Below are 286,576 nucleotides of genomic sequence, written 5' to 3' on the forward strand. Positions count from 1 at the left end.
AGGACACCCTCGCCACTTTATACCTTTTGATATTGGAAAAAAGGATGTCTTTGTTTTTCCTGAAGCTCATAATGATAGTGATGATGGGACTGAGTATAACGTCTATTAAATCTATTCATTCTACAATTAGTATTCTTTAAAAATCATTGTCCCACAATGACTCTGGGTTAACTGTAAATAGAAAATGTTGCAGATGGTTTCCTGATAATATTGACTCATGATATTTTACTCATGATTAATTACCTAATAGTGTTTAAAAATGAACAAGAATAAAGATTAGAAATATGCCCAATTAGAAAACAAACAAACAAAAGAAACATCTTTTTTAACAAAAGGTTCATCATACTTGGACTGTGGTGCCTTTAGCAAAAACAAAAACCCCAAACAAACAAAACATCAGCATCCTAAAGGCCTCTCTTTGCTGTCTAGAAGTGAAGTGGTCGCAAAGAGGGCGCTGCTTTAGCAACCATTTTCACAGTAACTATCAGCCAGTAATAACTGCTCACCAACTACTCAGGGAATACCCATTTTCCCCTAGTAACCAACACCAGGCCTGTGTGACTGAGGTCATTCATGGCTGGTCTAAATATAAGGAATCTTGTAGCAAGATTACCTTTGAATGGTTGATACACTGGTTATGTACTATTATGTAGCACTATTGTTTTCCTTATGGCAGTGTTTCCCAACCACTGTGTCATGGCACATAGGTGTGCTGTGAGAAATGATCAGGTGTGCTAGGAAGGTTATCTTGTTCCACCTGATTGGTAGTCTAAGCGACCGGCATGAGTAATGGGCAGAACAATTACATTCTCTTCCTAATTGGCACTACAAAAAACACAGCCCCTCATTTTCTTGCACGTATACCAGTTGTTGTTTTTTAAGTGTAACAGCTTACTTCCGGTTCATGATATAGGGTGTCTGGTTGACCCACTCCCACTGCCAGACTTTGGTGGCCAAACGTCTCTTTTAGTGTTCTTGGCTCAAGCTGAACTAAACAGCGAGTGACTTTAAGCTTTCAGGAAGGGACAAAGCAGGTCGCTGTAAAGTAACAAGCTTGCTTTCAAAAGTTAAAACTTCCAGTTTGGACATGGGTCATATGTCTACAAGAAAACAGACAAAGTCCAGCAAACACTTTCTTATCATCCCACACAAACGGTAATTGGTTATGGCGTCCACCTGAACAGCAGCAAGACTTCGAGCTCCGACCTTAACATCCTTTAAGTACACCTAAACAGCGGTTAAAAGTCAACCTTTTAGTGGCTTCCTCTCCGACCTAAGCTTCTGCTCTGATCTAAACAGCTAGGATGCCGACTAAACATAGGTTTAAATCTAAAACAGCCGGAAAGGATGGATCAGACGACGATGCTAGGAACGAACTTGAAACCGAGAAGATGGAAGGAGCTAGTGCTAGCGCCCAACAGACCGAGGCGAGTGTTTTGGCCGTAATTCAATCGCTGAAAATACACTTCACTGCTCAACTGCAAGAAGTTATAACATCAAACCAAGAAATAAAAGACGCAATTGGAGTGTTTTCAGAGAGGCTTACCTCAGCAGAAACTCGCATTAGCAAAGTTGAAGACGATGTCTCTTCACTCACAAGTAAAGAGGCTTCCCTTCATAAGAAACTTCAGGAACTCCTGCTAAATTCAAACCATCAATCCCGACAGTGATCATGGGCAACGTGAACTCGTTACAGAATAAGATTGACGAACTGTGCGCTCTGAACAACCACAGACTATGAGTGCAGCTTGTTTATCTTCACGGAGACGTGGCTAACCGAGCTAACGCCGCAGGCTAACGTAGACCTATGCGGTTTCACATCCGTGAGAGCCGATAGGGACACGCAGGCCAGCGGAAAAAGCAGAGGTGGGGGACTCATTGTCTACGTTAACAACAGATACTGTAACCCTGGACACGTCTCCGTTAAAGTTTCGGTATGCCGTCCGGACCTGGAGCTGCTAGCTGTTAGCTTGCGGCCATATTATCTACCTCGGGAGTTCAGTCATGTGATCTGTGTGTGTGTTTACATCCCTCCGAGGGCCGACGCAACAGCTGCCTGTGAGAAAATACACACAGTCACAGCAAGACTTCAGACACAAAACCCCGAGGCTTTCATTATTATATCTGGAGACTTTAACCATGCCACACTGGATTCTACTCTGGCTGCTTTTCACCAGTTTGTGAATTGTCCCACAAGGAGCAACAGGACAATTGACCTACTGTATGCTAATGTGAGAGATGCATACAGAGCCACCCCCCTCCCCCCACTAGGGAAGTCAGACCACAACCTGGTTTACCTACAGCCACAATACACACCCCTCGTCCAAAGGCAGCCTGTCACAACGCGCTCCATCCGGAGATGGACCCCAGAAAAGGAGGATGCTCTGAGAGACTGCTATGACACCACAGACTGGGATGTGCTCCTGAGCCCACATGGTGAGGACATAGAGGGGGCGACACACTGTCTTACAGACTACCTCAACTTTTGTGTGGACACAGTCGCCCCTGCTAAGACGGTACGGTGTTATCCTAATAACAAACCGTGGGTAACACAGGAAGTCAAAGCTGTCCTCAACATGAAGAAGAAGGCTTTCAGGAGCAAAGTGAAGGAGGAGATGAAAGCAGCACAGCGGGAGGTGAAACGCTGCCTGAGGGAAGCAAAGGACACCTACAGGAGGAAGGTGGAGCAGAAGTTGGAGAGGAACAATATGAGGGAGGTCTGGAATGGTGTGAAAACCATCACAGGCCACAACACCAAGAAAAGCACAGTGGGGGGGACTGTGGAGAAGGCAAACGAACTCAACAACTTCTTCAACAGGTTTGACCAGCCCACAACCCCCCCACCCTCACCCTCACCTTCACTACAGAGTCCTCTCCCCACTCTCCTGCCTCCCTCGCTTCCCCCCCTTCCTGACACCCTGACACCCCCCTCCTCCAATCCCTCTCTCAGCAGCAAGACATCTCCCCCCCTCCCCTCCTCCCAAACATCTCCCAGTGTCACAGTGGATCAGGTCAGGAGGCAACTGAGGAAGCTTCGCCCCAGAAAGGCAGCAGGCCCAGACAAGGTGTGTCCTAGGATGCTTAAGGCGTGTGCTGCTGAACTTGGGGAGCCGCTACAACGAGTCTTCAACCTCAGTCTGCGACTGGGGAGAGTGCCCGCCCTATGGAAGACATCCTGCATCGTCCCGGTCCCTAAAAGGAACCGGCCCAATGAGCTGAATGACTTCCGACCGGTGGCACTGACGTCACATCTTATGAAGACTCTAGTGCGGCTCTTCCTCAACTTCCTCCGACCACAGGTACAACATGCCCAGGACCCACTACAGTTTGCATACAAGGCGGGTGTCGGAGTGGAGGATGCCATCCTGTACCTCCTGCATAGAGCCCACTCACACCTGGATGAGGGAAAAGGCACGGTCAGGATACTGTTTCTTGACTTTTCCAGTGCCTTTAATACCATCCGGCCCTGTATGCTTCAGGAAAAACTGAACAGGATGGAGGTGGACCCTTGCCTGGTGGCTTGGATCTCCGACTACCTCACCGACAGACCACAGTACGTCAGGCTGAAGGACATCACGTCTGACACTGTGGTCAGCAGCACAGGAGCACCACAGGGAACTGTGCTGTCCCCTCTTCTCTTCACCCTGTACACCTCTGACTTCTGCTACAACTCTGAATTATGCCATATTCAGAAGTTTGCAGATGACACGGCCATCATGGGGTGTATCTGGGATGATCAGGAAGAGGAGTACAGAAGTCTGGTGAGGAACTTTGTCGCATGGAGTCACACAAACCACCTGCAACTCAACACCTCAAAGACTAAGGAACTGGTTGTGGACTTCGGGAGGTCCAGAGAAGGTCCACTGCCGGTTCAGATAGAGGGGGAGGAGGTGGAGGTGGTCAACAAGTACAAGTACCTCGGGCTGTGGGTGGACAATAAACTGGACTGGTCATGCAACACAGAGCACCTGTATAAAAAAGCCCAAAGCCGACTGTACTTCCTCAGGAGGCTGAGGTCTTTTAACATCTGCAGGAAGCTCCTGAGGATGTTTTACCAGTCGGTGGTTGCTGGAGTACTTTTCTATGCTGTGGTGTGCTGGGGGAGCAGCACAGCAAAGAGGGACTCATTCAGGCTGGAGAAACTGATCAGGAAGGCTAGCTCTGTGGTCGGCATGAAGCTGGACACTCTGGTGACAGTGGCAGAGAAAAGGACATTAAAGAAACTGCTGGACATTATGAACAATGCTGGGCATCCTCTGCACACGGCCATAAACAATCAGAAGAGTCTGTTCAGTGACAGGTTGCTTCTCCCCAAGACAAGAACTAACAGACTTAAAAACTCCTTTGTCCCACACGCCATCAAACTGTTTAACTCCTCTCTGGAGGGGAGAGGGAGGGGAAACAGGAGGACAAAGGAGGGGGGAACAACTAAGCTGTAGTGCCTCTTCACCTCACTGTACAATATATATATATATATATATATATATATATATATATATAACAATTCTGTAACTGTAACTTCGGTCGTTGCTGTGCTTTTTGGAAGTCGAATTTCCCAGAGGAACCCACCCGAGGGATTAATAAAGTTCTATCTTATCTCTTATCTTATCTTATCTTAAAAATGGACGACCTCGAAAACAGAAGCCGGAGATCCAATCAGACTCGTCGGATTACCTGAGAATACTGAACAAGGAGAAATCACAATATTTTTGCAAACATGGCTATTTGACATTTTGGGACGGGACGTGCTCCCATCCCCACCTATCATTGAGCGAGCACACAGGCTACAAGGCCGAAATACCCCAAATGGCCCACCCCGTGTGATCATCATGAAGTTCTTGAATTATCAAGACAAGATGAGGGTGATGAGAGCGGCACATCTGAAGGGAAAAATAACGCACAACGGACGTCACATGATGTTTTTCCCTGACCTGTCGACGGAGGTTCAGAAACAGCGGAAACAATACAACCAGGTAAAACAACAACTCCGTGAAATGCACATAAATTTCGGACTGATCTTTCCAGCAAAAATGAGGATTTTCCACCACGGCAACAGGCTCCTTTTCCACACCAGCAGAGGTGGAAGATTTCATGCGAAGAGTCCGGCAACAAAACGAGGGATAAATTCACGCCCACTCCGAAACACTACCATATCTAAAATGTGCAACTCTGATGAACAATTTCAGCTCGGACTTACAGTGGCTGTTGCTGTACAGGTATGATATAGATGGCCTTAGATATGTTATGTTTAAATGTTTTCATTCATTTACATTATGTGGCCACTTTAGTTAATCAGAATCAGAATCAGAATACTTTATTCATCCCGAGGGAAATTAGGGTTACAGCAGGCAGCACGCTAATGGCGCATGCGCACTTACAAAGGAACCTTCTGACCAACTTTACACAAACATCACATTGGGCAGACATGTCAGAAAGGTAGGCTGATAGGAAAAAACAACGAAAATACACTATATGAGGTAAGAGGAGGAGAAAAAAAACTCCACTCAGACTGAGCTCCTAGTGGGAGAACAGTTTGAGAACAGAAAAAACACCTCAGCACAAAAGCACATGACTATCAATACACCATAGAAACACAAGACAAGCAACAGGGGCGGGTAAAGGGTAAGAGAGAGCCGGTGTAGACAGCACATCCGGTCCTGCAGTATATCTGCGCTGGTCCAGTTGACTGCTATCTTCCCCGGTAGGGCACAAGCATCGAAGGCGTTGGAAAGGGAGGGGGGATGAGTGAGTGCTTATCAGTGTAAGTGTGTGTGTGTGTGCGTGTCCATAGTTTAGCTGAGACAGTGTCCTTCGGCCTATCAGGCTAAGTAAACAGTCCTCCAGCCAATCCAGGTGTCCTTGCATGGGACGGGAAGAATAGCCGTAACACAGTCGTTATCAGGGAGTGATTGTTCGGCTCCAGCCTTGGGCCTGCAGCTGGCGCCGTTATGGGGGTCCGCAATCTCAATGTTGATTTGTAAATTTCCATGCGAGCAGCCCAGGAGAATTTTAAGGCTGCCCTAACACTCCGACACTGGCCTCTCGATCTCCCGTTGGAGAGCCGCGAGCCTCAAACTTCTGTTCCATGGTGTTGTCATTCTTTTGATTCTGAGACCTCACAGCTGCAGTGATCCGTTCCGTGATGTCTTCCAACTGTCGCTCAAGGGTCCCATTTTGAGCAGGCCTCTCTCTGATGTATCCCCCCATACGCTCAATGTTGTTGCTTTGAGCCTTCACAGCCGATGCAAGCGTCTCCAAGGTGTTGACCATATTACGTTCGTTGTGAGAGGTCGGGCCTCGTCCCATCGCGTCAATTCCAGCGGGCAGCCTTGGGGGGGTTTGAACAGCCGGTTCCGCTCTCTTATTTCTCTGATAAACCAGGGCTAAGCCAACTCCGATCAGCACGAACCCTGTTATCACGGTTCCGAATAGGTAGATTTCTTCAGCGTCCTCGATCGACAGTCCCGCCAGACACATGACCCTCCAGTTCTGCCACCCGTCCATCGTGTATCCGGCAGGGAAAGTCCCTCCAGGGCACTCAGGCTCTCCCAAGCCCAGACTTAATACGGTCGGATCTAAGTTTGAAGCTTCGAATCAATAATAGGATGCTTTATCAGCTCCTTTTCATGGATCTGATGCATAACCAAGCTGCAATGACTTTGGGGGGGAAGGTTTTGAGATCTACACCGATGGGAGGTCTCGGGGTTGTTTTGTTTTTTGTTTGTAAGAGTTTGTCTTTAAAGTGTAGTGCTCTTGAAATAATAATTTGTGAGTTCCGACAGGAGAGACGAGATGTAGTCAGGTTCAGGTTACTAAGGGCACAAACTGTATGAGTAGTTATTCAAATATTGAACTAATTTCCTGGAATGTAAGAGGCCTTAGAAAATGTATTAAACTGAAAAGAGTGTAGCACCCCACCCGTGATACTGAGTCTAAATCCACTTACCTCAGTTTGGAGGTAAGTGGATTTAGGCGGGGTGTTAGGTTCGTTACAGCCTAGATACCAACAAATGGTTCTGGTATAGACAGGAATCAGGGAAACTATCAGTAAACCTTTGCCTGCAAGTTAGACTTAACCAGTAGTAAAATAATCAACCCCAAACAACTCTTTAACACAAACCAAACATTTAATGAATGTAAGGGCCGGAAAAAGTAATGTACAACACACCCTTTTCTTAACTCAACTCAAATGATATCCAGCTCCATAAACAAATGAAACATGACGTGTAAATGAAATAATTCCCTTTGAAATTATGTTAAACAACACAAATTATGTTATCACCTCTTGGTAAGTGACTCACTAACATACACTCGAAAATATGCTATATAAATCCATTAAATACACAATATTCACACATGGGCCCCACACACACTCACATTCACACTTGTTGCAGGCCTGTTTGCTGCTCACGGCGGACGATGGAGAAAAATCCTCTTCTCCCCAGTAAGAGCACGAAAGTCCAACTTACAGTTCAGTTGCTCGGTAGATTGCCCAAACTAAATCCACTCTCCGCTCTCCCTGCGGACCCGATGCTGTCTCTGCTACAAGCGCGTTAGCCAGTCACTGTCCAGCTCTCCGACAGTCCATAGCGGCTGCCTCCGTGGCGCAGCCAAGCAGTCCGGGCTAGCCTTTAGCCGCGGCACTCGTAGCTGGAAATACAGTTTTACATGGTGGTGCAACCGTTGAAACAAAAAGTCACTTCACCCACAATCTGTTGCGAAGCTCTCACACGGTTAGCTTTCTAGTCATACACTCTTTTGTGCTAGTTAACCTCAGTAAAACTAGCTGAGTCTCTCACTTTGGTTCAGCTAACCTCGTGCATCTCTCCATGCCGTTCTCCTCTCCTCCTCCATTGCAATAGATACACAGGTCCCGTTTCATGCTACCTTCACGGGCCTCCAGAAAATTTGAACTCTGAACAATATTTTAACTCTCTTCAGAGTTACATACCATAAAGTAATACTTTATGATTAAGTTTCATTGCTCTAAATACCTGTATTTACCTTGCGAAATATTACAGGGCAAATTACATTCTGGGTACAGTTACGTCACATAAAATTAACTGTGAACACCTTATGTTACTGTGGCGTTTAAGTTCATGGGAATTACGAGTATCTACTCCCAAATCCCCATCTGGGCTACACCCTCCCCCTTCTAAATGTGATTGATGCCTCTATCAAACCCCACAGATTTATAAACACGAAAATCTGTGCTTTGTTAGTCCAGCTCTTATTTAACATAGGAAGGGCATAGTGCTAGTGGGTGACACCATGAAGTCTGGCAAGTGTGATCTCGTGAATGTCTGTAAGTGCCACTTCCCACCAAAACCCCATGGCTTAAAACCGCTACAGGGTGATCTGATGATTGCCCGAGTTCATCATAACTCAGTCTCACCACAGGCCTCTTTAGTCTCTGTGGGCGGCCCACTGGATGCTCCTCTCCTTCCAGCGACATCCGACTCTCTTCGGTTCCCTCCTCAGGGCCAGTCACTGTAACTGCCTCAGGGTCTAGATGGAGATCTGGAGGGTTATGATCATCTGGATTTCTTTCAATATCTGCCAAATCAGTGGTTGAACTCTCAAGATCCAACACATTTGGCTTTTGACCTTGGTCCCTCAGAAGCTGTTCTGACAGTGACGGAAGGTTTTTACAATCCATGTATGGGAATTGTGTCAGGCATGCATCTCCCTGATTATCAACTGGTTTAGCCTTAGCGAGTCCCCTTTGGGATCGAGTGACAGGTCTATCAAACAACTCTGGTTCACTATCATTTGGAAGTCTCACTAGATACCCTATGGGTAATAAGTGGTTACGATGCACCGTTTTCTCCACCCCCACTCCCTTCTCAGGTTTCACTCTGAATACTGGTAGACAGGGCATTTTGTCAAGCACAACATAGTGCTTGACACTTATTTTTCAACTTGTGCTTTCCAGTGCCAAAATTCTTTAGCAACACCAGGTCTCCTGGTGCCAAGGTCTGTTCTTTCACATGCTTGTCATGTGCTTTCTTGTGTCTCTGATAACTTTTGACAGCAGCCTCTGTTGCTAGGCGGTAAGCGTGTTGCAAATCAGCTTTCAACTTAGCTATGCACTGGTGATGTGTCAGACTGCTGTGTGTCTGGTCGTTGGTTCCGAAACAGATGTCCACAGGCAGCCGGGCCTCCCTGCCAAACTTAAGCAGGTAGGGTGAGTACCCAGTTGCTTCATTCTGTGTACAATTGTACGCGTGTACCAAATGACTGATGGACTGATTCCATGCATGTTTCTTCTTGGGATCCAAGGTTCCCAGCATGGAAAGTAACGTCTGGTTAAATCTCTCTGGCTGTGGATCTCCCTGGGGATGATAAGGCGTTGTCCGGGATTTCTGGATTCCCAACACTCTCAGAAGGTCGTGGATCAGCTTACTCTCGAAATCACGTCCCTGGTCGGAATGTATCCGGGCCGGAAGTCCATAATGCACAAAGTACCGCTCACAGAGAATCTTGGCTACTGTGGAGGCTTTTTGGTCTTTAGCTGGAAAAGCTTGTGCATATCTGGTAAAGTGATCAGTCACTACCAGAACGTTAGCATATCCCTGAGAGTCTGGCTTTAGGGATAGGAAATCGATACACACGAGATCTAGTTGCCCACTACTGGTGATCTGGTTCAATGGTGCAGCTCGTTGTGTAGGTGCTTTACGTGCAACACATCTCCCACAATTCCTGATGTACTGCTCAACTTCTGCACTCATCCTAGGCCAGTAGAATCGGTCTCGTATGAGCTCCACAGTCTTGTCCACCCCCATGTGACCTGACTCATCATGAAGCAATCTAAGCACCATGGCAACATGCTCTCGGGGTAGTACAAGCTGATGTATTTCCTTTCCAGGTTGTCTCTGTACTTTCCTGTAGAGTACTCCATCAGTGATTGCCAACTTGTTTGCCTCTCTTTGAAGCAACATGGCTTCTGCATTGGAGTCTTTGTCGAAAGTAAAGGGAATCGCTCCATTCATAGATTTCTTTACAGGAGCGATCACTGGATCATTGTCTTGTGCTTTGATAAGCTCGGCTTTGCTTATCTGGGTCAAACACCCGTAGTCAAGATGAGTGGGGAGAACAAAACACTCTGGTAGTGCCTCAGGGGAAACCCCTAAAGATTCAGCAAAGCTGACTGCCCCTCCTCCTGCTGACTTTCTACAGGAGATCTCCTTACACAGAGCTTTGACACTGTCCAAGGGCAGAGTTTGCCAATCAGTGTCCTCTGTTGGTAAGGGGTTGCGCGATAACACGTTAGCATCAATGTTGCTGCTTCCAGATCGGCACTGGAGAGTGAAGTTGTAAGTGGCAAGAGCAGCTAACCACCGATGGCCACTGGCATTGAGCTTGGCTGTGGTGAGGATATATGTGAGGGGATTGTTATCCGTCCTCACAGTGCTCCGTACAGGTAGTCGTGAAACTTGTCAACTACAGCCCACTTCAACGCCAAAAACTCAAGCTGGTGCACGGAGTAGTTTTTCTCTGATGAGCTAAGCTATCGGCTAGCAAAGGCAACTGGCCGCAGCCCTTCTCGGTGTTCTTGGTTGAGCACAGCACCCAACCCCTGAAGGCTAGCATCAATGTGCAACACATAAGGCTTGGTTGGGTCTGCAAATGCCAGAACCGGTGAATTTGTAAGAGAATGTCTAATGTTCTGGAAAGCCTCTGTACATGCAGTATCCCACCTGTCCCCAAACGGTTCATTTACCCGATGGTAGGTCTTTTCTGGGACTCTGACAGCTCTCTTTCCTTTCTGGGTTGGTGGGTAACCTTTACATAGTTCGGTTAACGGCTTGACAATGATGGAGTAGTCCTTTATGAAGCGACGGTAAAACCCACAGAACCCTAGGAAAGACTGCAGTGATGGGAGATCGGTGGGTTGCTTCCAGCGAGCTACCGCCTCAACTTTTCTTGGGTCAGTTGCAATCCCTTTCTCTGACACTATGTGTCCAACATATGTCACTTGTGGCCTGCAGAACTGACATTTGTCAATGGACAATTTTAGGCCAGTCTCTTCCAGTCTGTCAACTTTGATTAGCCTCTGCTCGTGTTCTTCCAAAGTTCTTCTGAACACGATCAAATCGTCAAGGTACACTATGACCTCAATCATGTGCATGTCTCCCACTGCTTTCTCCATTACTCTTTGAAAGGTCGCGGGAGCTCCTGTTACCCCCTGGGGCATCCTCTCAAATTGAAAGAATCCCAAAGGACATATGAAAGCGGTCTTCTCCTTGTCCTCTTCTGCCATGGGAATTGGTAGTATCCACTACGCAAATCCAAGACAGAGAACCACCTGGTGCCAGACAAACATTCCAACGCCTCGTCAATGCGAGGAACTGTGTATTGGTCAGGGACAGTTCTGCGATTCAGGGTCCGCTAGTCCACAAACATGCGCAACCGCCATGTTTTCTTTCATGCCAAGACGATGGGGGAAGCATAGGGACTCCTTGATTCTTTTATTATCCCCGCTGCCAAAAGTCCTTGCAGGTGGCGGCGTAAGTCATCCAGATCAGCTGGGGCAACATGGCGGGACCGCTCTCGGGAGGGGGTATGGTCAGCTAGACGAATGTGATGTTGCACTCCTTTAGCCAAACCCACATCCCATTGCTCCGTCGAGAAAACGTTGCCTCTCTCTGCAAGTTTCAGAGTAAGCCTCTGTTTCCATTCAACTTTCAAAATTATACAGAGATGGGTCAAGCAAGCTTAGTAGAAGCTTTTGTGTTTGGGCGGGGACATCAGTCACTATATCAGCTACATGCAGGTGTGCAACCACAGTGCCCATGGGAATGGCAATGTCTTTTAGTGACTGGTTCCGCATGAGCACCAGAAACGTGTCTCTATCAAGCATCTTGGAGAACAGTACGGTTGGCTGCACAAGCACACTTGAGGGAAGGGCATGTGAAGATGCCCGTTCTGTGATGAGGATGCTGTCTCCAATAGTGTGGATGTCTTTGACTTTACAGACAGCTATATGTTCTTTCCCAGCTGGAATGACCAGTGGGCCAGGACCAGTCCACTTAACGTTAGCTACTGGACTGTCATCATCCTTGGCAGACCGAGACATAATAGTCGGTAGGTTCTGAGGCTGCTGAACATCCACTTTGGCAGAGCAAACATTCTCCACTCTCACTTTCTTTCCAGTTGCAGAAATGGGTCTGATTTTATGAACATTGGTGCCCACCAAGACAGGTATGGTATCTGAGCACCGAGGGTCTGGGCACACCAAAGCGAGGACTGGGATAGTCTCAACTTTCTCTCGTGTTTCTTCAGGGAATTCCAATTCAATTTGAATGTACCCCCTGTAAGGGTAGCTGGTCTCTGATTCACTTAGGCCCCAAATATCAAGGCCCGTAACAGAGTGTAAAGGCACATGAGACAAGTGTTTTGAATACCAGCTGTCAAAAATGATGGTCACCTGAGAGCCACTGTCTAAGAGAGCAGTGCAAGGTACACCATCTACCTTCACACCGGCTGTGGAGGGTGGCCCTACCAGTCCTTCAGGGAAACTAGGCGTCCTGACATTGACAACACTCCGGTTAACACCTACATTGGTGGTGGTCAGTTCTTTGGCAGGACTGGGAATTTTATTACTTTCTCCCTGCTTCCGTTGAGCCTGAATGAATTTCTGTATCACTTTAGGGTAGTTTTCTGGAGCCTTACACTTGGTAGAGATGTGCCCATCCTCCCCGCAGTGATAACAGAAAGAGTGAGTGGGATCTCTGAGTGTTCTCGCTCCCCGCTGACAGTGCGTGGGAGAACCATGGTGGCTGGGCGAGGGCACCGCAACCCCTTTGCTGGGGTTGACTGACATGACAGAGATCTGCTTTCTTAGCCTCACCACTTCTTTCTTTAACGCTTGGAGGTATTTGTCTTCTCCCAAGCCGTCTGCTTCAGCATTCTCTGTGGATGCTGCCCCAGGTGAATGGACACCTGGCACCCCTGCAGCAGTGGTGAGCTCATTGACTTGGGTTTTCAGACCTTGTATCTCAAGTCTGAGATTTTCCACGTACAGTAGTGCTTTTGACATGCACGACTTTGTTGAGGTTAAGTCTACGCCGAGAAGCTTCATGCTCCTCTTCAATGCGGGCCTCATTTAACAGCTGCAGAAAGGTAGGGGGATTATCTTTTCGTTCCCTTAAATGCAAACTTAACAGCATCAGGTCAGATCCTGTTGCACCTTTAATGAGCTGATCAAGACCTGCGTTGTCTATGAGGGCAGGAGACAAACCTCCCTTTTTGACCACCTTGCTCAGAGATCTCACCATTCTTCTCAGAAACTCAGAAAGTTTCTCCCCTCTGTGTTGACATAGCATTCGGAAGGCAAAATAGAGTTCCTCTCCTGTTTCTGGTGTGTCAAAAATATTCTCAATCACATCAATGTATTCTTGAGGTGTTGCTTCAGGGTTATTAAATCATACAGCCAGTAAAATCTCCAATGCGGGACCCTTTACACTTTCCATTATCCTGATTTTCCTCTCTCTGTCAGGCCGATCATATTCCTCTATCATCAGTCGATGGTGAGGTTGCGCACCCTGAGAAGGTGCGCAACCTCCTGTAGCTGCTATTGTCACTGGCAGGCTTAGAGGTATTTTGTAGAAGGTCTCAAACAGCTCTGATGATTGCTTCAGGAGTGGAGGCCTGAAGTGTGGCGGCAGGTCCCAAATCAGTTTGAGATGCCTGCCAGTCATCTGCAACCAGCTGGTCAACTGAACCATCCTCCTCCTCTAAGTGGCCGATGATTCTCCAGGGTGAATTGCTGCCATTAGCTAGAATGTCCAGAGGAATGGCTTTAGTTTTTACCTTTTCTCTGCATTCACACAGTACGGTCAAACACTTGCTCTGAGGATCATACATACGTCCTCTAACCTTCACACGTCCAAGAACTTTAATGGATTGCAGAGTTCTTTCTATGACTTCAAGATGTGTCCTCGGGAACATCTTTAAGTAGTATGGCATGCGAAGGGTTAAGGCCTTCTCCTTTACACCAGTGCCGTAACTGAGCCATTTCTTGGTGCTGGCTGTGTGAATCTTACTGTATGTGTATAGTGTAACACAATACCAAGAACAAACTCATTTTGCTCTGCTGTAACTTACTATAATTTCAAATACAAAATATGAGTAACTGTATTCCGTTACAGTTACCGTTTAAAAAGGTGGTATTTAGAATACACTTACTTTGTTGAAATAAATGGATTACACGGCGGTACTTTCCTGTTTCATATTGTGGCGGGTCAGGACTGTTTGGGTTTTGTTTGACAGCTACATTCTGTTGTTCCAGGCGGCAGCGTTACGGTTGCCATGGTTACAGGGTGACACTCTCTCTCTGCTTGTTTCCTGGGTGAGAGAGTGCCTTTTTGTTGTTGTTGTTGTTGTGCTAAGCTAATAGGCAGAATGCTACAGGCATAGCTCTAAAGAATGTAGCCTGATGGGCAGTGTAGTCGGTGCTGCAGGGAGAATGGACTGCCATACCCGTTATGTGTCTTTGAGCGCCAGGAGGGAGAAAAAGGCGAGGGGAAAAGTACGAGTTATCATCGAGCAGAAACGGGAGCTGGAAGCATGTAAATATAATAATAACCACTGCAGGCAAGTAGAGTGCCTGACGAGCCCAGTTGTAAGTAAGCTATTAAGACTCGACTGTACGCTGTGTTCGTGTTTTCCTCCGAAACAATAAGTTCCGTTGGAGCAGCCTTTCAACACCTCTCTCTGTCTCTCGCAAGAAAAGTTGACCCACAAAACAAACTAAAGCTATTTTTCGGCTACGAGGCCAACACGGAACCCAACGTATTAGCCAGAGGTCCCTTTAGTATTGTTTGGAGCCGCAGACCTTCAGTAATAGTAATAAATCACACAGCAATAGTACATTCACGTAGTTGTAAAAAGCATGATAATATATTAAGTAATCCAAAGTATTCAGAATACATTACTCTCATTGAGTAACGTAACGGAATACATTACAGAATACATTTTGGGGCATGTATTCTGTAATCTGTAATGGACACTGACAATCGTGTCGCATTGGACAGTTACACCTCCACTGTCTTGGACTACATCTGTTTCTGTGTGGACAATGTAACAACTTGGAAACGATTCCGTGTGTTCCCTAATAATCCACCCTGGATGACACACGGAGTTCAACAACTTATTCGAACAAGGAACAACGCTTTCAAATCCGGGGACCAGAAGGCATACAGTGCTGCCAGGGCCAACCTGAGAAGAGGCATCAAGACTGCCAAGCAGCAGCACAGGAGGCGTATCGAGGCCAGGTTTGAGAACAACACAAACCCAAGGCAGGTCTGGGAGGGCATCAGGGCTATCACGGAACACCTATGCACGGCTCCTCTTTGTAGACTACAGCTCGGCTTTTAATACCATCCGGCCATACAAACTCCGTCCCAAACTCCACCAACTGGGACTTAACTCCTCTCTGTGCAACTGGATTGTGGACTTCCTCACTAACCGTAGACAGAGTGTCAGAGTGGGTAAGAACACCTCTTCCACCCTTGTGGTCAACACCGGTGCCCCTCAGGGGTGTGTTCTGAGCCCTCTGCTATACACTCTCTTCACCCATGACTGTATTTCCTCCTGCGCGTCCAATCTCATTGTTAAGTTTGCAGATGACACTACAGTGCTCGGACTTATATCCAACAATGATGAGACAAACTATAGGACAGAGGTGCAACAACTAGAGTCATGGTGCCACGACAATAACTTGGTCTTAAACACCAAAAAGACCAAGGAGATCATTGTAGATTTCCGGAAGAGGGGCCATAACAACCATCTGCCTCTCTTCATTGGCAGTGAGGCGGTGGAGAGGGTGAGCAGTTTTAAATTCTTGGGGGTAACTGTGACCGAGGACCTGTCCTGGGGCAACCATATCACCTCAGTTGTACGGAAGGCCCAACAGCGCCTCTACTACCTGAGGAGACTGCGGAGCGCACACATTCCCAGATCTCTGATGTTGAACTTCTACAACTGTGCCATCAGCAGCGTTCTGACGTATGGATTTCTAGTGTGGTTCCCCAGCTGCACCAAGGCCGATCAGCAAGCACTCCAGCGGGTGGTGAAAGAAGCTGGCAGAATTATTGGAACAAGTCTGCCAGAGATCAGTAATATCTTCCCCACTCGCTGTCTGAGGAGGGTGCACAGTATCCTGCGGGACCAACATCACCCTGCGCGCCACCTTTTCCATCTGCTGCCCTCAGGGAGAAGGTACAGGTCTATACAGGCCAGAACATCCAGACTGGCCAACAGCCTGTATCCACAGGCTGTGAGGCTCCTGAACTCTCTGCCCCCCTCTCACGGACAATAACCATATCCAACTTCTTAATAGCAATGAACTGGTCTGCATTGGTGCATCATATCTTTATTCTCTTCCCCCTCCTGCCCCCCCCCCCTTTCTTAAATAGATAACTATCATATCTGATATCATATCTCACAGTACAATAATATTGAATGGGTTGCATTGTTGTATTTTGTCATGTTTCTCAGGTCTTTGTCTGAATTTCTACGAACATTATTGCTAAGGATTGTCTTATTGCATTGGAGTCACACTGGGTTAAATATGTACACTTGGGTTTTAAGGGGTATTTATTATTTTCTTCTTTTTTTTGGGTTGTATGGAAGCCCCAAACGCAATTTCATTGTTCTTGACAATGACAATGAATAAATAAATACTAAATACTAAATACTAAATACTAACATCTTGTAAAAGGCTTGTGCAGGCGTGAGCTGATTGCTTGCAGGCTCGTAGTAATCCTCCCGGGACCGGCTGGAGCGTTTTCTGCGAGACCTGGGCGTCCGCGGGGAGGAAGCAGACGAGTGGGCCGAAGGGTAGGCTGCCAGCGAGGAACGGCAGCACGGAGGCCCTCCAAGCGCTAGCCGAGTCCCGTCAAAACGGGAGCTGCGCTTCCACGGTGAGTCCGCTGGATCCATTACTGGTCGCGTCGTTCTGTCAGGGCTCTGTGTGCGGGCAGGCAGAGATGAGGATCCAAATGCAGGACTCAAACACAGAATTGAAACTCAAAAAACCTCAGCTTTATTGCTGGCAGAAAAACAAACATGGAGTGAGGATGGAACACTGAGACCAAGGACACACAGGCATAATTCTGAGGGTACGACGCGACACTGAGCATGGGAAAACACAGGGCTTATATACACAGGGTAGTAACGGGGGAATCGGCAACAGGAGGGAGACACAGCTGGGAGAGATCAGGGCTAACGAGACGGGGGAGCTAAGCTGCACACACTAACATAAGACAAAGACTTTCACAATAAAACAGGAAACATGAATTACAAAACAAGCATGCAGACTTTACACTGAGAGACAGACAGAATGACACATGTAATCTGAACTAAACTAAACGTGAGATATAACTGAGAACAAATCCTTAAGCACGGATAAACAGAAACAAGAAATAATAATCATCATCATCACTACGAGAAGAAAACAATCCATGAAGCAGAAATAAACCAAAACATAATAAACTCAAAATACTGGGTCCAACGGACCCAGAACCGTGACACTCTATGGAGTTCCTTGAAAACACAAACTCTGATGACAACAATGATGAAGACGATGACGACGATGATAATGACGATGAAGACACCTCGTCTTTTGTTACTGCCCACACTTTGCCGGCCTTCCCACCTGTTGCTGTGGAGACGCTCCCGATGCGTTATGACCACGCCCACAGAGAGGAGCAGGTGGCTGCGGTGGCAATGGGAGGGCGGGCGACGCCTGAGAGGTTTGACTCCACCCTCGATGGCTACTACACATTGAGACTGAGAGGTACACTTTAATAAGCGCACTGGTAACCATGGTGACTGTCATGATATCTTATTGAGACACGGTCAGATTTTCCAAATGTAAATGAACCACTCTGTCCCCTCAGCTCTCTCAGACGGAGTGCTGATCGACGCCGTCTTCCTCCCCCATGCCTCATCTTCCTCTCCCGCTTCTCTCCTCTCGTCTCACTCCAACACCTGGACCTCCATCTTATCACACGGAGCCTTCTCCTCGCACACTCCTCCACCATCACCAGGTCAGAGTTCAAATTATAGGTTGCAAAAGCTTGTGACTGCAAAATTGTGTCTGCCTAAGGGACAGTTTGCTCCAGGAGATAAGCGAGAGTTTGAAGATTAATAGGAAGCACCTGGCCTCGAGATGGAGAAGATGTCATTTTAAATGTGTCAAAAGTCGTCAACAGAACATTTGTGGTTTTGAAACTTATGCATGTATTGTATCTGCTTGACGCATGAGGGGGAGTCATAAAAGTAAACCCTGATGGTATAAAACAACTGCTTGTGTATCATTGGGCGGAGATCGATGCTGTCTGGGGGCAGTGTTCATCTCCCCACGCTTGTGTTCATTAAAATCATTGTTTGACCGAAGCTCTTCTGGACCATTGTTGTCTTTGTGGTCACCCTCAATATTTGAACTCGTAACACAATGCAGATTTTCCACTTGTGGGACTAATGAATGCAGATTTGCTGCATGTGTGTGTGTGTTTGTGCAACATTGGCATTTGTTTACTCAGATCCAAAGGCAGGCCAAACCTCTGTGTTACAACCTACATACAAACGAGACACATTCACAATATATGGGTACACAAGTCTGTTTTATTTCAAAGTGTCTCAAACTTTACAGCGTTTGCAGACCCAGTGTCCATCATCCCTGCATTTGGCACAGGTGAATTTCTGACATGTTGCACAGGTAAACCTGCTGCGATTCCTGTTTCCAGCTCTCTTGCACCTGGCACTGCGTTGACTTTACAGTCCCTGGCACAGCAGCTGCAGCAGCTTCATCAGCCTGTCTCTGTGCTAATATTTCCTTGTGCTGCATGAATCGGCAAGGAAGTTCCTGAGCTAGAAGACTCAGAAACAATCTTCTTTTGCCTGCCCACCCTGTACATGCCTTGTACATTTTGTACAAGGCATGTACGCTACTGGACACCTGCGTGTTGCTGCTCTTACGGAATACATCTGCGCAAGTTGAGGAAGTTCACGCCAGACTTTATTCACCGTGCCCAGTAATGTTGTGTTGCGCTGCAGCAGTCTGTGCGACAGTGACAGTGAAGTGAAGAAATTGTCCGTTGTGACATTTCTCCCATCATCCCAAAATGGCTCCATCAGTTTCATGACCATATAAAGCCTCTCTCCCTTCTGATGACTGGGGTCCTTTCCCAAGTAAGGAGATGCACTGCAGACATATTTGGTGTCCAAGTCCGTGGCCATCCAGAACTTGATCCCAAATTTGTCTGGCTTGGTTGCGATATACTGTGTGAATGGACAACGAACCTTGGTAGGGAACAGTTGTTCATTTATGGTCATGCGTTCTCCTGGAGTGAAACTCTTAGCACAGTTCTTGTTGAAGCGTGTCCAGATGTCGGAGATCGCTGCAAATTTGTCTGTTTTCACCCGTTCTGCCTGCGTGTCCTTGTCATCAAATCGAAGGTGTTGCATTATTGAAATGAATGATGATCTCGGGGCATTGTCTCTTTGATTACTGGCACCAGAAATCGTTCTGACCAGCAATCCACAATGGCACCAACAGGACACATGATTGCTCTTACAAACAGGATTGAAATAAATGACATCAGTTCATGAACTGACTTGCTGACTGATTTGCTACTGCACTGGGCATTCCAATGTCCTCCTCAACCCACACCGTGCCGTCTTTTGCCGTGTGGCTCTGGCTGGGCTTCCCAGTACCACGGGGCCTCTTCTGTGGAGGCATGTTGGGTTCTTGTTCCGTCTCCTTTTCAGATTCTTCTGAGGAGGTATCAGTGGCCTGCTGGACAAATGAAACCTCTCCTCCATCAGAGTCTGCTTTGTCCATTTCCTGAAGCAAGGCCAAAGCCTGTTGTGCAGAGAGGTTCTTCCTGCGTGGGAGTGATACAGAGGCCATCCTGATTTGCGTTCTCAGAAATGCGAAGAAGAAATGATTCTCCCGCCTGGGTCGGTCTGCTTTTATGCACAGCACTGTGCTGTAGTAATGCAATGCCACTCCAACACATACACAGTCACAATGGAACAATGGAAGATCTGTGCTGAGAGTAAAGGAAGGTGTGAATGTGTGTCTTTCATATTTGCAGTTCAGTCAATGTGTGGGATATTTTGTATAGATACGGCAGACATTTGTGAAGGTTGTAACACAGAGGTTTGGCCTGGCTTGGATCTGAGCTACTCTGAGTAAACAAATGCAGATGTGCCAGGCCTCAAGAAGAAGAAGAAGAAGAAGAAGAAGAAGAAAGTGTACTTTATTGGTCCCTCTCTGCATTTAACCCATTCACTCAGTGAAGCAGTGGGCAGCCACTGGGCGCCCGGGGAGCAGTGTGTAGGGACGGTACCTTGCTCAGGGGTACCTCAGGGTTGCTGTTCAGGGGAATCGAACCCCCGACCTTCCGATCATGGGGCCACCACTCTACCTACTGAGCTATCCCTGCCCTCAAGGATAATGGGTGGTTGGCACAACAAAAGCTGGAGGAGAAACGAGCTGACGACCTGTGAAAATCTCAGCAGGGGTGATTAACACCTCGGGACTTGCACCAGAAAATAAAAAACCCAGTAATTCTAGTAGGTGTTGGGTTGAGGGAAGTGATGCAAATTTGCACAGGTTTAGTATCTAGTGTTAAACTGACATCATGCAGTTCATCTTCTCACCAGCAGAGGGCCACAAATCACCATCAATGAAGACTTCAAGGAGATGTTAGTGACATCAGAGCTGTACGTATTGATCTGATCAATATGGAAGTTCATGTTTCTTTGATTGGATCAGTTTTTAAAAGCAGCTGTGTAACTACAGGGGTCCAACAAAGAATGGCCACGCATCATACTGATGTCTACTGAAATTTATTTCTCTCTCTCACTCTTATTGTCTTCAGACACCATGAAAACTGAAGAAACACAAGGTTTACAACATAAATGTCTTTAATATTATCAGAGTCTCTCATGTTAGTTTCCATAAACAGTCTTGAGCAAGCAGAACAGAAAAAAACAAAATAATGGATATTACTAAAAATGTCCTCTTATTACCAATGTAGAACATGTCTGCAACATTATATAAACAATATACATGGAACCATACCGTGTGCGCCTCTTGGACCACAGGCAGAATAACATTAATGTTGTGACTGTAGCTGTAGCTCTGTATCCATGCTGGTTCTTACTCACAATGCCATGGTTGCGCTATCAGCCAAACTCTGGTCATGTGACCATTACAAACTCTACCTCATACGAACTTTACAGCACTTTTCATATTTAAACAAACCCATATTTTTTAATCACATATTTTAGACATGTTTTTTAATCAATGTTACACTTTTATCGTCTTATCCAATAAATAGATGAACTAAATTAAGCATGAATCTATCACAGAAACATATGAAATAAACAACTTTATTTTAACTGTTACTAGCTGTTTTTATAGAACAACAGAAACATGAGAGATGCAGAATGTCTTTAATATTTGATACACTGAGTACTATTGGATGTCCACTTATTCAGCCATGAAGGAAACATCCCATTAAGAAAGAGAAATCAAACATTTGGAGTCATTTTAATGAGCTCAGAGTTGTTGAAAATGCAGAGGAGCTGGTTGTGCACTGAGCTTCAGAGAAACACAACATACTGATATTCACTGTGAAGCTTTGAGTGGAATACAGACAGAAAAACAACATGAGGATCCTGGAATAATGGGAGCTTCCATCTTTAAAGGACTGAAGAGGAAGAAGTTTACAAGGAATCATTTAGAAGAGTTTAAAACATCAACTGATTGAATCCATGAATCTCAAAACGTGTTTGTGAGTGAAACAGACAGACATGTACAGACTGAACTATCTGTTCAACAGTCAGAGTGTTTCTCTTTTTTTTTTTCTTTTTTTCTTTTTTTTTTTTGTCCCGTTTGGATCTATAGCCATCAGAATTGTTGTCTTAAGGCCAAGAAAGATGCCAAGCGGATTTATTTTACCAAGTGGATCATCGTGGCCTTGCCATATTGGTCCATTTGATTGACCTTTATTATAATTATGAATTTATTTTATTTTCAGTTGCTACAAACGGGACAGACATGACTGTGGGATAGGACAGGGAGAAAGAATGAAAGAAAGAGAGGGAGAGAAAGAAAACCAAAGGGGAGAAGAGACGGTGAGAAGGGGGGGGGGGGGGGGGGAAGAAAGGAAAGAGGGGAAGAGAGAAAAAAACCAAAAAAAACCCCAAAAAAACCAAACTAACAAAAAAAACAAAACACCTGGGTCACCTGTATGGAGAAAAAAAGAGTGTTTCTCTAACAGGAGACACTCTTTACGCTCAACTCAGCACAGACACACTGAGGAATCAGTAGACCAGACTGTAGATCCAGGATAAAGGGTTTCAGTGAATGTGGTGTTGAAGGTGTGGAGGTGGATCAGAGTGTCAGAGGAGACTCTGTAGAAAGACAGAGTGCCAGCAGGACAGTCCACATACACTGCTACTCTGTTAGAGACAGAGGAGGAGGAGGAGGAGATGGATGTTTGTCTGTTATTGTGATAGACATAGTGAGGACCATCATCAGAGCAGTCCAGACTCCATGAATGATCATTCCGTCCAAACACACAGTCAACATCACCTCCTTTTCTTCTGATTCTTCTGTAACTCACTGATATGCGAACTTTTCCTCTCCACTCGACCTCCCAGTAACAGCGACCAGTCAGACCATTTTCACACAGCAGCTGATCCCAAACATCAAATCTGTCTGAATGATCAGGATATGACTGAACCTCGTCCACACGTGTCACCTTCCTGTTGTTGTCAGACAGTTGGAGCTTTGTGTTCACTGTGTTTGTGTCGATTGTGAGTTGACAGGAATCTGATGGAGAGAACAAACACAATCCAGCTGCAGTTATTGATCCATCATCTGTTCATTGATTGACACTTTGATGATGACTCCTGACATGATGAAGATGGTTGAATGTGTGCTGCTTTGTTTTCATGAATCCCATTAAAAACACACTTACACTTCCTCAGACCTGGTCTCAACCATCGGACTCCAGCAGGCTCCACCCTGAAAGGAGGAGGGGGGTCAGAGCAGCACAGTCAGCATGCACACATGGACATTACATGGCTCTCATCAAAGAATACCAAAGTACAGACACTAGTATCTGTACTTCTACTGAAGTACAGATACTTTTTTACTCAAGTAAAAGTGAAAACGTACCCACTCTAAAATATTTATTCCAGTTTAAATTTTAGTTCCAATAAATCTTTTAAGCTTCACTCAAAAAATAACTGTTTGACTGAACATAAAAAAATAATTACCGTATTTTCACGACCATAAGGCGCACTTAAAAGTCTTAGATTTTCTTCAAAAAGTATGGCGCGCCCTATAGCGCAGTGCGCCCTGTGTGTTGTAATGAGGACGTAGTAGAGAACACCATGAGAACGCTAAAGGGTGAAGTGTGGCCGAGTTGGAGGAAAGACTCGAGCGGTGGATCATCGAGCAAAGAACGAGCGGGAGAAGCGTTTCGATGGTCACCATTCGGCTAAAAGCAGTTTCACTTTCACTTTTTATGAAACGGTGCCATTTTTCCATCCGGACCAGGACTACGGTAGCGCAGCAACTTCCAGCGGATTATAAGGAAAAGCTGGCCATCTTCCGCTCCACATCGGCGACAAACACATCCAGCCCAGCCACATCACTAACATGGACGAGGTCCCGCTCACTTTTGACATCCCAGTGAGTCACACTGTGGAGAAGAAGGGGACCAGCACGGTAGCGATACGCACAACGGGGTATGAAAAGTCTTCTTTTACTGTTGTACTTGGCTGCCATGCTAATGGACAGAAACTATGGTGATTTTTAAGCGAAAGACTTTGCCTAAAGAGAAGTTTCCAGCAGGAATCATCATTAAGGCAAATGAAAAGGGCTGGATGGATGAGGAAATGATGAAAGACTGGCTCAGGGAGGTGTATGTAAGGAGACCAGGTGTTTTTTTCCACGCATCACCATCGCTCTTAATCTGTGACTCTATGCGTGCCCATCTCACAGCCGATGTGAAAAAACTAGTGAAACAAATGGATTGTAGATGCTTGGGCTAACATGTCTGCTGGCACTGTTTTTCGAGCTTTCGCAAAAGCCGGCATCATTTCCGAGGAGCCGCACGGCACGGAAAGTGACTCTGACAGTGAAGAAAGTGAACCTGGCATGTTTGATGGAGATTTAGCGCAGCTGTTCAATTCAGACACAGAGGATGAGGACTTCGATGGGTTTGACTGATGATAAAAATGTGAGTACCAAACTTTGTTTTGCTCCTGCTTTATTTTTAAATACGCACACTTGTATGCTTGTGTGTTGTTGATGATGACGATTACCGGTAATAGAAATGTGAGTAAGGTACCGAACTCAGGTTTGCTCCCGCTTTATTTTTAAATACGCATACGGTACTTGTATGCGCCCTATGATCCAGTGCGCCTTATGTGTGTGTTAAATACAGTAATGGCACACATAACTGAGACTGCGCCTTTTAGTACAGTGCGTCTTATGGTCGTGAAAATACGGTATGTAATTTGTGATTACATTGCTCTAATTTAGCATTATGAAAGTCAGTTATTTGAATTTAATGTATTTGAATTGGACCAACTTAATTAACCTATTAAACTCCCAAGTGCTTTCTGAGGTTTCTGCTCGAAAATGAATGGAGTATTTCTCAGCAATTAAAAATTCTGTGTAAACAATCGTGGTTTCAAAATATAGCTAAGTCCTGTGACATTTCATCAGTTGTATACAGTGTTGGGTAAGTTACTTTAAATCAGTAACTTAGTTAGATTACTAGTTACTTCTATCAAAAGTAACTCAGTTACTTCAAGTTACTCATTACTTTCAGAGTAACTAGTTACTAGGGAAAGTAACTTTGGTTTTACTCAGAATTCTCTTGTTAATGTGTTGCTTCCGTAACTGGATACCCAGCAAGATTGCCAGTCTTCTAGCTTGCTTACTTGCCACAAGTGCACTGTGCCACCTACCAATAGAAAGGAAAAAATAATGTGCACATTTCCACGAGAGAAATCCCACACCTGATTCTATCCTAGCCTGCTTTTTACATCTGTGATGGCATGCCACACATGGTAAGCTCCACACCTCACCACCCGTTGATTCACTTTAGTTTAATTTACAGTCACTACTTTAAAATATTCTATTTATTGTTCAATATCGTTTCTTTATTAAATGTATTCATTTTTCCATCACACCTTCCAATGTTTATATGGCGTGCACACATATTAACCTTGCAAGGTCAAAGTTCTGTTTTATGTTATATTAATACATCTTTCTTTGTTTGAGTTACCTGGGGGTTGGTGTCTCCTCCTGTCTGGCAAAAGGTGTGGCAAAGGGCTGGGAGACCTGAAGTACTACTGACAGCCTAATTGGATTGCACCACATGCTTCATTGCCTGGGGGGTGTTTCATGTTTGTTTAAATGTTTTGTATTAGTTGGTTATATGGCAGCCATCTTGTTTTCCCTCGTGTGTGTGTGTCATTTGGTTTAGCTAAACCAGTATTTAAGTCCCCCTGTGTGTCATTTCAGCAGGTCAGTTTGTCATATGTTTGTTTGAGGTTCTGTTAATTATTATCTTGAGTTTAGTCTATTGAGTTGACCTCTTTTATTGGTCTGCCTGTTTAAGTTTTGGCTTTGTTAAATATATTGACCAGCCCACCATTATAGGAAAAATCATAAAGCCTTTGAATGAAAATAAACACTGTTGTGACAGTGATGTACACTGTTCTGATGGTATATATGTATCAATCTATCAATTGTTTGTTGTAAGACTCAGATAATTATTTTTTTAAAAGTGAGACATTTTAAATGAGAATAAGAACGTATTTCCTTGTGCCCCCCTTTCCCTTTTAATGTCCTACATGGACCCCTGGCAACACTTTGCTAGATCCGCCCCTGCACAGTTACCAGCTGTCAGCTACTTAGAAAAGGATCCTGGTGTTATTTGTCTCTCAGAAACAGTTCATAACTTCCCTTCAACTCATTCATGTTAACTAAAAGGTAAACCTGTTTCTCCATCACAGCTCTGATGATGAATCATCACATCTCCTGGTTTCATCTTCATGTTTCCCTCTCATCACATAACCAAACCGATATCATGACCAGCAGCTTTACAGCTGTGGCTCCAGCAAACATCAGCTGATACTAGAAATTTATATTAAATAAATTCTAACAACAGCTGATCAAGCTTAAACGTGCTGTTGTTGTTTACCGCGACATCCGCTGGTTTCCTCTTTCTGGCGCAAAGTGGGCGATAAATAAACGAGAGAAAAGCCGATCAGCTGATCATAGATCAGTTTCATGATTGAAGTAGAAACAGGAGAGGGAGGGTGAGACGATGAGAGAAGAAGAGGCAGCTGTGCAGCGTAAACACAGAATAACTCCAGCTTTGTGTCTTTTTCATTGTAGCTGAATTACGGGACAAACTGTTCCTTCTCAGCTCAATACGAAACGCGTAATATTTTCTCTGAATGAGACGATTCCGTTTTTTACGGGATGGTTGGCAACTCTAACCTTATGAACAAAATAAAGTTCAACATCAGTAACATAGCACCACCCAGCTGTATAGAAACTCCGTCATGCTAGCTAGCACGCAGTACGAAAAAGTCAGCATAACGAAAATAAACTCCACCTAAACTTGGTTCATATCTGATCCAGATGGACTGCAGGTTATAACATCTTACCTGAAGTTCAGTTCACCTGACACTCTCGGACCAGCGGCCGCTTCGGGTCTCCTTTCCTCTTGCCTCCCTTTTCCTTCATCCACCTGCTCGCCTCCACCACTTGCTAATGTTATTGAATCTGTGGAAGCTCCGGGATAGCCACCACACGAAGTAACGAATAACGAGCCTATCTAAATTAACGACTAACGCGTTCCTGGTTTTGGCATAATAACTAGTTACCGTGCTCGTTACCACAATAATAACGTAGTTACTGTAACGCGTTACTTAATAACGCGTTAGTCCCAACACTGGTTGTATATATTGCAGCAGTTGTTACTGTGTCAAGGTTACCAAAGCTAGAACAGAAAAACGAATTGGATTTTTTCCTTGCCCAATTTAGTTTTTTATTTTTTAGCATATAACCCTTTTAAAATATGCTTTAGTTCACACTTTAATAGACAAATTCAGTAATCAACATATAAACATCATCTGTGAAAAGATTTATGCTTCTAAAGAGAAACAGTGAAAAATTACAGCAATTAATAATTTTGGCACAAATTGGATGAACGAGAATGGACGTATAACATGTACGAGTTGAATTTGTAGGTATTAAAGAGCAGAAATTATTCAATTTCAACAAATTCCCAAAAATGCTTGTTCTTTTGAATATTTTTGAAGAATTAACCACACATTTCAAGGCAACAGGCCCTTCCTGCCTTGCACCCTAGTGAGTGTACATGGTCTTTGACAATTTAAAGTATAAGGGGCTCTACCTTCGGCTTCTTTTTTCCTATTTGCATGATTCACACCTCTTTTTAATCATTTGAGGCAACAGAATCATGGTAATGATTCTGCATTCACCTCAGTTCTACCAATCAGAAGTTGCAAGGCCAGAAATCTGTCCAGTAAGGGAATTTCTTTCTTAGTGCATTTGCGCCACTATACGTTTTTGTTCTATTTTTCTGCAGCTGTTTCAGTGAATTTTGGTCTGAGGGTGGTGAAACGTGGTGTTTTGGAATAGGTGATAGCTAAACTGTTACGATCCTGGGTCTTATGACCCAGCGTTTTGAGTTTTAGTTTATTTTTATGTTTATAGTGTATGTTTAAACTCATCAGGTTATCTAAGTTCATTTGTTTATTAGATTCCCCTTGTGTCTTCTACCCCTGTCTTTTAGTCTCCCTTTGCCCTTTATGTGTTTCATGCTGCATGTCTTATGTTGTCAAGTTTGTATTGTCATATCTGCATCTCATGTTTCCTTTTTCATTTTGAAGGTCCATGTCCTACATCAGTGTATGTGTTTCCACTTCCCCTAATCACCCTTGTGCGTATTTAGTCTGTGTGTTTCTCTTCATTCTTTGTCAGGTTGGCTGTTGTTCATGTCATGCTTCCATGTTTCAGGTATTGTTGCATCCAGGCCAAGTTTCATGTTGAGGGTTTTTTCATGTTTATTTTTAGTTCACCCAGTTTAGGTTAATGTTAGCTTTGCTTCAGTTTGTCTTGCCCTTTGTTTGTACCCTTTTTACCTTTTTTTTTTTGTTAACATTCAAGTTTTGTTCTCTGTTCCTTGAAGTCTGTGTTCTGGGTCCTTTTCGTCAATCCATACAGTCTGCCTCTGCCAGACTGTAACATAAGCTAACTAACTAGCCATTGTTTACATCATTACATGCAGTCTGGCAAATTCTGGGCTCGGTTGTTTGTGTTTAGCTAACTTTTGTGCATTTACGGACCTGCTCTTTTAATCACCGCTTGTTTTTGCTCTTTTTGGTGGTTGTAGAAATGGTTTAAATGAGCATTTAGCTGAGATTCTAAGATTTCTGTAGATACTACACATGTTGATATCTGCATACAAGGCTTGACAGTATGGAGGGTAACATAACTCTTGAGCCCCAGAGCCCTCCAGAGCCCCATTCCCGCCAGTACTGGGGGCAATGGTGCAACTTTGATAAATCAACGTATTTGCTGAAGTTGATTCCAACTGAGTTAATCTCCCCCAAATTATGTTAGTCCGTTTTTTTTAATACTAATAGAAACCCATTTATTAACGTGGAAATCTGTTCCATGATGATTATAAGAGTTGTTTTTTATTGAACCTGCAAGAATTTATATTAACTTTCACATAGTTATCACTCTATCTATCTATACTTGTCAGGGTCATGGAGGGCCTGAAGCCTATCTCTGCTATCATAAGGCAAGAGGCCTGGTACACCCAGGACAGGTCACCAGTCTATCGCAGACAACCGTTCACACCTGTGGCTTACAGGTCCATCGAGTTAATGTGATCCATGAATTGTGGTACATCCTGAGATTTCCAGAGTAGAATAACAAAGCCCTCTTTTCCACTTCTTTCATGTACAAGTTGGCCACAATGGGTTTAACTGGAGAAGCCATGGCACACTCATGTTTTTGCCTGTACATCTTTTGCCAGCTTACAATGCTATGATTGCAGCCATTCCCCAACTCTCTGTCAATGGTACTCATTGCCATTGATCAATGTTCACAACAATTTGCATGTTAATGATCCAAAAAATTGACCTCACAGTGCATTGTTCACCAGCGGTGCAGATTTTGGACGTGTTAACAGATGACAGATTAGGCCCGGGCATGTGATACTTTCAGGAAACACATAATATTAAAAAGGAACAATTCATTCACTTCCATCATTGAAGTTGGCTAATAAAAACCATACCCCATCTCCTTATGCATTTACCTGTCCAAGTGTACACAGGTGTGTCTGACATGTAATAAATAACATTCTACATTCTTAAGGTCTGTAGTCTACATGCTATATCCAAAAAACAGTCCCCACTATTTTATTACTTTTTGTCTCTGATATAAGCAGACTTCTGGGTCTGTGGTGTTCCTCCCCCTCCTGAAAAGGTGAAAACAGCTGCCATCTTTCAGTCACATACATCAGTCTGTCCACTGACGTTCTTTCCATGACTTTCCCTAGATGAGAAGTTAGTGCTATAGGCTTATAATGTGTGGTCTTACTGGGGTCCTTTCATGGTTTCACACTTGGAATAATTAGAGCTTCTTTCCTGCTGCCTGCCATATTCTATTGTAGAAGAACAGCAGAGCATTCAGTCCCTCATCCTCTAACTGTTTATCATAATGTATGGGAGTGAGACAAAATGTTTTTTTGAGAATGCAATTTATTGAACAACAACAACACTTAATCTGAAACAGGCTGTTTTACAGCTGATCAAAGGTTTAGGACCACATGCCTTTAAAAGGCCACATATAATAAAGGCTAAGATCAAGGTAGCACAGAGGGAGGTTAGCCAACTATCGGAGCTGCAGAAAGGTGCGATGAGGAAGGTGCCTAAGAAGTATAGCAAACTGTCCATACCAGAGGCCTTGGAAACTGCAAAGCCACGGCTCACAGCCTTGGCTGGCCGCTTGAAGAGGCACACCAGAGAGATAGAAGGCAGGAGAATAAACCAGCTGTTTTCCACAGAACCAGCCAAGGTGTAGTCTCAGTGGCAGAGGAACAATTTGAGATCAGCACCCGCGAAGCTGGAGATGGAGCAATACTGGAAGAGCATATGGGAGAAGGATGCAACCCATAACAGCAATGCTCAGTGGCTAGTGGATCTGAGGGCAGACCACAGCAACCTCCCTGATCAGAGACCAGTAACCATCACAGTGGCAGATATCCAAGAAAGGGTCTCCAGTATGAAGTGTTGGACAGCACCAGGCCCTGACATAACTCACGCCTACTGGCTGAAGAAGCTGACTGCACTCCATGAGTGTCTGGTAGTACAGATGAAACAGTTGCTAGTCGATGAGAGACACCCAGAATGGCTAACCAAAGGCTGGACAGTCCTGACTCCCAAGCTAGGCGAGTGGCTCCAGCAGATCCCCGGACATTGGAGAGCACAGTCCTAGGAACAGCTAAGATACTGCGCAGGACCCTCAAGCTCCCAGGCCTCTGGTAGAGGACCCGAGCTTGAAGGATAGACCGCCCGCAGGGGCGAGTGGGTATATATGTAAATATGGAGAGAGAAAGAGAGAGAAATATACAGGATTCTGACAGCGTGTTTGTCTGCGCTTGGGTCCACTCTTTGTGCCAACCACTGGTTCATGACAATTGTGACAACATGGCTTTAGGTCTTTGAGATTTATTCTCCTGTGATACTTACCTCGTCTTCTTGTGCCCACAGCTTGCATTGTTTCCACTTTCAACCTTGTCACTGTTTGCAGCATCAAGCCAACTTCACATTCACCTTCATCGGAAAATATGGATTTCCCTCACTTCAGTTGCCTGCACTCCTGCTCCACCACCACCACAGGTCAGGAAGTAAAAGCTAATCATCCATCACTCTGCCTGACCACCCTCCACTCAGACTCCTCCTGTCCATAGCACTTGCCCCTTCACCTCTAGTCGCTGTCTAGGCTCTCGTCTTGCAACCCTTTATCGTTGTATACCACTGCCCAAGCCAGTGTCGAGGAATGCTACTCCATTTTCTCCAGTGTTGTTCCGTGCCAGCTACATTTAGTTATCAGTGCTCAGTTTCTGTTTCAATAAAAAATTTAAAACTTTATCACTGTCTGATTGTTAGCTGCATTTGGGTCCATCTCCTGTGTCCGCCCCTGGGGCTTGTAACAAAAATGCAGTTCCGAAAGGTCACAGTCAAGAGTAGAGATGGCACGATACCACTTTTTTATGTCCGATACCGATACCGATATCATAAATTTGGATATCTGCCGATACCGATATGAATCCGATATAGTGTTTTTTAATCAACAAAACTGTTTTTTAAAATATCTTGCTGCATTTTGCAAGTCTGCAAGTTCATACTCAAGTTTAAAACAACAACTACACTAAAGCTATTCTGTTATACCTGTATGCAAAAAAAATATATTTCATAGTTCAGCAATACTGATCAATCTAATAAACTTAGACCTACACCATCCTCCCTATTCTGGTATTTTAAAGAGTACTTAGCGTAAATATTAAGCAACCTAACTAATAGGGTTCCAACTCCCAGCAACAACAAAAATAAATAAATAAAAAATAGGGAACCACCCCTCACGCTCCACCTCATGATGCTTAATCAACGTAATCAACCTTAATTTGATGCAGTGTGAAAAAAAATGCACAGAAATCAATTATTTTTCAAGAAATATTAAATAGATTCAACATCTTTCTTCAACAAAATTGCAGACTGCACAGATGGTACCTTCCCAAAGGAAAATGTACTATAGCTTACTAGGGTATATATATTAGACTTAATAGTCACTATATACAGTAATTGACTTCTATTCATTTTACATCAAATTAAAACTTTGGGTGTCAGATAATTATTTATTAAAAGCTAGACATTTTAAATGAGAATAAGAAAGTCTTTGTGCCCCCTTTTCCCAGTTAATGCCCTATCGGCCCCCTGGCTAAACTTTGCTAGATCCGCCCCTGCACAGTTACCAGCCGTCAGCTACGTAGAAAAAGATCCTGGTGTAGAAAGTAATATTAAATAAATTGTAACAACAGCTTATCACGCTTAAACGTGCTGCTGTTGTTCAGCCGCTGGTTTGCTCTTTCTGGCGCAAAGTGGACCAAAAACAAACAAGAGAGACTCACGACAGAAAAGCCGATCAGCTGATCATTAGCAGTTTCACGATTGAAGTAGCAGCCGGAGAGCGAGAGGCAGTCGCTCGTTAAGCTTAACGTGGGAATGCTTTACAAACATTCAGAGATGGACTTACACACTTGCTTTACTTCTCTCGGGGATAACTTTGTCGGAGATGAAATGCCAGGTTGCTAGCGAAGCTCCAAATGCTATCCAGACCACCGACAGGTCCCGCATGCCACAGCTGCTCTATCACGTGATGCATACTGCTCCGACGTTCTGAGGCGAGTTACGGCGTGTTGCAAGTTTTGTGAGGTGCTTTCGTGATATTTAATGGATCGGATTACATTTTTTATTTTTCTCCGATATCCGATCCAGTAATTTAGGTCAGTATCGGACCGATACCGATACGTAATATCGGATCGGTCCATCTCTAGTCAAGAGGACAGGAGACAAACCAGAGAAAATTAGAAAATCCTGATGACCGTTGATCTGCTCTGTCTGCAGCTCTAAGATCTGCAGATTTGGTGGTGCTCTTTAAACACTTTCACGGTTGTTTTTAGTTTTTTGACACGGACATGGTAACCAGTATTTGTGTATGAATAAGTTTTAGTTCAAGTGATACTGTTTTTTAAAGCACAGTTTATGTATAGGCTTTTAAAAATGAATTTTTACCATGTTTAATTCTGATTTTTTTTCAAAATTCTTTAATTCTTCTTTAATTCTAATTTTGCCCTTATGAAAGACGTGTGGTTGTTAGTTTCTAAAGAAGTCATGATTATAAACCCTAACTAAAGTTTGAATTTTCCTCTTTTGATGAAGGCAGGCTTAATGTGTTCAAGTCTTGTCTGTATACAGACCTCAGTCTACTTAGAATAAGGGAGAACATTTATTTTTCTAGAAATGAATGCATGGTTAAACAGATATAAAGAGATCAGATCTAAATGGTGACTAAATATTAGGCATTGTCAATGTTGCTAGAGAAGTTCTCAATGGAGTCACCTTCAGAAATATATCTTATTTTTGTTCTACTGTACTGAGTTTCTGTTGTGAGCAAAGGAAAAATGTCAAATGGAAAGATATGATTGGTCATGTCTCATCTGAATGAAACAAACAGGAAGTGAGTGAAGGACGCAGGAAATGTTTCCGGCTCTTCCTCCTCTTTCAGAAATTCTCTCCATACCTGAGAGTGTCCAGTCTCCAGCCTGGAGCCTTCAGTCCAGCTAACAGCAGCTTCATTCCTGATAATCCTGGATGATTGTAGCTCAGGTCCAGCTCTCTCAGATGGGATGGATTGGAGCTCAGAGCTGAGGCGAGAGAAGTACAGCCTTCCTCTGTGATCAGACAGCCTGACAGACTGCAGACACACAAAAAAAACAATCCATCAGTTAATTGTTCACTAAACATTTGTTTTTATTTTTCTTCTTTTGGAGAGAGTACGCCAAGCATCACATGATCAGTGCTTCATGACACTGGGGAGGAAGAAGTCTCTTTGAACAGCAAGAAACCTGAAACAGGACCAAGGGGCAGGGATAGAATTGACCAAACGACTACCCCGAGGTACCCCTGAGCAAGGTATTGTCTCTACACACTGCTCCCTGGCTGCTGGATTGGTGGCTGCCCACTGCTTCACTGAGTGAATAGGTTAAATGCAGAGGAGTAATTTCCTACAGGATTAATAAAGTATACACTATTATTATTATTACAAGTTTGGGGAGGAGCAGCTATGTCACTGTTAGATGGGTATGTGGATAGAGGAAAAATAAAGATAAAACTTGTCACAGCAAGGATCAAACATAAAGCACAGGAGAAATTAGACAACATTTAAAGACATGCTGTTACATATAAACAAATCAGGAAGGAAAAGAAACGTATACTCAATGGCTCATGGAAAATCCCCTAGCGGTCTGACTGTATAGCAACATAACTAAGGGATGCTTGAGAGTCTGATAAGCATTATCCAGACTCTACAGTACATGGGCCTGATAGACTAATAGACAACACTCTGTCTTGTTTTCCGTTTTTAGAAAATATACAAATCATAAGTAAGTCTGCACTCTGGGTCTTCCATCAGGTATGAGTGATTTAAGTTATGACGGAATCTGATTGTGCAAGGTTTTATATGTGGGGAAAAAGGACTTTCTCTGTATCTATGAAGCGCCTTGAGGCGACTTTTGTTGTGATTTGGCGCTATATAAATAAAATTGAATTGAATTGAACTTTACCTTTAATTCTAGATTTTGCAGCAAGCCAAAAATGACAACTCAAAATTGGATGAATATAATCTCTCTTACTAATGTTCTCAGTACTCTTATTGTCACGTTTAGGGAAATGTTCCAACAGCCTTTTAGTGAATTACATTACTCTAGCTTCTAACTACCAAATATCAATTTTCAGTATCATTCTGAGATGTGATGTTATTTATTTTAGTCAAGAACAAAGATTGTTTCCTTTACTATGCACATGACTCCTCGCAGTTTTATAAAATATTTTCAGGTGTAATTCATAATAAATAACCCATTCCAAATTACTAAATCTATTAAGGTTAGTTCTTTATGCAATAATTTTCAGATTTTATGATAAATGATCATTTAAAAAAGTGTCTTTACCTGAGAGTTTCCAGTTCACAATATGGACTCTTTACTCCAACAGACAGATGCTTCACTCCTTCGTCCTTGACTTCATTTTTACTCAGGTCCAGCTCTCTCATACTAGAGAACTGGGAGCTCAGAACTGAGGACAGTACTTCACAGCTTCTTTCTGAGAGATCACATCCAATCAGTCTGAAAGATTAGAAACACAAAGAACAATAAAACAGGTATTAAAAGTGTCTTCATGTTGAAGTGAGAACTATTTAACAATATTTAAGCTTGTTTTTGACAGGGTTCCTGGGTTGTTGAATCAGTGTTTTCAGTTTCTTCATGTTTAGTTGATTTTTCCACCTGTTCACATTTCCTGTTTTCCTGTGGCAGCCTTCTGCTGATGTATATGCTAGATATGTTCTAGTTTGCTTCCTGTGTAACGGCTACCCTGAGGTACCCCTGAGCAAGGTACCGTCCCTACACACTGCTCCCCGGGCGCCTGCTTAGTGGGCTGCCCACTGCTTCACTGAGTGAATGGGTCAAATGCAGAGAAAAACAAGTAATTTCCCCATGGGGATCAATAAAGTATCCATTATTATTATTATTATTATCATTAGTCAGATTATGATCAGCTGTGTACTCACCCATCGCTAATCATCATCATCAATCACTGCATTTAAGTCTTTAGTTTCCTCCAGCTGCTTGTCTTGTCATTGTCAATCCCACTTGTGTGTCTCAGTTCAGTTCAGCCAGCCAGTCATCCAGTCATTCAGTCAGCCATCTTATGTTCCAATTCATTTTAATAAACACCGTCCTTATCCTTCACTGCGAGTCCTGCGTTTGGCTACTCTCCTTTCTTCCTCACATCCACACAGCAATCACCCTGACAGAATGACAAGACCTGTGCCACAAGGACACGCTAAGGACCCAGCGATCTCGGATTTATTGGAGTGGCAGTAAGCAGCGCTCTCCCCTTGGGTGGAGGAGCTCAGGTGGAAACAAAAGATGTGATGTCATGATCTTGTACAATGTTACATCTCTCTTCACTTCCTTCCCAGTCACGGAAGCGTTGGAGGTAGTTCGTAAGAGATTACAGGATGACCCCAGCCTCAGCAACAGGACCACTCTCAGCATCAACCAAGTGTGTTTGCTTTTGGAACTGCCTTCATTCCACCTATTTCACATACAAGGGTCAGTACTACAGGCAGAAATATGGGTGCGCTATGGGTTCCCCAGTTTCACCCATCGTGGCCAATTTGTACATGGAAGTGGAAAAGAGGGCTTTGCTATCCTACCCTGGAACACCACTGAGTGATTGGTTCAGGTATGTGGATGACACCTGGGTGAAAATCAAATCTCAGGACGTACCACAATTGACGGACCACATTAACTCGGTGGACCAACACAATTTTACCAGGGAGGATATGAAAAGTGGCAGGTTTGCCTGTAATCTGTAAGATTTTCATCAGTAATGGGGGACATCTAAAAGCTGTTATGTATCGGAAACCTACGCATATGGATCAGTATTTAGGGTTTGACTCTTGTCATCCACTGGCGCATAAATGGGGTTTCATCAGGACGCTACAACACAGAGCCAACACCATCCCAACAGGCACAGCGGCATGGGAAGCAGAAGAACATTACGTCAAGAAGGCCCTGAGTAAATGTGGTCAGCTGGACTTTTGTCAAAGCTGGACTTTTGTCAAAGCTGGACTAGGCTGGACTTTTGTCAAAGCTGGGAAGGCGCCTAAAGAAAGCTTTAGCCAATCCAGGAGAGAAGGACAACCGCTGACAAAGTAAAAATCCGTAGTGATCCTGTACCTATCAGGAGTATTGGAACAGTTGAGACGCATTTTTTCTAAACACCGCATCTTTGTGGCTTTTAAACCCCAAAACAAACTGCGGCAAAAATTGGCCCACTCTAAGGACCGGTTCCCCTGACACAAAGAGAGTAACATAGTGTACACTGTTAAGTGCCAGGAGGATTTCCAGGATTTATAAATCAGGGAAACCAAACAACCTCTGGCGAAGCGGATGGCACAACACAGAAGAGCTACCTCATAGCCATGGTCCTCATGGCCATTGATCAGTGGTCTTTGATCAGTGGTTGTTGATCAATGGTCATGAGAATTTGCATAATTGTGATGAAGGAACTGACCTCCCAGCCCGTTGCTCCTTCAGTGGTGCCAGTTTAAATCATTATGCAAATTTTCTTCCACTAAAAACGCTACGTCCAGATGAACAGAATCAACTTTTGGAGGGGTCATCAAAGACAATTCATGGCACTGAATCTGATCATTTTTCTCATTTGGACATTATTACCTCACCTATCTCTCAGCCTTTTTCTGCTAGCAGGGTGACTCAGACCCTGCCTTCCCCTTCACCTGTTCCGGTTGCTTGGGTGAAGGTGGCTAAGGCTCAGCCTGTCCTTGTATTAGCTCCTCGGGTGGCTAGGGCTCAGCACGTCCCCGCAACCATGCCAGTTCCTCTGGACTGGGCAGCTGACTGCCAGCCATCACCCGTTCCTGTGCCAGCTCCCAGAGCAAGGGCAGCTGAGATCCAGCCTACTCCAACACCAGTTCCTATTCCCCGTGTGGTGGTGGCTGATGTCGGTAGCTTCCGTGCCTGTCCCAGTACCCAGGGTGAGGGTGGCAAGCACCCAACCTGACCTCACTGGAGGCTCAGGTGAGCCCATCCAGCCATTGTCCTCATCTTCTGGAGGTTGGGAAGAGCTCTCTCAGCAACCTGCTAGTTCACCACTTCATCCACCTCCACAACCAATATTCCAGGCCCTAGCTAGATCTCTGGTGCGGTTAGCAGCCCTGGTCCCAGCTCAGGGATCAGCTTTATCAGCTCAGGCTGCAGCAGTGTCACCATTGCCAGCTTATGCACAAGCTCAATCACCACCTCAGCCATTGGTTCAACCTCCGGTTAAGTCTTTCGCTCACCCACCAGTTCAGTCTCCAGTTCAGTCTCCAGCTCAATCACCTGACCTACAACCACAGCAGCCAGAGCCGGCTGTGGGGTCTTCTACATCTCAGGCAGGGGTTTCCACACCGGCTGGCCCTGCCCCACCGACGGCTCCCACACCGGCACCTGCAGCTCAACCTCTGGTGGCTCCCACAACATCGCCTGCAGCTCCATCTCTGGCAGTTCCCACGCAGTCACCTGCAGCTCCTCCACCGGCGGCTCCCATGCCGTCATCTACAGCTTCTCCGCCCGTCTGGTCTCATTCTGCACCTGCCTAGCTTCAATTAGTGCCTTGGCCATCTGCCAAGCTGAACTGAGATGTACCAGTCACAGCTCCAGTGACAGCTTCACCTGGACCGCCGTCTTCCACGTGGCCTCCCTCCAGATCGGCTCCAGTGTCTTCGCTGACCGCTCGGCCTCCCACCTGTACTGAATTCTCTCAGCCACTGGCCACGTGGTCGACATCCTGAAATGATTAATTTTGGACTCTGTTCCTCCCGTCTTCATTAACAAACTCACTTATAAGATCTTTAATCAAGGAGATGGTGGGAAGTAATAAAGTACAAATGCTTCATCACTGTACTTAAGTAAAATTTTGAGGTATCTGAGCCTGAGTATTTTTTTTTACTACTTTTACTACTACTTTATTTTTACTACTTTTTTATGCCCTTAATTTTTAATCATTATGAATAACCAGAAGATGTTGCATAACAAGACATAACATGTGCAAAAATCACGGTTAAAAGTTGGACAATGATTTTTTTTTTTTGATACAAAACTGGAATGACTGCAGTTGTCCGTAAGTTGCGGCTGTGGTACTTCTAGCTAGGGAGGTCTAAAAATGACAGAGTCTTCATTTATTAACAATTTTTTTTAATAATTACTGTCTTTCTATTATCAATAATATTTGCCCTATTAAAACTGTGTACCCTGTACAGGTCGCCAGTCTGTCGCACCCTAACCCTAACACACAGAGACAGACAACCATTCACACTCACATTCACTCTATATTCACACCTATGGGCAATTTGAATTAACCAATTAACCTATCCCCACTAACTGCATGTCTTTGGATGGTGGGAGGAAGTCGGAGTACCCGGAGGTAACCCACGCAAACACGGGAAGAACATACAAACTCCACACAAAAAGACCCCGGCATGATGGTGGAATTAAACTCAGGACCTTCTTCCTGTGCGGCAACAGTGCTAACCACCATGCCACCGTGCTACAATGACCAATAAATAATGAAATATGCTAGAATACTTAAAAGGATGAAACTGAACTTAATTTTGTGAAAGGTTTAACTGGTTAATAAAAGAAAGTCATTAGATCCAACCTGAGAGTTTTGAGTTTACAATATGGGCTCTCCACTCCAAAAGACAGCTTCTTTACTCCTGAGTCACACAGGCCATTGTTACTCAGGTCCAGCTCTCTTAGACTAGAGAACATGAAGCTGATAACTGAGGACAGAGTTTCACAACTCCTCTCTGAGAGATTACAGCCATTCAGTCTGAAAAAAATAATACAAAAGACACACACATGTGTTCATGATACAATCAGGACTTAAGAGATTTAGTTTTTAAAAGAATCCACAATGATGTCTTCTGTTAAAGATGCAAGCATACAAAAAGGATAAAGATTTGACTCACTCACTCACTCACACACACACACACACACACACACACACACACACACACACTCACACACACACACACAGAAAGTCACCTGAGAGTTTCCAGTTTAGAACGTTTACTCTTCAAGCCAGCAGACAGAAGCTTCACTCCTGAATCATTCAGCTTGTTGTTACTCAGGTCCAGCTCTCTCAGACTAGAAGACTGGGATCTGAGAACTGAAGACAGAGCTTCACAGCTTCTCTCTGAGAGGTTACAGAAACTGAGTCTGAAAAAAAAGTGTTTATGATAAAATGTTATCATTTTTTGATATTGGTCCTAGGTAATAAAAAGAATACAGTACTCATTTCAAAATCAAAAATATTTGCTGTTATTTTAAAAACAAGTATACCTAGAAATGAAGCGTATAAAAAAAAAAGCTTGCATATTTCTAACAGATTTGAAAGTCAATGGTATGACTCCATCCTCTCTTGATGCACTCTCTACATAGTCATTTAGCAGTAAACACCATGCACCTTCAGTATTCTTTCCAAATTAAGAAGCATAATGCGCCTCTTCAGCCCTTCAGCCACCTGTTGTTAGTTCATTAGCTTTAGATTGTCACCAAGTCGAGGTATAATTTTCTTCATTTCTTATATGATCATTTCTTATATGAACTTGTTAAAGAGCGAGGTCCCGTTATATATTTCCATTTCTTAATTGAACACACCTATTATTTTCTTAAGTAGAATTATTTTATTTTTTTTAAAAAGGGATGATCAAATGTTTACTTACAGAGCTCTGTTGGAGGCTTTGACCACTGGCAGCAGCCTCAGAAGAGCCTTCTCTGAAGAAGAGTATTTCTTAAAGTCAAACTCATCCAGATCTTCTTCTGATGACAGTAAGATGAAGACCAGAGCTGACCACTGAGCAGGAGACAGTTCATCTGTGGAGAGATTTCCTGATCTCAGGGACTGTTGGATCTGCTTCACTAGAGAACGATCATTCAATTCATTCAGACAGTGGAACAGGTTGATGCTTTTCTCTGCAGACAGATTCTCATTGAGCTTCTTCTTGATGTACTGGACTGTTTTCTTATTAGTCTGTGAGCTACTTCCTGTCTGTGTCAGCAGACCTCGTAGGAGAGTCTGACTGGTCTGCAGTTGAAGACCCAGAAGGAAGCGGATGAACAAGTCCAGGTGTCCATTTGGACTTTTTATTGCCTTCTTCACAGCACTCTGGTAGAAGACTGTCTCTGCGGATTTGGCTTCACTCCTTGATTCTTGTTTTCTAAATAACTTGAACAATTTCAGGTGTTTTTCTTCCAGCAGATTGAATCCAGAGTTGATGAAGGTCAGATGGACATGAAGAGCAGCCAGAAACTCCTGAACACTCAGGTGGATGAAGCAGAACACCTTGTTCTGGTACAGTCCTCTCTCCTCTTTAAAGATCTGTGTGAACACTCCTGAGTACACTGAGGCTGCTCGGATATCGATGCCACACTCTGTCAGGTCTGATTCATAGAAGATCAGGTTTCCTTTCTGCAGCTGATCAAAAGCCAGTTTTCCCAGAGACTCGATCATCTTCCTGCTCTCTGGACTCCAGTGTGGATCTTTCTCAGCTCCTCCATCATACTTGACCTTCTTCACTTTGGCCTGAACCACCAGGAAGTGGATGTACATCTCAGTCAGGGTCTTGGGCAGCTGTCCTCCCTCTCTGGTTTCTAGCACATCCTCCAGAACTGTAGCAGTGATCCAGCAGAAGACTGGGATGTGACACATGATGTGGAGGCTTCGTGATGTCTTGATGTGGGAGATGATCCTGCTGGCCTGCTCCTCATCTCTGAATCTCTTCCTGAAGTACTCCTCCTTCTGTGGGTCAGTGAACCCTCTGACCTCTGTCACCATGCCAACACAGTCAGGAGGGATCTGATTGGCTGCTGCAGGTCGTGTGGTTATCCAGAGGCGAGCAGAGGGAAGCAGTTTCCCCCTGATGAGGTTTATCAGCAGCACATCCACTGAGGTGGACTTTCTAGGGTCAGTTAGGATTGTAGTTTTGTGGAAGTCCAGAGGAAGTCGACACTCATCCAGACCATCAAAGATGAACACAACCTGGAAGTCTTCAAATCTGCAGATTCCTGCTTCTTTGGTTTCAGTAAAGAAGTGATGAACAAGTTCCACCAAGCTGAACTTTTCCTCTTTCAGCACATTCAGCTCTCTGAAAGTGAATGGAAATATGAACTGGATGTCCTGGTTGGCTTTGTCTTCAGCCCAGTCCAGGGTGTATTTCTGTGTTAAGACTGTTTTCCCAATGCCAGCCACTCCCTTTGTCAGCACTGTTCTGATAGGTTCATCTCTTCCAGTTGAGGCTTTAAAGATGTCTTCTTGTCTGATTGTTGTTTCTGGTCTGTCTGTTTTAATGGATGCTGTTTCAATCTGTCTGACCTCATGTTCATCATTGACCTCTGCAGTCCCTCCCTCTGTGATGTAGAGCTCTGTGTAGATCTGATTCAGAAGGGTTGGGTTTCCTGCTTTAGCGATCCCCTCAAACACACACTGGAACTTCTTCTTCAGGTTAGATTTAAGGTTAGGCTGACAAATTGCAGCTGGAAGTTCTGAATAACAATAATAAAATAGAACATCAACAATCAGTTCATGTTCTTTACAAAATGCTCATTATAATTTCAGTCCCACAAAGAAATTACTCTCTATAAGGTAATCGATCTCTTTATACATTACTAAATATTTCATTCATCCAGCAGCTTAAATCTTTACATAAATCCTCTTACTGCTCTGCAGATGGTCAGCCAGCTCCCCCTCCTTCATTCTCCTCAGGAAGTCCACAATAATCTTCACAAATGCCTCTCTGCTGCTCCTCCCCTGTTCATCATCCTCCCTTGGACTCTTTAAGCATTCTGTGTATTCTGGACTCAGAACCTTCTGGATCTTCTTCAGCTCGTTCTTCACAAAAGTGATAATGTTTTCCTCCAGCAGCTGGAACAGAATACTTTATGAATGACCCAATCAGACTGAAATCATTGAGCCAAAAATCAGATCCACACTGACTATCCACTGGTCTACAAAGAGCAGCATGAAGATGACTGTAAACAGAATAGATGTAAAAGTAGTTGTTGTACATGTACAGACCATAAATATGGAGTCCAGGTGTGTTTGATGCTGCTCGGCAGACTGACTACTGGGAACCTCTGAGCTCTCCTGGTCCACTCTGTGGAATTAAAAATTAGTTCAAGAATAATAATTTAATTCAATTCATTTCAATTCAATCTTTATTGACTTTATGTCCATAAAGAGAAGACAAAACACCAGAAAAAAAACCCACAACATATAAACCTAAATAAAATGTATATAAAATTTAAAACATTTGTAAAAATATAAAACCATAATATACATAAAATACACAGCTACTTAAAAGAAATAAATACATACACAAACACTTCAACCGGTGCTTTCTCAGACTGGATGAGTAATGGGAACCACTCACTCTTGGATCTGTGTGTACTAAAATTATTCGGTTTCTAGAGTCATCCAGTCATTCTCTATTAATGAACATTAACTTTCTTAAAAGTGCTTTACAAGTCCAAACATGCACAGCTACAAACATCTGGCTGGCACTACCCCTTCTAGGTATCCTACAAGGATTCACATTGCATCATTACATGCAACATGCAGCTTCTGCATGCTACATTGTTTTTAGAATGGCCACAAGTGGGCAGTAGATAGAGGTGTGCAATATGCTTTAAACAAAGCCACTTTATCTGGAGGTGAACATGAGCTGAATTTGCGTGCAGTAGTATTTGCTTGCACACAGAGCTTCTGCCTTTGTCTGTATATGTCGTCATCATTTATTTGGTCAGTATTATAGTGACCGAGGTATTTAACCTTTTTATGAACTTCAAGAGTTTTTTGGGTAAGTTTAAACACAGGGAAATTTAGCAAGCTACCCTGCTAGGTTCTCCATATCAAGACAGCTCTTCTAACAGCATTGTACTTTATATCATATAGCACACCATATTCAGTACAGACATTAAGAAGCGCCTGTAAACCAGCACTGCTTGGACGAAAAACAACCAGGTCACCTGCACGTATAAGATGATTTATCAATGTTATACCTAATATAAACCCAGTGGTATAGGCTTTTAGCTGCATGAACAAATCATCAACAAATAAATTAAATAAAATTGGAGTTAAAACCCCACCCTGTCTGACAGCATTGCTGACAGCAAGGGGGGCAGAAATACTGCTTCTTCATTTAACCTGCATCTTCTGATGAGCGTGCCAGTAAGAGAGAATCCTCACAGTGTATCCAGGAACTCCCGTCGCTTCACTTTATCCAAAGGGTTTCTGTGGTTTACTCGATCAAAACTTTAGAGGCATCCATGACACACATAAGGACAGATGAATTTTTAGCCCTATACAAACTATTTCCTTGACTGCATATTGTCAGGGTCCTGGGACTGGGCGACCCAGGATCCCTGGGCAGTCATGGACCTGTGTATTATTATTATGTATTTTTGGTGTCGTTTCTCCTTCTCTGTGCGTGTACATATGTGTGTTTCTCTGTGCTGTGTTAGTCTGTGTCCCACTCATATGTTTAGGCGAGGTATGGGTGTGTATGTCTGCGGGTGTGCCTGGAGGATGGAGCTCGGCCACCTGCAGGCCTGAGGGGTGTGGCCCTGCGGAGGGACTGGCCACACCCGAAGCCACACACCTGCCGCTGATCAGGGCTCGTCGGGGGAGCTACTTAGGAGAGTCTTGGAGCTCCCACCGACGCGGGATCATTGAGTTATCTTACCAAGTCAGTGTGTGTTAGCGTAGGTCTGTGCTGTGCGTATATGCCCGCCGAGGGTTAGTGTTGACGGCTGCGTCTCTGGTTTCCCTACAGGAGGAGGAGTGGTCCGGAGAGGCAGCACGCACGGGGGTGCGGAAACACAACAGCGGGGAGCACGAGCACAGATATCGGAGGGAAGCACGCACACGGGGTTCGAGGGAGCAACGGGGAGTTATTGTTTTTACAGCCTTTTCACTGTAAATAAAGAGCACTGTTTGCATCGCAGAGTCTGCGTTTTGGGTCCTCCTTTCCCCACATCCCCACGGTCTGCCAGCCAGACCGTGACAGAATGATCCCGCCAACCGCCATGGACCCAGCAAACTCAGGAGTTGCCACGGAGGAGAGATCGCTCGCGCAGCTATGGGATTACTGCCGGAGCGTAGTCCAGGCCGTAAATCCACACAGGAGACACATACAGGTAGTGTTCCTTGATAATCACCTCACATCCACTACCTTCACCACGAACATTCTGGACATTAACAAACTTAGGCACCTGGTCGCTAGGTTAAGGGAGAGCTCGAGTTTTGAACTATTTGGCTTGGGTGGTCCGAGCATGGACAGTTCGGCTGCTCTCCTAGAGACTCTAGCCGCTTGGTTTTTCACGCGTCGGCGGAGGGCTTTCCCGTCGGTGCTCGCGGCACAATCGTTTGATCCGCCGTTACGGAAGGCATGCCGCACTCTCTACCATCATCCCATTACGCCTCAACCCACTCCTGCGGTTTCAGCCCAGTCAGCTGGCAACGGACCAACAGCGCTCATCACCGCAGTGAGTAAACCCGACTCGTTTGTGTCTATTAATCATGTCATTGAAAATCACAACCCAGATGAACAGCAGAAGACTGTTTCCATACACCCGGCCCCGCCTTCACGGAGGAGAAGGCGTCCTCGCAAGCAGCGTTCAACCACATCCACACTCACTCCTGTGCTGGTCGAAGACTCAGGACCAGCGGCTCTGGATGCCACAGTGAGTAAAATGGACTCTGCCGGTGTTATAAATTCCCTTTCTGTAAACATAAAAATAGAAACTGTTTGCTGTACCTCCAAAGACCCAGCAAATATTCCCTCTGAGACTGTAAGCTGGGAGCTAGGGAGTTCCGAGCATACAGACCCAAATGACTTTTTGGCTCAGTCTGGCCGCATGGAGACGGAGGTTCTCCCCAGGGCTTCCCCAGAGACCGAACTGGAGGTCTCAGTTGCCTCTGGACCCCTGGAATTTGTTGGGCCAGCTGTAACATTTTCATCCTCTCCACCCTTCATAGTAGCCATCTCACCCTCACCTCAGCCTGCTGCCCAGCTGGTGGCTCAGTCTTCAGTCCTGTCAGCCTCTCACCTTCATCCTCAGTTGGAGGTCGATATGCCGGCCGGACCACCTCTGCCATCATTTCACCCATCTGTCCCTGCATCGCTGTCCAGTCTACCGGGAGTGGCTGCCACACCATCGTCGCCTCCGGATCATCCATCTGTGGCTGAAGCGCAGCCGTCAACTCATCCGCCTGCAGTCACCCCTCAGCCGTCTGCTTCACTGGCCGCTACCTCACCACCCGCACCTGCCCTGCCCGAGTGGGAGCTCTGCGGGCCCCAGTGGGTGCTCAGCGAACGGGAGGAGCTCGCGCTGCCGGAGCAGGAGCTCGCGCTGCCAGCCGAGGAGGAGCTCGCGCTGCCAGCCGAGGAGCCCGGCGAGCCGGAGGAGCTCGCGCTGCCAGCCGAGGAGGAGCTCGCGCTGCCAGCCGAGGAGGAGCTCAGCGAGCGGGAGCCGGAGCTCAGCGAGCGGGAGCCGGAGCTCAGCGAGCCGCCAGCCGAGGAGCAGCTCAGCGAGCCGGAGGAGCTCAGCATGCCCGAGCAGGAGCTCAGCATGCCCGAGGAGCTCAGCGAGCCGGAGCAGGAGCAGCTCAGCGAGCCGGAGCAGGAGCAGCTCAGCGAGCAGGAGCAGCTCAGCGAACCACCAGCAGAGGAGCTCGGCGAGCGGAAGGAACAACCGGCGCTGCCAGCAGCCGAGGAGGAGCTCTCGCTGCCAGCAGCCGAGGAGGGACCCGCTCAGCCGGAGCCGGAGATCAGCGGACCGGAGGGACCTCCACGTCTAGCGCGGCCTCCTCGCCATCTACGTCCGGTGCGTCCACGTCAGCGATCGGCGCGTCATGGACCTGGTGCCACGCCTCGCTGTTGCTCACCGGAGCAGCGCCGCCGCCGCCACCGGACCCGTGGCAGGCCACCAGAACCGTTCCGCCGCCATCGGACCCGTGGCAGGCCGCCGGAGGAGCAGCGCCGCCGCCACCGGACCTGTGGCAGGCCGCCAGAACCGTTCCGCCGCCACCGGACCCGTGGCAGGCCCCCTAAACTGTTTTGCTGCTGCTGCCGGACCCGGGGCCGTCCGCCGGAGCTGCTACGTCGCCGCCGTTGGGCTCGAGGTAGGCCCCCTGAACTCTTTTGTTATGTTGATGGGCCGCCTGAGACTGTTTTGTGGCGTTTTTTCTTTTTGTTGCTCCGCTGCGGGATGCGCGGTCGGACTCTGGGACTGTGACCTTGGGGGGGTTGTTTTCTTTGGGGGTTTTTGCTTGTTTTGGTTCTGCCCTCCGTCCTGGACCTCCCGCCGCCCGCCCTGGGTTGGTTGTACTGTTTTTGGTTTGTGTTTTTGGGTCGTCGGGAGCCGACCCTTAGAGGGGGGGTACTGTCAGGGTCCTGGGACTGGGCGACCCAGGATCCCTGGGCAGTCATGGACCTGTGTATTATTATTATGTATTTTTGGTGTCGTTTCTCCTTCTCTGTGCGTGTACATATGTGTGTTTCTCTGTGCTGTGTTAGTCTGTGTCCCACTCATATGTTTAGGCGAGGTATGGGTGTGTATGTCTGCGGGTGTGCCTGGAGGATGGAGCTCGGCCACCTGCAGGCCTGAGGGGTGTGGCCCTGCGGAGGGACTGGCCACACCCGAAGCCACACACCTGCCGCTGATCAGGGCTCGTCGGGGGAGCTACTTAGGAGAGTCTTGGAGCTCCCACCGACGCGGGATCATTGAGTTATCTTACCAAGTCAGTGTGTGTTAGCGTAGGTCTGTGCTGTGCGTATATGCCCGCCGAGGGTTAGTGTTGACGGCTGCGTCTCTGGTTTCCCTACAGGAGGAGGAGTGGTCCGGAGAGGCAGCACGCACGGGGGTGCGGAAACACAACAGCGGGGAGCACGAGCACAGATATCGGAGGGAAGCACGCACACGGGGTTCGAGGGAGCAACGGGGAGTTATTGTTTTTACAGCCTTTTCACTGTAAATAAAGAGCACTGTTTGCATCGCAGAGTCTGCGTTTTGGGTCCTCCTTTCCCCACATCCCCACGGTCTGCCAGCCAGACCGTGACACATATATATGACAGTGCTATGCTTTGGTTTGAAGCCAAACTGATCATCCAGGGAAGAGATGAAAACACTAACTCTATCAAACAAGATTATTTCTAGCGCCTTAGATAAAATACTGGCTAGTGCAATCAGCCTATAATTATCCAGACAACTCACTTTTGCAGCTTTATATTTCATAACTGGTACAAGTAAAATGCATAGCACTGACTCAGGTAGTATGCCATGAATCATAAACCCAGTGAAGCAGAGCGCTAGAAGAGGAGCTAGCCTTAAACTAGCATGTTTTAAATGTTTTGCAGTGATGTGATCCAAGCCACAAGATTTACTATTAGATAACCTGCAAATGGTTTCATTTACCTCATGTGTCCTTACACTAATTGCTTCATCGCTCATGTCAGAATTGTCTTCATATGGTTCACTTTTTATACAGTTAAACAACGCACTGTAATGCTGTCTCCATAATGCTTCAATGTTATCTGCCCCAGAAACACCGTCAACAGTTGATGGTAGAGATGGTTTACAATTACTAAAACCTTTCACCTCTTTCCTCTTTCATACAGAGCAGTCACTATATCATCACACATGGAGCAGAGTTCATGTTTATGCACAACATTCTTACAGTTGACATCCTTGTACAAAATCACTTCTTTGGGCAAAGAAATGTTTTTCAGAGGTATATCGGCATTACTATAATAAGCTAAGAAGTCATCTTCCCTAAATGCTGACCAGTCTAATTTTACACTGGTAGAAATAGTAGCAATATTATTTTCAGTTATTGCTGGCATTTGTTCCACATTCACAGTAAAACCAAAAGGTAAACCAAAAGGACACAGTTACCTCATACCTATGCTTGGCACCACTGTACCGTGTCTGCGCAGTTTAGAAAAACGCCAGACCAGAGCCCCTTCAGGCTAGAGTAAAGGATTGTACATTTAACTCACATCATTACATTAAGCAGTAACCTTGAAAGAGTATAACTTGCTATGTTAACTAGAAATTTTTTGACGGGTCACATCTCTACTGAGTTTCTCTCTCAAATACAAAGCAAGAGTTTCTGCATCTACATCCAGGGCAAATTTAGTGGCAAATACGCTCACCAATTTAGTTTTCACAGTTTTGATTGTACTCACAGCTCCAGTGCCAATGATCGATACAGCTCCAGGCCTCTTATTGCGTCCAGTGGTAAAAGCATGCGTTCCTGAACCTGAATTAACCTTCTCCAACTTCCAACAAAGTCTGCCATTTTTCACAACTTTACGCAACTGTGGGGAGCATGTAAAAAGCTCTGTCTCAACAGAATCCTCCCTTGTTGCAGTAGTTTCCATATTAGGACCTGAGGCTCTCATCAGAGCCCGATCTTGACCACATAGCAATATCTCCGCACAAAACGCTGACACTGTGCTTGTCCCAGTCTTTGAACCAGCCAAAGTTCCGGTTCCCTGCCTTCCACATGGGCCACCTTTAACTCGACTCCCCTGCCGGTCCTCTGAGTGCTTCCACAGGGGAAGTGGGAAGCGGTCTCCGGCCCCTGAGCGTTCAGAGTAATAGGCTCAGTCAGCACCTCAAACTGACACTCAAGAGCAGTCACACGTTGGTTGACCTCGACAGCATTGGTCTTAAATTGCTCAAAAACATCTGCCTGTAGTTTGATTGGATGTTTTAAAGCACCCACCTGAGCACATAGCTGGTCCATTCTCCGTAGTAAACAACACACATCCATGCTGGAGTGTGTAAGAGGCGGCAAATCATCCAGGTACGAGAGACAAATCTGGGGATATTCTCACCACACTCATTCAGCACTTTAAGGCAGAGTTTAATATTGTTATGATGTCCTTTATATCCAACGCACCGCTGTGAGGTAGTAGGGCAGAGCTCAAACAAAACTTTCTTGGAGTCAAATGTGTTCCTGGCCAACAACACAATTTCATCCTAACTTAAAGTTTTTTAATTTGAGTGAGATGGAGGGGAGACTTGTTTTCCCACCCTCACTGATTGGGGTCTGTCTGTGAGGAAGTTGAGGATCCACTGACACAGTGATGAGCTGAGTCCTAGATCTGTCAACTTGGTGAAAAGCTTAGAGGGAATTATTGTGTTGAATGCTGAACTGTAGTCCACGAACAGCATCCTAACATAATTCCCTCTGCCAGTGTCCAGGTGACTCAGGGATGTGTGGAGCAGGTGAGATATGGCATCGTCTGTGGAACGATTAGTCCGGTAAGCAAATTGAAGTGAGTTGATGGTGGCAGGAAGTGAAGAAGTTATGTGATCTCTCATCAGTCTTTCAAAACACTTCATCACAATTGAAGTCAGTGCTACTGGACGGTAGTCATTGTGGCAAGCGGGCTGTTGTTTCTTTGGAACAGGAACTATAATGGACTGTTTGAAGCATGTGGGAACCACAGCTTGGGCCAGGGAGAGGTTGAAGGTCTCCGTGAACACCGGTGCTAGCTGATCAGCGCAGGCTCTAAGGACCCGGCCAGGGATTGCATCTGGTACTGCTGCCTTCCTGGTGTTCACCCTCCTGAAGGTGTTCCTCACGGCATGCTCTGTGATGACGAATGCATTTTCTTCACTGGTGCACTCCGAGCGCGTGCAGCCGTTTGTTGTTTTAATTGCTGCGGCGTCGAAGCGAGCATAAAACGTGTTCAGCTCATCAGCCAGTGAAGCATCTGCATTCATCATTGAAGAAGCTGGTCGTTTATAGTCCGTTATAGTCCGCAGTCCTTTCCACAGGCTCCTAGAGTCGCACTGTCGTAGCTGTGACTCTAGTTTTTCCCCGTAGCTCCGCTTTGCCTTTCGGACCGCGCTGCGCACATTGTAGGACGCAGCCTTGTATAGGTCCATATTACTGGAGACGAGCCCTTCATTGTAGGCAGCGGTGCGTGATCTCAGAGCATCGCGGATGTTTTTATCCACCCACGGCTTCTGGTTGGGAAACGTTCGGATGATAGTTCTTTCTGCTGTGTCGTCCACTAGTTTCCCAATAAATCCCACAACCGCTTCCGTAAACATGTTGATGTCATCAGAGCTGCGCCGAAACATGTCCCAGTCTGCGTCATCCAGTGCGTCATCCAGTGCGTCCTGCAGCGCGGCCACTGATTGGTCCATCCAGCGAGTGACCTCCCTCCTGATTGGTGGTTGCTGCTTTAGCCTTTGTTTGTAAGCAGGCATGAGGAAGATGGCGGCATGGTCCAATTTTCCAAATGCCGGCAGGGGCTGAGCCTTGTAACAGTTCTTGAACGGGGTGTAGCAGTGGTCTAATGTCCTCGTGCCCTGGGTGGGGCAGTTGATGTGCTGGTGAAGGTTGTGAAATGTCCCTTTGAGATTCACTCTGTTAAAATCTCCCATAACAATGAGTGCGTCATCTTGGTGAAGTGTTTGTTGATGTGTGAGAGCCTCATGTAGCTCACATAAGGCAGTGTCCGAGTCCGCGTGAGGCGGAATGTAAACAGTGCAGGCAATGACCGCAGTGAATTCCCGAGGGAGATAGAAAGGGCGACATTTAACGATCAAAAGCTCCAGATTGGGCGAGCAAGAGCGTGTGAGTGGGGAGATGTTTGTGCTGTCGCACCATCTGTTGTTCACCATCAAACACACTCCACCACCTCTTTTCTTCCCCGACTCCCTTGTCCTGTCCATGCAGTAAACCGAAAAGAACCCCGTCGGCTGCACGGCGTGGTCTGGTATCGCTGGGTTCAGCCAAGTCTCAGTGAAGCAGAGGAGGTTGCAGTCCCGAATGTCTCTCTGGAACTTGATTCTGGCTCTGAGGTCATCAAGCTTGTTCTCGATGGATTGAACATTGGCTAACAGGATACTGGGCATGGGAGCCCGTAGCCTCGAGGCCGTCGCTTAGGGTCGCGTCCTTTGTTCTCTCTCAGGATCTCCTTTGGCCAGGTTGGGTCCGGAGTTAGACATGGTGAAATGTTCGTGTATTGTAGACCAATAGAAACCAAAGTGTCTCTACTGTAGCGGATTTGTGTGTTTTGCATGATGCCCATGCAAGATTATCGCAGATATAGCAAAAAGTGACGAAAAACTGCAAAAAGTGGAGAAGTTGGGGCAGAGCATCCAGCACGGCAGCCAACCTCACCGGCGCCATTTTTTCTCCACTAATGGTGGATGATGCCACCATTAGTAGTAATGTCCCTAAGCAATATTTAATAACTCCGATGATGATCCGAGAAGCTTCTTCAGCTTGACTATGACAACAACGGGTATGACCAACGATGACCTGGATGACTGAGAATCTTCACAGACATCCGATGATGTCTTGTGCATTCACTAGGGGGAGCAGTGTGGAGGGAACATTCCTTTACAGGTTTAATACACACTTACACTCCAATTGCATAACAATATTTATGTGTGTGTGTATTTCTGCAAAAAGTATTTGGTGCTTTGTTCTTAACATTTCAAGTGATTTGGTCAGTCAAATGTTGCATTAGGAGTTCCAAATAAATTAACGGTAATAGCAGCAAATATCATGGTCCTTCCTACTTACTCAAGTTGTCTGGTGCATATCATATCACTTTTGTGATTTTTTTTTTTAATCTAATCTGAAAATGTTCAAAGATTTCAAGGTTAAAAATGTTTGTGCTGTGAAAGAGACAATCCAAATACAACAATGGGTGTGTCCCAGCGATAATGTCCCATCTGCAGTCTCTATTTATCTTTTTAGTAATTTAGATAGTTATCAGTGCAAAACCTCAATATGCTGACAGGCAGAAGAGAATTAACAAGCATTAGTGTTTAACCTGCTGTTAATGATCTTTTTAACTATGCAATTTAGATTCTTAACAGCTGATACATATTTTATATATTTTTAAAAGTATTTCTTGTTATTGTTCAAGCAAAGCATCATCATTACTAGAGCTGGGTGATATTGCCTAAAATTCATATCGCAGTGTAATTTGAAGTATGTGTGGTAACGATATATATCGCGATGTATTTTTTCTTCTGTATAACGCATTTTCGGCACTATAAGGTGCACATAAAATCCTTTAATTTTCTCAAAAATCGACAGTGCGCCTTTTGATCCGGTGCGCCTTATGTATGAATTCTGGTTGTGCTTACTGATCTCGAACTGATTTTATGTGTTACACAGCGCTCAAAAATCTATCAAAAAATATTTTAGTACGATTTTGGTAAGCTACGAGGCCGCACTGTTTGATGGATTGTCGGAGCATTACGGCTACCATAGTCAGGAGCCTCGCTGAGTAATCTGGGTCCAAAACTCCATCCTCTTCAGGTCCCATAGTCAAACAAACACTGCAGCATCACTGAGAGTTAAAAACTGTCTAAATTCTTTCATCTTTAATAAAATCATCAGTGTTGCTGCTTTACCAGGTGTAACAATTAAGTTTAACATCCATGAAAACAGAATTTATTCAATTTAACGGACTTAGAAGTTAGCTTGCTAGTTTCCAGCTAAACATGGTATAGCATGTTCTGACTGAGAGATTTCTGAAAACAACTGAAGTTGGACTTCAGGACTAGCTGGTATATAATGATGTGCTACATGATCGTTAGCAGCAACTTTTTTTTACTCGATAAACATTAACGTGAGGGTTCCTAATGGTTAGGGACAAATGCAATCGCATGGCAGGATGCTGAAAACGGACCAACCTTCAGTCAGGAGAACAACTGAGATCATTCATCCACAATACGAGGTTAGTCATTAATATACTGCAACAACATGGGAATAGAGCAGCTGTGAGAAAATTCAACATTAATGAATCAATGGTACGGAAGTGGAGGAAAGGCAGTTTTTGGCTTTCCTCATATTCCAAAACTTCCTTCATCTCTTCACTATTACTGTCGCCCGGTATAATTTGCAGATGATACTGTTTGCAGCCGCTGCGATGTTTTCAATCAAAATAGGCGCAGCTTGATGACACCATCAACATGCGCTATCGCGGTAGAGCGGTATAGTCAAAATCTCTGCCATTCTTTTTGTTTCTACCGTATGCCGGTTATACCTCCCACCCCTAATCATTACCATATAACCTCAATATAAGGAATAAACCATGCAAAATCTCTGGGAAACTGCAGGAACGTTTGAGTCCTTAAGTTTGAATGAAGCGTTGGAGGTAGTAAGAGATTACAGGATGACCCCAACCTCAGCAACAGGACCAATCTCAACACTGACTAAGTGTTTTTGCTTTTGGAACTGTGTCTTAATTCCACCTACTTCACATAGGGAAGCAGAAGAACATATCATATCAAGACAGCCCTGAGTAAATGTGGTTATCCCAGCTGGATATTTTTCAAAAATGAGAAGGAGCTTAAAGAAAGCTCCAGCCGATCCAGGAGAGAAGGACAACTGCTGCGTAAGAGAAAACCCGTAGTGATACTGTATTTGTCAGGAGTATCAGATCAGTTAAGACGCATTTACTGTATCTGATTTTTCCAATTTCTGTTGAAATCCTGTTTTTAAAAGTAGGCATTCAGAGGATGTTACTAAAAGTGGTGTTAATTCAGCTGCAAACTTTTTGACACCTTGTTGTCATGGCTGGGGCAGCAGTCGTGTGGTGTATTGAGAAAAGGATACAAAATGAAGGCTAGATGCAGGTGAGCGTTTATTTACAAAGGGTGAAAATAACAAAAGTGAGGGCAGAACTGAACATAAACCTAAACTGGGAAAAAAGAATAAACCTGGAACACGTAACATGGAGAAGAACACAAGCTGAGAACCGAGAGACACGGCGAAATACCAACTACGCAGAGTAACACGGAGGAACACAGACGACGCGACGAGGAGCACAGGCAGACACACACTATAAATACACACACCAGGTAATGAGGAAATGACACACAGGGGTGGACACAGCTGAAACTAATGGACATAACGAGACACAGACCTACAAAGTAAAACAGGAAAGACACAGACTGTTTTACAACACAAAACTCAGAGACATGAACAGAGTACAGAGGGAGACACAGGTAGGGATAATACACGACAACCAAACACAAAGAACTAATACAAAATCAGAATAAACTAGAAAAATAATAACAATAAACTCAAAGCGCTGGGTCACAGACCCAGGACAATGACACATGTTAAATTTATAATAGAGTGTAACTTAAAAAATATGATGATGCAATTTCTACTTGGTGGAATGATATGGGAAGTCATGTAAACATGTATGTTTAGTTTATTTAGGTCGCTCAGTCATCTTGGGATAAATGTGAGATATCGCTTCATTTATTTATATGCTCAGTCCTGTCCCACATTTCCAACGACACAATTCCACAGATTCTATAAAACTCAGCCCAAACAAAAATATTATCTGTCTATTGCATATCTAGCAAGTTTACACTGGTCTATTACACTCTAATTTGTATGGTTGCAAGGTTAAAACAGAGCTTGAAAAAAAACCCATTCCCCTCCAATATGGTATTGGAGGGGAATGGGCTTATTTCGATGCCATGCGCATCAAAATAAAGAATTCTGTGCTTAAATAATGAATTGTAGAATAAATTCTGCATTTGTAAATTCATTTTTGAATTCCAATTTAATAATGTGATTTTCAAAATGCTTTTCAAAATGCTTTTTAAAATGGCGATTCCACTCCTCATTTCAAAATCCATTTCCCTTTGCTGTTTGCTCACAGATTAGCTCAGGAATTAACATTTGGATTAGCAGCTGGATTAGCAACTTCATTTGAAAAATCCTGCTGCAATGCAAATTAGCCACACCGGGAGATGTAAGGAGCTCTCGGATTGGTTGGACAGACACAAGCTGTCTGCCTAGATTTTTCTATGCTGCTGTTTGTGTTGATATCTTTGCCCTGCTAAGAAGCGTGTGTGCTTGTACAAAGACCTTGCTGCCTCGGGATTTACACTCGGCTCGACACGGATATGTGAAGAATGAAGGGACCCTGTAGTGAAAAGGAGAACTGAACCTCTGACTGTGCACCTCTTTACTCAGTCTGACCACCTATTGAAGGTAACGTGCTGACGTGGCTAATGCTAACATGACCGTACGTAGCCCCGTTAAGGTCATCTTAGCTTATGAAAATGTGTAATAACTCCGTGTAATAACGTGTTTTGTAAGCTGCTGTGCTCTTCACAAATAAAGCTGGAAGCAGCTCAGACTATTAGAAGCGGCACTGAGCCCCGTTACATTTATACAGTGTTAGAGCAATGGCTGCTACCTACAGCCTTTAAACTAGCGATTAAAATGCTGACAGTAAACTCATCAGTCCAGATGTTACCACATTTCTTTGTGATATTGAGAGTTAAAACAACTGAGACAGGCTGATTAAAATAACAGCTGTCAGTTCTCTCATTCCTTATATCAAGACTGGAGATCACACTACTGATTTCAGTTCATTTGATATGCGAGTGCACAGATTCATTCTCAACTGGACGTAAATGATGATCAAAAGTTGTATAATGAATTCCTCGCTTATTGAATATTTTTGACCAGGAAACAACATCAAGAATTTCATTTAAATCAGACACCAAACTGACATCAAAGAGTTCATGTTACTAACAGCTCACCTCTCTGCAACAGACGCCTGCTGGCCTTTAAAATATATGATTGCATCTTTAGACCCATCACTCTTACAGGACACAGAGCTGGGTGGAGGTCCGGGCTGGTTCCTGTGAATAATGATGGAGCAGTGATGTGAGTGCTGAGCTTTGACATGTAGAAGAGTCATGGACAGTTAGAGATGGTCATCTCACCTCTGAGCTTTGGTCTGGCTCTCATGTTCCCCACACAGAGTGGTTTTAGAGGGAGGGACTCCCTCCTCTCTGTCCTCACACTGATCCATGCTGCTCAATTCACATCCGCTCACACACACTTTCTACCTTCACCTGCAGAGGAAACACAAATCATTCATGTGCACATCAACTGAGAGCTGCAAAGGTCATGTTTGCTGTGTTGGACTAACATCCACTCAATCTGAGACGCAGCTTTCATCAGTTCACTACAAAAAGTGTCACACAGTCGAGTTCAGCCTCCAAATTCCTCTATTACTGTAGTTCAACAAAGCAGTAGGTCAAACATGGCTGCAGAAATGGCAGAGAGCAGCCTTACTTCAGTAACAATGCCCAGGACCAAGCTGACTGCTTCCAGAGTTCATACTCTTAGTATGAACTCTGGAAGCTAACTGTTACTTAGTTAGCTTAGCTGCTCTGCTAGCTAAGCTAACTAAGTAACAGTTAGTCTGACAGCAGTTACTGTGGAACAAAGGCCAAGCCAAGGTCATATTCAGTGTGTTTAGTCTGATTCCAGGACTCTGATCACACACAGTGAAAGGAAATGGCGGACGCGCCCAGCCTCGTTGGTCCAGCTGCGAGTCTGGTACAGTGAACTATGTGAAAAAACCTAGGGTATAAAATGATATAAAGATTCCTAAACACTTCCGGTCGGAAGAAGTGAGCTGGTCATTAAATTCAGTATTATTCTCTGCTCTGTCTTACATCATATTCATCAGAAACAGAGGTGTGATGTATGATGTTAAGTGTTTTAAGTCACAGAAACAGTGTTCACGGAAGTTTCTACCACAAAACTAGAAAAACTGGTAATGGCATGCAGCATAGTTTCAGTTTGCAGCATACCTGAGCTTTGTGAAGCATCAACAGTAACAACATGCTATGTACCATGCATAATTGAAGGTAAACTGTACACTTTACAATTTAGACTTCAACTGAGATCATATATCAGATTTTCTTTATGTAAAATAAATGACTGCCTCACTTCCTGTTATGCTCAGTTCCATCAGTTTCTGTAACGCCTCAATCATCAGCTTTCAACAGAGCAATGTTTACCAGGACACTTCCTTGTGTCTGAGTGTCTGTGTGGGAACTTTAGCCAAGTTATTAAAACGTTATTTTACACTGTTTCTTTGGTTTTTAACACTATTCTTCTGTTTTTATTAATAAATGCTTTGGTCCTCTGTAGGTCCTCACCTCTGGTTACCAGCAGCACCACGAAGTCTCAGACTTGATCTTCTAACAAGTGTCAGATGATCTTGTCCAAAGTGGTTCAGATCTTAACTACTTAACATTTCCAAAAGACTGGACACAGACTCAGTTCACAGAGTGTCTGATATATTAAGGACTTTGATATGCCGGTTAGAGATAATCAGAACTGATTAATGTTCATTTGTGATTAGATGTGCTTCTTATGTGGTTTTGTGGATTAACAAAGATAGATGTAAACCTTTACATGAGTATATCGTCTCTAAAAGAGAAAATATTTATTTTTATTAAATAATGAACTGGCTACTGAGCACTCTCGGTCAGTTCATTATTCTGTAAAAAGAATGACTGGTCTGATCCAAGAAATAGAATTCAATAAGGAACATATATCAACTAACAACTTTTTCTTTTAAACAGTTTATCTGTGATTAATTAAAAAAAAAGATTAAACAAGTATCAGGGTTTGGTTCTGCAGTTTACACCTTGAAATTCTTTAGTTATCGAGGAAACTATATAAATGTGTTTGAGGCTTATTTTACTCATTAAAGTATGTTTAAAGTCAGGTATTGACTAAGAACGCTTCATTACAAAAAGAATTTGAACATGTATCAGTTTCATTATTCAACTCATCTAAATGTACCATTAGAGACAATAAATGTATATAGCATAAGATTGGCATTAGCTGTCAGAGGTTTGTGGCCAAAATCAGGACAACAAACTCAAGCGAGCCTTCGCTCAGACTGAAAACAGTTAAAAAGGAACAAAGTTCTAAGTGTTTAACAAAAAAATCAAAAGACTTCAATGAAGGGCAGCACACAGAGAAACACAAAACACCATGCACTGACCAATAGTGATCAAAAGCTTCAAACAGTAAAAGAAAACTCAGACTCAAATCCACTGATCAAGGAAAGAAAAAAGAAACAAACAAACTGAATGACTCAAGTTGCATCCTCCACATGCAGATATTATTACCATTAGGTAATGTTCATGGTGTTTGTGAAAAAATCTATTTACTTCTGATTGGCTTTTTTAAGGAAACGCTGAGCTGGTGCTGCTTTGGTTTCTTTTGTTTCTTCCCCATCTGTTCAGTAAAATCTGAAATCTTAATCGACTGTCAAAAAAACGGATTTGTTTGTTTTCTTCTTGCAGTTTCCAGTTACAGGGAAGATCAGTAATCAATCAGAGATGACTGATTAGACGCATCAGACACTGATTAGTAAAGTTTTATACAGATTGATTTTATTTGTCACACTAACAATTGTTTCAGCGCAGAGATACTGACTGATAACCAGTGTGGATTCTGGCTGGTCAATAATCTATAATCATGTGGATTTGTCTTAAAACACAAGAGTGATCAATGTCTGTCCTGAAATAAGAGCTGAACATCAGGTCCAAACATCACAGAGCAGAAACAAACAGTCAAACTATTAAAGGAAGAAACAATGCAAACTTACATCTTTTTTCAAACGCACACACCAACAACAGGTTCCACTCCACACCTGGACATTAAAACTGACACAGGGGTGAGCTTCCTGGAAGGAGGTGGGATTCCACCTAAAGAGTGTGAGAGGGCCACACCTTCATGTGCTGATATACAAATATGTTGTCTGACTGCTCAGACTGACTCTGAGTCACGGCAAAGTTCATATGCTGACGTGTGAAGGCATGAAAACTTGTGAGGAATGGGGAACAGTAGGGATCTTAAATCATACAAGATGTCAGTGAGTGAGACGTTAGAACGAACGGACTTAAGATGACTCTAAGCAATCAAAGTTGATCTGAAACAGAAGATAAATCCAGTGATTCTTTGTAAAGTTCATCTGGTGCTCACATGAATCCTGTGATGAAAGATTTATTTCACTGAATGTTTCTTCAAAGCTCATTTCAACCTGTTGAAGTCATGAATGAAAGTGCAGACTGAGAGTGGATCACATGATGTTTAAGGTGTGTCATGTGACATGTTCCTGATATTATAACTGCTCAAACACTGATGAATATATTTGAAGAATTATTACTGATGTCCAGTGATGGGAATAATGGCGTGACTTTTTTCAGTAACGAGTAATTTAACTGTTACTATTCCTATCCTTATAACGCCCTTACCATTGCAAGAAAATGCGGTTTGACTGAGGAAGAATAAAGTAGTCGTGGTAAGCCAATCACACGACCGCTTTAAGATGACAAAGCAACAAGGTGATATATACCAGTTTTTAAATTGTATTGATAGGCTACGTAAAACTAGAGTCATGATAAACAATATACACGCCTGTTTTTCCTCAATAGTTTCGTCACGTTTACTGTCTAAGGACAGCGCAGCGAGACCTCTCTGCTTATGAGCAAAAAAAGAAAAAACAGCCCATTCGTGTTGGTGGAGAAATGCACCATGTCGACCAATCAAAAAATGATATGGCAACATGACATTTGGCTGTTTAGGAAGAGGGGGAAGTTTTAGGAGTGACAGCGAGAGAGAGAGAGAGAGAGAGAGAGAGAGAGAGAGACAGCAGAAAAAGAGAGAGAGAGAGAGAGTTTTGAGATGTGAGATTTGTGACGTTTAGCGTGTTTGGGGTTTGTAGTGTTAAGTGTTCAAATATTGAGGATGAAGTACACAACAACACCAAGTCCAGAGGGTTGGGTAAAACAATGATTTAATGAACACACGCGTGGGGAGATGAACACTGCAAAACCTCAGCTGTAGATCTCCGCCCAAAAATACACCAGCAGTTGTCTTTATAGCATCAGGGTATGTTTTCTGATGCCCCCTCTTGCGTCATTACATGCATAAGTTATAAAAACCACAAATGTTCTGTTAACGACTTGTGACAAATGAGAAAAGAACATTCTCCTTGTCTCCACGCCAGGTGCTTCCTGTTCATCTCCTGACTCTCTTTTTTTTTTTTTTTTTTTTTTTTTTTTGCCTGTCCCGTTTGGCTCTTTTGCCATCAGAATTATTGTCTAAAGGCAAAGAAAGATGCCCAACGGTTTTACTTTACCAAATTGACCATCCCAGCCTTGCCGTAATGGTCCATTTGATTCACCTTTTATTGTTTATTTTATTTTCACTTGCTGAATACGGGACAGACTTGACTGGGGGAAAGAAGGGGAGAAAGAAAGAGAAAGAGCTGAGAAGAGGGACAGGGGAGAAGGGCAAAAAAACAAAAACCAACAGAATGGGCAGAAAAAGAAAAAAAAATGCATATATCGATCACCTGGATCACCTGTTGAGAAAGAAAAAAGAAAACAAGCAGAAGAAAACAAGAGTAATAGAATAAACAACATCACAATGATATATGGGAATATGACAGTAAATACTAAATATTAAACATTATTGTGCAGCACATAAGATCAACAGAACACAGTGTGCTTTGAGGTAGGAGCCAAAAAGGGTGTAGTTTGTGGGTGTGATAACCCGTGTGTACACCTGTGAGCATGGACGCGCTTGTTTTGTTAAAAGGTTCCTTCATGTAATGATCTGCTAGAGGGTGTGGGGGGTCCACAGCCCCGTCCTCCAGGGCATGAAGCAGGTATGGAGGAGATCAAAACTCCAGACATCCAGAGGCCCCCAGAACACAAGAGACCAAGGAAGACCAACAGAGGGGCAGCCGCGCCACTGTCCCAGAAAGAGCTGAGGAGAGTCCCAGATGAGGGCTCACTCAGCAGCCGCGGAGCAGAAGCCAGGGGGAGTTGCAGTGACGCGCCCGCGAGCTCTGCCGGCAGCCAGCTGTGCCTGAGTGACCGAGCCCCAGGCCGAGAGGCCGGGGGCACCCCACCTCCGAAGTGGCCCGAGCGAGCCCCAGGATCCAGGCCCCGATAAGCGGCCGCCAAGGAGTGAGCCGGTGTGTACCTGGACGCCCATCCCCAGACACAAAGAACCACCAACGCACCGATGTCTGAGGGAGTCCGCCATTGGCAGGGGAAGTGGTGGTGGGGGGAGATAGGCCTCCAAACCTTGGAGGGCCTGAGATGTCCCCAGAGAGGTGGCGTCTGATACCCAACCTGACATATAGACACAGACATACAGGCACACACAGATAAAAACATCCATTCCCACCCTCATGCTCTCATATGCACTTACTCCACACTCAACCAACGTGGAGACAGACATAAAGAGACGCTGTACACACAATCACACTCCCAAAGCGTACTCTACGAACCGGGTCTAGGTACCCTTGCCCCTGGAGGGGGGAACTGCACCCAGACCCAGGTGGGAGAGGCAGACCGCCCCGACTCCGCAGCAGCAGGGAGGCCCCACACTCCAGACCGCAGTCGGACGGCCAACTCCTCCTCCTAGCCCCCCCGCTCCAGCAGGCCCCAGATAACGGGGGTGAGAGAAGACTCCAAACCTCCCTCCACCTGCTCATTGTAGTGTTGATGCATGTGCGTTCTAAGGTGCATTTAAAACCCAGGAGGGCATGGAGCTACCTGCCAGAGAGCAGCAGGTAAGCGCATAGTCCCTCCTGCTAGCCCTCAATGTCTACATGTATTTAAAATTGAGAGGTGGGCAACCACGCGAGGGGTGAGGTGTACACCCTGATGGTAACTTGGACTCCGTGTATCGTGCCCACCCCCAAGATCCTATATGTATGTGAGAGTGTGAGTAATGTGAATGTCTAAGTTGTGAGATAAAATTGAGGCAGAGGCAGCCAGAAGGGGACAGAGGGGGGGGGGGGGGGGGGGGTAGCCTCCTCTGCACCCTGGTGACATACCCCTACTCCAAGGCCCTGCATGTGTGGGTGGTTGTGGTGGAGCGGGAAGAGGGAGGCAGCTGGAGATGGGGAGGGAAGGAAGGGAGGGGCAAGTGACCCCTCCCTGGGGCCAGCTCCCCCGCTGACCCCAGTAGGCACCCCCATACTCCCGGTCTGGATGGGGCCCATCCAGACCGGGGCCCAGTGCAGCAGCGCCTCCCGGGCTCTGTGGGGCAGGGAGGCGCTGCTGAGACAGTCCACCCAACCCCACCACAGAGAAAACTGCACCCACCCCACCATCCACTCATCTTCCAGACTACATAAGACAATAGACGCCCAGGCTGAGATTGTTGGGTTTAGATTTTATTATTGTCATTTGTATTAGGAAACATTTAATCATATATGCTTAGAGGTGTATAATCAATTGTGTAGTGATAAGTTGTGTGATCTTTAACAGGCTACAGAGGCTTGGTGTGTATTCCACACTGGAATGCACACCTGCATCTTGGGGGCATGGGAAGAGGTCGCATCTTGTTTTATTGTTTTATGGTAGGATTAACGTAGCTACATTTGTTTTAGTCTAAGTGCTTTTCTGTTTAGATGAACTGCTGGACTTCCTTACCGGGGGGGTCTAGTCTACCCTCTTCCTGACCAAGGATGATTGCCTTCGTGCTTTCATGTTGTTATATGACCTTTGACACACACACACACACACACACACACACACACACACACACACACACACAGTATTCTTTGTTCACATGTATACCTATGTAAGATGTTATATGTTAATGACCCTATGCATATTCATGTAACCACAATAAAAGGAGTGCTGTGGGGAAACCTGGCTGAGAGTCTGACAGTGGTCAAGTGGTGGAACGACGCTTGGCTCCAGCCAGGTCTCCTTCATGCATGAGTAACCAGAGAACTTTGGTGCCTTGAGTCTTGCTTTTGCTGCGTAGCAGATTGTCCTTAACGTTCCAGCGAATAGGTTTATGTTACAAACCTATCAGAGATCTTCCTCCACCTCTCCTGTATCTCCCCCTTCTCCAGAGAGAGTTCCTGAAAAGCGGGAAGCTCCTGCAAGATGTGTCAATCTCCCCCACCAGTTGAAGAGCCCCCCCAGGTGGCTCGACGCACCGGTGGCACATATCTCGCGCCAAAACTTCTGAACTGGTGGACAGAACCAAAGAGCATGGATATAATTGTCCGGTGAATTGGTTTGGCAGTGTGAGCAGTTGTTGGTAGACGTGAAGCCCATCTTGAACATCCGATGACCTGTATAGTGCACTCTATGTAATATTTTGTATTGAATTAATTGAAGACTGGGATTTCTAATTAGATGAAAGGTTTTTAAGCAAATCTGAGACCAGAAGTTTAGGTCTAAGTAAATATTTTCTAAAAAGTATGTTTTACCAACCGTTGCTGACTAGTTTCTCAAACATGTCAAAGGCTGGCATTGTCTCGCTTTGCCGAGCCTTTGCACATGCTCAGTGTGTCTCGGAAGTTCAGGTGCCTCTGAACTGAAATGAATTTGCTCATTTCAATTTTTTGTCTTTTTTTGTTTTTGAAAATAAATAGTTTTTGTTTAGTTTCTATTAGTTTCCATCTTTATTAATTATTATTGTATTTACAGTGTCAGAGGCTAGATTAAAGTACATTAATTCAGGTATTACAATTAAAATAAATCAGCTGCTCATCTGAAAAATACTTATATCTTTCAATACTTTAAAAAAATGTATATATTTATTACACAGAAGAAACTGTATAACATGGATTTTTATAAGCTGCAGCTACAGGAGACCAACTTTGTCCTGAGGAAAACTGTATATAGCAGCAACATGCACGTCAGTGTTTGTGTGTGCATGTTGTATTTGTCTGAGCAAAGCCCAGCAGAAAGTGATGGTTGGTTAAATCTGAGTACAAGTTTGGACTGTACATTCGGTTTACAGGGTGTGTCTTTGAACATCAAAGCTGTAACCATGTTTAACAAGAAATATAGAAGTACACTTTTACATCAACGGTTCACAGCTAGAGGCTTCATGTTTTTATTTATTAATCAAAAAGAATTTCTGTTTGTTGACAAGAGTTATTATCATATTATATTTTCTAATCTGGTTTTTCCTTATTTTGTTTATTTTATTTCAATTCAGTTTACTTTTTGTTAGTTTTAGTCTCAGTAGTCTGGTTTTGATCTCTAGTCATTTTTACTGTATTGAGGGCAAATTTCAGAGGCAAGACAGATCAGATATTACAATAAAACCACATAACTCTTTGAAAGCAGGTGGTACAAAACCCTAATGTATAAACACGACATGAAATGAAACTGGAAACTACCTACTACTGGTTATTAGCTGTATTGTTGTTGATAGAAAAGGGTCCACATCACAAAATCCACAAATCCAAAAGGAGATCAAAACAACAAACATCCCCAACAGGCAGAAAACATGATGAACTAGCTATTCTGTTGCTGTCACTCCCAGAATATGATCACACATGCTCTTCACAGTTACAGCTGTGAGTCTATCAGAATTAACTAGGGAGCAGCAGGTTTCTACTAAAACTAAGCTGAAATTAGCCAGCAAAAGATTACAGACTGGTTCAGTAAAAACACAACAGTTGCGTTCACAGAAAAAAACCACACAGTTTCTGTTTTGAAACAATTCAAATAGTCATTCGATGACTTTTTTTAAAAATAAAATGTTTGTCTCCTCTCATCAATAATCTATAATAAGTCAAATGAAGAAAGAAGGGAAACTTACAATTTCTTTAAACTCTACCGAGTAGAATTTCGTCTCCACACCCGGACTTGTCAATGTGTTCTTGTCTCAACTCGCGTTGAGTTTCTCCAAATCCTCTTCGGCCATGGTGTTTATTCAGTTTTCTAGTTTTACTTTCTCCACCCATTTGATGCATCGCATTATGAAATACCACACAAGCAGAGACAAGTCACATATCATCAACGCAGCACAGTGTGAAAAACAAAGAATGACTAATTTCACCTTTTGTGAATCTTTTGTACTTCTCAAAACATTTCCTATCGTTTGATTGACACAGCCTCTGGCTGTAGCCTGCTTTAGGCCTCCTGAGAACTCTGAGTATCCTGTGCAGCTGAGTGCTAGACTTTGATTATGATTTACTATGAATTTTACACTAACTGCAGAAATAAGTAATAATAAAAATCTTCATAATCTGTGGGCCCAATGTGGGTTCCATGTATCCCATGTATACTGTAAGTATTAAGACGTTATCACCTACCACCTTCTGGTGTTGGCCAGAGGGGCCGATGGCGCGATATGGCAGCCTCGCTTCTGTCAGTCTGCCCCAGGACAGCTGTGGCTACAACCGTAGCTGCCCCCACCAGTGTGTGAATGTGAGAGTGAATGAATAGTGGCATTGTTAAGCGCTTTGAGGGTCTCAAAAAGTGCTATATAAATGTAATCCATTATCATTATTATTATTATAGGATATTATGGTCGACAGTATCGAATGCTGCACTAAGGTCTAGCAGGACAAGCACAGAGATGAGTCCACTATCAGAGGCCATAAGAAGATCATTTGTAACCTTCACTAAAGCTGTTTCGGTGCTGTGATGAGCTCTGAAACCTGACTGAAACTCTTCAAATAAACCATTCCGTTACTTGTAACGCGTTACTGTAATCTGATTACTTTTTTCAAGTAACGAGTAAAGTAAGGGATTACTATTGCAAAATTGGTAATTAGATTACCGTTACTTTCCCGTAGGAACGCTGCGTTACTGCGTTACTAAAACCGTGATTTTTTTGCGAGAATGTCTCATGACAGTGACATAAGCAAGTGCGCCGTTAGTGACAACAGCTGTGTGCAGATCAACAGTGGATCATGTATCGATTGTGGGAGAGAGTATGAGCGTGCAGCGTTTAAAGCGTGGAAGTACTGACCTTATATCGAGTTTGATTCCATAAGAAGTGACAAAAACATTAGCGTCCGTTGTGCGTGGGAAGAAAACTTTTTACAGCGAAAAAAACCCCTAAACTTCCAAGCAAGCACCGAGTGCGCAACGACGTAATGGGAAACTCACAGAGAAACTCGCGGATTCTTCAACTGACCGCAGCACACCTGCACCAGGGTAAACCTCCGCCTTCCCTGCTCCTGCTTTAGGCTACAGGTGAAAATAGAGCAAAAGGACCGCTGAGTCTTTGACTTTCTGCTGTGTTTTACTTGCATCTATTGGAAAGAGTGAGTGTAAACACAAAAAATATTTTATTTTATGTGCTGGAATGTGCAGAAAATAGGTTTAAATGTTAAACTAATTTATTCAAGTCAGAAAATGTTGCATATAATTATATTTTTGCTTGATGCATAAAGTTAAAAGATTAAAACTGATAAAACAAGTTAAAAAAGAGACTTTTCCATTTGATTACATTTTGTATGATGGATTATGTAGAAAAAGTAGAATTGGGCTGAAAGATCTATCGCTTTATCACCTCTTCAGGTTGTAAATCGTGTTTTTAAAAAGTAACTAAGTAACTAAGTAATTAATTACTTTTGAAAATAAGTAATCAGTAAAGTAACGGGATTACTTTTTTGGGGGAGTAATCAGTAATTAGTTACTGATTACTTTTTTCAAGTAACTTGACCAACACTGGTCACGTGTAATTTGTCAACATTTTGTAAAGGTCAAATTGTGAGTGTTTTATGTTGTTTAATAATGTGCTTATTGTTTAATCTCTATGAGAACAATATACTGTGGAAATTGATTATTTTATGTTGTTTGTACAGTTCTCACGGCATCGTTGGTGGCACCTGTGTGCAATAAATGCCAGTAAAAATCAAGAACGCCTTGTGTCCGTTTTTCTGGAGGGAGTTACAGTTAATACACCTAGTACTTGTTACTATCGTGGTCCTCAGCAGATGGTACTACAGAGGTCCAGCATACACGATGGATCCTCACACGCAAACTTGTGAAGATCCTCTGACCTCCTTTTAGCCAGCACACAGATATTCACCCCCATTAGTTTGTGTTAACAAAGCAGCACCTCTGCACAGCAGCCTCATAAGTGAAGGTGTGTAAATGTGAAAACTCCTCCTCAGTTTGTGAAAACTGAGGAGTTTCAGCATGAAGAGAAACCAACTCAGTCCAAAACCAGAGGAAAAAATCATGTTTGTCACTTAAAACCTTTGGATCCTTTGACATGTACATAATCTCAGCCCGCCCTGGTTACACGAGCACAGCTCGTGTGTGTCTGTGTGTGGTTTTCCTGTGACACCAGGGCTGGAGAGTAAATGCTCTCTTCGTGTGCTCGTTCCCCGCTCCTTTGCCATGACTTCTCCCGCTGTCCATGGTGAATGTTTCTGCTCCCTTTGGTGTGTCAATATACAAACATGTTCAGTTCACTCCAACCGTTTCTACGATTCTACTGAAACAACAGACCCTGCAGTGAGTATAACTCAAACAAGCAGCAAACACACTTTCACTACACTGACTGAGTTTCTCACAAAAATCCAGCGTTGACTGAACCTTCGCAACGCTGTTAAGTAGCTCTCCCGATGAGTCTGTTCAGCAACAGGTGGGTGTGATTACTCCTCAGGTGTGGCTGGCTCCATGGTGGGAAAACTACGGATTATTGGCAGGATATTCTTGAGTTGTCTGATGACATGGAGCAGAGGGAGATTGAAGCCCCCTTGGCCACATCTGGCAAGAAGTGAGAGGCTCAACATCCAGTCTTAGACTTCAAATTTTTTCACTTATTTCAAGCAAAAATATCTTGTGTTAAGTGAAAAAATCTGTTAATGGAACAAGTGAAAATTTTCCAATCTAAAAACAAATGCCGATATTTTACTGAAATGTTACTCTTGAACTGATTTTGTCTTATTTTGTGTGTGATGAAATTATTGTGACTAGAAAAAAGTCAAATATACTTGGTAAGATTTTGTATTTTAGAAATTACACACAAAGCAGTAAGCTTGGTACTTGGCATCCAGGTGCGCTGTTTTTAAAAAAAAAAATATATATATATATATATTTTTATAACCACAGGTTAGGTTTGTTTCCCTCTTCCAGATGTGTTTGACATTTTGTGTTTGTGTCCAGTTTGCGACATCATCAGGTTTAGATAATTTTTTTTTACAGATAAACAACAGCATCCCTCTGGCTGGACTCTAACCTGTGATTTAAATCAAAAGCTGACATTTTCCTTCTGACAGCACCAAGCAGCTGAATGTATGTTTGAGTTTACCTGCATACATGGTGTTCACCTGTTCAACACCTGCCTGCTCAGTAACATCATCTCACACAGAGGAACAAACAACAGGTTTATGTTTGAGGTGGTTGTCGTGGAGTCACCACTTTATTTCTTAATCACTGAAACATTGTTTTTCTGGATGAAATTCTCAGTCAGCTCATTTGTTGAGTTAAAGAGATAAACTTACACAACACTGACAAACTGTGTGTGTTCTCCATAACACCTGGTATTGATTACTGAATAATGTGATTGTCCAGTCTCAGACCATCAGCAGGTAATGTGGTCATGTTTTCTGATTCAGCAGCAGGTGTTAAACAGCTGACAGAGTTAACACCATGTTTGCAGGCGAACTGACGGACAAACTGACAAACCTGCAGAAGCAACATCTTTAGAACATGCAAACAGATCTAAGTGTCTTTGAAAACTCTTCAGCACAGGATTGCCTGTTGGGGGCTGAGATAAGACATTTTGAATCAATTAACAAAGTCTAGTCTTGGAAGCTACATTTTGTATTTAAAAATGATGTTTTCTATTCATTGGAAGGGGTTGATTTGGATCTATTAGTGTGCTGTGGATTTGGCCAATATGGTACGTTTCATTTGTACACAATATTACAGTTGCTGAATAAGCATAACAAAGTGCAGTTTAAGTAGTTTATAAGTGTTTGTCCCACGATCAAGGCTGGACTGGGACAAAAAATCGGCCTGGGCATTTTGACTAGAGACCGGCCCACCAGGATAAAGATTGGAAATGTGACGTCATTCAGGGGTAAAACCGCAAAGGATTCTGGGAACTTGTGGCAAGAGGTACTAGCGCACGCAGGCTTTCAATTGAACTCAGTTACACAGCGATAAAAAGAAACCCCAAAAATGGCAAGAAGCTGTTGTATTATTAACTGCAATAGCCGGTCGCATGACAGCCACGGGAAGCCGACGGGTAAAGAGATCGTTTTTTTTTTATCAGATTACGTCATTGAAGAGAAATTTTTTAAGCCATGTTTCCGAAGTAAGAGCCGACGGATCGTCTGGATATACCAAATATAACGTCTCAGAACACTCCAGCTCACATGTTAGTCTGCTCCAAGCATTCCCACAAAGGTCAGAGTTTTGTAGTAGTTAATGTGTCATTTTTCTTAACATAATTGGTGATATAGTGGCGCTGTCACTTGGTGTTCGCTCACTCTGCTCAAACACAGTGGTGTTTCTGAGTAGCTTATTTGCTTAGCAATTTAATTAACAACTTTTAAATACATTCTTCTTTCATAGTATAATCTTCACGTGCTTCATCCGAAGCACACTTTCTGTGTACTCACTACCTAATTTATAGCCAAAGTATTCACTCACTGTCTCTGTACTGTCTCGCTAGCGTAGCTTAGCTCGTAGCCGACTCATTAGCACCATGGCTACTTCACCTGTTCCTCCTGCACTTTCTTGCTCATTGTGTCAGATGTTTAGTTACTCCTCTGCCTCCTTTAGCAGTAATGATATCTGTAACAAATGTAGCATATTTGCAGCGCTGGAGGCCAGGATTACTGAATTGGAGACTCGGCTTCGCACCCTTCATTCACCCATAGCTAGCCAGGCCCCTGTAGCTGGTGCAGCCGAAGATAGCGTAGGCCCCGCTAGCTGTTCCCCGGCAGATCCCAAGCAGCTGGGACAAGAGGGCGGCTGGGTCACGGTGAGGAGGAAGCATAGTCCTAAACAGAAGCCCTAGGTACACCACCAACCCGTTCATGTGTCTAACCGTTTTTCCCCACTTGGCGACACACCCGCCGGGGATCAAACTCTGGTAATTGGCGATTCTGTTCTCAGACATGTGAAGCTAGAGACACCGGCAACCACAGTCAATTGTCTTCCAGGGGCCAGAGCAGGCGACATTGAAGGAAATTTAAAACTGCTGGCTAAGGGTAAATGTAAATTCAGTAAAATCATAATTCACGTCGGCAGTAATGACACCCGGTTACGCCAATCGGAGGTCACTAAAATCAATATTGAATCGGTGTGTAACTTTGCTAAAACAATGTCGGACTCTGTAGTTTTCTCTGGTCCCCTCCCCAATCAGACCAGGAGTGACATGTTTAGCCGCATGTTCTCCTTAAATTTCTGGCTGTCTGAGTGGTGTCCCAGAAACGATGTGGGCTTCATAGATAATTGACAAACCTTCTGGAGGAAACCTGGTCTTGTTAGGAGAGACGGCATCCATCCCACTTTGGATGGAGCAGCTCTCATTTCTAGAAATATGGACAAATTTATTAAACCCCCCAAAATATGACTATCCAGAGTTGGGACCAGGAAGCAGAGTTGCAGTCTTACACGCCTATCTGCAGCTTCTCTCCTCCTGCTACCTCCCCAAAAACCCATCTCCATAGAGACTGTGTCAGCTTCCAAAAAGACAAAAAACAAACTAAAAACCAGCAACAAACAACTTAAACATAAACAATCACAAAGAAAGAACAATACAGTATCCACATCTGAACCAAAGAGTAAAACAGTGAAATGTGGATTATTAAATATTAGGTCTCTCTCCTCCAAGTCTCTGTTAGTACATGACTTAATAATTGATCAACAAATCAATTTACTCTGCCTTACAGAAACCTGGTTGCAGCAGGATGATTATGTTAGTTTAAATGAATCAACACCCCCGAGTCATTCTAACTACCAGAAATCTCGAAGCACAGGCCGAGGGGTCGGTGTGGCAGCAATTTTTCACAGCAGCCTATTAATTAATGAAAGACCAGGACAGACTTTTAATTCATTTGAAAGCCTGATGCTTAACATTGTCCACCCCAGCTGTAAAACTCAGAAACCAGTCTTACTTGTTATCATCTATCGTCCACCTGGGCCTTACACAGAGTTTCTGTCTGATTTCTCAGACTTTATATCTAATTTAATTCTGAGCTCAGATAAAATAATTATTGTGGGTGATTTTAACATCCATGTAGATGCTAAAAATGACAGCCTCAACATGGCATTTAATCTGTTATTAGACTCAATTGGTTTCTCTCAAAATGTAAAAGAACCCACCCACCACTTTAATCACACTCTAGATCTTGTTTTAACATATGGCATAGAAACTGAACATTTAACAGTGTTTCCTGAAAACCCTCTCCTGTCTGATCATTTCCTGATAACATTTACATTTACAATAATTGATTACACAGCGGTGAAGAGTAGACTTTATCAAAGTAGATGTCTTTCTGAAAGTGCTGTAACTAAGTTTAAGAATATAATCCACCCACTGTTATCATCTCCAATGCCCTGTGCCAACACAGAGCAGAGCAGCTATCTGAACGCTACCCCAACAGAGGTCGATTATCTTGTTAATAATTTCACCTCCTCACTACGTACGACTCTGGATACTGTAGCTCCCGTGAAAACTAAGGCCTCAAATCAGAAGTACCTGACTCCGTGGTATAATTCTGAAACACGTACCCTAAAGCAGATGACTCGTAATCTGGAGAGGAAATGGCGTGTCACAAATCTAGAGGATCATCATTTAGCCTGGAGAAATAGTTTGCTGCTTTATAAGAAAGCCCTCCGCAAAGCCAGAACATCTTACTATTCATCACTGATTGAAGAAAATAAGAACAACCCCAGGTTTCTCTTCAGCACTGTAGCCAGGCTGACAAAAAGTCAGAGCTCTTTTGAGCCAACCATCCCTTTAACGTTAACTAGTAATGACTTCATGAACTTCTTCACAAATAAAATTTTTATCATTAGAGAAAAAATTACCAATAATCATCCCACAGATGTAATATTATCTACAGCTACTCTTAGTACCATTGATGTTAAGTTAGACTCTTTTTCTCCAATTGATCTTTCTGAGTTAACTTCAATAATTACTTCCTCCAAACCATCAACGTGTCTTTTAGACCCCATTCCTACAAAACTGCTCAAAGAAGTCCTGCCATTAATTAATTCTTCGATCTTAAATATGACCAACCTATCTCTAATAATCGGCTATGTACCACAGGCCTTCAAGCTGGCTGTAGTTAAACCTTTACTCAAAAAGCATCTCTAGACCCAGCAGTCTTAGCTAATTATAGGCCAATCTCCAACCTTCCTTTCATATCAAAAATCCTTGAAAGAGTAGTTGTCAAACAGCTAACAGATCATCTGGAGAGGAATGGTTTATTTGAAGAGTTTCAGTCAGGTTTCAGAGCTCATCACAGCACAGAAACAGCTTTAGTGAAGGTTACAAATGATCTTCTTATGGCCTCTGACAGTGGACTCATCTCTGTGCTTGTCCTGCTAGACCTTAGCGCAGCATTCGATACTGTTGACCATAATATCCTATTAGAGCGATTAGAACATGCTGTAGGTATTACAGGTACTGCGCTGCAGTGGTTTGTATCATATCTATCTAATAGACTCCAATTTGTGCATGTAAATGGAGAGTCCTCTTCACACACTGAGGTTAATTATGGAGTTCCACAGGGTTCAGTGCTAGGACCAATTCTGTTTACATTATACATGCTTCCCTTAGGCAGTATCATTAGAAGACATAGCATACATTTTCACTGCTATGCTGATGACACCCAGCTCTATCTGTCCATAAAGCCAGATAACACACACCAATTAGTTAAACTGCAGGAATGTCTTAAAGACATAAAGACCTGGATGGCCGCTAACTTTCTGCTTCTTAATTCAGATGAAACTGAGGTTATTGTACTCGGCCCTGAAAATCTTAGAAATATGGTATCTAACCAGATTCTTATTCTGGATGGCATTACCTTGGCCTCCAGTAACGCTGTGAGGAACCTTGGAGTCATTTTTGACCGGGACATGTCCTTCAACGCTCATATTAAACAAATATGTAAGACTGCTTTCTTCCATTTGCGCAACATCTCTAAAATTAGAAATATCCTGTCTCAGAGTGATGCTGAAAAACTAGTTCATGCATTTATTACTTCCAGGCTGGACTACTGTAATTCATTATTATCAGGATGTCCAAAAAACTCGCTGAAAAGCCTTCAGCTAATCCAAAATGCTCCAGCAAGAATCCTGAGAGGGACGAGAAAGAGAGAGCATATTTCTCCTGTTTTGGCTTCCCTTCATTGGCTTCCTGTTAAATCCAGAATTGAATTCAAAATCCTGCTCCTCACATACAAGGTCTTAAATAATCAGGCCCCATCTTATCTTAATGACCTTGTAGTACCATATCACCCTATTAGAGCACTTCGCTCTCGCTCTGCAGGCTTACTTGTTGTTCCTAGAGTATTTAAAAGTAGAATGGGAGGCAGAGCCTTCAGTTTTCAGGCCCCTCTTCTGTGGAACCAGCTTCCAGTTTGGATTCGGGAGACAGACACTATCTCTACTTTTAAGATTAGGCTTAAAACTTTCCTTTTTGCTAAAGCATATAGTTAGGGCTGGACCAGGTGACCCTGAATCCTCCCTTAGTTATGCTGCAATAGATGTAGGCTGCCGGGGGATTCCCATGATGCATTGAGTTTTTCCTTTCCAGTCACCTTTCTCACTCACTATGTATTAATAGACCTCTCTGCATTGAATCATATCTGTTATTAACCTCTGTCTCTCTTCCACAGCATGTCTTTATCCTGTCTTCCTTCTCTCACCCCAACCGGTCGCAGCAGATGGCCGCCCCTCCCTGAGCCTGGTTCTGCCGGAGGTTTCTTCCTGTTAAAAGGGAGTTTTTCCTTCCCACTGTCGCCAAAGTGCTTGCTCATAGGGGGTCATATGATTGTTGGGTTTTTCTCTGTAACTATGAAGCACCTTGAGGCGACTTTTGTTGTGATTTGGCACTATATAAATAAAATTGAATTGAATTGAATTGAATTGACATGTTGTCATGCACTTCACAAAAGAAGTTTGTTCTGACGTATTCAGAGTTGTGTATCTAGGTACAGGATTCACTCGCACATCAAAACAGGAAACTCAGTGTTTTAGAGTCTCCACTCAACACACAACAAACTCCAACACACCTCATTCACTCGTGCTAGAATTCAATCACCTTTCATTAATCTAAGAACGATCAATAATTTGTATATCAGTTATTAACCCACTAAGATGACAGGACAACAGAAATGCATGTTCAAAATGTTATCACAAAAATAGAATTTCCCTCATACAGTAAATTACTTGTGCTGCATCAATCAAGCAGCAAGCATCTCCCAATTTACTATATCAACAACTAAATTTATTGTCTGATCACTGGTTGGTCAAACCAGAATCTTTTTTCCCACAAAAGTTAAACTGTTGTCCTGCAACCTAGAGAGTCACTTTTTTGAATTGGATAAATTCAGTATTTGATAACAAGTGTCTGCTAAATTGACACTATTTTATCACTGATGAGAGATAACAAGCTAATTTTCATTGCATATGTGTTTGTGTTATTAGGCAGGTTTAATGCATGTCTGTGGAGCTGCATCTCCAGCAGGGTATGTTCTTAAAGCTGCCTTTCCTACACACTTCTCTGCTATTATTTGATCATTTTGTAACTGATGTGCTATGAGTCCACTGGTCTTTGCATCACACTAAATGATTTGGACAAGATGATAAACAGACTCACATGCTTAAGATGTTGTCTAATCTTCATGAGCTCTCTTGTGTTTGTGTTAGTAGGGTTAATGCATGTTCTGCTTGTGTGTGTGATTTTGTATGTTTCTTTTTGCAGTGTTTCAGACTCCTTCTCAATTTTCCAACTTAAGCAGTCAGTTTTGTTTTTCCCAGGTTTGCTAACCCAATTTTTGATTTCTCAGATTAAATAACAGCATTCCTCTGTGTTTTCACTTACTCTCACTCTGTTGTCCTCTCCCACTTCAACAGTCCAACAGCCGGCAGTTCTCCTTCAGCTTCGTCCTGTGTTCCACTGTCTCTTCTTGCCATTTTCTCCAGAGATGGCAAACGTCAAACTCCAACAGTCTCCTCAGTTCTCCTCAAAAGTTTTCTTCACATGTACAGTGAAGTTGCAGCTTGTTGGAAACACAGTGCCATTCATCCAATCAGGCAGGATGATGGGTTTGCTCTTCTTCTCTGATGCTGTTTGTCCACACTGCTGCTGCTTGCTGGGACTCTTTGCTCAGGACTTTGCTGCTGTCTCTTTATCTGCCATGTTATTGTTCTTTGGAGCTGCATTCCTTGTCTTCAGGGAGGAGTGAGAGCTCGCTTGTGAGGTTGAGAGACACATGGTGCTATAAATAAGTCAGCCAGAAACTTGGCCTGCATGTTTCCAATGATGTTAAACTATAACTTTCTTCCGATCGCTGCATGTGGAAAATTGATTCAGGTCTGCTTTGCACCTGAAAGTGACAAACTAAGACATTTTCATTATTATCATCACTGCTTAATCAACACACATCTCTCTCTGTTTTTTGAATTCTCCTTTCTTAAAAGCAGAAAATGAAATTGTAGTTGTTCTTGGCTGATCAACACAAAACCTTTTTCCTATGATTATTTTTCATCTACAATGTGTCACGGCTCAACGGCACGAGGGAACAGGGATGGACACAGGCGCAGAAACCAACCCGGAAGCGAGGTGACAGAAAACAAATGATTTATTTCCGCCCACAGGTAAACAAAGGTGAAACACAAAGCGACGCCACCACACTAGTGGCGCGTAGGATTCGTCGGTGATAATGAGGGCGACCTAGACACCTCTAGGAGACGGCTGAACAGTGGGGACAGCGGGGAGGTAGAAACAGGACTAGGTAGGGGCCGGGGGCACTGGAACAAGAGGAGATCACGATCAGAGGGATCCAGCAGACAACCAATAATCCTCCGCAGTTGAATTGAATTGCCTTACTTGGTTTCAGATGGAGGGGACAGGTGGAGCGGAAAACCCGGAAGCGGTCGAGGCGTGGGGAGGCAGGCAGGTGAGCGGTGGGCCGGCAGGCCACGTTGTGTAAGCAGCTGGCGGCCCAGGTCCAGGAGGACGGGAGCGAGGGGAACAAGATCTCCACTCCGGGTGCTATCGCTGAGGACAAGAAAAGACAGGTCAGTCATCACACGGCGTTAAGACAAGGTTTAGGATGCTCCACTGAACTAACATGGGAATAGCAGATACTCAGGCGATGAGTGGTTGAGAGCGCAGGTCTGATATACCGCTGGCACGATTGCTCACAGGTGGTCAGCCAGGGAGGGGCAACCGGACTCCGCCTAAAGGAGGAGGAGCCGCTGTCTGAGACCTGCAGGTGCCCAACCAGACCATGACACAATGTAAATTTTGTCTCCTTTTCACTCTTTTTTTTTTTTTTTTAAATAGCTGGTGACCTGCAGAATCACCGCTCTCACAATCAGATGCAATTACTTTTACACAGCGCACAAAAACACTGTGACGTCAGACACATTCACACTCACTTTTTCATCTGCATAAATAAATCAAATTCAAATTCAAAATTCAAATTTTATTTGTCATGTACACAGTCATACACAGTACGATATGTAGTGAAATGCTTGGACAACTGCTCGTGACCTAAAGAAAACAAAAAAGGAAAAGGCTATGAATAAGATAGGAAATAAATATGAAAAATTAAAAAGGGTAAATTTAACTAGGAAGGAATAAAATATAAATTAAGGTTAAAAATGAAATAACTGTACAACACAAATTAGAATGAAGGGTAAATTTAACTGGGAGAATAAGATAAAATATATAAATCAAAGTAGCATATACACAATAACAGCAGCGTGATTTAAGTGATGAAGTGAAAACAATGTCCAGAATGTCCAGTGTGTGTAAGAACTGTATGTGTGGGTCAGTACTGTGTGGTGGTGTGATTGAGAGACCGTATCGCCTGCGGGAAGAAGCTCCTCCTCAGTCTCTCTGTGTTGGTCTTCAGGGAGCGGAATCGCTTTCCTGACCTCAACAGAGAGAACAGTCTGTTGTTGGGATGGCTGAGGTCCTTCACGATCTTCCTGGCCTTGGTCCAGCACCGCCTGCTGTAGATTGAGTGCAGGTCAGGGAGCTCGGAGCGGATGGTGCGCTCAGCTGACCGCACAACCCTCTGTAGAGCTCGTCTGTCCTGCATGGTGCTGTTCCCGAACCAGGTTAAGATGTTTCCCGTCAGGATGCTCTCTATGGTGCACGAGTAAAAGTTCCTGAGCACCTTGGAGGGCAGTTGGAAGTCTCTCAAGCGTCTGAGGTGGTAGAGATGCTGACGGGCCTTTTTCACCACGGTGTTGATGTGACAGGACCATGACAGGTCCTGCGTGATGTGAACTCTGAGGTATTTGAAGCTGTCCACTCTCTCCACTGGGCACTCGTTGATGACAGGGGTATGGTAGTTCCTCTCCTGCTTAGTGCTGAAGTCCACTATGAGCTCCTTTGTCTTACTGACGTTTAGAAGGAGGTTGTTCCTCTGGCACCAGTTTTCCAGATTCCTAATCTCCTTCAGGTAGGCCGTCTCGTTGTTATCAGAGATCAGGCCCACCACAACGGTGTCGTCAGCAAACTTGATGATGGTGGTGGAGCTGGTAGTGGCCACACAGTCATATGTGTACAAAGAGTACAGCAGGGGGCTCAGAACACACCCCTGGGGGGCTCCAGTGCTGAGAGTGGCGGAGGCTGAGACATGTCCGCCCATCCTTACTGCCTGTGGTCTGCCAGTTAGGAAGTTGGAGATCCACTGACACATAGATGAGCTGAGTCCCAGATGCTCCAGCTTGGTGGTGAGTGTGGAGGGAATTATGGTGTTAAATGCAGAGCTGTAGTCTATGAAGAGCATTTTAACATAATTCCCCCTTCTAGTGTCCAAGTGAGTGAGTGATGTGTGGAGTGGGTGATGTGTGGAGTGATGTCCTCTTAAAGCAGAAAGCTTCCTGCAGAACAGAAATGTCCTTCTATTGCAGACTTGTCCCCAAAATGCAGGAACATCCTAATAAGCAGAAATGTCCTTGTAATGCATAGATGTCCCCACAAAGCAGAAATATCCTCTTAATTCAGAAATGTCCTCACAAACTAGATACGTTCCCACGGAGCATATCTGGTCACACCTTCCCACACACAAAGATGTGATAGTAAAGGGTCTTCTCTTTGCCTCTCAGGTGACCTTATCGCTATGGCGTCCCAGCTGACCAATCAGAGGCTGGTGTGCATTGTAGAGGCGTGTCATCTGGGTGGAGCTACAACTGAACTCGTCCTAAGCAGAGCCTTTCAGCTGACCAACTGATGCCTGATGGGAGCTGTAGTATATGCACTTAAAAATTCTAGTATTTGTAAATATTGAGAGTTGTAGTTTTTTACACTAATTTTAACTATATTGTAACATCTTCAGTGACAAATTTGTACACTTTATTGCTGTTCTCTTTTTTTCATTGTTCTTATTTACAAAATGCTGATGGGACGCTGGGAGTTGTAGTACCACTTCATCAAAGTACTCAAAAAGTGCAGTAATATATCGAGGTATTCATAAAATGTGTATAGCAGGGTTCATAAGCTAAATAGAAGAAGGTAAGTAGTTAAAAGTGTTGTTGTTTAGGGTAAAATTAGGCTTAAAAGTCCCTTTTTAAGCCTAATTTTGCTTTTGTTTTGAATAATACACTAAGATTGTGTTGTTTCATGTTTGTACGGTTCGGTTTGGACCATTTAGTATTTACAGTGTAAAATTATTTCTCACTTCCCTTAAAATTCAGATTTATGACCTTATTTTATCCCCCATTTTCCTCTTGTGGACTGTGACATAATATTTAACATTTTTTAAACTTTAGAAATTAACTTATGTAAGTATAAGGAGAGAAGAGCTGATGTGGCGATTAATGCAATGTGGTTACTTTCTTTGCTTCTCACTGCTGCTGCTGTTTCATTGTTTGTGGTATTTTCTGCCTTTTTACTGTGAAATTTCTGTAAAGTATTCACTGTTACATTCAGTGTGTTTTCTGTGAAGGAGGCTTTGAAATAGAATTAACATTTGTGCTACAGTGTCAGGTCCACAGTGTTTCTGAAATCCTGTCTTTGTTTACCTGTTTTCTGTTCTTGCCACCAAAAAGCATTTAATAACTTTAAATTATATTTTATATTTTATTATATGCCAAACCGCTTTGTTAACATTGATAAACTTTTGTTTTCCTGGATTCACAGCTTGGTACATTGTATCTGTAGTATGAAAACATTGTTCTTCACTGAATGTTCTTTGGATTTCTACACATGTTAAGTTTTTATACTTCAACCAAATATATTTCATTTAACATCCCAATAAAATGTCTCCCATGTGAATGTTTCAGTGGCCGTATTGTCCGACTGATGTTTCTAACTCCCTAAAATGCTGTTTTCTCTCACTGACAGCAGTAATTTATCTCCCAGTGCTTTTTGTGTTTCTTCCACTACCAGTTTCTTGGCTCTTCAAACCCATCATGGATCATCTGAATATCTACTACTTTAAATCATCTCACAGATGTGTAGTTTTATTTTATGGTTATTTTATTTATCTTTTTTTGAGGATTGGGAGGTCTGCATCACTTTGAGTTCATAAAGTGCAGTTTCTATTCTGGTATTCCTCAACATGGCCTTGACCAACACCTTCTGTAAAATAATAATAATGAGATTAATAATTTAACAAAAACCATTAACACTAATAGTGACACAAATAAAAAACTCGTCTGGAAACAGAAATTAAACTGATTGGAAAAGACAAAACGACAATGACTGGTGACTTAAAGAGTTAGTTCAGTTGTGGCTGGTGCTGATGGAGGAGAGCTTGAACCTTGTTCAGAAGAAGAAATATAAGAAAAAGGAGGTAAAAAAGTTTTACCTTCATAAAGTTGTCAGTGTTTCGAAATACTTCAGCAGTATGTACCAACATGTAGTACACGCTTTAAGGAGCCTGATTACTTTCCTAAATAGCTTTGGCATTTGTAGGAACTCATCTTTGTTTAACAAATTCCTGGGCTTTTTTAAGGAACTCTCCAATTTTCCCTATAAGAACTTAGACTTATTTAATTAACTGTTGAACTTTTTAAGGACTTTGAGAACTTTTTAAACCACTAGAGAATTTCTGTAAGAACCTTTTGAATTTTTCTCAGTAACTTAATCTTGAAAACCTAAATTAACTCTGATTAACTTGAGAACTTCTTTAAATGTTGTCACATGTTCACCCCTGGATGTCAGTAGATTGCAGACAGCTGAGTTCCCAATTCAAGTTCATAATCCTAGCTATGATGATGGCTGTAGAACCAACATGTTTTAAGTCAGCCAAGACAGATCTAAGCCATTTAGACTGTAGCCCATAACCCCATACAGTGTACAAAAATGTGAACACTTAGCAAAAAATTAGGAAATGAAAAATAAACAAATTCTAATTTTATGCTTCCTTTCTTCCAATGTTTTTATCTCTTTTGATGATTTTAAATGCAAAGCACTTTGGTCAGCAGTTGTTGTTTTAAATACGCTATAATGAGGACAGTTTTAAAAAATGGACACAATCCATGTTCAAATAAATATTTTACAGTATTTTACATTTTGAGTCATCTTAAAAACTGTTATTCCCTATAATGTTAACTGTGTACCTCAGCTGTCAATGCCTACTTTAGACTAAAGTTTTATGGCCTTCTTTGGACTTTGCTACATGTTTATGTTTTCATATGTTACAGCCCTGACTTCATGTCTGGAGAGAAGTCTTGAAGTGAGGATGGCATTTTTTGTTTTATTTCTTTAGTGTAGGAGACTCCTCCAACATTAAAACATAGGTATGGTAAATGGCCTGCATTTGTATAGCGCTTTACTCAGTCCCTAAGGACCCCAAAGCACTTTACACTACATTCAGTCATTCACACACTGTCAAGCTACATTGTAGCCACAGCCACCCTGGGGCGCACTGACAGAGGCGAGGCTGCCAGACACTGGCGCCACCGGGCCCTCTGACCACCACCAGTAGGCAAACAAGGTTAGTATCTTGCCCATGGATATTTGGCATGCAGCTAGGAGGCAGCCTGGGATTGAACCACCGACCTTCTGATTAGTGGCTGACCTGCTCTGCCACCTGAGCTACAGCCACTCGGGAATGGCAGATGCCGAGAGGTCCAGCGTTTACATTACCGACTATTTCGGTAAGTGACAGCCTGAGGTGTTCTTCAGTAAATTGGACTACCAGACAGGAGGACCTGAGGCCCCACCGCATTATTTTTGGTAAGTTAAATGTGTTTGTAAACTAATCCGTAATTTAGGTCCTTAGCTAGCTACCTAAGGACCTAGCTAGCTAAAATGAGCACTCGGCTGTCGGGGAAACTTGTTTTTTTAAAGTTCGTTTAGCTAACCCGTGCAGGTGAATGAATTTACCCTGACTAAAGAAATCAAGAGAAACGCACCGGGCTGCTCAGTGACTAACCACGGTTACTGTACTTTTATTATGAGTATTATACTGTAAGAGCAACAGGCTGGACTCTGCTTCTGCTTCTGCGCAGAGCTGATTATTAAATATGTGCAAACAGCAGCATGTTTTCTGTCGCTTTCCACATGTGGAAGGACATAAACGCCAACTTTTAAATTCCCCTCATTAATCAATAGCTACGGATTAAATAGCAAAGCCCGATACTTATGTACTGAAACCAACTACTCCCGCTTGTCAGCTTAAGTTAAAATGTTACATTTTTCCTCTGATTATTTTTTTAGCTTTTTTTTTTTTTTTTTTACTGAGTTTGTTACAAATATTCAGGTTAAAAAACTGTCCAAATTATTTTTAATGAATTATGTTCACAAAGTCACATGTGCAGTATTCTGTACAGCTTGCATCCTTTAGGACAAATAATTTGAAACATTAATATTTCTTGTTCAATACTGAGCTGATAACACCTCTGTATGTTGTGACCAGGATGCAGCAGCAGACTGAACCTCGACTGAAACCTGCTCCATCATCTCATCTTTGCAGATGTCCATTTATAAAGCATCAACAACTCAAAGGTAAACATGATATTACAAAATGTGTTAGTAAGGCCTTTAAAACAAATAAAAAAAATAAAAAGCTGTTGGCAGAACTGTAGGACTGAACAACTTCAGATCCCGAGTGTGTGAGGACGGAGAAGGATCAGCTCTATTTCAGATTTGAGAGATAAACTTTATATTTCAGTTTGTGATGATTCTGTTCTGTTTGTGATTACAGGAGCCGTCCTCAGATTCAGACCTCAGCACCACCCAGTGACAGCAGACAGATCATCCTATATCTTCAATCTTTGTAGTAACTCCAAAATTAACTGAAGAAAACAGTACAAAGGTTAAAGTACCACATGTGCTGTCAGTGAAAGCTGCAGCTGTTTTATTGATAAATTTAAAGACAAAAAGTCAAAAGGATTAATCACCCCTGTAACTGTGTCACTATACATCAGCATTAACAGGACCTCAGTTTGGTGTTTCAGAAAACTGCTGATCTCAGACCTGCACAACTTCTGTTTTAAACACTGAATGTACTCAGCTACATGAAGAGCACATGATGTTTTCTCTGACACAATTAAATAAAACCTGATTAAAGTCAAAGGTTGTTACTTGTATTTGAACTAAAAACTTGTGATCTGGAATTCTTTCACTGTTTTTTGACAATAGTGTGTTATTTAACATAAAGTAATTCAGAGTCATTCATACCAGAGTAACCAGTGAGCACAACATATATTTAACTTTCTACAGGACTTAAAGCTATTACTATAGCTTATAGCTACAGCTATTACTTACCTGCACTACTGTATAGTTCTGTGTAAATAATCATTCTGTACATATGATAATTTTTAATCCTACAACTGTTTATAACTTGCATAGTTCACATTTCTGTATAACTGTATATCTCAGATTTCTGTATAGTTTTTCATATTTATATCCTGTTCATAGCCTGTACATAGTTTGTACTCACTACAGCCTGTACATACTTATAGTTATAGAATATTCTTAACATACTTCATACCATGTACATTGTAACATACCATAATAGACCCATTTCTGTAATATACTTAGATATCTATATTATTGCTAATATATATTGTAATATACCTATATCACTAAAGCACTTCTGGATGGATGCAAACTGCATTTCATTGCCCTGTACCTGTGCATGTGCAATGACAACAAAGTTGAATTCTATTCTATTATATTATGTAAAAGTCCAGACCCTCTGAGGATTATCTGAGTACTTCTAACATTACACAAAGCAAAGGTCTCCATCAGTGTTCATGAAAATGCTGGGTTTATCCTTCTTGTGAGGGAGCTGCTGGTGAAGATCACGAGCCCTGCTTGATCCTGGCGACGAGTTTCAGTCTTCCTGGTGTTTCTGAAATGATGCCTCTCACTGTGGGTCAACAGAACTTCTGGCACAGGACAGCTGTAATGAAAGAAATTGAAGAAGTTTTGAAAAAAAAAAAATCTTGGAAATGCCCTAAATGTGAGAAGCAGATTTTGTATTTACTTTTCTTTTGCCAATCAAGATAACAAAGTATAATTTTCACCATACAATTACTAACCTTGTCATCTCCTGCACTGTCTGTTTTGGGCTCTGGGCTCGTCCTTTCCAGCGCTCATGAGACTGCTTTGATGCACTGTGGTATGAGGTGCTAACCTGTTGACAGTGTTGGGAAGGTTAATTTTAAAATGTATTCCACCAAAGATTATAGAAGTAATGTATTCTGAATACTTTACAACTACATGAATGCACTATTGCTGTGTGATTTATTACTATTACTGAAGGCTACTCGCCATACCAATACCAACTAGATGTTAAAATCTTAATATAAATGAGTAACAGTAGGTGGACATTAGGTAAGGCTGCACTTTTTGCAGCGATCTCGTGTAGAAAACTATTCAGCGCGTATATAAAACAGGTCAGCGGCTCCGAACCGTAGTAAAGGGACCTCTGGCTGATACGTCCGGTTCGTGTTGGGCTCGTAGCTGAAAACTAGCTTTACTTTGTTGTCTGGGTCAAGTTTGCTAGCGAGAGACAGAGAGAGCCGTTGAAAGGCTGCTTATTGTTTCGGAGGAAAACACGAACACGGTGTACAGTCGAGTCTTAACAGCTTACTTACAGCTGGGCTCGTCAGGCACTCTTTTTGGCTTTAGTGGTTATTATTATATTTACATGCTTCCAGCTCCCGTTTCTGCTCCGTGACAGCTCGTACTTTTCCTTTTTCTCCCTCCCTCGCTCACAGACACATAACGGGTATGGCAGTCCATTCTCCCTGCAGCACGTACTACACTGCCCATGAGGCTACATTGTTTAGGGCGATGCCTGTAACACTCTGCTATTGCCTTCATATTAAATAATTTTTGTATAATAATTTTTAGAGGCTCTTATTGCGTGTTTTGTTTGGGTTTCCACCGGCGTGGAATTACCAAAAATAGAGAGACCATAGCCTAACATACAGTGGGGCAAAAAAGTATTTAGTCAGCCACCGATTGTGCAAGTTCCCCCACTTAAAATGATGACAGAGTTCAGTAATTTGCACCAGAGGTACACTTCAACTGTGAGAGACAGAATGTGAAAAAAAAATCCATGAATTCACATGGTAGGATTTGTAAAGAATTTATTCGTAAATCAGGGTGGAAAATAAGTATTTGGTCACCTCAAACATGGAAAATCTCTGGCTCTCACAGACCTGTAACGTCTTCTGTAAGACGCTTTTCTCTCCCCCACTCGTTACCTGTATGAATGGCACCTGTTTGAACTCATCATCTGTATAAAAGACACCTGTCCACAGCCTCAAACAGTCAGACTCCAAACTCCGCCATGGCCAAGACCAAAGAGCTTTCGAAGGACACCAGGAAAAGTATTGTAGACCTGCACCAGACTGGGAAGAGTGAATCTACAATAGGCAAGCAGCTTGGTGTGAAAAAATCAACTGTGGGAGCAATCATCAGAAAATGGAAGACATACAAGACCACTGATAATCTCCCACGATCTGGGGTTCCACGCAAGATCTCATCCCGTGGGGTCAAAATGATCATGAGAACGGTGAGCAAAGATCCCAGAACCACACGGGGGGACCTGGTGAATGACCTGCAGAGAGCTGGGACCAAAGTAACAAAGGTCACCATCAGTAACACACTACAACGGCAGGGAATCAAATCCCGCAGTGCCAGACGTGTTCCGCTGCTGAAGCCAGTGCATGTCCAGGCCCATCTGAAGTTTGCCATGTCATGTGGTCAGATGAAACCAAAGTAGAACTTTTTGGTATAAACTCAACTCGTCGTGTTTGGAGGACGAAGAATACTGAGTTGCATCCCAAGAACACCATACCTACTGTGAAGCATGGGGGTGGAAACATCATGCTATGGGGCTGTTTTTCTGCCAAGAGGACAGGACGACTGATCCGTGTTAAGGACAGAATGAATGGGGCCATGTATCGTGAGATTTTGAGCCAAAACCTCCTTCCATCAGTGAGAACTTTGAAGATGAAACGCGGCTGGGTCTTCCAACATGACAATGATCCAAAACACACCGCCCGGGCAACAAAGGAGTGGCTCTGTAAGAAGCATTTGAAAGTCCTGGAGTGGCCTAGCCAGTCTCCAGACCTCAACCCCATAGAAAATCTGTGGCGGGAGTTGAAAGTCCGTGTTGCTTGGCACAGCCCCAAAACATCACTGCTCTCGAGAAGATCTGCATGGAGGAATGGGCCAAAATACCAGCTACTGTGTGTGCAAACCTGGTAAAGACCTATAGTAAACGTTTGACCTCTGTTATTGCCAACAAAGGTTATGTTACAAAGTATTGAGTTGTATTTTTGTTATTGACCAAATACTTATTTTCCACCCTGATTTACGAATAAATTCTTTACAAATCCTACCATGTGAATTCATGGATTTTTTTTTCACATTCTGTCTCTCACAGTTGAAGTGTACCTCTGGTGCAAATTACTGACCTCTGTCATCATTTTAGGTGGGGGAACTTGCACAATCGGTGGCTGACTAAATACTTTTTTGCCCCACTGTATGAAACAGGAAAACACCGCCATGTAATCCATTTATTTCAACAAACTAACTGTATTCTCAATATCACCTATTGAACAGTAACTCTAACGGATACATTTACTCATATTTTGTATTTTAAATACGTAACGCCGGTGCATGTATTATGTTACTGCCAGTGTTGGGACTAACGCGTTATTAAGTAACGCGTTACAGTAACTACGTTATTATTGTGGTAACGAGCACGGTAACTAGTTATTATGCCAAAATCAGGAACGCGTTAGTCGTTACTGGGATTTAGATAGGGTCGTTACTCGTTACTTCGTGTGGTGGCTGTCGCGGAGCTTCCACAGATTCAATAACATTAGCAAGTGGTGGAAGCCAGCAGGTGGATGAAGGAAAAGGGAGGCAAGAGGAAAGGAGACCCGAGGCGGCCGCCGGTCCAAGTGTGAACTGAACTTCAGGTAAGAAGTTATAACCTGCAGTCTCTCTGGGTCAGATATGAACCAAGTTTAGTTGGAGTTTATTTTCGTTATGCTGACTTTTTCGTACTGCGTGCTAGCTAGCATGACGGAGTTTCTATACAGCTGGGTGGTGCTATGTTACTGATGTTGAACTTTATTTTGTTCATAAGTTATTAGAGTTGTCAACCGTCCCGTCTGGTATTCAGAGAAAATATTACGCGTTTCTTATTGAGGTGAAAAGGAACAGTTTGTCCCGTAATTCAGCTACAATGAAAAAGACACAAAGCTGGAGTTATTCTGTGTCTTTACGCTGCACAGCTGTCTCTTCTTCTTTCATTCTCCCCCCTCCCTCTCCTGTTTCTACTTCAATCATGAAAACTGATCAGTGATCAGCTGATCGGCTTTTCTCTCTTGTTTGTTTATCGCCCACTTTGCGCCAGAAAGAGGAAACCAGCGGATGTCGCGCTAAACAACAGCAGCACGTTTAAGCTTGATCACCTATTGTTAGAATTTATTTAATATTAATTTCTAGTATCAGCTGATGTTTGCTGGAGCCACAGCTGTAAACCTGCTGGTCATGATATGGTTTGGTTATGTGATGAGAGGGAAACATGAAGATGAAACCAGGAGATGTCCTTACTGAATCATCAGAGCTGAACAGGTGATGGAGAAACAGGTTTACCCTTTAGGTGACATGAATGAGTTGAAGGGAAGTTATGAACTGTTTCTGAGAGACAAATAACACCAGGATCCTTTTCTAAGTAGCTGACAGCTGGTAACTGTGCAGGGGCGGGTCTAGCAAAGTTTTGCCAGGGGGCCAGGTAGGGCATTAACAGGGAAAGGGGGGCACAAGGAAATACTTTTCTTTCTTATTCTCATTTAAAATGTCTAGCTTGTAAAAAATAATTATCTGAATCTTACAACAAACGATTGATAGATTGATGCACATATACCATCAGAACAGTGTACATCACTGTCACAACAGCGTTTATTTTCATTCAAAGGATTTATGATTTTTCCTATAATGGTGGGCCGGTCTCTAGTCAAAATGCCCGGGCCAATTTTCTGTCCCAGTCCAGCCATGTATGCAGCTCGTCTGCAGTCTGGTGTTGCCTACATCTTCCTATTCAGAAGGCAGAATTTCCGAGTTCTGAGTACAATCGTAAGCACCACGACTGCAGTTTTTGTGTTGGATGTAAAAGGCGCACATGACACTGTGACGTAGGCTAGAATCATGGCAGCAGTCAACGACGGTCCAGGCGTGGGATTTCTCTTGTGGAAATATGCACATTATCTTTTCCTTTCTATTGGCAGGTGGCACAGTGCACTTGTGGCAAGTAAGCAAGCTAGAAGACTGGCAAAGTTATGGAAGCAACACATTAACAAGAGAATTCTGAGTAAAACCAAAGTTACTTTCCCTAGTAACTAGTTACTTTGAAAGTAACGAGTAACTTGAAGTAACTGAGTTACTTTTGAGAGAAGTAACTAGTAATGTAACTAAGTTACTATTTTAAAGTAACTTACCCAACACTGGTTACTGCCCAACACTGCCTGTTGAGATCCTGAGATCCGCTCCTAGAACACCGGCCTCCAACTCCTGAAGAGACACGGGTGTCCCTAAATTTAGCAAATATTAGCTTCAGGCTAGCTTGCTACGACGAATAGGCTAATGCTAGCATTTTACCACAACTTCACCAGATGTAGCTAAAAAAACTAAACTAATGTCCAGTCCAGTGGGACAGCAAGGAAAGATGACAAAAAATGATTACTTACGTGCGGTTTGGAGGTTCAAGCTGAAATTGAAGCAGCCATTGAAAGACGGGAAGAGAGAAAGATGGCAGCTTGGTCAGCACTAGTGGCCTCTATAATGTATGCAAATACATGCGGGCCGGAAACCCCGCCCCCCCCCAGCGCGCCCCCGGACGCCAAAACAGTGCCAGCAGATTGAAACTGAAAAATGGTTTGAAACCGAAAAATGGATTGAAACCGAAAAATGGTTTGAAACCGAAAAAATGGTTTGAAACCGAAAAAAATTGATTGAAACTGAAAAATGGATTGAAACCGAAAAATGGTTTGAAAGCGAAAAAAAATGGATTGAAACCGAAAAAAAAGAAAGAATTGTAAGCGAAAACAAAAAAATTACAGTTTTAATTTTTTTTTTTCACTATCAATTTTTTTTTCGGTTTCAATACAAGATTTTTCAGTACATTTATTTCAGTTACAATATTTTTTTCGGTTTCAATATTTTTTTCGGTTTCGTTTCAAGGTGGCATCGTTCTGATTCCATAGAATCCTGGGAGCTTTTTTAATGCACTTCAAGTTCAAAACTTTTTTAAGGAACCTGATCATTTAATTAAGGAATTCTCAAAAGTGACTTGGCTTAAGCAACACTTGATCTGGATCATGGAGAGTTTTCCTTTGGGCTACTCTTTCAGGAATTCAAAGAACTATTTAAAGAACTTTTAATCTCTTGGTTTGTTCGGGATAATGAAGGAAGGTTTCAGAGAAATTGATGATGTGTTTTATTAGATTTTTGGACACCAGTGGAGTTCTGGAAAATTAGATACATCAAGATTTTGATACAACATACAAACTGCAAAGCACTAATGACCTTTCCCTCAGCACAGCAGAAAGAGATCATTCTGGTAGCTTGTAATCACACTATTCAATGGTGTCAGCTCACAGCTCACATCTGAGTTTAGTTCTTCATGGTGTGCCTCTGACAGATGAAGCGCATTTTGCTGGAGCAGTGCAGATCGTTAAGACGTCCATCAGAATGAAGATGAGCGCAGTCTTCATCCCCGGGACCAAGACCATGATGGGTCCAGGCGTCAGGCTGCCCAGGTTTCCACCTCCTACAAAAGAATGATACAAAGTGAGTCTTAAGGTGAGCTGCAACCACCATGACAGACAAGAGAAGCCAGCGTCAAAGCACGTGAAGTTGCAGTTCCTCTAATGTCCAATTGAGGCTCGTTCCAGCAGTCACTCAGTTCCCACAAATTTTCAAGGTAAAAAGTCCAACTTCACAGCCGCTATAAACATTTTTGCAGCTCATACAATGAACTATATGGGAAAATGCGCACAGAATTTCTCAAACAAAAACGCAATAATGCCAAATAACTATTTATAGTTATGTCTTGATGCATGCTCAATCATCCAGGTAAGGAAATCTCCAAAACTTGATTCTGTTCAACGTTTCTCCCACTGAAAACGCTACGTCCAGATGAACAGAATCAAGTTTTGGATATTTGTAGTTACAGTTATCCCCAAACACACATAAGCACGACCAGTATGATATAAATATAATAGTGGTGTACCCCTGAGATTATAATAATGTAGATGTGACATGAAGTGCTTGAGGACTGAGACTTCAGTTCAGCAACAAAATGAAGAGGCTGTTTTTTCCTGCCTGGAGGTCTGGACTATGAAGGTCCTGCAAAAAGACTTTCAGATGTCAGCAGCGAGTACAGCTGAGGAGGAAGTGGTAGTCCCGAAGATGCCGCTTAACGTTGATGTCTGATGATTTTCCATGATTATGGCTCTCTGGACACTTTTCCTTTTGTCCTTTGCGTACTATGTGTGACATACTCTTTGTACGTTTCTTTAATTAAAAAGAACATGTGAGGTCATGTGAACTCCTCATAAACATAAAGCAGGACACCCTCGCCACTTCATAACTTTTGATATTGGAAAAAAGGATGTCTTTGTTTTTCCTGAAGCTCATAATGATAGTGATGATGGGACTGAGTATAACGTCTATTAAATCTATTCATTCTACAATTAGTATTCTTTAAAAATCATTGTCCCACAATGACTCTGGGTTAACTGTAAATAGAAAATGTTGCAGATGGTTTCCTGATAATATTGACTCATGATATTTTACTCATGATTAATTACCTAATAGTGTTTAAAAATGAACAAGAATAAAGATTAGAAATATGCCCAATTAGAAAAAAAAACAAAAGAAACATCTTTTTTAACAAAAGGTTCATCATACTTGGACTGTGGTGCCTTTAGCAAAAAAAAAAAAAACCCCAAACAAATGTAACAGTGTTTATGTGGTATTATTCCACTTGCCACAAATGTCAGTGTAATGGGGAAACAGCGCCCCCCCTCTCGGCGTGGCTGGCTGCAGTAATCGCTGCCAGTCTGCCGTAGCCATACGAGAGGTGAGTTGTATTGTTCCGCACACGATATAGCTAAGTAGTACAGGCACATAAAACATGTTTGATTAGCTGATGGGCACCGAGTGTAATAAGTGCTTGGTGGACACATGTCTAACATCAGTTTTATGTACTCTTCATTTGTTTATTATTGTGTAAAACTGTATGCTAAAGCGGAATGCTAATGGGATGTTCTGCCGTAGTGTGCTGTGCGGAGTGGTGTGTGGCGAGCCTTTGCACTGATACAACACCGTTGTTTCCATTCAGGAAGTAAAGTGGCAACGATCGATCAGAGACTCCACCTGATTGGTAGTCTAAGAGACCGGCATGAGTAATGGGCAGAACAATTACATTCTCTTCCTAATTAGCACTACAAAAAACACAACCCCTCATTTTCTTGCATGTATACCATCAGTTGTTTTTTTTTTTTAAGTGTAACAGCTTACCTCCGGTTCATGATGTAGGGTGTCTGGTTGACCCACTCCCACTGCCCAGTCCTCTCATCAGTCAGACCCACCCAGTGGAAGGAGCCCACGCTACGCTGGGTCACAAAATCCTGGTAAAGGCAGACGGAGAGAAAACTCAAATTTTCAGTTTCAATCAAGGATCAATACAGGCTCCTCCCCTTTTCAGTCACATACATGAGTTATAGTTCGGCTTTTATTGATTAGCTCATCACAAAAGAGCTCCTGTTGAGGTGACAGTGTGTTTAAGATGCATCACAAAGTTGAGCGTCAGTGCAAACAGATGAGAGGGCCAGCCAACTCACCCACTCCTCGTCAGTGAGAAGAATGACCAAGTGAGATTCGTGTCCATTACACCAGTCTCTGGCATCGTGCCACGATAATGGCGTGGTACTGAATAAGTAGCAGTTGGTGCCGAAAGAATCCCAATTCAGAGGACAACAGCCGTGTGCTGTCGTGCCTGACAGACGGACAGACAGAGAGTGTCTGGTTTCCATGTTTTATAAGAGTCATTTCAAAAATACACTTTTAGATATTGGAGACCTTCTTTAACAGGGGACAGTCCTAGGAGATGTTAGACAGTCGCTGTGAGAACTAGTTTTAGAAAAACATATTTTTGGTGAAGAAATATGATGAGATTAACATCATCCTTTTCAAAAAAGATCAGTGGATGAAAGCACACAATCACATGGTTAAGAAAATTCTAAAATAAAAAACGGCCAAACAAATAATAACAAATAAATATAATAAACAAATGGAACAATTGGAGAGCTTAATACAAATCTTAAATTAGGAAATAACACGATTTAGTTAGTAATTTCCTCATAAGACCTCGCTCCCCCCAGAGAGACAAAACCTTTCTGCCTTAGCTTGTTACAGTTTATACAAAGAAACATGAATTTTGGTTTTTAGCTTCAAGAACCTGTTTAAACCTTCCAGTAATGCCTGCAGGTGTCTGAAGTTAGTCTGAGCTCATCAGATGCCTCAGACTCAGAGATAAATGACTTGGGGGCCAATGAACCAAGGCACATTTATACACAGGCTTCTTCTTTAGTAACGGTAAAGCTGTTCTATAAGCTTAAAACTGTGAGGGCATCTTTAGTAAATGAAGTAGAGGGAACAGGATTAGACAGGAGCTGTGTACCGTTGTTGACCAAGCGTTCTAAAGAACATTTGAGTTCGGCGACCGTCCTGCGGAGAGCGTCCAGGACTGAGAGCTGCCTCAGTGCCTCTGATACTGAGGAATTGCACACACAAAGCACAGGCATGTTAATAAAACTACTTGCTAGTGTCAATGTGGATAAAGTGTTGCTCTGCAGAGTTTCCACCTGATGCCAGCTGGTCCTTGTTGTTCTCCACTGCAAACTTCATTGACAAAACTTCTTTTGCTGTATCTGTGGTAGAAGGACGGGAAACTAAAGTGTGAAAAAGACGAAAAAGCCAGCAGTTGGTATCACAGTATGAGTACATCTGAGCTACCTTTGGTGAGCTGCTGTGTGTCCCTCAGTGATTCAGTCAGATTAGAAACACTTTTCTCCGAGGACCACAACCGGTTCCATGTCGACGTGTCTGCAAACACACAGACATAAAAAAAAAATGATAAAATAATTATTATTTTCTTCAAATCATTACCGAAAAGAAATACTTAATCATTTTTTCATAGGATCTTTGTCTATATTCTCACCATTACATAAAAGTACTTACTGTTGTTGTTCACCTTATTTTGTGATCTCATTATTTACATCTGCTTAACTGTTTATGGCGCAGCACACATTATGCACCATTGCTTTCTTTATCTTTTGCCTCCACGGAGCCAGCCTTTTTGTAATCTTTTAAAAAGCTTGAACTATTGTTCTCCAGGCTTTCTGAAGTTTTTTTTAAAGGTCATTGTTTTGTTGATATGGCACGGTAACTGTATCTTCAATAACAAATGTTTTGTGGTCTTCTACACATCATACGGGTCAGCTGTTCCACACAGATTTCATGTTTATATAATGCAGTAGTTTATAATTACACAGCTGGATCTCTATTCTGACCTCAATGGGCTGACTGTAACCCAGTTTGGGAGCTCTCTCAGCAAAAGGCCCAGTAACTTAGCTGAGACCTTGGGATAACCAGCAGTGCTCCATTCACTGTTCTAAGTAAACACACAGGCACATGCATTAATATGAGTCTCCCTTGAGCAAGGTCATTGAATGCTTTAAAATCAGTTAGCAATATTTCAACTTCAGAATTTGGCAGTACGAGAAAAATGTTTTTATATTTGTTGGTGCCAGTTAAAATCTGTGCAGTGGTGTTCTGATCAACTGGACCTCCAGCTGAGTCATAAAGCACTTTACAATCAAGATGAACAACTGAAGTATGCATGACCTTATATAAATCATTATCAATAAAGAATAAATCAAGGAAATGTGAGTGAAACATTAGATTGCTATCTGTCTTCTGGATTAGCATAGCATCTTAGCCTAACAGACTCCTAATTTTGTATGGATTTAAACAGCAGAGGCGACAACAGTCAGAAGGAAACGGTCAAGTATCTGAGAACAAAGTTCCTGAGAGAAAGTTTCCGGTCATTAGGATGGAAAATGACGACTGTGTAGATAAAAACACACCTCTTTTGGTTGATAGAGGAAGACAGTAGACAGAAAAGAGTTTCAAGAAAGAAACAAGAACATGCTGGGTCAGTCACTGCCCACAAACTAATGTATGTTTTACACCTTCAGAGCAACAACCTGAGCATCATTTCACTATATTGTGGCTGAAGTGAAGCCAGACACCTCTAAAGTCAATATCTCCTAAAGTGGGCAGCTCACACTTGGAAAAATCCAAAATGATAAACAGCACTGCAGGCCAGACAGGAAAATCTACACACTTGTGTTTTAGGTGTCTATTTTAATGAATAGTGACCCTATTGTGTCCTGAGTGTACTCACTGCTGGCTCCCAGAGCTATGATCAGAATGACGAGGAGAGTAGCCGTCAGAGCAGGAAAGAGCCATCGTCTGTACCTGGAGAACCTGGAGAAATCGACAGTACGAGGCTCTGCGGACACACAAATAGGACATGAGTTTTTCATTTTATAGACGCACAGACAAGTGGACACACAGACAGGTGGACACAGACAGGCACCTTTGTTCCAGAAATTGCTCATTTCTTCGTCCACATTGTCATGGTATTCAGTCGTCATGGCGATTCTGGTCTCTGGGTCTGTCTCTGTGTGAAATGGCGTGCGTCTGACTTCGTCTTCATCCAGTCCCCAATGAACAAACAGGCGAACTGTCCAAACACAGAGCCTCAGGTCATTGGCCACGAGCTGCACTTTGCACTGGAAAACACCACCTGTGTGTGTGTGTGTGTGTGTGTGTGTGTGTGTGTGTGTGTTAGCTGATTACTACACTGAGATGACCTACATCAACAACTACAAAGAACTAAACTTTCATGGAAAAAAGGACAAACATCTGAAAATACCTGAGTCTGGAGCTGCAAACAGACTAATAGGAAAAGTGACGGATGAACAGATAATCATTAAAATGTTTTTGAGTTGCAGTGGCAATAAAGGTAAAGAAGCAGCAGTGACAGACACAGATTTGTTTTCAATTATTTTAATGTGTGTCATAATGTCTGACTTCAACATGTCAGTCAGCGGTTAGAGATCTTACACTTTCCTCCCTGACACTGTTCAATCAACTGCTGCATCTGTTATCCACCATACTGGAAAAATATAAACAAATGAGGTGTGATTTACAAAATAACATGATCGCAAGGTTCAATGGATGTGATTTGTGTTTTAGAGAAACAATATAAAAGATCAATAGGAGGATTCATTGGATGCCTACATGGAACAAAGTACATCTGACATCTCTTCATGTTCACAGTGAAAGTGAATGCACAGCTACATGTCTACTAAAGAACATTTGGGATGTTTCATTATGTACATTATGTGGCTTCTGTCAACATGAGCCAGAGTCTGATCTTCATTTATTTGGGTTTTCAATGTATTAGGATTATTTTGAAGCTTAAAGCAAATAAACTGAATTCTGGCTACAACTCCAATGTTTCCCCTCTGACAATAATGTAGAACTTTATCATAGTCTGGAAATTTGAGGAAATGTTCTAAGACTGGACCTCTTAAATTTTAAAATTGATTTAAAAAAAAAAAAAGAATAGGCTTTACAATGAGAGATGTAGAGATGGTCTGAAGTGTGTTTGTATAGGATACGTGGACTGTTTCTAAATAGGCTATGTTGCATTTATTAATTCTGGAATATTTTGAAAGAACTCTACATGAAAGAGGAAGTCCACAGAGTGGAATTTCCTGATTGTATTAGAAGTTCTCATTGTTTTTCTACCCAGTGCTTTAATTGGAGAGGTTCCTTTTATTCTGCAGTGGGCGGAGTCAGGCCTGCAGGTGTGTTCAGACTCTCAGGTTGTCTTTCTGACAGATGAAGCGTTCTTTGATGGAGCAGTGCCGGTCGTTCAGGCGTCCATCATTGTGAAGGTGAGCACAGTCTTCATTCCCAGGTCCTAGACCATGATGGGCCCAGTTGTCGGGCTGCCCAGGTTTCCACCGCCTTGAAAAACATGCACAAAGATGTTTATGTGTAATTCCTGTGGAGCACTGACTGATAATAATTCCTCTTTATGCTCTACTGGTCTACTGGTTACCGTTTCTGGACAAACGTTTTAGACTTTGATTTAGGATATGAAACCTCTTGGTTATATGTAGGCATTTAAAACTTTATATTAGGTTTAGGCAATAAAAACAAATTTTGAAAAAACCAAAGTCAGACAAGAGCATACTGAAGCAAACCTGGGCTCCGCTCATCCACCCACTCCCAATCCTCAAACACTTATGCAATCGTGCAGTTAGGTACAGTTATCCCCAAACACACATAAAAGTATGACCAGTATAATGTAAATATAATCGTTAGTGGTGTACCCCTGAGATTATAATAATGTAGATGTGACATGAAGCGCCTGAGGTTTTCTGGGACTTCAGTTCAGTAACGAAATGAAGAGGATGTTTCTTCCTGCCTGGAGGTCTGGACTATGAAGGTCCTAATAATAATCGCTATGTACCACAGGCTGGCTGTAGTTAAACCTTTACTTAAAAAGCCATCCCTAGACCCAGCTGTCTTAGCTAATTATAGGCCAATCTCCAACCTTCCTCTACTCTTCCTTGAAAGAGTAGTTGTCAAACAGCTAACAGATCATCTGCTCATTTGAGGAGTTGCAGTCAGTCCTGCAGAAAGACTTTCAGATGTCCGCAGCGAGAACAGCTGACGAGGAAGGGTTAGTCCTGAAGATGCCGCTTAATGCTGATGTCTGATGATTTTCCATGATTATGGCTCTCTGGACACTTTTCCTTTTGTCCTTTGTGTACTATTTGTGACATACTCTTTGTAGGTGCCTTTAAAAAGACCATGTGAGGTCCTCATAAACATAAATCAGGACATCCTCTCCACTTCATACTCTTTGATAGTTAGTGGAATAAAGCACGTCTTTGTTTCCTTAAGCTCATATTGATTTTTTGAGCAGCCTCTGCAAACACTTGGTGATGATGGGAATGAATACTGCCAGTCTGTTCTATTTAGGCAGTGGTGAGTCTACGTAAAATGTCTATTAAATCTATTCATACTACAATTAGTATTCTTTAAAAATCATTGTCCCGCAATGAATATTGTCACAATCAGGGGTACCGGGAGACTACGTCCTCATTCCAGGTGACTGCTGTCAATCAGCTGTTGATGATGTCAGCCTGTAACCTCTGCTTCAGATCGCTCTCCTAAATGCTCGCTCCATAGCCAACAAATCATTTGCACTGAATGACTTTTTTAGCAGTATTAGTATGGACTTCCTGTTTCTCACAGAATCTTGGCAGCAGGAGAATGAATGTATCCACCTGAATGAGCTCTGTCTGGTCGGCTGTCGCTTCATCTGGACTCCGCGTTTGGACGTGGTGGTGGTCTGGTCACTGTTCACCGAGACAATTTCACTTGCAGGGCTATGGACTCTGAGTTTTTCCCTTCCTTTGAGTCACAACTCCTAAGGTTGGTACAACAGATATATTTAATTGTGTTTTAATTTACCGCCCTCCCGGCCCCGCTGGTGTTTTTATTCAAGATTTTACCGACTTTTTATCTTCCATTATTAAACTGGAGATGGTCTTAATGTTTGGGGATTAAACCTCCACGTGGATGATCTTAGCTGTAGCATGGCCTCTCACTTTCTATCCATTACAGACTCTTTTAATTTTATTCAGCATGTCTCTGGACCCACCCATGTTAAAGGCCACACCTTGGACCTTGTGTTTTCTCTTGGCTTAGACACAACTGTGTTAAGGACGTACAAGTGAGTGACCATTCCTGTGTTACTTTTAGTCTTAGCTTCCCTCTGTACACACCACCTTCTAATTTCATGTTCCATAAATCAGGATGTTGCTTTGGAGTTTTCTAAATTGTTGGACCCTCATGTGATCAGTGGCTGCACTGATGCTGATGTTGCTACACAGTGTTTTAAGAATCACTGCTTGGAGAGTTTAAATTCGATGGCACCTATGAAATCTGTCTTTGCTGCCTCAAAAAGAGCTCATCCATGGATAAATGATGATGTAATGAAGGTTGAAAGAATCTGTAGGAAAGTAGAACGCCTTTGGAAATCAACTAAACTCGAAGTTCACAGGCTCCACCTTAGGGAACTTTGGGTTTCCATATATGAAACCATAAAAACAGCCAGATCAGGAAAATTTTCTCATCTAATCAAGCAAGAGAAATTCCAAATACTGTTTGACTCCATAAACTCTATTGTTTCCCCCGTGGTCCACCAAGTACCTGTGACCTCTATATCTGAGAGTGATGACTTTTTGACACAGGGAAAGCCGTTAATGTAAATAGAAAATGTTGTTGATGCCGTCCTGATATTATTGATTCATGACATTTCATGTTTTTAGAAATTTATTTTATTTCTAAAACTGTTTATAAATGAACAAGAATAACTATTAGAACTATGCCCAATTTTTAAAAAACAAACAAAACAACAACAACAACATGAGCACTGATCAGAAGAAAGCAAAAAAGGTATACTGGGGACAAACCGAGCCAATTCCGCGATGCCTGGTCCTCAAGGAAAATGTATCAATATCTTTTTTGTGACATTTGTTTGGTGGTGCGCTGTGAGTTTTATAATGTGAAATCTGTGCCATGGCTCCAAAAGGTTAGAGAACACTGCCTTATGGAGCACTAAAAGTTCTCTTAGAACTTAGAACAAAAAACACAACGCCTCATTTTCTCGCATGTATACCATTAGCGTTTTTTTGGGTTTTTTTTTTTAAGTGTAACAGCTTACCTCCGGTTCATGATGTAGGGTGTCTGGTTGACCCACTCCCACTGCCCAGTCCTCTCATCAGTCAGACCCACCCAGTGGAAGGAGCCCGCGCTACGCTGGATCACAAAATCCTGTTAAAGGCAGACGGAGAGAAAACTCAAATTTTCAGTTTCAATAAAAAAGGGGGAAAGGGGAGGAGCCTGTATTGATCCTTTGATCAATACAGGCTCCTCCCCTTTTCAGTCACATACATGAGTTATAGTTCGGCTTTTATTGATTAGCTCATCACAAAAGAGCTCCTGTTGAGGTGACAGTGTGTTTAAGATGCATCACAAAGTTGAGCGTCAGTGCAAACAGATGGGAGGGACAGCCAACTCACCCACTCCTCGTCAGTGAGAAGAATGACCAAGTGAGATTCGTGTCCATTACACCAGTCTCTGGCATCGTGCCACGATAATGGCGTGGTACTGAATAAGTAGCAGTTGGTGCCGAAAGAATCCCAATTCAGAGGACAACAGCCGTGTGCTGTCGTGCCTGACAGACGGACAGACAGAGAGTGTCTGGTTTCATGTTTTATAAGAGTCATTTCAAAAATACACTTTTAGATATTGGAGACCTTCTTTAACAGGGGACAGTCCTAGGAGATGTTAGACAGTCGCTGTGAGAACTAGTTTTAGAAAAACATATTTTTAGTCAAGAAATATGATGAGATTAACATCATCCTTTTCAAAAGAGATCAGTGGACGAAAGCACACAATCACATGGTTAAGAAAATTCTAAAATAAAAAACGGCCAAACAAATAATAACAAATAAATATAATAAACAAATGGAACAATTGGAGAGCTTAATACAAATCTTAAATTAGGAAATAACACGATTTAGTTACTAATTTCCTCATAAGACCTCGCTCCCCCCAGAGAGACAAAACCTTTCTGCCTTAGCTTGTTACAGTTTATACAAATAAACATGAATTTTGGTTTTTAGCTTCAAGAACCTGTTTAAACCTTCCAGTAATGCCTGCAGGTGTTTGAAGTTAGTCTGAGCTCATCAGATGCCTCAGACTCAGAGATAAGATGCTTATGGGGGGGACTATTGTGAAGGAAGGAACAACTTTGCAAAACCTAGAAAGCAAAATGTACGTCTATGCCGATGACACTGCCATTCATACACAGGTTTCTTCTCTAGTAAAGGTGTTGCACAAGCTTGAAACTATGAGAACAACCTTGTTAAATGACACAGAGGGAACAGGATTAGACAGGAGCTGTGTACCGTTGTTGACCAAGCGTTCTAAGGAACATTTTAGTTCAGCGACCGTCCTGCGGAGAGCGTCCAGAGCTGAGAGCTGCCTCAGTGCCTCTGATACTGAGGAATTGCACACACAAAGCACAGGTATGCACAGTGTTAATAAAAGTACTTTTTGGTGTTTATGGATATGAAATGTTGCTTTGCAGAGTTTCCACCTGATGCCAGCTGGTCCTTGCTGTTCTCCAGAGCAAACTTCATTGACAAAACTTCTTTTGCTGTATCTATTGCAGAAAAACAGGAAATTACAGAGTGTTAAGTAGAAAGGACAGCAATTGAGTAACGCAGTATGAGTACATCTGAGCTACCTTTGGTGAGCTGCTGTGTGTCCCTCAGTGATTCAGTCAGATTAGAAACACTTTTCTCTGCAGACCACAACCGGTTCCATGTCGATGTGTCTGTAAACACACAGACATAAAAAATTTTTTTGTAAATAAATGATTAGTTTCCTCAAATCATTACCAACAAGAAGTACTTCATATTTTTTCTCCTGGATACTGGCATTTATATATGTATCTCTCTCTCTCTCTCTCTCTCTCTCTCTCTCTCTCTCTCTCTATATATATATATATATATATATATATATATATATATATATATATATATATATATATATATATATATAGAGAGAGAGAGAGAGAGAGAGAGGAAACAGTAGGAGCTGTGTGAAACTAAAGGCAGTGGATCCCTCAGCAGCTGGATCACAAAGAGCACAGTCACAATAACTGTGCTCTTTTTTGCATTGAATACCTCTGCAGGTTTTGCATTGCAGAGGTATTCAAGTATAAAAACAATAATAAACACAATGTTCTGGTTCTATAACATTTTTATATCATTACTTTATTATGGATTAGGTGCAAGAGTTTAAATGTTGATAATTAAATAATAGTTTGACTCAATAGCAGGTTGTGCCTTGTTCTCAGATGGACAGAAAGTGGACAGTGATAGATGAGATGAGGAGATGAAGGAGGAAGAGAGGCAAAGATGATTCACAAGCAGAGTCTAATTTATTTCTCACAGTTTTGTTGCCTTATGGTTCTGAGTGCTGTCATCAATCTTTGCACTTTGCATTATTTCATAACACTTGTTTAATCAGCTACCATCTCTCCTATGGACGTTCTAATGTCTACAGTCTCAGATCAGGAGCAGCAGCAAACCCTCAACAGCAACACTGTACCCATCAGGTAAACATAGGCTATGCCTTGTCCCCACCTGATGACAGTGACATAGTATGATGTGATTCAATATTAGTTTGTTGATGAATGTGGGTTGTTGTTATTCATGCTGATTTTTTAACTTTGAGCATTCGCCCTTTTAAACATCTCTGCTCATCCCTGCAACAGTCAGGAGGAAAGTGTCAACTAGCTGAGAACAAAGTTCCTGAGAGAGAAAGTTTCCAGTCTTTTGGTTGATTAAGGTAGACAATACACAGAAAAGAGTTTCATGAAAGAAACAAGAAAATGCTGGTTTGGGGTCAGTCACTGCCCACAAACTAATGTATGTTTTACACCTTCAGAGCAACAGCCTGAGCATAATTTCACTATATTGTGGCTGAAGTGAAGCCAGACACCTCTAAAGTCAATATCTCCTAAAGTGGGCAGCTCACACTTGGAAAAACCCAAAAGGATAAACAGCACTGCAGGCCAGACAGGAAAATCTACACACTTGTGTTTTAGGTGTCTATTTTAATGAATAGTGACCCTATTGTGTCCTGAGTGTACTCACTGCTGGCTCCCAGAGCTATGATCAGAATGACGAGGAGAGTAGCCGTCAGAGCAGGAAAGAGCCATCGTCTGTACCTGGAGAACCTGGAGAAATCGACAGTACGAGGCTCTGCGGACAAATAGGACATGAGTTTTTCATTTTACAGAATGCACAGACAGGTGGACGCACAGACAGGTGAATGCACAGACAGGTGGACACACAGACAGGTGAATGCACAGACAGGTGGACACACAGACAGGTGGACACACAGACAGGTGGACACACAGACAGGTGAATGCACAGACAGGTGGACACACAGACAGGTGAATGCACAGACAGGTGGACGCACAGACAGGTGGACGCACAGACAGGTGGACACACAGACAGACACCTTTGTTCCAGAAATTGCTCATTCCTTCGTCCACATTGTCATGGTATTCAGTTGTCATGGCGATTCTGGTCTCTGGGTCTGTCTCTGTGTGAAATGGCGTGCGTCTGACTTCGTCTTCATCCAGTCCCCAATGAACAAACAGGCGAACTGTCCAAACACAGAGCCTCAGGTCATTGGCCACGAGCTGCACTTTGCACTGGAAAACACCACCTGTGTGTGTGTGTTTGTGGGTCCTGCAGGAGCCATACAGGACCCAGTGCAGCAGGTAGAGAGAGCAGTGGAGAAGATCGTGGGTACTTCTCTTCCCTCCGTCCAGAACATCTGTAACGGCACAGTGACCCGTGGAAATGGGATGGACTCAAGTGCAGATGCAAAACCAGAGGCTTGAAGTGCGGTGCACCAAAAGAATTTTTATTCACAACGCTTGTTAGCAACTGAAGACTATTATTTAGAAGAAACATAAACTATACGTCTGAGGAAGAGGAGACTAAGACTGTAGTTAAATTAAGACAAATTCACTGTGACGACTGGGTGCAGAGACTGGTCGGGGGAAACTATGGCTAGCCAGGGCACTGAAACAGAGGAGAGGACAATCAGTGGGACCCAAAAGAGAGTTGCGAGTTAATCCAAGAGTAATTTCCTTGAGCTGCCTTATGTGCTTGCAGGTGGAGATTGCTTGGAGGGGGAAGGCAGAGGTCCAGGTGAGTACGGAGTGCAAAACCAGAAAGTCCTCTGCATTACAAGTGAAATGCATTACAAGTCTGAACCCCCCCAGACATACAAAATTCTGAACCACCACCATTGCTATTTCACTGACCGTCCCACGCCTACTTTCGCACAAACTTGCCACAATCGCTATGATTGTGTTGGACACTGCTGTTTATATAATTGTTCAGTATTGTATTGTTTTGTATACTTTTATTTTATTTTATTTTATTTTCATCTTTATATTGTTTGAGTGTATACTGAGGGCCATGGGAGCATTGCAATTTTAAATTCCTGTGTATGATCTGTAGATATGGTCTTTGACAATAAAGCTGACTTTGACTTTTTGAAGAAGCGACGGCTCAACAGAAGCAACAAAAAGACAATGAAAAAGATTTCACAGATAATCATTCAAATATTTTCTGAGTGGCGGTGGCAATGAAGATAAAGAAGCAGTGACAGACACAGATTTGTTCTCATTTTTATTGTATGTCATGACTTCTCACTGCAACACATCTTAGAGACCCTGACACGTTTCAATCAATTGCACCTGTTACCCATCATACTAGAAAAATATAAACAAATGAGGTGTGATTTACAAAATATCATGATCGCAAGGTTCAATGAATGTCATTTGTGTTTTAGAGAAACAATATAAAAGATCAATAGGAGGATTCATTGGATGCCTGTATGGAACAAAGTACATCTGACATCTCTTCATGTTCACAGTGAAAGTGAATGCACAGCTACATGTCTGCTAAAGAACATTTGGGATGTTTCATTATGTACATTATGTGGCTTTTGTCAACATGAGCCAGAGTCTGATCTTCATTTATTTGGGTTTTCAAGGTATTAGGATTATTTTGAAGCTTAAAGCAAATAAACTGAATTCTGGCTACAACTCCAATGTTTCCCCTCTGACAATAATGTAGAACTTTATCATAGTCTGGAAATTTGAGGAAATGTTCTAAGACTGGACCTCTTAAATTTTAAAATTGATTTAAAAAAAAAAAGAATAGGCTTTACAATGAGAGATGTAGAGATGGTCTGAAGTGTGTTTGTATAGGATACGTGGACTGTTTCTAAATAGGCTATGTTGTATTTATTAATTGTTTTTCTATCCAGTGCTTTAATTGGAGAGGTTCCTTATAATCTGAAGTGGGCAGAGTCAGGCCTGCAGGTGTGTTCAGACTCTCAGGTTGTCTTTCTGACAGATGAAGCGTTCTTTGATGGAGCAGTGCTGGTCGTTCAGGCGTCCATCCTTGTGAAGGTGAGCACAGTCTTCATTCCCAGGCCCATGACCATGATGGGCCCAGTTGTCGGGCTGCCCAGGTTTCCACCGCCTTGAAACACACACACACACACACACACACACACACACACACACACACACACACACACACACACACACACACACACAGGTAAGGTAGGTAATATATATTAGGTAATATAACAAATCTTGATAAAAACCAAAACATTTTGAAACTAGTGCGTGTTTTGCTTTGAGACAAGAGTGGACTGAGACAGACCTGCGCTCCACAGTGTACAGTGTCTGATCCACCCACTCCCAACTCCCAGTTCTCCAGTCAGACAAACCGACCCAGAAATACTGAGGGATTGTTTGATTGATCACAAAGTCCTAAACAAAAAGAAAGAATGCTGTTGAAGAAAATCACTCAGGATGATTTATAGCTTGGTCAGCAGGTCTCATCCTCAGGGCAGCATGAGTGTGTGTAAAGCAAAGGGTGTATAGTAAATAAAGTTTGTAGTTCTTAACTTTTGCTTTGGGGCAACTGTTGAGTAGATTTTTAGTAAAGCAATAAAGAAACGTGTGATAGTATTTTACAAGAAGGTTAAATATGTGAGTCCCCTTCATCTTTTTCTGCTGAATATGCTTCTCTAATCAGAGGTGAACCATCTTCACCAACCTAAACAGAAGTCTGCATTTCTTTAACTCAGGCACTTAAAACTACCACGAACTGTCTTACCCACTGCTTGTCAGTGTGGAGAATGATCAAATGGGCTTGCTGTGTTTCACACCAGTCTCTGGACTCGTTCCAGGACTGAGACTCACTGCTGAAGAAGTAACAGCTGGACTCAAACCCAGTCCAACCCACAGGACAACAGTCTCCTGCATCTGAACCTGATTGATACAGACAGATACACAGATGTGGGCAGTGTGCAGATGTGCATTTTCCTGATATGGCCAAATATGAGTGAACGTACTGTTGTTGAGGATGAGTTTGATGGTACATTTGATGGCAGCAACACTCTTACTGAGAGAGTCGATGACCGACAACTTCTTCAGGGTCTTGGTCACTGAACACAAACACCAGTTAGTGACGTATGAAGTTATCACCAGCAGAAGAAAGTGCAGTAATACAGACAGACCTGAGGTCAGCTGATCCTTGTTGTTGCCAACAGCAAGCTTTAGCTGATGAAGGTCATTAGCCATTTCTGTAAACAAAAGCATTTAGCATGTTAGCACTTTAGCAGCATGGATACTGGAATGAAAATTGAAATTGCGACATGTAAAACAATGCAAATTAACTGGAGCCACGAAAAAATTGAAGAAACAACTTCTATAACTTCATGTCCAAACACCAATCTACAGCTGACATACACCACTGCCATATTCTTTGTAATATGGTATGTTTTTATGTACCAAAAGGTGGTCCAGTAGAAGTGATTATAAATGTTTTATAACACAGTAAGTCAATATATTCATAATTTAACTAGGTGCGTTATTAAGAGCACATTAATCATATTGATAAATCCTCATTGATAAAAATAAATAAATAAATAAAATTAACAGCCCCAGAGTGGTGAAAGTTCTTCTTTAAAATAATGACAAAAAGTAGCTTAAACTTATGATGGATGAATTGCACAACTTAGTCTTTTACATAATTTGAGGCGTTTGTCCCCTGAAAACTGTTGTCCAATTACTCACCATTGAATTTTGTTTTTTTCCTTTGTTTTCTTTTCCCTTTTTTCCACAGCAAATGAAGGAATACTAATGTGAAGTTTAACTAATAGGTGTGTTACCTTCAGTATGCCGCAGTGAGTCGCTCAGTAATTGGGTGGCGTCAGTCAGGCTGGAAACTCTCTGCTCCACAGATAATAGACGATTAGATGTGTCTGTGTCTGAACAAGCAGAAAGTAGAAAATACATTTTAAAACCCCCATTAAGTTTAACCTCACAGATCTGGTCTGTGAACCAGTTTGTGTAATTCTGGTTTAACTTATATTCTTTGGTTTATTGTTTTTCATGTTTTTGGCTCTCCTTTGCTTTTAGGTGCTAGTTTCTAGTTGCCTTCCCCGTGTTCCACATTTAGTTACTTTGTCTCCGTGTTTCATGTTCCCTCTGTTCCGCTGGTCAGTCATGTCTCCATGGCTGTATCCCAATTCAGGGTCTGCAGCCTTAAAGGCCGCATTTCAAGGCCGATTACGTCACAGCGGCGCGCCGAAGGCTGTCCCAATTCGAAGGCTGCTCGAAATGCGACCCTGAAATGCGTCCTTCATTTCCCTGAATTTTAAGGCTGTGGCAGTGTAGACTTCGTGGCCCAACATATCCCAGAATGCATAGCGTGGCGGTGGGTGTGGATAATTTTGCCGAAAAAAAACGATGAGGTGTCATGATCTGCGGAGGCAGACCGCGCGGAAATGTGTGTGGTGGACCCAGGTGCGAACACAAGCGAAGATACAGGAGTGGATTAAACAAAAGCGAGCCTTTTATTATGACTGATGAAAAGGAACAAACCAGAGTGAGGGCAGCATAAGAGTATAACTCAACAGAAACCTAAACTGGATATAAACTATGGAAAGGCTATGGCTGGAGATACGGAACACAGGGGGTGGGAACACAGACGACGCGACACAGACTGTATGAAACACAGAGACTAAATACACATGAGGGATGATCAGGGGAAGTGGCCACACATGGGAACACAGCTGACACACATGAACCTAACGACAGGACAGGAGGAGTGAAACTGAATACACTGACAGTGAATACAGGCTTTCAAAGTAAAACAGGAAACATGCAGATTAGACATGACACATGACCCGGGGAGACGTAGTACAGGGGAGATGACATAACTGACAGCATGACCTTGACAATACAAGACACACAGACATAAACACACGAAGGGCAAGGGAGACTTAATATATACAACTGGCTGGACTACCTAGTGAACCTAAACAAACCATAAACGATAATCATCAAAATTAGGTTAAACACAAAACACTGGGTCGCACGACCCAGGACCATGACATGAGGGGCGCCTGAAGAGTAAACTTTTAAAAGTACTGAATATTATGTCACTTATTTATGTGCAAATGTTTAATAACGAAGAACATTAAAACATTACTGTTGGCCACATGTCGGCAAAGTTATGTGACATTAGTGACGTTTGTACTAACTTGGTTTTAAAGCCTTTGCTTTAAAATATACACCGTTCAATAGCTGAGCTTAATCTTACAGAGAATGATCAAAGCTCATGTAGAAAGAAACAAACAAATGAACAAAAGATTTTCTCCTTCATTTCTGTCAAACAAAGCTGTATGACACGTTTCCAGCTGTTAGTATCATGGTTGCTAGGCAACCTGGGCAGCGCAACGGAGGCTAGACCGTCCCATTTCACAAGCCTCGCACTTCCGGCCTTAGCGGTCTTTAAGTACGCGGCCCTTGAGGATCGTTGAGACTGCGTACTTTAAGGCTGCAGAACCTGAATTGGGATACAGCCCATGTCACAGTGTTAAGTTTGAGTCTTTGTGAAGGTCTCATGTTTCCTGTTTTACTTTGAAAATTTCAGTTCATTCAGTTTTGCTTCCTTCCCATCTCATTATCTCAGATTAGTCCCAGCTGTGTTTCCCTCCTGTTTCGTGTTCCCTCGTTGGTCCCTTGTGTATTTAAGCCCTGTGTTTCCCTCTGTCTGTTGTTGTGTGCTGCAACCACCCAAAGTGCTGCAAGTTTCTCTGGTTTATCTGGTTTCTATCATTCTTAGTTCAGTGCTCCTCATTTCCTAGTGTTACTAGTTTTATGTTTTCATGTGTTGTCAAATTTGCTCTGATCATACATACATACATACATGTTGTTACCTTGAATATGCTTCAGTGAGTCATTCAGTAATTGGATGACATCAATCAGGTTGAAAACTCTCTGCTCCACAAACGATAGACGATTTGACGTGTTTACGTCTGAACAAAAACAAACAAACAAATAAAAAAAAACCATCGTGTTCAACCCTGCAAAGTCTGAACCGTGAAATAAAAACTGACAGAAAATGATTTTAAAAGTGGAATAGGTCTGTGAAGGTTCTCAGTCATCCAGGTCAGCGTAGTCAAAGGAGCTTGCAAAGAAAAGCGTCTGGACTTCTTTAAGTTGCTTGAAGACGTTTCACCTCTCATCCGAGAAGCTTCTTCAGTTCTAAGGTCACCCTTTGGAACATAAACTTGGAGTAATTAGGACCCTACACCACCGGGCAGAACATGTTCCCTCTAAGCCTGAAGGAAAAAAGAAGGAACACACACATGTAAAGGAAGCACTCAAAACGTGCGGCTATCCTAAATGGGCGTTCTTAAAGTCAGCTAAGAGGCACAGAAAAGAAGACCAGACACCAGCGAGGAAGGATAAGAAAGAAAGACGCAACAACATTGTCATCCCCTATGTAGCCGGTGTATCAGAGAAACTCAGGAGAGTTTTCTCCAAGCATGACATCCCGGTGCATTTCAGACCCAGCAACACACTCAGACAGAAACTGGTTCACCCGAAAGACAAAACGCCAAAACACAAACGTAACAATGTGGTGTATGCTGTACAGTGCAGTGAGGAATGCCCAGACCTCTACATTGGAGAGACCAAACAGCCACTTCACAAGCGCATGGCACAACACAGAAGAGCCACCTCCACAGGACAAGACTCAGCAGTCCATCTGCATCTTAAGGATAAAGGACACTCTTTCGAGGATGCCAATGTTCACATTTTGGACAGAGAGGACAGATGGTTTGAAAGAGGAGTGAAAGAAGCCATCTATGTCCACTGTGAGCGACCATCTTTGAACAGAGGCGGGGGTTTACGACACCAACTCTCTGCCATCTATAATCAAGTTTTGAGTTCCCTTCCCAGACGCCTTAACGCCCACTCACATCCTGGGCCATCTGACCTCAGGAATTCGCATGATAAGGTGGGGCCAGGTTTCACAATGAACACACCCGAAACTCTAGCTGATTGGGACCCACGCCCAGTTTCACACCTTGGGTCAGGCGATTAGAGGATCATCAGGGGGTCCTTTTGTCCCTCTGTGGGGGGAAATTCCCACTAGGTTTATATCTGGGACTCTCCACCATTTGACCTTAGAACTGAAGAAGCTTCTCGGATGAGAGGTGAAACGTCTTCAAGTAACTTAAAGAAGTCCAGACGCTTTTCTTTGCAAGCTCCTTTGACTAAAAGTGGAATACTTATTGAACATTCTGAAAAATCCATACCTCTGTATCAACATGATAGAGGGGCATGAAAGGGTTAAGACATTTACTACCATCAAATGATGTCTTTTGTATTTACTGCTATGAAGTGAACCCTGGGCCTCACAGCTCCGCAGAAAACTATTGCCAACATTTAACATAAAACAAATATTTGTGTGGGCTATGTGCTCAGAATCACTAGGGAGCCATCAGAGCAGGAGGGTAACCTACTTTTAATATTTTATCATAGCTAATAGGTGTGTTACCTTGAACCTGAGGCACTGAGGAATGCAGCGACTGGAAGACGTCCTTCTGGTTGGAAAGTCTCTGCTCCAAAGACCACAGGTGTTTTGACACCTTTATGTCTGAACAAGCAGACAACAAAAACACAAAGAAATTTAACAGAGTGCGCATAACATAATATGTTAACATAACACATAACACACAACATAACATAACACAACATAACATGTACTCACCCAAAATGCTGGAAAATTTTGTTACTGAAAAACAATTTTAACATTAAGGGAAAAAAAATCTCAAAGTACTAAAAAGGTAATGTTTTTTTTTTTTTTTTTTTTGCTCTATCAAGAAAAGTTATAAATATAAATGTCAAGTAAAATCTAAATGCACAACAATAATATACAAAAAATAATAAATAAATAAAATAAAATAAAGTAAATGTGTTCAATATAACACAACACAATAAAGTGGAATGAAAATAAATGACAATATAACTGATAATTGCAGCCCTAAACTGCAAACGTGGAAAACAGTTTTAACCATCATCACTTATTGGCTGTCATGTTGGACCAAATTTTTCTTCAAGTCTTCTACAAGATAAAGTCTGAGAGTTAGCTTTAGCTAAGTATTACTGTGACTACATTTCTGTTAGCTTTATGTGCAGTCACAGTGGTCTGTTTTTTCATTTCTAGCAGCTGTAAACCAAACGTATAGTATATTATTGTGTTATTATTAGATTTGGAAAATAAGTCTGAATCTTGCAGGACTTTTCATGTTGTAACTATTTGCACCAGCATGCTGAAGTGCGCTTCAGAGGTCCGTGTTTTCTGTCATTAGGCATCAAAGCCACAAACCACATGATACATGACTGTTTGTGAAGCTCACAAAAGTTGGGCCTTACTAGTGACCCAAAAGCAGTAGTCCCCACATATGGCATTAACAAGAATACACATGCATACTTACTGCTAGCTCCCAGGATTATGATCACAGTCAACAGGATCACGGCTGTCACAGCAGGAAATAACCAGCGTCTGAACCTAGAGACAGCCAACCGGGGGGTGGGTGGAGTCTCTGACAGACAAATATAATTTCATAAATCAGAAGTCAAAACAAAGACATTACCAACTCAGACACAAGCAGTTACCACTGATCCAGAGCGTACTACCATCCTGGTCCTTCACATAATGGTATTGGTCCATTGTTGTCATCTGCTTGCTGTTTTTACTGGATAATAAAACCATGATAACACTGAGTGAGTAAGTAACCAACAACTTCCACATTCAGCTGCTTTTTATCAGCAACATGCTCAGTTTTAATTATGATAATATGAAAATATAATTTAAAAAAGGAAGAAAAAAAAGGAAAAAGGTGGTTAAAAAAAACACGAGTCAGAGTTGAATCCACTTTGAGGGTGTGGAAGATAAAAGTCAGGATGACTTCATTAAATATGGTATGAAGTTATCTGTTGCCATCTGTATTATATACATTTGTTATTACGACTATGATACTGCTTCCAAGAAGAGTCAGCTATAGAACAAAACAGATTGAGCCTTTAGAACAGGGGTGGCCAACCAGTCAGAGACCAAGAGCCACTTTTTTTTTACTGTGTTACCGCAAAGAGCCACATCATACGCATGGGCACACATGAACATCACCCATCCTTTCCTGCCTCTCTCTCTCTCTCTCTCTCTCTCTCTCACACACACACACACACACACACACACACACACACACACACACACCAACATGATAATGACAGAAATGGACTCCTACAGTACTAAAACCACAGGCCAGTCATTTTCAACAATGAACATTGTGTGCACTGTCTCACACACACAAACTCTCAGTTCAACCTGTGGCCTTTTCAGTTGTAGATCATGGAACCAGGTCACGAAGCTTTCGTGCAAATTTTCAATCAGCGCTGCATATCTGGCTCTTTGCTTACTCAGGGCAGCGCTGGCGACTTGCCCGCTGGCTTTTAGCAGAGTGGGAAAATGCGTTAAATCTCCCTTTTGAATATGTGTCTTGAACAGCTTCGGTTTGTTGACAAACGCAAACACACTTTGCACCAGGTCAGGCAGCATTTTTAACTTATCCTGCAGGGTCAGGTTCAGTCTGTCCAAGTGACACAGCATGTCGACCAAAAAGGCCAGATCCATAATCCACTTGAGGTCCGAGCGCTCGGGATAGTCCTTGTCCTTCTTTTCCATAAACAGTTTCACGGCATCCAAAAGCTCAAAGAAGCGAGAGAGTACCTGGCCTTTTGACAGCCACCTCACAGTGCAGTGCAGCGGCAGGTCACCTGGAAGCCCTTGGTCCAGCTCAGCGATGAGATTCTTGAATTGCCTGTGGTTAAGCGCATATGTGCAGATATAATTGACGATTTCCATCACAGGCTTCATGACAATACAATGATTGAGACACGAGTTGCTCCATGTGGATGATGCAGTGGAAATTCCAAAAGTCAGGAATAGTTTGGTCAGCTTTGCACAGCCCCACAAGCCCGTTCACAGATCCCATCATGGCTGGTGCTCCATCCGTGGCTATTGCAGTTAATTTTGTTATGGGCAGATTTGCTTTTTCAAATGCAGCCATCATGGTTTCTTTCACATCTATGCCACGGGTTCTGTCTTTTAATGGCACAATATCCAGGAGTTCTTCTTTGATCACACAATCGTTTGACACAGACCGTGCAAATATTGCCAACTGAGGCTTGTCTTGTATATCACAACTCTCATCCAATGCGACACTAAAATACTCACATGCTTGAAGGTCAGAGTGCAACTGTGATTCAATAGCCGTGTTAATGTCCGATATTCTGTGTTCAACAGTGTGGCGGGACAGTTGGACGTCTGATACCATGCGTTTTAATTTGTCGTTTTCAGGAGACAAGATTTCAAAAACGTCACTGAGGCATATTTAACGAACTCCCCTTCATTGTGTGGCTTTTTAGCCTGTGCAATGTTCCAAGCCAGCTGATAGGATGCGAGCGTTATGGTCTCTGACCGCTTCGTAAATTTTTGGAAAAACTGTATCTGCTTTTCAAAGTGGCCAACTCGTGCTTGCGAAGTTCAGTCCCTTTTGGAAATTCCTGGTCGATGTTAGCATGGAGTGAGCTGAAGTGGGTTTTAATGTCTTGATGCATGCTCAATCATCCAGTTTAAGTTAATCTCCAAAGGTTGATTCTGTTCATCTGGACGTTTTCAGTGCATAAATGTTTCGTCACTCATCCAAGTGACTTCTGTCTCAGCTGACTGCAGGTTTCCCCAACCTTTCACCCAGTTTCTCTAGAAGATCTATCAGAAATACTGACCCAAATGAAACCCTCAGTGAGTCCAGTTCATGTCCTACCTACTTCATTGGAGATGCTTAGAGATGCTTGTCCATGTCCTCATCTCCTCTCATACTGTAACACAGTCTTTTCTTGTCTGTCTAAGGCAGGGGTAGGCAATCTCAGTCCACGAGGGCCGGTGTCCCTGCAGGTTTTAGATCTCACCTTGGGTCAACACACCTGAATCACATGATTAGTTCGTTACCAGGCCTCTAGAGAACTTCAGGACCTGTTGAGAAGCTGATTTAGCCATTTCAATCAGCTGTGTTGGTTCGAGGACACATCTAAAACCTGCAGGGACACCGGCCCTCGTGGACTGAGATTGCCCACCCCTGGTCTAAGGCTTGCACTGGCTTCCGGTTGAGTATAGATATCAGTTTAAAATCCTTACTCTTACATTCATGTCCCTACTTGGTGAGGCCCCCACTTATGTCACTGAGCTTCTCCAACCGTACTCTCCAAACCAAATCCTTAGATCCACTGATAAGGGTCTTCCAACCATTCCATGGACCCGTTTGAAAACCAAGAGGGATCGCGATTTTAAAACCTTGGCTCCAATATTGTGGAACAGTTTACCTCCCCTTTACCTACGCACCATCAACTCTGTAGCTTCTTTTAAAAAAAAAACAGCTAAAAACACATCTGTTTAGACAGGCATTTAGGTAATATTCATGTGTAGTATACTGTTTTATTGGCTATGCTATTATACCCTCTTTATAGTGTTTTATTGTTTCGTTTGATATGCTTTTATTACCATGTGAAGCACTTTGAAATAACTTCCTGTTTTAAAAAGTGCTATGTAAATACATTTTACTTACTTTCTTATAGACGTTTGCATAATGACTAAAACCAGCACCACTGAAGGAACAATGGGCTGGGAGGTCAGTTGCTTAATCATAATTATGCAAATTGTCATGACCATTGATCAACAACCACTGATCAGTCACTTGGATGAGTGACAAAACGTTTCTCCCACTGAAAACGTTACATCCAGATGAACAGAATCAACTTCTGGAGAGAATTTAAATGTGTTTATTGCAGCCTTGCAAATTTTACAAATTTTATCTCATAATTATGTAGTTACGAAGAAACAAAATTGCATGGGAAAAGACAAAAAACTAAAAAGAATCAAATTCTAACACAATGTGTGTTAAAAATATTAATATTTTCTGTCCTTTACTTTAAGGATAGAAAATAGTCATCCTGTGAGGGTAAAATTTGGACATTATAAGAAATAGAAGGGGTTTCTCACCTCTTTTTTCTGTAGATTGACCAGAGAAGAAGAATATGCCGTCTGTTTCCCCTGATGGTAAAATATATATGGTCTCCTCTGTCCCACCCATGAAATACAGAACTGAGTTTGAATGCCCAGTTATCTTTTTTTTAAGTGAATCTGGCTCCGTGCCACCAATAACATCAGCTCTCTGCTGCACGTGCTATTTTTTCCTGTGAATCAACTTGTAAGACATTTTTGGGGGTTTTCCAGAAAGGGAATCTATTGTCAGTTTTACTTCCCTAAATCAACCAGAACACTAAAGTTCACACACACTGCTCTACCTTTCACACAAAAAAATTGCTCTCGTCAGTCACATCAAACACAGAGCTAATGCTGGCTTTCAGGAGCATCATTGAGCACAAAGTGTGAAGGGGTCGGCTACTTTTATCAGACATTTTTGACCAAATAAATTTGTATGGAGTCACAAAATCATATAGTGAGCTTTAAACTGAAGGTAACACGGCCCACAGTGTGAAATATAAGTAAACGAAAAAACAAGAGCTTGTTAACATCACTGTGAGATTTGTATCTCACAAACCAGCATCTGTATAGCTGTACACAATTACAGTTTTTTAGTATATTTATGATCATTTTAAGTGAATCTGGCTCCATGCTGTCATGAATATCAGCTCTCTGTTGCACATGCTGTTCATTCTGAATCAGCTCTGAATCAGCTCTGAATCAGCTATAAAATGAAGCAAAACCTGGGCAGGTTTTGCTTCCCTAAAAAAAACAGAACACTAAAGTTCACAAACACCCCTAAATCTTTCACACACAAAAAAATAACTAAAATAATTAAAATCTTTTACTGTATTTATGATCATTATGATGATTATAAACACTCTAACTTTGCATGTTCAATACAGTGATACCAGGTTTTGTTGCATTCATGAAATCATAAGACTAAAACTGACAATTGTAGAGCAGATTGTCTTTTTTTTTTTTGCACTAATTCACATCGAAGGGTTATGAAAGTTTGTGTTTGGAGGCAGCCGTATCTGCTCATACACAGATTAATTTATAGTGTTGGTAGTCTTGATTAATGACGCTAACATGCTTGAGTAACTTTTTCTTTTGCAATGTAAGTTTAATCTGCAGAGAAAGGTTCGGTTTTTAAACTTAAAAAGTCACAAAAACCTTTAAGCTTTCCTTCAGATTTGGTTGCTTTTTTAAATACGCAGTTCTTATGTCCCTGCGACCATTAACGATGAAGCAGTCCATTGAAGCAGTTTCTTATTCAATGTCTACATATATAAAACAAAAATGTATTTTTTTCAAAAGTCAAACAAAAGTGTTGCTCATAGATAATCCATCTATGCTGGTAGGAAACTGTCAGCTGACTCAGCAGCCTGACAAATGCCTTCATCTCAGAGTGAACTCTGATTGTGCACTTTTTAAAAATCACCCTTTACAGGGAAAATCCTGTTCTATCAGGGCTAATAACTAATGTACAAAACATTGATAGTCACACTGATATGCACATTTCCCTTTCCCCGCTTTTTGGAGTTACAGTTGTGATAAACAAGAGGTAATTAAACATCTGGCATGACAGATGTGGTGAATTTGCAAACCTTTTCCCACCAAATAGCCTTGGAAAAGGTTGGGATCAAAAACGAAAGATTTAATAACAGGTTTTAATATTTTTGCTTCCCTGGGACATGCCCATGTTGAAGTACTGTTTGCTTTAAAATTTCAAAGACACGTTTTTATAAGGTGTTGTAGATAAATAAATGCTGAAACTGATCCATTTTAGCTTGTTGCTAGGTGTTTGCCAGGCAGTGTAATGGGGTCATTTTGTATCATATTTAACCCTTTCACACATAGTGGTCACTACAGTGGGCAGTTATTCAAAGGCTGTTTTCTTGTATTTGTGTCAGTGTTGATGGTCTACTAAGCACATAAACCACTATATTGGACACTGACGTGTCACTGAATGTATAGTGTGTTTCATTGTAATTTTTGTTATTTAACCCTCACCCATGATTTTTTCTGAAGTATTTTATTCATCTTTTCATGCCTAAAGATGAATAAAATGCCTAAGAAAAAAAGATCCTGATTGAGGTTTTCATAATTCATGCATGAAAGTGTTAATTCAACATTTTGTGGCTGTAACTTGTGGGTAGAACTATGAGATGATGCTTTTATGAAGTTTTATAAGTGCATGACTGCAAAACAGCAGTACAAAATTTCAGCCATTACTATGCTGTTGCTATGCAAAATGATGACACCATAATATCTGATATAGATAGGAACTTCCATTTGCTGAGCTTGGTGTGCCTATTTTAAATTACTGGAAAAAAATAAACAACAACCTCAAAGCACTTTATATCATAAGGACACTACAATAATATAGAGAAAACCCCCAAAATCAGACGACCTCATTTGAGCAAGCACTTGGTGACAGTGGGAAGGAAAAACTCCCTTTTAGACACCTGCAGCTGTTAGGATTGGTTGTGTCATTGCATGGACTACATCAGATTTATCATATGCTCACTGTAAGTAGATATGTTTTGCCTTGTGAAACCAATAAATGAATAAAATATTATTGGGACAAGTGAACTAAAAGCTTCACTGTATCGGAGTCACTGAAAGTTTCAGTATAATTCAGGAGAGATGACCCAAACAGAGGGAGTACTCTGGGTGTAAAAGCAACTTTATTACACTTGAAAATGTAAACTAAAAGTTGTCAGGAGACTCGGGTCATCCAACATAAAAAGCATGCAAACTGAAAAAAATATTGACAAACAATTTTACAAAAACAAAGATGGCAAGTTTTTTTTTTCTTTAAGTAAACTAAAGTTTACGTGAGGAATCAGATGGTGGAGGGGACAGAGCACATGCAAGAGCAATCAAAGGTTGAGACAATGAGAGCAGGGCATATAATTGCAAAGAGCGAAACAAAAAGCAAAGTGCATCTAGAACAAGACGCATCAGAGAATAACGTTGAAAAAGGAAGTGACCAGAGACAAGAGGTCAAAGGCAATGGACAAAAAAAAGACTGAGTTAACCTAAGAACATCAGAAACCCAACAAAAGAAATCAACAAAATGAAATCAGAAGCCAAAACTCAAGAAATCCTAAAGAAAAAACAGAATTTCTTGATGCAAGTCTGAATCATCCTCGCAAGGAAGATCTAGTAAATTGATTGTGTTCATCGTGATGTGTTTCTTCCACCGAAAACGCCGGGACATCACAGAGTGTTCTCTCACAGGTTGTGGAGTTCCACAGAGCTCAATTATTGATCACCCCTCCAGGTACTCCTGCTTCCACCCACAGTCCAAAGACATGCAGTTAGTGGGGTTATGTTAATCAGTGATCCTAAATTTCCCTTAAGTGTGAATATGAGTGTGAATTGTTGTCTGTCTCTTTGTATTAGGCCTGCGATGGACTGGTGACCTGTCCAGGGTGTACCCGGCCTCTCGCCCTGTGCTAGGCTCCAGCCACCCCACGACCCCGACAAGAACAAGTGGAAGAAAATGGATGGATGGAAGGATACTTTTTATTTAGGTTTACATTGTAGCATTGTTTGTACAACTGTAGTACAATTTTTATGTTTCAGTTGTCTGAGATGCACACAACTGATAACTTAACACTTCACCCAGTCTGCTTATTGTTTCTGGCACCGAAAACCCAACATAGTGAGTCTATAATCAATGTGTGACATCACAGTGACTCTTGTGTACTATCTAAAACATGCACACAGTAAGCCTGTTCAGTTTGAATGGTGGTAGGTGAAGCTAAAGAGCACAAAGTGTTAGGCTTCGTGATCTGGGATAAACTGGACCTGGTGGTGTGATGTCCCTAATACTCACAGAAAGGTATTTTACTACAACAAAAACACAACCTGTAAATCATGGACTCCTTAGAGTCCCATTCATTCTGGCCAAGCTCAACAGCGCCCCACTATGAAATTTTCTTTGTAATCAACAGTAGTTGGAGAGCAGTTTGTGGGCGGAGCCAGGCAAACAAATGTGTTCAAATGTTCAGGCTGTGTTTCTGACAGATGAAGCGGAACCTGGCGGAGCAGTGGTGGTCATTCAGGCGTCCATCACTGTGAAGGTGAGCACAGTCTTCATCCCCTCCAAGACCGTGCCCAGTCCAGCTGTCAGGCTGCCCAGGTCCCCATCGCCTGAAAATGCACATTCATCAAGGGGAACACAGGTAAACAGGAGAAAATGTAACAGAAAGTTTTCAGATTTTTAATTGGACCTTGAGTTTTAAATTGCAGGTTAGAGAATATTTTATAAATGCAAGAAATAGTCATTTTCATCCTTGTGTCTCGAGTTAATTGATATTAAGTGGCCGTACACAGTTAATGCAGCATGACAGGAGAAAATAACAGAGAATTTATATTTTTTGTTACTGAAACAGACCTGCGCTCAATCCTGTATGGTGTCTGGTTCACCCACTCCCACCTCCCAGTTCTGGAGTCAGACAAACCAATCCAGTACAATTGAGGGATTGTATTACGGGTCACAAAGTCCTGGATAAAGAAACAATGACGGCATTTGGAAAAAAACAAACAAACAAAAAATTATTGTTTGTGTGTGTGTGTCTCAATTTGTTGTGAGATGTGTTCCTGCTCTTTTGAATATTTGTCTCTGCTAAGACAGAGATAAATATTCAACAGGCCTTTTCCCAGAATATGTTTGCAAATAAGAATTTGTATTTAATGACTAAGCTGTTTAAATAAAAATTACATTGACTCACTACTCCATCTTGTGGTACAATACAATATTGCACAATATTGCAAAAAGTGTTTCATAGTAGATTATGTGACGGGTGTGGGCAGGTCTTACCCACTCCTTGTCGTTACGCAGAATGACCAGGTGGGCTTGTTGTGTTTCACACCAGTCTCTGGACCCAGTCCAGGACTGAGAATCACTGCTGAAGAAGTAACAGTTGGACTCAAACACAGTCCAACCCACAGGACAACAACTACCTGTAGTTGAACCTGACAGAGAGAAACAGTTACCACGGATGTGAAATTCAGTCTGCAGATGTGTAAAATGGTAAAATATGGTAAACGCACTGTTGTTGATGATGTGTTCAAGGGAACATTTGATGGCTGCAATATTCTTGGTGAGTGTGTCGATGAGTGCCAGCTGCTTCATGGCCTCCGACACTGTTTACACAGCACAAACAGAAGTTAAACATGATGTTTAGAGTTATCACCAGCAGTAAAATCTACAGCGGGGCAAACAGACCTGAGGTAAGCCGGTCCTTGTTGTTCTCAACAGTAAACTGTAGCTGCTGAACTTGTTTAGCTGTTTCTAGAAAGAAAAAGATTTAGCATGTTAGCATATTTGACACTGTGGCTAGTTCACTGATTAATTTAGAATACCTCAAAAATCCTTCAGATAAGATGTTGTTAAGGAACAGAAGGGCTATGGGAAAACCAAAGTGTCTTAATATGAAATGGAATAGGTGAAAGGCAGCTATTTAAAAGCACCTAGTACTGAGACAGCACTGGCTAACCGGGGCCTCAAGGAAACTGGTAGCTTTGGGGCGTTAGGCCTCGATGGGGTTTGCCTTAGCGAAGACCAATTGGCCTGCTGACCCTCAGAATTATAGACTTTTTTGTATCTGGAACATCACTACAGTCATAAGGAAGAAACCTGACCTTGTTAAGAAGGTGGAGTGACATTGGTAGTGATGTGTCCTGTGTGCCGTAGCTTCGAAGCATGTGTCGGGTAATCTCGGGGGAGTTTTGATTATTAATCTGATTTCTGTCTTTTAGTTTATTAAAAAGTGAAGCGCCACACACTAGTTTGTGTCATTATCCAGATGTAGATATAAGCATGATTACACAGTTAAAATTCTGTCCTGATAGTTTCCACTTTCTCTTTTGTATCAGACTGAGACAATATTTGGGGTAAATAACTATGAAAACAATTTATTTATTTAGTTTAGAGGTTTACACATCACATCATTATAATCACAGAGCCTGTTTCACTTGAATCGTCCACTTGAATCGTCCACTTGATGGCGCAGTAGAGCAAATGAATCATCACAATACTTGGAACCATATTGGACCGTCGACCTGTTGGATGGAAAGCTTCAGTTCATCACGAGGCTTCATCTCACCATCACTAGACCTTGGCCTCACTTCTTTCTAAAGGAAGGATTGTGGAATCACAATCCCAGAAAGTGAAAGTCACCTCTATGAACATTTAGCTCACAGAGGGTAATCCTTTTGAATGTGCGCACTTGTGCAGCAGTTGAGAACACCAAATCTTCTTGGTTAATTTTTGATCGAATCCTACAGTCCTTGTTGGGGACTACATAAATCGCCGTGGTGCCTTTAAAAGCTCATGTGGGTGACATAGTAGACACCTGTAGATTGCAAGCACTACCCAGTCTGATTTGAACCAGACTGGTATTTTGTTATTTCACTTCTGTACCAGGCATCACAAACATCATGTTCAAGGTGGCTCATAAGTGCATATGGTGTTTGAGCGCCGTAGGCTAAGGGTCAGTAATTAACTTTGTTGTCATATATTCTGATCTTATGTCTTAGACTCTCAGAGAGAAAAGCAGCACTGTAAAGTGATCACTACGTTCTGGTGACTTGGATTAGATGAATGCTGCTGGTCAGACCGAGTTATCCCAAATGACTGGAAAGACCTGGAGTAGGTCTTGTCTTTAGGGAGCCATAAAATTCTGGATGTTGTGGGTTACACTGCAAATCCGCAAATCTGTTAACTTAGAAAGTCTGACTTATAAAGTCTTTACATATGAACTAACCACATTTAGTTTTCTAATACTATGTGTGACAAAGACATTGACTAACAGGCATTTTACCTTGAGCTTGATGCAGTGAGGTGTTAAATGACTGGATGATGTCACTCATGTTGGAAACTCTCTGATCCACAGACCACAGATATTTTGATGTCTTTGTATCTGAACACACAAAACGACAGCAAATAAAAATAATATTTAGCTAAGCTTGTGTTATAGTAACTAAAACAGTGAGCATAGCCTGTAATGTAATAAAAGTGACAGCCTTACAAAGCAGATCAGCATAATCACAAAAAGTTCAGCGGAGTAAAATTAGTCATAAAGAAATCTCTGTTTATGTGTCTGTTTTATACTCACTGGTAACTCCAAGCACTATGATCAGAATCAACAGGATCACAGCAGTCAGACCAGGAAATAACCAGCGTTTGAACCTGGACATCGGTGAGACGAAGTGCGGTGGAGAATCTGACAGACAGAGACAGACATAGTTACTGCTTCACAAGTAGATCTTAAAATCCTAAAATCAAATAAGTTGCCTACTCAAGCTCAAACAGATACCTTTGGTCCAGAGGGCAGTGTTGTCCCAATTATTCTCATAAGGTACGTCAGACATCGCGGCCACCTAGTCTGGTTAAATAAGAAATTTAAAAAAGCAAAGAAATCTGCTCAAAAAGATTCTCAAAAAATAGCTATTCTAATCCTATTGCATTAACAGTGTGTTTGGGATCGTTGTCATGCTGAAAAATGAAGTGTTTAATTTTTTCATCTTTCTCAGTGATTTGATTTTCAGATACTGTTTATCTGCAGCACAGTTTTTTGTTGTTTTTTAGACCTGCCACTTCTTTGTCCAGACAGTTGTCTCCTGACCTCAACCTCCCCCGGACCTGCTGTTCCTGAAATAGTCTGAGTTACAGGGTACACGTCTCGTATGCTCCCCTATCCTAACCTCAAACTAGGTTCATTAGACTCTTGTTCTAATTATAGAGGTCAGCAACATTTGTTGAGCCTGAAAATGTGCCCAAAGATGGAAGTTCTTTATGTCCCCATCGGTAAATGCGGTCTATGCTGAAAATATTAAGGAACTGGACTGACAATGGGTGAAAAAGCAGCCAATGGGGAAAAAAAAGACCTTAAGAAAGCCTGGAGAACTTCTGCTCAAGACCATCTTAAAGTCTTGCTGCTTGGAAGCAAAGTATAAAGAATCAGTTCTGCATTTTAATTTAACCTGTTATAGATTTGAATCTTTATGTTGAAAAGAATCAAACCACAGCAGTTTAAATGTAAACTCTAACTGCATTTATGTATATTTTCAATAAATATACAAAGCTGTGTTTAAAATTACTAAACTGATTCAAAAATCAAACCCAATTCACACTGTTACAAACAAATTAATAATGAAAGAGTTTCTCACCTTTGTTCTGCCTCTGAAGTAGCAGGGATTCTCAGACATAAAGATTGATATTTCCTCCCCTTCCTGCCCTTCATGCAACTAGCTGTGTGAAAACACTCACTCATCATTTTTACGGGTATGTCACAACATTTTGGGGGTCTTAGCTTCGTGTTTATCATCCTATTCGCTAGATTTTAAAGTGAATCAGCCCAAGTTTTACAGAAGTTGCTTTCAAAACTTCCTTTTTAATGAGAAACAGGCAGCCATTCCCTGCCAAAGCGCCACTTTTCAGTTGATACTTCCCCAAAATCAACCAAAACCTACAAAAACTGTATGCAATCTGTGTGACGATAATACCATCATAACATCTGACACTGACACGGCTTTATTCAGATGCTTTAAAAAAGTTTTGTTGCTATAAAGCAGGGGTGTAGATATAGAGACCAAAACTATTTTTTGTAATCAGGCTGTAACATTTTTTATTTCTGCTTTGAACTTGGACATTTGAATGTGAGAGTCTGTGGATAAGGATGTCCTCCTTTAATGTCCACTAGGTTCGTCCCCTAGGTTGGAGTGGCCAGCATTTCTACTTCAGGACCACAGACTTAGATAAGTTTACAAAATGACCACATCATGGTTAACTGACTCGAAGCATGGTTAAAGGTTACAGTGAAAATACTGTTAAAATATTATTAGATCTTGCTAATTATTTGGCACTGATGAAACACCTTACTGAGATGTTACATGGCCTAGTCCAGCCCTTGATGTGTGTTTTACCCATATGTGCACAATACAGCATGATGACCAAAAGGATTAAAGCAAACTAACAAGAAAAGCAAATGTGCAGCCACAGATGATTAGAAATAGCCAAAAAAAAAAAAAAAAAAAAAAATGTCATGTCCTAGCATATGCTTGGTCACAAGGACCCCATTTAGAGTTAGGGGTAGGGTTTGGCTAACATTAACCTCTTTATACATAATTGTATTCATTCAAATCGTAGGTTTTTTTGAATAAAAAGTTCCTCATTAGTATGTAGCTAAAACAAAACCCAACTCCATGACCAAGTGAAAGTCCAACATTCAAGAAGTCAGAGGTCAGCCCTCAGTGAGATTGTCATTTAAGAGGGAGGCAGACAGCGGGGCTGAGCAGATCTCACTGGAGCGCAGTTCTCATTCAGCATCTTCATGTCCCGACAGTGCTGTTGTTGTTGTATTTCCAGATGTAGCGTTGGGCGTCAGAGTTGTAGTGCAGGTAATGTTGGAAGATCTCCTCAGATTCTCCTCTGAGCACACCTGAGGGCATCAGGACGCTCATTAAAGAGCTCATGTGTTGCAATTACAGGTCTCTCTCACTATTGTTTTTCCACAGTCTCAGTTTTAGTCCATGTTCTATTCAGTCTTTAAAGTAAACACCTTGGGAAATTTTCTACAATTTTACAATTTTCTTCTACAGCTCCATATAGCCTCATTAACTCTGGACCTGCTGGAGAGCGCCCCCTGTAGAGCAGTAAGTCCAGAAAGTGGGATATCTTCATTATATTATATGTTTTTGCGGTGTAATCTGAGAGCAGATGTGGGCAAAGCCAGGGAAGCAGGTGTGTTCAGGCATTCACGGTAGGTTTCTGACAGATGAACTGCATCTTGATGGAGCAGTGCACGTCGTTCAGGAGTCCATCATCATAAAGGTGAGCGCAGTCTTCATCTCCGTGCCCGGTCAGGTTGTCCGGCTGCCCGGGTTTCCACCGCCTGGAAAAACACACATACATTACTTATGTTTGTGAGCAAATTCTATGCAGAAGTGAGCATAATTGTCCTATTCTCATCTCCAGGGTTACAGCAGCTTTTGTCAAAGCTGGCATGGCTCATTTCTGCACTAAAAGCTGTGCTAACACTGAGTAAAGCCACAGGGAAAATGCTGCTTCTGCTAACATGCTAATTTTGTTTCTACAGTGTCTGACAGGAGGGATTTGCAGCTGGAAACCGGATATAAAATTCCCGCCAACTCTGGATCACTTTCTTTTTCAGTCGACTCAGTCTCTTTAAGGGCAATCTGTGGACATGTGTGCATGTTTTTGTAATTTCCGAAAAACCTATTTGAAAAAAAAAAAAAACTAATAAAAGGCATGATGTGTCTTTGAGTATGGCCCAAACATTTGGGGAATTAAAGTCAATAAAAAGCAGGACGAAACATGGAAAAAGGAAAAAAGGAAAGTAAGTAAATAAGTAAGGAAGACTTGCAGACTCACAGACTTGCAGTCACAAAGCACAGTACAGAAAAATAGTAAATGGGAAAAAATAAGTTAAAGAAAAATGGAAAATAATTTTTAAAAAGTTTGGAATGGCTGGTTTGGCTAGTATGATGCCAGTATGGCTTTATGATTTTCATCCTCTTTCATCTGGAATTGTTTGATTTTGATTCTTTCCATATCATTAATGCAAGACAGAAGAGAGGTCACATCTGTTTGTTTGTTTGTTTTTTAAAGACCTGGGCTCCACTGTGTACGGCGTCTGGTTCACCCACTCCCAGCGCCCAGTCCTCCAGTCAGACAAACCAATCCAGTAAAAGTGAGGCATGCTCCTGCGGGTCACAAAGTCCTGGACAGAGAGAAGTATAAAGTAATTTTTTCTTATTTTCTTGTCTGCAAACTACTAAAAAAATAAAATAAAATGCAGGATATTCATAACTTGAAGGTCATTTGTGTAAATTCCACTTTTACCTCTAGAGGGCAGTATTTAAGCAGTGGATTTGTTAACATTAGCCTTGGTACAACGTCCTCATGTGACTTTGACTTTTCTCAGCCTTCCATTTTAAATAAAAACTTACTTGCTTAGTTAAAGATGCTTTTGACTGTGTGCACATAAAGTTTTCAAATCTTTTCTTAAATCCAGAAAATGTCAGACAGTACATCTTAAACCTCGACTCTTTATCTATGAGTCATTTTGAAGCTCTTTTCTAAGTGTTTCTGTCCTACTTCAGGCCTGCTCACAAAAAAGATAAATAAAATGTTGTCTTTATGGGTGAAAGAGTTAAATTATGTTTTAAAAAGTGTGCCATGCCCATGACATTGTCCACTGACACCTCTGAGGCTCTGAAGTCTCTGCTGTCTGAATTGTTGAGATGCTGTTAACCAGACACATTTTTACAAACTAGGAAACATTACCATTCAAATAAAGACTGGTACATTTCATGCTGAATCATGTGACAAGTGTGGCAGGTCTTACCCACTCCTTGTCGTTGCGCAGAATGACCAGGTGGGCTTGTTGTGTTTCACACCAGTCTCTGGACTCGTTCCAGGACCGAGAATCACCGCTGAAGAAGTAACAGCTGGACTCAAACACAGTCCAACCCATAGGACAACAACCACCTGCAGTTGAACCTGACAGAGAGAAACAGGTACACAGGTGTGAGCGTCAGTCTGCAGATGTGTATTTTCCTAATATAAATATGGTATACACACTGTTGTTGGTGACGTGTTCGTGGGAACATTTGATGGCAGCGATGCTCTTGCTCAGAGAGTCGATGACCGACAGCTGTTTCGGCGCCTCTGACACTGAACACACAGCACAAACACAGGTTAAACATGATGTTTGGAGTCATCACCAGCAGTATAATCTACAGGGGGGCAGACAAACCCGAGTTAAGCTGGTCCTTGTTGTTCTCAACAGCATACTGTAGCTGCTGAACTTGTTTAGCCGTTTCTAGAAACAAGGAGACTTAGCATGTTAGCATGTTTAGCAACTTGGCAACTGGAACACTTAAAACGATGAGGTTTGGTTTAGACTTTCACATTGTTAGTGTAAGTCTGCATAAACCCCTTATGAGATAAATATTTTAGTGTCAGGGACCTGGGTCATCAGACCCAGGTGTCCTCTGCAGTTTTGGACTTATATTACTTGTTATAAGTATATTTGATGTATGGTATGGCTGTCACTGGTTTCCCTGATTGCAGGTATGTGTGTGTGGGTGTGTATATGGGTGTGGGTGCATCTGGTAGGCTGGTTTACGGGCACCATTAGGCCTGGTGGGTGTGCCCTGCCAGGTGGCTGGCCACACCTGAGGAAGATGTTCACACAAACCTGCAGATGATCAAGCCTCTTCGAGGGAGCTACTTAGCAGTGTGGTGGAGCTCTCTCTGATGCTGGATCGTTTTGTGAGACTTCCTGTTAGTTTCCCAGCTGGAAGTCAGTGAGTGTGAATTTGTCGCAGTGTAGTGTATTTACGGCTCCTTCTGTTATTTTCTCAGGAGAATTGCGGGACGAGAGGGCAGCAAGCACAGGTTACACGAACACTAAGGAGCACATGCACAGAGCACTGACACTGGATGAAGACACGGCACGGGAGTCTGGGACACACGGGGATTTATTGGTGAATTGTGTTTTAATATAAATGTGTCATTTTTAATTTAAATATGTTTCAATATCTAGTGTTATCTAGTGTTACATTGTCCACCTGTACCAGATAGCTGTAACTGTCATGATAGGCTGTGTGGCAGGCAGGCCGGAGAAGTGGACCCAAGAGCAGGACTCAGAACCGGCAGGTTAAACCTAAAGCACAGCTTTGTTGCTCAGAAAAAACTCCACATGGATAAAACGTCCAAAAAACCAAAACAAAACTCTGAACATAGGAACTGAAACACTGGAACTGAGCAACTAAACAGAAGTAGAAGACAAACACACAGCATACTGAGGGTAGCAAACATTAACGACACGACAGAGGGCAAAGGCAAACACAGGGCTTAAATACACAGTGGAGTAATCAGGGAATAGGAAACAGGAGGGAGACACAGCTGGGAGAAATTAGGGCTAACGCGACAGGGGGAAGTAAAATGGACACTGACATAAGACATGGACCTTCAAAGTATAACAGAAAACAAATCACATCGAGACACAGACTTGACACAAAACCTAAAAATTAAACTCATAACCAGGACCAAACTGAAACCTAGAATAATAATAATAATAATAATCAAAACAGCACAACTAAAGAATCAGAACATAAATCATAACACAGAAGAAGAAGAATACCAAAACACAAGAAACTGAAAATGCTGGGTCAAAATGACCCAGAACTGGGACAATAACTAGTTATGCTGTGGATCTAAACACCTTTAAGTTTGACGTATAAAATCTATGTAAGATAACCACATTCAGATTTTAAGTGTAGGAGAGTAATGTGCTGAAACTGTGTCCTGTTTTTGTTTTGTTTTTTTGTTTTTTGAGTGTTCTCCAAAAAGACGTTAACTAACAGGTGTGCTACCTTGAGTGTGATGCAGTGAGGCGTTCAGTGATTGGACGATCTTACTGAGGTTGGAAACTCTCTGCTCCAAAGTCCCCAGACGATTTGACATCTTCCTGTCTGAAAAAAGAGATGGACAAGGTCAACTGTACACATCCCCCAAAAAGAGGAAATTCTTCTAGTATAGCAAACTAAACACTCTATAATACAATAAAATAGTGTAATAAAGAAATTTGCTCAACAAAATAAGACAAAATAAAAAAATGTTCAGTAAAGAAAAATCATTAAAAGAACAAAATGAAACAAAACTAGAGATGATAAAATAAAAAGCTGATTTTAAAAACTGGCTCTATTACATAATGAAGATTCAATATAACAAAAACTGTAAATCAAATGACTTTTATCTTTCTATTCATTTAATAATTTAATTTCAAGATGATGTCATGTAAATATCTATTGTGTGATTAGAGTTTAGTTATCATTTGTTTTTCTCTTTGTCATGTTGAAGGATCAAAAATTTTCAATTACAAGAAAATTCTGTAAACCATCTTTGCAGTCACAGTGATTTTGCTACTAACGTACTCGGCTCGTGCTGATTCTAATAATCATTTTGCACATACAAGAAAAAGTTTGTAAGTGTTTATTTCACTAGAGACTATAAAGAATACATATGAAGTGGAAAGCTGAGATGGTTGAGAGTGTGCAGTGGAGGGATCATTGATATATTGGACATATAGGAAAAGAGAAAGACCTCGAAGGATGTTTATGGATGTAGAGGTGGGATTTAGCATGTGGATTTGGACCCCAAATGCAGACCTAGACATGAACGGCTCAAGATGGTGGCATGTACGCACATATGCAGTGGCACAGTGCTTCCAACTACTGTGCACCTTTTTGTGTTTTTCTACTATTTATATTTTATTCCTTTTTTTTTTTTTTTTTTTTTGCCTGTCCCGTTTGGCTCTTTTGCCATCAGAATTATTGTCTAAAGGCAAAGAAAGATGCCCAATGGATTTACTTTACCAAATTGACCATCCCAGCCTTGCCGTATTATATTTTATTCCAACACAGTTGATGTGGGACACCCAGAATTTAGTTGTACAATAAAAAGGACAAAAGACTACTCTATTCTATTTCTATTTTAAAAGGCAGACTGAAAACGCAGAGCTTACTTATAATATTGGTAGTGTGCAGTGATGGGAATAACGGCGTTACAAGTAACAGCGTTACTAATGGTGTTTTTTTTTCAGTAACGAGCAATCTAACTAATTACTATTTCTATCGTTACAACGGAATTAGAGTTACTAACAAGGAAACGCCGTTCGTTACTATTTTTCAACAAACAGACGGTTGAAGCTGTGCTCAGCTTACCGCATCTTATATCAGTCACACGGAAGTAGCTGTAAGTAATCTGGACGCTACAGCTTTAAGCAGCTGCGCGCTCCCGCGGACGGTAATCACGATCACTGTCTAGCACAACACCTGGAGCTAAGGGGGCAAAACAATCGCATGAGTGCTGCTGTTTGACTGAGGAAGAATAAAGTAGTCGAGGTAAGACAATCACATGACCACTTAAAGACAAAGCAACAAGGTGATAGATACCAGTTTATAAATTGTGTTGATAGGCCTCGTAAAACCAGAGTCATTGTAGCACTCTCGTGTGATGCAACAAGTCAATAATCACACGTTTACTGTCTAAGGACAGTGCTAGCAAGCACTCTCTGCTTATGAGCAAAAAATAAAATAAAAACAACAAAAAAACAGGAAGTTTTAGGAGTGACGGTGAGAGAGAGAGAGAGAGACAGCAGAAAGAGAGAGAGCGAGTTTTGAGATGTGAGAGATTTGTGATGTTTAGCGTGTTTGGAGTCTGTAGTTAATGTGTTGTCTTGTGTAGTTAGTGTGTAGTGTGTGGATAGTTTTGTGTTTGTGTCAGAACAATAAGGCGACTGCTGTCTCCAGGTAGAAACAGGAGTGATACACCTGCTGCTGTCAGACCTGCAGGTATCAGGCTGTGATGTTCTCCTTTATAGTGGACAGAAATTATGTTTTTGGAGTGGCACAAATAATTTGTGGCATCTTATTGAAGAACAGGTGATCTGTAAATAGTTTGAAATGGTTATTTTAAAAAATCAAGGTAAAAGGTAAATGGATGTAAATAACTTTGTTTGCAAACTTGTGCATAGGATTTTAAAATTGACAATTTATATTTGCATTTAAAGTTGTGAAATATGATCATTAAACATGTTTGTGGTTGTTACAGTAAAAAATATAACCTTTTCTACTTTGATCTTGTGTTTTTTGTCTGATTTTAGACCAATTGTGTTAATACAGTATGTCAAAATGAAAACACAACTGTAAATTCAGACACGTGAGGTTGTGCTGAAAAGAATGACACCAAACAAGGCAAAGTAAATAGTTTAAAGGTGAAATGTGGAGGGAACATCAAAAGTAGTTAAAAATGGCCAATTATACCCTGGACCCCAGAGGGTTAAACGTTTTTTTAAAGTAACGCAATAGTTACTTTTCAAGTAATTAATTACTTTTAGAATCTTGTAACTCAGTTACTAACTTGAAGAAGTAACAGTGGTCACCACATTTAACCTAAACTAGAATGTGTGTGTGTGTGTGTGTGTGTGTGTGTGTGTGTGTGTGTGTGTGTGTGTGTGTGTGTGTGTGTGTGTGTACACACGCACTTACTGGTACTTCCCATCACTATGATCAGAATCAGCAGGACCACGACGATCAGACCAGGAAACAGCCACCGTCTGAACCTGGATGCAGATGAGGGTGCTGGACTGTCTGCTTGACAGACGCTCAGTTATTACAGGTGCACGCTACAACCAAGACATTCCCAACTTAAATGAAACGGATACCTGTGAGAGAGAGCGTCGTCTGGTCCCAGTAATTCTCATAATATGATTCCTCCATTCTGCTCACCTCTTACTGTGGTTAAAATAGAGTCAGTCAAGTTACAGTACCTTTGGAGAGACGAACAAAAGTCTCAAAAACTACCCGGTGATGCCTCCCTTTATTACTTTCAAGTTAAACCGTAAAGTTATTTTAAACGTATTAAATATAAATTGGATCAAAGTAGTTTAAAGGAATACACCTGTAGCTGGATTTATGTAGATATTCAGTATATAAATACACCTATGCTAATCTCAACAAAATCAAGTTGTTCTTTCTACCAAACTCACTTAAATATCAACACTAATTCAAACTAATAATGGAGAAAGAATAAAGTGCTCCTCACCTCTGCTCTGCCTGTGAAGAATCAGCTGGAAAGCATCAGATAAAAGTTTACATCACCTCCTCCCTCCCACCCACCAAGTAAGAAACTATGTGCAAGTACCCGTTTTATTAAGCGCATCATAATTATTTTTGAGGATTTAGCTCCTGGTCTCACATCCTATTTTAGTATTTTCTGTAAAATGAGCCTCAGAATTTCCCTTTTGTTCAGAAACATTTTCTCCCAGGGAGGGAAGCATTCCTCAGTCTGAACTTCCCTAAAATCAACCACAGTGTTCACAAATTCAAACTATGTGTAAATGCAAGATCACAAACAAACACAGACATGTGGTCTTAAACTTTAACACAAGATAACCATAAACACAAAGCTCGATATAAAACAAGAGCTGCTCGGGACACAGTGTTCATCTAAACCTTAAATGGTTTAATTGAAACACCTTAAACTGTGGAAAACCATCTGGATCCGTTTTTCTATGACATTAATTCATAATCACATTAACATTCACCAGGTTTTAGGGGATGGTCTCAAGTACAATTTTAGTCACATGTTTGCATTAAACATAATGTTCCAACAGCAGCAAAAAGGCCACACTACCATTAATGGAAACTTTAAGTGTTAATACAATTTAAACAGGTGAATTTAGATTATAATTTAAATCTGAACAAAAGTAAAGGACCTATAACAGAGCCCTGTGGAACTCCATGACCTGTAAGAAAACACTCTGTGACACCCCATTCTGGGTTTTGTTACTCACAGTGTTCTCAGATGGTTATGCCATCCAGAGATACGCCAACTAGAGGCTAAAAACCTTCAGGTCTGACTTTTACAGGCTTGTTGTACATCTATACATGTGTTTTACTGACGTTAACTTCCACTTTTTTAAGCCTTTAGTTGTAGTACGTTATATGTTATTAATATATATCTCATTCTACCTGAAATCTATTATTTGTAAAGGTTGTAAACATGTTAATTTCACCTGAAGACTTGAATATTTTAACACGGGAGTCTATGGGGCCTGACTCACTGGAGTGGACACTGAAGGAATTGCAAATGAATTAGGTTTAAACCAGGGGTGGCCAACATTTTCTCTTCATATTCATCTCGTCATATTTAAAGATGTTTAAAGATGTGAGGGGCTGAACTGATAGATGTAAAAGAAGATGTAAAATTAAGTTAAATGCAAGGAAACAACATATAGACAGATAGACCAAACAGAGTTTGGCTCTGGATCAGCCTCTTGATGCACAAAATTTGCCAACTGCTTAGCTCAGTTAGCCATCAGGGGCCTCAGCTAACCCTAACTGAGTCTCCAGTGACTTTGTGGGAGTCCATCTGTGCTAATGTGCAGCTCAGATTGGCCTTTAAAGAGAATTTAAGGTCTCTCTTTGGTGAAAACTTTCATCAAACGACAGTTAGAAAAGGCACCTGTTAGCACAGCTTTAATAAAATAACTGTTATGTTCTAGTCCACAGTTCAGGGTCAGAGGTCAGCCCTCGGTGAGGTCATCGTTGTAGTGGAGGAGGATGGCGGGGGTGAATGCGTCTCGGTCCAGACGCAGCTGTTCGAGCTCGAGGTCATTGTCTGGGACATTGTTCTCACTCAGCGTCTTGTTCATGTCCAGGACGGCGCCGTTGTATTTCCAGGTGTAGCTGCGGGCATGCGAGTTGTATCGCAGGTAGCGCTGCAGGATCTCGTTCAGAGTCTCCTCTGAGCACACCTGAGGGCATCAGGACACACACTGTGTTTGTAGCTAAACGTCTTTGTGACCGTTAACCACATCATGAAGGCGCAGTTACCCAAAGTGCATCTGGCTGAGGTGATGTGCTCACCTCCATCCGCTGCTCCTGTGACGTCAGCGTGTTGATGATTCGCATCCACCTGGTTTTAGCGGACAGCAGCCCCACCTCGTATCGGCTATCTCTCCACCACGGCTGTCCGATGTCGCTGTCCCAGTCGGAGCGCGGACCGTTGGGGGGGATGTGCAGGAAACGCCCCCTGGGGGTGTAGTACGCCACACAGCAGGTCAGAGGGTCCACGTACTTCAGGATCTGAGGACAGGTGGGAAATTAATTTACTATCTTTTTACATTGACAGCACAGGAGCATAAAACCACCAGATGCTGTTTCAGGTTTCAGGTCTGAGGCGGGCCACTGCCCACAGACTCCAGATCAGAGAACTGAAATATCCTCATGAAGTAAAAGCAAAACCTGCTGGAGAAAACAGTGAAGTGTGTTTACTTTAACTGTCCAAGTACAAAGCAACAGAAAATGTTGTCTGATTATCTTTAGCTGAACTGTGATAAGAATTTTTATTTCTCTATATTTTCTATACGAGAAAATTATGTGACCTGGAAACTGATTCTGACCACTCACACAAGCCTAGAGAGCAGTCTGCACTCCCATGGAAACCACAGGTCTCTAGGAAAAAGTGTTTTTTTTCCTGAAAGTTGCTCGAGGTTGGAAGGATTTGGGCTGACTGAGGCTCGAGGCCTGTGTGACTTGGGCTTAAACCTCAAGTGAAGCTTCCTGTAGAGAAGATTAAACAACAGTATCTCAATTTTCTCCAAATCAGAACTCAGTAACAGGCGAGTACATTCAGGTGAAAACACTCTTCAGCAGGATTAGGAATGCACGACTATTACTCAAGCTGCCCTTAATGACAGGTGTAGGAGATGACTGAGTGTGACTGTGGCTCAGGAGGATGTTTGATTCCAGCATGCTGTAATGCCCTTCAGCAAGACACTGATCCCCTGAACGGTCCCAGAAGCATCCATACAAGCAGTGCGAAAGTGCCTAAAGTTGAAAGATGAAGTAAAATCTAAGACATAAATGTAGCTTAAGTAGTAAAAATGAACTCTTGGGTCTGTGCTACAGTAGAAAAGCTCTGCACAGTCTAACACCAGTCCACGTAAGTTTGATCGGCACTCACGTCTTCAGTTTTGGGGTCAAACCAGCTGCTGATGTCCTTCCCTGCAAACTCCATGATGGGCAACAGCAGAACATCACCTGCAGACAGAAACACATGTTACCCTCATAAACACCATCTTTCTTAATACTCTCCACCTGAGAACTCCCACAGTGGTGTCTGATTTTAACCCACTTACATTTTAAGAAAGCTGTAGGAGGAAATACTACACAGATGTTTACTTATACTCTTTCAAATTAACATTACAAAGGCTTTCAAACAGCAACAAAACAAGCTGATCATAGAGTCTAAAGCATGAAGCCAGTGTTGATGGAACAAAAACTGCAGTTCCTCTAATGTCCACTTGAGGCTCCAGCAGCGAGTCAACTTTAAGGAAAGATTATTTTAAAGTGTCTTTGTTTTCAAAATAAAAGTGTCCAATTAGTAATTGGAAGGTAATGTTAGGTGAGGTAAGGTAATGAATGTTATGAAATCTCACATTTTCAAAATAAAACCTAGAGTTAGTTAAAAGAATTCATCATTTTCAAAATAAAAGTGTATTAGATAGGGGATGGTAACAGGATGCTATGAAATCTCTGATTTTCAAACTAAAATTCCACCTTTAGTTATAGGAATGCATCAAAATGCTTAAAAGTGTAATTTTTTCAGAGTAAAACTGTCCGATCAGTTATTAGAGGAAACAGGATGCCTTGAAATATTAAGATTAACTTCCACACAAAGTTAATTCATCCAAGCGGTTTAAATATTCTCTTTCAAACTATTTGGGTCATTTACCCACCTTCGGCTTTTTCATCTAATCTAATTTATGTATTTATACACATAATTTAAACAGTAGCTGATCTAGTTCATCTTTAGATGTTACAGTCAATCATTAGTTGTGTCTTTAAAATATTACAAGCAAAAACACTTTTTTTTTAAAATCGGTCTTTGACGCTTCAGTGCAGAAATGCCTGAAATGACCACCAGAGGGCAGCCTCTTGCAGTAAATGACTTGAGGTCCTCGTGTCATTTCATCCACGAGCTCCATCATAATAATAATAATAATAATAATAATAATAATAATAATAATAATAATAATAATAATAAGAAGAAGAAGAAGAAGAAGAAGAAGAAGAAGAAGAAGAAGAACCCCAATATGCAGCAAGCACCATCTTTTGCATACAGTCTATGGATTAAATCAATGAACTGAGTGGGAAAACTGTGATCCACGTTTTCAGGGATTATTTTTTATTTATTTTTTCCCTTTGTTGTCATTTTGTGTCTTTGTACTCTGCGAGTCTTCATGTCGGACACACAAGTCTCTCACACACAGTGCAACTCCTTCTGGTTGCTCGCTGTGTGGATTAGCAGCAGGAACAGACACTTCCGGAAACTCGTTTTCCTGTTGTGTAACTAAAGAGTCAAAAACAGGAATCACTCTCACTGACTCTGACTTCTCACAGAGGCACTTTGTGCTTTTCAGCCTGCCCTGTCTTCAACTGGTGACGCAGTAATCTACCTGCTGCGGCTCACCTTTGTACTGGCTCATCAGCGGGCTCAGGTCGTACACTTTGCCCAGAAACGACACCCACAGGTCCTCCGCCGTGTTGTGAGCCGCCACCTCCGAGGGAGTGAAGTACCTGGGCCGTCCCATCATCTGCAGGCGGGTAGCTGTGTCCAAGTCACGGAGAAACGCGGAAAAACAGCCCCGGTTCAGGTTTCGCCGTCTCCATGGAGCGCTGTTGACACGCTGCCATGGCAAGAGACGCCGAGGGCGGGGCTTCTGTTCATTGAAATACACGTGTTTATCTCGAGATCTAAAAATGACCTGAATCGATTTAATCAATAAAGATAGGGATGGTTTTATTTCCTAAACATTAATAAACTAATTAAAATTAATAAATTAACTGTATGTATTTGTTAGAATCATTACTCTCCGGACAGTAATATATATATGAAAAATTTCAACTCTACCCACCTGTAAATATCACCATGTTGTCTCATCCCGCAGCAAATTAAAATAATGACCCAGGAAACATCAATTTGAAAATAATCAAATGTATCTGACTGATCAAATGATTATCAGAATGATTTGATCAATAATACTGTTTTTTTCCTTAAAGTGTCCTTAATACTCAGTAGTTGTCCATCCAGCATCTGCACCAGCCTCTATGCTTCTTTAACGTTTTTATTTTGAAGGATTCAGAATGGCTCTGTTTCCTCTTATTGTTTAGTGCAGTGTAGAGACCAAGCAGATCCATAAGAGTATTTACTCCTTTAATTAGACATTATAATCATTTGGTCCTTTACTTCAAGAAATTTTCTCTAACTGGACCTTTTTAAATGCTAGCTGAATACCACTCATGCCATTTTATTACAAATGAAGGACTAGTTCTGTGCTTTGTTGTTCTGTTTTTGCACATTTCTGTCCAGTTTGAATGTGTTTGATCAGGCGCTTCTTTCTTGGTCAGCACCCTTGGTGGTGTAAAACTCACTTGACTGTGGCCTAGCTTTTTTCCTCTCAACTAAGGCTCAAAGTTTGGGGTTTTTTCCAGGCCTTGGCAAACATGATTACACATCCAAATAACGTGTCAGAGCAGGTGAGCTTGGAATGTGGCTCCATTTCTCTCTCTCCAAGAGATTTTCCTAACTTCTTTAAATTTAAAATTTTCCTTCTGAGATCTTTACTGTCATCACTGAGTCCTTGGACTGTACGTAGTATTGGTCAGTCCAATGAGTGCTGACAATTTTTCACCATTCATTTTCAAGTCATTAAACGTGTATTTTGTTCAATCATTCCACTCTGTAAAATGAATAAGTCAAAGAAATTATTAAAAGCTCAAAATTACCCATGAAGAGTGCATATGAACTTCTGTTTACAACTCTAGGTATGTTAAGATTAAGGCTACGTCCACGGGTATTTTTGAAAACGGACGTTTTAAAAAATAATCCCATCCACACGTGAATGCAGAAATGAAGGAAAATGCTGCTATGAACATGCCAAAGCAACAGGTGGCGATATATTCCTCACCGTGTAGAAATGTTGGCCAATCAGAAGTCTAGAAGCCTCGGTGGGAAATAGTAAACAAAGCTGGGGAATAGAAGCAGAACCCAGGCGTATGTGTGGAGGGACAGTAACTGTGTGTATGTAAGCATTTAAACACTGCAGAGAGTAGAATTAACAGTATTGTAGAAATTCATTTCACCGAAACAATAACGTGATGTCAAAAAAGGCGCACACCTTTAACGCTGCATTTTCTCCGTTTTTCTCGTCCACACTTTATAGCAAAAACAGAGTTTTCGAAAATATCCACCCTGGCCGGAGTTTTTAGAAATCTCAGTTTTCAGTGACCAAAAACGCCGTTTACGTGTGGACGAAAGGTGCAAACGCATAGAAAAAGCTGCGTTTTCAAAAATACCCAGGTACGTGTGGACGTAGCCTAAGACTCAGTCTATGCTGCTCATTTTGTCGGGTCTTTACATAAGTACTTCAAGATGAATAGTGTTTTGAAGTGATAAATCCTTGAACCTTTCCAGTTACTATTTTATGTTTTTAACTTAAATTACATTATTTTCTGGGTTAGAATCTTTTTTTTTCCTATTTCATAATTTATTTGAACACCTGGCTTAAACACAGATTTGTACACAGGCTTTGTTTTTGAATGAGCCTCAAAATCTTAGATAAAATTTACAATCAGTGCTCTTTGATGACATCCTCTTCATCCAATCCGTCGACCTCAAGAGCTCGGATGATCACTGGTGGGTGGATTGTTCCCTGCAGTCAGCAAATCAGAAAAGAAACACAGATGCAGTCTATAAAATGTTAACAGTTGTAGTTATAGACAGATATCTGTCATCAGTTCATTGATTATTGATTGTTTAATAATTGATCAGTGAATGAGTCAGTGTTACCTGTGGCTCTCTGTCGATGTAAAGATGCAACAAGAAGAGTGGAGATTAAATATGGACAGAACACCAGCAGGTAGCGAAGCAGTGTGAAGTCAAAATGCAGGGGGCGTGAGGTAGAAGGTGAAGGTGCTGATGTGGGCGGGGCTGTAGTCGCAGGTCTACCTGTAGATAGAATCCCATCTATTCAGGTAAACTTGTGGCTGAAATAAGACATGAAATGAGTGTGAAGCTCCTCACCTGTGACAGTGATCCAGCTGGATGGAGACTCTCCATGACCGCTGATGTCACACTTGTAGAGGCCTTCATCAGACCTGGAAACATGCTGGATGGTCATGTGACCTGTAGGCTGCTTCCTGATGAGGGAGCCATCTTTATAGAAAGCAGCTGGGAGGTTGGAGGGAGTGGTCTTTGTTTTACAGAGCAGAGTGACGTCATCTCCCTCCATCACAGGGAGGACAGGACTCTGCAGGATCACTGATCCACCTCAACACAGAGACAAACTACAGCATTTCATCCATTTACACACAGCTTCATCAACACTAACTCCACACACTCAGCTTACCAGTGACTGTCAGGTTAACCATGTTACTGATGGGACCCTCTCTGGACTCACACCAGTAAACTCCACTGTCCCATGTGTACATGTAGCTTATCGTACAGGTAGATCCAGACCATCTTCCAAAGTTCTTTCCACATTGAATCATCACTTTATTGCTTATGTTTCTCCTCAGAGTCCATCCAGCAGAGCTGTCATCGTCCTGACAACTCAGAGATACAAAGTCTAATTCAAACAGCTGAGAGCTGCTGGGACTCACAGTCAGACGAGCTGTGAAAATAGGAGAGGCTAGACTCATTTTCATGGCTGCTTGTGCAGTCGGTCCACACATTGGCTCACATGATTACAGAGATTATCATGATCTTGAAATATAAAAATAAAATTATTTTTTAAATTATTTTTCATCATAATATTACAATTTAATCAAAATAACTCACGGAAGTCACACTCGCGGAAGCCGGTATATATATATGTATATACCCGCCAAAATGCAATGCATTTATTGAGACTTTCAACCCCAAGTAGGTAAATTATGGAGAAATGTAAGATAAGAAAAATATCTGAAGAAGATTTAATGTTGTCTGGGCAGATTTGTTTGCATTTACTTCTGACGAGAGCGGCCTACCAGTATGCCTAATTTGTGGATTGTCGATCTTCGGATCCGCATACATAATTGAGCAGCTATTCCCAACCATGAACTATGATAAAAACAAAAACCACTCACGCCTCACAGACGACAGCTCACAGTCCTGCGTAAAGATGAAAGTGACTTCGTACAGCCCCAGTCTGCAGACGCTGGGCGCAGAGGTTCAGGAGCAGAAGTCCCATTGTAAACATACCACGGCAGACCCGACGATGTTTGCTGTACACATGCAGCTGGCTTCAGCTTTCCGGCACACAGCCCGACACATAACACAACATCAGAGAGAGCACAGACTATAAGGCGGTGTGGCTCAGGCGCAACCACCTCTCCTGCAGCAGCACTGCAGGCCACGCCCGCCATACAGGTACCAGGTAACCAGGTAAAATAAATATTCATGCAGAGATTTTGCGAATATTTATTATTCATTTTTTTAGGAGCGTAGTGTTTTTTCCAATTATTTTTAAAATTCAGGTTAAGGCTCTACATGCTCCGAAAGCCCAAATGTGATATAAGGATCAGTTTTTGTTTGCTACATGGATAATTTAAGTTCAGCTTTTTAATTGATTTAAATTGATTTTTTTGCTATAAATTTTTTAAGAGTTTAAAATGTGTTCATTACATAAATAAAATTTCATTTACTTTGTAGCATTTCGTGGACTTCATAAACAACACACTATAGTGGTTTATACAAAGCATAAAGGTAAAAAACAATGTATGCAGTGTTCTCTTCATTTTAGATGTCAAAAAGTATTTGCGGCTCCCAGTGTTTTCTTTTCAGTGAAAACAGGGTCCAAATGGCTCTTTGGGTCTTAAAGGTTGCTGACCCCTATTTTAGCCCAACACAGAGGCATATCAGTGGCCTGCAGCTATTACCGCTGCTGTTGGGAGAGGCGCAGTCCGAGGTTCTGAGCCTGCCGGCAGCCCCACAGCAGAGCTTCGATGACATCGGCAGGGCCATTTTGGATAGATTGGGCCTCTCTGTCCAAAATCATCGGCAGAAGTTCTGGATCATCACATGCAGCCAAATGACGGCAGCAGAACAGCTGTTTGGGACGCTGACTCTGGGGAGGAGACACTTCTCTACCCTGACGGTTTGTACCAATTTGGCTCATTTCAGTTACCTTCCAGAGCCTCATGGACCGGGTGCTGTGGCTGCATGCTGCATATGCTGAGACCTACCTCGATGATGTGATCCTGCACAGTAACACCTCGGCAGACCATGTGCAGCGGGTGGCCGTGGTTCTGGAGTCCCTAAAGCAGGCAGGCAGACCTCAAGGCCAAACTAAAGAAGTGTGCAGTTGGATAGAGGGAGGTACGGTATCTGGGATTCCACTTGGAGGGAGGGCAGGTGTGTCTACAGATGGAGAAGTAAGCCGCCATTGCATCCCGCACACACCCCAAGACAAAAAAGGAAGTGAGGCAGTCCATGGAGCTGCCTGGGTACTATGATCAGTTCATGCCTGGGTTCGTGGGCCTGACCTAGATCTGGTCTCATGGATGGATCAGTGCCAGGCGGCATTTGTGCAGGTGAAAAATGCTCTCTATGGGGAGCCGCTGCTCCACACACTACGAGGTTGAGGTGAGTCTTACCTCCTCGACCACCTCTTGAAACTGAAGTGAAACACATCAAAACTTTGTTAAGTCATGGTCATGTGACCTGGTGTGTTGAACCATGCTTCCGTGCAGTGTTTTGAAACATATGAGCTTAAGAAGCTCAACACAGTCTTGAAACAACTGTTTCAAGATTCCCATCCCTAAAGATTATGAGACACAAAGTGATGAGCAAAATCTGGTGTGGATTCTGGGGGAAAATTGACATTTTCTGGATTTAAGCCTGGAAGAGATTGGACCTTTAAACTTTCACTGTAAATAAAGTGTGGTCACTTGGATCCCTGCCTGTATGTCCTCCCTCTTTCTCAAATGTGTACCTTAAAGCAGATAACATAGGCTGGAGGAAAGCATGTATAATGTAAGCAGAATTGGTCTTAGCACAGAACCCTGTGGAACTCTATAATTAGCATGATGTGGAAGCATGGTGTGTGTGACTAGTGCATTTATACACTATTCTGAATTTAATCATCTCTGGATCTCTTCCATAGCATGCCTTTGTCATGTTTTGTTAAAACATCCTGCTATGTGTTCCAGCATAATTGGTCACTTCCCACTAGTTAATCCAGGGATTACTGTGATATGACTGAAATCTGTTTAATAAAAGAAAAAATACAATAACTAAATGTCTGATTGTTGTAATTGCTAACAAAGTGTGGCTACTGTCTCTTTCTCCAGATCTTTACTTTCATATCTTGAGTAAAGAGTTAAAGAGTTTAAGAGTACAAAGAGTTAAATACTGTCTTTAAAACAAATGAAAATTAAAACCAGGTCAGTTTGAAAGAAAATGGTTTTTAAAAGGTATTATAAAACCTCTGCCTCCTTTTTATACATCTATACTTGTGTTTTACTGACATGACCCCCCTATTGAATAGAATAGATTTAATAATTGTCAATGTTACAAGAACAACGAAACACAGCACAAATTTTGCCTCCGTGGGGTCAATAAAGTCTTATCTTATCTTATCTCATCTTATTCTTGGTCCCAGTTGATTAACACTGCAGTGTTAATCAACTGGGACCAGGAATAAGATGTTGGGCCCCTTGTTGTGACACTGTGGTGTAGATTGTAGTTTTATTAAATCCTGAGACACACAGAAAGAAACCAGTGATCTAGAGTTTAGAGCATCCCATACATCCACCCTCTAATAACGTATGCTTTTAGCTTACTAGATGGTAAATGTAGAATAAATGCTGGATTGCTGTATTTACAGAACAGCTATGTTTGCAGTCTCTTCACCCAGTTCTTTACTTTTATATTTTGAGTCAATTATTTGGGAGAAAGTGATTTTTTACAAAAGAGCTAAAGAAAAACGATTTTGAGAGTTTATTCATGCATGCTATGTATGTCAGGAAAAGAACTCGCAGTGTTAATATTTCATTAGGAAAATGTTAATTGTTTCTTAAATAAATTATGTAAATAAATACTAAATTATGAATACATTTTGGGTGTAATTATAATGATTAAACATCATTATAGATTTTATTGCAGACATGCGACTTTAAAGCTATATAAAACCTCTGCCGACGCACGCTCTCTCTCCGTTTTTCCATGTCCTCGCTATGTCTCTCCCTCTCCCTCCCTCTCCTGAAAGCCTCAGACGTGGCAAAGATTCACGTACTCCATTTTTCACGAACTTTCTGTGGTTTAGCCCACCGAAAAACGAAGAGAAAAAAAGTTCCCATATATCTGCCTCTTATTGGCTGGTGGATTTCCGACTATCTGTGCTGATTGGATACCAGCTCTGTCCGTCAAAGCTGTATCGCGTCATTTCTGTTCTCATTGGCTGGATAGCTTTTTGCGGTTTCTGTTGACTTTCTTTTAAAAGTCGGAAAAGGTGACGAGTATCGCGAGAGTCGAGTGCCGACTGAGCGGTGAACGTGAAGAGAGAGGGCCGGGAAGAGAGGAGAAAGAGTGGACTAAAGCTACGGCCTACAGTCTAAACGGAGCCGTGTTCAAACATCCAATATGTCCTCCAGTTTTCTTCTCCGCCTGCTGTCTCTCGCCTTTTTCCAGGGCACCGTGTGGGCCGAACAGCGGAAGCTTTCTCCAGGTAAGACCGCTGTGCGGGGTCCCCTGATCGGCCGGGCGGACCACCGTGACCCGCTGGAGCTGTGGAGCTCGGGGTGGGTTACGGAAAGGCTGCTCATCACGTCACAAACCTTTTCACTATTTTCAGAGTTTATTCCGTTATTCAGCCGCTGGGTGAGTTTAGGAAGGATGTTTATTAATTATTAAAACCGTTAGCGCCACAGGACCGTTAGCAAACTTTAACAGGGGGTTGTGTTCATGTCAGAGCAAAATGTAAATATCACAAAAAGTCTCAATAATGACCCCAAATACTCACCCGAGGGGCTCACGGTGGATCTGCTCCCTTTATAACCTCATATACTCTTATTGTAATCCCTACAGGTTATTAATGATTCCCTAAACTCTGGAAAATCTTAATGCGCAACTTTGTTTCCTGGATCTTTATTTCCATTTTTCCACGTATAATCTACCACACAGCGTGGTTAACATGTATCAGTTTTAATCACAGAAACACAAAGGTACAAAGTGCTTCGCATATCGGATAAAATTCAAATATTAAAGAAAGTTAGACATCCCCACAAACAGACACATTCACGCAGGGATGCTTACATCCAGCAGTAAAGATTACAAATCACTGATCAACCCACTCAAACGAGGTTTTACAGCCTCAAATGAGAGCTGGGACTTTTAAAATAGTGTGATCATTTTGATTGCATATTTTATAATCGTATTAGAATAAAGAATTTTAGTTAACTGCATTTAAATGAGTAAAACATTTATTGTAAGTGGATTAAATTAGGTTTAAAAAGCCACTGTGGGAGCCCACAGCACGTTTTATGTAGCAGGATTAATGATTTCCATCATGAACCTCTCACTGGCAGGTCTGTGAAGCAGAATAAACGTTTTTCAAAAGAATAGCCGGTTTAAATCTGATCTGTGTTTTCCATCCTGTCTTTGGTGCGTCCCTGTGAGGTTTGTTTGCTCAGCTGTGGTTTGTATTCATGTTTATATTACTTATGTGAGGCGTTTTTAAAGGGAGCAAAGTGAGACTGACGACGAGATGTCCTTCTTGTTGTAAACCTGTTTTTTTTTTTTTTTTTTAAAGTTCAGACACTCAGATAATAACAGAAAAAATAACTGAAAAAAATAGATTTTTAAATATTTGACTGAAATCTGAGGCCATTTTCACTCAGTCATGGGATCCAGTTTAAAGACTTCTTTTGCTTTATCTCGAGATTAATTCATTGATCAAATCAATAATCAGTTTACAGGTTCTTCCTCCTTCAGGATCTTTGCGTTTTGGTCTTTTGATACATAAAAGTGAATTCTTTGCTTGCACTTTTATCCCAGTCCTGATGCTTATTCTTCAGAGGAACGCCAGGATTGTTATATTTTAGTAAAACACCTTTTTTGTGTATATAAAGAAGCTGTTAAATTGTTAATAATAGATAATCAGCTGGTTGGTGTTTTAGCTCATCTGAAGGCTTCAGATATCTGAGCTCACAAGAAGTGTCTCAGTTTTTCTCAGGTTCTGTGGCACATTTTAAACACAGCTCAGCTGAAGACGTATTTCCCTAAAACATCTCAGACAATCACAGACACAGTGAAGTTAACCCCGAGAGGCTGTACCTCTGTCACAAAGTGAGTTTGTGAACCAGTGAGAACATCTTACTTAAACTCGCCTTCTTCCTCTGGGAGGTTGTTGTATATCTGAGCACTTCCTCCATGTTGTGCTCAGCAGCTCTGAATCTGACTTGTGACACTGAGTATGGCGAGTTTCTATTGGCTGAACGTAACAGAGTTTGTGTTTCATCAGTTTTTATTTATTTTTTACATTTCTGTGACAGACTTTTATAGGAGTCATTTACAGTGTTGACTCTTCAAATTTTATTTGTCACGTACACAGTCACACACAGTACGATATGCAGTGAAATGCTTAGACAACTGCTCGTGACCTAAAGGGTAAATTTAACTGGGAAAGAATAAGATCAAATATATAAATTAAAGTTAAAAAATAACTGTACAACAAAATACACAGTATAGAACTATATAAGAATGTATGAAGAAATATAAATAAATATATACACAATAACAACAGCTGTACAAGTATTAGCTGGAAATGAGGAGTATAATGTCCAGTGTTGTGCAATCCACATTATGTCTTGTGCAGTGCAAATATGCTTAAAGTGATTTAAGTGATGAAGTGAAAACAATGTCCAGAATGTCCAGTGTGTGTAAGAACCATATGTGTGGGTCAGTACTGTGTGGTGGTGTGATTGAGAGACCGTATCGCCTGCGGGAAGAAGCTCCTCCTCAGTCTCTCTGTGTTGGTCTTCAGGGAGCAGAATCGCTTTCCTGACCTCAGCAGAGAGAACAGTCCGTTCTTCTTCATAACTCCTGCAGATCTCTGTGGCTCTTAGTTAACCACAGTTTGTGGGCTCCTGTTTGTCCACCTGCTTTTTAAGCACTGATCATAGATTGTGGATCAGATTAAGATGTGTCCATGGGCCCAAGATGTTAATTTGGGGATCTTTTCGAGGCTCTGTGTTGTCTTCTGACACGGTGCTCCCATCAGGCTGGAAAATGCTCCTGGCAGGTTGGAAGAAGGTGGTTTTTAGTGTGGTCGGTCCTTAAAAAGCAGAACAGGGATCAGCTCAGACATGGTCGGTAGTAGGGCTGCCACTAATGATTATTTTGATCGTCGACTAGTCACCGATTATTTTTTCTATTAGTCGACTAATCAGATCATCATCCATTGGAAGTAAAACGTACAGCTCATTGCACCAGCAGCATCTGCTCTTATATAACTATCATTAGCTTACAGCTTTAAGTGTTTAAGGTGCTAACTAAAAATAAAGACAAGATGATAGTTTATTAAATTTTAATGAAATTTGCAGATTGTTTGGGTGAAGTTTAATAAACTCCTTGCTATCTAAAATATAACAGGACACCGGAGTAAATTCTCAGCATCTCACACTTCTGATAATCAGCTGTCTGCTTGATGTTTATTCAGCTGTGTAAAAACTATAACTTTGATCTCAGCCAAACCAATTTACTCAGGAACAAATAAAATACTGAAAAAAGCCAAACAATAACATTTTTAAGTTATCTAAGTGACTTATATATATGTTTAACCCGAGTAGAGAATAAAAATGTCCAGATAGGTTTAACTTCAAACACCTGAACCCGGCAGGTAGTTCTGAACGGTCTGTAGGCCTGCATGCTTGCATGTGTGAGGCTCTGAACGGTTCTGCTTGTTAACACTAGCACAGTGACATTATGCTAACATTATTTGGACAAACATTAAACGTTTATGCTGATATAAACTTCCTGTATTTCCTTCATATGGGCTGTTCCTGTGAAACGTTCCCTCCTGACCCCTCACAATCAGCTGTAGTACCTTCATAGTATGAACTGCTTGTGTTTAAACTGTGCTGACAATGTGGAACTTATATAGCTAAGAGGGCTATGAAACGAGTAAAAAGTGCCACATTTGGGCCAATATTTCTTTGTACTTTGAGAGCCTGTAACCCTAAAAACACTCAGGTGGAAAAATTTTTGGGCTTCATTAGAAGAAGAAAATCCCCAGTACTCGATGTTTAAGTGTTCTACTTGTCTTAAAAAATATTTGACCAAAGCTGAGAAAGAATTCAAAATGTGTTTATGATGTGCGCGCTGTGCAAACTGATGTGAAAACGAAAGAAATGAGCCCACTCAGATCTGCTGCTTGGATCTGTAACATTCTCCAAGGCTCCACACCTCCGGCCTGGTCCCACAGATTCAAATCAAGGAACGGAAAAAGGAAGTCTTTACATTTTTTACATTTTCATCATGCATGTCAGGAACATATTTCCATGAGAGTCGGCAAACACACAAACATCTTTGTAAGAAGGAGCGAAATATGAATTCTGCTCATATTTGGTTATGGAAATGATTCAGTATAAACATGGAGGGAAGACCTGGGCAGAGGTCACTTTATGGATCGTTTGTCAGGATGTGTTTATAGTTTCAGAGCTGATGTATTCCGTAATCCTTCCTTTTAGTTTGAGACCCAGAGTCTGCCCTGCAGGCAGCTGCAGAGACTTTCATGGGTTGTTGACAATGCCTTTTGACACACCCCTAGGAATCTATTCAATTCAATTCAGATTTATTTATATAGCACAAAGGCATAACCACTTTACATTTTAGGGCAAAGACCCTGCAATAATACAGTGAAAACCTCAACAGTCAGACTGAGTGAGCACTTGGCAACAGTGGGAAGGAAAAACTCCCTTTTCAAAAATCTAGAAGTTCTGAAGAATAAAAACGATGGTTAAAAACAGGAGAATTTCCTTCCATATGCACTCGCTCAGCTCAGCTGAACTCAAACACAACTACTCATGAGTGCTGCTGGTGGGAAGGGGACGTCGTTATTTAATGACGTGTTGAAAAACCGTGACACCTGGCTGGAAACTTCACAGTAAACTTTCGAGACACTTTCAATCAAACGCTGCCAAAAAAGGAGCGGAGGAGGAGGAGCTTTTCCCATGTTTGGTTTGATGGTATCTGAACCAGCTGTTTGCACAGAGAGTGGATGGGAGCGATTTCTCGGGATATTTAAGGAGCTTTGTTGCACAGCCGAGAGCTGTTTTCTCGGCCCTGCGCTGCAGTGAAAGTGTTATTGCTCTCGCACGTTAAAACACGTCAGACCCTCAGGAGCACAGCAGGGGCTTTGGTCACAGACCCTCTTCTCCTCCCCCATGCTACGCCTCCCCTCTTTGACTTTCCTCGGAATTTCAGAGGAATTCTGCTCCCAATTCCTAATAAAAAGCCTGCAGGGAAACTCTGGCAGCTGCTCGTGTCTGCAAACAGGACTGAGTGTTACCAGCATACAGCAGCACATCCTCCAAATATTTCAATATTTGCCAAAATGGATCGTTATATATTTACGAGTTGTAAAAAAAACAAGAGTTCTCTGTTGATTTGACAACGTCATGCTGATCACCTGATGTGTTTGCAGAAAATTTGCTGGTCATCACCGTGGCAACAGAGGAGACGGACGGCTTCCTGCGCTTCATGAGGACAGCCCAAGAGTTCAACTACACTGTGAAGGTAACACACACACACACAAGTTACATGCTGGGTAACTTTGTGTTAAAGAGTAACCTGTTACCTGGTGAGGTTAGTGTCATTAAAGAGTAATCCATTACATCCCTGGCTGAGGTGCTGCTGATGTCTGATGCACGGCTGCACAGCCGTCGCTTGCTGAAGTTTGACTCAGGTCTGAGATTAAATGTCGGATCGAAGCGGTGGGTCTGTACAAGGCTCCACACAGCTTCCCTCCATGATACTTGGAGTCAGCTGCTCCAAAGTTTGCACATTTCCAGCCTTATTTAGAGGTTTAGTGAGTTAGTTTGTCAGTGGAGGTGTTTTCATACCTGTGGTGTTTAAATCAAACCCTAGACTCGTTTCCTCTTTTGTCTGGTTCATTTCTGAACACCGTAATTACACCACATCATCCACACTGAAACCTTTTGAAGGAGGTGGTCTCAGGCCGGTTCCTAGCAAACTCCAGTGCATGCTTTACATTCTGGGTGCCATAGATTTGAGAATATCATTGAAATTAAAGTAAATTCTTGGTGTTCGGTTCCTTGTGGTCAGTCTAGATCTCATCACCTCCTTCTGGTGTTTACCTTTGTTGCTCCACTCTGATGAGTTTGCTTGGATTTGTTTCTGTGTGTTCAAACTGCATGTGTGGAAACGGCCTTAAAGCTAAAGTGCTTCAGTCACATCTTGACTGTTGGTAATATGCAGAGACTAAAGACTAATGTGTTGTTGTCCAAGTGGTCGGTACCTGAAACAGAATGAATGAGTGAATGAGCCGATTGTTCCTGTACAAAGTTCCTGAATGCAGGGAGGACCTGTCGGGCCACACAGTGCAGCTCTGACTGCAGTAAAACGTCTTTGTTTAAGGTGCAGGAACAACTCCAGCAGAGAACAATAAAACTGTTTCTGTTTTTTTGTGCTGCAGATCCTTTAGAAACACTCTCAGTGATCACATGAGCAGATCAGCTGTCAGAGGATTTATTGGATACAAATGAGCAAATGAGTTTAATGATGTGATGGTGGTGTACAGGTCCTGGGTCTGGGCGAGGAGTGGAAGGGAGGCGACGTCGCTCGGACGGTGGGTGGAGGTCAGAAGGTGAGATGGTTGAAGAAGGAGGTGCAGAAACACTCGGAGAAGACAGAGCTCGTCATCATGTTTGTGGACAGGTAAAGTGTGTGTGTGTGTGTGTGTGTGTGTGTGTGTGTGTGTGTGTGTGTGTGTGTGTGTGTGTGTGTGTGTGTCATATACTTATCGTTCCCATCAGCTCAGTCCTGATTTCTGTCTTTTCACAGCTCTACTCTTCCTGTTCTTTATCTTGTCAGTCTCAGTTTTCGCTGCTTTTGTTGTGTCTTTACTTTTTCTTTCTGACCTACTTTGACACACACGAGGACAAAGCTTTTCTCGCAAAAATGAAGGATATGAATTTTCGTATTGTTCGATTAGCAGATAAACAGTGAAATCGGAGCTCAGGCACCACCTGTGACCTGTGCAGGGATTTCACTGGTTCTGAGCTCCAGTGTTGTTACTGTTAACTAAAGCTAAAGTTCAGACCAGTCCAGAAATACAAACCCAGTCACGGAGGCCTGGGGAAGGATGGGTGACCACTGGTTGTTTGGGGAAAAATGTTTCGTGACAAGTTAGCAAATGATAAACCATGAAGATGGAAGAAGCACACGGTGCTGCACTAAAGCTTCCTTTTTTGGATCGCTTTAGTCTTTAATAGATTGCCACGGTCTTGAAGCTAAGGTTCGGTCGACCTTTTTCAAGTTTGACAGTCACATGGTGGTAAATTAGCGAGCGTTTGCAGACAGGTCATCATCTTTCATGGCAATCCTCTTGCAACCAAAGCAGTCACAGGTTTGTAGTCCAGCAACCTCCAGTGGCCACTCACTAACAGTTCAGGTCGTACAAATACATTTTTTCCTAGCAGCTGGTGGTTCCCAAACAGTCTGTGTAGCTAGGGTCCAAATTGTGGACCCAAAAATAACAAATAAATTAAAATACTATTTTGGTATTGGTCAGTCTGACGGGTGCTGTCAGCCAATCGAAAGAAAAGCGTCTGGACTTCTTTAAGTTGCTTGAAGACGTTTCACCTCTCATCCGAGAAGCTTCTTCAGTTCAAAGGTCAAATGGTGGAGAGTCCCAGATATAAACCTAGTGGGAGTTTCCCCCCCAAAGAGGGACAAAGGACCCCCTGATGATCCTCCACCTAATCACATGAGCCGACACGTGAAAACTTGTGTAGGTCCCAATCAGCAAAGGTTTCGGGTGAGCTCATTGTGAAACCTGGCTCACCCTATCATGTGATGTCCTGAGGTCAGATGGCCCAGAGTGAGTGGGCGTTAAGGCGTCTGGGAAGGGATCTCAAAACTGGATTATAGATGGCAGAGAGTTGGTGTCGTAAACCCCCGCCTCTGTTCAAAGATGGTCGCTCACAGTGGACATAAATGGCCTCTTTGGCTCCCACTGGGTTTAAATCTGGGACTCTACACCATTGAAACGTCTTCAAGCAACTTAAAGAAGTCCAGACGCTTTTCTTTCCAAGCTCCTTAGACTACGATGACCTGGATGACTGAGAACCTTCACAGACATACTGTCTTCCTCTTATTCTGCCAAGAGAAGCCAAGTGTAATCAATCATGATCTCTAACAGGAAGTATATATGCTTTGGCCTTGCCCAGCTAAAATACACTATAGAACCTTCAGCACCACAAAAAATTTAACTGAGTGAATGCATATATTTGACCCTTACAGAGAAAAGGTTAGAGAAAATCCAAAGCACAGTAAATTCAAACTCAATTGAGTTTGTTTTGGTGATGTCTGATGTTTGCTGCGCAATTCTTCCACCCTGAAAAAGCCTGGGACAGTTAAATAAATCATGGAAAGTCCAGAATCGCCATGAATTCATGCCCTTGAAGACTGTATTTAAACCTCTGACCACAACTGTAAAACCCCCATTTCCTCCAGTATAACCCAGTTGTGGAACATCACAGAGACGAGGTGATCATCTGGTAGAGGGGAGACCACAGCAGGAGCAGGAGACCCCTCTGTGTCCTGTTTTAGGTTTTAATGAACACCTTAAACTCTGTACTGGAGCTGCTGTAGGCGGTCATTACTTCAGACTTTCTGGAAAGAGACGGATAAAGTTGGGAATGAGCCACACTCGACTGTGGAGGTCTGCAGCTCACGCTGAACTCTTACTGTAATTTCTTCCATTTATCGTCCTTTAAATGTTTTTCTTTCCTGTTTACATGTAAGCTGACGTGGCTCTCACTCTTTCTAGCCACTGCTCAGTGTTCAGTCCTGATTGTTTCTGTCATAAACATGCTCTCTGTCTGCTTATCCCACACATTCAAACTGTTGCAAACAGTAACAGGCCCCCCTCTTTCTCTTTCTCTCTCCATGCAGTTACGATGTGATCTTTGCATCGGGTCCTGAGGAGCTGCTGTCCAAGTTTTCCCGTATGGGTCACAAAGTTATTTTCTCAGCTGAGGGTTTCTGCTGGCCTGACCAGCGCCTGGCCTCCAAATACCCCGAGGTGCGTACTGGGAAACGCTACCTGAACTCAGGAGGTAAGGAGCTCACTGATATTCCTTTAAAATACTATAAAAAGTTTAAAGCAGTAAGTAACACACGACTTCTTGCTCTTCAGGGTTCATCGGCTATGCTCCAGAGATCAGTGCAATTGTCCAGCAGTGGAAGTACAAAGACAGCGATGACGACCAACTTTTCTACACCAGGATCTACCTGGACAAGACGCACAGGGTAAAAACAACTTCACAAACATTAAAAAAACAAAAGTAACCCACAGTTTTAAAGCCACTGTTAGAGCCACTAGAACAAGTCGCAGTCACAACAGGAACATTTTCATCTAAATACTTTTTCTGTACCAATTGTAATGTAAGTTAAAGAACAAGACCATCTCACACTCTGTTCCCTCCAATGACAGGATAATGGCTGCAGTTCACTTTGCATTTCTTGTTACCATTAGTAACAAGTAACAGTCTGAGGTTGGCTCCTTTAATGTTACCTCAGGTCGACGGTCTTTGACGTTGCAGACAAAACGAGTTAATCTGTACTGCTGGGTAAAAAACTAAATTGTTTCCAATGTTTTGAACATATTCTTAGAAAACTAGGCCAGCAGTGATTTCAGAGAAGAAGAGTTTTTGAATCTCAGATATTCGCCCAGCTTGTCATGTCTGAATTTATCTGTAAAAGTCTAAATCTTGACAAAGCTGCTCTGTTTATTATTGTCACATCAGACCAAGTTTAACATGACCCTGGATCATCGATCCCGGATCTTCCAAAACCTGAACGGAGCTGTTGGTAAGAAACACAGATATGTGAGAGCTCAGTTTACACGCGAACCAGCTGTTTCACATGTAGCAGTCTGTCTCCATCCAGCTGTTAGTCAAAGAGGCTACACTCCTATTAATGCAACTCTAAGCCTGTTGTAATGAGGGGGGAGATTAGCTACAGAGACAAAAACAACTTTTTGTATCAGGCTGTAAACATGTTTATTTCAGTCTGTGGGGAATGACTCGCTTTTACAAGCACACAGTTTAAACCTGAGTAAAAAGTAGAGGATCGATAATAGAGCCCTGTGAAGCTCCACGATTTGTAAGGAAACATTCATTCTGGTTTTTGTTACTCACTCTACTGGTTACTTCATCCTGAAAACCTCTGATTTGAATGTGAAATACTTCAATTCAGATATTAAAAGGTTTATTATACATGTGTATTCATGCCTTTCTGACATAAATCTGTCCCTCCAACTTTTTCAACGTGCTATTACTGTACTCAGGCTCTTATGAGGATATATCTTTGGTCTGACTGAATCAAGGTGTGTCGTGTTTGTTTCTACGGGAGCTTATGAGGACTGACTTCCCACTGGAGCCTCAAGTGGACATTTGAGGAACTGCCGTTTCTTATTGAGCAGAAACACTTACACTAAATCTCCTCTCTAGATGAGGTCGTCTTGAAATTCGAGAGGGCAAAGGTCAGAGCAAGGAATGTCGCCTACGACACGCTTCCTGTTGTTATCCATGGCAACGGACCCACCAAGGTAACACGACAATGTGATGGTAAAACCAGAGCACAGACAGATTTTGTGATCAGGAGTCAGGTGTGACGTGTTAAGCTGGGCTCACACTGCGATTTCTTTCAGTCGTGTTATTCAGCTTCTGCTCAAACTGCACGATTGACTCACAGGGGTTAGAAGTTCGTAGGTCACGAGGGTCTCACACTATACGACCCGATGCTCTGATGCGACCTGAGAGCTCACACTGTGCGTCCATAAAATGAAGCTTATAACAGAAATTCTGTCGCTCGCCCTCTCTGTCTTTCACTCACACAGACACACCACCACCATCAACTTTGCTAAATTGCTAATGAAAAACATGATCAGGCAGCTGTGATTGAGCAGCAATGTAGATCCAACTATTTTCACGGTTGTTGTGGTCGTGATAATTTTGTGATGCCACATCGAAAAGGCTCGGATGAGCTTTCCAAAGTTCCACAAGTTGTGCCTCCATCGCTTGTGTCCAGATCACACGCTGCACTGCTGCTCCGTCATTTTCACCAAGCATTTCAAACAGGTTTGAAATCCTCCCGACCAAGCGATTGATGATCGGGAGCTGGTCGTGAGGTGTTAATCGCTTCTCGTTACCCCACGAATACACGATGCACGACACACGATGAAGGCCGATCCCCAAAACGGTCGCACGACTGAAATATTGGCTCAAAATTTGCCAAACATGGCACAGTGTAAGCCCAGCATTAGAGTAAACCACTGTGCTGCTGTTTAAAACTAATGAAGACTCTTTGATCTTCTCACACTTGAAACTGTTCCTGCCTATCATTAAAAATCTGATTATCAAACACAACAAATATATTTAATAATTCTGCACATCTGCTTGTCTCTGCAGCTGCAGCTGAACTACCTCGGTAACTACGTCCCCACGGTGTGGACCTATGAAACCGGCTGCGGGATTTGCGACGACGACCTGCTCTTCTTCAATGAGGTGCCTGCACCACTCTCGGTGGAGGACATAATGAGGAGAAAAAGTTTTCCTGTCAGTGTTTGAACTCTACGTGTGTTTGTGTGTTCAGGACGAACAGATGCCTCTGGTCTACGTCGCTGTTTTCATCGAACATGCAACTCCCTTCATGGAGGAGTTCCTGGAGCGCCTGTCCACTCTGAACTACCCAAAAACGAGGATTCGCCTCTTCATCCACAACAACGTACGATGCACACTCGCACAGAGCTCCAGTTTCACTGCCTTCACTGGAACATCAGAGGGACGAAAAAGATTCACAATTAAAGAGTCAGAATTGTCTCACCGAGAGATTTTAGGCAACTTTGACACAAGGAAAAGGTTCCTGACTGTGGCTCAAGCAGAGAGTAGTTTGAGTAGCCTTCAACTGTGAAAAATGTTTTGCCTGTTCACTAAATTTAGAGCCAAAGTTCATTTTTGCAGCATACAGAACTTCCTTCCTGTGTCATGTGCTTTCTGACCTGTTGTGTCCCCGTACTGCAGGTCGTGTACCACGAGCGTCACATCCAGAAGTTCTGGGAGCGACACAGGTCTCTGTTCCCAGACGCCCGGGTAGTCGGACCAGAGGAGAACCTGAAGGAGGACGAAGCCAGAACCATGGCTGTGTGAGTGCACAACCTCTAAGGACATTATAAAAACTTTAAAACAGTAAAATATAAGAAGTCCTGGAAACAGGAGATATGACACAAATGAAATGTAGGTTTCAAAGATGTTATCAACACTGTCAGCAAAATTGGTCTCAAATATGTACAAATATTTAACTATTTGCATTTTTAGTACCAACCTTTAAAACCTTTATTTTATTTTTTTTACAATAAGGCAGAAATCAACAGTAGTTTTCCTTCTGTGGTTTTATTTGGATTTATGTACAGCTCATATAGTCTTCATCAACTGCATGTTACAGAACTTTGCCAACATATAAATGAAATAAAAGTGAGCAATTAATTCATCTGAAACAAAAGTTCAAATTTAGGAAAATCCAAAAGATACGATAAAACCTAAATCCCCAAATAAGCACCTGCAAGAGGCAGAGAATAAATTCTGAGGACAAATATACAGGTGGAAACAATCAGGGAATCGGGAGGAAGACAAAGACAGGAAATAAAAGGACAAAAGACACGCAAAGATCAGGAAAATAAAGGTAGACATATTGACGAGACGGAGAAACATAAAAAACATGGAAAAACAACCAGGAATTGAGCATTGCTGTATACAACCATGAACCTTTCTTTCCTTAAAACCCAGCATTCGCAACCAGGACTTGGCAGGAACTTTAAAGCAGGACATTTAAAGACGGAAATGAGGCAGAACAAAACACTTAAATTGCTCTGTGAAGCATATTTAGAAACCAGGAAGTTAAATCTGTTTAATGAGAGGAGCGTATTTAGAAAAATTACATTAAAAAAAGGTCAGATTCCGTCTGTAGTAAGATAAAAAATACATCTGACCATCACCTTTATGGAAACTCTCTAAATACGAAGGTAATGAACCTTCCTGGCTGTTTGTTTGACTGCAGCGAGGTGTGTAAGAAGGATCCAGAGTGCGACTACTACTTCAGCATCGACTCCGATGTGGCTTTGACGAACCCCGACATCTTGAGGATCCTGATGGAGGAGAACAAGTACGTAGAAGCTGTGTTTACACCATCAGTAAAACCCTGAGCATATCCTGCACTGGATGAGACTCTCAAAAACTAAAAAGACTACAAAAAAATGTCACATATTTGTTGATAAGTTTTTAAAAACTGACAGCCAATATTTAAATGCTTCAGGCCAACGAGGGTTTCGTTGTGGAGATTCAGCTTATGATCAGGACTTCTTCATGGTGACTGATCCAGGATTGATCATTTCAGATTTCCTTTTTGTGACGTTTGGTTCATTTTTGCTATTTTCCTCCTGGCCTATGATGGTATTTGTGTCCAGACTATCACTCCAAGGTCAAATTCAGCTTTCCTAAACAGCTCTGACACGAACCGAGAGCTCAGGCCACATTTTGCCTCAATGTTCATTGCAGGCTCTACCCCAAATCAAGATACTATCCCAAGCTCTAATACAGATCTCTTCCAGCTTAGACATTAACCCCCAAAGCTCAGTCCAGTCTCTGTGCCAAGGTACCATCTAGACCCTAATAGCATAGAGGGTGTACGAGACGATGACCATTAGTGTAAACCCAAGGTTCAGTTCAAGCTGTCTGGAGTTTAATGGATGCCTGAATGTTAACAGCAACACTGATTATTCTACTGGAGCCACATAACTTTGACTATTTTGAGCTCACTGTTTGATTTTAAAAACGGCTAATGGCTTCAGACTAAAGGAACCTGCGTCACTCTTCTATTTTAATTCTCTCAGACTACTTTCTGCTACTTCTTTCCAGATATTAGGCCCTATGTGTAAACACCTCAGTATTCAGGCTTTATGTTAGATTCTGTTGGTTTTTATTTTAATGCAGTTCTCTGAAATCCTTTGCTGTTCTTGCAGGTCTGTCATAGCACCCATGCTGTCCAAACACGGAAAGCTGTGGAGTAACTTCTGGGGCGCTCTAAGCCCTGAAGGATACTACTCCAGATCTGAAGATTACATTGAGATCGTCCAGGGCAAGAGGGTGTAAGTAACACACAAAGAAACTGGTTAATGCTGCCTATTGTGGCCCAGTACACTGTCACAAAAGAGATCATTTCAAGTTTAAATAAAGGTTAAATGAATGAAACAGAAGCACAAAACCCACCTATAGCTGTTTATCCATTTCTAAATTTTAAGGTAATAAAAAAATGGGTCAAACTGATTCAGTGATTTTATTTTAGATTGTGCTATCGCTTTGTCTTAAATTTTCCATTATTTAGTGAATAGATATGTCATAATGAAAATAATAATAATGATGTATGTGTTGCAGTTGGTGTGTTCAGATTTTAATTCTAAAAAATATGAGAGACTCTACATATGCTTTTAGTTTTTTCATTGAACGGATGAGCCCTCATTTGAAAGCGAGTGATTTCTAGTAGTGAAGAGGTGACTGTTTAACATCTGGTTAAACCCAAACCAACCCCAACCTTAGATGGGTTTCCCATTAAAGAAAAAAAGTGATTCTTCTCCTACTTTCAGCTGATCTCTTGCTCTTAAGTGCCACGGTTGTGTTTCCAGTTGTTGAGATTTTGCTTTGGCTATTGTTTTGGGGTAACTGGTGTTTCAGTTTCTTTGATCCCTGTGCCAGATTCTATAGCATAGAAAACCAAATGTGGGATTCAAACAGGCAAAAATGGCAAAAAAAAGCATTTGGCTGACTAGAAAAAGTCCAGAAAGTCAGCAAGTCCAACTACAGATGAATCCATAAGACATATAAGACTTAAGAACCAGCACCAAACTCTGAGACGCGACATCCTGTCTGTAAAACAACCTTCTGCCTGTGTTTGTGCAGAGGTCTGTGGAATGTGCCGTACATCACTCAGGTCTACCTGATCAAAGGCAGCGTGCTGCGGACTAAACTGTCCCAGGTGAGCCTGTATATGGATGAAGGGGGCATGGACGCTGACATGGTGTTCTGCAGGAGCATCCGAGACCAGGTAACACAAACGTTCTCTGCTTTTAACTGTAAGCACAGTCAGAGTGGATTACAAAAAAGCTCTTTTGTAAGCAGCAATGCTGTTGTTTCATTGAACTTTATACAAACAAAACTTAATATGTCCACAGGGAGTCTTCATGTATGTGTCCAACCGTGACGAATTTGGCCGTTTGGTGGCCTCGTCCAATTACAACACGTCCAGGCTCCACCCAGACATGTGGCAGATCTTCGACAACCCTGTGGTCAGGAAAATGTACATGAACACTCAAATTAGATGATGTGGGTAAAGCTAAAACAACTCGGACTGTCTGTCTGTATTTGCAGGACTGGAAGGAGAAGTATGTCCACGAAAACTACTCCAAGATCTTTGAAGATGAGAAGACTTATGTAGAGCAGGTAATAAAGTCAGGAAGGGGAATCAGGAACCAGAGGCAAAAAAACCCCACCTCCCATGTAGAGTGTTTTCAGATTATTATTAATGATTGTTACAGAATCATCGTGGGTTTAACAATCTCTCTGTATTTCAGCCCTGCCCAGATGTTTACTGGTTTCCAACTTTCTCAGACAAAATGTGTGACCATATGGTAGAAACCATGGAAGACTGTGGCGAGTGGTCTGGTGGAACGCACAAGGTAAACACTTATTCTAACTGTCACACAAGGGCAGAAGTAAGTACTAAGACTTAACAGTTTTGTGTTTTCTGTGTTTCTAGGATGAGCGTCTGGCTGGCGGTTATGAAAATGTCCCAACTGTGGATATCCACATGAACCAGATCAGCTTTGAGAAGGAGTGGCTCAAGTTCCTCAAAGATTATATTTCCCCCGTCACTGAGAAACTCTATCCTGGCTACTACCCCAGGGTACAGTAAAAGCCTAACCCCAGTCTCACGTTCAGACTCCCTACCCCACCAAGGAGTTCAATCCACAACCTCCCTCACGGGAGAGCCCAGAGCTTACTCCAAAGTATAGTTTACACTCTAACCTAAGGGTTCAATTCAAGACTTTGTGCCAAGGTATTGCTCAGGAGATCCTAATCCCACAGTACAGTTTAGACCCTCTGAGTCCACACTTTAGCCTAAAGTGTAGTTTAGATCCAAATCTTGGTTTTCAGTGTAGAGTCTTTGCCAAAGTACCATCAATACCCTAACTCCCACCTAAATATACAGACCAAACCCTAGGTTTAGACTCGATACCAAGGTACTGTCAAGACCCTTACGCTAAGATACAGACCAGACGTTAACCAGAGGGTCGGGTCCAGACTCAACATTAAGGTTAGAGTCACCCCATGGGTTGAGGTACAGTCCACACAATAACCATAGTGTTCAAGTTCCAGATACGTTTATCATTCAGAGCCTTCCTCTAAGGTAGGGTGCACACCCTGAACACAAGGTGCAGTCCATCAGAATAACTCCTTACCGTCCTCAGAGGTTCTCTCAAGACCTTACCCAAAGTTCAGCCCAGAAATATCTCATGATCTCAGACCGATGCTTACCTCGAAATTAATCCCAGATATTGAGCCACTACAAAGGTTTTGACAGTGCAGGCATTACAGAAAAAAAACTCAGTATCTGCCCCAGGGTACAGTCAGGGTACACTGTGCTCTACTGCACTCTCTAGTGCACTCTAAGATAATACAAATTCACAATGCTAAGGAGCTATACATTAATCATGTTTTTCTTTAGAAAGTTTCTGAGTCAGAGTTTTATCTGATGTTGGGAACATTGTTGTGTTTGTGCCGTCTTTTGTTAATCCTCTTAAAAATGATCTGGTACTGTCTACATGCAGGCTCAAGCCATTATGAACTTTGTGGTGCGTTACCGTCCAGATGAGCAACCGTTATTGCGGCCACATCATGACTCCTCCACCTTCACTATCAACATCGCCTTGAACAGGAAGGACATTGACTACGAGGTAACGCAGCCTGCTGATCTAAAGATGAATAAACAAGAAGCCAAAGAACATGCTATCCTGAATAATTTCCCTAAAGCTCTGCCTTTCTTAACACAACATGTTTACTTGTGTCAGGGTGGAGGTTGCAGGTTCCTGCGGTACGACTGTAAGGTGGAGTCTCCTAGGAAGGGCTGGTCCTTCATGCACCCAGGTCGACTGACACACTACCACGAAGGCCTGCGCGTCACCAAAGGGACCAGATACATCATGGTGTCCTTTGTCGACCCCTAAGCGTACAGAGCGTGTGCATAAAAGGCTGCTGGTGTGTCTGTGTGAGCATGAGAAGATTAGCCAACCTCATCATCATATTCGTAATGGAGGAAAAGACGTGATGACCTTGAATGCATCATGTTATTATTTCACTGTGTCCTTATTTCAGGTGTACATAAGATTTGACTTATCATCGTTGACATTTCAGAGTTTTCTGTTTTTTACCTTGTTTTTATTCCTGACACTAGTGAAGCAAATAAAAACGGGAGATTTGTGGTCTTGAAGGCATCGCTGTCGGACATTTCAAAATAAGAGTCTCATGCTTAAAATCAGTTGTCACCGTGCTGCCTTACGTTTAAACGTTAACTAAATCTATGCAAGCAAAACACTCCAAGTTGTGTTTCAACAATCAGCTGTTACACTCCAAACTCTGAAAGATTAATGCCACCTGTTGTGCCAAGTAGAGGGTGTTACCCGTATTAGTGATGTGCTCGAGGGTAAATCCACCTCAAAGACAAGTCGGCTGGATTTGAGCATCAATATTTTAGATGTGCAAATCCTCAATATCAATTAATATGATACAGAGAAGAAAGATGGGTATAAAGATGCTTTAAAGAAAACAGTGTGAATGATGTGCCAAGAAGTCTATATGTTTGGTAAAAGTCTGTAAAAACAAGATTTAAGCAAGTGGAGCTCCACTTTGAGGAGTTTTTAGACTCTTACTTTGTAAACTCTAAAGGCCTTTTATGTATTTGTTTTATTCTTTGTTGTTTATTCTTGTTTTTAAAATTTACATGTCCTCCTTAGGTTTCCATGGGGCAGTCATCATTAGGGTGTGAAGCGCTGCCTCCTCTTGCAGGATTATGTCTTTATTTAAAAAATGCTGTGATGGTTTTTAGTCTGAGGTGCAGTGTTTCCACCCAGCCTCTGGTTTTCTTCTATACGTGCCTGTTTATCAAAAGTCTCTGGCTTTGTAAAAACTGCATTAAATTATTTGTTGATGACTGACTGAATAAAGTTTTGAGATTTTAATAAAAAAAAAGACCTGTCACATAGTTTAAGTAGTCCTTTTTTGGGGCTATCAAACTGTCAAGAAAACGACTATGATTTTTACTCAAGAATATTCTTAAAGTAAAAAGATAAATACTAATTTACTTTTGCGAGTTTGTGCTGGTGGCACTAACTGGCAGTACTTGTCTTATTGTAGTACCAGTATTTCCCCCACTCAGTGCACTGTTACTGCACCATCCTATGTTACAAATTGGTATTACAGAAAAGTATGACCTGGCCTGTCTCTGGAGTCAAAATAAAAAATTTAAATACAGGTGTAGCCAAGGTGACGTTACCTACAGCTTTGAAGCCTTGATTTTAGTGCTTTTGCCACCACTATATTAATTATTTTCTAATTGCATCACACAGAGACATTCTGTTGAGTAGTATCCAAAAAAAGAAAAACTATTTCACTCACAAACTTGGAGAATAAATTTCTTGGACACTGTCAATTGATTGCATAGGAGCCGTATTATTGGTTAGAAAATTGCACTAAAAGTGGATGCAGTGAAGTCTAACAGACAGCTAACCTTAAAATCCTAACCCCTGAAAGCGTACCTTCACTCAGTGCTGATTGGTGGATCTCTGGTCCACGGAAGCAGCAAAAGAAATCGTTGAAATGGACATTTTAATTGAAGACAGCATTTTGATTCAAAGGATTGCACACAGTACATTTACCCCAGTATTTTAAACCCTGACGTCTAATATGAATAATACAACTTTTAAAGATCACATACAGGGAGTGCAGAATTATTAGGCAAAAGAGTATTTTGTCCACATCATCCTCTTCATGCATGTCGTCTTACTCCAAGCTGTATAGGCTCGAAAGCCTACTACCAATTAAGCATATTAGGTGATGTGCATCTCTGTAATGAGAAGGGGTGTGGTCTAATGACATCAACACCCTATATCAGGTGTGCATAATTATTAGGCAACTTCCTTTCCTTTGGCAAAATGGGTCAAAAGAAGGACTTGACAGGCTCAGAAAAGTCAAAAATAGTGAGATATCTTGCAGAGGGATGCAGCAGTCTCAAAATTGCAAAGCTTCTGAAGCGTGATCATCGAACAATCAAGCGTTTCATTCAAAATAGTCAACAGGGTCGCAAGAAGCGTGTGGAAAAACCAAGGCGCAAAATAACTGCCCATGAACTGAGAAAAGTCAAGCGTGCAGCTGCCAAGATGCCACTTGCCACCAGTTTGGCCATATTTCAGAGCTGCAACATCACTGGAGTGCCCAAAAGCACAAGGTGTGCAATACTCAGAGACATGGCCAAGGTAAGAAAGGCTGAAAGACGACCACCACTGAACAAGACACACAAGCTGAAACGTCAAGACTGGGCCAAGAAATATCTCAAGACTGATTTTTCTAAGGTTTTATGGACTGATGAAATGAGAGTGAGTCTTGATGGGCCAGATGGATGGGCTGGATTGGTAAAGGGCAGAGAGCTCCAGTCCGACTCAGACGCCAGCAAGGTGGAGGTGGAGTACTGGTTTGGGCTGGTATCATCAAAGATGAGCTTGTGGGGCCTTTTCGGGTTGAGGATGGAGTCAAGCTCAACTCCCAGTCCTACTGCCAGTTTCTGGAAGACACCTTCTTCAAGCAGTGGTACAGGAAGAAGTCTACATCCTTCAAGAAAAACATGATTTTCATGCAGGACAATGCTCCATCACACGCGTCCAAGTACTCCACAGCGTGGCTGGCAAGAAAGGGTATAAAAGAAGAAAAACTAATGACATGGCCTCCTTGTTCACCTGATCTGAACCCCATTGAGAACCTGTGGTCCATCATCAAATGTGAGATTTACAAGGAGGGAAAACAGTACACCTCTCTGAACAGTGTCTGGGAGGCTGTGGTTGCTGCTGCACGCAATGTTGATGGTGAACAGATCAAAACACTGACAGAATCCATGGATGGCAGGCTTTTGAGTGTCCTTGCAAAGAAAGGTGGCTATATTGGTCGCTGATTTGTTTTTGTTTTGTTTTTGAATGTCAGAAACGTATATTTGTGAATGTGGAGATGTTATATTGGTGTCACTGGTAAAAATAAATAATTGAAATGGGTATATATTTGTTTTTTGTTAAGTTGCCTAATAATTATGCACAGTAATAGTCACCTGCACACACAGATATCCCCCTAAAATAGCTAAAACTAACAACAAACTAAAAACTACTTCCAAAAACATTCAGCTTTGATGTTAATGAGTTTTTTGGGTTCATTTAGAACATGGTTGTTGTTCTATAATAAAATTATTCCTCAAAAATACAACTTGCCTAATAATTCTGCACTCCCTGAATATGTGACAGCAAGTGGAATCCTAATCTACCAATCAGTATTGGGAAAAAACTGGTCAAGAGAGAAAAAGTTCAAGAACTGCTCTTTAGACGCTCCCGGCTGAGCTATATCCACAGCAACAGCTACGCAAGTACCCTAATTATTCAATTCAACACTTACCTCTTGGATATCAGCTTTCACTCCTTATACCTTTGAGCTTTAGTATTCAGAACTCTGAAGTGGTGAGACAAGATACCCTAGCAACAACAAAGTCATGGCTTGAAGTCCACACTCCAGCCTGCATGACCAGACATTTGGTTAAATTAATTATTTTTTTCTTTCTCTAAAAATGAACTGAACATTTTTAATTGATGAACAAATATAAATCTGCAGAGCCTTGTTCTGTACTTTATTTCAGGGTCTTCTACATGGTTCAGGAGCTGGTGATGAGTTTTTACACTTTCAGCATTCATAACATTTAGCTTGTGACACTGTATTTACATAATTAATACGGAGAATTAGAGTTCATAGTCTGGTTGACACGTTGCTCATAAAGTCAGCGAGAAACCCTCGGATTGGCCGGTTTGGTGGGTGTAGTGGAGTCAGACGCCTGAAAAGAAAAATTAAAGAATTTAATTCAGATCATTTAATTCCTTTAAATGTATCCTTTCCTAACTTTGTCTCAGAAAACCGACACATCCCTGGTTGCTTTAGGAAGTCACTCTTTGGATGGCCCCAGTGCTGAACCATATCTGCAGGTTTACAAGTAGCACATGCCGCCATCCAGACGACACCTTTCTTACTCCAGCAAGACGATGCTAAATCAAATTCTAGTAATGAGTAAAGCTGTTAAACTGGCCTGTCTGTAGTCCAGAACCGTCAGCCACTAGAAGCATCTCAAACTCTATGAAATCAAAGTAGGACTATATGGAGCAACTGAAATACATCAGTGGAAAGATTTGCCTTTCAAAGGATTACAGGTGATCAGACATTTTTTAAACATAAACAAAATTTCTCAGTGTCATCGTTTCACACATTGGTTATGAATGTTATAAAATAAATGGATAAAATAAATGAAGGCTTTAAAATGTTTCTGAATCTTTACATCATGGCTGCTGTGTTGTAAGGTTTTAATAAAGTTAGTTTGTAGTCTTAATGAAAAGAAGGAAAGCTGGAGAGCCAGACGGAGAAACGTTGTTTCTGCTCACCTGTCTTGATGCTCTTCCTCGCCCTGAGAAAACGGTGGTCATTCCCTTTTGCGCGGGGACGTGTCGGAGGGAGCGGTTTTTGGATTCCTTCAGTTCCGAAAGGAGCTCGGGGCTGGACAGTGACAGACGAGCTGAACAAAGACAATAATTTTAGTTTTCATATGGGTCCAACCAAATCTCTAAAACACAAAATGCCACACCCAAGAGTGGAGCCTGTTTGTTTTACATCAGCACAATAAACCAGTAACAGCTCGTCAAAGTCTCTCAGAGATATGTTTTCTATTAATGGGTCCTCTCCACCAGGGCGAGCTAGTCACTTCACATAGGTTAGGACAGTACTTCCAGCCGGCTCACCTTGTCTGTCCTTGAAGCCAGGGGACGGCGAGGTGGATGAAGAACTGGAGGGGGAGGAGGAAGGAGTGAGGCTGAAGGGGGAGGCCACAGGGGAGGTGGTGGAGGAAACCCCGCTGGATTCACTGTCGTCGCTGTGAGGCTTAAATTTGTTCCGACACTCTGGAAAGACAAAGATAAGAAGACATTTGTGGCTGTTTGTGCTTGAGATTTGGGGTTTTGCAATTCTTCTGTGGTAGTTTGATACAGAAACCCAGGACCACCCGGGCCCCTCAGGGCCCTGTTTCAGGTTCTGTTCAGTTATCCATCAACACAAAATTGAGCCTTAGAAAAAGGTTACCTCTTAGAAACTCTGCTTGCAGCTCAGGACTTCTGAGAGACAGAGTAAAAGGAGGAGGAGGGGGAGAGGATGAAGAGGAGTTCAGCTGGGTTTGTTTCCCAGCTCTGATCGAGGTAGATGTTGATGCCGGTGATGATGATGATGATGATGATGGAGGAGGTGGTGCTGAAGAATTCATGATGAACACCTGCAGTGAGACAAGCTTTAGTGAAGTTTTAATATATACATTTACTTATAAACAACATTTCACAGTTTTTCAATTTAACTAAATTTTGTTTATATAACATCACCTCAAGGTGCTTTATATTGTAGGGTAAAGACCCCAACAATAGCACAGTGGCACACTGAGAAAAAAACTCCCTTTTAACAGGAAGAAACCTCTGATAGAACCTGGCTTTTCTCAAATCTTTGACAAGAAACGACGGTCTGGATACCAATCCACAATGTTCAGGTGAGGATGAGTCCAGGTGAGATTGTTTCTTGGGTTTTGAATTAAAAACATTTAGCACAGTGATGTGGGAAGCACACCTGCAGGGCTCGATGAAAGTTTCATTTTGCCTGTCAGATCAGTGATACTCAACAGGGTTTTGAAAACAATCCAGATTTAAAGAACAAGAAAAATCAGTAACAGAGTGAGCAGATGAAGGCACAGCATTTTTGCCAACATTTTATTTTACTTTATTTACCAAATAAATACAATTTATTTTTTAATAATAAAAGTAAGAAATGTTAGAGAATACCTGTTAAAGAACACGTGTAAGTATGAAAAAGCAGGAGATACCTGTCTGCTTATTTTTATTAAAAGGACATTAAGATTTCTTTTACTGAACAATATAATACTGATAAAATATGCAGACTCCCTTTTCTCATTCCTTCACATGATGCACTTTTCATTCGGTGGTTTGGACCTTCTAACTGCAGACGAGCTTCATTTATCCAAAAGAAATGACTCTTTGAATGCCTGTCTTTTCATTAAAATCTCTAACAAACATTTCTGCATCCAATACTGACTCTAACTTAACATTAAACAAATCCGATAAAGTTCAGTGGCATGCTGGATGATAATATGCTGACTGAATAACTGTTTAGGAAGGGTAAGCTCTGTATTAAAAGACAGACACAGACAAAAGTTGTGAAAACTCCATGACTTGGTTAATTACAATATAGCACAGATAATGTTTAGAGCTAGAAATAATCGATTTCCAATCAATATTCAAGAGAGATGGAGGCTACAATCTGAATGGGAATAAGGTTTTTAAAAGATTTTTAAATAAGATTTGTGTGTCTGTGTGTAGGGCTCAATTGTGGAATGGGTTAGGGGCTAATAGGGGGATAATGTTGACGCGCCCGCTGTTCAAAACATAAGTCAAAGTTCCAGATTAAAAACTTCTTTATTTGTTATCAAATCCTTAAAATCTGTAGAAAAACAGTGATCAAAATAAACATTCTAAGCTTGCAAAAGCAAAAGTCAACTTCCCCCATCACCCACTCATTCACAAAAATTCCCTCGGGCTGTGAACAGGTGATATAGCAATCACTATTACTATTACCGACACCACATGACCCAAAGCTACGCCTATCCACAACAAGTTGTTTTCGATATAGATATGTCCAAAAAACACAGACTAACAAATAACGCAGTTCTTAAAGATGACGGCGAGTCCACCACCAACAAAGGAGCACTATTTTGGACAGAGCTCAGTCAGATGATTTAATTCCAAATTGTGCTGCCAAGTCTTTGTTACGAAGTCCAAATTCTCTTGACTGAAGACATCACTGAGAAGAATGAAATTAATAGAGCGAGCACTGGGGAGGGCCATCCTGATGGCAAACGTGTGTCAGCAATCTCACAAACCAAATCGACAGGTGCCCGTGCAGATGTCATACCATCATAATCCACAGATTACACAGGTTAAGGGTTGATGACCTGACAGAGCCTCCCACAGACCACCAGGACACAGAAAAACCACACAGATTTCTGAGTCTGACTACACCTTGCCTCCAAAGTTGTCTCAACTACTGTATGTTTCTTTGGACTGGGATTATCTCAGTCCCCAACCAGCAACAGATACAGGGGTTCAGCTTGGAGCATTCACCATGCACTTAGATCAGGTCAGTGGGCTGCAGCACTCCACAAAAACTCTTGAAGAATGGCTTGATGTGCAAAGACTTCTATGTGAGAGTCAAAGCTGCCTGATTTTAGTGCCACAGACTTTTTAGAAACCAATGAGAGACACTCTTCTTCTTCTTCTTCTGGTTGCTCCCTTTAGGGATCATCATGGCGGATCTGCCTACCTCACTAACAGCCTTCCTTCACTACATCCATAAACCTCCTCTGAGGTCTTCCTCTTTTCCTTCTGCCGCTTTTGTCCAATATATCCACTCTCTATTCTGTCTTGTTTCTAATGACTTTTATTTCTCTCATCTCCAGGGCATACCTCCACCTACTACCTACCACTCCTGACTTCCTCATCTGTAGTGCTCCTTCTCAGCATGAAGCTATACTGCTGCTCAATAGTCACCTCTCTTCTTAAAATAACGGCTCTTTCCTACACTGCATGCTCCTATCCATGCTCTAAATCCTTCCCTACTCAGCTCAATCCTCCAATGGGTCCATAAGTTACAAACTGAACACCATGTTGTATTTGATAAGACCTGGAAGTGGAGACTGAGACCATAAACTCATTAGGAAAGTATTAACTGAGGTGAGAGATAAGTTGTGTAATAGGCTCATTTTCTCATAGACTTCCATACAATCGGACCCCAGATGTCGCCCCCATAGGGCATCAAGAAGATTGCAGGTTGAATGCACTTCAACAGTGGCTACATCAAAGACCTGCTGTTGGAGAATGTCGTTTTTAATTGATTACCTGAACAACAATATTTCTGCTGTGCAGTTAATTGTACTAGCAGACCATTCAAGAAGTCTGTGAATGAAATTCTTGGATTCTACTTGGACTCAGAACTAATGACCAGGTGTCTGTCTGTGTCTGTGTAATGCTCCTCACGCTATGGATGCAGTCCAGAAATCAGTCTTCTATATACAATCAATTATTTTCGTTCTAAAACAAAGTAAATCAAATACTTTAAAATACTGCAGTGGGAAATGTAAGATCAAACGAGCGGCTCTGGATACGAGCGACTGCTCTGGATACGAGCGACTGCCATTAAGTCATCAGGAGGTTCAAACAGCTGAGTAACCACAGGTAGAAGCGATCACACTGACCATGAAAACTTTCCCCCCAACTTTGATAAACCATAATATTCTCATACAGAAGTGTGTTAGTGTTTTCACCTCATATATAAACACTGGCCCTGCTATGATGTCACAGGTGAGGCCTTCAGTCACATGACTGACCTCTGAGCTGGACCTGCAAGCTCAGATTGAACATAGGATCAGTGACACAGGCATTAAATGTGGTCCCCCTCACCCCCAGCTGTGAATCTGTTCTTCCAGTTCTCCCAGTTTGTACTCACTGGCTGGTGTGAAGTTCCTCGGCTGGTCGCAGCGTTGTTGGTGGTGTGGCGACTGAGCGACAGTTTCCTGCATGCAGGGCAAAGTCTGCTCTGCTCCCTCCCTCCCTACACACACGTGCGCACACACACTGACACCTACACACACACGCAAGCCCGTTCAGCTATCTTAGTGAGGACATTGACATAATGCTTTTCCTAGCCCCTTACCCTAACCCTAACCATTAAAAATGAAATCCTAACCCTAACCCTAACCCTTACCATCAAGTGATCTTTTGCTTTTAGCTGTACCAAGGTCGAGGCTGGTTCATAGAGGTGATCGAGCATTTGCAGTCGTAGCACCTAAGCTGTGGAATAATTTACCCCTACACATCAGACAGGCTCATACTGTCAATCTTTTTAAATCTCATCTTAAAACGCATTTTTATTTACTGGCTTTTAATAGGGCATGAGAGTTGTTTGTTAATTCATATTTGGTGTTTGCTTTTAATACTCTAAGTTGTTTTATTATGTATGTTGTATTCTTGTACAGCACTTTGGTCAACGCTCCTGTTGTAATTATTGTGCTATATAAATAATTAAACTATTAAACTACCATAAAGCTAACCATAACCTAATTGTAATCCTGACACTAAAACCACATTTTGAGCCTCAAACAGGCCTTCAAATTTGTGAGGACCGGTGTGTGTGACTGTTGGCTCTCACAAGACAGCTAGACAGGAACAGACACACACACACACACACACACACACACACACACACACACACACACACACACAGACTGTAATAACAGAGAGAGAGAGAGTGTGTGTGTGAGGAAAACTTTGAAAGCACGCACACGCAAAAGTCCATATTAATTATTGACGTGCTTTTATGACAACGTTACCATGGAGTCCAGGTAGGAAAATAAGCCAGCTGGACTTTTACCCTCCTAACACACACCGAAGACAGAGTGACTAATGTTCAGACTTTACATTTAAATACTCTCTCTCTTTTTGTGTTACAGCAAATGTGTGTGTGTGTGTGTGTGTGTGTGTGTGACAGAGAGAGAAGGTGATTAGGTCTTAATGTGGTCCTGATTCCACCTGTTACGGTGGCCCTGAGAGGCCAAACGGACTGCAACTTCAGAAAACACTTGCAAAAAGAAAAATGCTGCAAAAACAAAAACACCTGCAAAAGAAAAACACCTGCAAAAAGAAAAACACCTGCAAAAGAAAAACACCTGCAAAAAGAAAAACACCTGCAAAAGAAAAACACCTGCAAAAAGAAAAACCCCTGCAAAAGAAAAATGCTGCAAAAACAAAAACACCTGCAAAAGAAAAACACCTGCAAAAACAAAAATGCTGCAAAAACAAAAACACCTGCAAAAGAAAAACACCTGCAAAAAGAAAAATGCTGCAAAAACAAAAACACCTGCAAAAGAAAAACACCTGCAAAAACAAAAACCCCTGCAAAAGAAAAACACCTGCAAAAACCAAAACACCTGCAAAAGAAAAACACCTGCAAAAAGAAAATTGCTGCAAAAACAAAAACACTTGCAAAAGAAAAACACCTGCAAAAACAAAAACACCTGCAAAAGAAAAACACCTGTAAAAAGAAAAACACTTGCAAAAAGAAAAATGCTGCAAAAACAAAAACACCTGCAAAAGAAAAACACCTGCAAAAAGAAAAATGCTGCAAAAACAAAAACATCTGCAAAAGAAAAACACCTGCAAAAACAAAAACCCCTGCAAAAGAAAAACCCCTGCAAAAACAAAAACACCTGCAAAAGAAAAACACCTGCAAAAAGAAAAACACTTGCAAAAACAAAAACACCTGCAAAAAGAAAAATGCTGCAAAAACAAAAACACCTGCAAAAGAAAAACACCTGCAAAAAGAAAATTGCTGCAAAAACAAAAACACCTGCCAAAGAAAAACACCTGCAAAAACAAAAACACTTGCAAAAACAAAAAAGTGTCCAGAGTGAGGACAGACTGAGGGACACACTGCCACTGGCATGCACAGATAGAGACGAGGTGGTGCTGAAGCACTTGCCCTTTTGCCCTCAGTCCAAAAAAGTGCCCTTTTGAAAGACGTGATTATTATTATTTTTTTAAAGCTGCGCGATTTAAAAAGGTGTGAAAATAATGGCTTGATTTGTGCCCCTTCTTCAAAGACACCCGAACCCTGTCGCTTTTTCACTGTCACCGTGTCACGTGAACACGCTTGCAGTTCATTTGTTGTGAGGCGTGTAGCAGCGGCATGACATAGGACTACTTGGAGTAGGCATAGTAGGCTAACTATAGCGACTGGGAACCACGGCGGACAACACGGCAGCTCTTTCCCTTCCCAACCAGTCAGGTAACCCATGAATCGAGTGAAATTATTCTGTTTGCCCTCTAAGACCAACCTGCAATTGTTTTGTTGTGAAGTAGCCTGTCAGAAACTGCACATGACAAACTTTGCCAGCTTGCCCCCTCCATCCATCCATATGTATAAACAAAAAAACGACACATTTAAAATGTAACCTAAACCATTTAGGCAACCCCACTCTCCATCAATTCCGACCTTTTTGCATACACTACTGAAAATATCACGTTATGCTATAGGCTACATGCCGTTAGGCAGAGGGCTCTTTTGAGCCCATTTTTCGTTACAAATTTTAGGATGATCTCACGGAAATCTGTGAATAAATACAAAGTTTTCAAACTGAAATCAGTGACGGGAAGACATCACACTTTTTAGAGATGGAACTGCAGAAAAACCTAAAACCTTGACATGATTATGAATAATGGAATTATGGACGTTTCTCCGTTTTTGTGGATTAGCCTTTCCATAACTAACGTCAACTACTGTCCTACTTTGGTAAGATTGAAATTAATGTCTTTGACTGTCTTTAGTAGGTGTCTCCTGTGAGAAAGTTAGAACACCGTCCAACTGTCTAAAGATGCAGTCTTTAGCCTAACTGGTTGTTACTGACTCAGCGATGCTCGCAGACATTTACGCACTGTGTTGTGACCTGATTGTGATAGAACAGTGACGTTGTTATTGGTAGTTTGAAGGGTACGGTGTTGGGGGTGGTGCATGTTAAAAGTTTTGAGAAGCACTGGTTAGACATGTTAATTTTTTTTGGTGTAACATATTGGCAACATTAACACATTAATTTGCTAAAGGAAAAATAGGCAGTTCCCGATTGCCTGTGAAAACGACCATTCTGCCCTGTTCTTGTAATGACCACAGTCAGTCTTATTCGTTCTCATACATTTTGGTCTATTTATTTACTAATTTCAGCAAGCATAATGCCTAGGAAAGAGATGCTGAGAAAGGAGAAAGAAAGGGATCTACAACAGGCAGCCCAGGGAAGCAGTTCTCTGCTCTCCTGGATGAAAGCAAAGGAAAATGAAGATGAAAGGTAAGAGTCAAGGGCAGAGTCAGGTTCTATTTTAATGTTTTAATGTAACCTGCTCCTTGCAGTTAATTCTATTGAAAAATCTTAAAAGCTGTTCACACTTAGTTTTTAATGAACTTAATCAGCAGGCATTGAGCTAACTATTATTTTGTACCTACGAAAGTTATTTCTATGTTACAAGACTTGCAGTATGGGTTATTATTAAAACTATCTGTTTAAGCTTATTATTATGATAAATAATAATACTATTATTATTATTATTGTTCCATTGTAGTCAGTCACAGCAGGGAAGCAGCTCTATGCCATCTACCAGCATAGCAGAAGAGGGAGATATAGAAACAGATGAAGCCGCGACCAATGCAGCAACAGGTTCAGTTAGGCCTACAGACACTGATGTAGTGCTCTCTGAAGACCACAATGAGGAAGAACAGATCGATCACATAATGTCAAAGTTAGCAGCTTTACAATACCCAACAGATCCAACACACATCCATACATTTAAAATAAAGCGCAATGATAGATACGTTTCAATGTGCTGCCATTTTGATGCTCCTTGATGACATCAGTGACAGTGACCCACCTAACCTGGCCCAAGGTGATGCTCAGATGTACAGAAATGCCATTAATTTTATGTTCATTCTCTGCATGGAAATCACCACACCAGTATTCGAAGTCACTGCTTTGGCATCAGATTCTCTGCAGGAAGAAGGGTTGGACCATTCCACTGCCTACAAGGTAATTGATGGTGTGCTTCACACATTGCAAACCATGAGGTCTGAGGAGAAATTTGGAGAGATATTTAGATGTGCATCAAAGAAGGCAGAGAGTTTCAACATTCCAGTACCTACCGTGGTGCCTGGTCAGGAGAGAAAGCGGAAAGTTCCAGTGCGTTTCCAACACAGCACCACAGTGTCTCAAGTAGGTGCTCAGGTTGAGTCAGTGGAGGCATATTTCAGGAGTGGTGTATATTTCACCTTTCTGGACATCATGACTGGGGAACTGAACAGGAGGTTCAAAGGGGACAATACTGGAAGCCCAACGGCCAGAATCATTCAGTCCTTCCAGCCCTTAACTGTGCATGCTAACTGGGTAGGCCCACCAAACCCAGAAGCCATTGAAGCTGTCCACATCCTCTGTGAATTCTATGGAGAAGATGAGGACCAGCTCAAAACAGAATTAAAGGTCTTCCACTCCAGCTTTAGTTCAAAAGACCTCAGAGAAATATTTCTGATACTGAGGGAAAACAATGGCCAGCTGATCTTTCCTGCCTTTGTCAAAATGATTCAGATCTACGCAACACTACCAGTGACAACTGCGACAGTTGAAAGATCCTTTTCAAAGCTAAAAATAATCAAAAATAAACTAAGAAGTTTGTGTGGAGAAGAAAGGTTGTCTGATCTCCTCTTGTTGGCCATTGAGAAAGATGTGGAGATCAATTACAACGAGGTCATCAACATCTACAAAGACATGGCACCAAGAAGGATGCTTCTTTAGAGCAGTACACTCCATTTAATGGACACTTGAGAATATGTATGTATATAGTTTAGAGTTGGATACAGATTTTATCTTTTTGTGGTGTGATTTTTGATTTTTAGAGAATGTTTTGAAATAAAAGTCAAATTGCATTTAACCTGTGCGATTTTTTTATTATAAAAAGAAAAGGTTTTCCACATATGCAAAAAGTGCCCTTTTTTCCCTCTGGAGCACTTGCCCCCCAAAATGTCTGTGCACGCCACTGCACACTGCTGCACATCATCTGTGAGGCTTTGCACCCCTGATGATCCACCAGGATAAACTCAACAGTGTGTGAGGAAGAGGAGGAGGAAGAGCCATCAGCAGCTGACAGATGGAGAGAATAGACAGACTGTTCCCTGTTTGTGAAGGACTGCTAGGAAAGTTTATTAACATAACTGTCTGTCCTGAATCAGTCTTATTAGGTAATGTTCAAATAATGTGATCATCCCAGTGTTTTCAGTGTGGGAGAAAGTACTCAGGGCCTTCAAGTTACACACTATGAAAGGCAGCAACAAGTTTAATCTTCAGAAACCTAAAGTATGTATCAGCAGCAGAATGGAGCTAAAAATAAATGTTTGTTTCAGTTCTATGAAGCTTTGAGTATTTTGGATCAGTAGCACTGCTGTGTTTGTTGCATCATATTGCTGTAATTGTTTATATGCTTTATATATTCTGAGGTAAGTTGATCTATAGTGTTACATCATATTCTATAAGGATGTTATGTGTTTGTAGACTTTCTGCCCAGTTTGACCCATTTAGCAGAAGTCAGCCTGTTTAAGGCTCTGATTTCTATTCTGTATGACTTAAAGCAGTTATGACATGGTGTGATTTTCTCACCCAATAAAGGAATATTTTATATATCAGTCTACTCCTCATTCTATCAGACACAGTTATCACAGCTCGTACATTTGCTTTTTACACATATATGTAAGCATTGAGCCAAATTTAGTAATACCAACATACTGAAGGAACAACATTTGTCTCTTATATATAATACATCTATATATGCACTGTCAAAGATACTTGTCTTTGAGTGAAGATTAAGGTGATAGGAAATATAAATAACTGCAACTTGAATCTTTGACCCAGAGTTCAAGCTCACTGCTGTAATATATCCTGTAATATCTATCTATCTATCTATCTATCTATCTATCTATCTATCTATCTATCTATCTATCTATCTATCTATCTATCTATCTATCTATCTATCTATCTATCTATCTATCCATCCATCCATCCATCCATCCATCCATCCATCCATCCATCCATCCATCGGTCCCTCATCCTATTCGTGTAGTCCCTTCCGGGTAGGCCAGGGTTACTTACTACGCAAGTAACCCTGGCCAATATCAGGAAGAAGGAACACGAGAAGCTGGAGAAATACCAAGGGCTCAGAGAAGAGCTCGAGAGGATGTGGAGGGTGAAGGTAACGGTGGTCCCCGTGGTAATCGGAGCACTAGGTGCGGTGACTCCCAAGCTAGGCGAGTGGCTCCAGCAGATCCCGGGAACAACATCGGAGATCTCTGTCCAAAAGAGCGCAGTCCTGGGAACAGCTAAGATACTGCGCAGGGCCCTCAAGCTCCCAGGCCTCTGGTAGAGGACCCGAGCTTGAAGGATTGACCGCCCGCAGGGGCATGCTGGGTGTTTTTTTTAAATTTTTTTTATACATATATGTATATCATAATAATCTGATAATACATATAATATTGGCCATATCATATTTACATTACCACAGTGAGATGATTTTAGTCTCATGAACAACATTAACTAATTGTTATTTACTAACTAATCTTAAATGACTGTTCAGCACAGAAATGAAGCCCAACAATCATGTTTTACAGTCCCGTGGTCTCAGCCTCAGATACTCAACTAATCAAAGTGATGTCATGACAAAAATGAATGACCAACAAAACATTTTTTCTCCTTCATTTCTGTCAAACAATGCTGTATGTAATGTTTCTCGTGGTTAGTATTATGGTTGCTAGGCAACCTGAACAGTGCGACGAAGGCTAGACCGTCCCATTTCACAAGCCTCTCACTTCCGCACTTCTCGTACTTATAGTACGCACTGTACGTAGTACGCGTACTTCAAGCATGCAGACCCTGAATTGGGATACAGCCATGCATACATGTTTTGGTTCGTGCATCTGATCTGTCGGGTTATTGTCTCCCCAGAAACATTTCTGTTGTGTCTTGTGTGCTTTTGCAGCGTTTTTGTTTTTGCAAGTGTTTTTCTTTTTGCAGGTGTTTTTCTTTTTGCAGCATTTTTCTTTTTGCAGGTGTTTTTCTTTTTGCAATTGTTTTTCTTTTTGCAGGAGATGTTGTCCCCGTCCCCGTGTTTCCCCGTGTGGAGTGTGGAAGGAGTGACAGGGGGCTAGCGGAGTGGAGAGAGGCTGGAGAGAACATACACTCAACAAAAATATAAACGCAACACCTTTGTTACTGCTCCCATTCCCCATGGGATGGACGTAGAGACCTAAAATTCATTCCAGATACACAATATAACCATCCCACCCAAACAGTGGTCACAAATCAGTCCAAATGTGTGGTAGTGGGCACATCTGCTATATTGAGATAATCCATCCCACCTCACGGGTGTGCCACATCAGGATGCTGATCTGACATCATGAGTAGTGCACAGGTGTACCTCAGACTGCCCACAACAAAAGGCCACCCTGGAATGTGCAGTTTTTTGCGCTATTGGGGGTCTGGGGACCCAGAACCGGTCAGTATCTGGTGTGACCACCATTTGCCTCATGCAGTGCAACACATCGTCGCATGGAGTCTATCAGATTCTCAATTGTGGCCTGTGGAATGTTGGTCCACTCCACTTCAATGGCTGTGCAAGGCTGTTGGATATTCGTGGGAACTGGTACACGCTGTCGTATACGCCGGTCAAGCACATCCCGAACATGCTCAATGGGTGACATGTCCGGTGAGTATGCTGGCCATGCAAGAACTGGGACATTCTCAGCTGCCATCTGCCCTGAACAATGTGAACCATGATTCATCCGTGAAGCGCACACCTCTCCAACGTGCCAGACGCCATCGAATGTGAGCATTTGCCCACACAAGTCTGTTACGGCGACGAGCTGGAGTCAGGTCAAGACCCCGATGAGGACGACGGGCATGCAGTTGAGCGTCCCTGAGACGGTTTCTGACAGTTTGTGCAGAAATTGTTTGGTTGTGCAAACCAATTGTTCCAGCAGCTGTCTGGGTGGCTGGTCTCAGACGATCTTGGAGGTGAACCTGCTGGATGTGGAGGTCCTGGGCTGGTGTGGTTACACGAGGTCTGCGGTTGTGAGGCCGGTTGGATGTGCTGCCATATTCTCTGAAACGCCTGTGGAGACGGCTTATGGTTGAGAAATGAACATTCAATGCACGGGCGACAGATCTGGTTGACATTCCTGCTGTCAGCATGCCAATTGCACGCTCCCTCATTGCTTGTGGCATCTGTGGCATTTTGCTGTGAGACAAAACTGCACATTCCAGGGTGGCCTTTTGTTGTGGGCAGTCTGAGGTACACCTGTGCACTACTCATGATGTCAGATCAGCATCCTGTGAGGTGGGATGGATTATCTCAATATAGCAGATGTGCCCACTACCACACATTTGGACTGATTTGTGACCACTGTTTGGGAGGGATGGTTATATTGTGTATCTGGAATGAATTTTAGGTCTCTACGTCCATCCCATGGGGAATGGGAGCAGTAACAAAGGTGTTGCGTTTATATTTTTGTTGAGTGTATGAAAGTGATGGAGCTAAGATGGCCTTTTTTGTTCAGTTACTCCGCGGTCAAGCCTTAAACTGGGCTCAAGCAGTGTTACGAACCAACCCGGAGATTACCTATGCTGATTTTCTCTCAAAGTCAAAGGAGCTTGCAAAGAAAGGCGTCTGGACTTCTTTAAGTTACTTGAAGACGTTTCACCTCTCATCTGAGAAGCTTCTTCAGTTCTAAGGTCAAATGGTGGAGAGTCCCAGATATAAACCTAGTGGGAGTAACCCCCCACAGAGGGACAAAAGGACCCCCTGATGATCCTCTAATCGCCTGGCTGATACTCTGGCTGACTGGGGCCCACACCCAGTTTCACACCTTGTCTCAGGCGATTAGAGGATCATCAGGGGGTCCTTTTGTCCCTCTGTGGGGGGTTACTCCCACTAGGTTTATATCTGGGACTCTCCACCATTTGACCTTAGAACTGAAGAAGCTTCTCAGATGAGAGGTGAAACGTCTTCAAGTAACTTAAAGAGCGGGGTGGCTGTAGCTCAGGTGGCAGAGCAGGTCAGCCACTAATCAGAAGGTCGGTGGTTTGATCCCAGGCTGCCTCCTGGCTGCCAAATATCCTTGGGCAAGATACTAACCCCATGTTTGCCTACTGGTGGTGGTCAGAGGGCCCGGTGGCCCCTGTGTCCGGCAGCCTCACCTCTGTCAGTGCGCCCCAGGGCAGCTGTGGCTACAATGTAGCTTGCTATCGCCAGTGTGTGAATGTGTGTGTGAATGGGTGAATGACTGAATGTAGTGTAAAGCGCTTTGGGGTCCTATGGACTAGAAAAGCGCTATACAAATGCAGGCCATTTACCATTCTTTGCAAGCTCCTTTGACTACGATGACCTGGATGACTGAGAACCTTCACAGACATTTTCTCTCAAAGTTTAAAAGTATGTTCGCAAGGGGCACCGGAGGGCCACCGTTTGCTGAACTTAAAACAAGGAAGACGGTGTATGGCGGACTTCTCTGTGGAGTTTTGGACACTGGCTAAGGAGACTGGATGGGGGCAGCCTGCGCTGATAAGTACCTTACTAAACAATGTTTGTGATGAACTCAAGGGCGAACTATTAATGAGGGAGCTGCCCAAGACTCTGTCGGAAGTAATCACCTTATGTGTTAAGGTAGATGAACATTTGAGGGCGTGTCACCGCGCCAGCAACTACGGTTCCCAGAGGACCGTGGGGCGAGCGGAGACGGCTTCCAGAGGAAGTAGCGATCGGGAAGTGGACCGCGGCGACGAGCATGAGCAACCTATGCAGATCGGACGCTCCCAAATTTCCCCAGAGGAGAGAGCACGCAGATGGAGGTCTGGTGAGTGATTTTACTGCAGCCACAAGGGCCATCTCGCCAAGGTCATTCCTGCGCGGCCAAAAGACCTCCCCCGCCGGTAGAAAGGAGGATACGGGTGGGCGAGGTCTCCTTTTCACATTCTCCTCCACGCTTCATGCTAGCCGCTAAAGTGACTGTCCACTCTGCCTCTCACTCCCTTCAGGCGCTGATTGACTCTGGGGTGGAGCAGAGCTTCATGGATGCTTCCCTGGCTCTTAAACTTAAGATTTACACACAAGCATTGCCCCACTCGTTGCAGGTCACCGCTTTAAATGGTCAGCGTCTCCCCAACATAACCCACGTTACAGAACCCGTGTCCCTAACTCTGTCTGGGAATCACACTGACCTGTTGCAGTTTTATGTCTTTGAAGCTCCTCTCACGCCCGTAGTGCTAGGATTTCCATGGTTACGCCAGCATAACCCTGTACTCGACTGGAAGATGGAGAGGGTTCTGGGGTGGGGGGAGGAGTGTCACATGACCTGTTTAAAAGCAGCTACTCCAGTAAAAGCATCTAACCCACTACCACACAAGCCCCCTGAACTTTCAGCCATCCCGTCAATCAATCAATCATCAATCAATCTTTATTTATAAAGCACTTTTCATACAGAGAAAATGTAGCACAAAGTGCTTTACATAGTTAAAAGCAGCCCACCCCACCCTCCAACTCACTCCCCACACTCTCAATACACATATATCCCCCCACCCACACACACATACACACACGCGCACACTTAAAGAGTAAAAAGAGTATCATGATCTCAAGCAAGTATTTTGTAAGGACCGAGCCCGTTCTCTTCCTCCTCACTGCCCGTACGACTGCAGTATTGATTTGCTCCCAGGTGCACCTCTTCCCACTAGTAGCTTATACAGTCTCTCTCAACCTGAACGTGAATGCATGGAGAAGTATATTAATGAATCCTTGGCTGATGGACTGATTCGCCCCTCTTCATCCCCTGTGGCTGCCGGGTTCTTTTTCGTCACTAAGAAGGATAAAAGCCTTCGGCCATGTATTGATTTCCAGGGCCTCAATAACATTACCATTAAGAATAAATAACCTCTGCCACTCTTATCCTCCGCCTTTGAACTCCTGCAGGGGGGGACCATTTTCACTAAGCTCGATCTGCGGAATGCCTACCACTTAGTCAGGATGAGAGAGGGAGACGAGTGGAAAACGGCCTTCAACACGCACTTGGGCCATTTTGAATACTTGGTCATGCCGTTTGGACTGACTAATGCTCCAGCTGTGTTTCAGGGTCTAGTCAACGATGTTCTCCGAGATTTCATCAATCGTTTTGTGTTTGTGTACCTTGATGACATCCTCATCTTCTCCCACTCTCTCTCTCTGATCATGTACAAGTCCTGCAACGTCTCCTGGAGAATCACCTCTTTGTTAAAGGGGAGAAGTGCGAGTTTCATGTGAGTACTGTGTCATTTTTGGGCTACATCATCGAACAGGGCGATTTAAGAACCGATCCAGCTAAGGTACAAGCAGTCTTGGACTGGCCCACTCCACCTAACCGTAAGCAGCTTCAACGGTTCCTCGGTTTTGCAAACTTTTATCGGAGGTTCATTCGTGATTACAGCAAGATTGCCTTACCACTAACCCGTTTAACTTAACCTAAGGTACCTTTCTGCTGGGATGATCAGGTTCAGGAGGCTTTCTCCCGGCTAAAGAAACGCTTCGCGTCAGCGCCCATCCTCCGGCAACCGAATCTCAAGCGGCAGTTTATCGTGGAAGTGGACGCCTCGGATGTAGGGGTCGGAGCCGTTCTCTCCCAGCAACTAGAGGGTAAGCTCCACCCTTGTGCTTACTTCTCCCGTCGTCTCTCTCCTGCAGAGCAGAACTACGACATCGGGGACAGGGAGCTGTTGGCAATCAAACTCGCCCTGGAGGAGTGGCGCCACTGGCTAGAGGGCGCAACAGAACCCTTTGTGGTATGGACTGACCACAAGAACCTCAAATACATCCGGTCGGCTAAACGACTAAATGCCCGACAAGCCAGGTGGGCTCTGTTCTTTACCAGATTCTGCTTCACCATCACCTACAGGCCCGGCTCTCGGAACGTGAAACCAGATGCCCTTTCCCGCCTATTCACTACTGCAGAGGACCCCAACCGTGAGGCTCCCATTCTCCCTCCCACATGCATTATCGGAGCCCTGTTGTGGGAGATCGAGTCCGCCATACAGGAGGCCCAGCGGGCAGAACCGGATCCGGGGACTGGTCCCCCAGGATTGCTCTTTGTTCCCACGTCCGTTCGCTCACGAGTGCTATAATGGGCCCACGGCGGAAAACTCACCTGTCATCCGGGCATTCATTGCACTGTCACCTTCATCAAGCGGTTCGCCTGGTGGCCTACACTAGCCAAAGACGTCCAAGAATTCATCGCCGCCTGTCCAACCTGTGCCCAGAATAAACCTGTCAACCAGCCCGCTGCTGGCCTACTTCATCCCTTACCTATGCCAAGCCGCCCCTGGTCCCACATTGCGGTTGACTTTGTCACTGGTCTTCCGCCGTCATCAGGTAACACAGTCATTCTCACCATTGTCGACCGTTTTTCTAAAGCTGCCCACTTTGTTGCTCTCCCCAAGCTCCCCACCGCCCTGGAGACCCCCCTCTTCTGTCAACTCATGTGTTTCGCCTCCACGGGATCCCCGCTGAAGTGGTCTCGGACCGAGGCCCACAGTTCACGTCACGTGTTTGGAGGGAGTTCTGCACCTCCTTAGGGGCCCAGGTCAGTCTCTCGTCAGGTTTTCATCCACAGACCAACGGTCAAGCGGAACGGGCCAACCAAGAATTCAAAGCAGCTCTCCGTTGCTTGACGTCCACTAATCAGACCACCTGGAGCGAGCAACTGACGTGGGTGGAGTACGCTCACAATAGCCTTACCTCGTCGGCCACAGGCGTCGCATGATAAGGTGGGGCCAGGTTTCACAATGGGCTCACCCCAAACCCTGGCTGATTGGGACACACACCCGCTTTCACACCTTGGCTCAGGCGATTAGAGGATCATCAGGGGGTCCTTTGTCCATCTTTGGGGGGAAACTCCCACTAGGATCTGGGACTAAATCTGGGACTCTCCACCATTTGACCTTAGAACTGAAGAAACTTCTCAAGCAACTTAAAGAAGTCCAGACGCCTTTCTTTGCAAGCTCCTTTGACTACGATGACCTGGATGACTGAGAACATTCGCAGACATAATTTTGAAGCTATCTACATATTTAATTAATTTGAACATAAACATTAATGCCTGAGTGTAGGGTAGACACTCTGCAACGTTAACATCAGCTAACTTTCAAATCAACAAAACACACTTTCCATAAAGAGGCCATTGTGATTTCTGTGTACTTACAAGCAGACAGTGTTGAATTTTTAACCTTTTGATAGAGAAGGAAAAGGCGTTAATCAAATAGCCAGCAATAAGAAAAATCTGGGGGATAAAAATGGACCATTTCTAGTTTGAATCAGGTGAACAAATGGACCTTACAAGGACAAGAACAATGAGTGTTTACTTTTTGAAGTTGGAAAAAGGACCATTCATAATCAACAGCAGGCACAGCAGTGGTGCACATTGCCACACACCTTTAGAAACGTTACCATTAATATTAAACAAAAGTTTAATGTGACCAGTCATATTGCATCTGGTTAACAGAGGAGTCACCTAAATATTACACTATTAACCCAGTGCTTTTCTCTCATGATGTTGAGAGTGGGCAGTAGTGAGTGAACACAGTAGTGTTCAGTACACATGCTTCTTTGGATTTAAAGAAATGTATCTATTCAAGTGTCCATGGAGCACTGTGAAAGTGACATTCCAACAAAAGCATTTTAAGGATGTTCATTGTCATAGATGTGGTGTCTCAGTGAAAACGCTAAAAAGTTACTGACACATAAAGAAGGCCTACACAACAATGAAGCACAATCGGAGTGCCCATGTCGTGAAGTAGGTTGCAAGTCTCACTTGAGAAATTACAGTGCTTTTAAGTGTCTTGTTTATCATCATCATGAGCCACAACAATCACAAATGTTTGAAGTTACTCTTTATAGTCACATAAAAAGGACAAGAACACTGTTGTCCCTATTATTAACTTTAAGGTGATCCCTCAGTGTTCTCTCTCTATTATCCTTTGGTGTAATTTGTTCTGTAAACTTGTTAGTCAATTGTCTGCTCTGTTATGCATTTAGCCTTTATTATTTTGTTTCATTGTCTTGAATAGTTTCAGCTGTGCCCTTTTCTGCAGTTGTGTCCACTTCCACTAACTATCTAGCATTTATAATCTATTTCCTTTGTTCTTTCTCAGATACTTTGGTTAAGTTCCCTCATGTGCTCCTTGTTCTCTGAAGAATTTTGGATTTGCTTTTTACTTTTCCGTCAATGGATTTCCAGATACTATCTAACTGAAAGTTAGATTACAGTTTAACCTGCTGGTAACCTGGATAATATACAATTTTATTAAATTAAATACAAGTAAATATATCACAGTTTAAAAACCGAGTAATAACAGAACTTTTTGACAATTTTAGACCCCATTGAATTGTATCACAATGGTGTTTGACCATATTATCAAGGAATTCCATTGTTCTTACATGTGAATAGATTTTATTTAATATAAAAACTTAAATTTTAACTACAACATTTTTTGTAAAAACACAACAGATGGCAAATTTACATTATTTTTCCAGTCCTTTTTAAACAGTGATGGAAAAAATGGTATTTGTCTAGCAATAAGTTTTAAGAAGTTCAGACACAGGAAATAAGCACTACTTATCATGTAGACATTAATGTGTGACAGACAGTTATACCAGGCTGGTTGTGTTGATTAAGAAAGACTAAAAACACTTTTTAAAATATCTGTTATGTGAATATGCCAACATTTCCTGTTTAAACTTGTTTTATCTAAAGTTTTATAACTACAGCAACAAATCATCTCCATTTACACATCAAATAGAAACATGAATCACTTGTAATGATTAGAAACTTGATAGAATTTCAAATCTAGTTTGGGGAGTCATTCAGTGAGAAACAGTGAAATGATTTTCCATGTGAAAAGGTGGACAGCAGAAACAGAAAGAAAGAGTGAAACTAAAAGAGAAACAAAGAGCTTTGGAACAACGAGGCAGCAGGAGGACAGCTGCAGTTTAACAGCTTCAACTCACTGACAGGAAACAACATTAGAAACATCATCATCCTCAACTCATCTGCTGCACTGACACTGACACCTTCAACGGACACACCTTCAGTTTATCATAAGTGTTAATGAATGGAAACATCCTGTGAGTGAAAGTGTGTGTGAAGGTGTGTATGTGTGTGTTAGTATCAGGATCAGAGAATGACAGCTTTCCTCTGTTCCAGTCCAGATTCACTCTGATCCTGTGGAGCTTCTTCTGAACTGGGAGAACACTAGATCCAGCTGATGGTGAACATAATGAGTATTGACTTTCATGAAACCCTATTCCCCATAATCCAGACTGTATGTGTCCCTTTCTCTGGACAGACTCTGGTGACACACCCACTACCCATAATGTACTGTATCCAACCTCGACATCCCAGCTGTGAGTCCCTGAGTTAAAGCCCTCAGAGCCCAGGACACAACAGGAATAATCAATCCTCTCTGGATTATCAGGAAGCTTCTGCCTCTCTCCTCCTCTCACACTGGTCAGATCTTCAGACAGGATGAGGTTTGGATCAGCAGTGTTTGGGTCCAGAATGAGAGGAGTGTAGGAGACCATGTCCTTCATGTTGTTCCAGATGTTGAAGGTCAGGTTGCCCAGGTGTTTGGCCTGGTCTATCAGAGCTCCTGAGGGCAGCTGTGGATCATCCAGCAGGGGGCAGCGCTGGACTCTTTCCACTGCAGCCTTGTAGTTGTGCAGGAATGAGACGTCTTCAGCTCTCAGCTCCTCCTCTGTGGCTCTGACTGTGTCTGAAAGAGCTGCTATCTCTCTGCTCAGAGCCTCCATCTTCTCCTTCATCATCCCACTCTTCTGCTCCTCTTCCTCCCTCAGTGCAGCCAGCCTGGCCTCCTCTTCCTCTGCTAGAAACTGGTGAAGCTTCTTAAACTGCTCCTTAATCTGCCTCTCTGTGTGTCGGGCCTGGACCTTAATGTGTTCTGCTGTTTGATCAAACTTCACTTGAACTTCTTCACAAACCTTTAACTTCTCCTTTAAGGGCTCCAGAGTTTCCTGAAGTTCCTTCTTGTGTTGTTGTGCAGCTTCATCGATGGGTCTGAATCTGTGATTGGTGTGATTTTGTGAGATGCAACAGACGACACACGCTGGCTGCTGATGGTCCAGACAGAAGAGTTTGAGTTTCTCAGAGTGCAGACTGCAGAGAGCCTCTGAAGCTCTCTGATCTCTCTCCTGTAAGAACGACTCACACAGATTCTTTAAAGCCAGGTTTGAAGGTGGATCATACTCTGATATTTCCTTACAAACTGGACACTCGTGTATTATTCTCTCTCTCCACCATCTCTTCAGACAGTCTTTACAGAAGCTGTGGCTACATGACAGAATAACAGGATCTCTGAAGACCTCCCGACAGACCGGACAGCAGAGATCCTTCTGTGATCTGGAAGCCATTGAGTCTGTGAGTGAAGCTGAAAACAGCAGACAGGAAGTACAGTCAGTCCTGGCTCCCCTCCCTCCTCTACCACCTTCACTGAAACATCCTTTGAGTCGTGTTTTTGCTCAAACTCACATTCAGTGTGTGGAGCGTCAGCAGCTTGAAGCAGCAGTGTTGGAGTTTTCCACTTTTCTCTCCTGTAGCTGGACTCACTCAGAGGAAGCTGCTAGTTTGGTCTGAGCTCAGTCTGATCGTCTGTGCGTCTCTCTTTACCGATGAAAAAGAACAGCTTGTTTCCTGGTTAGTTTCAAATGAGTCAGGATGAGGAGGGGAGGTTAATTCACTTTCCTTTCTCAAATACTCTCGCTTTACAGAGAAACGAAGGTGTGTTTCATTCCAAAGTTCAGCCGTTTACCTGCCGGCAGCTGTAAAACAGGTCACAGCATGAAGCTCAGAAAAGAAAGTGTGATTCAGTCGTGGAGGTGTTTGTGAGGTTTCATTTTGAAAGTGCTTGAGGGTCTTCAAGTTTAAAAAACAATCGAGTTTGTTCTTTCTTTTCCACATACCTCAGGAGTGTAATGCAGGAACATATACACAGGGAATTTTGTGTGTTTATTGGTAAAAACAACAGTTTTCAGCTCATTAGTAATAAATCTTGTGAACTTGTTTCTCAGTAAGGTTGCACTGTTTATAGTGTCTATACTAGGGTGCTGGAAAACAAAATATGTCCATATTGAAATAATTCCACCCTTTGTCAATACTTTCAAGGAAAGAAGACTAATTATACCAAAAAATTTTTCAGTTTATTACTGTATTTTAAAGTCAAGATGAGTGATATTTCTCTTTACATATTAATCACACATTACTGATTCAGGTTGTGCTACATTATAGCACATTAACAGAGTCTGTTTGTTTCAGAGAGAGGATGAATTCAGTGAGTAAACTCTGACCTGGATAGAAAAAGATTTACAAATGATTCATGTAAAGGTACTGTTTTGAATTTTCAGAACAAAGCTCAAGAGAAGAAAGACATTAAAGACAAAAGAAGATGCTTTAGATGTTCAGATGTCATTCTGAATCCTGAAGTATGAGAATGTTCAAGCATCTACAAAGGGGAAGAGATTCAATGCGTTCAGTCAACTTAATAAAAATTGAAACTTTTTATTTAATGAACAGAAAGAATACCTTTTCAGTAAGTATATAAGATCAAAATAATCAGAGCATTGGAAAGTGAAGTGTCTTTTTTTGCATGTAATGAACACTTTAATTAAATCATTGCGAAACTGATAAATTATTAAATAAATGTAAAGATTCTCACAAAGCGAACAGTTCCTGCTGGCTCCTTCTGTCTGTTTTCTGTTTATGATGATAATTCCTCTTGAAAAGGAAGAGGAACTAGTATAGTCTGAATTTTCATTAAGCCTTAAAAAGTGCTTTAACATATGTGAAAAACTGAGAGAATTGTTAGGAATAGCTTTTTGACTTTACTATAATCCCTCCACCACTGATCCCACTGATAGTTTGGTCATGTTGTCTGACATGATCAAAGGAGCAAAATTTAAATTTCATGTTAAAAACTTTTAACACCCTGGACTCGCTTGTTGCGGAGTCGTGGTTGATATTAGCCTGAAGTACCTAATAAGAAACAGTACCACCCCACACAAGGTTACAGCATTGTTACATTTCCCGTTGACCTTGAGGTTGACATCACTGGCATTAAACCTTGTCCAAGGTTTTTAGTAGAACGATCTATGGTATCGCATTGCCTTATCTGAAGTTATCGCATTCACTAACTTATGTGTCCAAATTGCACACCCATCCCCCTCTGCTTTGAAGCAAGACCTGGCATGACAGTGTATTTATGTCCCAATTGTTTAGCTGAGCATAAAATACAAGTATGCACACTACAGCCTGTGCATACTTATAGTTGTAGCATATTCATAACATACCTTCATATTGTGTACATTATAACATATCCATAATAGACCCATATTTTATACCCTTATACCTTTAATAGACCAATTTTTGTAATATATCTATATTATTGCCCAAGCACTTTCTAATTTCCTCTCAAACTCGTGAGTGAGGGAGGGGGCTGAGTAGGCTAGGCCGGATGGCTCCTGGCCTAAGTCGGGCAATGGGAGTATGTGGTGGGAGTGTGTTTGTGGCTATCTTCACTTTTTTATTATTACTATTGTAAATATATAAATTCCTGCACTCTCTGTAAGGCATTACCCATGACCTTTAGTGCTTTTTTGTTTTAACTGTGTCGTTTATTTGTTATGTATTGTAGACTGCTATTCTTAGTCTTGATCGTTCTGCTGTAACACAAAAATTTCCCTTGTGGGATCGAATTACCATGGAAAAAATAACTATGTACTTCATTTTTCAAACTGCATTTTACCTTATTTTTTGTTGAATAAATAATGACACAGTATAATATGTTGTGTTCTTTTGTTTTGTTTTTTATTATGTCCTGATATATAAAACTTTAAAACTGAAAGAGTATCTTTTTAGACATCATGTTTAGGCACTGGGTAAATCTAACTTTTGGGGGTTTTTTTTGTTTTTGTTTTCTAGCTGCAGAGAGGTTCATCATCATCGTCATCATCATCATCATCATCATTCTAATCCACAGTAAAAAATCTGATGGCTAACACGGGGGGTTCTCAAGCAGAACTGATGACAATGCAGGGTTTAAGATCTAGTTTCTTGAACATAATGTCCATGTGAGACTGGTCCCTTTCAGAGACTCATTACTGTTGATCAGCCACTCAAGTGGTCACTTTATTTTTCATGTTTGTTCATGTCACCATGGATTATTCTTCAGATTTATATGGTGTTTGACACAAAAAACAGAAGATTTCAACACAGTTTTATATGCAATTTGGAGATGTAATTGGACAAGTTAAATGTGTTTTTCACAATGTTTAAATGAGCACTAAAATCTTCTAGTCAGATGTTCTTAGTTCATCCAAGGTCTCGGCTGAAGTTCAGAGGTGATCATGCCTTTGCAACTGCAGCACCTAGACTCTGGAATAACCTTCCTGTTGATATTCGTACTTCCGAGTCTATTCAGTTTTTTAAATCATGTCTTAAAACTCCCCTTTCTACTTTGGCTTTTGAATCAAATAAATTTATATTCGTCACCTGTGCTGTTTGTTGGTCTGTTTGTTTACTAATGTTTTGAATTTAACTTTTTATTCTCTGTTTAGCTGATTGTGAAGCACTTTGATCAACACTGTTGTTTTCAAAATGTGCTATAGAAATAAATTTTGATTTGAAATGCGAAAAGTTTTTTCCCCTCAGCCATAAAAGGCTAATGGGGTATTGGGAAATGGGGAAACCTAAGTTTGTGAATGTGCTGACCTGATAATTTTCTATTAATTATGAAGATTAAAGTATTTTTAAAGGGCTACCAGACTATAAGGCACACTGTGGATGAATGGGTCTGTATTTATACATAAGGCGCACTGGATTATAAGGCGCATTAAGCGAAACAAAAGAGTCAGATACAATAAGTCAAACTTTACTCATTCTTCTTGCTTCTTCTACCATTGCTTCATTAATGACTAACTTCCTATTGTTCTCCTGACTGAAGTTTGGTCCGTTTACAGCATCCTGCCATGCGATTGCATTTGTCCCTAACCATCGGAAAACCTCCCATTAACTTTTATCAAGTGGAAAAAAGTTAGCATTCATCCTCCAGCTTCACTGTGTTATGGCTGTGTAGCTAGCAATCACGTAGCACATCATTATATATCAGCTAGCCCAATTTCAGTAACCCTACAAACATCAATGCTATTTAGTTTTCTGTATTTATTTATGTTGGAAGTGATAGCAAAGCCGTACGTTTAAATTTTTTTCAGAAATCTCTCAGTCAAAACATGGTATATCATGTGTAGGTGTAAGCTATGGCCGGGAAATGATTTTTCAGGCAACTCATTCAAAGCCCATGGGCAGACACATGGTGATGCGAAAAAACTCTGGAGCGGATAATGGCCCGATTCTATTGGCCTGGCATCTGGACGTGCGCCGCCGATGCTCGTTGCGTCTGGAGTGTCAGCTGGTTAGCCAGCCGGCCATCCTGAAGGCGCCTTTGCACCTGTTACCCCTCATTGAGGTCCTGTTTGACCGTATCGGTATGGACCTCATTGGGCCATTTCACTGGAGTGCACGCGGGTATCGCTTCGTATTAGTCCTGGTGGATTATGCAACACGATACCCGGAAGCAATGCCACTGAGCATCATTTCCGCGAGAAGTGTGGCACAGGCACTGTTTCAGGTTGTCTCCCGGGTTGGTATTCCGAAAGAAATACTGATCGACCAGGGCACATCGTTCATGTCTCGCACACTGAGGGAACTGTACGGGTATTAAAGCTGTTCGAACCAGCATCTACCACTCTCAGACCGACGGGTTGGTGGAGCGGCTGAATAAAACCCTGAAGTCCATGATCTGTAAGTTCATTCACGAGGATGAACGCAATTGGGATCGCTGGTTAGACCCTCTGTTGTTCGCAGTGCGGGAGGTGCCCCAGGCCTCCACGGGATTTTCTCCCTTTGAACTGTTGTACGGCAGAAAGCTGCGGGGGGTGCTCGACCTGATTAAGGAAAACTGGGAGGAGGGTCCAAGCCCTGCGAAAAGTGAAGTTCAGTACGTGCTGGACCTGAGAGCAAAGCTACACACACTCTCACAGGAGAATTTGCTCCAGGCCCAGTAGCGGCAGCAACACCTGTACAACAGAACTCAGGCAATTTTCACCGGGAGATAAAGTGCTTGCGTTACTTCCTTATTCCAGCTCTAAATTACTCCCCAAGTGGCAAGAGCCCTTTGTGGTCACACAACGAGTGGGGGACGTTGATTATGAGGTAGTACGATGGGACAGGGACGGAGCCACGCAGATTTACCACCTCAACCTCTTCAAAGCCTGGAGGGAGGCGGAGACTGCTTCTCTGGAGAGCCTGGTAAGGGAGAGAGCTGAGTTGGGGCCGGAAGTGCCAAAATCTAACATCCCCACTTCCCTCCATTGTAGTGACCATCTTTCACAGGCCCAGAGGGCGGATGTTGCTGCATTGCAACAGCGCTTTGACGACGTGTTCTCCCCCTTACTCAGCCGTACTTCTCTCATAGAGCACCATTTTGAGATGCAGCCTGGCGTGACGGTGCGTTCACGGCCCTACAGGCTGCCGGAACATAAAAGACAAATTGTGCTCCGGGAACTGAAGGAAATGCTGAGGTTGGGAGTAACAGAAGAGTCACACAGTGCTTGGTGTAGCCCCATTGTTCTTGTGGTGAAGAAAGATGGGTCTATACGGTTCTGTGTTGATTATCACAGGGTGAATTAGGTGTCACATTTCGATGCTTATCCCATGCCCCAGGTCAACAAGCTCCTGGACCGGTTGGGTACCGCTCGCTTTTTCACAACACTGGATTAACCAAGGGCTACTGGCAGATTCCCTTGTCAGCAGAGTCCAAGGAAAAGACAGCCTTCTCCACCCCGTACGGTTTATACCAATTCGTTACGCTTCCATTCGGCTTGTTCGGGGCCCCTGCCACCTTTCAGCGCCTCATGGACCGGGTGGTGCGGCCCCACGCTGCCTATGCTGCTGCCTATCTAGATGATGTCATCATCTACAGTGACACGTGGGCGGAGCATGTGTGGCGTGGGGCTGCGGTATTGGAGTCTCTGAGGCAGGCTCACGGCCAACCTGAAGAAGTGTGCGGTTGGGCGGAGGGAGGTACAGTATTTGGGGTACCACTTCGGGGGCAGGCAGGTGCAGCCTCAAGTGGAGAAGACGGCGGTGATTGCATCATGCCCGCGCCCCAAGACAAAAAAGGAGGTGAGTCAGTTTCTGGGGCTGGCCGGCGGTTCGTACCAGGGTTCGCGGACCTGACCAGCCATTTAACTGTTCTCACCCACAAGGGTGCCCTGGATCTGGTCCAGTTGTGCCAGGCGGCGTTTGTGCAGGTGAAATGGGCTCTCTGTGGAGAGCTGCTGCTGTTCACGCCTAACTTCTCCCTCCCTTTTTGTCTGCAGACTGACGCATCAAACAGAGGGCTGGGGGCCGTTTTGTCCCAGCAGGTAGGGGGAGCTGACCGGCCGGTCGTCTACATCAGCCGGAAGCTAGCGCAAGTCAAGGTATATTACCATGGAGAAGGAGTGCCTGGCGATCCGGTGGGCGGTCGACTCCCTTCGCTACTACCTCCTGGGATGCCCACTCACCCCCTGCTCAGACCATGTCCCGCTGCAGTGGCTCCACCATATAAAGGATGTCAATGCCCGGATCACTTGGTGGTATCTGACTCTGCAGCCCTTTAAGTACAACGTGATCCATAGGCCGGGCACGCAGATGGTCGTGGTCAATTTCCTCTCCCGCTCGAGCGGGGGGGGGGGGGGGGGGGCAATAAGGTTTGGCCAGATGGCCCCGGCCCCAGTCGGGCGGTGGGGATGTGTGGCGTTGGTGTGGTCTCTGGCCGGCTGCAGATGAGGGGTGATGCAATGAGCTCCCAAGGCGGCGCAGGGGTGGGGTTGAACAGGTGTGCTGGGATGTGAGTGTGATGATGTCTCTTTATATGTTCACAGTGACAGTCGGAGGGAGAGAGCAGACGTGACAGCAGAGCGGGAGTGTCTGTGTCCCAGTATAACGAAAACCACATTATAATCACAGTTGAAAATAAAGTAGTGCTGTCAGTACGTTCGTGTCCTGCCTATGATTAACGGGTCCAATGTTACAGACACATTTATTTCATTTTTCAAATCTCCGTTTTCAAAAATACCCATGTACGTGTGGACGTAGCCTTGGTGTTGTTGAATGTTTCCCCGGTCATGTCTCTGTTTGTCTCTCTCACCCCTTGCCCTCCCTCCTCCCTTGCTCTCTCACCCTCTCTCATCATGCTCTTTCGTCCTGCTCTCTTGCCCTCTCTGACATCCCTCGCTCTCTATGTTCCCCGGGTTATGTCAGATCCTTTCTCAGTTTGTGTGTTCCTGTATTTCCTTTATCCCTTTAATAGTCTCTTGCCTGGTGTGCATCATATTCAGTTTTTATGTCCCCTGTCTTGTTTGTGAGATTGTGTCCAGCTGTGCTTCCCAGGTGTCTCCTCTTAGCCATGATTCCCTCGTTTGCCCTTGTGTGTATTTATGTCTGCATCTACCTCTGTCTTCAATCACAGTCTCCCTCATTCCCTGGCTGTGTGTTCCACCTGTTTATATAGTTTTCCTACGCATTCTAGTTTAGGCAAAATACCAAAAAAGCTGTTTTCGAGTTAAGTCCTGTGTATGAGTCTGCATTTTGGGCCCTCAATCCTGCCTGCTTCACACCACCAAATGACACTCTGTTTAAAAAAGTCTTATCTCTGATTCTATGTGTATTACTCAGCAAGCAGTGCAGAGTTTAAATGGCGCTGATGTGGGTGAGGGGACTTGCCCAGTTCTGGCTCCATCAAAGTCTGGGTTTTTTCCTTGCCTTCTCTGATAAGAGCTGGGGGCCTGAGTAGTGATTTTAAAATAGTTTAAACTTAAAAATCATGCCATTGCATTTTCTTCTTTTCAGTCTCATTCTTAATATAGAAAATTCCATTACATATGAACATTCAGTCACATATGGGTAGGCTTCACTTAATGTGTCATCCATTTTATGCTATTTTACTTCAATTTCATTAGTACATTCTTGTGTACTCATTCAGTTTAACAGTATCCCTTTTAAACCAAATACTTTCATATCTTTAAAACTCTGTGTTTGTCAATCACAATTTACTCAAAACAATTTCTTTTTACTAAATTGTACACCTTAAAAGTCAGAGACTCAGAAATCAGTGTGTGTGTCTGCTCTCTCTCATGCACTTCCTTACATGCACACACACACACCTTTATCTTATCTCTACCTTACCTTATCTCTTTTGTTCAAGAACAAAGAATAAAGTTACTGTTATTAAAAGCACACAAAGAAACTCTATTATAGCACACTATAATCACATATAACAGTGGTCCCCAACCCCCGGGCCTCGGACCGGTACCGGTCCGTGAGTCGTTTGGTACCGGGCCGCGAGAGTTGAGGCTCAGGTGTGAAATGTATAGTTTTCAGGGTTTTTATCAGTTTTCAGCGTTATTTTGTTATCGTTTTGATTGTTAACTCGGTTTTCCCGGGACTTTTCACGTGTGTTATGAATAAATCTTCTTTTTTTAGGTACCGGTACTAGTTTTATTTTGTTGTATTTATCTGCGACACATTAAAAGCCGGTCCGTGAAAATATTGTCGGGCATAAACCGGTCCGTGGCGCAAAAAAGGTTGGAGACCACTAACATATAAGACTGGAGGTTGTGCCTTTTTACCCTATTTTGGACGTAATGAAATTTCAATCTCTCTATGTCCCAGTGATTAAAATACAATCAATATAATTTATTATACTTTTTATATACTAATATACTAATATATATATATATATATATATATTTGCATTCAAATAATGAAATACTTTAGTAATGTCTAAATGACTAAAACAATTAAAAATAAATTCAATTTACTAATGCGTCCATTATTGCCCAATTCATTATTAAAGTGCAAAATGTTTTATTTGATAGATTTGACCATAATTACTCCATAATGAATAATGATTACAGTATTTAAGCTTATGATTTTTAGGTAGATCAACATTTACAAATACCAGAAAAGATATGTGTAACAATGACCATGGATAGCTGACTATAATGTGAGCCGCAGATACAGGATGGAATCATTGCCTTTATTAGTAAATACATGCGTTGCCTTTAACATTCACACCTTTAATTTTGATACATGCCCTGCAACAACTGCCTTACAGCAAGATTAGTTAAAATTTTTATTTTTAAATATTTTTAACAACAAAGATAGCATATTGACATGGAGCAATCCTGCATTACAGTAGTATTATGATGTTAGTGAACAAAATAAAACTAATGTTTTACTCAGTGCAACTTTTTCAGTGTTCATGTTGATTAAAATTTACAGGATTGTATGTGGAATCAATCCATCCATTTGCTTCTGCTTATCCTTTTCAGGGTCGCGGGGGCGCTGGAGCCTATCCCAGCTGTCATAGGGTGAGAGGCAGGGTACACCCTGGACAGGTCGCCAGTCTGTCACAGGGCTAACACACAGGGACAGACAACCATTCTCGCTCATATTCACTCCTGCATTCACACCTATGGGCAATTTGGATTAACCAATTAACCTATCTCCACAGACTGCATGTCTTTGGATGGTGGGAGGAACAAATCGTTGTTGTCCTTATATTAATAAGTTAAAACTGTCAACATTTCATGATGAACAACGAGGCAGCAGGAGAACAGCTGCAGTTTAACAGCTTCAATTCACTGACAGGAAACAACATTAGAAACATCATCATCCTCAACTCATCTGCTGCACTGACACTGACACCTTCAACGGCAACACCTTCACTTTATCCCATGTATAAATGTATGGAAACATCCTGTGAGTGAAAGTGTGTGTGAAGGTGTGTATGTGTGTGTTAGTATCAGGATCAGAGAACGACAGCTTTCCTCTGTTCCAGTCCAGATTCACTCTGATCCTCTGGAACTTCTTCAGAACAGAGAGAGCAGTAACAGGAGCTGATGGTGAGCGTGCTGAGTATTTGCCTAAACTGAAACCGATTTTCCATATTCCAGATCTTATCAGTCCCTTCCTCTGCACAGACTCTGCTAACACACCCAGTTCCCACCCTGTACTGTCTCCAACTTCAACATCCCAGCTGTGAGTCCCTGAGTTAAAGCCCTCAGAGCCCAGGATAGAGCTGTATGAATCAATCCTCTCTGGATTATCAGGAAGCTGCTGCCTCTCTCCTCCTCGTCTCACACTGGTCAGATCTTCAGACAGGATGAGTTGTGGATGAGCAGTGTTTGGGTCCAGAATGAGAGGAGTGTAGGAGACCATGTCCTTCTTATTATTCCAGATGTTGAAGGTCAGGTTGCCCAGGTGTTTGGCCTGGTCTATCAGAGCTCCTGAGGGCAGCTGTGGATCATCCAGCAGGGGGCAGCACTGGACTCTTTCCACTGCAGCCTTGTAGTTGTGCAGGAATGAGACGTCTTCAGCTCTCAGCTCCTCCTCTGTGGCTCTGACTGTGTCTGAAAGAGCTGCTATCTCTCTGCTCAGAGCCTCCATCTTCTCCTTCATCATCCCACTCTTCTGCTCCTCTTCCTCCCTCAGTGCAGCCAGCCTGGCCTCCTCTTCCTCTGCTAGAAACTGGTGAAGCTTCTTAAACTGCTCCTTAATCTGCCTCTCTGTGTGTCGGGCCTGGACCTTAATGTGTTCTGCTGTTTGATCAAACTTCACTTGAACTTCTTCACAAACCTTTAACTTCTTCTTTAAGGGCTCCAGAGTTTCCTGAAGTTCCTTCTTGTGTTGTTGTGCAGCTTCATCGATGGGTCTGAATCTGTGATTGGTGTGTTTTTCTGAGGCACAGCAGACGACACACACTGGCTGCTGATGGTCCAGACAGAAGAGTTTGAGTTTCTCAGAGTGCAGACTGCAGAGAGCCTCTGAAGCTCTCTCCTGTAAGAATGACTCACACAGGTTCTTTAAAGCTCGGTTTAAAGGTGGATCATTCACTGATATTTCCTTACAAACTGGACACTCGTGTGTTGGTCTCTCTCTCCACCATCTCTTCAGACAGTCTTTACAGAAGCTGTGGCTACATGACAGAATAACAGGATCTCTGAAGACCTCCTGACAGACCGGACAGCAGAGATCCTCCTCTGATCTGGAAGCCATTGAGTCTGTGAGTGAAGCTGAAAACAGCAGACAGGAAGTACAGTCAGTCCTGGCTCCCCTCCCTCCTCTACCACCTTCACTGAAACTTCCTTTGAGTCGTGTTTTTGCTCAAACTCACATTCAGTGTGTGGAGCGTCAGCAGCTTGAAGCAGCAGTGTTGGAGTTTTCCACTTTTCTCTCCTGTAGCTGGACTCACTCAGAGGAAGCTGCTAGTTTGGTCTGAGCTCAGTCTGATCGTCTGTGCGTCTCTCTTTACCGATGAAAAAGAACAGCTTGTTTCCTGGTTTGTCGCAGTTTACTGATGTCAGGGGCGGAGCTCTTTTCACCTCCCTTGGCTGTCAAGAGTTTTGCTTCAGCCATAAATAAAGGTGTGTTTCATCACAGAGTTCACTTGTTTACCTAACAGCAGCTGTAAAACAGTTCAAAGCATTAAGCTCAGAAAATAATGTGTCACTTCATGTAGTTGTTTGGGAGGCTTTATTTTGAAAGTGCTTTATCCTGCCTCAATATTTGGCAGATTCTCTAGCTGCTGGTGTGTAATACAAACACAGGGGATTTCATGTGTTTACTGGGATGCAAATTCTTCTTCTACCTTGTGGGATTATAATATTATTTTATGCCATGTTAGACCCCTAATTAAAGATTGTGAATTATTATGTAGTTTTAGTTTGCATTATTCTCCTGAATTAGAAGAAGCTGATAACTATTGCATTTGTTAAACTGATTTGCATTACATTAGACTGCTGATTTATTGTGAATGAATGATATTGTTTTATGCTGCAATATACTGCTGAGTTATAAGAAATACTGTTTGCAGAAAGTCATCGCCTTATTTGTCTGATTAGAAGAGAACAGAATATGCTGGAGTTTTCTGCCCCATCTCAGCAGGAGCAGATAAACAGGGAGCCAAGGTCGTAGCTTAGGCGCCGTGTGAGAGAAAGAATGTGAATGTTTAGGCTTTTATGATAAGGTGGAGGCCACTAGAGGCTATAAGAGTTTGATCAATGCTCCACCATTTTGAGATCTGATGCTGTCTGCGTACGGTGTCCATCTCCCACGCGTGTGATCATTAAAATCATTGTTTGACTCAACCCGGCCGGACCAGTGTTGTTATTGTGGTTTTTCCTCCTGTATTTGAATCCGTAACAACCTTTAACTCTCACAGACCCAGTTTCCCTTTACTGGGTCTGCAAATGTATAGACATAGTATATTGTTACACATTTGTACAGTCTCACACAGCTCTTGATAGGCGCACTGCATTATGGTTAGGGGCCGAGCTTGTTTACTCCTGCTAGAGCTGCTCTTTTATTGAGAGACTCCTTCTTGTGGTGTAAAGGAGGGATAACTACCTTTCCAGCACTTTGTCTTATTGGAGACTGGGGCACACATTATTTTACAACAACCAAAGAAAATAACATATTTGAACAATATGAACATTTCAACCAAATATTATATTGTAACTAAAAGATTGTGGGGGTGTCTTGTTTTTGTCCTTAATGCCTCTCTTGTCCTTACATATGTATACTTATCAGTATCTTGGAGTAAAATTGTTAATTGCTCATATTATTTATATCCAGCAACTACAACTTCAAAGTTTAAGTAAAACATGATAGTAGTAATTTACTATTAGTGTGCGTGAAGAGCGTACAGCCTCACAGGAAATCTTTCATTTCTGCACATTTCTGCGGTTAATGGACACAAACTCACAGCGGAGCCACCTGGAACATTTGCTGGTAAGTGGACTGAGAGCAAACTGTTAATGCAATGTTAACCATGTGTCACCCACTCTGTAACTTTCTCAAGAACTAAAGTTCCATAGTACCTGAACTTTCATTCTTTTTTTTTTTTCTTTTTTTTTGCCTGTCCCATTTGGTTCTTTAGCCGTCAGAATTGTTGTCTGAAGATCAACAAGGATACCCAATGGATTTACTTTGCCAAATGGATCATTGTGGCATTGCCGTATTGGTCCATTTGATCGACCTTTGTTTTTATTATTTATTATATTTTATTTTCAGATGTTACAGACGGGACAGACATGAGTGAGGGATAGGAAAGGGAGAGAGAAAGAGGAAGGAAAAGAAAAACAGAAGGGGAGAGGGACAGTGAGAAAGGGGGGAGAAAAAAAAATCTCCTGGATCACCTGTTGAGAGAAGAAGAATAGAAAACAAGCAAAAAAAAACAAAAAACTAAACCAACATACTAGACACAACACCATCGCATTAATCTAGCTAAGTGTAAAAAGCAGTAAATACTAAATATTCAATGTTGTTGTGCAGCACGCAGGACAGACAGCGTACAATGTACTTTCATTCTTAAGCCGTTTGCCCATTGTCAGTACCAGTCAGAGTGCCTTATTTTATTTTTTTTATTTGAGACTATTAAAAGAAACATAACTCGAAGTTAATACTTTGTCCTACAATTTGATTTGTAATAAGCATATTTTTTCTCAGTAGTGAGTATGTTGCAGAATGTCTCTGTGTGTTCAGCCTTTTTTTCTGTTTATATCTTTTGTCATCATGGAACAACCTGTTCATTGGAGACAACGGTGCTTTTGCCTATCAGTACAAATAATAAAAAGGTTGTTCCATGTTCTTTTGTATGCATGAAATCCATTAACTAGTCACCAGAGATGGGCAGTAACGTGTTACAAGTAACGCGTTACTGTAATGCAATTACTTTTTTCAAGCAACGAGTAAAGTAAGGGATTACTATTGCAAAAAAGGTCATTAGATTAAATTGGTACACCCCAAATCTCCACCATGAAAAGAAAAAACAAAACTGATAGTTACTGCTTTACTGCGTTACTAAAACCATTAATTTAATGTTATTAATGTAATTTAATGTAAAATAATGTTGTACTACGTGATTGCTAGTGACACAGCTATGTTAGCATAACATTAGCACAGTGAAGCTGGAGGATGAACGCCAACTTTTTTATCCACTCGATAAAAGTTAACGTGAGGGATTCTTGTGGTCAGGGACAAATGCAATCGCATAGCAGGATGCTATACACGGGGCAAACTTCAGTTAGGAAAGCAACTGAGATTATTCATCCAGTCATTTGCTATGATTGTTGCCCGGCATAATTTGCAGATGATAATGGTTGTAGCCGCTGCGATGCTTTCGACAAAAACAGGCGCAGCTTGATGACATCATCAACATGCGCTATCGCGGTAGAGCGGTATAGTCAAAATATCTATCGTTGGTCAAATTTATATCGTTTGTATCTTATATCGTTTATATCGCCCACCCCTAGAATCGTGTATGTTTTTCGTTCCACTTCTCACGTGTGCACCACTTTGTGTTGGTCTTTCACGTGGAATTCCAATAAAATTGATTCATGTTTGTGGCTGTATTGTGACAAAATGTGGAAAAGTTCAAGGGGGCCGAAAACTTTTGCAAGCCACTGTGAATATATTAAACCACTCTAAAATACAATCGATACATGCATTGGTGCCTACTGATACAGTGAAACAACAAAAACAAATAAACAAAAACAACAACCTAGCTGTTGAATTAAGCAAGAGTGAAATAAATTAAAAAAACCACTGGTGTATCTGGACCTCGGCCACGAAGCCAGAGATCCACCCTGGAAAAGAAGCAGCTTGACAATCTGTAAATCAAAACAGGACATCACTTTGACTGAACAATTGACCGCAGCAGGAATAGCCCTCCCACCTTGCTTCATATGTATTGTTCAGCTACCTGTTTAAAAGATGGGGACTAACAAATATCGACAAACGCTGGTTGAGTCCCTTACATGTTTTGTCACAGGAACAAAACAATGGTTTCTTCCTACAGGGGGTAAAGATACAGCACACTTTAAACCTCCGCCAAATCACCAAAACACAAGCGGACCATTTTCGGTGACCTAAAGCTTCAATAAAAGGCTAAGGGACCCACATCAAAGTTCAAAGTGCCAAATACCGCGGCTTGGACCAGGCACTCACAGAGCTCCAGGTTCACTCAAGAGAATGAGTAACTGCCTGTAGTGATGCGCGAATCATGAACGAATCGTTCAATACTCGAGAATCACTTTACTGACTCATGAATCATGATTCACAAGCCCAACTGACTCACTGACTCATCCCTGTTGCTGTTAGCAGCAATATATCTAGCTTATAATTAAAATTGTGGAGAAAAACACATCATCCAGTATCTTAACAAAAACATTTCTGCTCTGAACTGGAAGAAAAAACCCTGAGTAGAAGCTCACATCAAGAAAATAGCTCCTTGGTTCACAGTAGCATCGCTATGCTAACAACACATTTGAGCTACTCACCCCCTTCCTCCTGTGCTGAATCATAGGCTGTGTCCCAATTCAGGGTCTGCACGCTTGAAGTACGCATTTCAAGTGCGGCCGGTTAGGTCACCGCCACGCGACGATGGCTTTCCCAATTCGAAGTGTGCTTCAAATGCATACTCCAAATGCGCCATTGATTTCCCCAAATATCAAGCGTGGTCCGGTGCACGCTTCGTGGTCCCATATATCCCACAATTCATAGCGCGGTGGTGGGTGTGGATAATTTTGCCGCAAAATACGGCAGAAGGGAGCAGCCGAAGAGGTTTTTGTTTTTTTTCCCCCAAACTTTATTGAACTTATAAAGCGAACAGTCAGTCATTCCAGTTCAGTTTGTACAGTAGACATACAAGGCAAATAAGAGTAACAATAAACAGTACAATGAAATAAGAAGGATAAATAAACAAAGGATAAAAAAAGAAAAGGGGTGTTTGTAGCTCAGGTGGCAGAGCAGGTCAGCCACTAATCAGAAGGTCGGTGGTTCGATCCCAGGCTGCCTCCTGGCTGCATGCCATATATACTTGGGCAAGATACTAACCCCGTGTTTGCCTACTGGTGGTGGTCAGAGGGCCCGGTGGCGCCAGTGTCCGGCAGCTTCTCCTCTGTCAGTGCGCCCCAGGACATGTGACAAACTTCATAACAACTTTGTACTTGAAAGTTGTGACAGCTCATTCGTTAAACATTTCTGAATGTATTTCAATCAATGATAAACCTTTTTTATTGGAAGTTAATTTAAGAGAGTTTAAGTAATATTCAATTTCAATCAAAAACAAATTAAATGATGGGGTTGAGTTTTGAAATTTACATTTATGTATTTGGAATTTCCCTAATAAGATGGAGCGGCCGAAGAGTGAACTGTCAAAAGTACTGAATACGACGTCACTTATTTATGTGCGAAATTGGCTATATTATATTTACATTACCACAGTGAGATGATTTTAGTCTCATGAACAACATTAGCTAATTGTTATTTACTAGCTAATCTTAAATGACTGTTCAGCACAGAAATGAAGCCCAACAATCATGTTTTACAGTCCCGTGGTCTCAGCCTCAGATACTCAACTAATCAAAGTGATGTCATGACAAAAATGAATGACCAACAAAACATTTTTTCTCCTTCATTTCTGTCAAACAAAGCTGTATGTAACGTGTCTCGCGGTTAGTAACATGGTTGCTAGACAACCTGAACAGCGCGACCAAGCGTATACCGTCCCATTTCACAAGCCTCTCACTTCCACACTTCTCGTACTTATAGTACGCACCGTACGTAGTACGCGTAGTACGTACTTATAGTACGCACCGTACGTAGTACGCGTAGTGCACGTAGTGCGCGTACTTCAAGGGTGCAGACCCTGAATTGGGACACAGCCATAGAGCGAACGAATCACTCACTCACTCACTCACTCACTCACTCACCCCTCCCTCCTGGCTCACAGCTTCTTCTTCTTCTTGGTTGGCAACCAATGTTAAGGCGCATTACTGGCTCACAGCTCAGTGGAAATTTAGATGAGAAAATATATATTTGACACATTTAAGGAAAATACTAATAAAATAAAAATAAACAAAATAAATGTTTATTAAGTAATTTTGATAGGAAATTGCTTACTTTTAGAAATGTTTTTGCTCTTTTTTGCTCTATAAAATAGTTGTTTTCTTTTAGAATCATTCATCTTAGCAGTAGGATTTACATGAAAAGAGAAACAAATTAAGTTTGAGTGAAAATGTACATTTTTTGAGCTCTCTGGGCAACTGACTCAGTGAATCAAATGACTCAAAAAACACGATTTACTTTGGTGAGTGACTCATTAAAACTCGATTCAGAAAAAGAATCAAATTTACCATCACTAATTGCCTGCACCTGTGCTTATAAAAGGGAAAAACCCAGCCCCACCTACTAGGGGCGGTTCCCAGTCTCAGGTCTCACCTGTCACAATAAGGTCTGGATGTAACGTCCTTTTACCTTCTCAGGCTACGTCCACACGTACCCGGGTATTTTTGAAAACGTAGCTTTTTCTATGCGTTTGCACCTTTTGTCCACACGTTAACGGCGTTTTCGGTCACTAAAAACTGAGATTTTTAAAAACTCCGGCCAGGGTGGATATTTTTGAAAACTCCGTTCTTGCATTTACGTGTGGACGAGAAAAACTGAGAAAATGCAGAGTCAAAGGTGTGCGCATTTTTTGACGTCACTCTGTGCGCCACGTTATTGTTTCGGTGAAATGAATTTCTACAATACTATTACTGTTAATTGTACTCTCTGCAGTGTTTAAATGCTTACATATACACACACAGTTACTGTCCCTCCACACATACGACTCGGTTCTGCTTCTATGCCCCAGCTTTGTTTACTTTTTCCCAACGAGGCTTCTAGACTTCTGATTGGCCAACATTTCTGCACGGTTAGGAATATATCACCACCTGTTGCTTTGGCATGTTCCTAGCAGCGTTTTCCTTCATTTCTGCCTTTACGTGTGGACGGGATTATTTTTTAAAACCTCCGTTTTCAAAATCTCCGTTTTCAAAAATACCCGTGTACGTGTGGACGTAGCCTCAGATTTAATGAGGAAAGCCGGGAGGACTTTAATCTTTTTCTCAAGAATATAGAGTAGTCTGCGAATTAATATATATGGTTTTAATAATACTAGATGTTATTCTGCTGGGAAAAGATAGTGCTCAGCTGCAGATGAGAGAACATCATGATCACACGTCCCTGTGAGTATAAGTCATCTGTTTTATAGCGACATGTGGCATAACTCCATCTGACACTTTGATGTTCATCTATATTCACCCAGAAATCAGGACAAATGAGCCAGTCTCTGTGAAGACGTCTCAGAGCAGAAGTTTTTCATCCCATAAAGCAGGGGTGTCCAATCCCAGTTCTCGAGAGCTACTATCCTGCATTTTTTAGATGCATCCCTACTCCAACACAGCTGAAATTAAATGGTTTAATTACCTCTTCAGCATGCAATCATATTTGGCAAAGGCCAGATAACAAGCCATTCATTTGATTCAGGTGTGTCAGAACAAGGATGCATCTAAAAGCTGCAGGACGTTAGCTGTCGAGGACTGGGATTAGGCACCCCTACCAGAAAGGATCTCACATCAGCTGCTACCATCTTGTGGCCAAATTTGGTTACTGTCTTTGGAATCTGTCTGAATGAGACATTTGTTTTAGAAATGTTTAACATGTGTTTATTATTCATCACACAGTTATCTACAACCTCTAACTCCATATTAAGCTTCGAAGTCATTGATTCAGTATTTAGCTGTGTGTTTTTTTTATGTCATCAAAAACTCAGCAGTCTGTGCCTTTTTAATACAAATTGAAGAATATAAATAAAAAACTTATAGAATCTTATAGATTCATCCCATCTCTGCTCCATCTGCTCTACATTATCTGATCGTTATGAGAAAATTCTGTCAGGATTAGAAACTTAAATTTTTATATATTTATTTTAATTTCTGTTAAATAACCTTTAAATTAAGTTCCAGAGTGGGTTTAATGGTTTTACTTTAGTATTTACTGTTCAGACATTTTGAGCTTTTTCATTGTGGCATGTGTGGTATTTTTCAGGCTGTGAGATTTAAGAAACTCTATTGTGGTATAAATTTTTTGACAATATATATATTTTTTGTCATAAACAGACAAGAAAAAAACAACAAACTGCTCCTCCCATTCAACACATGTCAGTCCATATCACAGCAAACTAAATCATCTCCATTTACACATCAAATAGAAACATGAATCACTTGTAGTGATTAGAAACTTGATAGAATTTCAAATCTAGTTTGGGGAGTCATTCAGTGAGAAACAGTGAAATGATTTTCCATGTGAAAAGGTGGACAGCAGAAACAGAAAGAAACAGTGAAACTAAAAGAGAAACAAAGAGCTTTGGAACAACGAGGCAGCAGGAGGACAGCTGCAGTTTAACAGCTTCAACTCACTGACAGGAAACAACATTAGAAACATCATCATCCTCAACTCATCTGCTGCACTGACACTGACACCTTCAATGGCAACACCTTCAGTTTACCATCAGTGCTGATATATGGAAACATCCTGTGAGTGAAAGTGTGTGTGAAGGTGTGTATGTGTGTGTTAGTATCAGGATCAGAGAACGACAGCTTTCCTCTGTTCCAGTCCAGATTCACTCTGATCCTCTGGAGCTTCTTCTGGACTGAGAGAGCAGTGAGAGGAGCTGATGGTGAGCATGCTGAGTATTTACTTTCATAGAACCGTATTCTCCATAATGCAGACCGTATGCTTCCCATTCTCTGCACAGACTCTGCCAACACACCCAGTGCCCACCATGTACCATCTCCAACTTCGACATCCCAGCTGTGAGTCCCTGAGTTAAAGCTCTCAGAGCCCAGGACAGAGCAGATAAATCCATCAAACCTCTCTGGATTATCAGGAAGCTGCTGCTTTTCTCCTCCTCTCACACTGGTCAGATCTTCAGACAGGATGAGTTCTGGATGAGCAGTGTTTGGGTCCAGAATGAGAGAAGTGTAGGAGACCATGTCCTTCATGTTGTTCCAGATGTTGAAGGTCAGGTTGCCCAGGTGTTTGGCCTGGTCTATCAGAGCTCCTGAGGGCAGCTGTGGATCATCCAGCAGGGGGCAGCGCTGGACTCTTTCCACTGCAGCCTTGTAGTTGTGCAGGAATGAGACGTCTTCAGCTCTCAGCTCCTCCTCTGTGGTTCTGACTGCGTCTGAAAGAGCTGCTATCTCTCTGCTCAGAGCCTCCATCTTCTCCTTCATCATCCCACTCTTCTGCTCCTCTTCCTCCCTCAGTGCAGCCAGCCTGGCCTCCTCTTCCTCTGCTAGAAACTGGTGAAGCTTCTTAAACTGCTCCTTAATCTGCCTCTCTGTGTGTCGGGCCTGGACCTTAATGTGTTCTGCTGTTTGATCAAACTTCACTTGAACTTCTTCACAAACCTTTAACTTCTTCTTTAAGGGCTCCAGAGTTTCCTGAAATTCCTTTTTGTGTTGTTGTGCAGCTTCAGCAATGGGTCTGAATCTGTGCTTGGTGTGTTTTTCTGAGTCTCTGCAGACGAGACACACTGGCTGCTGATGGTCCAGACAGAAGAGTCTGAGTTTCTCAGAGTGCAGACTGCAGAGAGCCTCTGAAGCTCTCTGATCTCTCTCCTGTAAGAACGACTCACACAAGTTCTTTAAAGCTCGGTTTAAAGGTGGTTCTTCCCTTGAAGATCTTCTCTTACAAATTGGACAGTGTTGTGTTGGTCTCTCTCTCCACCATCTATTCAGACAGTCTTTACAGAAGCTGTGGCTACATGACAGAATAACAGGATCTCTGAAGACCTGCTGACAGACCGGACAGCAGAGATCCTCCTCTGATCTGGAAGCCATTGAGTCTGTGAGTGAAGCTGAAAACAGCAGACAGGAAGTACAGTCAGTCCTGGATCCCCTCGCTCCTCTACTACCTTCACTGAAACTTCCTTTAAATTGTGTTTTTGCTCAAACTCACATTCAGTGTGTGGAGCGTCAGCAGCTTGAAGCAGCAGTGTTGGAGTTTTCCACTTTTCTCTCCTGTAGCTGGTCTCACTCAGTGGAAGCTGCTAGTTTGCTCTGAACTCAGTCTGATTGTGTGTGTGTTTCTCTTTACCCAGGAAGTTGAACAACCTGTTTTCTCATTTCTCGTAAGGTGAGTGACATAAGGGGCGGGGCTTCATTCACCTTCATTTTACCTTCCTTCCTTCCTTACCCAGGAAGTTGAACAACCTGTTTTCTCGTTTCTCTTAGGTGAGTGACATAAGGGGCGGAGTTTCATTCACCTTCCTTTTACAAAGCTGTTGCATCACCTGAGTTCTGCCAGTGAGGAAGTCCAACACCCATGCACACAGGTGACTGTTGAGTCCTAGATACTTCAGCTTTGTGAACAGTCTGCCGGGCACTATTGTGTTGAACGCTGAAGTGTAATCAACAAACACCAATCTCACATAGTTACCCTATTTCTTGTCCATGTGACTTAAGGTGGTGTGCAGGACATGGGCAATGGCATCCTCTGTGGTTCTGTTGGGATGGTAAGCAAACTGGAGCCAATCTGTTGTGTTTGCAATGGTTGAGAAGATGATATTCTTCAACAGCCTCTTGAACACCTTCATAACCACTGAGGTCAGTGCAACTCGCCGGTAGTCATTCAGGCATGAGGGCGTGTTGTACTACTGGTTCTACTGGTGGTGGTCAGAGGGCCCGGTGGCGCCAGAGGACACTCCGTAGGATGCCTTCTCCAAGTCCACAAAACAAATAAATCTGTACATAAATGTGTTGCTAGCTGTTGGTGGTTAAACTCCAAGCTAGGGGCTAATTTTAAATGGCTGGGCCCTGGGCTAGAATCTAATATTGGGTGTGGCTGGCTAAGCTCTAGACTGGGAACTGCTATGGCTGGGTTTGACTGAGTTCTAGTCTGGAGACTATGGGGGAGTCTGTTTGACACTTTGATTGGGGTGCTGATACCCTGAGGACTGTGGGGATTCACCTGCCTCTGATCTTCAATCGACTGATTTGACTTACTTCTCAAAAAGTATGTGTCAATGCGAGGCCCCTTTCTCGCTGAGGCACTTCTTCCTTCCTTCGTGGATTTTAAGACCCATGTCAGTTGTTAGTTTTGACCAGCCACAAATGCAGTTCTGCAGCTTCTTTTCTACCGTCATTGATGGTCCATTATTTGCAGTGGTGGTTGATCTATTCATCGTTGGTGCTGTTCCGTGGTTCGTTGCCATTAAATCCGTCCGGAAAGGTTCTTCTTCCACCCCTGCTCTCACAGACCCTAGGGGTATCTTCTCTTTTGAGATTTCTGTAGCAATATTGGGTGTACCCAAGTACTCTAAAAAGCGCTATGTCCTGCTGGTATCAGGCGCTAAACCACACCAGCCCCATTAGGGTCTATTCCCTCCTGCTAGCAGTCTTTCCAGGCTTTCCTTGACAATGCATTGCTTTTAATGGTGAGAATCTTGGCTGTTATGAGCAAAGGCAGCCCAGAAACCTTACCATCAGCATAGATTGTAGCGGGCCACAACTTTCGGTCTTTCACCCAAGCTAATCTGCCTTTTTTGGGGGGATTAAAGATCTGATCTAGATTATCATATTAAGATTTGGGATGCATCATCAGTAGTGGATCTTGGCTCTATAGGGTATTTCGGCCATTATCACTAGACACCCTCATCCAAGGAGGCCTTGCCAGATGTGATCAGGCCCTGGAGTGTGTCACTGGTTTATGTTAAATTGTTATTTATCTTCTTCTTTCTTCTGTTTACTTTCCTACAGTTTATTTTCTCCTATCTATTCACTGCAACTGAGAAATAACACTTACCCCTTTAGCATTTATGAAGCCTCACCTCTTCAAAGGGATAGAATATATATTAGAGATGCATTAGAGTGCAAAGCAGCTGGTATTTGTATCTGTATTTGTATTTGTTGAGGGGGAAAATTATTTGTATTTGTATTCGAGTAAAATTCAAAATTAAGTTTTTTGCATTACACTTCTAATTAATGTTATAGTGTAAGTATTCTTCAATTATACCCATTATAATAATTATGAATATGCAATATTAGTTGATGTTTTTGCATAAATCCAGCAATGAACATGTAACAAGGAACATCATTGAATATATGATAACGATAAAAACAATAAATATTAACAATAAAAAGAAATAAAACCCCTGAAAACTGCAAATTTCACATCCGAACCTCAACACTCGTGGCCCAGTACCAAACGACTCACAGACCGGTACCGGTCCATGGCCGGGTGTTGTCTATTCAACAAAAATAGTAATGCAGTTCAGTTTTTTATAGCTCAGCCGAGCCTTCTCTGTTACTGTGTGGAGCAGCCTGTGTCACTCACTTTTTACACATCACTTACTCACTCTCCCGGCATGCACTATGGTCTCATAAGGAAACCCAGCATTTTGATTTAAAAGTTTTTCTTGTCCCCGAATACAAATATTTTTGTATTTGGGAACAAGTATTTGTTCGAAATAAGTATTGGTAAAAAACGCGATATTCATGCCTTTCCAAATACCGTATTCGGGCTCAGCTCCACCCCTAATACACATGTGTATGTATATATACATCACAATGAACACCTGTGTACTACAAAACTGTGTGATGAGCCCAGACCTGCCGATGGTTCCAACACCATCATTAAGTTTGCAGATGACACCATGGTAATTGGCCTCATCAATGACAACAATGAGGCCGCCTACAGGGAGGAGGTGGATCGTCTGGCTGAGTGGTGCGACACAAACAACCTGCTACTCAACACAGAGAAGACCCAGGAGCTCATCGTGGACTACAGGAAGAATGCTGACCCACATCCACCCATCTACATCAAAGGGACGGCTGTGGATCGTGTGAGCAGCTTCAAGTTCCTGAGAGTCCACATCACCGAGGATCTCATCTGGACGACCAACTGCTCCAAGCTGGTCAAGAAAGTGCACCTCTTCCTGAGGACTCTGAGGAAGAACCACCTGATATTTCTGTAGTTTTCATATTTATATCTTGCACACTACATTTCGTTGCCTTGTACTAAGTAATGGGAATAATGGCTTTACAAGTAACGGTGTTACTTTTTTCAGTGACGAGTAATCTAACTAATTACTATTCCTATTATTACAACTCCATTACCGTTAATCACAAAAAAATGTGGTGTGGTTGCGTTACTATTTTTCAACAAACAGCAGGTTGAAGCTGTGCTCAGCTTACCGCATCATGCTCATAAACCAGCGTTTATGAACCTGATAAATGCCAATTCTAAATACCACACAGGGTGTGTTTCAGTGCATACACACCAAAATATCCTGGTGAATGTTCAATATTTTTCAGTGGCTTTAAGATCAAACACTACCTACCAGGCTTGGCTCCTCCCTTTTGCGAGTGTGGACGCTTCATCTCTCTGCTCCTTAAATGCTTTTCTTCTTTTCTTCTTTTATTGATTTTTATGCAGATTTTTTCCCTTTTTTCCGTATGAGCTTACCTGCGATAGCTTCTGGACACTTATAGATCATTAGGACTAAAGTGTTCTTAACAGAAACAGCAACATTTTTATAGTTACCTTATCCTCAGCGCTCCGTGTGTCTGTGGCCTAGACACAGCTGAAGCCTGATTACACCATCTGGGCACCGAACAGCCTCAATAGCCTGGAAAGGTGCTAACCGCTAGGCTAACTAGCAACAAGATGCCTTCCCTCTCCACAGATGACTACCACAGCCTCCTGCAGAAGATTGCAGTACTGGAGACAAAAATTCATCGCTTAGAAGTAAACGTGGAGGTAAATGGACTGTGTGGAAATGAAACAACCTTGCCTTTGATTCAAAACAATGGCGATGAGCAAGCTAGTACACAGCTAAGGAGCACAGATAACATGACCAAGAAAGTAGACTCTGTGCATTATTATAAATCCTCAAGCGATAATCCCCCCTTGGACTGTCTTGGTGCAAAACCAAGACATAAATCATGTCTCCTGGAAGGGGGAGGACGTATCACGGGCAGAGCACAGCGAGCTGAAATCTCTGAAACCAACTGGCCTTCACTTCCTACGAGACAGAGAAGCTCTTCTACCCCTGTATACGAGAGGAAACAGGACTGGACAACCGTGAATAGGAAGGTTAACAACAAACCTTCAAAACAACTGAATGTGAAACTGCACAACAGATTTGCTCCACTATCAAAGGACCCTGGATCTATATCTGACAACCATCCATCTAAAAAGCAGCGAAGTAAGGTCTGAAAATCTGTTGAAAAGTAAAAGACCACAGGGAAAGCTAAAGGCTAGGCCTGAAACTCTGATTGTGGGTGACCCTGCTGTAAAGGATGTACAAAGGATGTGCGGTAAGAACACTAAAGTCCTCTGCTTTCCTAACGATATGGTCAACAACCTGAAGGAGAGAATTCTTCAAATTGCAGATGAATATCCAACTGTGACAAACATTGTTCTGCATACAGGGTCAAACGATGTGTCCAAACAACAGTCGGAGGTTCTGAAACGGGACTTTACTGGATTACTAAATACTGTAAATTCTCTGAAGGCAGCTGTATTCATCAGTGGACCTGTACCGCCGGTCAGAGGAGGAGACGAGAGATTCAGCAGGTTGTTTACACTGAATAAATGGCTTATACATTATATATGTATATGTATATATGCTTATATATGTACTGACCACTCGGTGCATTTTATCAACAGCTTTAATATTTTTTGGGAACGCAGGCATCTGTTTAAAGCAAATGGATTTAATTTTAACAAGTCAGGGGTGAAACTGTTCACCTCCAACTTGTTTTATTCCATACGTCATCCATCTGTGCTTGGTGCCAAGGCTGAGATAAACGAGGAGTTATCTCATAAAGAGGAACAAACAGTACTCCAAGAACAGACAAAGCCCAGCAGAAACCTTGAGGAGGAGCTCCATTTGCCCCCACCTGGGAAGAGCCTCAGAAAGGAGAGACATCTGAGGCAAGAAGAGGGGTCCCTATTTGCCTCCAACTCTCTCAACAACACCAACGACCAGGACCAGGGACCACGATCTTCCCCAGTCCCCCAAACCCCTGACAGGCCATTACCCTCCTCCCCCTCCCTTTCTCCCTCCTCCCCACACCTGAAATTCACTGAGGAGATGATGGTCAATGCTGGGCTCAGATCTACCCCCCGGCCCAATCCCTTTTTGTCCCCCATAAATCCCCCACCAGAGCGGCCAAAGGTTCGCCATCGAGCCCCACCCTCAACAGAGCAATCGAAGTCACATTGCCCAGCCTTGCCCCCCGTAGTTCCTCCTTACCACCTTCATGCTCTGTCTCCGCAGTCTGATGTGTGATGTGTGAAGGGTCCGGGCTGCGAGGATTATGGCAGTGGTGACTTTTCCCAGGAGAAGCTGGGACCCTGTTTACAAGAAGGTTTTAAAATCTCTGTACTTTTAGGTGACAGAAGGAGACGTGGCCTGGTCAAAACACAGAGAGCTGCACTCTAAAAGATCTTTAAACATAGTAAACATACCTTGTGTGTCACAGACTGCTCCCAAACACGAGGGGACAAGTAATGCCTCTAAAACACTTAAGTTGGCTTTATTAAACGTTAGATATTTAGCTGGGAAAACATTTTTAATTAATGATTTAATCACTGAGCACAGCCTTGATTTTATGTTTTTAACTGAAACTTGGTTGGACCAAAGTAACAGTGGAGCTGTTCTCATCGCGACGACCCCTCCTAACTACAGTTTTATCAGTGAGGCCAGGGTGAGCAGGAGAGGAGGGGGGTTGCTGTCTTATTTAATGAATCATTTCAATGTAAGCAGCTATCTCCTGGAAATTTTCAGTCTTTTGAATATGTGGCTTTACAGCTGAAGGCCCCATCCAAAGTTGTGTTTCTTAATGTTTACAGGCCTCCCAAATACTGCACAGACTTTTTTAATGACCTCAGTGAACTGCTGTCTGTGATCTGTGTTGATTTTGACTGTGTAATTATTGTTGGGGATTTTAACATCCATGTGGACAACCCTCAGGACAAAGGGACTAAAGACCTGAGTAACACTCTGGGCAACGTTGGGCTGACTCAGCATGTAACAGAGGCCATCATCACTAAAAACTGCCATAATGCTTGGGTCTTATTTTCTACAGTTGACAGGCTAACAAACCCTCCTGTGTCAGTGGCAGCTGAACTTCATTCGACCATGGCCTGCAATGACTTTGCCAAATTCTTCACAGAAAAAATCCAAAAAATTAGACAAGCAATTGGTACATCAACAGCAGATCCAGGATATGTACTGTGTCCACCAAAAAACTGTTTAAACACCATGAAACAGTTTCACCCGATTAACAGCAAAGACCTGGAGGACATCTTAGGTCAACTGAACTCCTCCTCCTGCTTTTTAGATGTCCTGCCAACAAGTTTTTTTCAAAAAGGTCTCAAAGACTTTAGAGTCAGACCTGTTACAGATCGTCAACTTTTCTTTATTATCAGGTGTGTTTCCAGAATCACTAAAAACTGCTGTAATAAAACCTATACTGAAAAAGGACAATCTTGACAAGACACAAATGAACAACTACAGGCCGATCTCAAATCTCCCATTTTTAAGTAAGATCATTGAAAAAGCAGTTTCTCAACAGCTCAGTTACTTCTTAAAACAGAATAACTGCTACGATGCCTTCCAGTCAGGTTTTAGACAGAACCACAGCACTGAAACCGCTCTGACCAAAGTGTTTAATGACATATGTCTGAATACAGACAGTGGAAAAATGTCAGTCTTAGTTTTACTGGATCTCAGTGCAGCATTTGATACAGTTGACCACAACATATTACTCAAACGACTGGAGAACTGGACAGGTCTTTCAGGAACTGTACTAAACTGGTTCAAGACATACTTAGAAAACAGGAAATACTTTGTATCAATAGGTAACTTCACATCTGAGCAGACAAGTATCACATGTGGAGTTCCCCAAGGTTCCATCTTGGGACCCCTTCTGTTTAACATTTACATGCTCCCACTGGCACAGATTATAAAGAACAACTGTTAGAGGAAAAATGTTTCTATGTTTCTTTACCTTCTTTTAAATGTGCAAAGATACCCTTTGTCTGTGTTTAGATTAGTTTAGAATTATCCTTTTGACTTTCCCAGCAAAGACATCTTGTTTCTGGGACATATTGTTTTAGATTGTTTTATCTTCCCTAGCTCTCTGCTGACGAGACTAGCACCGTATATGGAGTTGTTTTATTTTATCTGTTTATTATTTGTTATCCTGTTCTCACTGTCTCTGTGCTCTGTGCCTATAAAAATTACCAAGCCACTGTGCATGGGGTGAGTTGTTCTTCGCAGCTCACCCGTGTACACGTTTGATACAGAAAGTAACCTTGTCTCATTGTGTCTTTATTTCTCCTGGGTCTTTTACAGAGTTTTCCCCCAACAACAACAAAATAAACTATCATAGCTATGCAGATGACACACAAATATATATCACAATGTCACCAGGAGACCAAGGCCCTGTACAGGCTCTTGGTAAATGCATTGAGGAAATTAATGACTGGTTGTGCCACAATTTTCTCCAGCTAAACAAAAACAAAACTGAGGTAATAGTCTTTGGCGCCAAAGAAAAACGATTACAGGTCACCAGAGAACTTCAATCTATACATCTAAAAACCACAAACCAGGCGAGAAATTTGGGTGTAGTGGTGGATGCAGACCTAAACTTAGAAAAACACATTAAGACAATAACAAAGTCAGCTTACTATCACCTCAAGAATATTTCAAGGATAAAAGATCTGATGTCTCAACAGGACCTGGAAAAACTAGTCCATGCATTCATCTTTAGTAGGCTTGATTACTGTAACAGCATCTTTACAGGTCTACCTAAAAAAATCAGTCAGACAACTACAGCTCATTCAGAACTCTGCTGCTCGAGTCCTCACTAAGACCAAAAAAGTGGACCACATCAGTCCAGCTCTGAGGTCTTTACACTGGCTGCCCTTCCGTCAGAGGATAGACTTTAAAGTTCTGATGCTGGCCTATAAAGCTCTGAATGGTTTAGGACCAAAATACATCTGTGACCTCCTGACCCAGTATGAACCTTCCAGATCCCTCAGGTCATCTGGATCCGGTCTTTTATCAGTTCCCAGAGTCAGAACCAGACACGGAGAGGCTGCATTCAGCTTTTATGCTCCTTATATCTGGAACAAACTCCCAGAAAGCCTCAGATCAGCTGAAACACTCAGTTTATTTAAATCCAGGTTGAAGACTCACCTGTTCTCAGCTGCATTTGAATAAAGCACCAAATCCACACTGTTAGATTTTGTATTGTTGATTGTGTGGAGCAGGGAAATTATTTTACTGCTATTGTTAAATAATTGTCATCATTACCATTGCATTAATAATATAATCTGGAGTTTATATTGCATTCAGGGGTTAAACAGTGTCTCTTTCAGAAAGACTGAGTTGCAGGTTGACAGGAAGTTGTATGCAGAAGTGAAAGCAGGAAGTTATTTTGAGCAGCAGGCTAAGACGAGGCTTTAACAATGTAACAGATAGCTTTAAGAAGGCTTTAAGGTTTTATGCATACAGGTATTAAATTAACTTTGTATTCCAGGTGCAGTTATAACTATTTTATACATATTGCATATCTGTGCTTATTTGAGTTGATGTTCAGGTTCTTTAAAGGTCTTAAGCTTCATCTAGTGAGAGTGTCTAGATGATCCATGCTGAGGGAAAACTAGAACATAGAAGGAATTGCAATACATGCTTACAAAACACTTATATATCAGATCATTTTATATTAAGGTTTTAGTAGAGGTTCTTGGTTAAAACATTTATTTAGTAGAAGACATACACATAGTCTCAGTGAGCTTCTGGTCTGGTAAAAGGTTAGAAGTGCAACAGGTGAATTGAGAAAGAGCATTTGAGGACGAGACACAGACAGTAGGTGAAGAGGTGACACAAAGAGCATGTGAGGTCAACACATACACACATATTAGTTAGACTTATTTAGAGGAGAGATCAGTTATGTCTAGACAAGAAAGAGGAACAATTTACTTTGAGACAAGAACGGAAAGTACCAAGCCATGAAAATAGAAGATGATTTTCTGGGTGAAAAGTCATGATGATGTTGATCTGATCTATGTATAAAATGTACCGGTGACGCATGAAGGGGCGTCAGTAAACAAACCCTGATGCTATAAAATATCTGTTCATGCTTTGATTAAGTCGAGGACTACTGGCTGTCTGCGTACAGAGTGTCTTCCCACACGTGTGTTCATTAAAATCATTGTTTGACCAAGACCTTCTGGAACCATGGGTGGTGTGTACTCTCCTTCCTCAATTTTGAACCTTAACATTTGGGGGCTTCGTCCGGTGGTTGAGGAGGGAGGATTGGAGGTTTAGATGGAGAAATTTGGTGGTCTCTGAGGTGGTCTGACGGGCAGACATGAATTCCAGTGGTCGAAGTGAGTGGGCATAAGCCGGCTTATCCAAAAGGTAAGGCACTACCTGTTGAATTATTTCCAAAGTGTGCCAAATTGGACATGATAAAATTTAAGTCTACTCACTGAAATTACTGGTGGATGTCTGTTTTGATTTTGATGAAAATTTCATGAGTTGAAGCAGTTAGAGTTCTGCTAAGAAGAAATGAAAGCAGTAAAGGATGCTAAAGCAGTTTGAGTCTGCCAGGAAAAGTTTAAATACTGGGTTGAAGTCCCAAAGAAATTGAGTTAGAGTCTCAAGTAGTTTGGTAGGGAATTGGTTATTTTGTTGGTTAGAGTCCAAATTTGGTCATAAGAGTGGACCTGAGTGGTCATTTTGTGAGTTGGAGTCTCCATTGACCACTAGGTTGCACCTGCCTCAGTTATACACTTGTTTTGGGTGTTGATTGTTGTTTCAAAGTATTATAAATTATTCTAGGACGGCAGTTCGAGTCTGCTAGGAAGCGCAGTTCTCGGAGGTAATGCTCCCTCCTGGCCAAGGACGCTTGGCCCTGACCTATCGGCGAATAGGGTTAGTACGGTTGGCAACCGGGGAGAACTTGGGAACCTCCAAAATAGCTAGGAGTTAGAGTCTCCTTACCGTTTGGAACGGTATCTGCGCTTTTTTGGGCAGCAAAGGTTGGACCTTGGGTGTTGGACACTTTTAAATTGAGTTAGGGATTTTAGAAATGAGGCCAGAAACAGTTAAAGTCTTGATACTGGTTAATTGGTCGCAAAAAACTCAGGGAGTTTATCCGCTGGGCGGTTATTTTAAATTTGTCTAAAATTGTGTAGGCGCTAAAGCTGACAGATCTGACAGTGGTTGTAAATATAAGACGTCGTTGTAATATAGAATAAGAAAATTTGGTGTGAGAGATCTCTGTGTGTCGAGTCAGTAATGCACTGACTGCCTGCTGCTATTTTTAGATGTGTGTGTGTGAGTGTGAAAATGCAAGGCAAGGCAAGACAAGTTTATTTGTATAGCACAATTGAACAATAAGGTGATTGAAAGTGCTTTACAGAGACATTAGAAACAAGAACAAATAAAAAGCATGATTTAAAATTGATTAAAACAAGCAAATAAACTAACTAACTAATTAACAAACAAACAATCAAAACAGTATATAAAATCAAAACAGATAAAATCAGAACATGCTTACTAATGCAAATGAGTAAGCAGTGAACTGTTTAAGCCACAGTTGGTTTTACAAATACTGCTGCAAACATTGTTGAGTGTGTGTTTAAAATGCCATTTATGTTTATTAGAGGACTATAAATAAAGTTTTGAGTTGCCGTAGGGGATGCATAGTAACTGACTGAGTTTGGATGTAGATATATAAATATATTGAGTGCACTGTATATACTTAAGACTAACACATGACTTTCAGTAGTAACTTTTCTCCAGCATTAGTTGCTGGTGTGTTTTATTTTTTCAATTTCTTGTGTGTGCGGTGAGAATTAATAGAGGTTTCAATTTTTGTTTGTTTGTTTTTTACTTGCTTTTTTTGATTATGACAAGCATGTCTAAAATACTCTTAGGAAAGTGTGTTTTGAGTTATATTCCTCAACTCTAGTCACAGTTTAAGTGTGAATGCGGTGACTAGAAGGTTTTGAATGATGAATAAAGGTGTGAGAGGTATTTCTTTGGTGATGTAAAGTAGGATGTTTTAAAGTTTGAAAGTGTTTTTAATTTAAGAGATGCATGAGTGATGTTATAAGAGTTTAGTTTATTTAAAAGGTGTGTGTGAGAGGATTATGAAATCATTGTGTGAATAATGCTACATTTTAGATCAAAAGTTAGTAGAATTACAGAGGGTTTGTAGATTGTAAATACAAAATAAGTTTGATTAGCCTGGAGAAACAGCAGAGCAGCTGCGTGCTGTGTGTGTGTAACAGGAAATGGTGTGGGTGACAGGAAGTTTGCATGCCCATATAAGGTGACGAGTGAGCACCCAGAGAGAGAAATAGATGAGTTAAACTCTAGGCAGATAAAGCGAATGGAGGTTTTGAGAAAAGAAATGAAAAGGATAGTAATCGTATGCTTTAGTGTGTTAATACAGGTTCCAGATAAATGAAGGTGGACTTCTCTCAACCTGGAATTTTGAGTACGGCGCCAAAACCACTAGAGTAGCATAATTGGGAGAAAACAGGCCAGATTTTGGCTTAAAATTTTACAGCTTGACCTCGCACTTGTCCCCATCCTGAGAAGAAGCTCAAAGGACAATTAATCTCCTGATGAAGACCGACAGAACATCGTGGACTTGAGAAGAATTAATAGCAGGCAAAAGACAGTGCAACGGAAACCACACTGACGACACCAGCAGCAGCATGAAAGGAACCACGAGGTGGAAACATGTACTGTAAATTACAGGCTGGGCAGTTGAACAGTGGGATAATGAACGGTGGTAAAGCACTGGACACTGATTGTCAGATTTGTCTTGCTTGGAGTAATCTTGAAAGGGACGAGTGAAAGGATCAACAGACAAGAAGAAACCACGTGATGAACCATGCACGGTGGACAGCAGGCTGGTAAGAACAGTGTGACATGACTGTTTAAAGGCACTGAATGTGGTATTTTGCCAGGCTGGGACTTGATCCAAAAGGAAAATACTGAAGAGAAACAGAGAAGAAACAGACTGTGTTTGCTGGAATTCAAGACAACAAAAGGACACTGAGAGAAGAGGACAGTGACCGGTGAGAGGTGAAGCCGGACGAGTTCGACTGTGAGAATACAGGGTGTAATTGGACTGAAAGTGAAGCTTGAACTCATGATGGTTTAGAGATGTCCACCGTCACAAAGAAAAAGGGGAAAACAAGAATAGAAAACACACATAGACAAAGTGTTACATGTGAAATTATTTCTGGAAAGGATCAGAAGTGAGATAGTTTTGAATTAAGAAATCAGAGAAAAGATGCATGAATTAAACCTGACTATAACATATAGAGGCAATGAAGAAAGCAGCTTACACTCACTGAACATTAACAAAATACATAGGAAAAGCAATGAAGACCTGCTTACACGTATATACATGACATAAGTTGGGATTTCTGACCAGACAAAGGGAAACGGGTAGTTTAAGTATATATGAAAACAATGAAAATGTCTCAGTTGTGTTTCTATAGGGGCTGTCGAGAAAGGAAATTATTTTACTGCTATAGTTAAATAATTGTCATCATTACCATTGCATTAATAATAAAATCTGGAGGTTCTTGATTCAGGGGTAGAACAGTGTGTGTCTCTTTCAGAAAGACTGAGTTGCAGGCTGACAGGAAGTTGTATGCAGAAGTGAAAGCAGGAAGTTATTTTGAGCCGCAGGCTAAGACGAGGCTTTAACAATGTAACAGATAGCTTTAAGAAGGCCTTAAGCAGTTATGACTATTTTATACACAATGCATATCTGTGCTTATTAAAGAGTTGGAGCTCGGTCAATTAATTGGGGGTCGGAAGCTTTGTTCGGCGCGATGTTCGGACAATCTATTGTGCAAGTGACTTGGAGCCATAGAAGGAATCGCAATACATGCTTACAAAACACTTATATCAGGTCATTTTATATTAAGGTTTTAGTAGAGGTTCTTGGTTAAAACATTTATTTAGTAGAAGACATACACATAGTCTCAGTGAGCTTCTGGTCTGGTAAAAGGTCAGAAGTGCAACAGGTGAATTGAGAAAGAGCATTTGAGGACGAGACACAGACAGTAGGTGAAGAGGTGACACAAAGAGCATGTGAGGTCAACACACACACACACACACTTTAAATTAGATTTATTTAGAGGAGAGGTTAGTTATGTTTGGCTGTAACTGCAAAATTGTCTTGGTAAAAGAGGAACCGTTTCTTGGTGTCTCGGCAAGAAAGAGGAACAAGACAAGAACTGAAAGGTAGACAGGAAGGGCTAGCCATGAAAATAGAAGATGATTTTCTGGGTGAAAAGTCATGATGATGTTGATCTGATCTATGTATAAAATGTACCGGTGACGCATGAAGGGGCGTCAGTAAACAAACCCTGATGCTATAAAATATCTGTTCATGCTTTGATTAAGTTGAAGACTACTTCCTGTCTGCGTACAGAGTTGTCTTCCCACGCGTGTATTCATTAAAATCATCGTTTGACTTCACCCGGCCGGATTGGTGTGGTTATTCTTCGATCACCTCTTGTACCCTTCCTCAATATTGAATCTTAACATTTGGGGGCTTCGTCCGGTTATTGAGGAGGGAGAGTTGGAGGTTTAGACGGAGAAATCCGGGGTCTTAGGTGGTCTGACGGGCAGACATGAATTCCAGTGGTCTAAGTGAGTGGGCATAAGCCGGCTTATCCAAAAGGTAAGGCACTACCTGTTGAATTATTTCCAAAGTGTGCCAAATTGGATATGATAAAATTTAAGTCTACTCACTGAAGTTACTGGTGGATGTCTGTTTTGATTTTGATGAGAATGTCATGACAGTACTGAGGATTTAAAGCAGTTGGACTGCTGGTAATGATTGAAGGCGGTTGGACCGTTTAGTATGTTAGGGAATCTGGTTATTTTTTGGTTATAAGGTTGGACCTGCTTCAGTCTTACACTTTGTTGGGTGTTTTATTGTTGTTTCAAAGTATTATAAATTATTCTAGAACGCCAGTTGGACTGGTAGGAAGCGCAGTGCTCAGAGGTAACGCTTGCCAATGCAAAGGACGCTTATGCATTGTCCTCGAAGAGGGATAGTCAGTCGGTCACTGTGGAGCTTGGGGCACTCCAGAATAACTAGGAGTTAGAATCTCCTTACCGTTTGGAACGGTATCTGCGCTTTTTTGGGCAGCAAAGGTTGGACCTTGGGTGTTGGACACTTTTAAATTGAGTTAGGGACTTTAGAGATGAGGCCAGAAACTGTTGGACAGATACTGGTTAATTGATTACAAAAAAGTTGGACTTTATCGGTTAGACCGTTAACTGAAATTTGTCAAAATTGGTTAGGCGCTAAAGCTGACAGACCTGACAGTAGTTGTAAATATAAGACGTCTTTGTAATAAGAGATCTCTGTGTGAAAGGAGTCTGAGGCAATGCTGGAGCTATTTTTAGACGGTGTGTGTGTGAGTGAAAATGCAAATGAGTAAGCAGTGAACTGTTTAAGCCACAGTTGGTTTTACAAATACTGCTGCAAACATTGTTGAGTGTGTGTTTCAAATGCCATTTATGTTTATTAGAGGACTATAAATAAAGTTTTGAGTTGCCGTAGTGGATGTATAGTAATTGACTGAGTTTGGATGTAGATATATAAATATATTGAGTGCACTGTATATACTTAAGACTAACACATCACTTTCAGTAGTAACTTTTCTCCAGCATTAGTTGCTGGTGGGTTTTATTTTTTCAATTTCTTGTGTGTGCGGTGAGAATTAATGGAGGTTTCAATTTTTTGTTTGTTTTTTACTTGCTCTTTTTGATTATGACAAGCATGTCTAAAATACTCTTAGGAAAGTGTGTTGAGTTATATTCCTTAACTCTAGTCACAGTTTAAGTGTGAATGCGGTGACTAGAAGCTTTGACATGATGAATAAAGGTGTGAGAGGTATTTCTTGGGTGATGTAAAGTAGGACGTTTTAAACTTTGAAAGTGTTTTAATTTGAGAGAGGCATGAGTGATGTTATAAGAGTTTAGTTTATTTAAAAGGTGTGTGTGAGAGGATTATGAAATCATTGTGTGAATGATGCTACATTTTAGGTCAAAAGTTAGTAGAATTACAGAGGGTTTGTAGATTGTAAATACAAAATAAGTTTGATTAGCCTGGAGAAACAGCAAAGCAGTTTGAGCTGCTCTGAGCAGCTGCGTGCGGTGTGTGTGTAACAGGAAATGGTGTGGGTGACAGGAAGTTTGCATGCCCATATAAGGTGATGTGTGAACAGAGGAAGTCTGAGAGAGAAGTGTGTGTGTAGGCAAAAGGCAGAGTGTGTGCGTGAAATAAGGGAGTATTGTTTTTACATCAAGGTTTAGTAGAGCTAAAGTAGAACGTCACAAACAAACAAAAGAAGGTAAAATGAAGAGAGAAAATAATGTGGTTCCCTGACCGGGAGAGAAAATAACTGACAATTACATTAATGAATAGAAAACACACATACACAAAGTGCCATATGTGAAATTATTCTAGGAAGGAGTCAGAATTGAGATAGCTTATTATAGAGATAGTTTAACATAAGATGCAATGAAGGAAGCAGCTTACATTCCTTTAATTCCCAGAGCCAGTGTGTTCCCTCCCCTGCCCACTAGGGCCCCGTATCAGGCGAGTATGGAAGGCTGGATAGCCCATGACGGGTAAGATCCCACCTCGAAACCCTGGGACAACCTAAGGCAGGCACAGTCACGATTACTCTCGGCTTCAGTAAGAAGACGGGTCCTGACGGGTAAGGCCGCTGGGCTAGGGTGGAGGTGGAAAGTGGCAAGTGGAGCCCTACCTTCTGGCTGAGGACAAGGAATGCTGCTATTTAAGGTAGGAAATCAGAATTTGGGTTAGTAAATTTGGGGAGGAGAAAATTGACTGTTTAAAGGCAAAATTATGAAGGAGTCTGACACACTGTAAAAGCACCATATGCAAATTCACACACACAAACAGAAAATGCATTAAACTTATAAAGACAAGACAAGCTCATGGAGTTTAATGCATAGACACTGATTAAACCTGGCTAAGAACACAAACATAGGCAATGAAGAACAGCTTGCTATTTTGTATGAATGATACAAGGGTGTGAATGTTTAATAAAATACATTTGAGTTTGTAATTGAGGAATAGAATAAGCCATATGACAAAGGGAGTTATGAAAACGAAAAAGGGATTAAAGTAGTTTTAAAAAAGAGTGACTTAGGAGTGCTCTCGTACTGAGTGATCAACACTAGTGATCACTGTTGGAAGAAATAAAATGATTTAATGAGTTGGGAATGTTTAAACATATGTTTCTGTTGTTACAGCTTCTTGAGAGATGACTCAGTATGCAAATTAGCTGGAGTGTGTGTGTGACTGTGACTTTCAGGAAGAGGAAGCATAGCAGAGACGAGAAGTGCAGATTGGGGTAGGGAATTTATAGTTTAGTGATTATATGATGTCGTAAGGGGTCTTATGCTGAATTTAAGAGTATAAGGGGGTGATTTTTGTTTGCAAATTGTGTGGTTTTAATGAGACTTTTGGTGTATTGAGGAGGTGAAATTATGTGGTGGCAAGATTTGTGTGTTTAAGGTTGTTGTGGTGATGGGTTGATTCTGTCAGGTAGGTTGTTGTTGTTATTTTTGTTTTTAATAGAGGGAGTTTTAGGAAACATGGACATGTCTAAAATTGGGCCCATTATTTTGTAACAGTGCACTTAAAGAAAACCTGTCAGGTGATTTTGTTTTGTTTTTATGAGCTAACAATCAGCTCTATTTTTCATTTCTGTTTTAAGCAGGCCTGCAACAGTGAATAACGGCGCTGAAAATTCTCGGGAGGAGCAAATATAAGGGGGCTTTCCAGATTACAATTGGCTGAGGAGAAAGCTACCTGTGGGGACTGATCAAGGTCGTAAGTCCCTGTAAAAAGGATTTTATGCGAGTCAATCCAGTCCAAAAGCATAAAGAAATATTTTCCTATGGAAAATAAAAAATGACGGAGCTCATTTTGCTGAGGGTGGAGTATCTGATCGCGCGGGAGGCTCCACTATCAGCAAATACATGGTGTGACTGCATGTGAGTGAATGTGAGACTGTATGTGAGTGAGGATGAATTAATGTGGACAAACAATTTGTTTTTACCAGAGAAAATTTCTGTTTTGTTTTATTAGGTGGGGTTAGATTATGGGATTATAGTATATTGTTGGGAGAAGGCCAAATGCTAAAGGGGAAATATTTTTGATGTAACTCAGTTACCATTAATTGTAGAAACACATGACTGATAACTGTTCTGTTTTAAGTTTATTTTTATGACATAGATTGGATCATGAGTGGGGAAAACTGAGCAGTTTTAAGTTTTGTATAGTATCTTGACACATGAAATGTATCAAGATAAAGGGGGGTTTAGGGTTTAATAATTTAATTGTTTAATAATTTAGGATCATTGTAGGACCTTTTGGGTTTTTGATCATTTGGATATGGTAAAACTGAAACTGGTATTTTTAAGTTAAGGTTAAAGGATTAAAAGTGAACTTGTCACGGTTTGCGAGGCAAGCCGTGTGGAGTTGTAGAAAAGGACCCAAAAGGCGGCAGCTCTGGTGCAGGTGAATATTTATTTACAACGGTGGGCACAAAACAGCACTGGTGGAAAAAACAACCTAAACTGGGTAAGCTAATAACACAAACCAGAAACGAGGATGCAGGGAGACCGAGGGGAAACAACACAGACAAACCAGCAACTACCATAACAGAAGACACAACTTAAATACACCCAGAGCACGGGGAGAACACAGACATAACAGGCTGGGGGAAACATGGAATAAACACAAAGAGAGACGAGAGCTCATAAATACACAGAGGGGCACAAGGGGGTAAGAGTCACAAAGGGAAAAAACACTTAGGGAACACCACAACAGGACACCTCAGAAAACCTGGCCTAAATAAGGAGCGAAAATACAAGGAACCAAGAATGCTGGGCCAACATGGCCCAGGACCATGAATCCTGTTTAGAAGATACAATGCCGGTTTTTCAAAGCTGTGAATAAATCTTAGAGGGAAAATTAGTGAGGGTTGAAGGGGTAGAACAGCTTTGATTTTTGATCTTTAGAAGAAGTGGTTATAATGTAGGCTTACACATACAGATATTACATAGGAGGTATTTTTAGGATAAAGGGGGAGCTTATAAATAGAAATGATTTTTATACATATTGCATTTTGTGCTTTTAAAGGAGTTGTGGCTCAAATTTGTCTCTGGAGGGTCACGAGCCTTTGGCTAGCGCTATGATTAGCCAATCTACTGTGAGGATAATATGAGTTCATGAAGGATTGCACACGCTTACAGACACAGAGTTAAGAAACACACATGACAGTATTGATTCCAGGCAAAAGGCCTTAAATTCATTTAGCTTTTAATTGAACTTAAAGAAGGACCAAAGAGGAAGGAAAGCAGATATTTTGGTTAGGTCTGATAAACTAGAATTAGGAGGTATGGTTACATTAAAAGGAGCAAAATGAAATAAAAAGGCTATACCAAAATGGGTTATAACATAGGAAATGTGAGGTTAAAATGAAGTTAACACATAGGAGTTGTTTCAAGGCAGCATTTAGCTATGAGGAAATGTATACAGGAGTAATTGCTTATATGCTTAAACTTAATTGATTAAAGTGGTTGTTTTCTTTTGGAGTAGATTAACTTGCAGCAGCGACAACTTGTGCACAGGATGTTGATGATCAGATAAGGGAAAATAGAGCGAGCAACTGGACGTGAAAGCAGGGCTTAAAGAGTTCTAAAGGGATGAGTAACGTTGAAGAGTATACATAAATACAAGTCAATAAGTTAAGAAGATAATTAGGATCAGGCTTTTGATTAAAGAGTCCCAGATAGGATAAGTTAGGGAGATGCAAGAAAAGGTGTTTTGTTTCCTTTGCAGAAGATCTCGGCGACCACAGGAGGGGCGAGGATCCTGGAGATCTCGAGGTTCGAGACCACCAGAGAAGGGTCTGCGTGAGGACACAATGTATTGTGACCTCTGGTGTTCCAGAGGTCAAAAGAGGGAGTGTCGAGAAAGGAAATTATTTTACTGCTATAGTTAAATAATTGTCATCATTACCATTGCATTAATAATAAAATCTGGAGGTTCTTGATTCAGGGGTAGAACAGTGTGTGTCTCTTTCAGAAAGACTGAGTTGCAGGCTGACAGGAAGTTGTATGCAGAAGTGAAAGCAGGAAGTTATTTTGAGCCGCAGGCTAAGACGAGGCTTTAACAATGTAACAGATAGCTTTAAGAAGGCCTTAAGCAGTTATGACTATTTTATACACAATGCATATCTGTGCTTATTAAAGAGTTGGAGCTCGGTCAATTAATTGGGGGTCGGAAGCTTTGTTCGGCGCGATGTTCGGACAATCTATTGTGCAAGTGACTTGGAGCCATAGAAGGAATCGCAATACATGCTTACAAAACACTTATATCAGGTCATTTTATATTAAGGTTTTAGTAGAGGTTCTTGGTTAAAACATTTATTTAGTAGAAGACATACACATAGTCTCAGTGAGCTTCTGGTCTGGTAAAAGGTCAGAAGTGCAACAGGTGAATTGAGAAAGAGCATTTGAGGACGAGACACAGACAGTAGGTGAAGAGGTGACACAAAGAGCATGTGAGGTCAACACACACACACACACACTTTAAATTAGATTTATTTAGAGGAGAGGTTAGTTATGTTTGGCTGTAACTGCAAAATTGTCTTGGTAAAAGAGGAACCGTTTCTTGGTGTCTCGGCAAGAAAGAGGAACAAGACAAGAACTGAAAGGTAGACAGGAAGGGCTAGCCATGAAAATAGAAGATGATTTTCTGGGTGAAAAGTCATGATGATGTTGATCTGATCTATGTATAAAATGTACCGGTGACGCATGAAGGGGCGTCAGTAAACAAACCCTGATGCTATAAAATATCTGTTCATGCTTTGATTAAGTTGAAGACTACTTCCTGTCTGCGTACAGAGTTGTCTTCCCACGCGTGTATTCATTAAAATCATCGTTTGACTTCACCCGGCCGGATTGGTGTGGTTATTCTTCGATCACCTCTTGTACCCTTCCTCAATATTGAATCTTAACAGGGCGAAACAGATCTGGATCAATTTTCCACGTGCGGCGGTCGGAAGAAACCTGTAGGTTAACTTGACTGGACATGCCAAGGCAAGTTTCTGGTTGAATTGTTTACAGCGCCATGTCTCCATAAACCTGACAAGTGGGCCCTAACTTCTGGCTGAGGAGCAGGGACGCGGTTAATAAGGTGGGAGCTTAAAATTTGGGTTAGCAAATTTGGGAAAGAAACTGACGGCTTAAGTGGAGAATTGTGCAGGAGTCTGACACACTGCAAAAGCAACATATGCAAATCCACATACACAAGCAGGAAATGCATTAACTTTATGAAGACAAGACAAGCTCATGGAGATTAATGCATAGATACAGATTAAACCTGGCTAAGAACACAAACATATGCAATGAAGAACAGCTTGCTATTTTGTATGAATGATACAATGGTGTGAATGTTTAATAAAATACATTTGAGTTTGTAATTGAGGAATAGAAGAAGCCATATGACAAAGGGAGTTATGAAAACAAAAAAGTGATTAAAGTAGTATTAAAAATAGTGACTTAGGAGTGCTCTCGTACTGAGTGATCAAAACCAGTGATAACTGTAGAAAGAAATAACATAATTTAATGAGTTGGTGATGTTTAAACATATGTTTCTGTTGTTACAGCTTTTTGAGAGTATGCAGTATGCAAATTAGTTGGAGTGAGTGGTGACGAAGGAACTTCCTGTGTGTGTGTGTGACTGAGGAAGTGACTTTCAGACGAGGAAGCATGGCAGACAAGAGAAGTATAGATTTGGGTAGGAAATAGTTTATAGTTTAGTGATTATACGTTGTCGTAAGGGGGTTTTATGCTGAATTTAAGTATGTTAAAGGGGGTGATTTTTGTTTGCAAATTGTGTGGTTTTAATGAGACTTTCGGTGTATTCAGGAGGTGAAATTATGTGGTGGCAAGACTTGTGTGTTTAAGGTTGTTGAGGTTGAAGTGGTGATGGGTTGATTTTGTCAGTTAGGTTTGGGTTGGTGTTTTTGTTTTTAATAGAGGGAGTTTTAGGAAACATGGACATGTCTAAAAATTGGGCCCATTATTTTGTAACAGTGCACTTAAAGAAAACCTGTCAGGTGATTTTGTTTTGTTTTTATGAGCTAACAATCAGCTCTATTTTTTCATTTCTGTTTTAAACAGGCCTGCAACAGTGAATAACGGCGCTGAAAATATAAGGGGGCTTTCCAGATTACAATTGGCTGAGGAGAAAGCTACCTGGGGACTATTCAGGTTGTAAGTCCCTGTAAAAAGGATTGTATGCGAGTCAATCCAGTCCAAAAGCATAAAGAAATATTTTCCTATGGAAAATAAAAAATGACTGAGCTCATTTTGCTGAGGGTGGAGTATCTGATCGTGCGGGAAGCTCCACTATCAGCAAATACATGGTGTGACTGCATGTGAGTGAATGTGTGACTGCATGTGAGTGAGGATGAATTAATGTGGACAAACAATTGTTTTTACCAGAGAAAATTTGTTGACTGGGGTTAGATTATGGGATTATAGTATATTGTTGGGAGAATGCCAAATGCTAAAGGGGAAATATTTTTTGATGTAACTCAGTTATCATTAATTGAAGAAACACATGACTGATAACTGTTCTGTTTTAAGTTTATTTTATGACATAGATTGGATCATGAGTGGGGAAACTGAGCATTTTTAAGTTTTGTATAGTATCTTGACACATGAAATGTATCAAGATAAAGGGGGGTTTAGGGTTTAATAATTTAATTGTTTAATAATTTAGGATCATTTCAGGACCTTTTGGGTTTTTGATCATTTGGATATGGTAAAACTGAAACTGTTATTTTTAAGTTAAGGTTAAAGGATTAAAGTGAACTTGTCACGGTTTGCGGGCCAAGCCGTGTGGAGTTGTAGAAAAGGACCCAAAAGGCGGCAGCTCTGGTGTAGGTGAATATTTATTTACAACGGTGGGCACAAAACAGCACTGGTGGAAAAACAAGAAACCGGAAACCTAAACTGGGTAAGCTAATAACACAAACCAGAAACGAGGATGCAGGGAGGTCCGGGGAAATACACAAGAGACGCAGGGAGACCGAGGGGAAACAACACAGACGAACCAGCAACTACCATAATAGAAGACACAACTTAAATACACCCAGAGAACACAGGGAGATTACACACAGGTGGGGAACACAGGTGACACTGATAAACATAACGAGACAGGGCAGGAGTGAACACAACATTACGCATACTGACGAGAGACTGTCAAAGTAAAACAGGAAGTACACAGAGGTTCAGACAGGAGGAGAGAAAGCACGGGGAGAACACAGACATAACAGGCTGGGGAAAACATGGAATAAACACAAAGAGAGACGAGAGCTCATAAATACACAGAGGGGCACAAGGGGGTAAGAGTCACAAAGGGAAAAAACACTTAGGGAACACCACAACAGGACACCTCAGAAAACCTGGCCTAAATAAGGAGCGAAAATACAAGGAACCAAGAATACTGGGCCAACATGGCCCAGGACCAAGACAGAACTGAATCCTGTTTAGAAGATACAATGCCGGTTTTTCAAAGCTGTGAATAAGTCTTAGAGGGAAAATTAGTGAGGGTTGAAGGAGTAGAACAGCTTTGATTTCTTTTTGATTTCTAGAAGTAGTGGTTATAATGTAGGCGTACACATACAGATATTACATAGGAGGTATTTTTAGGATAAAGGGGAGAGCTTGTAAATAGAAATGATTTTATACATATTGCATTTTTTGATATGAGTTATTGAAGTTATTGAAGGATTGCACGCTTACAGACACAGAGTTAAGAAACACACATGACAGTATTGATTCCAGGCAAAAGGCCCTAAATTCATTTAGCTTTTGACTGAACTTAAAAGAAGGACCAAAGAGGAAGGAAAGCATATATTTTGGTTAAGTCTGATAAACTAGAATTAGGAGGTATTGTTACAGTAAAGGAGCAAAATGAAATAAAAAGCCTATACCAAAAACGGGTTATAACATAGGAAATGTGAGGTTTTAAAATGAAGTTAGTGTTAACACATAGGAGTTGTTTCAAGGCAGCATTTAGCTATGATGAAATGTATACAGGAGTAATTGCTTATATGCTTAAACTTAATTGATTAAAGTGGTTGTTTTCTTTTGGAGTAGAGGAACTTGCAGCAGCGACAATTTGTGCACAGGATGTTGATGATCAGATAAGGGAAAATAGAGCGAGCAACCGGACGTGAAAGCAGGGCTTAAAGAGTTTAAAGGGTTGAGTAACGTTGAAGAATATACATACATATAAGTCAATAAGTTAAGAAGATAATTAGGATCAGGCTTTTGATTAAAGAGTCCCAGAAAGGATAAGTTAGGGAGATGCAAGAAAAGGTGTTTTGTTTCCTTTGCAGAAGATCTCGGCGACCACAGGAGGGGCGAGGATCCTGGAGATCTCGAGGTCCGAGACCACCAGAGAGGGTCTGAGCGAGGACACAATGTATTGCGACCTCTGGTGTTCCAGAGGTCGAGAGAGGGAGTGTGGAGCAGGGAAATTATTTTACTGCTATTGTTAAATAATTGTCATCATTACCATTGCATTAATAATATAATCTGGAGTTTATATTGCATTCAGGGGTTAAACAGTGTCTCTTTCAGAAAGACTGAGTTGCAGGTTGACAGGAAGTTGTATGCAGAAGTGAAAGCAGGAAGTTATTTTGAGCAGCAGGCTAAGACGAGGCTTTAACAATGTAACAGATAGCTTTAAGAAGGCTTTAAGGTTTTATGCATACAGGTATTAAATTAACTTTGTATTCCAGGTGCAGTTATAACTATTTTATACATATTGCATATCTGTGCTTATTTGAGTTGATGTTCAGGTTCTTTAAAGGTCTTAAGCTTCATCTAGTGAGAGTGTCTAGATGATCCATGCTGAGGGAAAACTAGAACATAGAAGGAATTGCAATACATGCTTACAAAACACTTATATATCAGATCATTTTATATTAAGGTTTTAGTAGAGGTTCTTGGTTAAAACATTTATTTAGTAGAAGACATACACATAGTCTCAGTGAGCTTCTGGTCTGGTAAAAGGTTAGAAGTGCAACAGGTGAATTGAGAAAGAGCATTTGAGGACGAGACACAGACAGTAGGTGAAGAGGTGACACAAAGAGCATGTGAGGTCAACACATACACACATATTAGTTAGACTTATTTAGAGGAGAGATCAGTTATGTCTAGACAAGAAAGAGGAACAATTTACTTTGAGACAAGAACGGAAAGTACCAAGCCATGAAAATAGAAGATGATTTTCTGGGTGAAAAGTCATGATGATGTTGATCTGATCTATGTATAAAATGTACCGGTGACGCATGAAGGGGCGTCAGTAAACAAACCCTGATGCTATAAAATATCTGTTCATGCTTTGATTAAGTCGAGGACTACTGGCTGTCTGCGTACAGAGTGTCTTCCCACACGTGTGTTCATTAAAATCATTGTTTGACCAAGACCTTCTGGAACCATGGGTGGTGTGTACTCTCCTTCCTCAATTTTGAACCTTAACAATTGTCATTTATGCTTAGAAATATTTAACCACACATGCTTAGAGGTATATAATCAATTGTGTAGTGGTAGGCTGTGTGAACTTTAACAGGCTACAAAGGCTTGGTGTGTATTCCATACTAGAATGCACACCCACAGCCTGGGAACATGGGAGAGATCCTTTCTTCTCCTTATTGATATATATGGTATAGCAAACACACGTATATCTCTTTAAGTATAAGAGCCTTTTGTTTAGATGGACCCGCTAGACTCCTGGCACCAGCTTTGGGGAGTCTTCACAGGGTCACATCTTGACCTCACACAAATCACACCACACACACACACACACACACACACACACACACACACACACACACACACACACACACATACAAATACACACACACACACACACACACACACATACAAATACACACACACACACACACATACACACACACACACAAACACATACACATACACACACACACACACACACATACACACACACACAGGCAAGGTATTCTTTGTTTGTATGTGGACGTCATATGTTAATGAACCTATGCATATTCATGTAACCTCAATAAAAGAACAGTGGTACGGGAGAACGGAGAGAGCAACTGCGGTCAAGTGAAGGAACGGCGTTTGTCCTGTTCTCTCCCGTGCACGAGAAACATGAAGAACTTTGCCTACTTGTGTCTTGCCTTGCAGTGTAATTATATTGTCTTCAACGTTCCAGCGGATGGGTTCAAGCTACAAACCTATCACACACTTTTAAGCTTAAATTTCAAAACTTACATTAACTACTGATTTTATCTACTGTTCTGATTTTATCTGTTTTGATTTTATATACTGTTTTGTTTGTTTGTTGGTTTGTTAATTAGTTAGTTTGTTTTTTTGCTTGTTTTAATCAATTTTAAATCATGCTTTTTATTTGTTTTTGTTTCTAATGTCTCTGTAAAGCACTTTGAATCACCTTGTTGTTGAATTGTGCTATACAAATAAATTTGCCTTGCCTTACCTTACCTTTGCCTTTAATTCAAGGGCATTAGCAAAAGTGTGGTATTCATTGTTTGTGAATTACAAAATTTTTATACCCAGTTCCTCACTAGGTGGCTCACTGGATCTCTAGTTTGAATGAAAACTTGAATCAGTGAAAATACCCACAAGTGCCACAGAGTTCTTCACAAATTTTCAGTGGGGTTGAGGTCAGGTGACCATGGAGGGCAGTCAGCACTCCTTATATCATGGTAGTGGGTCTGTGACCCAGTGTGTGTAAATTGTAGTTTAATTTTATATTATTAGATTTTTTTGTTTTTCGTGGTTTTGGTTCTCTTTATTGGTTTTTGCTTATTTTATTTTTCTTGTTACAAGTCTCTAGGTTTCTGTCTCTGTGCCTTTCCTGTGCTTTACATTTCTTGTTTAGTTACTTCTGTTTCTTTGATCCATGTTCCCTCTGTCTCCCCCAGTCAGTCATGTCTCCGTGTCGTCAAGTCCACATATTAGTGTTTGTCTCATGTTTCCTGTTTTATTGTGACAGTTCCAAGTCCTGTGTTCAGTGTGTTCAGTTTTGCTTCCTTCCTGTCTCATTGTACTTTATTAATTCGAGCTGTGTTCCCTCCTGTTTCCCATCCCCTCGTTATCCTTTGTGTATTTAAAACCTCTGTCATGTTGTCCCATATTACTATGTGTTTCCTCTGTGCTGCATGTTACTCCTAGTTCTCGGTTCAAGTCTTAGCTTCACTGTTTCCCAGATTTATTTCCTTGTTTCTAGTTTTTTCCCCTTGTATTTGGTGTTTGAATTGTACAGCACAATACAGCTGCCTCTTTTAGTTTATCCCTTTGGGTTTATGAGTCCTGCATTTGGGTCTTCTCAGCGTACCCTGACACCTTAGTCTTCAGATAGTTCTTCAGAGCTTTGAGGTGTTTTTTGGTCTCATCCTCCTGCTGCTGTATGAATCCTTCACCACAAAGATCAGATCAGATGGAGCATGTCTCTTAAGGGTGGAGTGCTGCTTCGAGTGTCCAGTTAGCAGCCAGTCACAAAGCCAGCTTTCCTGAATGCTTTATTCAGTCTGTTGCTGTCTCCAGCTGTGATGCTGCTCAGCCAGCAGACCAAAGCACAGTACATTAATTGATATTAACTCTCAATCTTTAAGCTGGACATATTGAAGAACCTCAGATTCCTTGGGAAAGTCCGCTCATCTCCTTTGTTGTTGTACAGTCTTTGTGTTGGTCTTCAAGTTCAGTCAGTTATTTACTTGGTCCACTCATCTACTGCATCAACTTCCTGTAGGCGAAGGGGCTCAGTGTTCAGCCAACGGCCAAGACCTAAAACTAGTACAGAGTAGCTTTTTTAATTCAAATGTGCTCCATTTGATATATTTCAGCCCTAGCTGGCAGTACTAGTGTAGCCTCCCTTGTTGTAGGACACCAGAAAAAAAAGTATTTGGGCTGAGATCAGGGTGGTTTGGTGGTTTGCGCTGTTGCCTTACTGGAAGAAGATTTGGGGACTTCCTTTTCAAAGGAAGGATTTCTTTGTTCAGTTTGAAAAGACATTTTTGTTAGATTAACTGGTGACTCTAAATCATGCAGAGGTATAAACATGATAATTCAAAGAGGTTACGAAAACTAATTTATAGATAGTCTGGGAGCAGTTTGAAAGACAGCTGTAATGTACAGATCACCAGTGTTGGGACTAATGCATTATTAAGTAACGCGTTACAGTAACTACGTTATTATTGTGGTAACGAGCACGGTAACTAGTTATTATGCCAAAATCAGGAACGCGTTAGTCGTTACTGGGATTTAGATAGGGTCGTTACTAGGGATGGGTACCGGTGTCCGGTGCCCTGATGGCACCGGTTCTGACATAAACGGTAGTAACCAGACCGAAAAGCAGCGCACATTTCGGTGCTTTATTTCGGTGATTTTTTTTCCTGAGCTGTGATACACTTTAGATTCTAGCCAATCATTTTATGTTTCCGAGGATAGTAGGCGGGTCCAGGTACGTACGTTCTTTTAGAGCAGAGCTACAGATTAAAAATGCCCAAGGCGAAGCAGTCGAAAGTCTGGCTGTACTTCACAGCAAAATATGCAAACTCAGCAGCCTGCAACAAGTGCTTTAAGCTGATACTGTGATACTGTCAAAGGAGGTAACACCTCAAATCCGATGAAACACCTGGCGACTCATAGAGTTTTGTTTTTTTTTTAAAAAAGCCGAGAAATGTGCCGTATTTGATAGCTTGGCACCGAGCACATTTACTGCGGGTGGGTTGCCTGTTATCGCACCCGGAGCAATATCCCCCAAAAACCCGAAGAGGAGAGTCCTGGCCCCTAGCCCTGCCAGTGTAGCAGAAATGATGACGGATGATGATGGCAGCAGCAGCAGCAGCCGTTCTTCTCTGCGTGAGCAGCTTAATGTTGTTCGTGTGTAATTTACGTTGAGTAGGCTAACCACGTTATTACATTAATGCATGTAAGGTGAACTAGCAAACATCATCATAGCTACATGCGGCTGTCTTCTTGTTTGATGGCAGATACTCCCTTCACCCTGGCCAAAAAGGCTAAAATGACCAAAGAAAAAGTGGAAGACCACTAAACATGAGAGGTTTTTGGACAAAGTTGGTGTTTTTTCCATTGTTTAAGCACTGCTTCCAGCCAAGAGTGATACCATATATGCCCCATAGCTGCAGAAAAGGCTAACATTGTTATCTTTTTACAAAAAAACAGCTGAACATGGGAGGTTTTTGGACCAATTTTGTGTTCTCCATTCTTTAAGCACCGGTTTGAGCACCGTTTAAGCACCGGCACCGTTTCAAAAGTACCGGTTTGGCACCGGTATCGGATAAAACCTAAACGATACCCATCCCTAGTCGTTACTCGTTACTTCGTGTGGTGGCTATCGCAGAGCTTCCACAGATTCAGTAACATTATCAAGTGGTGGAGGCCAGCAGGTGGATGAGAGAAAGCAACACGTTCTCGGGCTGGAGAAAGGGGACGCAGAAGGAAAAGAGACCCAAGGCGGCCGCCGGTCCAAGTGTGAACTGAACTTCAGGTAAGAAGTTATGACCTGCAGTCTATCTGGGTCAGATATGAACCAAGTTTAGGTGGAGTTTATTTTCTTTATTCTGACTTTTTCCGTACTGCGTACTAGCTAGCATGACGGAGTTTCTATACAGCTGGGTGGGTGCTATGAAGTTAATGATGTTGAACTTTATTTTGTTCATAAGTTATTAGAGTTGCCAACCGTCCCGTCTGGTATTCAGAGAAAATATTACGCGTTTCTTATTGAGGTGAAAAGGAACAGTTTGTCCCGTAATTCAGCTACAATGAAAAAGGCACAAAGCTGGATTTATTCTGTGTCTTTGCTGCACAGCTGCCTCTTCTTCTCTCATCCTCTCCCCCCTCCCTTTCCCGTTTCTACTTCAATCATGAAAACTGATCAGTGATCAGCTGATCGGCTCTCTTGTTTGTTTATCGCTCACTTTGCGCCGAAAGAGGAAACCAGCGGATGTCGCGCTAAATAACAGCAGCACGTTTAAGCTTGATCAGCTGTTGTTAGACTTTATTTAATATTAATTTCTAGTATCAGCTGATGTTTGCTGGAGCCACAGCTGTAAACCTGCTGGTCATGATGTTGGTTTGGTTATCTGGTGAGAGGGAAACATGAAGATGAAACCAGGAGATGTCCTTACTGAATCATCAGAGCTGTGATGGAGAAACAGGTTTACCTTTTAGGTGACATGAATGAGTTGAAGGGAAGTTATGAACTGTTTCTGAGAGACAAATAACCCCAGGATCCTTTTTCAGGTAGCTGACAGCTGGTAACTGTGCAGGTGCGGATCTAGCAAAGTGTTGCCAGGGGGCCATGTAGGGCATTAACAGGGAAAGGGGGGCACAAAGAAATACTTTTCTTTCTTATTCTCATTTAAAATGTCTAGCTTTTAATAAATTATTATCTGAATCTTACAACAAACGATTGATAGATTGATGCATATATACCATCAAAACAGTGTACATCACTGTCACAACAGCGTTTGTTTTCATTCAAAGATGATTTTTCCTATAATGATGGGCCGGTCTCTAGTCAAAATGCCCGGGACGATTTATTTGTCCCAGTCCAGCCCTGTATGCAGCTCGTCTGCAGTCTGGTGTTGCCTACATCTTCCTATTCAGAAGGCAGAATTTCCGAGTTCTGAGTACAATCGAAAGCACCACGACTGCAGTTTTTGTGTTGGATGTAAAAGGCGCACATGACACTGTGACGTAGGCTAGAATCATGGCAGCAGTCAATGACGGTCCAGGCGTGGGATTTCTCTCGTGGAAATATGCACATTATCTTTTCCTTTCTATTGGTAGGTGGCACAGTGCACTTGTGGCAAGTAAGCAAGCTAGAAGACTGGCAAAGTTATGGAAGCAACACATTAACAAGAGAATTCTGGGTAAAACCAAAGTTACTTTCCCTAGTAACTAGTTACTTTGAAAGTAACGAGTAACTTGAAGTAACTGAGTTACTTTTGAGAGAAGTAACTAGTAATGTAACTAAGTTACTATTTTAAAGTAACTTACCCAACACTGCAGATCACACAGCTGTTTCTGTTTTTTAAATTTATTATTAATGTAAGATGAAGGGATAAAGGGTTTTGCTGTTTAAATAGGAACAAGCTCCACCTTGTGAGCACACATCTCTTATAGGCAAAGGTGGTAAAAGTACAGACATTCTGTGCTTAAGTAGAATTGCAGATATTAAAAAAAATCTTTTACATATTGAAATTCTTTGATCAAGCAAATATCAAAAAGTCCAGACTCCAAAATTTACTTAAAATAAGAAAGTAGCTTGCAGGACAATTCTACCAGCAATTCTTGTACAAAGCCAAATGACCCTCATGGTATGTTAATATAATACAGTGAGTTCATGGGAATATAAACTTTGTTTCAGTCTAAATTTACACTCCAATGAATGTACACAGCTTCAGTTTCATAGAACATGATCAGAAGAAGACATATTTTAAAATTAGCTCTATTTTCTGTTGCCTATATTGTAGAATGTGGGTTTACCTTCACATCTACACAGTAAAAATTACTACAGTTAGGGGTTAAAGTGGGATTTGGTAGGTGGGGAAACCCTAAGCTTGGCTATGATGGCTAGGCATGGGGAAAAGAATCATAACTTAAGGTTCAAGTCGATTTTCTTAGTTTTAGCTGATCTGGGCTACTGCTACTGGTACCAGTACCAAAGACCTCCCATCCCAAGGACCTCAGCAGCTACAGGCCAATAGCCCTGACATCACATCTGATAAAGACCCTCGAGAGGTTGGTTCTTCATCTGCGCCCAGTGTCCCATGTCCCAGTGGATACTGGACTATCTCATAGGATGCCCACTTTGTATGAGGACACAGGGCTGATGGGCTGGTCTGCAGCCACAGGGAACTGTGCGGACACCGTTCCTCTTCACCCTCTACACTGCAGACTTCTCCATCAACTCCCCACACTGCCACCTACAGAAGTTCTCTGACAACTCTGCTATAGTCGAACTGGAGAGTGATGGGAGTGTCATCTGTAACTACTGTTGTTGTTGTAATCATAGTTTTTCTTGCATCTGAACTGTGCAAACACAGAGGTCATCCCACATATGGTCCACCCGTTAAAGGGGGACAGAGGGCCTCAAGGGCAACAAGAGATGGACCTTGTAAAACTGGATTGTAATGTTAAATTGCAAGGTGTTAGTGATCTCTTTAAGAAAGAGATCAAAGGGGGAATTGTGGGATTATAATATTATCTTATACCATGTTATACCCCTGATTAATGATTGTGAAATTATTATGTAGTTTTAGTTTGCAGTATTCTCTTGAATTAGAAGAAGGTGATAACTATTACAGTTATTAAACTGATTTGTATTACATTAGACTGCTGATGCAGTGTGAATGAATGATATTGTTTATGCTGCATTATACTGCTGAGTCATAAGAAATACTGTTTTCAGAGAGTCAGGACTTTGCTTTTTCTGATAGTAGAGGACACAGAGCACATTCCACGGGAGCTTCACTCCCACCGTTGTTGAAGGTAGACAAAAGGAGCCAAGGCCATAAGTCAGGCTCGCTAGGAGTTAGAAATAATGTGAATGTTTAGGTTTTTACGACTAGGTGGGGGCCATCAGAGGCTATAAGAGTTTGAGTAACCCTCCACCATTTTGAGATTTGCTGTGACCCTCTTCATGCATGTCTCCCCATCCAGATGGTTCATGCTCAAAAGTGTTGAATTGTATGTAATAAAGTAATTGTTGATTGAGCGTTTATTGTCACGGCGGGGCGCGCCGGCGTGAAGAATGAGGTAGACCCAAGAGCAGACAGAACTAGGTTTCAAAAATAAGGCAAGCCTTTATTGTGGCTGCAGGCATAACAAAAACACTAGGGGACACTGAAACTGGGAAAACTAAGAAGACAGAGAACACTGTGTAAACTAAAAGGCTAAGGCACTCTGTGAAGGAACTATGGAAAAAACTATAAACATAGTGTCACAATAAGAGAAAATATGAGGTGAGGATAACAGACGATCTGACACTGACACAAAGACACACTGGGCTTAAATACACTGAGGCAGTCATCAAGAAATTAGAGACAGAAGGGGAACACAGCTGGGAGGTATAAGACCTGATGAGACAGGAGGAACAAAGCTAGAAACACAGACATAAGACGGGAACATGAGCCTTCAGAGTAAAACAGGAAACAAGACATGAGCCGGGGAGACGTAGTACAGGGGGAGGTGACAGACGCGACAGCATGAACTTGACAATACAAGACACACAGACATAAACACACGAAGGGCAAGGGAGGCTTGATACAAGGGTAACATAATTACAAAAGGACTGGACTACCTTAAAGAACCTAAACAAACAATAAACATCAAAATAGGCTAAACATAACACACTGGGTCACACGACCCAGGACCATGACATTTATACACCGAGTATTGTCCTTCCTTCAGCCCAAAGATCGAAAGAATTGGGAGGATTTAACACTACCCAGGCATTATAGTGAAAGGGTTATTATTAGACTTACCATTATATAATTTACCATTATATTCTCATATTGTATTTATAAATTTTTAAGTAAGGCTACTATTAGCCAAAGTATACAAAGAAAAGAGTGCTTTAGCTTTAGCACTATAAATCTCTTATAACACTGGATGTTGAGGCTATTACTCAGTCTCAGGTGTAATAACAAGGGTGACCAAAGAGAACTTCAAACTCTCTACTCCATGTCATCTGACACATCATGTGGCTGAATTATGACACTTTTTTTTTGTGATTATTACACTTGTCTGTGAAGCTTTGGGAACAGAAAGAAACCAAGTTTCAGTTTAAAAACTTTAATTCACTGACAGGAAACAACATTAGAAATATAATCATCCTCAACTGATCTGCTCCACTGACACTGACACCTTCAACGGACACACGTTCAATTTACATGACCAAATATATGGAAACATCCTGTGAGTGAAAGTGTGTATGAAGGTGTGTATGTGTGTGTTAGTATCAGGATCAGAGAACGACAGCTTTTCTCTGTTCCAGTCCAGATTCACTCTGATCCTCTGGAGCTTCTTCTCTACTGAGAGAACAGTGGGTGGAGCTGATGGTGAAAATGATGAGTATTTACCTTCATAGAACCCTATTCCCCATAATCCAGACCGTACACTTCCCTTTCTCTGCACAGACTCTGCCAACACCCCCAGTCCCCACCCTGTATTATCACCAACTTCGACATCCCAGCTGTGAGTCCCTGAGTTAAAGCCCTCAGAGCCCAGGACACAACAGGAATAATCAATCCTCTCTGGATTATCAGGAAGCTGCTGCCTCTCTCCTCCATATCTCACACTGGTCAGATCTTCAGACAGGATGAGGTTTGGATCAGCAGTGTTTGGGTCCAGAATGAGAGGAGTGTAGGAGACCATGGCCTTCATGTTGTTCCAGATGTTGAAGGTCAGGTTGCCCAGGTGTTTGGCCTGGTCTATCAGAGCTCCTGAGGGCAGCTGTGGATCATCCAGCAGGGGGCAGCGCTGGACTCTTTCCACTGCAGCCTTGTAGTTGTGCAGGAATGAGACGTCTTCAGCTCTCAGCTCCTCCTCTGTGGCTCTGACTGTGTCTGAAAGAGCTGCTATCTCTCTGCTCAGAGCCTCCATCTTCTCCTTCATCATCACACTCTTCTGCTCCTCTTCCTCCCTCAGTGCAGCCAGCCTGGCCTCCTCTTCCTCTGCTAGAAACTGCTGAAGCTTCTTAAACTGCTCCTTAATCTGCCTCTCTGTGTGTCGGGCCTGGACCTTAATGTGTTTTACTGTTTGATAAAACTTCAGTTCATCCTTTTCACAAACCTTTAACTTCTTCTTTAAGGGCTCCAGAGTTTCCTGAAGTTCCTTCTTGTGTTGTTGTGCAGCTTCATCGATGGGTCTGCATCTGTGGTTGGCATGTTTTTCTGAGTCTCTGCAGATGACACACACTGGCTGCTGATGGTCCAGACAGAAGAGTTTGAGTTTCTCAGAGTGCAGACTGCAGAGAGCCTCTGAAGCTCTCTGATCTCTCTCCTGTAAGAACGACTCACACAGGTTCTGTAAGTCCAGGTTTAAAAGTGGATCATACTCTGATATTTTCTTACAAAGTGGACACTCGCATGTTGGTCTCTCTCTCCACCATCTCTTCATACAGTCTTTACAGAAGCTGTGGCTACATGACAGAATAACAGGATCTCTGAAGACCTCCTTACAGACCGGACAGCAGAGATCCTCCTCTGATCTGGAAGCCATTGAGTCTGTGAGTGAAGATTGATGTTCAAAGCAGACTGTTGTGTTGTTTATCAGATACACCTGAAATTAGAGAAAAGTAAAAGAAAGGAATAAGAAATATTGAAAGAAAGAGGACACAACTTATACTTCCATATTTTACCATAACATTATTCATTTAAGTCACAACTTAACTGTACTCTAGTGTAAAGGAAAATTAGATTTTTGTCATTGTAATCACATTGTGTAATTACATAGCTCTACTATTATGTATTCTAGATTCCACTTTTATATTTTAATACGTTAACTGAGTAAATTTTCATGCAATGCCAAGCTCTCTTGAGGTTGTTTCTACTGAGTTCTACCGCAATCTTATTTTTATACCTCATCTTAACGTTCTTTATTGCAGCCCTCACCTCCTTCCTCAATGTTCTAACAGTGGAAACGGCTCCCTCGTTAAAAGCAATTGGCCTTTAAAGAATGAAATCGTTGATGTCTTTAGAGAGCCACCGTTTGTTATTGGGGAAAGTCTTAAATTCTCTAGATGGAATCACTTTAGCTTTAACTCTTTAGAGATGTAGCTACACACCACATCGCTACGTTCATCCACATCGGAAGTGCTCTCTTGAAATGGGGACCACTCAGTGCAATCAAAACACCCCTGAAGGGCAACACAACTGTCTTTTGTCTAGACATTAGCCCGCTTCACACAGGTCTTCTCCCTCCCATCACAGGTACATAAGCAGGGAGGAGATGAACATCATTGTGATCTGAAGAACCTAGTGCAGGTCCAGCCACAAGACTTTTTTGCCCCCTTAATTGGTCCATAACACAAATCCAGAGTTCCATTACGCCTTGTAGGACAGGGGACACATTGAAAGAAATTGTTCAGTGATTTCTTAAGATTACAGTTGTTAAAATCACCAAGAACAAAATTAGGAGCATCCGGAGAGAGGGACTGCAGATTGTGTACCACTTTAAAAACGGCATCAGCAGCAATTCTAACATTAGCTTTGAGATGAGTGTAAACAACAGTGACAAAAATTTTAGGGAATTCTCTCGGTAAGAAAAATGGCCTGAAAGATACTGACAAGAGCTCAATGTGAGGAAGACAACCCTTCCCGCAGAGTAAAATTATTACACCAGCCCTGGTTGATATACAAACATACCCGTCCTCCATGAGATTTGTGTGTTGTTGTATGTTCTCCAGTACATACATGATCATGATTAGTGTCTTTCTGAACAGTAACAGGCTCAGGCAATATGTGTCTGCGATTTCTCCTGTAAGTGTTTCCATCTGACTGTACCAGGTAGGATCTAGGTTCTTTTCGAAGTTCCTTCACCATACCTGTGCGGTCATAACCCTGTGGGGTCTGTAACCTCACTACGTGTCCTTCGTCAAGAGGTGGAAGTGGTCGGCTGGATCTGTCATAACAGACCTTCTGAGTCAGTCTCTTGTTGAGTAGTTGGGCTTTCATTCTCTCAGATTCACGGTGTTGTGGTTCAAGCAGTTTGGTTGTGATTGGGAGCATAGTTCGAGTCTGTCTGGATAGAAGTCGTTCTGCAGGAGAACCCAGGTTCACATCACGTGGAACATTACTGAGATTCAGCAGGTTGAGAAATACATCAGTGCCATCTCTGTGAGATTTCTCCATCAGCTGTTTAGCACTGCACACTGCTCTCTCAGCAAGCCCATTGGATTGAGGATACTCTGGACAGCTGGTGACATGTTTAAAGTCCCACTGTGAAGCGAAGTCTTTGAAACGCTGGCTTGTAAACTTCCTTCCATTGTCTGAGATCAGAGTGTGTGGAGCACCATAAACTGAGAAGTGTCTTTTTAGCTTCTTGATGACTGTCGCTGATGTCAAATCCTTTAGCAGGTCAATCTCAAACCAGCCTGAGTATAAGTCGACTACTTCTAAATAGCAGTGCCACTCAAAGATATCTGTAGCCACAGTTGACCAAGGAACTTCATGCAGATGAAGGGGCTCTTTTTGTTGATGAGATTTAGTGCTGTTACACACCGAGCAGGAAGTAACTGTTTTTTCAATATCTCTTGACATGAACGGCCAGAAGACGATCCCCCGTGCTCTCCGCTTGGTAGCTTCTACGCCGGAATGTCCTCTGTGCATGATGGTGGTGTAGTCTCCTTGCAGGGATTTTGGGATCACGGCTTTGGAACCTTTACGAATGATGCCATTATCCACAGTCAGCTCATCCCTGAAAGGAAAATATGGATGAACTGCCGTGGGAAGGTTGTGGAGTTGTGGCCAACCATGTTTGATGAACGAGCTGAGCACTTGCAGTGTCTCATCCTCAGCTGTGTGTCCTTTAAGTTCCTCCAGGCGTGAAGAAGAGATGCAGCTCACCGTCATGACATCAAAGTTGTCCTCTTCTTCAGACTGCTGGAAAGTGGATCTGCTGGGAGCTCCAGCATGTCAGCCAGATACATGTGTTTTCCACATTTATATGTGAGGGTGATGTTTTATTTTTGGAGCCTTAACAACATCCTCTGTAATCTGGCTGGTGAGGGGTGAATAGGTTTCTGTTTGTGACCCGTGGTAGGTACCTATTTAAAATAGGACAGAGCCGTAGGCGCACAGTCAGTTTAAAAGAGTTTAATTTTTAATACAAAATAAAAGAAACAGTGTAACAGCAGCACCTAAAAACAATTAAAAACGTTACCTTATTAAAAAACGATAAGACTGTACGATTGCCCGTGAGGCAGGACAAGCGCTGCGGAGAACAGTTTAAAAACAAATCAACATAGCACACAGGTTAAAAATGGACGGCAACTCACACATGACCCCAAATGGGTAAAACACTATAGAAAAAAAGGCAAATCTTCGGTGCCGTCTTCACTCGGGCCCCCCGCTGTGCATGCAAGAGCGGGGAGACAAAAAAGGATTTGTTTTCCCTGCAGCGCCTTCACCGCCTGCGAATCAATATCTGTGGTGCCTACTGATACAGAAAAAGTAAAACAAAAAACCAAAACCATCGACAGCCGCAGCAGTCAGTCTGTCGGCTTACACCAGTTTAAAACAAATTAAAACACACTGATGTGTCGGGTCCTTTGCCCGCAGCCAGAAATCCACCTGGCAAAGCAGCAGCTCGGTACTCTGTAAATAAAAGGCAGGAGATCACTAGCTGGACAATAAAACACAGGAATATTCCTCCACTGAATTGGTTTTGTTACCTGTCCACAAGTTCGTGTCACACCCTAATAAATGTGGGTCAGTGGCGATGAAGTCCACTATACCGTTCTCACGGGAGCAATGTTTCCCACCTACAAGGGTGCAAATAACTGTAAACCTCTGCCAACAGCCAGAGCTCAAGTGGTACATTTTTGTGTAACCTACCGTTCTAACAGAAGTTTAGGGGAGGACGCGTATCAGACTTTCATAGTTAAGAAACACCAACTTGCCCAACTCGGACCAAGCACTCGCAGCTTCAGGTTTGCAAAGGAATACCCAATTGCCCACACCTGCGCTTATGAAAGGAGCGAAGACCAGCTCCGCCCACCAGGGGCGGTCCCAAGTCTCCAGGTCTCACCTGTCACATTCTCCCCCCTGGTTTTTGCATTGGCGACCCGACAATGAAACCTTAAAGCCACGGTCTATAAAAAGCTGTAACTGAATGTACACTAGGTGGCTTGGCTTCAGCTGATTGGGGCAGATGGTGTGGATTGGAATGGTGGCCAGCTGTTGAGTGTGTCGTTCTTCTAACTGTACCACTTTCAGCTAATGGAGTGGGGACACTACACTGTGGAGTCAGGGTACCAGGATCAGTCCTTCTGGACTGCGGCCTCATTACTATAGCCAGGTCCTCTGGGAGTTGTTGGGGACAAGGTGCAGAATCAGTTTGTACACTTTGGGGGTCACCTCTTGGGGACTCCCTTCGTTGCCACACATAAAAGTCTCCCCTATCCTCAGACGGGGGTAACCGGTCAGGTGAACTTCTAGGGTTAGCAGTTTGCTGGAGCTCTGCCCTTATTTTCTCACAGATATCAGCAGGGATCGGCTTGATAAATTGTCTATTAACCTGTCTTTTCTGTTCTGGATCATTGAGTGGGGCCACTGTATACACAGGACCAGCATCAGCAGGGGCACGGACAATACAATACGGTGTAACGCCCCAAAAATCTTGGATTTTATTCCGTCCCCGAATGCTATGATCTCTCAAATACACTAACTGATGCAATGGCGAGGGGTCAGAAGCTGGGGCAGGTTGACGATCTGCACGCAGCGTCGCTGCTGCTTTGGTGCGGTTACTCACACCTTTATAAGCTACATCTAGACGTTTCTGATGCTCTTGGACCCAAGTGTGTACCGGGCCGTGGGTGGGTTCCTCCACTCTGCCTAACAGGAAGTCAACTGGGAGCTGGGGATCTTGGCCAAACATAAGAAAATAGGGTGACTCACCCGTAGTTTGATGGATTGTGGTATTGTAAGAAAAGGTGAGCTGCTGTAAATACATGGGCCAATGACGCTTTTGCTCAGGGGGCAGGGTTCTCAACAGATCATGCAGAGTCCGATTAAAACGCTCACACTGGCCATTACCTTGTGGGTGGTAAGGAGTGGTGCGAGTCTTTTCCACACCATATAACTGGCATAGCTGCTGAACTAATGCTCCTTCAAAACTCCTCCCCTGATCGGAGTGGATCCTAGAGGGAACACCAAAGCGATAAAACCACTCATAAACCAAAACACTGGCCACAGTAGTTGCCTTTTGATCCTTAGTAGAAATGGCCTGAGTGAACTTTGAAAACACATCAGTAAGAATCAATACATTTTCACGGCCATCAACGGAGGGTTCAGGGCATGTGAAATCAATTGCCAGAATCTGATTGGGCCTCGCAGCCATGAGGTGACCCATGGTTTTTTTAGGTTTGGGATAAACTGCTTTAGCCTGCGCACAACGTTCACATTGCTGACAGTAATCCTGAACCTCCTTAGACATACCTGGCCAATAACACCTCTTGCGTATCAAGTCTGCAGTCCTGTCAGTTCCCTGATGACCATGGTCATTATGCAAGCCATGTAAAACCTCATTCTTGAGACTCTGAGGGACCACTAATTGGCACACTGGTTCCCCCCCCCCATCTGGCTGAAAGATCTGCCGATAAAGGACGCCCTCCTTTTCTACCAGTTTCCTCCACTGGCGCAACATTTCCAGCACTGCTGCTGGCAAATCTCTTCTCTCCTGGCGAGTAGGGCCAGTTCCTCTGCGCCAAAATTTCAAAAAACCACTAATCGTGGGGTCCTCCCTCTGCAAAGTAGCAAGGTCTGCAAGTGAATGAGAGGGTAAAACCGAAATCATAGATTGGATTACTTGCTGGGGTGGTAAAACTGTTTGCACTAAAGAGTCTGGAAGGGAAGTACCAGGAAGCAGTGTTTCTAAAGACACAGTTTGATCGGATGGCTGACACTGTCGGGACAAAGCATCTGCATTGCCATTTGTACGACCCGGACGATACTTAATTGAAAAATCAAAAGAAGAGAGCTGAGCCGCCCAGCGCTGTTCCAAAGCTCCAAGCTTTGCTGTAGTCAGATGGCTCAAGGGGTTGTTGTCTGTATAGACAACACACCTGTTACCCAGCAAATATTCTCTGAATTTTTCAGTCATAGCCCATTTCAAGGCTAGGAATTCAAGTTTCATGGAGCTGTAATTGGACATGTTACGTTCCGTGGGCTTTAGCCCTCGACTAGCATAAGCTATAGGACACACCTTGCCATCAGCTTGCTGTTGTGAAAGCACTGCCCCCAGACCCCAGTGGCTGGCATCAACCTCCAAGATAAAAGGTTGTGAAAAATTAGCATAAGCCAATACGGGGGAATGCACCAACCGAGCTTTCAACTCTTGAAAGCTATTTTCACACTGCTCGGTCCAAACTTCCTGCAATGCATGCTTGGAGGGGCGTTTGTGCTTAGTCCCAGCCAGTTCGGCCACCAGCTGGTGGAGCGGAGCAGCTAGGGATGCAAAACCTGGAACAAAGCGGCGATAGTAACTAGCAAACCCTAAGAATGATCTCAATTCAGCAACAGAGCTAGGAGTTTGCCAATTAGACACCGCAGATATTTTGTCTGGGTCCGTGGCTACCCCGTCCTTGGAGATCACATGCCCAAGGTACTTTACCTCTGTCTGCAGAAAACAGCATTTTTCCAACTTGGCCTTCAAGTTTTGTACCCGCAAGGTGTCCAGTACTGCTCCTAGGCGCTGAATATGCTCGTCTACTGTGGTAGAGAAGACAATCACATCATCCAAGTACAACAACAAAGACTGGTGATTCTGGGAACCAAACATTCGCTCCATCAATCTCTGAAAGGTGCTTGGTGCATTACAGAGGCCAAACGGCATGCGGTTGAACTCAAATAACCCAAAAGGAGTACAGAAAGCAGTTTTCTTTTTGTCTGGCTCAGCAACAGGGACCTGATTGTAGCCACTAGCCAAGTCCAAGGTAGAGAACCAACATGCACCTGACAACACATCCAAGGACTCCTCAATTCGGGGCAAGGGAAAAGCATCCTTCCTAGTCCTTGAGTTCAGCAGACGGTAATCCACACAAAGCTTAATACTGGAGTCCTTCTTTCGTACTACCACGATTGGGGATGCAAAAGGGCTACAACTTTCTCTGATCACCTGACTCTCCAACAGGTGTTGAATATGGGCCTTAACGCTCTCATACTCTGAAGGTGGAATCCGTCGATACCGCTGGCGGACTGGAGTCTCATCTAAAAGTGGGATCTCATGAGTCATTAAATTGGTACACCCTAAGTCACCATCATGAGAAGAAAAAACAGATTGGTAGTCACGCAAAAGGGCCCTTACCCTGTCCTGATCCTGTACAGTGAGGGCTGAGAGATCAATTGCATTAATTGCAGTTTTCAGAGGGTTGGATTCCACACTCTGGGTTGCCATGGTAACACGTTTTTCCTCTCCCAAATCTTCCAAGAGCCTGGTCGAGCCATCCGATTGGCTGACAATTTCAACTTGGCACAAGGTGCCAAGCTGACTGCGAGGTGGCAAAATGGCCTCAGTTAATCCCACATTGGTAACTGGGATAAATGCAGTGCCACTGACCACCTGGACCAAAGCTGGAGAAGAAAGGAGACCATGAGGCAAACCGGCATCTAATGGTTCGAAAAGCACTGTTCCAGTGTGTGCTGAAGGGACTTTCCGACATGTAGTTGGTACAAACTTCATTGTGCCTGCGGGGATGCAAATTTTTCTCCTACCCTTAACTCTCACTGGGCCACTAACTTGTGCTTCAGGCTGTAGCTGCGCTGTATGGCAACGCTGCAAAGCCTGCTGCCAAGGATCCTCCTGCACTAAAGGAAGGTCAAAAAGAGCAGAGCCATGTTCCAAAAACAGCTCCCTATAACACTCACGGATCACATTCATGCCGAGTACTCCACATATTTCTGAGTTGGGGCTGGGCTCCAAAGGATCTCTAACAACTAACACACCATGTTTCGGTATTTGCCTCCCTAACACTTGGCAATCAAGCTCCAGGTAGCCAACATAGGGAATATCTAGCCCATTAGCTGCCCTTAACCGCAGCCAATGGCATGCTTTCAGTTTCTCTGGACCCCAGTTCTTAAAATGTTTGGCAAAAAAACTCTCCGTGATGGTAGTGACCATGGATCCAGTGTCTAATAAACAGGAGACATCTACCCCTCCCATATTAATGGTAACCTTTGGACAGGAGCCTACCAACTTGGGTGGGGGACCAGACATTTGAGCATTACAACTGTTGGAGCCAGTTATGTCCCCATCTGATATGTGGCTCAGCATAACAGAGGGTGCTAGTTTTCCGCCTGCATGGAAAACGTACCCTGCCCAGATGAGCTCCTGCTAGGGGCTGTAGATTCAAAGGCTACTACCCTCTCATTATCACAGTCTTTAGCAAAATGGCCAGGCTTCTGACACCGTCTGCAAATAACCTGCCTTCCTCTCTGCGTGAACCTAGACTTACTTGATGTATGGGCAACTCTCAACTCATGTGTAAGCTGATCAATCTGGGCCTGCTGCCGTTTTAACATTTCCTTAACCTCTGCTAATTCTGACCCAATAGTATCCCTTGGCCCCTTTGTTTGTCCTGTATGCTGAATGCTGTAGACTGCTGGGACAGAATAAGTCCTGAACCGGCCGGGTTCTACTCCTCCTCTGCCTTCCCGCTCCCACCTGAGGCCTTCATCTCTTAAAGTATGGAGGTCATAAACTGGATGTTCGCGAACAATCCTTTTAAGCTCGCGGCTCAAATTTCCATCCCGGACACCCTCTACAAACTGATCAGAAAGCAGTCTAGCAGCCTCAGGAATTCGCCTCTCTGGACAACTTTGGATCATTTTGTCCATGAGAGAAAACAATGCATGGGAGAATTCCCTCAGTGACTCTCCTTCTTGCTGCCTTCTTGCATAAAAAGCTTCCTTAACAGCAATAAAGGACATGGGGCAACCATACTGGCTAAGGAGAATATCAAAAATGCAGTCTGGATCTTCTCTTACTTGCTGGGACCTATATTTTATTTCCTCACGAGCATCACCAGTCAAATGATCATAGACATAATGGGCTCTATCAACAGGGGCAAGTCTACGAGTGCGCATTACAGATTTTATTTCCTCCACCCAACTTTGGACACCAATTTCCCCCAGTTCCACTAAAAAGGGGGCACGACCTCTCTCTAGGGATATAAACCAGCCTCTCTTGGAGAGAGCCCTCCATAGAGGTAGAGTCATGAGGTCTACAGGGGCTAGAAATGCCTGATTGGGACTCCATAATAAAAAAAATAAAAACCCTCAACAGTAAGTGCCTACTGTGTTTAAATGCAGATTACACTTTGTTACCACCAGGATTTACCAGCTGCTGCTTTGCCTAAAAAAAATAAATACAAATATAAAACAGTTTAAAACACACACCCATAAAAATAAAAATTTTACACAAACCAACTGACTAATCGCTGTGCACACCTAGAGGCTCGTCCTGTCCGACAACGCCAGTTTGTGACCCGTGGTAGGTACCTATTTAAAATAGGACAGAGCCGTAGGCGCACAGTCAGTTTAAAAGAGTTTAATTTTTAATACAAAATAAAAGAAACAGTGTAACAGCAGCACCTAAAAACAATTAAAAACGTTACCTTATTAAAAAACGATAAGACTGTACGATTGCCCGTGAGGCAGGACAAGCGCTGCGGAGAACAGTTTAAAAACAAATCAACATAGCACACAGGTTAAAAATGGACGGCAACTCACACATGACCCCAAATGGGTAAAACACTATAGAAAAAAAGGCAAATCTTCGGTGCCGTCTTCACTCGGGCCCCCCGCTGTGCATGCAAGAGCGGGGAGACAAAAAAGGATTTGTTTTCCCTGCAGCGCCTTCACCGCCTGCGAATCAATATCTGTGGTGCCTACTGATACAGAAAAAGTAAAACAAAAAACCAAAACCATCGACAGCCGCAGCAGTCAGTCTGTCGGCTTACACCAGTTTAAAACAAATTAAAACACACTGATGTGTCGGGTCCTTTGCCCGCAGCCAGAAATCCACCTGGCAAAGCAGGAGCTCGGTACTCTGTAAATAAAAGGCAGGAGATCACTAGCTGGACAATAAAACACAGGAATATTCCTCCACTGAATTGGTTTTGTTACCTGTCCACAAGTTCGTGTCACACCCTAATAAATGTGGGTCAGTGGCGATGAAGTCCACTATACCGTTCTCACGGGAGCAATGTTTCCCACCTACAAGGGTGCAAATAACTGTAAACCTCTGCCAACAGCCAGAGCTCAAGTGGTACATTTTTGTGTAACCTACCGTTCTAACAGAAGTTTAGGGGAGGACGCGTATCAGACTTTCATAGTTAAGAAACACCAACTTGCCCAACTCGGACCAAGCACTCGCAGCTTCAGGTTTGCAAAGGAATACCCAATTGCCCACACCTGCGCTTATGAAAGGAGCGAAGACCAGCTCCGCCCACCAGGGGCGGTCCCAAGTCTCCAGGTCTCACCTGTCACATTCAGTATGGTGACCAGTGGCAGATGGTCTGTTTTTTATAACCACAGGCTTGCCATAAATGTAGTCATGAAACTTTGTACATGAGAAAACAACAGCCAGCAGCTCTTTTTCCATCTGAGCATATCTGGTTTCAGTGCCTGTCAGAGTATGTGAAGCATATGCCACAGGTTGCCCTTTCTGTAAGCAAGCTGCACCAAGACTATACTGTGATGCATCGCATGTTAGTGTCACAGGTTTGCTGACATCATAATATGACAGAACAGGTGGATTAGACATGTGCTCTTTAAGTGCTTCAAACGCAGTCTGATGCTGTGTGTCCCACATCCACTCGGTGTCCTTGTGTGTGAGCTGTCGCAGAGGAGCTGTAGGATGGCTGAAGTTTGGAATGAATTTTCCAAGATAATTGATCATCCCCAGGAACCTCTGCAGGGCTTGGACATCCGTTGGAACTGGCATCTCTTTGATTGTGGCTGTTTTAGAAGGGTCTGCTTTAAGTCCCTCGCTTGTGAAAATGTGTCCGACATAACTGACCTGAATTTGCACTTTAATGGGTTTAGTCGCAGGTTTACTTCTCTGGCACGATCAAGGACTTTTCTCAGGTTGTCGTCATGTTCTGTCATGGTTCTTCCGCCGATGAGTACATCATCAACAATGATGGCACATGGATACCCAGCGAATATCTGCTCCATGGCTCGCTGAAACACCTTGCATTAAAACCAAAAGGCATTCCTTTTGGTTTTCATTCATTCATTGCTGAATGATGCAAGTCCCATTTCTCTGCATGCACATAGTCCAAATATTGGCTGAACATCTTCATTAATAACAAAGAATGATAGCACACGTGACAGTCCATGCAGAAAACACTGCAGCCTAATTACACTTGAGGTTTGAATCTTGCTGCCTCCAAATGCTACTAGGTTAATGGACTTGGGGTGTGCTTTCATTTGTTAATCTGCTCTTATAATGTTAACCATTTTCTTGGGAAGCACATTACATTTGGAATCGGTGTCTACTTTCATCTCAACAGGAATCCCATTAATCTGCACGGTGACAAAAACTTCCTCTTTGTGTTCCACATGCACATCAGTCGCATGGATTTGCTTCAATCCGTAAATCACTTACATTGGATTCAACAGTCTCGCCAGTCCTCTTATTCCGTGTGTTGAACTTGTGTCTTTCCATCCTGACATTGGTTTGTGGGCTGCACATTTCTCTGAATTTTCTCTTGAGGCACTCAGGATCCTCCTTCGATTCTGCAGGAATGAGGACTCGTCCTCCATCGCCGGGCTCTCTCGCTTCTGGTGCGTAAACAAAAGACCGCTCCCGTTCTATGGCTTCGGGACCTGCTAAGTTGAGCAATATGTAGGCTTGTGTGCACGCTGGTTTGTCAGAGTGTGCCACCGCTATAAAAATGTCATACTCTTGCTCAAAAATGCGCTGATTTTCAGCAACATTACCATTGAAAACAAGCGGGTCAGGCCTCCTGAATCCTTCCGCCATGTCGGCTGCAGTCCGGATACAAATAAATGCACCCAGAAAACAGACTTGAGACAGAAAAAAAAAATTAAAAACATCGTCAACTACGAAGTACGTGTTCCGTCGTTTCTGACACCATGTTGTATGTTCACCAGTATGATAATGATGAAGCAGTAAACTCAGTTAACGTGGTTTTATTAACCAGCAGAGAATTTACATGCTTGGATTCAATAACGGATTGCCGCCTATACCACTCAAAACATACACAGACCTACACGGATTAGGACAAAATACCAAACTAACAGCTGGTTATCTACATGTATTACTCCACAGTTCCAATCCAATCTGACAGGGGTCCAAAAGCCACTGATTTGCAGTGAAGTGTCACCATCAGATGAGCATCACTGTATTCCCATAGATAAAGCACATTCCCTTTTAGTGCATCAATCTTGTTCCTTAAAAATTGGGCATTAGCTAGGATCTTAGACTGCAGAGGAGCACGAATCTTCCTCAAAATTTTCCTTACACACTGATGCACGCTGTCTTTCTTTCCGCATTTTCTCAAGCCCAGGGGCTTTTCAAAGTTAGTCTTTAACTGGGCAAATAAATCCTCCAAGAGTAATATCCATCCAAGTATTATGTCAGGGTCGGACGGTGCCCTGACCGGTCGACCTGCCTGTGTGTGTTCTCCTCTCTCTCACTCTGTTTTTTCTCCGGCTCCGCTGCAATTGTTACGCGGTCGTGTAGCAACGAGAGACCTCCGACCCGGAAGCGCTGCCGCTCTCAGCTGCCTCACCTGTGACCGATTCCTCGCCAGCTGCTGTCAATTATCCACCATCGTTGGCAGGACTATTTAATGGTGTGGCTGAGTGGAAAACAGCGCTGGAGTATTGCACCAAGCTGGGTAGTGACTCTAGCACAGAGAGTGGTAAAAACAGTGTAGATAGTGGAGGGAGGCTAATTGTGTTTGTTTTTGCCTGTTCCCAGGAGCGAATGAGATGGAGAGATGGAAGGAGCGACTTTGCTGATTTTTGGGAGTTTTATGGACACCAATGCACTAGCACGTATCACAAGGGGAGAACGGGAGATGATGATGGAAAGGACTTGCACCGTGGATAACTGTGGACTGGTTTTTCTTCACTGTAAATAAAGACACTGTTAAACTTTTATGAGAGGTCCACGTCTGGGTTCGCTAACTCACCATCTTTAACACATTAGAAGAATCGTACGTAAGAAAAACAGGATCACCGTAATCCACGTAGTTCCTCGCGCATGTAAGTAATTGAGAGTGAATGACTCCAGGTGAGCATTGCCACCAACAATAAAAATAAGGTGTAAAAGATCTCCATCTCAGCAAAAACCAAATAAGAAATGAATCAAGGAAACCATTCACTTAAAAGTTAACATGGTTAAGAACAGAGTTAAAAACAAAAGAAAAAAAAAGCAAAACACCAATAAACGCCTGCTGCAGGTCGCCACCATGTCCCCACATGAAGGCTAAGCGAAGAGGGTGGGGGACAGTAACAACTGGATCCGGACTGGAATGAAACGGATGCCAGGCACAGGTGTTTAACACAAAATAAATCTTTATTATAATCAATTAACCCAATAATAATATAAACAGTAACAACAGAAAGAGGCAGCAACGCTGGAATCCTTCCTGTGGGGGAGAAAAACTCCTTTTGGTTTTACCTGCTGATGTCAGACATGACATCATCAGTAAACAAAATCAGGAAATGCTGGGTGGCCTATGCCACAAATGACCTACATAAAAACCTCAGTGAGGACTGTGGCTGTATCCCAATTCAGGGTCTGATTCCTTCAGAGGACCCAGCCTTTGCGGTCTACGTAATGTTGGCATTACTAAATCTGTCTGAATGCTTACATATATGTGTAAAAAGAAAATGTGCGAGCTGTGATAATTGTTTCTGATAAAATGAAGAGTAGACAGATATCTTAAGTATCCCTTCAATGGGTGTGAAAATCATAGCTGCTTTAAGTCATACAGAATAGATATCAGAGCTTTACACAGCCTGACTTCTGCTAAATGGGTCAAACTGGGCAGAAAGTCTACAAACACATAACATCCTTATAGAATATGATGTAACACTATAGATCAACTTACCTCGGAATATATAAAACATATAAACAATTACAGCAATATGATGCAACAAACACAGCAGTGCTACTGATCCAAAATATTCAAAGCTTCATAGAACTGAAACAAAAATTTATTTTTAGCTCCATTCTGCTGCTGATACATACTTTAGGTTTCTGAATGTTAAACTTGTTTCTGAAAGGCCTTTAAATTGGGCCTTGAAGGATACAGACCCTGAATTGGGATACAGCTTGTAACATCATACCAGCAGTTCTGAATACTTCCTGGAGTGATTTTAACAGTCCAGCAAAGTAAGCACAGCTGGAGCAGATCACACTAACGATGAAACATTTCCATTAACATTGATAAATCATAAAATTCTTGTTGCCTTAGGTAGTGGTGTGTTAGTGCCAGCCTCATATATATGTGAACAACCACTTCTTACCTCATATATAAACAATGGCCCTGTTATGATGTCACAGGTGAGGCCGGAGACAGATATCTGCTCAGAGTGAACAGAGCCAGGTCAATAAAGAGAAACTGCCAGTAAATGTGAGGACTGTCTTCCCACCCACCAGGTCTCCCAGTTTGTACTCACTGGCTGGTGTGAAGATCCTCAGCTGTTTGTGGCGTCGCTGGCGTGGTGGCTAATGTTGACCATTTCCTTTCAAAAAGGACAAAGTCTGAACAGCTCTCCTTCGGCTCATCCCCTCACACCCACTCTCTTTCTCACATACACATAAACAGATGGGAGTGCGTGACATACAGAAGTCCACATTAATTATTGACATGCTTTTATGGCGCCATTGGCTCAATAATGTAAAGTTGGGTCCATATTTATTTTGACACTGTGAGGTTTCGTTTTTTTTACTTGCTTACTGAAACACATTTCAATTATAGTTATATAATGAACATAGACATCTAGACTCACAGCTGCATTTGAGGGATCCACATTTAAACTGGATGAAGGGTTTAGGAGTTTCTGCTCCTGAACATGTCCCACCCTGTTTTTACAAGGGTCAATCTTATCTCTACGTCATCCTCGTCTGCAGTGTTGGGAAACATCCTCTGAGTGAAAAAGTATGTCAAGATGAAATGTTTTCTGAGATTTTTAGAAGTTTAGATTTAAATCAGTTTACATCTGTCACGGCCAGGCGGATCAGCTGCACGCTGATCAGCCCTCTCTGTCTCTTTCTTCCTCTCCTCTCTCACCGGGGTTCACTGTGGGTTCACGCCTTCGGCCCACGCCCTCGGGAGATGAGACACCTGGGTCTCATTAAGGGGGAGCAGCATTTAAGCTAGGAGGTGACTGCTGTTCGTCGCTGGATCGTTGTCTACCACGCGTTAGTGAAGTCAAGCTACAGCAAGTTTAGTGAAGAGTGTTTTCCCTCTGTGCGTCGTCCTTAACCCTGTCTCCCTGTCTACAGAACCTCTTGGATTTTTCCCCGTGTGTTTCCCGTGTGGCAGTGTCGGAGTGTGAGCCTGTGATCGTGTGAGTGGATATTCTGAAGAACGTATGCTTTCCCTTGGACTTCCCTGGAGACCCCTTCTTCCCCCACTCAGCTGTATATAACCCCCCCCGCACATTCTTGTATATACACCTGGTGACTTGTAAATAAACTCTTCTTGTAAGCATCAGTACCGGAGTCCTGCGCTTGAGTCCTCCTCCCAACCGTAACAATAACGTTCCAGCCATCATGGACTCAGCGGACTCAAACCCCACCCAGCAACCCGTCCTCACCCCGGAGGCAATTCTGGAACGCCACGAACACATGCTTCGGCACATAAATCAACAACTGGCCGCACTCACTCAAGCCCTCGCTCAACGTCTACCGCCGGTAAGCCCACCCTCACCCCCTCCGTCTGTTTCTCCTCAGCTATCGGCTCCCAGTCCCTCTGCAGCCGCTCCGCCTGTTTCCCCCACGCCGGCCCCCACAGAACCACCCGAGCGATCGTTACTAGCGCCGGAGCCTTTCTCGGGTGAGTTCGATAAATGTGGTGGATTTTTGACTCAGATCACACTACAATTCCGTCAGTTACGAAGAACATATGAGACAGATGGGGCCAAAATCGCCTTTATGGTTCAACTGTTACGTGGGCAGGCATTAAAATGGGCGCAAGCTGTTTTAAGAACAGCCCCGGACATTTCTTATGAGGACTTCCTCACCAAATTTAAAAGTGTTTTTGAAAGAGGCACCGGAGCGGAGGCGGCTGCCCACAGACTGTTAAATTTAAAGCAGGGGAGGCGGAGTATGGCGGATTTTTCGGTCGAATTCTGGACCTTGGCCGAAGAGACTGGCTGGGGGCAGTCGGCATTGATAAGTACTCTCTTGAATAATGTTTGTGATGAGTTAAAGAGAGAACTGATGATAAGAGATGTTCCTAAGACCTTGTCTGATGTGATTACACTATGTGTGAAGTTGGATGAGCACCTACGGGCGCGTCGGGGAACCGGAAACTACATTTCCCAGAGGCCCCCGGGGCGCATGGAGACGTCAGGTGGGGGCGCGCCTAGCGGCAGTCACTCGTTGGACAGCACGGAAGAAAGTGAACAGCCCATGCAACTGGGCCGCCCCAGACTGTCGCCCAAGGAGCGGTATCTTCGCTGGAGAGCTGGTGAGTGCTATTATTGTGGCCACAAGGGCCATATTGCCATGGATTGCCAGGCGCGGCCAAAAGACAGCGCCCGCCGGTAGTGAGGGGTGTACGGGTGGGCGAGGTCACATGTTCTCAGTCTCCTCCTCGTCTCATGATTGCGGCTAAGCTAATGGTTCGTCTCAAGACTCATTCTCTCGACGCTCTGATCGATTCCGGGGCAGAACAGAATTTTATTGATGCCTCGCTTGCGCTAAAATTAGGTTTTAGCACGGAGCCTCTGTCTCATTCGCTCCAAGTCACAGCCCTTAGTGGCCAGCGTCTTCCTGACATTACTCATGTCACGGAACCGATTTCCCTGTCTCTTTCTGGCAATCATGTTGAAACCATACAGTTGTATGTCTTTAAAGCCCCACTCACACCACTAGTCCTGGGTTTTCCCTGGCTATATCAACATAACCCAGTGATTGATTGGAGGAAGGAACGTATTTCGGGGTGGGGGGAGGAGTGTCACATGTCCTGTTTAAAAGCCGCCACCCCCGCCATGAGCCTACCACCCAATAGAACTACTTCAGAACCGCCTGATCTGTCCTCCATACCATCTGTTTATCATGACCTGGCGCAAGTGTTTTGTAAAGATAAGGCACGCTCCCTTCCCCCTCACCGGCCTTACGATTGTGGGATTGACCTCCTCCCAGGCGCACCGCTCCCGACCAGTAGGTTGTATAGCCTGTCTCGACCGGAGCAGGAAAGCATGGAAAACTACATCAATGAGTCACTTGCCGCTGGTCTCATTCGCCCCTCGTCCTCGCCTGTTGCCGGTGGTTTCTTTTTTGTCACCAAGAAAGACAAAAGTTTACGGCCCTGTATTGACTATCGCGGCCTCAACTCCATCACAGTTTAAAACAAGTATCCCCTCCCTCTGCTGAGTTCCGCGTTCGAGCTTCTCCAGGGTGCCACCATCTTCACAAAGTTGGACCTGCGCAACGCCTACCGTCTGGTGAGGATTAGGGAGGGAGAAGAGTGGAAGACGGCTTTCAACACTCACCTGGGTCATTTCGAATATCTTGTGATGCCTTTCGGTCTCTCCAATGCTCCGGCTGTGTTTCAGGCTCTCGTGAATGACGTGCTCCGGGATTTCATCGACCGTTTCGTTTTCGTTTACTTGGATGACATCCTCATCTTCTCCCAATCTGTCGCCGACCACCAACGTCATGTCAGGCAAGTCCTTCAGCGTCTCCTCGAAAACCGTCTCTTTGTTAAAGGGGAGAAGTGTGAGTTTCATGTCTCAACTATTGCCTTCCTGGGCCACGTCATAGATCGGGGTAACCTCAAGACTGATCCCGCGAAAGTTCAAGCCGTTGTGGCCTGGCCGACCCCTTCCAACCGTAGACAGCTTCAAAGCTTTCTGGGGTTCGCGAACTTTTATCGGCGCTTTGTTCGCAACTACAGTACACTTGCCCTGCCTCTGACCCGTCTTACTTCCCCCAAGGTTCCCTTCTGCTGGGATGAGCCGGCTCAACGAGCATTCACCCGTCTGAAGGACCGCTTTGCCTCGGCGCCCATCCTCGTCCAACCCGATCTCGACCGGCAGTTCGTTGTGGAGGTGGACGCCTCGGACGCTGGAGTGGGGGCGGTGCTTTCCCAGCGGCACGGAGGTAAGCTGCATCCCTGTGCCTACTTTTCACGCCGTCTCACCTCCGCAGAGAGCAACTATGACGTGGGAGATCGAGAGCTACTGGCCATCAAGCTAGCCCTGGAGGAGTGGCGCCATTGGCTGGAGGGCGCTGCCCAGCCATTTGTGGTCTGGACCGATCACAAGAACCTGGAGTACATTCGATCGGCAAAACGCCTCAACGCCAGGCAAGCCAGGTGGGCCTTATTTTTTACTAGATTCCAGTTCACGATCACTTACAGACCCAGTTCCCGCAATGTCAAGCCAGACGCCCTCTCACGCCAATTCGACGCCTCCGAAGACGCGACGCGGGACTCTCCCATTCACTTATGTAATCGGGGTCTTGACCTGGGAGATCGAGTCGGCTATTCGAGAGGCTCAGCGGACTGAACCGGACCCCGGAACGGGACCTCGAGGGTTGCTCTTCGTCCCCTCCTCAGTAAGGTCACGAGTGTTACATTGGGCTCATACTGCCAGATTCACCTGCCACCCAGGGGTCCACCGCACTGTTACTTTCCTCCAACGTTTCGCCTGGTGGCCTTCCCTTGCCAAGGACGTCCGCGAATATGTTTCCGCATGCTCGACCTGCGCTCAAAACAAGAGCGTCCATCAACCACCCTCTGGCCTCCTTCACCCTCTGCCGACTCCGAGTCGCCCTTGGTCACACATCGCTGTCGACTTCATCACAGGTCTGCCCGCCTCGTCAGGTAACTCAGTGATTCTCACCATTGTGGACCGCTTCTCCAAAGCTGCTCATTTTGTTGACCTCCCTAAGCTCCCCACTGCTCTAGAAACCGCCCGGCTACTAACTGACCACGTGTTTCGCCTCCATGGAATCCCCGCGGACATTGTGTCAGACAGAGGACCGCAGTTCACGTTGCGTGTCTGGAAGGAGTTCTGCAATGCCCTCGGAGCCCAGGTCAGTCTCTCCTCTGGTTTCCACCCGCAGACAAATGGCCAAATGGAGCGTGCCAACCAGGAGCTCGAAGCGGCTCTCCGGTGCCTGGTCTCCTCTAACCAGTCGACTTGGAGCAAGCAACTGTCATGGATTGAGTATGCTCATAACAGCCTTACCTCCTCTGCCACCGGTGTGTCCCCTTTCGAGGCGTCCTTGGGCTATCAACCGCCGCTCTTCCCGGCCGTCGAGGATGTGCACTTTGTTATCTCTGTCCAGCAGCATCTTCGGAGGTGTCGGCGCACCTGGAGAGTGACTCGGGCCTCCCTTCTCCGCACGGCGGAATGCAATAAGTGCCTGGCAGATCGCCACCGGACCCCTGCTCCCACCTACACACCTGGACAGAGGGTTTGGCTGTCTACCAGATTTGTTCCGCTCAGGTCTGAATCCAAGAAGCTGTCTCCCACTTTCATTGGTCCCTTTGAGGTCGACTCTGTGGTTAACCCCGTCTCTGTCCGTCTTAAACACTTAAACCCCTGGGGAGCAGCCATTTGGCTTTTCTACCTTTAAAACCCGGAGAGCAGCCAAATGGCTTTTAGCTAGGCTTTAGCTTCAGCCAAGTGGAAGCTAAATTGGCTAGTCATTCATATGTATATTAGGTTGTTACCTGGGAATTCTGGAGGGAGTGGAGTGGGGGTGTGCGATTGAGGTGGTGGCAGAGCTGCTAAAAGCTGTGAACTTCCTTTTGTGTTTCATCTTGAAGCATTCTCAATCATCCAGGGAAATAAATCTCCAAAAGTCACCAACTTGGAGTGTTTCAGTTTGCCATCTTAGGGAGAAATCAACACACATGGGTGTATGTCCTTTGTTGCTGAGATTTATTGATAAAAACAGTACAAAAAACCAACCATTTGTACACATATTTACAAATAATAATAAAAAGTGAGTGAGTACATTTCAACATTTTCAGCAATCACTCACAATCCTGGCACTACCATGGTATCTGTAGTCTGCATTTACCACATGTGTATCTGTTGCAGTGAACACATCGCACAGTGGCATGATTGTTCTTGCATTTGTGTTTGACCTGACACATGGCTCTTTTTCCAGGGCTAGGTGTGGAGGGTTGTGTCCAAAGCAACTGTTCTTTTCTTGCCTTCTTCACAGCTACATGAGAGTGAGCCAACTCTCTTGCAAGCTCCACCAGGAAGTCCACCCGTCTTTCCTTCATCCCGGTGCATGCTTGATACAGCACATGTGCATTCAGTGCTGCCATGTCAATCATGTTATAAAACACGGCAACTGGCCAGCGCCGTGTTCCTCTGCGGACAGTGTACTCCCGAACCATCTGGTCCATCACATCCATGCCACACTTTGTTTTGTTGTAAAGGGTGACAGTGTTTGGCTTCCTTTTGGCAGTGTTATCAGTCTGAACCACGCTGTGCATGCTGCTAAGAATATAGACTGTCTTCTTCCGTTTGGCCGCATACGCCGTCAGCGTGGCAGCAGAGGTTGAAAACACCTAAGAAATAAGATAAATTGTTATTTCCATAGCCCTTTTACACACAATGAAACACATAAACATAGAACCACAAAAGACCTGCAACATACCTGAGATATGCAACATACCTAGGAACCACAGAATAATGTATGAACTAAAAACATAAAACTAAGAAAGTTGGATCAAAATGACCCAGGACCATGACATGGAATATATAAATGATTGGGGAGATAATCTCCCACTCAGAGAACCAAGGTTACAGAGAAACCATATATTCACTACTGGTGATAACGTGTTCACAGCTGAAAATCTCACAGTGGTTGGAAAGCATGAAGGAAGATGGTGGAGCAACTTTATTTGTAAAGACTTGCTTTTTTTGCCTGATTGTTGAGTATGGGACTGTCAGCAGGGTGAAAAGATTGATTTTCTCCTCAGATGTTGAATTAAAGCACACATGAAGGGATTATGAATGCAGGTTCATGTTGGATAATCATGTGAAGTTTACAGGATTCAGACTGGAAATGTAAATTCTCTGTAAGGCTCTAAAAGAGCACTTTGCTACTTTAAATCACTTCCCCTTATTTATTTGTACTGACAGTGAACAGTCTTAGTCCACACACACACTTTCAGTTCTTCTTCTACTGTAAATGAAGGAAAAACGAGCTGATTAAACAAGCTCAGTCATTACAAACTTCCTGCTGATGTTTCCATGTGAAGCAGTCGGAGATATTCCTCTGGCTGGACGACACACACTGCTTTGATACAAAATAAAGCTCAGATGATTTTCTCTACACTAATTTATCTCATGACTTTGAATCCCCCTGAAGATACTGACAGTGAAGCACGTACATAATACTCCAGCCTTTCAACTCTGATCTTATTTAGTTGTATTAATACACTGAAATCTCATTTGTGTCATGAAGAAAGTCTTTAATCAAACAGAATTCAAATATCAGAAACATTTCATATATGGAGTTAAACATGAATCATTTTTTCACCAATATATTTATTGTTGTCATAAACAGACAAGAAGAGAACAACAAACTGCTGTGTTTTTCCCTGCCAGTTGTTGCGTCCTCCACGTTTGTTGTGTGTGTATCCATGGTCGTCTACCTTCAGCATCTCCAGTCTAGTTAGTTTAAGTTGTTGTTTATGTATCGTCCAAGGGTGACTCTCCAGCAAATAAAGCCGTCGTTTAAGTTAATGTTTCGTCTCCGAGTCCTACACGTGGGTCCAGCCACTGACAGCCACACAACTCATCGCGACAGAAGGGAAAAACACAGGGCTTAAATACATACTGAGGTAATAGGAAATGTGAAACAGGAGGAGAGCACAGCTGGGACTCATCAGACATGACAAGACAAGGGGAGGCAAAACTCAACACATTGACATAGTACACAGACTTTCAAAGTAAAACAGGAAACTGAACAGACGTGGACTAAACTAGGGATACAGTGACAGAAATCAAACCCAAGAGAATCAAAACACATCATGAAATCAAAGATAACTAATACAAACAGAAAAACACTGAGTCCACAGACTCAGGACCGTGACAGACAGTCTTTCACACAGGTCAAATGCCTCCATGCACATCATTAGTTTAAATATTTACCTATTTTTAGTTCATCTCATATGTCATTGTACTGAATTTGAGCAACCCTAAGCTTAATGCAGATTACTTTTGACAACTGACACAGACGTACACAAACAACACAAAATAGGCCTATAACTTTCCCAAGCCTGCGTGAAACCGGAACGGCCGTTGAGCTCCTGGACTCGCGTGTACCCGCGCAGTCACTGAGCTGCACCTGCCTGCGTGAAACCGCACGGCATAGGCATCGCTCTCTTTTGATTATAAGCCTGCGATTAACCGCACGGCTCAGGTCCGAGTGAAACCCGCGCGAACGTACTCGCGTGAACCCGCGCAGCTAAGGAGCAGTCGCTCTCTTTTATTTAAATACTTTGCGCTGCCAGGAGCAAAGTCCAGCATACACGTCTGTCACCCACTGATGCACTCTTGGTTGCTTAGGAACCCATGATAACAACAACAGCCGGTGTCACAGACCACGTGTTCTGCTCCGCACCCACTCACACAAACACACTCAAACACAACAACAACAACACAAAATAGGCCTACTCCGGTCTCACACCGGACCGCTCGGGACACTAACCCAATCTTTCGGGACCCTAACCCACTTGTGGGACACTAACCCAGTTGGGCGACAAAACCCAATGAAGGGACGCTTGGGACACAAACCCAGGGCGATTTCAAAACCGGACACTCACCGGACGCTTGGGCCCTTGGGCGATTTTACCAAAACTTCTTTTTCAGGACCCTAACCCAGTTCTGCGGTTATAGAGTCGCTCTCTCAACTTACTCGGCATTGCTTAGCGTGTAATATAGCCTCGAATCCCGCCGATCGTCATTCATCGAGGAGAAAAGACAGACAGCTAATCCACCGGCCCGATGACAAATTCTCACGTCTCGGGACTTTACTACAGGAACTTCCTGGCTGACGTCAGTCTTTCAGCGTGTCTCTTCTCCCCTCCGTGAATGTCGACTCCAGGGCTCCGGCTCTCGAAGGACCAATTAATGATAGGTTTGTAGCTTGAACCTATTCGCTGGAATGTTGAAGACAATATAATTACACAGCAAGCAAGACACGAGTAGGCAAAGTTCTTCATGTTTCTCGTGCATGGGAGAGAACCGGACAAACGCCGTTCCTTCGCTTGACCCCAGTTGCTCTCGTCCGCTCCCCCGTAACACTGCTCTTTTATTGAGGTTACATGAATATGCATAGGTTCATTAACATATGACGTCTACATACAAAGAAAGAGTACCTTGTCTGTGTGTGTGTGTGTGTGGGTGGGGTGGGGTGGGGGGTCAGAGTATGACCCCATAAATGACTTCCCTAAACCTGCTGGTCTGGAAGTCCAGCAGTTCATCTAAACAAAAGGCTCTTAGACTAAAACAGATATAGATACGTTTATCCTACCATAAAACAATAAGACAAGGTACAACCTCTCCCATGCTCCCAGAGTGCTCTGGAATGCACACAAAGTTTGCAGACTATCAAGGATCAAACCTCTACCAATCTAAAACTAATTATAAAACTCTAAGCATATATAAGTAGATATTTCTAAGCATAAATGACGATCAACTGTCAGGGTTCCTGGGTCGTTGACCCAGTGATTTCAGTTTGTTCATGTTCAGTTTAGTTCACCACATTAATGTTCTCACTTCCTGTTTTTTCCCGTGTCAGCTTGTCTCCCGTGTCATTAGTCAGATTATGTTCAGCCCTGTACTCACCTGTTTCCAATCATTGTCATCATTCAACCTGTGTATTTAAGTTCCTCGGTTTCACCAGTTCTCTGTCGTGTCATTGATGTTGATGTTCATGTCGTCCCTCCGTCTGTATGTTCAGTTAGTCAGCCAGCCATTCTTCCAGTCTTTCAGCCAGCCAGCCAGTCACTCCATCGTTCCTGCTTTGTTCATTCACCCTCCAATAAAACATCTTCATTTCTGCACCGTGAGTCCAGCGTTTGGGTCATATCTTCCACGCCTCCACACACAACCTCTGACAGAATGACATGACCCGTGCCAAGAAGACACGCTTTTGACCCAGCGGACTCGGACCTCTACTAGCGGCAGGAGGTAGCGCTCTCCTTGTGGGCTGAAAAGCTCAAGGAGAGACAGCGGCTCTTCGCAGAGCGACAGCACGTCTTCGAGGGCACTCGCTTGGCTCTGGGCGGGCCTCGGAGACGCCGCGTTCCCCCACCTGCTGCCTCACCTGCACCGGAGCATTTGCCGCGGAGAGTGGACGTTTCATGCCGCGTTTCGGCCGCTCCCTCTCTCGCCGCTCCGCTCCTCGCTCACACACCTGCCGCCTCATTCGCCGGACCTCCACCATCGCCACGGCACAACAGCTACGCCTCCCACCTCGGCTCAACGGAGGCTACCGCGCCAGAGGCTCAGCTGTTTATCCCGGCCGCTTCCTCTTCCCGGAGAAAGCGGCGCACACGCCGCCATAAAATGGACTATTTTCAGCAATTCCCGGTGGTGAGTTCCAGCGACTGTTTTCCACCCTCATTTGACTCTCCACTTCTAACCAATAATAAACCCATCTTTGATTCATGGGACGTTTCCCTCCTAGAGGATGAAGTGGACTGGGAAGAGTTTTTCTGCTCTGCTCCTCCAAAGACTGTAAATAGTGGTGGCAGGAAAACCCGACCATTCTCCAATAAACCTGCCAGTAACACACACACCGTCACTATTTCCACACCCATTATTCAGCCATTTCCCACCAGCATGGGGGCCCAGCCTACGCCCACACCAGTGTCAGCTCCCAGGAGGAGGGCAGCTGCGACCCGGTATAACTCCACACCCGCTTCTGTTTCTCGGATGGGGGTGACTGGTGTCCAGCCGCCTTCCGTGCCCGTCCCAGTGCCCAGGCTGAGGGCAGCCAGAACCCAGCCTGACCTCCCTAGAGACTTGGAAGAGCTAACCGGTTCACCTGCTACGTCACCACTTCATCCACCTCCTGACCCAGCCTTTCACGCCCTCGCACTATCCCTAGTTAGATTAGCTGAACTGTCCCCTGCCCAGGCACCAGCCTTACTAGCCCAAGCTGTAATCTTATCTCCGTCACTAGCTCAGTCTGTAGCTCAGCCATTAGCCACACCAACCTCAGCTCCGTCGTCAGCCTCGCCTACCTCTGTTCATCCCTTAGCATCTCCACTCCAGTCAGTTCCCTCACCTGCTGTTCAGCTTTCAATTCAGTCAGTTCCCTCACCTGCTGTTCAGCTTTCACTCCAGTCAGTTCCCTCACCTGCTGTTCAGCTTTCACTCCAGTCAGTTCCCTCACCTGCTGCTCAGCTTCCAGCCCCGTCAGTTCACTCACCTGTAGCTCAGTCTGCTCCTGTCCAGTCACCTGTAGCTCAGTCTGCTCCTGTCCAGTCACCTGTAGCTCAGTCTGCTCCTGTCCTTCAGTCTCCTGTAGCTCAGTCCCCTGTCCAGTCAGTCCAGTCTGCTCCTGTCCCCCAGTCTCCTGTAGCTCAGTCCCCTGTCCAGTCAGTCCAGTCTGCTCCTGTCCCCCAGTCTCCTGTAGCTCAGTCCCCTGTCCAGCCTGTCCAGTCTGTCGTTCACTCTTCTGTAGTCCAGTCTGCCGCCCAGTGCCCTGTAGTCCAGTCGCCTCCTGTTTCCCAGTCGCCTGTCCACCATCCCGTTCAGTTCCCGGACCTGCAGCCACAGCACCCAGAGCTAGCTGTGAGCTCTCCCGCTCCTCAGCCAGGGGTTTCCGCACCCGCTGGCCTGGCCGCTCCTCAGCCAGGGGTTTCCGCACCCGCTGGCCCGGCCGCTCCTCAGCCAGGGGTTTCCTCGCCTACTGGCCCTGCCTGTCTCCAGCCAGAGGCTTCCGCGCCTACTGGCCCTGCCTGTCTCCAGCCAGAAGCCTCCGCTTCAGCTTCGTCTGGCCCAGCATCAGAGCCTTCGTCCTCGTCTGGCCCAGCCTCAGAGTCTTCGTCCTCGTCTGGCCCAGCCTCAGAGTCTTCGTCCTCATCTGGCCCAGCCTCAACTTTGGCTTTTGTTTCGCCTGCTGCAGCTCCAGCCTGTGCTTCGCCTGGTCCGGCCCCGTCGTCGTCTGGTCCTGTGCCCACCGGGCCATGGCCAGCACGCCTAACACTGGAGAGCCGCCGCTGCCTTCCGCGCGGCCGGCCCCTGAACTGCTCCGTCGTCTCCTTCGCCGCCGCCGCTGCCTTCCGCGCGGCCGGCCCCCTGAACTGCTCCGTCGTCTCCTTCGCTGCCGCCGTTGCCGTTACCTTCCGCGCGGCCGGCCCCCGGACCGCCTTCGCCTGAGTGGCCGCCGTTGCCTTCCGCACGGCCGGCCTCCCGAACTGTGTCCACGTCGCCGCCGTTGCCTTCCGCACGGTCGGCCCCCGGACCTGCGCTGTCGTCGCCGCCGTTGCCTTCCGCACGGTCGGTCCACCGGAACAGTCTCGTCTCGACCGCCGCAGCTGCCTACCGGACCGGCTCAGTGGTCGCTGCTGCCTTCCACGTGGCCGCCCACCTGAACTGTCTCGTCTCGGCCTCGGGCCACGTGACCACCCACCTGAACTGTCTCTGTGTGGACTCCGTCCCTCCGTCCTGGGCCCCCTCCGCCCGCCCTGTTCTGGTTCTTTTTTGTTTGGCCGTCGGGTGCCGGCCTTTGAAGGGGGGGGTACTGTCAGGGTTCCTGGGTCGTTGACCCAGTGATTTCAGTTTGTTCATGTTCAGTTTAGTTCACCACATTAATGTTCTCACTTCCTGTTTTTTCCCGTGTCAGCTTGTCTCCCGTGTCATTAGTCAGATTATATTCAGCCCTGTACTCACCTGTTTCCAATCATTGTCATCATTCAACCTGTGTATTTAAGTTCCTCGGTTTAGATTAGATTAGATTAGATTAGATAGAACTTTATTAATCCCTCGGGTGGGTTCCTCTGGGAAATTCGATTTCCAAAAAGCACAGCACCGACAGAAGTTTCAGAGTTACAGAATATTATATATATATATATATATATATATATATATACATACACACACACACACACACACACACACACACACACACACACACACACACACATATATATAACCAGTTCTCTGTCGTGTCATTGATGTTGATGTTCATGTCGTCCCTCCGTCTGTATGTTCAGTTAGTCAGCCAGCCATTCTTCCAGTCTTTCAGCCAGCCAGCCAGTCACTCCATCGTTCCTGCTTTGTTCATTCACCCTCCAATAAATCATCTTCATTTCTGCACCGTGAGTCCAGCGTTTGGGTCATATCTTCCACGCCTCCACACACAACCTCTGACATCAACAATACAAAACCTAACAAACAACTTTGTATTATAATGTCTGGTGTTTTCATGTTTGTTGGTTTGTTTTCATTTTGTTTTATTTTGCGGGCTGGTTATTAGATGCTGCTCCAGCCACCCAGAGAATCCGCTGCCGCCCCGCCATCTCTTCCCTGTGCCGCAAGCAGCAGGCGAACCTCGCAAATAAAGGGCGCCCTTATTCCCAGCAAATGGCTGTAAGAACACTGATGGTGCCTATGCCATCCCCAAAATGCGCTGGCTGTCGGGGCAGCATGAGTATGAGCAACATTTTTCTTTTTGCTGCCGCCCCCGACCACGATGCCACCCCAGGCAACCGCCCGTGTCGCCCGTATCAAAAACCGCTACTGGATATAAACCAAGTGTAGGTGTAGTTTATTTTTGGTATGCTGACTTTTTCGTACTGGGAACTAGCTAGCATGAAGGAGTTTTTATACACTTGGGTGGGTGCTATGATGTTACTGATGTTAAATTTTGTTTTGTTCATAAGGTTAATTAGTAGAGTTGTCAACCGTCCCCTAAAAATGGAATTGTCTCATATTCAGAGAAAATATTACGCGTTTCGTATTGAGGTGAAAAGGAAACCGGGATGTCCCGTACTTCAGCTACAATGAAAAAGAAACAAAGCTGGAGTTATTCTGTGTGTTTGCTGCACAGCTGTCTCTTCTTATCTCATTCTCTCCCCCTCCCTCTCCTGTTTCTACTTCAATCATGAAACTGATCAATGATCAGCTGATCGGCTTTTCTGTCGCAAGTCCTGTCTCTCTTGTTTGTTTATAGCCCACTTTGCGCCAGAAAGAAGAAACCCGTGGATGTCATGCTAAACAACAGCAGCAGGTTTAAACTTGATCAGTTGTTGTTAGAATTTATTTAATATCACTTTTATATTAATATCACAGCAGGGTGAAAAGAAATGAAAATGAGATTGATTTTCTCCTCAGACATTGAATTAAAGCACACAGGAAGTGATTATGAATGCAGGTTCATGTTGGATCATTATGTGAAGTTTACAGGATTCAGACTGGAAATGTAAATTCTCTTTAAGGCTCTAAAACAGCGCTTTGCTCCTTTTAATCCCTTTCCCTCCTTTATTTGTCCTGACAGTGAGCGCTCTGAATCCACACACACACTTTCAGTTCTTCTTCTGCTGTAAATGAAGGACAAATGAGCTGATTAAACAAGCTCAGTCATTACAAACTTCTGCTGATGTTTTCATGTGAAGCAGTCGGAGATATTCCTCTGGTGGACGACACGCACTGCTTTGATAGTAAATAAAGCTCAGAAATTTTTCCTTACCCCTGTCAACACTAATTTATCTCATGACTTTGAATCCCCCTGAAGATCCTGACAGTGAAGCACGTACATAATACTCCAGCCTTTCAACTCTGAGCTTATTTAGTTCTATTAATACACTGAAATCTCATTTGTGTCATGAAGAAAGTCTTTAATCAAACAGAATTCAAAGATCAGAAACATTTCATATATGGAGTTAAACATGAATCATTGTTTCAACAACATATTTATTGTTGTCATAAACAGACAAGAAGACAACAACAAACTGCTCCTTCCATTCAACACATGTCAGTCCATATCCCAGCAAACTAAATCATCTCCATTTACACATCAAATAGAAACATGAATCACTTGTAATGATTAGAAACTTGATAGAATTTCAAATCTAGTTTGGGGAGTCATTCAGTGAGAAACAGTGAAATGATTTTCCATGTGAAAAGGTGGACAGCAGAAACAGAAAGAAACAGTGAAACTAAAAGAGAAACAAAGAGCTTTGGAACAACGAGGCAGCAGGAGGACAGCTGCAGTTTAACAGCTTCAACTCACTGACAGGAAACAACATTAGAAACATCATCATCCTCAACTCATCTGCTGCACTGACACTGACACCTTCAACGGCAACACCTTCACTTCATCAACAGTCCATATGTATGGAAACATCCTGTGAGTGAAAGTGTGTGTGAAGGTGTGTATGTGTGTGTTAGTATCAGGATCAGAGAACGACAGCTTTCCTCTGTTCCAGTCCAGATTCACTCTGATCCTCTGGAGCTTCTTCTTTACTGAGAGAGCAGTGGATCCAGTTAATGGTGACCATGCTGAGTAGCTACCTTTGTAAAACCCTATTCTCAATAATCCAGACTCTATGTCTCCCTTCCTCACAGACTCTTCTAACACACCCAGTCTCCACCATGTACTGTCTCCAACTTCAACATCCCAGCTGTGAGTCCCTGAGTTAAAGCCCTCAGAGCCCAGGACAGAGCCGTAATCATCAAACCTCTCTGGATTATCAGGAAGCTGCTGCTTCTCTCCTCCTCGTCTCACACTGGTCAGATCTTCAGATAGGATGAGTTTTGGATGAGCAGTGTTTGGGTCCAGAATGAGAGGAGTGTAGGAGACCATGTCCTTCATGTTGTTCCAGATGTTGAAGGTCAGGTTGCCCAGGTGTTTGGTCTGGTCTATCAGAGCTCCTGAGGGCAGCTGTGGATCATCCAGCAGGGGGCAGTGCTGGACTCTTTCCACTGCAGCCTTGTAGTTGTGCAGGAATGAGACGTCTTCAGCTCTCAGCTCCTCCTCTGTGGCTCTGACTGTGTCTGAAAGAGCTGCTATCTCTCTGCTCAGAGCCTCCATCTTCTCCTTCATCATCCCACTCTTCTGCTCCTCTTCCTCCCTCAGTGCAGCCAGCCTGACCTCCTCTTCCTCTGCTAGAAACTGGTGAAGCTTCTTAAACTGCTCCTTAATCTGCCTCTCTATGTGTCGGGCCTGGACCTTAATGTGTTCTGCTGTTTGATCAAACTCCACTTGAACTTCTTCACAAACATTTAACTTCTTCTTTAAGGGCTCCAGAGTTTCCTGAAGTTTCTTCTTGTGTTGTTGTGCAGCTTCATCGATGGGTCTGAATCTGTGATTGGTGTGATTTTCTGAGTCTCTGCAGACGACACACACTGGCTGCTGATGGTCCAGACAGAAGAGTTTGAGTTTCTCAGAGTGCAGACTGCAGAGAGCCTCTGAAGCTCTCTGATCTGTCTCCTGTAAGAACGACTCACACAGGTTCTTTAAAGTTCGGTTTAACGGTGGATCATTCTTTGAAGATATTTCCTTACAAACTGGACACTCACGTTCCCCTTTCTCTCTCCACCATCTCTTCAGACAGGCTTTACAGAAGCTGTGGCTACATGACAGAAGAACAGGATCTCTGAAGACCTCCTGACAGACCGGACAGCAGAGATCCTCCTCTGATCTGGAAGCCATTGAGTCTGTGAGTGAAGCTGAAAACAGCAGACAGGAAGTACAGTCAATCCTGGCTCCCCTCCCTCCTCTACGACCTTCACTGAAACTTCCTTTGAGTCGTGTTTTTGCTCAAACTCACATTCAGTGTGTGGAGCGTCAGCAGCTTGAAGCAGCAGTGTTGGAGTTTTCCACTTTTCTCTCCTGTAGCTGGACTCACTCAGAGGAAGCTGCTAGTTTGGTCTGAGCTCAGTCTGATCGTCTGTGCATCTCTCTTTACTGAGAAAGAGGAACAGCCTGTTTCCTCATTTCTCTCAGGTGAGTGACGTGAGAAGGCGGAGCTTCATTAAATTTCCACTTATTTCACTTAGCTGGGCCCACATCCTCATTTTAGGTTTGACAGCAATTTTAGCAGACAAAGGTGAATCTCTTAGACATGAACTGAGCTACGATTTGGGAAAAGCCTTGGAGGGGACTGGCGGGGGGCCTGGTAGATCTCGATGTACTAATGAGAAGTGAAGAAGTGAAAGGATTCAAAAGCAGAAGAAGGGTGGGGCAGGAAAACAAGAACAAACAGCTTGTATAACTGGGGGATCATATATAGATATGTTTGTGTAGATAGTGTTTGGAGGCGTAGGCCTGCACCTAAAAGATATTTTATCTCCAAAAATGTGAGTGTGAAAGCAGAGCGCAGATAGCAAAAAGCCATTGATATGATGTTAAATCAGGCAATTCCGTTCAATTAACATTGAAATCTGACATTGATTTTACATCACTTTGGCACCCTCACTTAATAATGAAAAAAATCCTGAATTCTAGTGTTTATTTTCCACAACATTTGCACCAATGGTTAATATTAAAATAATAATTACATCATGATTAAAAATAAAGAGGACTTAATAGGTATTTCATTCAATACTAAACCACTGCAAATTAATCAATCATTACTTAAACCTGCGTAAAAGACAATTGTGTATTATCTAAAAACAAGATTACCATATATGTTAGACGTTTTCTTTCAATTTACCATTTTCATTATAATATCCCTATAACATTAAGCATCAGTCATTATGTAATTAACAAAATAACAATAGACATTTTTGCATCAAGAAAAAAATATTATCCTATTAAGGCGTTTTTTGTTAAATGACTTATTTACAACTCAATGTTTTTAGTTTACTCCAGGATCGGGCTGGATATCGGGCATCCTGCCCCCCCATCCGGAGCATAGCGGAGCCATTTCTGCATTCCTTAGGCGAAGTCAAACTCAGAAACTGCGTTTACCCCCACCTGCTGAGTCATATGGAGGACCACAAGAGCCACACGCATTGAAATAAAGATTTCTGTGCTTAAATAATGAATTGTAGAATAAATTCTGCATTTGTAAATTCATTTTTGAATTGCACTTTAATAAACTGCATTTCTGGATGGACCTGGGCTCCCTTGCCTTGGTGGACACTAGATGACGGGGGTGCCTACTGGGGTCAGCGGGGGAGCTGGCCCTAGGGAGGGGCATCCTCCCCTCCCTCCTTTTCCTCCCCATCCCCGGCTACCTCCCTCTTCCCGCTCCACCACACTCACCCACACAGGTAGGGCCTTGGAGTGCGGGTGTGTCACAAGGGTGCAGGGGAGACACCCCCCCCCCCCCCCTCTGTCCCCTTCTGGCCACCTGTGCCTCAATTTTATCTCACAACTTAGACATCCACATTACTTACACTCTCATAACACACACATGTATATAGGGCCTTGAGGGTGGGCACATTAACGGCGTCCAGTGGACGGTCTGTGTACTCAAACCTACCTCTGGCGCTGGTGCCCACCTCTCAATTTTAAATCCATGTAGACACTGAGGGTTCTCGGGAGGGGCCGTGCTAACACCTGCTGCTCTCTGGCAGCAGCACCATGCTCTCCCTTCTTTCAAATGCACTTTAGAACAACACGCAGCAACATTACACATGAGCGGGAGGAGGGAGGTATGGGGTCTTCACACACCCCCGTTCTCTGCTAGCCAGGGGGGGCTGGAAGGAAATGTTAGCTGTCCGATTGGCCTCCCTGCTGCTGCGGAGCCTGGGACGGTCTGCTTGCCTCCACCCCGGGGGGAAGGGTAACCTGGCGGGGCCTGGCGCCTGTTGCTCAGTCAGGCCTCCTCCGGGATGTGGGGGGCCCCCGGGCCTCCGGCCTCTGGTCCTGTGGCTCGGTCACTCTGGCACAGCTGGCTGCCGGCAGAGCCGGCGGGCACGCCGGTGCAACCCCCTCTTGCTTCTGCTCGGTGGCTACTGGGTGACGCCTCGTCTGGGGATCCTCAGCCCTTCCCATGAGGGTGGCACGGATGCCCCTCCAGTGGTCCTCCTTGGGCTCTCGCACTCTGGGGCCTCTGGATGTCTGGGGCCTGGATCTCCTCCATGCCTGCTTCATGCCCTGGGGGACGTGGCTATGCCTCGCTACATCCTCTTTCAGACCATTACATGTGGAAACCATTTGAATACAAGCGCGCTGATCCACACAGGTATGCAGACGGGTGTTCACTGCTCGTAGACTTAAATTACACCTTTCTTGGCGCTGTCTGTCCTGCGTGCTGCACAGCAACATTGAATATTTAGTATTTACTGCTGTTTACACTTAGTTAGATTAATGCGATGGTGTTGTGTTTAGTATGTTGCTTTGTTTTTTGTTTTTTTTGCTTGTTTTCTATTCTTCTTCTCTCAACAGGTGATCCAGGAGATTTTTTTTCCTCCCCCCCTTTCTCACTGTCCCTCTCCCCTTCTGTTTTTCTTTTCCTTCCTCTTTCTCTCTCCCTTTCCTATCCCTCACTCATGTCTGTCCCGTCTGTAACATCTGAAAATAAAATATAATAAATAATAAAACAAAGGTCGATCAAATGGACCAATACGGCAATGCCACGATGATCCATTTGGCAAAGTAAATCCATTGGGTATCCTTGTTGGTCTTCAGACAACAATTCTGATGGCTAAAGAACCAAATGGGAAAGGCCAAAAAAATAAAAAATAAACTGCATTTCAAAATCCATTTCCCTTTCCTGTTTGCTCAGGGATTAACTTCTGGATTAGTTGCTGGATTAGGCTTTCTCTCCTGCATGAAGTCCAGGTGCTGGTTTTCTAGTGTGTGCACTAGTGGCGCTGTCACTTGGTGTTCGCTCGCTCTGTGGTAGAGTATCACTTCCTGTTCCTGCTCAAACACAGTGGTGTTTCTGAGTAGCTTATTTGCTTAGCAATTTAATTAACAACTTTTAAATACATTCTTCTTTCATAGTGTAATCTTCACGTGCTTCATCCGAAGCACACTTTCTGTGTACTCACTACCTAATTTATAGCCAAAGTATTCACTCACTGTCTCTGTACTGTTTCGCTAGCTTAGCTTAGCTCATAGCCGACTCATTAGCACCAGGGCTACTTCACCTGTCCCTCCTGCACTTTCTTGCTCATTGTGTCAGATGTTTAGTTACTCCTCGGCTTCCTTGTGCTGTAACTAAGTTTAAGAATATAATCCACCCTCTGTTATCATCTTCAATGACCTGTACCAACACAGAGCAGAGCAGCTATCTGAACGCCACCCCAACAGAGGTCGATTATCTTGTTAATAATTTCACCTCCTCACTACGTACGACTCTGGATACTGTAGCTCCAGTGAAAACTAAGGTCTCTAATCAGAAGTACCTGACTCCGTGGTATAATTCTCAAACACGTACCGTAAAGCCAGTGTTGGGAAGGTTACTTTTAAAATGTATTCCGTTACAGAATACAGAATACATGCCCCAAAATGTATTCTGTAACGTATTCCGTTACGTTACTCAATGACAGTAACGTATTCTGAATACTTTGGATTACTTAATATATTATCATGCTTTTTACAACAAAGTGAATGTACTATTGCTGTGTGATTTATTACTATTACTGAAGGTCCGCGACTCCGAACTGTAGTAAAGGGACCTCTGACTAATACAGCGGGGTCCCTGTCGGCTCGTAGCCGAAAAATAGCTTTACTTTGTTGTGTGGGTCAATTTTTCTTGCGAGAGACAGAGAGAGGCGTTGAAAGGCTGCTCCAACGGAACTTATTGTTTTCGGAGGAAAACACGAACACGGTGTACAGTCGAGTCTTAATAGCTTACTTACAACTGGGCTCGTCAGGCTCTCTTCTTGGCTGAAGTGGTTATTATTATATTTACATGCTTCCAGCTCCCGTTTTTCCTCGACGACAACTCATACCTTTCCACTCGCCTTTTTCTCCCTCCTCGCGCTCACAGACCGATAACGTGTATGGCAGTCCATTCTCCCTGCAACACGGACTACACTGCCCATGATGCTACATTCTTTAGAGCTATGCTTGTAGCATTCTGCCTGTTAGCTTAGCACAACAACAACAACGAAAAGGCGCTCTCTCACCCAGGAAACACACAGTCGCAGAGAGAGAGCGTCCCTCTGTAACCATGGCAACCGTAACGCTGCCGCCTGGAACGACAGAACGTAGCTGTCAAACAAAACCCAAACAATCCTGACCCGCGACAATATGAAACAGGAAAGTACCGCAGTGTAATCCATTTATTTCAACAAAGTAACTGTATTCTGAATACCACCTTTTTAAACGGTAACTGTAACGGAATACAGGTACTTATATTTTGTATTCTAAATACGTAACGGCGGTACATGTATTCCGTTACTCCCCAACACTGCCTAAAGCAGATGACTCGCAATCTGGAGAGGAAATGGTGTGTCACAAATCTAGAGGATCATCATTTAGCCTGGAGAAATAGTTTGCTGCTTTATAAGAAAGCCCTCCGCAAAGCCAGAACATCTTACTATTCATCACTGATTGAAGAAAATAAGAACAACCCCAGGTTTCTCTTCAGCACTGTAGCCAGGCTGACAAAAAGTCAGAGCTCTTTTGAGCCAACCATCCCTTTAACGTTAACTAGTAATGACTTCATGAACTTCTTCACAAATAAATTTTTATCATTAGAGAAAAAATTACCAATAATCATCCCACAAATGTAATATTATCTACAGCTACTCTTAGTACCATTGATGTTAAGTTAGACTCTTTTTCTCCAATTGATCTTTCTGATTTAACTTCAATAATTACTTCCTCCAAACCATCAACGTGTCTTTTAGACCCCATTCCTACAAAACTGCTCAAAGAAGTCCTGCCATTAATTAATTCTTCGATCTTAAATATGATCAACCTATCTCTAATAATCGGCTATGTACCACAGGCCTTCAAGCTGGCTGTAGTTAAACCTTTACTCAAAAAGCCATCTCTAGACCCAGCAGTCTTAGCTAATTATAGGCCAATCTCCAACCTTCCTTTCATATCAAAAATCCTTGAAAGAGTAGTTGTCAAACAGCTAACAGATCATCTGCAGAGGAATGGTTTATTTGAAGAGTTTCAGTCAGGTTTCAGAGCTCATCACAGCACAGAAACAGCTTTAGTGATGGTTACAAATGATCTTCTTATGGCCTCTGACAGTGGACTCATCTCTGTGCTTGTCCTGCTAGACCTTAGCGCAGCATTCGATACTGTTGACCATAATATCCTATTAGAGCGATTAGAACATGCTGTAGGTATTACAAGTACTGCGCTGCAGTGGTTTGTGTCATATCTATCTAATAGACTCCAATTTGTGCATGTAAATGGAGAGTCCTCTTCACACACTGAGGTTAATTATGGAGTTCCACAGGGTTCAGTGCTAGGACCAATTCTGCTTACATTATACATGCTTCCCTTAGACACTATCATTAGAAGACATAGCATACATTTTCACTGCTATGCTGATGGCACCCAGCTCTATCTGTCCATGAAGCCAGATAACACACACCAATTAGTTAAACTGCAGGAATGTCTTAAAGACATAAAGACCTGGATGGCCGCTAACTTTCTGCTTCTTAATTCAGATAAAACTGAGGTTATTGTACTTGGCCCTGAAAATCTTAGAAATATGGTATCTAACCAGATTCTTACCCTGGATGGCATTACCTTGGCCTCCAGTAACACTGTGAGGAACCTTGGAGTCATTTTTGACCAGGATATGTCCTTCAATGCACATATTAAACAAATATGTAAGACTGCTTTCTTCCATTTGCGCAACATCTCTAAAATTAGAAATATCCTGTCTCAGAGTGACGCTGAAAAACTAGTTCATGCATGTATTACTTCCAGGCTGGACGACTGTAATTCATTATTATCAGGATGTCCAAAAAATTCGCTGAAAAGCCTTCAGCTAATCCAAAATGCTGCAGCAAGAGTCCTGACAGGGACTAGAAAGAGAGAGCATATTTCTCCTGTTTTGGCTTCCCTTCATTGGCTTCCTGTTAAGTCCAGAATTGAATTCAAAATCCTGCTCCTCACATACAAGGTCTTAAATAGGAAATAAACCCTGCACCCATTGAAGTTTTCCATGGCAACTCATTCTAGTTTTGACAGATTGTACTGGTGACTGGTGGGTAGATTGGCACTGAGAAGGAGTTCTATGGTGCAGTCGTGGAATGGTGGAAGTGACAGGGCTTTACTGTTATTGAAAACCTCTTGGATGGAGGTCATGATAAATAGCGGCCACCCCTGAACCCTGAACCATGAACAGATGATGAAGAAAGGCAGTGTCTCTCTATGGTTACCGTTAGCACTGGCCAGAAAAGGGCAATCCAGGGGCAGGAGAGGTATATTTAACTGACTAGCCAGATACAAATCAAGTGGTTATGTTCACAGCCTGAATCAACAAGAGCCTGAAATAAGTGAGTGACCTGGTTTATGATTAGTGACACAGAGAGAAGAAGACAGGGCTTGTGAATCACATGCGAACGTTGGTAACTATAACTCTTTTCTCCCTCTCTCTCCCTCAGACAATTATCAATACAAAGAGAGAGGCTAACGCCTCAAAGGTGGCTGGCTTGTCAGGTGAGGCCATTTGATCTTTCATAGCTTCATTCAGGGAACAGAGGTAAACTTCCTGAAGGGCTTGACCCGGCCAGCCTGCCTCTGCAGCTGCGGTCTGAAAGTCTATTACATAATCTGCGATTGCACGCCGGTACTGACGGAGATTTAATAATCTCTGAGCCGAACAACATATGAAACAATCTTTACCTCAAACCTTTCTTTCAAGTTGGGTAGTTTTAGGGATGATGTTTTGAAGTCTTTATCTTCTAGAAATTCAGATACAAATACAGAGAATACAAACTGTTGCCCCTGATCTGAGAGAATATAGGTTGATGAGTATTTATGGGTTTAGTACATGGGATACAGTTTCTGTCATGGCCTTCCAAAGAAGGAACAGTTCTATCCAAAGCGTGCAGTAATGCACAAAAGACTATTAAATATAGGTTTCTACTTTCAGTGAGGCCTAATCACACCCCCATCATCTGACTGGAAATGGTCAGTGTAAATGTTTTAACAAGACTTTGCACAATTTATTGCACATTCTAGATACCTGGTTTGCACGTAATATTTTCTCTCAGCGGAGCCACTACTGCTACTCTGGGCTGTGTTACAGAAGAGCTGCTGCTTTGCCCTTCCCCTTTTTTCACTTTGTTTATTCTGCTTTGCGTGTGGTTAAGGGAGTGCCCAGCTCTATAACGTGATGGGTACTAGTTAGCATTAATCTTTGTTTATTGCTCAGGTTTTAAGTTCCCTTGAAAAATAATGTTGTTAATGTTAATTTGTTAATGTGTTTTGAATGCATGGAGTTTTTCATTCTATAGCACAATCAACAATACTGATAGATTGAATAGATAGTTTGTTTGCTTTAAACTGGAGATTCGGTTTATTCTTTTGTTTTGGACATTTTATTTATTAATGATTTGTAAATTCTTATTTTTGTGTCACAGCACTGGAAAGAGGTCATTTTGAAGCTGTATATCACCAGTGTGTTTCTACAGTAACTACAGAGGGTGAAGAGGACGACTGTCTTCATGTTTTGGATATATTCAAAACTTTTGTTTCCTTATTCAAAGCTGAAAGCCCAAAGTGGGTGTGACTGGGCAGAACCTTGTTTGGGATCTTGTGTGCCTTGGTTTTCTATGTACTGCTGGTTTGACTGCACCGTAGTGTGTGTAAAGATGAGAAGTATATGTGAATTAATAAACTATTTGTCACGGTGGTTAGAGAGTAGACTCAGGCGCGGAGCTCAGAAATAATGACAGTGCATTTATTTACAGTGCAGCAAGGTGACAACAGTTCAAATGTGCGACAGTGGTGATAGTGCGTCCCTCCTTCCGTGTAAGCCCGTGCGTAGTAATGAGTGCCCGTCTCTCCTCCAGGTGCTTCCCTTGTGTCCGTGAATCCTCCGTCAATCCCTGGGTGAACACACACACACGACAGCAGAATGAGTATGACGATCGGACAGCACTACAATAACGTTTAGCGACTAAACGACACTACCAGGCTTAGCGCAATACTCCAGCGCTGTCTGTCGCTCAGCCACACCATTAAGTAGCCCTGCTGAAGATGGAAGTTGATTGGCAGCAGCTGGTGGCTTGACTGTAGGTGTGGCAGCTCCGGGCGACAGCACCTCCGGGTCGAAGGTAGCCCGTTGCTAGGCTACCCCCCAACACATCACAGCGGAGCCGGAGGGGAAGACAGAGCGACAGGAGAGACACATATACACAAACACACACACACACAGGCAGGTCGACCGGTCAGGGTACCGTCAGATCCTGACACTATTTTACACTCTAAACCACATCTTTGTCTGAAGTATAAAAGACCTGAGTACCTCTTTGGTAATAGATATGGGTGAAACTGGATGAAATTCCCAGGGTGGCGTTGTCAGCTTTTTTCTTGTAAGAGTAAAGCCTTTGAGCTTGCAGTCACTACACCGCCACACTAGCATGTGTGCATTCCCTTTTTACCCCCTCATTATCCCTCCCACGCGTTGTGTGTGTGTGTGTGTGTGTGTGTGTGTGTGTGTGTGTGTGTGTGTGTGTGTGTGTGTGTGTGTGTATATATATATATATATATATATATATATATATATATATATATATATATAGCCGCTGTTACAAGTTAATACTTGTAACAGCGGCTGTACAAGTATTAACTGGAAATGAAGAATATAATGATCAGTGTTATGCAATCCACATTATTTAGTGTCTTGTGCAGTGCAAATATGCTTAAAGTGATTAAGTGATGAAGTGAAAACAATGTCCAGAATGTCCAGTGTGTGTGTAAGAACTATATGTGTGGGTCAGTACTGTGTGGTGGCGGGAAGAAGCTCCTCATCAAGCATCTTAAAAAGGCATTATATAAGAGAACAGAGCCTTACTTTTTGATCTAGAGGCATTTGAGTGTGAGGAGTCGCAACCCAACTCTTTCAAAAATATCAAATCAAATACAGAAATGTATTTGGATGGTGTTACATTAATGTAGTAGAACACTGCACCCTCTTTAAAGTAATAAAAACAATGATAAATTAAAGCTGCAAGCAGCGTCATAAGGGCCCTCGCGCCACGCCCAACACCTAAAACCAGCACGTCCGATCTGATGTCACATTGATGTCGTCCCACTAGGTGGCGCTCTAACCATTACTGACAAATGGCATAACAAACATTTCCGAGCTCAAGTCTCATCACGTCTATGTGTGGCTGTTGCTGTTCTGAGAGTCTATTGTGCAAGTGGTGTGATATGCCCATGTAGAAAGGACGGCACTGCAACGCTGGACTTGCCCTTACTCTGGGCTCCCTCTTTATTCTGGCAACTGGTACAAAGAAAACAGCACACAGTCTTCATTAACAATCTGCAAAGCAACACCAGCTTGGGAGTTGTTTTCCTTTTTCCTTTTCCAAACATAACACTTAACAAATGACTAAGATATATTTATACAACACAACATCAACAAAATCTTTCTTTTAAAAGTTCTAGCTGAAACCAAACTTGTGATCGTATAGTAGCAATATTATTTATTTATTTTTCTCCTTTTTCCTAACCAACAACAACAACATATAAAAACAGCTTTTCTATTATAAAACAATCATCATTGTTCATCATTTTTTTTCCTATACAACAGCATCAATTAAAACTTATACTTAACAGCGCCTACCTGGTACAAAGAAAACAGCACACAGTCTTCATTAACAATCTGTAAAGCAACTGCAACATTCAGTTCTGTTAAAAAGAATTAGAACAATCACAATCTCATAGAGAAGCATTAGAGCTGAGTGCAAGTCAAAAAGCACCCGACTAGCTAACGAGTATTAGCTTAGCATGCTAACTAAAAATGCTACTCGTGAATAAAGTTACTACCCATGCATCAAAATGCCTGTAACTTTCGGGATACATGCTAGTACTGCTTACAATCAAAATACATGTTGACAATTACCACTATGAGGGTGTTTTCATTAATACAATTACAAAATTGACAACAGTATCGCTCACTAGCACCTACCACCAGCTTGGGAGTTGTTTTCCTTTGCTGAGGCATGCGCTGTGCAGCAATTTGGAACCTTAACAGTTGCAGTTGCTGTGTTTGTCCACCAGGTGGCTCCAACTATTCACAAAGCACATCAATTTTGAGGAAATTCATTAAGCTATTTTCTAACTCTGTTACATATGACCTTTGGGAGAGATTGAACATTGTGTTTTTGAGTGACAGCAGATTACTGCTTTTTGGCGAGTGATTGAAACTCTACGTGCCGCCATAACCACCCCGTTTCCCTGAATGTAAAAACCTTCGCAATTTAACATCACAAAGGTCTTTAGATTCCACGCACTGGAGATCGCATCAATCTGATGAAATCCCTTGGAGGAATTTGTCAAAGTACGGTGCCTGAAAAGAGGGGAAAATGTCGCCAAAATTGCACGTTAATTTTAAAATGGCTGACTTCCTGTTGGATTTGGGATATTGCTCCAAGAGACTTTTTTGTACATCTTGATATCTCCTATAAGCGTACCAGGTTTCAGACTCATACATAAAACACAGAGCAGGGGCTGTGGTTTTGAAATTTTGTAGGGGGCACTGTGGAGCCATTTTGGGATATTCAATGAAAATGATCACATAACAAGAAAGCCTTCATCACATTGGAGGTGTGGGCCAAATTTCAAGACTTTTTAAATTTTCCAAGCCCCTGAAAAGCCACTTCATTTTTCATGGTGAACTGCGTTGCCATCACGGTGCGCCATTCAGTTTAAAGTCACAATTTTCGCACTGAAGCATCATGAAGGACTATTGGTGATATTCACCGCTTTTGAGGTGGCCACAATGAACCTGTGAAAATCAGTACAACAAAATTAAAGCCATGACATTTCCTGTTGCCACTAGGTGGCGCTGTGCGTATTCCCGACAATGGGCACATCAATCTGTTCATGGCGGGTCTGACATCATGCCTGTAAAGTCTGGTACTGATCAGACTGGATTTCACTGAGTTATACTAATTTGTGTCTTCATGGCGAGACATAAAAGTTCGCCATACTGCTGGTGTAACACCCTTTCGCGAAAAGTCACAGTTTTCACTGTAACCCAAGACCAACTCCTTAAGGCTTTCCTGGAGAAATTTGAGGCTGCAGATGTAAAACATCACAATACTGTCCCCCAAAGTGTAAAACATGACATTTCCTGTTCCCACTAGGTGGCGCTGTCCCTGATGTCAAATGTGGCAGTCTGCTCTTTGGTCAAGGTCAGAAAATGTATGACAAAATAAGAGTCAATAAGATTTTCATGGCGAGTCATCGAAATTTGCCATGGCGCCAATGCCTCACCGTATTGTGAAAACTCAAAAGCTCAGCAATTTAAGATGGCCCAGGTGTGTAGTTGACACTGACCAAAGATGAGGCTTATTCCTCAAAAAGGAAATTCATTGAAATTCACCGGCTTTCTGTGGATGAGCTGGGTGGGAGGCAAGGGGTCATAACGTGGGCACAGAGGACATGAAATCAACAGTTTTATTTGGGGCATGTGTAACATGGGATGAACCTGCATAAATGAGTGAAAGCTTGAGCATGACAGCTGTAGGACTTAGTACTTTGTCAATCTTGAACGTGCCGATGAAATGAGGTGAAAGTTTGCGAGAAGATGTCCAGAGGGGAATTTATCTTTTGCAGGCAGCCATAAGTCTTGTGGAAGTATGTAGGAGCCAGTGTATGCTGTTGGTTGACATAATGAAGCTGCTGTGTCACCGAACGAAGCAGGGCCTCCCGCGTCCATGATCAAGCCCAACAGTAGCACTGAAGGTGATGTTGTACGGCACAGCAATTTCAGTCTCCTGCTCTTGGAACAGCGGGGGTTTATAACCTAAAGATGCTTCAAATGGAGAGAGACCTGAAAGCTGAAGAAGTGAGTGTGTTGTGAACATATTCGACCCATGGAAAGTTAGTGTACCAGGAGACCGGGTTCTGGGTAGTGACACAGCGGAAAATGGCTTCTACCTCCTGATTGAGGCGCTCAGTCTGAGAATTCGTCTGAGGGAGATATCCTGAACTGAGATATGGCTTGGCAGTTTATTTTGTGTTTCAGACATTTTCTTTCTGAATGATTTGTAATTTCTTATTTTTGTGTCACACCACTGATAGGAGGCCCTTATTGAAGCTGCAAATCGCTGGTAACTACAGAGAGTAAAGAGGATAAATTTTTTCATGTTTTGAATATATTCAAAACTTCTGTTTTCCTTATTCAAAGCTGAAAGCCCAAAGTGGGCGTAACCTTGGTGGTCTGGTTTGCATGCACCTTAGTGTGTGTAGAGATGAGATGTATATGTGAATCAATAAACTATTTTACACTGAACCATGTCTTTGTCTGGAGTATAATGGACCTGGGTGCCTCCTTGGTAATCAGCATAGTTTTGAACTAGATATGGGTGAAACTGGAAGAAATTCCCTGGGTGGCGCTGTCAGGTTTTTTTCTTGTAAGAGTAAAGCTTTTGAGCTCGCAGTCACCACACTATAATACAGGTAAGCTGTGTGTGCGGAGTACAATGGAGGGAGCAGAAAGAGTGAGAAGTAGAGGAGGCCGAGGAAGAGGACGTGGAGGTGAAGAAGTAGGATGAAGAGGACGACAAGGACAAGGAGGAGCAAGAGGAAGACGAGGAGGGGGGGAGAGGAAGATGAGGAGGGGGGAGAGGAAGGGTAGGAAGAGTAAGAAATAGAATTGCTGATGACATCAGAGCTACAATAGTGGACCATGTAATCAACCGTGGAATGACCCTGAGGGTAGCTGGCCAACGGGTCCAGCCTAACTCGAGCCGCTACACTGTAGCAAGCACCATAAGGACATTTTGAAATGAGAATCGGTTAGTACAGTCACTTTGCACTAAGATTTGTAGCACTGCCATATGCCAATGAGAAACACACCAATACCATTGATGTAAAAATGCTGAAGTTGTTACTTTACAGAATTGCTAGATGACCAGATGCTGGGGGCAGAGGAAGCATGTTCACTGCAGACGAAGTAACCCATATAGTCATTATGGCGATTGCAAATAATCCTATACTTGGAAATAAACACTTGTGTTTGTTTTGATGTGTTTGAATAAACACCAGTACTTGAAGTTTGGATCCCTCTATGCTTATGGATCTATGACAGAAGTATGAGCTCAAACTGACATAGCCTAGCTTGTGCACAGAGAAAGCAAAAGCCAGATGTGTTTTGTATTCATACCATCAGTGTGCAGTTGGCGCATTGTGTGCTTAGTAGATGATGGCTTGTGTGTACTGTTTGATACGGAAACACCATTTTGACGAAGGTGTGAAGAGTTAATCTAGCTGTGTTTGCTTTTGCAAGAGAACTACAATGTTTTGATGATTGGGTGACAGGTTTTCTTATTTGTGTGAAGAGTTTTGCAAAATTAGCCAATAGTTACAAAAAATGTGCTTAAGCAATCAGAAAAAACTGTAATGTCTCCCATTACAATGGCCTCACTGTGTTAACTTTTCACATGCATGTAAAGGAGTGGCAGGAGTGCTCTTACTATGGTAAAGTGAGGAAGTGATATTACTATAACTAATGTGATATAATTAAATATGTGATTAATGCATGAGAAAACAAATCTGCCACCACAGAGAGCAAGACAACTTCGCACCATCATTGTGGACGAGATGCGAGCAACAGTCATTGTCCATGTCATTGTCCATGGCATGACAATGGCTGAAGCAGGGCCCTGTTTCAGGAAGCCGGTTTGGAAAACTCAGAGTGAAAAACGACACTCACGGTTGAGTAACCCCGAACTGTCCAACTCGGAATATTCCGTTTCAGAAAGGCTGATAACAATTAGTTCAGTCAACGCGGAGTTGCTTTAACCCCAAGTGAAGCGCGCGGACGAGGATACATAAAGCCCTGATAAGCGGAGCACAGATTAAGCGAGTCACCATGGAGACGGAGGGAAAGAAGGCGCGGTCAATGTATCTTACAGCGCTTGAGGCCGAAATTCTGATGGCAGCATATGCCGATAACATGCAAATTCCGCGGAAAAAAGTAACACAGCCACAGCTGCAAAAGAAAGAGAGCATGCATGGCAAAACATAGCCGACAGAGTCAATGCGTGAGTGTTAATTTAAACATTGATCGAGGGATTTCCACCCATTTAACACGTTATTTTATCATATGTTATTTTATTTGTTATTTTATACATTTTATTTTGTGATGTGATGTGAGCGCAGGTGCAACCCAACAGGCCCCAAACGTGCCTGGCAGCAAGTAAAAATGAAATATAAAAATATAGTCCAAACAGGTAAGGTGTAATTGTATTATGAGCCATAGTGCTTGGTCTGTTTGTCCCATGTAAATCAATTGCAGTTAGAGGCTACATTAATTTTCTTTCTGTAAGCACTTATTGAAATTATCTGAGCACATTACAAGTACATATTTGCTTACTCTGTATGCTCAAATGTGGCCCGTTATAGCCAACAGAAAAAAAGCGGAGGCCCGAAAAACAGGTGGGGGTCCTCCACCACCACCACTCACAGAGGCTGAGCAGTTGGCCCTCAGCCAAAACAGTGGGCGCCCTGTGGCCGAAGGCATCTCTGCGGGGACATCCTCTGAGTCAATAACCCCGCAAGACACAAGTGCCTACATAAGGGGTAAATTCAAAATAATACATGATGTGCATACATCCTTTCTTCACAGTCACCTTTGCAGTGCGACACATTCATTTGATAAACTCTTTACCATAATGAATTATTTTGTAGTGAAGTTATTTTCCGACTGATTTTGCCTTCCCTCAGCCTTGGTTGTCTTTGAGAGCATAATGACAATGAAGTGTAAGGTGCTTGGTATGTTTGTTAATTGCCATTTGGTCCCTTGTAAGTTATAAGTGACCTGTATAAACCTCATATTCTATCAGTTGATGGTGATGGTGTACTGCATCTGGTGCAGCCTCCTGTTGAGCCAGACCAACATGCAGTTGTGAGTAATACTCCACAGATTATATGAGTTTACAGTAGAACAGCAATGTTGTCTATTTCTTTACTACAGGAAAATAATGAAGAAACATTGACAGCTGTTACAGAGGAGGAAGCAACAGAGACACTTTATGAGGTTTACATCTTTTAATACTTTGTGTACAGGAAATACAGGCGACCAATAAAGCCAGTTGAACAAAAAATCTGTTTATTCTTCTTTCAACATGTTGAGGTGATGGGTCAAAAGAAATGATTGTGACATATGGTGTCTCTGACTGCTCTTCCATCTTGTATGTCCGTGGGAGGGTCAGGATGTTCATGGTTTGGATCACTGCTGTTTGGTTCAGAAGGACAGTGTTCTCCTCTAATTGTGGCAATGTTGTGAAGAATCACACATGCCACAATAATGTCACATGCCCTTTCTGGGGTGACCCTGAGTCTTTGCAGGCACTGGAACCGGGCCTTAAGCATTCCGATAGTCATTTCAATTCTGGCTCTTGTCCTGCAATTAGCCAGATTATATCGCTGCTGTGGGCCCGGTTCAGGGTCAGGGTAAGGGGTAAGCAAATAGGGTAAACATGGATACCCCCTATCACCAAGCAAGTAGCCAGTGAACTCTCCTAAGACAGAAGGGTACACTTCAGTTCAAATGTCCCTGAAGCAATTGGTCTTTATATATTTTAAAGTATTCTCAACTCACCATGTCCAAATTTTGTGCTCAGTGTACATTCACGGAATATTTGTGAGTCATGGACAGAGCCTGGCCACTTGGCTTCCACATTTGTGATAATGTTGGCAGCATCACATATGATCTTCACAGTGCAGAGAACACAAATTAGCATCCATTACTATAATGAAATAATTTGTTAGTTTGAAATGCTACAGGGAACTATGTACCTGTACATTAATGCTGTGGAAAGACTTCCTGTTCACATAGTCTCCTTCATTTACTGAAGGAGCAATGATTGGAATGTGAGTGCCATCTGTACAGCCAATCACGCCTGGGAACCCTGAAAATAAATGTGCAATTTAAGTAGTAGTCCAAGTATCACCACATCATACATTAAGTTTTGGTCATCCTGATACCTGCAATTTTGTGGGATCCCTCTTTGATAAATCTTGTGGGTCTGTGACCGGGGAACACCACAGACGAGTGCAGGAGACGTTTCAGTGCAACTGTAACATTCCTGACTGCCCGACAGACGGTAGCCTTGGAAACGTGCTCAGCGTCACCAATATTATACAGAAAGCTCCCGTTTGCAAGAAACCGAAGTGCAATACAAATAATATGCAATGAACTGAGAGCATGTCCGCGATGTGTCACATGCGTAATATATGGCCTGAGGATGTTATCCAAATAAATTATAGATTGTGCTGA

The 286,576-nt window shown here is 42.8% G+C and overlaps 15 protein-coding genes and 5 long non-coding RNA genes across 23 annotated transcripts; 5 read left to right on the forward strand and 15 right to left on the reverse strand.

Moving 5' to 3' along the window:
• The first annotated feature begins 17,662 nt into the window (after positions 1 to 17,662).
• LOC309703676 (uncharacterized protein) lies at positions 17,663 to 79,552 on the forward strand. The gene is made up of 3 exons (XM_082528626.1): positions 17,663 to 17,803; positions 17,907 to 18,056; positions 78,459 to 79,552. The coding sequence occupies exons 1-3, from the start codon at positions 17,686 to 17,688 to the stop codon at positions 78,581 to 78,583; spliced, it is 393 nt and encodes a 130-aa protein (XP_082384752.1). The 5' UTR covers positions 17,663 to 17,685; the 3' UTR covers positions 78,584 to 79,552.
• Positions 21,456 to 59,069, reverse strand: LOC309703475 (protein NLRC3-like). The gene is made up of 12 exons (XM_082528329.1): positions 59,009 to 59,069; positions 56,313 to 56,444; positions 56,127 to 56,228; positions 42,583 to 42,661; positions 42,225 to 42,429; positions 40,232 to 42,050; positions 39,552 to 39,725; positions 39,163 to 39,336; positions 34,884 to 35,057; positions 33,458 to 33,631; positions 23,007 to 23,053; positions 21,456 to 22,858 (listed from the first exon to the last, which is right to left on the reverse strand). The coding sequence occupies exons 2-12, from the start codon at positions 56,399 to 56,401 to the stop codon at positions 22,326 to 22,328; spliced, it is 3,570 nt and encodes a 1,189-aa protein (XP_082384455.1). The 5' UTR covers positions 56,402 to 56,444; positions 59,009 to 59,069; the 3' UTR covers positions 21,456 to 22,325.
• LOC309703723 lies at positions 75,956 to 76,305 on the reverse strand. The gene is made up of 2 exons (XR_014275987.1): positions 76,222 to 76,305; positions 75,956 to 76,142 (listed from the first exon to the last, which is right to left on the reverse strand). It is a non-coding gene; the product is annotated as an uncharacterized lncRNA (long non-coding RNA).
• A 1,946-nt stretch (positions 79,553 to 81,498) lies between the features above and the next one.
• On the forward strand, positions 81,499 to 83,047 carry LOC309703714. The gene is made up of 3 exons (XR_014275977.1): positions 81,499 to 81,534; positions 82,217 to 82,305; positions 82,505 to 83,047. It is a non-coding gene; the product is annotated as an uncharacterized lncRNA (long non-coding RNA).
• A 521-nt stretch (positions 83,048 to 83,568) lies between these two features.
• On the reverse strand, positions 83,569 to 88,745 carry LOC309703735. Its single transcript, XR_014276000.1, has 3 exons — positions 88,521 to 88,745; positions 83,847 to 83,941; positions 83,569 to 83,707 (listed from the first exon to the last, which is right to left on the reverse strand). It is a non-coding gene; the product is annotated as an uncharacterized lncRNA (long non-coding RNA).
• A 528-nt stretch (positions 88,746 to 89,273) lies between these two features.
• On the reverse strand, positions 89,274 to 94,619 carry LOC309703778 (C-type lectin domain family 10 member A-like). Its single transcript, XM_082528669.1, has 8 exons — positions 94,502 to 94,619; positions 94,307 to 94,414; positions 92,854 to 92,943; positions 92,703 to 92,768; positions 92,519 to 92,611; positions 91,680 to 91,834; positions 91,357 to 91,466; positions 89,274 to 89,602 (listed from the first exon to the last, which is right to left on the reverse strand). Exons 1-8 carry the CDS (start codon positions 94,557 to 94,559, stop codon positions 89,446 to 89,448), a joined length of 837 nt encoding a protein of 278 aa, XP_082384795.1. The 5' UTR covers positions 94,560 to 94,619; the 3' UTR covers positions 89,274 to 89,445.
• Positions 94,620 to 95,031: 412 nt separating this feature from the next.
• Positions 95,032 to 102,178, reverse strand: LOC309703777 (C-type lectin domain family 10 member A-like). Its single transcript, XM_082528668.1, has 8 exons — positions 102,094 to 102,178; positions 101,724 to 101,831; positions 100,307 to 100,396; positions 100,157 to 100,222; positions 99,966 to 100,058; positions 99,075 to 99,229; positions 98,717 to 98,826; positions 95,032 to 95,943 (listed from the first exon to the last, which is right to left on the reverse strand). The coding sequence occupies exons 1-8, from the start codon at positions 102,149 to 102,151 to the stop codon at positions 95,787 to 95,789; spliced, it is 837 nt and encodes a 278-aa protein (XP_082384794.1). The 5' UTR covers positions 102,152 to 102,178; the 3' UTR covers positions 95,032 to 95,786.
• A 1,107-nt stretch (positions 102,179 to 103,285) lies between these two features.
• On the reverse strand, positions 103,286 to 114,149 carry LOC309703597 (C-type lectin domain family 10 member A-like). The gene is made up of 11 exons (XM_082528516.1): positions 114,087 to 114,149; positions 110,648 to 110,727; positions 110,467 to 110,574; positions 109,527 to 109,625; positions 107,899 to 107,997; positions 105,844 to 105,942; positions 105,190 to 105,255; positions 105,025 to 105,117; positions 104,787 to 104,941; positions 104,328 to 104,437; positions 103,286 to 104,141 (listed from the first exon to the last, which is right to left on the reverse strand). The coding sequence occupies exons 2-11, from the start codon at positions 110,709 to 110,711 to the stop codon at positions 103,985 to 103,987; spliced, it is 1,050 nt and encodes a 349-aa protein (XP_082384642.1). The 5' UTR covers positions 110,712 to 110,727; positions 114,087 to 114,149; the 3' UTR covers positions 103,286 to 103,984.
• Positions 114,150 to 117,590: 3,441 nt separating this feature from the next.
• LOC309703192 (uncharacterized protein) lies at positions 117,591 to 130,796 on the reverse strand. Its single transcript, XM_082527904.1, has 17 exons — positions 130,349 to 130,796; positions 130,173 to 130,274; positions 127,497 to 127,595; positions 125,873 to 125,938; positions 125,698 to 125,790; positions 125,462 to 125,616; positions 124,725 to 124,834; positions 123,847 to 123,985; positions 122,262 to 122,339; positions 121,409 to 121,472; positions 121,208 to 121,315; positions 120,914 to 121,012; positions 119,317 to 119,382; positions 119,142 to 119,234; positions 118,909 to 119,063; positions 118,483 to 118,592; positions 117,591 to 118,238 (listed from the first exon to the last, which is right to left on the reverse strand). The coding sequence occupies exons 1-17, from the start codon at positions 130,401 to 130,403 to the stop codon at positions 118,085 to 118,087; spliced, it is 1,746 nt and encodes a 581-aa protein (XP_082384030.1). The 5' UTR covers positions 130,404 to 130,796; the 3' UTR covers positions 117,591 to 118,084.
• A 22-nt stretch (positions 130,797 to 130,818) lies between these two features.
• cyb5d1 (cytochrome b5 domain containing 1) lies at positions 130,819 to 135,522 on the reverse strand. Its single transcript, XM_082528596.1, has 4 exons — positions 135,163 to 135,522; positions 133,654 to 133,730; positions 132,555 to 132,773; positions 130,819 to 132,442 (listed from the first exon to the last, which is right to left on the reverse strand). Exons 1-4 carry the CDS (start codon positions 135,284 to 135,286, stop codon positions 132,212 to 132,214), a joined length of 651 nt encoding a protein of 216 aa, XP_082384722.1. The 5' UTR covers positions 135,287 to 135,522; the 3' UTR covers positions 130,819 to 132,211.
• Positions 135,523 to 137,217: 1,695 nt separating this feature from the next.
• Positions 137,218 to 138,398, reverse strand: LOC309703193 (low affinity immunoglobulin gamma Fc region receptor II-like; the record flags this gene model as incomplete). The annotated part of the gene is made up of 4 exons (XM_082527905.1): positions 137,218 to 137,404; positions 137,542 to 137,700; positions 137,776 to 138,021; positions 138,101 to 138,398. 4 exons carry the CDS (start codon positions 138,396 to 138,398, stop codon positions 137,367 to 137,369), a joined length of 741 nt encoding a protein of 246 aa, XP_082384031.1. The 3' UTR covers positions 137,218 to 137,366.
• Positions 138,399 to 142,125: 3,727 nt separating this feature from the next.
• plod3 (procollagen-lysine, 2-oxoglutarate 5-dioxygenase 3) lies at positions 142,126 to 160,283 on the forward strand. Of its 2 annotated transcripts, XM_082526586.1 has the most exons (19): positions 142,129 to 142,399; positions 147,377 to 147,468; positions 148,493 to 148,629; positions 150,871 to 151,034; positions 151,115 to 151,227; positions 151,725 to 151,788; positions 152,430 to 152,527; positions 153,390 to 153,485; positions 153,574 to 153,705; positions 154,002 to 154,123; positions 155,035 to 155,139; positions 155,996 to 156,121; positions 156,930 to 157,074; positions 157,202 to 157,315; positions 157,398 to 157,469; positions 157,601 to 157,705; positions 157,786 to 157,932; positions 158,858 to 158,983; positions 159,098 to 160,283. In XM_082526586.1, exons 1-19 carry the CDS (start codon positions 142,315 to 142,317, stop codon positions 159,251 to 159,253), a joined length of 2,199 nt encoding a protein of 732 aa, XP_082382712.1. In that variant the 5' UTR covers positions 142,129 to 142,314; the 3' UTR covers positions 159,254 to 160,283. The 2 variants fall into 2 exon arrangements, with proteins under 2 accessions (XP_082382711.1, XP_082382712.1); XM_082526585.1 differs by having other exon boundaries at positions 142,126 to 142,399; positions 158,858 to 160,283.
• Positions 160,284 to 162,949: 2,666 nt separating this feature from the next.
• Positions 162,950 to 168,734, reverse strand: LOC309704012 (uncharacterized protein). 3 transcript variants are annotated; one of them, XM_082528962.1, is made up of 6 exons: positions 167,931 to 168,733; positions 167,749 to 167,824; positions 164,454 to 164,640; positions 164,117 to 164,275; positions 163,763 to 163,893; positions 162,950 to 163,164 (listed from the first exon to the last, which is right to left on the reverse strand). In XM_082528962.1, exons 3-6 carry the CDS (start codon positions 164,629 to 164,631, stop codon positions 163,111 to 163,113), a joined length of 522 nt encoding a protein of 173 aa, XP_082385088.1. In that variant the 5' UTR covers positions 164,632 to 164,640; positions 167,749 to 167,824; positions 167,931 to 168,733; the 3' UTR covers positions 162,950 to 163,110. The 3 variants fall into 3 exon arrangements, with proteins under 3 accessions (XP_082385088.1, XP_082385089.1, XP_082385087.1); XM_082528963.1 differs by lacking the exon at positions 167,749 to 167,824 and having other exon boundaries at positions 167,885 to 168,734; XM_082528961.1 differs by lacking the exon at positions 167,749 to 167,824 and having other exon boundaries at positions 167,931 to 168,731.
• Positions 168,735 to 170,576: 1,842 nt separating this feature from the next.
• LOC309704011 (zinc finger MYM-type protein 1-like) lies at positions 170,577 to 176,424 on the forward strand. Its single transcript, XM_082528960.1, has 2 exons — positions 170,577 to 171,318; positions 171,590 to 176,424. Exon 2 carries the CDS (start codon positions 171,829 to 171,831, stop codon positions 172,807 to 172,809), a length of 981 nt encoding a protein of 326 aa, XP_082385086.1. The 5' UTR covers positions 170,577 to 171,318; positions 171,590 to 171,828; the 3' UTR covers positions 172,810 to 176,424.
• Positions 176,425 to 182,593: 6,169 nt separating this feature from the next.
• Positions 182,594 to 185,672, reverse strand: LOC309703568 (zinc-binding protein A33-like). The gene is made up of 2 exons (XM_082528481.1): positions 184,623 to 185,672; positions 182,594 to 184,521 (listed from the first exon to the last, which is right to left on the reverse strand). The coding sequence occupies exon 2, from the start codon at positions 184,502 to 184,504 to the stop codon at positions 183,119 to 183,121; it is 1,386 nt and encodes a 461-aa protein (XP_082384607.1). The 5' UTR covers positions 184,505 to 184,521; positions 184,623 to 185,672; the 3' UTR covers positions 182,594 to 183,118.
• Positions 185,673 to 193,226: 7,554 nt separating this feature from the next.
• Positions 193,227 to 205,146, reverse strand: LOC309703194 (uncharacterized protein). The gene is made up of 4 exons (XM_082527906.1): positions 205,038 to 205,146; positions 203,534 to 204,936; positions 195,367 to 195,454; positions 193,227 to 195,265 (listed from the first exon to the last, which is right to left on the reverse strand). Exons 2-4 carry the CDS (start codon positions 204,917 to 204,919, stop codon positions 193,869 to 193,871), a joined length of 2,871 nt encoding a protein of 956 aa, XP_082384032.1. The 5' UTR covers positions 204,920 to 204,936; positions 205,038 to 205,146; the 3' UTR covers positions 193,227 to 193,868.
• A 12,490-nt stretch (positions 205,147 to 217,636) lies between these two features.
• LOC309703711 lies at positions 217,637 to 225,149 on the forward strand. Its single transcript, XR_014275974.1, has 2 exons — positions 217,637 to 224,692; positions 224,744 to 225,149. It is a non-coding gene; the product is annotated as an uncharacterized lncRNA (long non-coding RNA).
• A 13,000-nt stretch (positions 225,150 to 238,149) lies between these two features.
• On the reverse strand, positions 238,150 to 239,551 carry LOC309703569 (nuclear factor 7, ovary-like; the record flags this gene model as incomplete). The annotated part of the gene is made up of 1 exon (XM_082528482.1): positions 238,150 to 239,551. Exon 1 carries the CDS (start codon positions 239,533 to 239,535, stop codon positions 238,150 to 238,152), a length of 1,386 nt encoding a protein of 461 aa, XP_082384608.1. The 5' UTR covers positions 239,536 to 239,551.
• A 2,443-nt stretch (positions 239,552 to 241,994) lies between these two features.
• On the reverse strand, positions 241,995 to 243,862 carry LOC309703725. The gene is made up of 3 exons (XR_014275990.1): positions 242,871 to 243,862; positions 242,708 to 242,797; positions 241,995 to 242,630 (listed from the first exon to the last, which is right to left on the reverse strand). It is a non-coding gene; the product is annotated as an uncharacterized lncRNA (long non-coding RNA).
• Positions 243,863 to 268,066: 24,204 nt separating this feature from the next.
• Positions 268,067 to 270,137, reverse strand: LOC309703561 (nuclear factor 7, ovary-like). The gene is made up of 2 exons (XM_082528474.1): positions 270,011 to 270,137; positions 268,067 to 269,909 (listed from the first exon to the last, which is right to left on the reverse strand). Exon 2 carries the CDS (start codon positions 269,890 to 269,892, stop codon positions 268,504 to 268,506), a length of 1,389 nt encoding a protein of 462 aa, XP_082384600.1. The 5' UTR covers positions 269,893 to 269,909; positions 270,011 to 270,137; the 3' UTR covers positions 268,067 to 268,503.
• Positions 270,138 to 286,576: the final 16,439 nt, after the last annotated feature.

This window comes from Aulonocara stuartgranti (assembly GCF_965226115.1).
Source record: "Aulonocara stuartgranti genome assembly, chromosome: 3".
Classification (NCBI taxonomy): Eukaryota; Metazoa; Chordata; class Actinopteri; order Cichliformes; family Cichlidae; genus Aulonocara; species Aulonocara stuartgranti.

Bases quoted from the DNA above. Each gene is read 5' to 3' on its own strand.
- LOC309703194 (XM_082527906.1), bottom strand. From the start codon at position 204,919: ATGGCTTCCAGATCAGAGGAGGATCTCTGCTGTCCGGTCTGTCAGCAG. The intron at 195,455-203,533 runs AGTTGAGGATGA...CCAAACTAGCAG, and splicing joins CAGTGTCAGTGCAGCAGATG to CTTCCTCTGAGTGAGTCCAG. The intron at 195,266-195,366 runs GTGAGTTTGAGC...TGCTGTTTTCAG, and splicing joins TGACGCTCCACACACTGAAT to CTTCACTCACAGACTCAATG.
- LOC309703475 (XM_082528329.1), bottom strand. From the start codon at position 56,401: ATGGATCAGTGTGAGGACAGAGAGGAGGGAGTCCCTCCCTCTAAAACC. The intron at 42,430-42,582 runs GTCTGTACATGT...ATTCTGTTCCAG, and splicing joins ACCTGGACTCCATATTTATG to CTGCTGGAGGAAAACATTAT. The intron at 33,632-34,883 runs GTAAAGACACTT...GTGTGTCTGCAG, and splicing joins TGTGAACTGGAAACTCTCAG to TCTGTCAGGCTGTCTGATCA.
- LOC309703568 (XM_082528481.1), bottom strand. From the start codon at position 184,504: ATGGCTTCCAGATCACAGAAGGATCTCTGCTGTCCGGTCTGTCGGGAG.
- LOC309703777 (XM_082528668.1), bottom strand. From the start codon at position 102,151: ATGACAACTGAATACCATGACAATGTGGACGAAGGAATGAGCAATTTC. The intron at 100,223-100,306 runs GTAGCTCAGATG...TTTCTGCAATAG, and splicing joins CACACAGCAGCTCACCAAAG to ATACAGCAAAAGAAGTTTTG. The intron at 98,827-99,074 runs GTGAGTTGGCTG...TGCCTTTAACAG, and splicing joins TTCTCACTGACGAGGAGTGG to GATTTTGTGATCCAGCGTAG.
- LOC309703192 (XM_082527904.1), bottom strand. From the start codon at position 130,403: ATGGAGGAATCATATTATGAGAATTACTGGGACCAGACGACGCTCTCT. The intron at 125,791-125,872 runs GTTTGTCTGCCC...CTGTGTGTTCAG, and splicing joins CAAGGACCAGCTTAACTCGG to TGTCAGAGGCGCCGAAACAG. The intron at 119,064-119,141 runs GTGCGTTTACCA...TCTCTCTGTCAG, and splicing joins TGAACACATCATCAACAACA to GTTCAACTACAGGTAGTTGT.
- LOC309703561 (XM_082528474.1), bottom strand. From the start codon at position 269,892: ATGGCTTCCAGATCAGAGGAGGATCTCTGCTGTCCGGTCTGTCAGGAG.
- LOC309703778 (XM_082528669.1), bottom strand. From the start codon at position 94,559: ATGACGACTGAATACCATGACAATGTGGACGAAGAAATGAGCAATTTC. The intron at 92,944-94,306 runs GTGAGTACACTC...GTGTGTTTGCAG, and splicing joins CATAGCTCTGGGAGCCAGCA to ACACGTCGACATGGAACCGG. The intron at 91,835-92,518 runs GTACACAGCTCC...TCCGTCTGTCAG, and splicing joins AGAACGCTTGGTCAACAACG to GCACGACAGCACACGGCTGT.
- LOC309704012 (XM_082528963.1), bottom strand. From the start codon at position 164,631: ATGAATTCTTCAGCACCACCTCCTCCATCATCATCATCATCATCATCA. The intron at 163,894-164,116 runs GTGAGCCGGCTG...GTCTTTGTTCAG, and splicing joins TGGCTTCAAGGACAGACAAG to CTCGTCTGTCACTGTCCAGC. The intron at 163,165-163,762 runs GTGAGCAGAAAC...TTTTCTTTTCAG, and splicing joins GAGGAAGAGCATCAAGACAG to GCGTCTGACTCCACTACACC.
- LOC309703597 (XM_082528516.1), bottom strand. From the start codon at position 110,711: ATGACAACAATGGACCAATACCATTATGTGAAGGACCAGGATGGTAGT. The intron at 109,626-110,466 runs GTAAGTATGCAT...CTGCTTGTTCAG, and splicing joins CATAATCCTGGGAGCTAGCA to ACATAAAGGTGTCAAAACAC. The intron at 105,256-105,843 runs GTAACACACCTA...TTTTGTTTACAG, and splicing joins CTCACTGCGGCATACTGAAG to AAATGGCTAATGACCTTCAT.
- cyb5d1 (XM_082528596.1), bottom strand. From the start codon at position 135,286: ATGATGGGACGGCCCAGGTACTTCACTCCCTCGGAGGTGGCGGCTCAC. The intron at 132,774-133,653 runs GTGAGTGCCGAT...ACCTGTCCTCAG, and splicing joins TTGACCCCAAAACTGAAGAC to ATCCTGAAGTACGTGGACCC. The intron at 132,443-132,554 runs GTGAGCACATCA...TGATGCCCTCAG, and splicing joins CACAGGAGCAGCGGATGGAG to GTGTGCTCAGAGGAGACTCT.
- plod3 (XM_082526585.1), top strand. From the start codon at position 142,315: ATGTCCTCCAGTTTTCTTCTCCGCCTGCTGTCTCTCGCCTTTTTCCAG. The intron at 154,124-155,034 runs GTGAGTGCACAA...GTTTGACTGCAG, and splicing joins GAAGCCAGAACCATGGCTGT to CGAGGTGTGTAAGAAGGATC. The intron at 157,470-157,600 runs GTAATAAAGTCA...TCTGTATTTCAG, and splicing joins AGAAGACTTATGTAGAGCAG to CCCTGCCCAGATGTTTACTG.
- LOC309704011 (XM_082528960.1), top strand. From the start codon at position 171,829: ATGATAGATACGTTTCAATGTGCTGCCATTTTGATGCTCCTTGATGAC.
- LOC309703676 (XM_082528626.1), top strand. From the start codon at position 17,686: ATGCGTTATGACCACGCCCACAGAGAGGAGCAGGTGGCTGCGGTGGCA. The intron at 17,804-17,906 runs GTACACTTTAAT...CTGTCCCCTCAG, and splicing joins CTACACATTGAGACTGAGAG to CTCTCTCAGACGGAGTGCTG. The intron at 18,057-78,458 runs GTCAGAGTTCAA...TTTGCCTCTCAG, and splicing joins CACTCCTCCACCATCACCAG to GTGACCTTATCGCTATGGCG.